This window comes from Ranitomeya imitator, chromosome 7, assembly GCF_032444005.1.
Source record: "Ranitomeya imitator isolate aRanImi1 chromosome 7, aRanImi1.pri, whole genome shotgun sequence".
Lineage (NCBI taxonomy): Eukaryota > Metazoa > Chordata > Amphibia > Anura > Dendrobatidae > Ranitomeya > Ranitomeya imitator.
The window spans coordinates 210,758,068-210,998,434 of record NC_091288.1 but is presented as its reverse complement, the minus strand read 5'-3'; the positions used below and the strand labels follow the sequence as shown (position 1 = coordinate 210,998,434).

General features: G+C 44.5%; 2 protein-coding genes and 1 long non-coding RNA gene across 6 annotated transcripts; 1 reads left to right on the top strand and 2 right to left on the bottom strand.

Annotated features, from left to right (window-relative positions):
- Positions 1-47,405: 47,405 nt before the first annotated feature.
- Positions 47,406-57,145, bottom strand: LOC138646040 (uncharacterized). Its single transcript, XR_011314822.1, has 4 exons — positions 57,087-57,145; positions 56,699-56,844; positions 55,147-55,261; positions 47,406-47,725 (listed from the first exon to the last, which is right to left on the bottom strand). It is a non-coding gene; the product is annotated as an uncharacterized lncRNA (long non-coding RNA).
- Positions 57,146-81,509: 24,364 nt separating this feature from the next.
- Positions 81,510-195,539, top strand: RAI1 (retinoic acid induced 1). 2 transcript variants are annotated; one of them, XM_069734690.1, is made up of 5 exons: positions 81,510-81,667; positions 181,561-186,871; positions 191,314-191,407; positions 193,259-193,308; positions 194,334-195,539. In XM_069734690.1, exons 2-5 carry the CDS (start codon positions 181,577-181,579, stop codon positions 194,346-194,348), a joined length of 5,454 nt encoding a protein of 1,817 aa, XP_069590791.1. In that variant the 5' UTR covers positions 81,510-81,667; positions 181,561-181,576; the 3' UTR covers positions 194,349-195,539. The 2 variants fall into 2 exon arrangements, with proteins under 2 accessions (XP_069590791.1, XP_069590793.1); XM_069734692.1 differs by lacking the exon at positions 81,510-81,667 and adding an exon at positions 132,842-133,381.
- Positions 195,540-197,558: 2,019 nt separating this feature from the next.
- SREBF1 (sterol regulatory element binding transcription factor 1) lies at positions 197,559-227,220 on the bottom strand. 3 transcript variants are annotated; one of them, XM_069734687.1, is made up of 19 exons: positions 226,794-227,106; positions 219,555-219,986; positions 218,999-219,471; positions 218,789-218,914; positions 217,341-217,559; positions 217,134-217,248; positions 216,725-216,903; positions 216,403-216,601; positions 216,132-216,313; positions 215,630-215,891; positions 215,389-215,555; positions 215,130-215,298; positions 214,721-214,829; positions 213,929-214,038; positions 213,389-213,521; positions 213,116-213,278; positions 211,985-212,182; positions 211,793-211,904; positions 197,559-198,691 (listed from the first exon to the last, which is right to left on the bottom strand). In XM_069734687.1, the coding sequence occupies exons 1-19, from the start codon at positions 226,897-226,899 to the stop codon at positions 198,471-198,473; spliced, it is 3,675 nt and encodes a 1,224-aa protein (XP_069590788.1). In that variant the 5' UTR covers positions 226,900-227,106; the 3' UTR covers positions 197,559-198,470. The 3 variants fall into 3 exon arrangements, with proteins under 3 accessions (XP_069590788.1, XP_069590790.1, XP_069590789.1); XM_069734689.1 differs by lacking the exon at positions 226,794-227,106 and adding an exon at positions 223,487-223,634; XM_069734688.1 differs by lacking the exon at positions 197,559-198,691 and adding an exon at positions 205,537-206,204 and having other exon boundaries at positions 226,794-227,220.
- Between the last annotated feature and the right edge of the window lie 13,147 nt (positions 227,221-240,367).

Here is a 240,367-nt window from a genome sequence, read left to right as displayed (position 1 = left end):
AGCGCCATCCTTAGCTATCCCACTTCAGTGCCCCAATAACAGTGCCATCCTTAACTATCACACTACAGTGCCCCAATAACAGTGCCATCTTTAGCTATCACACTTGCAGTGCCCCAGTAACAGCGCCATCAGCAGCGGACAGTGCCCCAGTAATAGTGCCATCCTTAGCTATCGCACTTCCAGTGCCCCAGTAACAGTGCCATCTGAAGCTGCCAGTGCCCTAATGTTACTATTACATAAAGACGGTGAACATATGTTGCGCGTGTCGCCCGGTGCTTCCTTAGGTGTCTCCATCTACATCGTAAATACAGAGACTGTAATATCCAGCGATGAGAGAAGGGCGACTCCGCTCCGCAGAATAATAGGCGTCTTACCAGTGTTGTGTTTGGTTTTTTTTTTCCATTTTAATAGCACTCAGACCACAAATGAACTGGGTGAACTCAGAAACCAGACGCTGTAATGGGGAGAGCATCATCTGCTAAATTAATGTAGAGACAGTGAGGGAAACTTATCATCAGAAGAACGTTTGAAGTCCGTTTTATTGGTGACTTCATTGTCGATATTTGCACCAAATTTCACGAAGAGTTTCATGACGTTGGATGAATATGGCGAATATTTATATATCACACTTTTATCTGGAGTTTTCTCCATTTCTTTTTTATTTCTTATCTACCTCCTACTTTTTTTTATAGAGTAGCAATTCAGAATTCTGGCTTATAACTATTTGCATTGCTAATTGGGTCCACTTTCATACCCAAATATCAAAATTGGCTAGGGAGTCTTAAAATTGTAAGCGACTTCACACAACTTGACAACGCTTCGTTGTGCAAAGTTTTTTTTTAATAAATTTGGATTTATAGTGTTTGTAGGGCGTAGGACCACCAGGACCTCCAATGATCGTGAGAACGGGCCAAAAGTCACACAATTTTCCTTTTCTGGCTGGTGAGAAACGCCGCAGTTGCAGTCGAGACACTTTTGATTGTTGTAGGGAGTTAGCAGATACTGAACAAGCAGGGGCTGCTGAAAGAACGGATGATAGTCGCCGACTTGTAGTCTCGGAGCCGAAGGGGAGTCCTTTTTTTCCAATATAAGAAGACCAATACTTTTGAACATCTATGATAGATGGGGGCCCTGTTGGATCCTATGGTTCCAGGAGAAATGCTATAGGGCACAGAACACTTCCAACAGCTTCCAGCAGCCAATATAGGGGGCGCATCCTGCAAGCATTGACCTACGCCTAATGGAAGCCAGCCTGAAAACAGAAGTGGAGTATGATTCCCTAATCTCCAGTGATGTCACACGCCAAGTGATGATGTCACTCTATATACAAAACAAAAACATATACAGTATGGGAGGAATACGGCTAAGCAACAACACATGTGAAATAGACTTAGGTATACTAATAGATCACAAACTGCACACGAGTCAACAATGTGATGCAGCAGCAAAAAAAAAAGGCAAACAGTTCTAGGATGTACAAGTGCTTCTCACTAAATTAGAATTTCATAAAAAAAGTTCATTTATTTCAGTTCTTCAATACAAAAAGTGAATCTCATATATTCTATAGAGTCATTACACACAGAGTGATCTATTTCACGTGTTTATTTCTGTTAATGTTGATGATTATGGCTTACAGCCAATGAAAACTCAAAAGTCATTATCTCAGTAAATTAGAATAATTAACAAACAAAAAAAAAACTCCTGCAAAGGCTTCCTAAGTGTTTATAAAGGTCCATTAGTCTGTTTCGGTAGCTCCACAATCATGGGGAAGACTGCTGACCTGACAGATGTCCAGAAGGCAGTCACTGACACACTCCACAAGGAAGGGAAGCCACAAAAGGTCATTGCTGTTCACACAGTGCTGTATCCAAGCATATGCTATGGAAGAAGGCTGCATTTACCGGTCCCTTGTGTCTTTTCAGGACGGGGTGAACGATCGGGAGGTATGTGTCTGTAGACATGTGTCCGCGGCCATGCTGCTCATGTTTATGAAAAGCAGTCTGTTTCAGGTGTCCTAATCCTAAGCCCATGTGCAGCTGTCCGGGATCAACTTATAAAACCATAAATTAGCCACAATATGAATAAAGTCATGCATTGTCTATTAATAGTGAGTTACCTGGAACAACCCATAATAAGCAAAGGGAAAAAGTACAGGCTAAGGCTTCCCATTCATTCTAATGCAACACGTACTGGAAAGTGAGAAACCATGATATAGGATTGTTCACTCATTAATGGAAATGATCCTTGTCTGTCGGGACCAGACGGCAGCATCCAGAATGATAATGACCATCAGTTGACCCCACAGACTTCCGGAATACTTTCCAACTTTTTGAAACTTTGCAAACTTTTTTTTTTTGCCTTATCCATGCCCCATTTTGAGGCCGCTCTAGCACTAGTCTACACTAAACAATAAGATCATGGCGCAGGACGTGTCGAATTGCCAGAAAGCACCTTGCTGGAGCAGCAACCTTCCTCCATTATTATAATTTTTTTTTTTGTGCAAAGAAAATTAAGAAGTTTACACTGTGTAGTGGCCGTTTTGGAGTACTGCAGCTCAGTTCCTGTTAAAGTGAATGTCATCTGAGCTGCAGTACAGAGAATGGCCACTAGGCTGTGCTGTTCTTAAGTTATGGACATCCCCTTTAAGTGTTTTTAAGTGTTTACCATTGAGAGCCAGAATTCTTTTTTTCTTTTTCGTTTATTTCCAGATATACTGTGACTTTTTAACTTTCTGATATTGTATTTTATTTCTTAGTGATTGTAATACATTCCATGACCGTATGTAAAGTATTGACGAAGACTTCAATCATCGCCTCTGGCGTGACGCAAGTTGCATTGTTCGCAGGGTAAAACGCTTGTTTCTAACGGTTTACTAGGAGAATTGTTATTGAGCGTATCAGTAAGTGACATCCATCCAAGAGCGCAGCTCCGACTTCTCATCTTTAAGCCATTTCCTGTGTAATTCCAGCTAAAAAAAAAAAGGTGAAAGGGCAATTTCAGACGCAATTGTTATTAACATAGACGGGATTTATTACATTTATCTGTGAATCATCATGCCTTACTATCGAGCACAGATTTAGGGCTGTATCATATTCTGCCCCCTGCTAAGAGAAGCCGAAAAAGAGAAATGACAACTGCTTTCAGAAGCTTTTCAACTCACTATATTGATTGTACCTTTTACAGGTCTACTCAGTCTGTGTACTCACAAAACTAAGTGTATCTCTGCTATAATTAATTACTATTTAATAGTACTGCCCCTATGTACAAGAATATAACTACTATAATACTGCCCCTATGTACAAGGATATAACTACTATAATACTGCTACTGTGTACAAGAATATAACTACTATAATACTGCTCCTGTGTACAAGGATATAACTACTATAATACTGCCCCTATATACAAGAATATAACTACATAATACTGCTCCTATGTACAAGAATATAACTACTATAATACTGCCCCTATGTACAAGGATATAACTACTATAATACTGCTACTGTGTACAAGAATATAACTACTATAATACTGCTCCTGTGTACAAGGATATAACTACTATAATACTGCTCCTATGTACAAGAATATAACTACTATAATACTGCTCTTATGTACAAGAATATAACTACTATAATACTGCCCCCTATGTACAAGGATATTACTACTATAATACTGCCCCCTATGTACAAGAATATAACTACTATAATACTGCCCCTATGTACAAGAATATAACTACTATAATACTGCCCCTATGTACAAGAATATAACTACTATAATACTGCCGCTATGTACAAGAATATAACTACTATAATACTGCTCCTATGTACAAGAATATAACTACTATAATACTGCTCCTATGTACAAGAATATAACTACTATAATACTGCTCCTATGTACAAGAATATAACTACTATAATACTCCTCCTATGTACAAGAATATAACTACTATAATACTGCCCCCTATGTACAAGGATATTACTACTATAATACTGCCCCCTATGTACAAGAATATAACTACTATAATACTGCCCCTATGTACAAGAATATAACTACTATAATACTGCTCCCTATATACAGGAATATAACTACTATAATACTGATCCTATGTACAAGAATATAACTACTATAATACTGCCCCTATGTACAAGAATATAACTACTATAATACTGCCCCTATGTACAAGAATATAACTACTATAATACTGATCCTATGTACAAGAATATAACTACTATAATACTGCTCCCTATGTACAAGAATATAACTACTATAATACTGCCCCTATGTACAAGAATATAACTACCATAATACTGCCCCCCTATGTACAATAATATAACTGCTATAATACTGCCCTCCTATGTACAATAATATAACTACTATAATACTGCCCCCCTATGTACAATAATATAACTGCTATAATACTGCTCCTATGTACAAGAATATAACTACTATAATACTGCTCCTATGTACAAGAATATAACTACCATAATACTGCCCCCCTATGTACAATAATATAACTGCTATAATACTGCCCCCCTATGTACAATAATATAACTACTATAATACTGCCCCCCTATGTACAATAATATAACTGCTATAATACTGCTCCTATGTACAATAATATAACTACTATAATACTGCTCCTATGTACAAGAATATAACTACTATAATACTGCTCCTATGTACAAGAATATAACTACTATAATACTGCTCCTATGTACAATAATATAACTACTATAATACAGCTCCAGCTCATTTAATTGCTGAGAGATGCAAATCCCCATTTAAACTGATGAATGAGTTTTGTATTTCCACTTATAATGGTTTTTATTAAAAGATTATATCAGAATTATATTTACCGTAGTTTCTTTTTACACATAATGCATCTTCGTGTCCTAAGGAAAAGTATCTATTCTGCATTATGAGAGCCAATGGATGCAGATAAAAAGAATCAAGGACAAATCATTACTCTGTCTAGACTTTATATATGTGTCGTGTGCTTTACTGGATCTTGTGATTGTTCTTATGCTTTTTTCTATTTCTGTTTGAAAAACTTAAAGTGGCAGAACTTAAATTACCGTATATAAGTATTGAACCTTTGAAGACTGTTTAACAGTTTATACAAATTTGAGACACTGTGTACATACATTGCATTACTGATCCTGAGTTACATCCTGTATTATACCCCAGAGCTGCACTCACTATTCTGCTGGTGCAGTCACTGTGTACATACATTGCATTACTGATCCTGAGTTACATCCTGTATTATACTCCAGAGCTGCACTCACTATTCTGCTGGTGCAGTCACTGTGTACATACATTGCATTACTGATCCTGAGTTACATCCTGTATTATACCCCAGAGCTGCACTCACTATTCTGCTGGTGCAGTCACTGTGTACATACATTACATTACTGATCCTGAGTTACATCCTGTATTATACCCCAGAGCTGCACTCACTATTCTGCTGATGCAGTCACTGTGTACATACATTACATTACTGATCCTGAGTTACATCCTGTATTATACCCCAGAGCTGCACTCATTATTCTGCTGGTGCAGTCACTGTGTACATACATTACATTACTGATCCCGAGTTACATCCTGTATTATACTCCAGAGCTGCACTCACTAGTCTGCTGGTGGAGTCACTGTGTACATACATTACATTACAGATCCTGAGTTACCTCCTGTATTATTCTCCAGAGCTGCACTCACTATTCTGCTGGTGCAGTCACTGTGTACATACATTACATTACTGATCCCGAGTTACCTCCAGTATTATGCTCCAGAGCTGCACTCACTATTCTGCTGGTGCAGTCACTGTGTACATACATTACATTACTGATCCTGAGTTACCTCCTGTATTATACTCCAGAGCTGCACTCACTATTCTGCTGGTGCAGTCACATACTCTCTTCTCTACATTCACTGCAAAACTCATTTGTTATATTTTATACCGCAAAGCGTAGAACTATCGGAGGTGATTTTTGGTGTAGGCGGCAAGTTGCCGTGGAGTGATGATACAAATACATGGCGAGCGGGGCCATTACCAAGCTCAAGGACAGTAAACTTTTTCTTTTTTGCTAGAGGCGCACTATTCTCTCTGAGAATTATAATTAGTGCGATTGTACTGATGAAACAAATGACTCATGCTGGTTATTATGGTAATACAAAAAAGCCCAAATCGCTCTTTTTAAAAAGAATAATATTTTTCCATGGAAACAACATGTAGACGGTTAGACCCTGGGTATATATTGTTTAGTAATGTTCAGTGGCGTGAAGCATCCATGCAAACACTGGGGTCAGTACTAGCGTAATAGATCTTATTAATAACCCACTGTCTCCAGAGACGTCACTGGACAATCGTTGGTCACTATGGAAAACGATATATAGATGTGTTCGTGTGGGTGGAACACTGGTACTTTTTCCTCCTTGTCAGTGGTTCCAAGTCTAGAACAGGGCACTCCATACATCTTCTCTTTGAACAAGTTTCATTACGAGGGCAGATATAACTCCAAAATAATCGAGCGGCGAGAAGAAAAGAGTTTGTTGATTTGCACTTCCACTCATTCTAGTGTACGGTAGATCATCATTGATAATGTCCCACCATAGAATTATTGAGTCATCGAGGTACTGACACAACCCAACAAGGTCATTGAAGTTGAGGACAGGGCTGTCCACTTTTTGATTACTTATTGGTGTTGATCATTTTTGGAAAGTGTCCATGAAATCCACACGAGGACATCTTTCTAGTGGGTGGTCTGAATTAGAGGATCCATCAGCTACTAGCCCAACCCAGCAAGGTCCATGAGGTTGAGTAGAGGACATTCAATTTGAAGATAACTTACTGGTGTTTATCATTTTTGGAAAGTGTCCATGAAAGCCACATATGGTCATGATTCTAGTAGGTGGGTTGTTTTAGAAGTTACTCCAGATACTGGTCAAATCCAACAAGGTCCATGAGGTTGAGCACAGGACATTCCACTTGCAGAAAATTTACTGGTGAAAATCATTTTTTGAAACCTGTCCATGAAAGCCTCATATGGACATGTTTCTATTGGGTGGGTAATTTTTAGACGTTACTCCAGTTACTGGTCAAATCCAACATGGTCCATGAGGTTGAGCACAGGACATTCCACTCGTAGAAAACTTACTGGTGAAAATCATTTTTGAAACCTGTCCATGAAAGCCTCATATGGACATGCTTCTAGTAGGTGGGTAATTTTTTGACGTTATTCCAGTTACTGGTCAAATCCAACAAGATCCATGATGTTGACCAGAGGAGATTCAACTTGTAGATAACTTACTGGTGAAAATAATTTTTTAAACCTGTCCATGAAAGCCTCATATGGACATGCTTCTAGTGGGTGGGTAATTTTTAGACGTTACTCCAGTTACTGGTCAAATCCAACAAGGTCCATGAGGTTGAGCAGAGGACATTCCACTTGTAGAAAACTTACTGGTGAAAATCATTTTTGAAACCTGTCCATAAAAGCCTCATATGGACATACTTCTAGTGGTGGGTAATTTTTTGATGTTACTCCAGTTACTGGTCAAATCCAACAAGGTCCATTAGGTTGAGCAGAGGACATTCGACTTGTAGAAAACTTACTGGTGAAAATCATTTTTGAAACCTGTCCAAGAAAGCCTCATATGGACATGCTTCTAGTAGGTGGGTAATTTTTGGACGTTACTCCAGCTACTGGTCAAATCCAACAAGATCCATGATGTTGACCAGAGGAGATTCCACTTGTAGAAAACTTACTGGTGAAAATCATTTTTGAAACCTGTCCACGAAAGTCTCATTTGGACATGCTTGTAGCATCCTAGCAAACGTATTTTTTACAACTATGATCTTACCATTACCTGTAGGGCTAGTCTGAATTTACCCAAGTCTTTCATGACCCCTTCATCCATACATCAGGATTATCAACATCTAATCATCTTATGAAGTGGTACAAGGCGCCCTCTAATTGCAAAATTAAAATGGAAACAGTAAAACATTAACTTTTAGGTTTTGCCAAAATGAGAAAAAAAACATGTAACAGCAAATCACAGAGGAAGCTACGGTATTTTCTTTTCCACATGGACGGGGCCTGGCAGCTGCCCAGGCCCGATTATCTGTCTGGTTGGGTCTGCACTAAGTACATCGGATCTGCTACCCTGGGCAGACTTTGTAAATCACGGCTTGGTTTCCTTAGATAAACAACATGATGTAATCATTGTTTTACTTTTCGTGATGCGGCCATGTGACATCGATAAGTGTCCTAGGGTCCACTCTGTCCTGTCCTTTCATTTATGTATTTTGCTATTTCGAGTATCTTGTGATTTAGCATTCCTATTAGCTGCTGATTGTGCTCTTTTTTTTTTAAAGGGCCCCTCCTATATTTTAGTTATCCCAACTAACCCTGTATAGAAGTAGCGGTCAGCTGAGGAGAGACCACTGTAGCACCTCCAATGTCTGTTACAGTTTAGTTTCTACACTGTGGCAGCTAGCAGCCATTCCACCCAAGTAAATGTGTCACACTCAACCCCTTTTTATTTTGCATTCTCTTCACAGAAGGACCACCTAGTTAGTCATGAGAAGGACTAAAAAAAATGATGGCTGGTGGCTCAGAGATGTCTACAGTAAAGACACAAAAGAGAATAGTGAAACCAAAAACACTCAGTTTGAAAAAATGTTGCAGTAATCCGCAAGTGCTAGTAAAAGATGTAAAAAACAGGGTATTTGGTTGATACGTTTTTTGCAAAAAATGTATACTAAGCTGCTCTACCAATCTTCACGGTATACCCTTATCAGAGCAGTCCTAACTAATGTATGCAATCCCTATCTGATGTATTTAAAAACCTGATCATCTGTATATAACCTGTGTGAACAGGGTTCAGAGAGGAAAAATCCATGTGTGCATACAGGGTAGAACAGCTTTTGTGCAGATAGCCCAAGAGGAGTGGTGGAACTCCCCAGTCTTGTAGACACAAGAGAACAATTATGGAAACAGGAACACATGGGCTACTTGCACAGTGAACAAGTCTGTATGATCATGTTCACACACCACCAAGAAACCTGAAGACACAAAAGAGAATAGTGAAACCAAAAACACTCAGTTTGAAAAAATGTTGCAGTAATCCGCAAGTGCTAGTAAAAGATGTAAAAAACAGGGTATTTGGTTGATACGTTTTTTGCAAAAAATGTATACTAAGCTGCTCTACCAATCTTCACGGTATACCCTTATCAGAGCAGTCCTAACTAATGTATGCAATCCCTATCTGATGTATTTAAAAACCTGATCATCTGTATATAACCTGTGTGAACAGGGTTCAGAGAGGAAAAATTCATGTGTGCATACAGGGTAGAACAGCTTTTGTGCAGATAGCCCAAGAGGAGTGGTGGAACTCCCCAGTCTTGTAGACACAAGAGAACAATTATGGAAACAGGAACACATGGGCTACTTGCACAGTGAACAAGTCTGTATGATCATGTTCACACACCACCAAGAAACCTGAAGACACAAAAGAGAATAGTGAAACCAAAAACACTCAGTTTGAAAAAATGTTGCAGTAATCCGCAAGTGCTAGTAAAAGATGTAAAAAACAGGGTATTTGGTTGATACGTTTTTTGCAAAAAATGTATACTAAGCTGCTCTACCAATCTTCACGGTATACCCTTATCAGAGCAGTCCTAACTAATGTATGCAATCCCTATCTGATGTATTTAAAAACCTGATCATCTGTATATAACCTGTGTGAACAGGGTTCAGAGAGGAAAAATCCATGTGTGCATACAGGGTAGAACAGCTTTTGTGCAGATAGCCCAAGAGGAGTGGTGGAACTCCCCAGTCTTGTAGACACAAGAGAACAATTATGGAAACAGGAACACATGGGCTACCTGTTCATGTCTACAGTAAAGCACGGTGGTGGCTGAGTGATGCCTATAGTGCAGCATGGTGGAGGCTAGATGAATTCTAAAGTGGATCATAGAATATTAGGGTTCGAAGGGACCTCCTGGGTGATCTGGCCCAACCCCTTGCTCAATGCAGGATATACTAAACCATCTCCGACAGATGTCTGTCCAGCCTCTGTTTGAAGACTTCCATTGATGGAGAACTCACCACCTCTTGTGGCAGCCTGTTCCACTAATTGATCACCCTCACTGTCAAAAAAGTTTTTTTTCTAATATCCTTTCTGTGTCTCCTCCCATTCAGTTTCATCCCATTGCTTCTAGTCTTTCTTTGCGCAAATGAGAATAAAGATGATCCTTCTGCACTGTGACAGCCCTTCAGATACTTGTAGACCGCTATTAAGTCTCCTCTCAGTCTTCTCTTTTGCAAGTTAAACATTCCCAAATTCTCTAACAGTTCCTCGTAGGACATTGTTTGCAGATCGGTCACCATTCTGGTTGCTTTTCTCTGAACTCTCTCAGTTTATTCATGTCTTTTTTAAAATGTGAGATAAAGCCTGACCAAATCCAAGCTGCTGGAGGTCTAGTGTGAAGTCTCCACAATCAGTGATGGTTTGGGGAGCCATGTCATCTGCTGGTGTAGGTCCACTGTGATTTATCAAAAGCAAAGTCAGCGCAGCCGTCTACCAGGACATTTTAGAGCACTTCATGCTTCCCTCTGCCGACAAGCTTTTTGGTGATGGAAATGTCATTCTTCAGCAGGACTTGGCCCCTGTCCACACTGCCAAAAGTGCCAATACCTGGTGTAAAAACAACAGTATCACTGGGCTTGATTGGCAGCAAACTCGCCAGACCTTAACCCCATAGAGAATCTATGGAGTATTATCAGGAGGAAGATGAGAGACACCAGACCCAACAATGCAGACGAGCTGAAGGCTGCTATCAAAGCAACCTGGGCCAGGGGTGGATTAAGGGTAGCCAGGGCCCCGGGCTGTTCACACACTGTGGGCCCCCCCGGTCATGTGACGGGGGTCATGTGACGGGGGTCATGTGACGGGGGTCATGTGACGGGGGTCACGTGACGGGGGTCATGATATACCCGAACCAGATTATTCCAGAAAAAGGGCCGGGCCCTACTCTACTGTAACCTATTAAATATTTGTTAAAATCTGCAATACAATTTAGGTATATCTTGACCAATAATATCACATACAAGGAACAAATACCACCGTACCATGACCAGACCACAAATTACAACCACAGTGATCGAATAATATCACATACAAGGAACAAATACCACCGTACCATGTCAAGACCACACATTACCACTTGGTGACCAAATAGCACATACAAGGGACAAATACCACAACACCATTTCGAGAACACATATTACCACCATATAGTGACTGAATACTACAATACTGATCAGTAATAAAATAAAAAAACACAATACTATCACCATAAGTGCCAGTATTCACAGGAGATCTGTACTTAGTATGCAGTGTCTGTGTAGAGGTAATACAGAGATCACTGGTGACATTGTACACAGGACCTCTGTATATAGTATACAGTGTATAGTGTCAGTGTATAGGTAACACTGACTCACCAGTGACGTCTCTAGATGAAGTCCTTCATCTTTCATCCAGCACAGACCGCCATCATTTCTTCCAGCCAGGACTCGTTTCTGCAGGAAATAACACAGTTACCTCGAGCTCCGCTTGCAGAACACATTACTTAATTTTTCACAACTTCTAAATTACACCACATGAAGAAAAAAAGACGATAGAGTGTCACTCTGCACAGTAACAGGACCGCCCCCCCCCCCCCATTTAAAACAGTATACTCAAAAAATAAAATAAATACATCACTGCAGTAATAATATCCCTTAATTAGCCCCTATGGTAATAATATTCCCCATCCTGGCCCCGTGTGTCTCATTCCTGGCTCCAGCCATATGTTCTCCCATCCTGCACTCATGAGTATCCATTCTACACCATATGATCTCCCCATCCTGCCCCATCTGTCTCTATCGTATCCATCCTGCCCCATGATCCAATCCTGCCCCATGTCTTTCATTCTACCCTGTGTCTCCATTCTGCCCATGCCTCCAGTCCTGCCCCCAGTGTGTCCAGCATATTACCCCCAGTGTGTCCAGCATATTACCCCCAGTGTGTCCAGCATATTACCCCCAGTGTGTCCAGCATATTACCCCCAGTGTGTCCAGCATATTACCCCCAGTGTGTCCACCATATTACCCCCAGTGAGTCCAGCAATCTGCCCCAGTGTGTCCAGCATATTGCCCCCACACAGTGTGTCCAGCAATCTGCCCCAGTGTGTCCAGCATATTGCCCCCAGTGTGTCCAGCATATTACCCCCAGTGTGTCCAGCATATTAACCCCAGTGTGTCCAGCATATTACCCCCAGTGTGTCCAGCATATTACCCCCAGTGTGTCCAGCATATTACCCCCAGTGAGTCCAGCAATCTGCCCCACTGTCTCCAGCAATCTGCCCCACTGTCTCCAGCAATCTGCCCCACTGTCTCCAGCATTGCCCCACTGTCTCCAGCAATCTGCCCCACTGTCTCCAGCAATCTGCCCCACTGTCTCCAGCAATCTGCCCCACTGTCTCCAGCATTGCCCCCAGTGTGTCCTCCAGCAATCTGCCCCACTGTCTCCAGCATTGCCCCACTGTCTCCAGAACTGCCCCACTGTCTCCAGCAATCTGCCCCACTGTCTCCAGCAATCTGCCCCACTGTCTCCAGCAATCTGCCCCACTGTCTCCAGCAATCTGCCCCAGTGTCTCCAGCATTGCCCCCAGTGTGTCCTCCAGCAATCTGCCCCACTGTCTCCAGCATTGCCCCACTGTCTCCAGCATTGCCCCACTGTCTCCAGCAATCTGCCCCAGTGTCTCCAGCATTGCCCCCAGTGTGTCCTCCAGCAATCTGCCCCACTGTCTCCAGCATTGCCCCACTGTCTCCAGCATTGCCCCACTGTCTCCAACAATCTGCCCCAGTGTCTCCAGCAATCTGCCCCAGTGTCTCCAGCATTGCCCCCAGTGTGTCCTCCAGCAATCTGCCCCACTGTCTCCAGCATTGCCCCACTGTCTTCAGCATTGCCCCACTGTCTCCAACAATCTGCCCCAGTGTCTCCAGCAATCTGCCCCAGTGTCTCCAGCAATCTGCCCCAGTGTCTCCAGCAATCTGCCCTAGTGTCTACAGCATTGCCCCCAGTGTGTCCTCCAGCAATCTGCCCCACTGTCTCCAGCATTGCCCCACTGTCTCCAGCATTGCCCCACTGTCTCCAGCATTGCCCCACTGTCTCCAACAATCTGCCCCACTGTCTCTAGCAATCTGCCCCAGTGTCTCCAGCATTGCCCCCAGACCAGTGTGTCCTCCAGCAATCTGCCCCAGTGTCTCCAGCATTGCCCCAGTGTGTCCTCCAGCATTGCCCCCCAGTGTGTCCACCGTTAACTGATAAAAAAAACAAAAAAAAAAAAACAAATAGTCTCCTCACCTGTCCGCGCTCCAGGCGGTGAGCTCCCTTCAGCAGCGCACACTCGCCGGCGACTGACAATGACGTCAGACGCCGGCGATGTGTGCGCTGCGGCCAACATCAGCTGCCAGCCTCCAATTGGCTGGCGGCTGTTGTTGTTAACTATTGACGTGCGGGCACGCGCCCGCACGTCAATAGAAAACCGCCGCAGCGCCGGAAAGGGCCCGGTGAACAGATGAGAAGGGGCCCAATGCGGGCCCCCTCTCTCTACCCACCGGGTACGGCGGGGGCACATAAATGCCGGCGGGCATTCAGTCGATTAGCGGAGGGTCAATCTGTTCGGTAGCCCAGGGCCCCCCCCAGACCACTGGGCCCTGGGCTACCGCCCATATTGACCCTCTGATAATCCGCCCCTGACCTGGGCTTCCATAACCCCTCAGCAGTGCCACAGGCTGATCACTTCCATGCCATGCCGCATTGATGCAGTAATTGATGCCAAAGGAGCCCGGACCAAGTGTTGAGTGCATTTACTGAACATACATTTCAGTAGGCCAACATTTCGGATTTTAAAATCATTTTTCAAGCTGGTGTTATAAAGTATTCTAATTTACTGAGATAATGACCTTCGGGTTTTCATTGGCTGGAAGCCATAATCATCAACATTAACAGAAATAACCACGTGAAATAGATCACTCTGTGTGTAATGACTCTATATAATATATGAGATTCACTTTTTGTATTGAAGAACTGAAATAAATTAACTTTTTGATGATATTCTAATTTTGTGAGAAGCACCTGTACATCCTAGAACTGTTTGCCTTTTTTTGCTGCTGCATCACATTGTTGACTCGTGTGTAGTTTGTGATCTATTAGTATACCTACGTCTATTTCACATGTGTTGTTGCTTAGCCGTATTCCTCCCGTACTGTATATGTTTTTGTTTTGTTTTTTTATTTTTCTTGCACAGATGTAGGACTTTGTATTTCTCCCTGTTTAAAAAAAAACATTCTATTAGTCGCTACCCACAGTTCCAGTTTGTTCAGATATTTTTGAATCCTCTCTCTTCTCTGGAATTAGCTATCCCTTCTAGCTTTGTGTCATCAGCAAATTAAATCAGTTTACCCTTAATTCCATCATCTAAGTCATTGTTAAAGATGTTGAACAACACAGGGCCCAGGACAGAGCCCTGTGGTACCCCACTTGAGACATTCTTCCAACTGGATGTGCAGCCATTTGTGACCACTCATGGTGGTGGCTTGGTGATGCCTATATTGAGGCATGGCGGTGGCTTGGTGATGTTCACAGTGGAGCATGGTGGTGACTAGATAATGTCCACAGTGGAAAATGGTGGTGGCTTGGTGATGCCTACAGTGGAGCATGGTGGTGTCTAGATGATGTCTAAAGTGGAGCATGGTAGTAGCTTAGTGATGCCTACAATGAAGCATGGTGGTGGCTCTGTTATGTCTACAGTAAAGCATGGTGGTGGCTTGATGATGTCTACAGTGGAGCATGGTGGTGGCTCGATGATGCTTCCTCCTGACACTAAAAATCTGCAGTGTGTAGAGTGCAGAATGGAATCAATCAAGTATTAGGAAATTATAGGAGAATATGTCATGCCTTCTATGCGGAAGCTAAGGCTTGGGCATGATTGGATCTTAGAACAAGACAATGATCCCATGCACACTTCACAGTCCACCAAGGTTTGGTTTCAGAAAAAGTGCTGAATTTAAAATATTTGATAGGATGTGAAGAAGGAGGTTGTAACACACAAACCCAAAAATATTAATGACCTGTAGACCTTTGACCATGAGGAATGAGCTAAAATTACACAGTAGCGCTGCCAGAAGTTGGTGTCTGGCTATGCCTCATTTTAGCAGCAGGTCATAACAGCCAGAGGTGCTCTACGAAGTATTAAAGATTCTAGTCCTGAAGGGGTTTAATAATGACACTGCTTTGTCTCCAGAGGCACTCATGGTGCAAGCGGGGCCGGGAAGGAGTTCAGATCACCAGTACTTGCACTAAAGCAGCCAGCACCCAATGTGATGCATAGGGGTTAATACACATTACAGGTAGTGCATGGATAATGTGGGTCTACCAAAGGATGAGCTGCTTTGTTATTGGCCCTGGCTTATAGAGGAATAACCCCTGTTGCCTCTCTGTTAGTTATTGTGGACCAGTCGTTGCAATATGCCCAATATTAATAATAAATATCGGCAAAACAACCCAAATTGCTAAATATGAGCGGAATCATTGCGTTACCCGATGTTTGTGACATCAGCTCTTCCGCAGGTTTCTTTGTGCAAAACGCTCCTGTGTGCTTTGTATGTGATGTAAAAAGATTGGAGAGCCATTTAGGTGTCAGATGTTCTGTTCTTTCTGCGTGAAGACTTGTAAGCCATATCTGTCTCCTAGATACAAGCCGGTTCTCAGCAACACATACGGGATTATCATCTCGTCGCCTCGATTGCCAGCGTTCAGGATCTGCTGGTGTTATCTGATGTAAAACATCGCTGTATACAAGATTGTCACACAAAGAGAACACTCCTGCGGGAAAACAACGTGCAACGTACACTCACTACGCGGGTCACCAAAACATGGACATAACAAGGAAAAATGTATACTCACGTCGGAATACTGGTGTGCAGGTCATATATGTAAAACGTGCACAGAATTAGTATTGGATAAGTAATGCACTGTACGTACACAGTTACCTCCTGTATTATACCCCAGAGCTGCACTCACTATTCTGCCAGTGCAGTCACTGTGTACATATATTACATTACTGATCCTGAGTTACATCCTGTATTATACTCCAGAGCTGCACTCACTATTCTGCTGGTGCAGTCACTGTATACATACATTACATTACTGATCCTGAGTTGCATCCTGTATTATACCCCAGAGCTGCACTCACTATTCTGCCAGTGCAGTCACTGTGTACATATATTACATTACTGATCCTGAATTACCTCCTGTATTATACCCCAGAGCTGCACTCACTATTCTGCTGGTGCAGTCACTGTGTACATACATTACTGATCCTGAGTTACATCCTGTATTATACCCCAGAGCTGCACTCACTATTCTGCTGGTGCAGTCACTGTGTACATACATTATATTACTGATCCTGAGTTACATCCTGTATTATACCCGAGAGCTGCACTCACTATTCTGCTGGTGCAGTCACTGTGTACATACATTACTGATCCTGAGTTACATCCTGTATTATCCTCCAGAGCTACACTCACTATTCTGCCGATGCAGTCACTGTGTACATACATTACATTACTGATCCTGAGTTATATCCTGTATTATACTCCAGAGCTGCACTCACTATTCTGCTGGTGCAGTCACTGTGTACATACATTACATTACTGATCCTGAGTTACATCCTGTATTATACCCCAGAGCTGCACTCACTATTCTGCCGGTGCAGTCACTGTGTACATACATTACATTACTGATCCTGAGTTACATCCTGTATTATACCCCAGAGCTGCACTCACTATTCTGCTGGTGCAGTCACTGTGTACATACATTACTGATCCTGAGTTACATCCTGTATTATGCTCCAGAGCTGCACTCACTATTCTGCTGGTGCAGTCACTGTGTACATACATTACATTACTGATCTGTATTATACTCCAGAGCTGCACTCACTATTCTGCTGGTGCAGTCACTGTGTACATACATTACATTACTGATCCGGAGTTACCTCCTGTATTATACTCCAGAGCTGCACTCACTATTCTGCTGGTGCAGTCACTGTGTACATACATTACATTACTAATCTGTATTATACTCCAGAGCTGCACTCACTATTCTGCTGGTGCAGTCACTGTTTTCATACATTACATTACTGATCCTGAGTTACATCCTGTATTATACTCCAGAGCTGCACTCACTATTCTGCTGGTGCAGTCACTGTGTACATACATTACTGATCCTGAGTTACATCCTGTATTATGCTCCAGAGCTGCACTCACTATTCTGCTGGTGCAGTCACTGTGTACATACATTACATTACTGATCTGTATTATACTCCAGAGCTGCACTCACTATTCTGCTGGTGCAGTCACTGTGTACATACATTACATTACTGATCCTGAGTTACCTCCTGTATTATACTCCAGAGCTGCACTCACTATTCTGCTGGTGCAGTCACTGTGTACATACATTACATTACTAATCTGTATTATACTCCAGAGCTGCACTCACTATTCTGCTGGTGCAGTCACTGTGTACATACATTACTGATCCTCAGTTACATCCTGTATTATCCTCCAGAGCTGCACTCACTATTCTGCCGATGCAGTCACTGTGTACATACATTACATTACTGATCCTGAGTTATATCCTGTATTATACCCTAGAGCTGCACTCACTATTCCGCTGGTGCAGTCACTGTGTACATACATTACAATACTGATCCTGAGTTACCTCCTGTATTATACTCCAGAGCTGCACTCACTATTCTGCTGGTGCAATCACTGTGTACATACATTACATTACTGATCCTGAGTTACATCCTGTATTATACTCCAGAGCTGCACTCACTATTCTGCTGGTGCAGTCACTGTGTACATACATTACATTACTGATCGTGAGTTACATCCTGTATTATACTCCAGAGCTGCACTCACTATTCTGCTGGTGCTGTCACTGTGTTCTTACATTACATTACTGATCCTGAGTTACATCCTGTATTATACTCCAGAGCTGCACTCACTATTCTGCTGGTGCAGTCACTGTGTACATACATTACATTACTGATCCTGAGTTACATCCTGTATTATACTCCAGAGCTGCACTCACTATTCTGCTGGTGCAGTCACTGTGTACATACATTACTGATCCTGAGTTACATCCTGTATTATACTCCAGAGCTGCACTCACTATTCTGCTGGTGCAGTCACTGTGTACATACATTACATTACTGATCCTGAGTTACATCCTGTATTATACCCCAGAGCTGCACTCACTATTCTGCTGGTGCAGTCACTGTGTACATACATTACATTACTGATCCTGAGTTACATCCTGTATTATACCCCAGAGCTGCAGTCACTATTCTGCTGGTGCAGTCACTGTGTACATACATTACATTACTGATCCTGAGTTACATCCTGTATTATACCCCAGAGCTGCACTCACTATTCTGCCGGTGCAGTCACTGTGTACATACATTACATTACTGATCCTGAGTTACATCCTGTATTATACCCCAGAGCTGCACTCACTATTCTGCTGGTGCAGTCACTGTGTACATACATAACATTACTGATCGTGAGTTACATCCTGTATTATACTCCAGAGCTGCACTCACTATTCTGCTGGTGCTGTCACTGTGTTCTTACATTACATTACTGATCCTGAGTTACATCCTGTATTATACCCCAGAGCTGCACTCACTATTCTGCTGGTGCAGTCACTGTGTACATACATTACATTACTGATCGTGAGTTACATCCTGTATTATACTCCAGAGCTGCACTCACTATTCTGCTGGTGCAGTCACTGTGTACATACATTACATTACTGATCCTGAGTTACATCCTGTATTATACTCCAGAGCTGCACTCACTATTCTGCTGGTGCAGTCACTGTGTACATACATTACATTACTGATCCTGAGTTACATCCTGTATTATACTCCAGAGCTGCACTCACTATTCTGCTGGTGCAGTCACTGTGTACATACATACATTACTGATCCTGAGTTACATCCTGTATTATACCCCAGAGCTGCACTCACTATTCTGCTGGTGCAGTCACTGTGTACATACATTACATTACTGATCCTGAGTTACATCCTGTATTATACTCCAGAGCTGCACTCACTATTCTGCTGGTGCAGTCACTGTGTACATACATTACATTACTGATCCTGAGTTACATCCTGTATTATACTCCAGAGCTGCACTCACTATTCTGCTGGTGCAGTCACTGTGTACATACATTACATTACTGATCCTGAGTTACATCCTGTATTATACTCCAGAGCTGCACTCACTATTCTGCTGGTGCAGTCACTGTGTACATACATTACTGATCCTGAGTTACATCCTGTATTATACTCCAGAGCTGCACTCACTATTCTGCTGGTGCAGTCACTGTGTACATACATTACATTACTGATCCTGAGTTACATCCTGTATTATACCCCAGAGCTGCACTCACTATTCTGCTGAGGCAGTCACTGGGTACATACATTACATTACTGATCCTGAGTTACATCCTGTATTATACTCCAGAGCTGCACTCACTATTCTGCTGGTGCAGTCACTGTGTACATACATTACATTACTGATCCTGAGTTACATCCTGTATTATACCCCAGAGCTGCACTCACTATTCTGCTGGTGCAGTCACTGTGTCCATACATTACTGATCCTGAGTTACATCCTGTATTATACCCCAGAGCTGCACTCACTATTCTGCTGAGGCAGTCACTGGGTACATACATTACATTACTAATTTGTATTATACTCCAGAGCTTCACTCATCTGAAGTTTGGAGAAGTCAGATCCCCAGTGATCAGTTGTTCACCAGGTCAGCGTTACACAGTGGTAGCCTTCAGGGGAGACTCTTTTTGGAATTCATGTGTATTGAGGACTTTAAGTTGCACTTTTATAGTCCTTTATCTTTAGCAGCAACTTCTGGAGTCTGGGGAATTGCTGGTTCAGCCTCCTCTTCATTGTATCACAGGAATACGGCAATTCGGGTAAATGGAGTGAAAAACAGCAATATGCCTCTAATGGGCTTAGATTGCTGCATTAGGCGGATGTTTCTCCAAGGAGCCGACACCTGAGCGCTGAATGCATGTGACAGAAGTATAATGTGACTCCTCGTATAGACGCCATATGTGACAGACACTGATGCAATAGGTTAAATAGATTCCTCAAGTGATCAAAGCGCTCTCTGCAAAATCTGTCTTCTGAAGACAGGGCTTGTAACCACTTCATGCTGTAACACAAAGTACAATAATAATAGTAATGATATAATAGCAGCCTATTTATGATGTATTAATAAATTCTAATGTTAAAGGGCTTGTCCACTACTAGGACAATCCCTTCTTGATCTAAATGTTTTGCCCCAATTAAATAAAAAAGCCCATACTCCCCTCCCATGCCGGCACGATTCCCGCGGTGTTGGCTCTCGCGGTCCCAGGGCTCCCGGGCGGTTGCATGACACGTGGTGCCTGGGACCGCGAGTGCTGACACCGCTGGAGAAGGGGTCATGAAGGGGTTGTCCTAGTAGTGGAAAACCCCTTTAAGGGATTCTGTAATCTGTTGTTCAAGGTGAGCAACGCAGAACAAAGGGGATGGCACAGAGGGGGCCTAAGTTTCCGTACAGCATGTAGATTAGAGAAGACCAAGATACCGGGGTATGCAGGATAAGCAGAGCAAGAAAAATAAAAGAAGATACTGCCACAAGTGTCGACACAGGAACTGTAGATGTACAATTGATCTAGAACTCAGAGAAAACAAATGGTTAATGGCAGGGATATATGCTGTCAGCAGGCAGATGGTCAATGGCAGGGATGATTGCAGTCAGCAAGCAAATGTCTCACTGCAGGCATGAGCAATTTACAGGCAAACTGATTCATTGACTGTAGAGAAGATAACCCAACTTTTACTAGCACTTGCGGATTACTGCAAACATTTTTTCAAACTGAGTGTTTTTGGTTTTACCATTCTCTTTTGTGTCTTCAAGATAACCCAACTGTAGCAGCAGAGCTGTAGTGTGAACAGCACCAGTCTTAGCATAGAAGAGTTCACCATGATTACAACAAACAAATGGTTACAGTAGATGCAGTTCTGAGCTAGGAAGAAAAGTTAGATAATTTATAAACAGACGGGAGTTTGCTGCAGAGGTGATAGAAATGGATGGTGATGGAATTTTTCTGAAGTACACATGACAATTGAACGCAAAGTTTACTGAGTACTCAGGCAGCACATAGCTGTCTGAGTCAGCCTGGGTGATTATATTAAAGGTGGTTGCTGGGTCACAGCAGTAAGCTAGCAGGGACTTGTGCAAAGCTAACCAATCCCAAGGAGAGGAACCAAGGCGAGTAACAGAAAAGACCCACATTTGTCTCAAGAGCAGGGCCCCGTTGCCTGCAGTCCGGAACAGGAAGCGACTGTACATCCATATATCTCTGTATTTAGATTATTAACACATTCGACCATGACTGTATTTTAAATATAAAGTTCTTCTCAATCACTGAATAATGGGGTCCTTACATCAGCGAAAGGCAGTCATGTATATGTAATTCTCTCTGTTCTTTTCCGGAATGGAGAGAGCCGGGCAAGCATTCCTATTTCTCCATATACGGAGGTGCACAACAGGACCCCCTTCTTGAGATATTGGTGGGACGGGCATATATTGGATGCTAATTGTACATTCATGTTAAACATTCATAGCACATCCACACGGGACTCTAAATTATGTAAAAAAAAAAAAATTATCTGAAAAAAAAAAAAAAAAAATAAAATATATATATATATATATATATATATATATATATATAGTGGGGCAAAAAAGTATTTAGTCAGTCAGCAATAGTGCAAGTTCCACCACTTAAAAAGATGAGAGGCGTCTGTAATTTACATCATAGGTAGACCTCAACTATGGGAGACAAACTGAGAAAAAAAAATCCAGAAAATCACATTGTCTGTCTTTTTAGCAATTTATTTGCATATTATGGTGGAAAATAAGTATTTGGTCAGAAAAAAACAATCAAGATCTCTGGCTCTCACAGACCTGTAACTTCTTCTTTAAGAGTCTCATCTTTCCTCCACTCATTACCTGTAGTAATGGCACCTGTTTAAACTTGTTATCAGTATAAAAAGACACCTGTGCACACCCTCAAACAGTCTGACTCCAAACTCCACTATGGTGAAGACCAAAGAGCTGTCAAAGGACACCAGAAAAAAAATTGTAGCCCTGCACCAGGCTGGGAAGACTGAATCTGCAATAGCCAACCAGCTTGGAGTGAAGAAATCAACAGTGGGAGCAATAATTAGAAAATGGAAGACATACAAGACCACTGATAATCTCCCTCGATCTGGGGCTCCACGCAAAATCCCACCCCGTGGGGTCAGAATGATCACAAGAACGGTGAGCAAAAATCCCAGAACCACGCGGGGGGACCTAGTGAATGAACTGCAGAGAGCTGGGACCAATGTAACAAGGCCTACCATAAGTAACACACTATGCCACCATGGACTCAGATCCTGCAGTGCCAGACGTGTCCCACTGCTTAAGCCAGTACATGTCCGGGCCCGTCTGAAGTTTGCTAGAGAGCATTTGGATGATCCAGAGGAGTTTTGGGAGAATGTCCTATGGTCTGATGAAAGCAAACTGGAACTGTTTGGTAGAAACACAACTTGTCGTGTTTGGAGGAAAAAGAATACTGAGTTGCATCCATCAAACACCATACCTACTGTAAAGCATGGTGGTGGAAACATCATGCTTTGGGGCTGTTTCTCTGCAAAGGGGCCAGGACGACTGATCCGGGTACATGAAAGAATGAATGGGGCCATGTATCGTGAGATTTTGAGTGCAAACCTTCTTCCATCAGCAAGGGCATTGAAGATGAAACGTGGCTGGGTCTTTCAACATGACAATGATCCAAAGCACACCGCCAGGGCAACGAAGGAGTGGCTTCGTAAGAAGCATTTCAAGGTCCTGGAGTGGCCTAGCCAGTCTCCAGATCTCAACCCTATAGAAAAGCTTTGGAGGGAGTTGAAAGTCCGTGTTGCCAAGCGAAAAGCCAAAAACATCACTGCTCTAGAGGAGATCTGCATGGAGGAATGGGCCAACATACCAACAACAGTGTGTGGCAACCTTGTGAAGACTTACAGAAAACGTTTGACCTCTGACATTGCCAACAAAGGATATATTACAAAGTATTGAGATGAAATTTTGTTTCTGACCAAATACTTATTTTCCACCATAATATGCAAATAAATTGTTAAAAAAACAGACAATGTGATTTTCTGGATTTTTTTTTCTCAGTTTGTCTCCCATAGTTGAGGTCTACCTATGATGTAAATTACAGACGCCTCTCATCTTTTTAAGTGGTGGAACATGCACTATTGCTGACTGACTAAATACTTTTTTGCCCCACTGTATATATATATATATCCCTACACCCTGTCCGTGGGTTGCACTTAGTATTGCAGCTCCACTCCATGGACAACCCCTTTAAAAGGGAATGTATCAGTTATACTTTTTATACCATTTGAAACCCCCCAAGAAAATATAATTTTTTCGTATACGTATTTTTGATAGATTTTTAAGTAAAAAAAATTAGAAATGAAAAAAAAAAAAAAAAAGTTTCCTAAAAAAAAAATGGATTTGAACATTAGGTCATTTTTTCATGATACACTCTCTTTAAGTTGTAAATTCCCCTCTTCATCTTTTTGTCTAAAATACAACTGTAGTTCCCTGCATAATTATCGCACCCGCACCACTCGTAAAATGAAAATGGTAATAAGCCCTGTATACGTAAACGTTATATTTTTGTACATAGGAGCAGTATTATAGTAGTTATATTCTTGTACATAGGGGCAGTATTATAGTAGTTATACTCTAGCACTTAGGGGCAGTATTATAGTAGTTATATTCTTGTACATAGGAGCAGTATTATAGTAGTTATATTCTTGTACATAGGGGCAGTATTATAGTAGTTATATTCTTGTACATACGGGCAGTATTATAGTAGTTATATTCTTGTACATAGGGGCAGTATTATAGTAGTTATATTCTTGTACATAGGAGCAGTATTATAGTAGTTATATTCTTGTACATAGGGGCAGTATTATAGTAGTTATATTCTTGTACATAGGGGCAGTATTATAGTAGTTATATTCTTGTACATAGGGGCAGTATTATAGTAGTTATATTCTTGTACACAGGAGCAGTATTATAGTAGTTGTATTCTTGTACACAGGAGCAGTATTATAGTAGTTATATTCTTGTACATAGGAGCAGTATTATAGTAGTTATATTCTTGTACATAGGGGCAGTATTATAGTAGTTATATTCTTGTACATATGGGCAGTATTATAGTAGTTATATTCTTGTACATAGGGGCAGTATTATAGTAGTTATATTCTTGTACATAGGGGCAGTATTATAGTAGTTATATTCTTGTACATAGGAGCAGTATTATAGTAGTTATATTCTTGTACATAGGAACAGTATTATAGTAGTTATATTCTTGTACATAGGGAGCAGTATTATAGTAGTTATATTCCTGTACATAGGAGGCAGTATTATAGTAGTTATATTCTTGTACATAGGAGCAGTATTATAGTAGTTATATTCTTGTACATAGGAGCAGTATTATAGTAGTTATATTCTTGTACATAGGGGCAGTATTATAGTAGTTATATTCTTGTACATATGGGCAGTATTATAGTAGTTATATTCTTGTACATAGGGGCAGTATTATAGTAGTTATACTCTTGTACATAGGAGCAGTATTATAGTAGTTATATTCTTGTACATAGGAGCAGTATTATAGTAGTTATATTCTTGTACATAGGAGGCAGTATTATAGTAGTTGTATTCTTGTACATAGGAACAGTATTATAGTAGTTATATTCTTGTACATAGGGGGCAGTATTATAGTAGTTATATTCTTGTACATAGGGGCAGTATTATAGTAGTTATATTCTTGTACATAGAGGCAGTATTATAGTAGTTATATTCTTGTACATAGGAGCAGTATTACAGTAGTTATATTCTTGTACATAGGGGGCGGTATTTTAGTACTTATATAATTGTACATATTATTTTATTTTAACTTTTGAGTGCAGAAGTTCCATCATGGGTAAAACATATATCGCTCTCCAAAATAAGACTTCATGACAGTGACATGAACTGACAAGTGTTGTTTTATGCGTTTTCATGAACTGTTGACACCATGTAACTTTGGTAAATTTACCGCATCATTGATGTTCATGTTGTGGCTGGCGTCGCTCTCTATAGATTACCTTGTTGCCGGTGACTTGGGGAGAACATGTTTATCTGATCTCGGGGCTCAGGTGTCTATAATCTCTATTAATGCCCATTAATGAATTCATGTTGTAGGGGAAGGCGCACGTTGAATCGGAGCAACCTTATAATCCTTTCTGGAGTGATAAGACTATAACTTAAGTGAATGGAAAACATACATTACCCAAGAGCAATAACGATGATGGACAGAAGAGAGTGGATGAGAAGCAGCTGAGGATTATATGGCGGGTCGGCTTCCTGGAACCATAAGAATATTCCCAATGAGATTCATGTGAATTTCAAGATCACCATCACCTGAAATTACACAAACCTCCGCTCTCTGGAGACATCATTAATATACCAGACGCCATTTCATCATATAGATATCCTCCTAAAGGTCATAAGAATTTTAAGGACAATTCCACCAAAATCACTGATGTTCCCCTTACCTTTATTAGTTCATTCTTCTCTTCTCTATGCAGCTATTTTTCATTTCTGATTAAAAGATCCACCATAAACCCCCATTATTATTCAGTTTAATGAATTAGCGGTGACCAGTGACCACCACTGTCCAAGACTCAGAAGTAGTCACAGCTCCGCCCCTTACACCACTGACCAAGACTCAGAAGTAGTCACAGCTCCGCCCCTTACACCACTGACCAAGACTCAGAAGTAGTCACAGATCCGCCCCTTACACCACTGTCCAAGGCTCAGAAGTAGTCACAGCTCTGCCCCTTACACCACTGACCAAGACTCAGAAGTAGTCACAGCTCCGCCCCTTACACCACTGACCAAGACTCAGAAGTAGTCACTGCTCTACCCCTTACACCAGTGACCAAGACTCAGAAGTCGTCACAGCTCTGCCCCTTACACCACTGACCAAGACTCAGAAGTAGTCACAGCTCTACCCCTTACACCAGTGACCAAGACTCAGAAGTCGTCACAGCTCTGCCCCTTACACCACTGACCAAGACTCAGAAGTAGTCACAGCTCTGCCCCTTACACCACTGACCAAGACTCAGAAGTAGTCACAGCTCCGCCCCTTACACCACTGACCAAGACTCAGAAGTAGTCACAGCTCCATCCCTTACACCACTGACCAAGACTCAGAAGTAGTCACAGCTCCACCCCTTACACCACCAACCAAGACTCAGAAAGAGTCACAGCTCTGCCCCTTACACCACCAACCAAGACTCAGAAAGAGTCACAGCTCTGCCCCTTACACCACTGACCAAGACTCAGAAGTAGTCACAGCTCTGCCCCTTACACCACCAACCAAGACTCAGAAAGAGTCACAGCTCTGCCCCTTACACCACCAACCAAGACTCAGAAAGAGTCACAGCTCTGCCCCTTACACCACCAACCAAGACTCAGAAAGAGTCACAGCTCTGCCCCTTACACCACTGACCAAGACTCAGTAGTCACAGCTCCACCCCTTACACCACTGACCAAGACTCAGAAGTAGTCACAGCTCCGCCCCTTACACCACTGACCAAGACTCAGTAGTCACAGCTCCGCCTTTTACACCACTGACCAAGACTCAGAAGGAGTCACAGCTCTGCCCCTTACACCACTGACCAAGACTCAGAAGGAGTCACAGCTCCGTCCCTTACACCACTGACCAAGACTCAGAAGTAGTCACAGCTCCGCCCCTTACACCACTGACCAAGACTCAGTAGTCCCAGCTCCGCCCCTTAAACCACTGACCAAGACTCAGAAGTAGTCACAGCTCCGCCCCTTACACCACTGACCAAGACTCAGAAGGAGTCACAGCTCTGCCCCTTACACCACTGACTAAGACTCAGTAGTCCCAGCTCCGCCCCTTAAACCACTGACCAAGACTCAGAAGTAGTCACAGCTCCGCCCCTTACACCACTGACCAAGACTCAGAAGGAGTCACAGCTCCGCCCCTTACACCACTGACCAAGACTCAGAAGTAGTCACAGCTCCGCCCCTTACACCACTGACCAAGACTCAGAAGTAGTCACAGCTCCGCCCCTTACACCACTGACCAAGACTCAGTAGTCCCAGCTCCGCCCCTTAAACCACTGACCAAGACTCAGAAGGAGTCACAGCTCTGCCCCTTACACCACTGACCAAGACTCAGAAGGAGTCACAGCTCTGCCCCTTACACCACTGACCAAGACTCAGAAGGAGTCACAGCTCCGCCCCTTACACCACTGACCAAGACTCAGAAAGAGTCACAGCTCTGCCCCTTACACCACTGACCAAGACTCAGAAAGAGTCACAGCTCTGCCCCTTATACCACTGACCAAGACTCAGAAGTAGTCACAGCTCCGTCCCTTACACCACTGTCCAAGACTCAGAAGCAGTCACTGCTCCGCCCCTTACACCACTGACCAAGACAGAAGTAGTCACAGCTACGTCTCTTACACCACCGACCAAGGCTCAGAAGTAGTCACAGCTCCGCCCCTTACACCACTGACCAAGACTCAGAAGTAGTCACAGCTCCATCCCTTACACCACTGACCAAGTCTCAGAAGTAGTCACAGCTCCGCCCCTTACACCACTGACTAAGACTCAGAAGTAGTCACAGCTCCGCCCCTTTCACCAGGAACTCAAGGTTAATATATCAAATTCTTATAACTTCTGTCATCCACCAGGTATATGATCCTTGTCCCAGGTGCCAGAAAACAGTAAGAATGAAAACTCATTGTTGTCCTTAAAAGGGGCTGTTTCTTTTACTTTTGACTTAAAGGGATTGTTCACTTTTCCAAGTTCTATTTGTAACAGGACAATTTAGATGGGACAATGGAACCTTCATTTTAGAATCGGTGAGGGTCTCCCAAGCATTATAAAATGACGAGGTATCCGACTTGAAAGCATTGGAAAGACCCTTTAAATATGTAAAGGAGCCAAAAAAAATTTAAACTTCATGTGACTTCCCCAAAATTGATCAGGCCACGGTTATCCAGTAAAACATATCCATTTGGAAGATGAAGATTTTGAATTACTTGCACTTTGCCACCTTCCAGCACGTGAGGGTTCGATCTTCTCACCATGGTCACGTGGTCATCTTAAAAAAATAGTTACGGGAACCAAAAATAACAAATGAAACTTGTCTCATTCTTTCCTCATTGTTGGTGGATGATACACCGCGGATTGATGGAGATTTATGACCCAACCTCTCAAGTATCAATAAAATCTTTTGTTTTCTCAAATTTAAAGTTGACTTTCAAATATTTTCACTTGGCAGCGATAAGAAATTGTGTAATGTCACCTGCGGAGGAGAAACGTCCCAGCCGTGATGCCGCTTCCTGTAACTAATCTCAGTATTTACTGTATATCTGCAATATTTAGGGGAGTATAATAATGATTTCACAGCAGAAGAAAAGAGATGATTGTTACATCTATACAAATCATGTACAAGATACCCGTGAGAAAAGAATAGTAGAAAAGGTGTTACTGTAGAGGGGCATAAATCACCAGAGCCAAATCATCAGAGGCCGTGGACTCTACACAAAAATCTGGCTTGTGAGGTGTGAACCATTCCTGGTTTCTGTAGGTCTCTGCCAGGGGCCCCATCCTCCCCAGGATACGGTCTATGTCCCTGTAGGTCTCTGCCAGGGGCCCCATCCTCCCCAGGATACAGTCTATGTCCCTGTAGGTCTCTACCAGGGGCCCCATCCTCCCCAGGATACAGTCTATGTCCCTGTAGGTCTCTGCCAGGGGCCCCATCCTCCTCAGGATACAGTCTATGTCCCTGTAGGTCTCTACCAGGGGCCTCATCCTCCCCAGGATACAGTCTATGTCCCTGTAGGTCTCTACCAGGGGCCTCATCCTCCCCAGGATACAGTCTATGTCCCTGTAGGTCTCTGCCAGGGGCCCCATCCTCTCCAGGATACAGTCTATGTCCCTGTAGGTCTCTGCCAGGGGCCCCATCCTCCCCAGGATACAGTCTATGTCCCTGTAGGTCTCTGCCCGGGGCCCCATCCTCCTCAGGATACAGTCTCTGTCCCTGTAGGTCTCTGTCAGGGGCCCCATCCTCCCCAGGATACAGTCTATGTCCCTGTAGGTCTCTGCCAGGGGCCCCATCCTCCCCAGGATACAGTCTATGTCCCTGTAGGTCTCTGCCAGGGGCCCCATCCTCCCCAGGATACAGTCTATGTCTCTGTAGGTCCCTGCCAGGGGCCCCATCCTCCTCAGGATACAGTCTATGTCCCTGTAGGTCTCTGCCAGGGGCCCCATCCTCCTCAGGATACAGTCTATGTCCCTGTAGTTCTCTCCCAGGGGCCCCATCCTCCCCAGGATACAGTCTATGTCCCTGTAGGTCTCTGCCAGGGGCCCCATCCTCTCCAGGATACAGTCTATGTCCCTGTAGGTCTCTGCCAGGGGACCCATCCTCCCCAGGATACAGTCTATGTCCCTGTAGGTCTCTGCCAGGGGCCCCATCCTCCCCAGGATACAGTCTATGTCCCTGTAGGTCTCTGCCAGGGGCCGCATCCTCCCCAGGATACAGTCTATGTCCCTGTAGGTCTCTCCCAGGGGCCCCATCCTCCCCAGGATACAGTCTATGTCCCTGTCGGTCTCTGTCAGGGGCCCCATCCTCCCCAGGATACAGTCTATGTCCCTGTAGGTCTCTCCCAGGGGCCCCATCCTCCCCAGGATACAGTCTATGTCCCTGTAGGTCTCTGCCAGGGGCCCCATCCTCTCCAGGATACAGTCTATGTCCCTGTAGGTCTCTCCCAGGGGCCCCATCCTCCCCAGGATACAGTCTATGTCCCTGTAGGTCTCTACCAGGGGCCTCATCCTCCCCAGGATACAGTCTATGTCCCTGTAGGTCTCTGCCAGGGGCCTCATCCTCCCCAGGATACAGTCTATGTCCCTGTAGGTCTCTGCCAGGGGCCCCATCCTCCCCAGGATACAGTCTATGTCCCTGTAGGTCTCTGCCAGGGGCCCCATCCTCCCCAGGATACAGTCTATGTCCCTGTAGGTCTCTGCCAGGGGCCTCATCCTCTCCAGGATACAGTCTATGTCCCTGTAGGTCTCTGCCAGGGGCCCCATCCTCCCCATGATACAGTCTATGTCCCTGTAGGTCTCTGCCAGGGGTCCCATCCTCCCCAGGATACAGTCTATGTCCCTGTAGGTCTCCGCCAGGGGCCCCATCCTCCTCAGGATACTGTCTATGTCCCTGTAGGTCTCTACCAGGGGCCCCGTCCTCCCCAGGATAGAGTCTATGTCCCTGTAGGTCTCTGCCAGGGGCCCCATCCTCCCCATGATACAGTCTATGTCCCTGTAGGTCTCTGCCAGTGGCCCCATCCTCCCCAGGATACAGTCTATGTCCCTGTAGGTCTCTACCAGGGGCCTCATCCTCCCCAGGATACAGTCTATGTCCCTGTAGGTCTCTACCAGGGGCCTCATCCTCCCCAGGATACAGTCTATGTCCCTGTAGGTCTCTGCCAGGGGCCCCATCCTCCCCAGGTTACAGTCTATGTCCCTGTAGGTCTCTGCCAGGGGCCTCATCCTCCCCAGGATACAGTCTATGTCCCTGTAGGTCTCTGCCAGGGGCCCCATCCTCCCCAGGATACAGTCTATGTCCCTGTAGGTCTCTACCAGGGGCCCCATCCTCCCCAGGATAGAGTCTATGTCCCTGTAGGTCTCTGCCAGGGGCCCCATCCTCCTCAGGATACAGTCTATGTCCCTGTAGATATCTGTCAGGGGCTCCATCCTCCCCGGGATACAGTCTATGTCCCTGTAGGTCTCTGCCAGGGGCCCCATCCTCTCCAGGATACAGTCTATGTCCCTGTAGATATCTGTCAGGGGCTCCATCCTCCCCGGGATACAGTCTATGTCCCTGTAGGTCTCTGCCAGGGGCCCCATCCTCCCCAGGATACAGTCTATGTCCCTGTAGGTCTCTGCCAGGGGCCCCATCCTCTCCAGGATACAGTCTATGTCCCTGTAGGTCTCTGCCAGGGGCCCCATCCTCTCCAGGATACAGTCTATGTCCCTGTAGGTCTCTGCCAGGGGCCCCATCCTCCCCAGGATACAGTCTATGTCCCTGTAGGTCTCTGCCAGGGGCCCCATCCTCCCCAGGATACAGTCTATGTCCCTGTAGGTCTCTGCCAGGGGACCCATCCTCCCCAGGATACAGTCTATGTCCCTGTAGATATCTGTCAGGGGCCCCATCCTCCCCAGGATACAGTCTATGTCCCTGTAGGTCTCTGCCAGGGGCCCCATCCTCCCCAGGATACAGTCTATGTCCCTGTAGTTCTCTGCCAGGGGCCCCATCTGCAGCGCCCCAGAGACCTGGTCGTTGCAGTATGGCACTCTGCCGCTAAGGAGAGTGGCGGTACGTCCGATGGCACTAAGGAGATCTCCTGACCAGGTATCACCAGAACACATTACACTTCACACTCCGGCCACTAGGGGGAGAAAAAGGCTTTATTTATTGGGCCACTCCTCACATTAGTAAAACTAGGGGCTGGGGAGAAAGTTAGTCAGAAGCTGACTGGGTTGGAACCAGGCAACATCCCGTGGCAGGGGGTGTTGCAGGGAGAAGACACAGGGGGGTCCCTGTCAGGCGTGGGAACCTGGCAGGTGCCTAGCGAACAGAACAGAACGTAACGGAACCGCGCCTGCACACCCTGCGGCGGTATCCAGGAGAGAGACACGAAGGGAAGGATATTGTGGAACAGTGTAAACGAGATCAAGCACAAAGGAGAGCCAGTAAGAGTCGTGCCGATAGAGGGAGGCAACATCTTACTGAGGCACGTAGTCGGTGGCCGGAACACCGCAGGAGTAACTGACTTCAAGCCTTACTTCAAACTCCGCCAGACAGTCAATTATAGGTTGGCTGTCTACCTTAGATTTCCTAAGAAGACATAGGGGGCAACATTGGGAGAGGGGCGTCTCTAGGGTCCCAGAAGACCTCCAAGCCTTCCCGTCATACGGGTGTGTCCTAGCCAAAACATACTGGGGGACGAGAAACTAGTAACATCTGGAACTGAAGAGAGAGAGAGCTGTAGAGAACGAACGAACGAGAACAGCAGTTGTGAGGATTATTTCGAATGCACAGCAGGGTAGGACTACAACACACAGGTGCTAGTGGTAGGCAACGATTTCCATCTGCGAAGGAAACTCTGGATGTGCCCATCGGACCGGCCGGTCTCTGATAGCCCTGTTAAACGTGCTCTGGATTGAGGATCCTGAAGTCTTCAGTAAAGAGACTGCAACCTTGTGTCCTCGTTATTGTCTGCACCTCACACCATCACCATCCACCTTACTGGGAAGCCCTGGGGACACACTTCACCTGTGGGAAGGTATACCATCTAGCTGCAATTCCATCACTCCAGTGGACCCCACAGCATCGTCGGTCACCCTGACCGAACACCACAGGTGGCGTCACGAACCCCTGACAGACTGTATCACCACCTCCATTGGACGCCCCTTAGCAGGGTCGCGGACCGGGTCTAGCCACCGTGACAGCCTCAGAACCGAACCAGAGAGGCCCGGTACCGAAACGCGTGGCCCTGTGTCTGGGGGCGATCCACATCCTCCCCAGGATACAGTCTATCTCCCTGTAGGCCTCTGCTAGGGGCCCCATCCTCTCCAGGATACAGTCTATGTCCCTGTAGGTCCCTGCCAGGGGCCCCATCCTCCCCAGGATACAGTCTATGTCCCTGTAGATCTCTACCAGGGGTCACATCCTCCCCAGGATACAGTCTATATCCCTGTAGGTCTCTCCCAGGGGCCCCATCCTCCCCAGGATACAGTCTATGTCCCTGTAGATCTCTACCAGGGGTCACATCCTCCCCAGGATACAGTCTGTGTCCCTGTAGTTCTCTGCCAGGGGCCCCATCCTCCCCAGGGTAAAGTCTATGTCCCTGTAGGTCTCTGCCAGGGGTCCCGTCCTCCCCAGGATACAGTCTATGTCCCTGTAGGTCTCTCCCAGGGGCCCCATCCTCCCCAGGGTAAAGTCTATGTCCCTGTAGGTCTCTGCCAGTGGCCCCATCCTCCCCAGGATACAGTCTATGTCCCTGTAGGTCTCTGCCAGGGGCCCCATCCTCCCCAGGATACAGTCTATGTCCCTGTAGGTCTCTGCCAGGGACCCCATCCTCCCCAGGATACAGTCTATGTCCCTGTAGGTCTCTGCCAGGGGCCCCATCCTCCCCAGGATACAGTCTATGTCCCTGTAGGTCTCTACCAGGGGCCCCATCCTCTCCAGGATACAGTCTATGTCCCTGTAGGTCTCTGCCAGGGGCCCCATCCTCCCCAGGATACAGTCTATGTCCCTGTAGGTCTCTGCCAGGGGCCCCATTCTCTCCAGGATACAGTCTGTGTCCCTGTAGGTCTCTGCCAGGGGCCCCATCCTCCCCAGGATACAGTTTATGTCCCTGTAGTTCTCTCCCAGGGGCCCCATCCTCCCCAGGATACAGTCTGTGTCCCTGTAGGTCTCTGCCAGGGGCCCCATCCTCCCCAGGATACAGTCTCTGTTCCTGAAGGTCTCTGCCAGGGGCCTCATCCTCCCCAGGATACAGTCTATGTCCCTGTAGGTCTCTGCCAGGGGCCCCATCCTCCCCAGGATACAGTCTATGTCCCTGTAGGTCTCTGCCCGGGGCCCCATCCTCCCCAGGATACAGTCTATGTCCCTGTAGGTCTCTGCCAGGGGCCCCATCCTCCCCAGGATACAGTCTATGTCCCTGTAGGTCTCTGCCAGGGGCCCCATCCTCCCCAAGATACAGTCTATGTCCCTGTAGGTCTCTGTCAGGGGCCCCATCCTCCCCAGGATACAGTCTATGTCCCTGTAGGTCTCTGCCAGGGGCCCCATCCTCTCCAGGATACAGTCTATGTCCCTGTAGGTCTCTGTCAGGGGCCCCATCCTCCCCAGGATACAGTCTATGTCCCTGTAGGTCTCTGCCAGGGGCCCCATCCTCCCCAGGATACAGTCTATGTCCCTGTAGGTCTCTGCCAGGGGCCCCATCCTCCCCAAGATACAGTCTCTGTTCCTGTAGGTCTCTGCCAGGGGCCCCATCCTCCCCAGGATACAGTCTATGTCCCTGTAGGTCTCTGCCAGGGGCCCCATCCTCCTCAGGATACAGTCTATGTCCCTGTAGGTGTCTGCCAGGGGCCCCATCCTCCCCAGGATACAGTCTATGTCCCTGTAGGTCTCTGCCAGGGGCCCCATCCTCCCCAGGATACAGTCTATGTCCCTGTAGTTCTCTGCCAGGGGCCCCATCCTCCCCAGGGTAAAGTCTATGTCCCTGTAGGTCTCTGCCAGGGGACCCATCCTCCCCAGGATACAGTCTATGTCCCTGTAGTTCTCTGCCAGGGGCCCCATCCTCCCCAGGGTAAAGTCTATGTCCCTGTAGGTCTCTGCCAGGGGCCCCATCCTCCCCAGGATACAGTCTATGTCCCTGTAGGTCTCTGCCAGGGGCCCCATCCTCCCCAAGATACAGTCTCTGTTCCTGTAGGTCTCTGCCAGGGGCCCCATCCTCCCCAGGATACAGTCTATGTCCCTGTAGGTCTCTGCCAGGGGCCCCATCCTCCTCAGGATACAGTCTATGTCCCTGTAGGTGTCTGCCAGGGGCCCCATCCTCCCCAGGATACAGTCTATGTCCCTGTAGGTCTCTGCCAGGGGCCCCATCCTCCCCAGGATACAGTCTATGTCCCTGTAGTTCTCTGCCAGGGGCCCCATCCTCCCCAGGGTAAAGTCTATGTCCCTGTAGGTCTCTGCCAGGGGACCCATCCTCCCCAGGATACAGTCTATGTCCCTGTAGTTCTCTGCCAGGGGCCCCATCCTCCCCAGGGTAAAGTCTATGTCCCTGTAGGTCTCTGCCAGTGGCCCCATCCTCCCCAGGATACAGTCTATGTCCCTGTAGGTCTCTGCCAGGGGCCCCATCCTCTCCAGGATACAGTCTATGTCCCTGTAGGTCTCTGCCAGGGGCCCCGTCCTCCCCAGTATACAGTCTATGTCCCTGTAGGTCTCTGCCAGGGGCCCCATCCTCCCCAGGATACAGTCTATGTCCCTGTAGGTCTCCGCCAGGGGCCCCATCCTCTCCAGGATACAGTCTATGTCCCTGTAGGTCTCCGCCAGGGGCCCCATCCTCCCCAGGATACAGTCTATGTCCCTGTAGGTCTCTGCCAGGGGCCCCATCCTCCCCAGGATACAGTCTATGTCCCTGTAGGTCTCTGCCAGTGGCCCCATCCTCCCCAGGATACAGTCTATGTCCCTGTAGGTCTCTGCCAGGGGCCCCATCCTCCCCAGGATACAGTCTATGTCCCTGTAGGTCTCCGCCAGGGGCCCCATCCTCTCCAGGATACAGTCTATCTCCCTGTAGGTCTCTGCCAGGGGCCCCATCCTCCCCAGGATACAGTCTATGTCCCTGTAGGTCTCTGCCAGGGGCCCCATCCTCCCCAGGATACAGTCTATGTCCCTGTAGGTCTCCGCCAGGGGCCCCATCCTCCCCAGGATACAGTCTATGTCCCTGTAGGTCTCCGCCAGGGGCCCCATCCTCCCCAGGATACAGTCTATGTCCCTGTAGGTCTCTGTCAGGGGCCCCATCCTCCCCAGGATACAGTCTATGTCCCTGTAGGTCCCTGCCAGGGGCCCCATCCTCCTCAGGATACAGTCTATGTCCCTGTAGGTCTCTGCCAGGGGCCCCATCCTCCCCAGGATACAGTCTATGTCCCTGTAGGTCTCTGCCAGGGGCCCCATCCTCTCCAGGATACAGTCTATGTCCCTGTAGGTCTCTGTCAGGGGCCCCATCCTCCTCAGTATACAGTCTATGTCTCTGTAGGTCTCTGCCAGGGGCCCCATCCTCCCCAGGATACAGTCTATGTCCCTGTAGGTCCCTGCCAGGGGCCCCATCCTCCCCAGGATACAGTCTATGTCCCTGTAGGTCTCTACCAGGGGCCCCATCCTCTCCAGGATACAGTCTATGTCCCTGTAGGTCTCTGCCAGGGGCCCCATCCTCCCCAGGATACAGTCTATGTCCCTGTAGGTCTCTGCCAGGGGCCCCATCCTCCTCAGGATACAGTCTATGTCCCTGTAGGTGTCTGCCAGGGGCTGCATCCTCCCCAGTCTATGTCCCTGTAGGTCTCTGCCAGGGGCCCCATCCTCCCCAGGATACAGTCTATGTCCCTGTAGGTCTCTGCCAGGGGCCCCATCCTCCTCAGGATACAGTCTATGTCCCTGTAGGTCTCTGCCAGGGGCCCCATCCTCCCCAGTCTATGTCCCTGTAGGTCCCTGCCAGGGGCCCCATCCTCCCCAGTCAATGTCCCTGACCACATTGGCCTGCTCCACACCCAGTGAGTAAAGTCTCTGGTCACACACGGCTTTCCCGTCAGGATGAGCGGCCTTTAGTTTATAGATCACCTCAGTCTCCATTTGCAGCATCTGTTTTGCTGCTGTTAGGCTACGTTCACATTTGCGTTCTGCCGGGCTGCGTCGGGCGCAGCCGCGGCGACGCATTTAACATGGGGGCGCATGGACATGCGTTCCATTGCGTTTTGTGACTCATGCGTCTTTTTTGGCGCACGCGTCAGAGCGCAGAGGACGCAGCAAGTTGCATTTTTTTGCGTCCAAAATCATGCCAAAAAAGGACGCATGCGTGTTGGTTTGCGTTGTGCGTTGCGTCGCCGACGCAGCACCGCACAACGCAAATGTGAACGTAGCGCAATTCCCCCATCTTGTTCACCAGGGCCGGTATCTCCTCCGCCGGCTGCAGCTCTGGTGCACGCACCTTCTCCTCTCAGGTTGTGGCTTGGACAATGGCTCTGGGTGTTTGAATGCAGAAGTCTTCTTTGGTTTTACCTCAGATGACTTTATGGTGTCACCGCTGGCTCCGGGCTCCACAGCACTTTTACTGCTGACACCCACCTGCGACCTGTGTCCTGAGCGCGCCATGATACCAGTGTCACCATGTCTCGCTGCTGCAGGTTTTCCTGCCATGTCTGCCTCTCCAGAGATGTCCGGCTCTGCCTGTGTGGAGGAGTGAGCTGCACACCTGAGGTCAGTAATGGCGTCTGCTTCACCTTCTGTGCACCAGGCTCGGGCTGTTCACTGACAGAAAAGTCCATTGGGGAATTACTGGACCTTGGGCTTTGCTGCATTTATTTATTTACTGACACTTTTACCTCAGGTTTCCTTGTTGTCATTGATGTTGGTGAATCTTCCATAACTTTACTCACATTCACTCTGCTTTCTTCCTTCATGGCAACAGTGGAGATTTGGCTTGTTGGTTTACATTGCTTAATGGTGGCTCTGGGATGTGTATTCCCATTAGAAGCCTGTGAGCTTTCTCCCAGTGTAGGCCGAGAAGCCTGGGCCTTGCTTAAGGAGCTTCCCCTCCCAGAGTGGCCCCTCCCTAGGCTTGCTCCAGACATGAGGAGAATTGCTGAGACACGTCCTCACAGCTAGAAGGCAGTATTATAGTAGTTATATTCATGTACATAGGGGCAGTATTATAGTAGTTATATTCTTGTACATAGGAGCAGTATTATAGTAGTTATATTCTTGTACATAGGGGCAGTATTATAGTAGTTATATTCTTGTACATAGGAGCAGTATTATAGTAGTTATATTCTTGTACATAGGAGCAGTATTATAGTAGTTATATTCTTGTACATAGGGGCAGCATTATAGTAGTTATATTCTTGTACATAGGAGCAGTATTATAGTAGTTATATTCTTGTACATAGGAGCAGTATTATAGTAGTTATATTCTTCTACATAGGGGCAGTATTATAGTAGTTATATTCTTGTACATAGGAGCAGTATTATAGTAGTTATATTCTTGTACATAGGGGCAGTATTATAGTAGTTATATTCTTGTACATAGGAGCAGTATTATAGTAGTTATATTCTTGTACATAGGAGCAGTATTATAGTAGTTATATTCTTGTACATAGGAGCAGTATTATAGTAGTTATATTCTTGTACATGGGGCAGTATTATAGTAGTTATATTCTTGTACATAGGGGCAGTATTATAGTAGTTATATTCTTGTACATAGGGGCAGTATTAAAGCAGAAATGTTGTTTACATATTCCTACTGAGAAGAATATGAATACCAGCCTCTATCTTTGGTTAATAGATGCCTAAAAATTATATTTTCCATGGTATGCAACTGTTAATTTGTGATCATTTTAATTTCTTTCTTTCTTTCTTTCATAATTTTATAACTGTTGCTTTATTTTCATTTACCTAAGGACATATTTAAACCTAAAATTAAAGAAGCTATACCCGTCCCTCCCCATGTCTGAGGCTGCATGTTACACTCTTCTCCACATCTGCACAGTCTGTATAGATGAAATGTTCTGACTTCTTACATTATATCGCATCTACAAATAGACAAATGAGAAGGTAAACTTGGAAAATTTCCTGTTATAGAAAACGATAATTAAATGATTCTTTGTCATTAGTTATAATTAGGAATGACAATCACAGATGGGGTCAATGATAACGGGACTTCTGCCTTCATTTTTTTTAACCAAAGTTTAATTACTGCGGTGCCTAATAACTGGGGCAGGGAGCGGTATAAATCATTATGATGTCCCCTCTGTCTTCTCCGCAGGTCTCAGACTGTTGGTGGGACGGTCGATGAAGGAAGATTCGGGATCAATTATGTACTAAAAATCATATTGATATCTACCATTTAAAAAAAAACCTGACCATTAGTAACGACAGAACAGTCAGTAACAATAAGAATAATATTTATAATATAGCAGAAGATGAAGTTCTGCGAGCCGTGTAAGGAGAGAAGCGTCTCTACTGCCCTCCCTAAACCTTTCACACAGTCGTCCACAGAGAAAGAAAAATAACATAAAAAGTAGCGATGGTGTCGCTAGCTCTGAAGATCTGCCCCAAATGACTTTGCATTGAGGCCAGTAGAGCTGTCTCCTGTGGTAGACACGGGAGTCATCTCCATTCGGTGAGCATGTAATTACTGAGAAGTGGAATAAACCACAGGAACTCAGCCACGAAGTGGAGACCCCATAATGTTACAAAGTGGGGGGCTGTGTGCTAAGGAGCAGAGGGCAGAAAACTCAACAATACTCTGCTGACTCCATAACTGCAGAATCCAGACCTCCTCTGGTATAACATCAGCACAAACACTGCGCCCCGCCGGGAGCTTCATGGCTGAGCAGCTGCATGCAGCCGTACATCACCAAGCGCAATGCTGAGCGTCGGATGGAGTGGTGTAAAGCCGCCATCACTGGACTCTGGAGGAGACGTGTTCTGTGCAGTGACGGATCCCACTTCTGTATCTGGAGTCTGGTTTTGGTGATTCCAGGAGAACGTTACCCCCTAACGGCATTGTGCCCCCTGTACAGATGGTGGAGGAGGATAATACTATGGGCTCTTATCAGGGGGCGGCCTCGGCCTCAGCACAAGACATTGTGGACAACTGTAGCTTTAGCTTTGCGAGAACAATTTGGGGGAAGATCCTTGTCTGTTCCCCATGACGGTGCCCAGTGCACAAGGACCAAAAAGACATGGAGGGAGGTTTGGTGACCGGACTGGGCCTCCCCCAACATCAGTATCCGACCTCACAAATGCTCTTCTGGATAAAGGGGCAAATATCTCCACAGACTCCTCCAAAATCTTGCAGAAATTGAAGAGCGGGAGCCGTTATATCTGCAGAGGGGCGACTCCATATTATTGTCTATGGATGTAGGATGGGAGTCAGGAAAGATCCTGGAGGAGGCACAGATTTCAGTAAATAAAATTCAGGTTTTTGTGACCTAAAAAAAACCCAGACATGAAGAATCGTCTACATTGCGACCTGCAGAGTCTGGAGTGTAACTTTTATTTTGTGTTCTCCATCATTTTCTTATTCTATTGTAGAATGTTTCACGGCACAGTTACCCTGGATCTCTGGCTCCCCCTGTCCTCCACTCTGTGCATTACAAGCTCATCTGTAGATAATTGCAGAATTAATGAGTCGTTAAGAGGAAAAACGTAACCCTAAAAGCTTTTATAATCATTGCAAAAATTAGTGCAGATTTTTGAAGTCTCTACTCTACTTTTTTTTTTTTTTTTTAGCATTTACGGTTACAAAATGATAATTATACCGGATTCAATTGTATCGAACCCTCTGCTGTGAGAAGTTTTTGATTTCTACTCACGAATATCGACAAATCCGGATCTTTAGCTTTGGCACCTGGGAACACGAATGTCCACTTTTAGGAGTTGCATAAGCCCTGTACTTTTTGGGCTTTGGTTCCTGGGACTGTTAGCAGTGATACTGTGTGGATGCAGATGGCATGTGGGTAAAAAAAAGGGCCCAGTTATAGATTTTGTATGGGGTAAGGGGCTTTGAAAATATTCCTTTAGCCTGTAAATAAATAAGAATATTCCCATGACAGCAAGCAGAGGTCTTGAAAATGATGGAAACTTTCCTTGTGCATTCATTTCGGAGGAAGGTGATGTTATATGAACCCTTTCGGTAATCTTTGAGAGTAATCAATGGCCAAAATTACCCCAAATCAACCACGCAGCCTCCGTTTATTATTTGCCCTTAGAACTATGATGCACCCTCCACAATTTATGGGTTCTCATCCTAAGAAAACCATTTATAGCCTGCACCTATATTTTCCTGCATGCACTCATTGCCCCCTACTGGCAGCTTGCAGTACTACACACACTTCTGTAGGAACCCTGCCCAACAGGTAGAGCGCTGGCAGCTGCTCCCCCCATGTTACACTGCTTAGCATTCCTAGAAATCAGGGTTGCCTTATATAAGCAATACTAAGTATTATATACACAAAGCGCTTTTCTACTTTACTCTAGAGATAAACATTGCACTGCAGCAATGGGAGTCCGACCAGTATCCTGCTGGGGTGGAGGGGACTGTAGCGTTTAGGGTTAATGTCATTCCTATATAGTCCACCTGATTTATTAATAATATATAGAGGGTGTCTTTTTTCATCCCATATTGTGCTAACAAATGGCAAAAATTGAGTTTAGTGCCCTAGCCCTGCAAAATTGGAAAGTTCCTTGTTCTTTTACCAGCATTTTGCAATTTTATCCATTGATGATCATTTAATAGGAGGGATTGTGATAGCTCTGATTTAGGGAGGCACATCTATGATACGCTTTATATGGCACGATTATTGAGGGATATATGATGATACTGTTAAGGGGGGTATTCAGATGGCTCTGCTTATGGGGCGCTGTTAAAAGAGGGCAGTCATTTAATGGTCCTGTTATGTGGCTCTTTGCTGGCACTGGTTTTAGGGGCACTCTGCTGGCACTGTTAATGGGGGATATACCATGGTATCATGCTGTGGTTACCAGAGACAGTCTGATGGCAGTCATTTGTCGGTGTTATTATGGGGCACTTAGCTGGTGCTAATAGGGAGCACCCCGGTGTACTGTTAATGGGGGAACTATTCTGATACTGATAATGGGGCATTTGGTCAATCCTGTAAATGGAGAACTGTGATGGCACTCTTACATTAGGGCAGTTATCTGGCGTACCGTTATGGGGCACTCTAATGGCGCGGTAAGTAGCGAGGATTGTGCTGACACTGTTAATGGGGGAACTATAATGTCCCAGTTGATGAGGGGTAGTCTTATGATACTTTTATGAGGGGCACTGGTAGGTTTAGGGTAATAATCTGATGGTCCGACTATGGTGTACTTTGTTGGTACTGTGAAACGAGGACGCTCTAATAAAACTGATGGCATCGATAATGGGGGCAATCTGATGGCACTTTAATGAGATTGTCACTCACTCAGTTTATTGGGCGCTCTGATGGCACCAGTAAGGAAGAAGACCTTAAGGGCACAATTGAAATAACCTTTGACAATGGGGTTGATATAAGCGGTAGGTACTGTGGTGGGTACTTTAGGGGTCTTGGCACCTATGGGGGCACACTTACAAGCAGCGGGTCAGGGCATACAGTAGATGACTTGTGCACCAGAAGACATTGCAGTAAGTGATTCTCTAATGGCTCATCGTCTGGCTGGTGCCCAGGACATTACATGCCCGCCTGTTCTTACAAGGGAAGATCACACGAGTTCACCTTTAGCCTCCATTTCCCGGCACCGAGAGAAACAATAAAGCCGTTGTCCTGCGGCCAATACTTGGAAGATGGTGGCAGAATGTCGTGCTGAACACTATGGTCCTTTTTTCTCGCTGCCCCCTTGCTGGACTGTAGCGCCATCCACACAGAACAGGTACATGAAGAGCGGCCGGGCCCAGGGATTGTGCGCCGTTCTTCCCCGTGGCCTCACTAAACCTGATCTCCCTGTAACCATAAAATCCTGGCAGAGCCTAGAAGGTGCCAGGAGCGTCGTAAAAACAATGACTGGTATAATAGGAAAAGACATTTCAAGAAAACAGTAGAACCTTGTCTGATATCCACAATGAAATGATCTAATATGTGGCGGGCTGTCCCAGGGCTCTTCATCCTCCGAACGTCATTGCTTTTATTGCATTATCTTTGTACCTTTATGAGTACATAAAAAAATATTTTTGAATTCCCCCTTTTCTCTGTGCCTGCTTAGTGAGTGTTGCACTGTTTTTGTAATTTATGTGATATATTTATTTGATTAATAACGTGACCCCGACTTGCCTCGTCGGGTATCACCCAAGTATCACCAAACCACCAACAAAGTAACTATCCACTGTAGGGGGGTCCCACAATGCAAGAATCCCCCTTTTACCGAACTTTTTTGCCAGCTTCGAGGACCCACCAACGCTCAAATCATCATAACAATTATATAACAGAACCTCGGGCTCACGAAGAGCTATCCACCACCAGTCAGGAGAGGAAAAAACCCCTGTGGGGGAAACCTCCAAGGAACCATGGCGATGGACTGCCCTTCCCCTGGGCTTAAAGGTAACTGTCAAATAAATAATTTTGTATAAGTATCATTCATGTCCTCATTCGAATGGTTCATCTGGCTTCTGCAACCCGGTCGTCCTTCTTTTCCTCTGGGATGGGTGGGTGGGGCTTGATGTCCGGCCGTCTTGGGAGCGAAAGAGGATCACGGCTCCTCCCTGCTTCCTTTTTATCCCCCTTCGGCCCCCCTCCTTCCCCTCATCCTAGGTCACTTCCCCTACATCACTTCCCCTTTAATCAATTCCTTACTTCCTCTACCCCCCTTCCCCTGTCATCTCCCTGCCTTTTCCCAAATCCCCAAACAAAACTGTCACTCGCTACCTGCCCAGGTCATGCCCCCCTCCTTCGGTCCCTTCGTGCCTTATCCGGGGGTTACTTGACCTTGGCAAGGTTGACTCCCCGTGACTTCCCCCGCCTTTCTTGAATAACCACACCACACTAGTACTTTTGGATAATAATGGCCACAGCAGCCAATTTATTATTAATAATAATAAAAGACCCTTGGTGAGGTCCTCGAAGCTAACCTGATCCTGGTCTGGTGATTATCCCGTCGGCACTGCCTCTTCCCTCTCAGCCTTACTTCCAGCCGCGTTTTCCTCCAAGCTCGGAAGCACCATGAATTGAGGGAAGAGGTTGCCTCCACACCGATAACCTGTACCCGACTTCCATCGTCGGATACCCACCCATCGGTACCGCGCACCCAACCTCCAACATCAGGTGGCCTTCCGGGTCCCACGATAACGTGCCCCCGACTTGCCTCGTCGGGTATCACCCAAGTATCACCAGACCACCATCAAAGTAACTATCCACTGCAGGGGGGTCTCGCAATGCAAGAATCCCCCCTTTACCGAACTTTTTTGCCAACTTCGCCACACCGAGAGCACTTGACCCCCCCTTCAAGTGCTCGAGACCCCACCAACCAGCCCTGCTGCAAGCCTACAACCTGCAGTAACCACCGATCGACCAAACCACTGCACGACCAGCTCTACCCTCACCTACTGTATCCTCAGCCATCCCTTGTAGATTGTGAGCCCTCGCGGGCAGGGTCCTCTCTCCTCCTGTACCAGTTGTGATTTATATTGTTTAAGATTATTGTACTTGTTTTATTATGTATACCCCTCCTCACATGTAAAGCGCCATGGAATAAATGGCGCTATAACAATAAATAATAGTAATAATTATTATTCTCCCTGGTTTACTAAGAATAGTAGTCTGTTTAATTAAGATACAATGCTGTGTTTCCACACCTGGTATATAGATAATCAGGATAAAGGGGAGGCAGTACAAATCTTGAACATGGGTTCATTCTAATCTAGATACACCACTGTGAGCCAGATTCCAGTAATTTGTCACTTATTAGGCTGTGTGCTGTGGTATCCATACAATCAGTGTTTTACCAGCAAGGGATTAGCACTGCTGGACTAGGTGTCACGTGCTAGGCAGTCCAGCTAATCTGTGCAACCACACCCCCACTGCTGATTGGCAGCTAACTGCAGTGCACATAGGAAGCTGCCAATCAGTGGTGTGGACTGGGTTACACACAGCTCAGAATTTTGACCACTAGTACATCTACAGCAGAGAAAACAGGGATTCTATCAAAACTCCACCAAGCCCTCCAGTAAGTGATACATCACTGGAATCGGCTTGTCTGTCCCTACATCAGATTATATAACAAAAATCCTGCTGACAGTTTCCCTTTAACAGCCACCCTCCCATGGTATGATAGTAGGCTATTAGGTGGAAGTAGGTAGGCTAGGATATGCCTTCACTTTTGAATTTGACCTTCTGACCATTGCTTGGTCTTGACTGCACTTGGATTTTCTGAGCTCCTTTTAACTGTATTTTATTTATACAAATCAAAGAACAGTTGCAGTGTAAAGCATGGGGGAAGAGACCGAGCAGCAGGAGGTGGGTTTAGGAATATTCTAAACTCCAATAATGAATGCAGCAACTGTGTTCTGATTATTCTTATAAGCTGAGGAAAGCAGAATGGCAGTGTAAAGCATAGAATGTGCATTTAAGAATACCCTACACTCCAATAAATAATGCGCCTAAATTGAAGTCACTCATCATAGCCATGGCCTAAGTAGGGAATGAATAGAAAAGTGGAAAATCTTTTTTTTAGTTAGAATGGTTGCCCAAAAATAGGTAAATCCCTATCAATCAGCTGGAATCTGCAAGAAAACCTGGCAGAAAGTGTTTGATTCCACTGCAGCGCCACCACAGGAGAAATTAGGCATTGCACTCATTAAAATCAATTGGTTGATTGCTAGGACCTCCAGTAAGAGAGCTTCTTTCTGTAGCCATTCTTCATTCTGGCTAATTCTACTTTTTAATTATTTTTATTATTATTATTTTATTATTTTCTATTTATTTTTTTTATTACAGCCCGATGTAACCTTTGCATCCCATGCAGACGAGTTATATCATGTAATGTCATCTAGGGCTCAGGTAGCTACATACAACAGATGACTTGTTGTGTAAACAAGACGAGTCCCAAGAATGGGGTCACTACTGTGACCTAAACCAAAAACAAGGCTCCAGCAGAAGGAGCAAAAATAAACTGGCCTGAAATGTGGCAGCTCTGTAAAACACGCACTTCTCGGAACTGGTATCACCTGTCCTTATCGGATAAATGGACAGTAAACACTCAGCTGACAAGGCCTGATCCACATGAAAACAAAAGAGGCGCAGGAAACTCCCTCTAATGACCCAAAATTTCCCAACAGAGTATGTGAAAATGAGGTTTCTAAATTGTAGAATCCCTTAAAGGGGGATTTTCATCAGCTCAAAAGTGGCTAGATCTTGTTCTTATTTTATTCCCACTGTTCCGAGTAAGCAGTCTTTTCTTTTTTTTCTTATATCCGCCGTAGGGTTCCATAGATATGATCCTTTTTATTCAGTGCTACTTTTTATGGGCGTGGCTCAAATAATTATATGTGGGTGTGTCCTCAGGCCACACCTCCTTAGTAAGGACAATAAAACGTGGTGCTAAATATAAACGCTCATATCTCTGGATCCATATGGCGGATTTTAAAAGCACAAAAAACTGAATACTCAGGGGAACAGCGTAAATAAAATAAGAGCAAAAACTGGACAATTTTGTCTTGATGAAATTTTCAGACCCTCACTAGTCTGATATTAATGACCTTTTTCATGAAATTGTTATGTTGGCAATATATAGATTTATGTAACCTACTGTATATATAACTGAATAAATAAGGCAGCACACTGCAGCGCTAGAACATACAAACTTCTGATCGTGCACTCCACCTTCTAGCCACAGGTGTTTTAATTACAGCAGGTCCAATACCCCTCCATAGAGAGAGAGAATTTTAGTCTAGGAAGAGGTTTTCACATGCACCCATTCAGATGGAGACGTTTATTCTCAGCGAGGTAAGGCAAGCGTAGGACCTGGTATAAGAGAGATGCCATAAAGTGGCTACCAGGTACACATAAAATTGGCCATTTTTATGCGCTAAACGCTCTCATTTTTCATATTTCTAGTGCAGTAATGCAGTTCAAATTTCGTATTTCAAGTTTGTATGTTCTAGCGCTGCAGCGTGCTGCCTTATTTATTTAGCTATATACGAGTTGGCGACTCTAGGTTCAGCACCTGTTCACACTTAGTCTATGTTTGGATGTGCAGGTCAGGTTTTTGAAATGTCTACTGTATATATAACACCATGAAATATTGTGATTTTTGTCAGGAGGACACATAAGAAGCCCCTTTATAATTTCTACATTTAGAAACTAATTTTTTTTTCCACGGGGGTGGGGGGGGGGGATTACAATAAAATTTCCCAGTGTTGCCTAAAAATACAACAATCCTATATTAATATAATAATTCATATATGGCTCATTTCCTAAGATCTTCAACCCCATGTGTAGCCGTTTTCCCCAAATTCCAAAATCTCTGCTTGTTGTCAGTGAATGGAAACCTTCTTGCTGCAGATTCAAAGTTTGACCTGTCTCGATAAAAGACAAAAACTGCGACCATGCGAGCAAGATGGTAGATTTCCCGTTGAACGCAACGAGACAGTTCTTGTGTTTAAAGTTCAAGTATCAATTAGTCGATGTGATTATTACAAATCAGTCGCTCGTACTCGTCACAGATGGAAAATTTCCTGCTGAAGTTTATTTTTACACGCTCATTACAATTATGAGAATTTAACATTAATGATTGTTGGAGGCCCCCCTGAGATTTTACATAAATGACTCCCCATAACACGTCGTGACAGTCGTGTCCCAGGAAGGCATTCGCATCCATCCTTCTGCGTCTCCGTGTAAGATCTGTCACATGTGTCTGATCATCTCGCTAAATGTCTGGCGGCTGGGGAATCCTGATTTGATTTCCCTCCTTGTAATGTTCTTTTAATAGATGATTTGTGTTCATTCATATTTGGAGGGAAAAAGAAATAAAAAAGATGAATCACGACTGAAAGTCAGAACGTTCTTGACGTCAATCGGGTCCCATCTGTAAAGTTACTTCATGGTGTCGCTCTCTGTGGAATCTGGAGAAAGTTTTACAGGACATGAAATGAGTTGAAGTCGGGGTTTAGACTCTGTAAAATTAAACTTTACTTGTGATTGTGGATTGCAGATCGAGGTCTTGAAGTTTTTCTTCAAGAAAACAAGGTAAAAGAAACGTACAAAAACTTGCCCTACAGTGCACAAATTGCCATATCATACAATACCCATAACTAAGGTGCCAAAATACTGCTGATATATAGATACCACCATATAGTGCACAAGCAACAGTGCTACACAGTGCACATATAATACCTCCTATAATGTGCACAAGTAACAGTCCCCACATTCTACCGGCCTATAGTACACAAACAACACTACACAGTGCGCATATAATACCTCCTCTACTGTGCTCAAGTAGCAGTGGCCATATAGCACCACCATATAGTATAAAAGCAACATCACTATACAGTACACATATAATACCTCCTCTACTGTGCATAAGTAACAGTGGCTATACAGCATCATCATTTAGTATAAAAGCAACATCACTATACAGTATACAAATAATACCTCCTATACTGTGCACAAGTACAGTGGGGAAAATAAGTATTTGATAATCTGCCGATTTTGCACGTTTTCCCACCTACAAAGAATGGAGAGGTCTGTAATGTTTATTGTAGGTACACTTCACCTGTTAGAGACAGAATCTAAAAATAAAATCCATAAAATCACATTGTATGATTTGTACATAATTAATTTGCATTTTATTGCATGAAATAAGTATTTGATCACTGACCAACCTGCAAGAATTCTGGCTCTCACAGACCTGTTAGTTTTTCTGTAAGAAGCCCTCTTACTCTGCATTCATTACCTGTATTAATTGCACCTATTTGACCTCGTTACCTGTATAAAAGACAACTGTCCACACATTCAATCACACTCCAACCCCTCCACCATGGCCAAGACCAAAGAGGTGTCTAAGGACACAAGGGACAAAATTGTAGACCTGCACAAGGCTGGGATGGGCTACAGGACAATAGGCAAGCAGCTTGGTGAGAAGGCAACGAGTGTTGGCACAATTAATAGAAAATGGAAGAAACAAGATGACTGTCAATCTTCCTCGGTCTGGGGTTCCATGCAAGATCTCGCCTCGTGGGGTAAGGATGATTCTGAGAAAAGTCAGGAATCAACCCAGAACTACATGGGAGGACCTGGTCAAAGACCTGAAGAGAGATGGGACCACAGTCTCAAGTATTAACGTTAGTAACACACTGCGTAATCATGAATTAAAATCTAGCAGGGCACGTAAGGTCTCCCTGTTCATACCAGCACATGTCCAGGCCCATGTGAAGGTCACCAATGACCATCTGGATGATCCAGAGGAGGCATGGGAGAAGGTCTTGTGCTCAGATGAGAACAAAATAGAACTTTTTGGTATCAACTGCACTCACCGTTTTGGAGGAAGAAGAATGAGTACAACCCCAAGAACACCATCCCCACCATGAAGCATGGTGGCGGAAACATCATACTTTGGGGGTGCTACTCTGCAAAGGGGAAAGAACAACTGCACTGTAATGAAGGGAAGATGGATGGGTCATGTATCGCAAGATTTTGACCTCCCTCAGTAAGAGTATTGAAGATGAGTCGTGGCTGGGTCTTCCAGCATGACAATGACCCGAAAAACACAGCCAGGGGCAACTAAGGAGTGGCTCCGTAAGAAGCATTTCACTCTCCTGGAGTGGCCTAGCCAGTCTCCAGAGCTGAAACCAATGGAAAATCTTTGGAAGGAGTTGAAACTCAATGTTGCCCAGCGACAGCCCCGAAACCTAAAAGACTTGGAAAATATCTGTATGGAGGAGGGGGCCAAAATCCCTGCTGCAGTGTGTGAACCTGGTCAAGAACTACAGGAAACGTCTGACCTCTGTAATTGCAAACAAAGGTTTCTGTATCAAATATTAAGTTCAGTTTTTCTATTGTATCAAATACTTATTTCATGCAATAAAATGCAAATTAATGATGTAACAATCATACAATGCGATTTTCTGGATTTTACTTTTAGATTCGGTCTCTCACAGTTGAAGTGTATCTACAATAAAAATTACAGACCTCTCCATTCTTTGTAGGTAGGACAACTTGCAAAATTGTCAGTGTATCAAATACGTATTTTCTCCACTGTAACAGTCCCCATATGCTTGCACTTTTATCTGATGGGAAGTCTCTAACTCTTTTATCTGTCTTCTTCTGAGCTCCCCTCAGCTGATTTATGACCACAGACCACATCCCAGCTGAATGTTGCAGGGAAACAAAGATTTTGTAAGAGCCAAACGGAGGAAAATTTTTAATAAAACCAATTATAAAAATTATTTTTAGCACCAAATGTGGACAAACCCATTAAATTCTATAACTTGTGGTCCTCAAACACTTCTCGGTTACAATCACTACTGATCATTACTCCATGAATAGACTGAAAAGTGAATTCAGATGTGAAACATATTGATATGGATCTGTGCACATCTGTACAAAATTATACATATTTTTGTCACCTTTTTTATTAAGCCTTGTTTAATACAAATCTGCCATCCAACCTATACCAACAGTGGTCAATGGACATCATCCAGCTGTGCTCAGCACCATGTGGCGGAAATATCGTAGCTTCTTTATTGTGAAGAATGAATGTAAGATTCAATGGTGGTTTTGACAGAGCAGTTCTAGACCACGGTAGATGCTTCTCAGGTCCGACCAATAAAATGAACCTGCTGATGTAACCTGCGTCAGTAGGATCCTGCCCTGAGCATGGACCAGAAGTAGTACTTGGTTGACAACCTAGACTAAGAAAAGGTCCTGCCAGAAATGGAACCATGTGAGTTTAGGGTCAAGGCTTAGTGAGACCCAGGTTGTGAAAGATAGCCACAAGTTTGGGAGAGTCCACAGTGTGCCATCCAAAAGCTAGGAGGTGCTGGAGAAGAAGCAAGCTCCTAGAGGATGCTGGTCGACATTCACTAATCCAGAGGAAGTACTGAAACGCGTGAACTGGAACCATAGTTGGGTTCCATAGAACTCAAGGATATGGATTCATACAAATAGATGCCATATTTAAGGAGATACCGTTCTCCTAAAGTTTCTGTGACTGTTCCATCCTCATGGAGGTTTAGGGTCAGGACAAGCTGTACCCAGATTTAGGTATCAGGATGATACTGAACCGGAAGGTCCAACTCCACCCAATAAAAAACCCAATGAAAAGGAGATAAAAACTAACTTGTAATAAAAAAGTGACCCTTAATGCCATATGTACGGTCTCAAATTTCCAAATTCTTTTTGAAGGACACCTTGGTCAAGAAGTCCTTCATGAAACTCTTCAAAGGGACGTCTACTTGACTATCACGTTTTTCACGACGAGAGGACGCAGACGTGACCCTGTTAGATCGTCACTTTTCAGGATTTGGTTTCTCTTAATCTATAGTGCGGCTTTTAGCCGTTGGACTTCGTCCAAAGTTTAGCACTTTCGTTGGTTGGCAACCGATGAGCAAGAGCCGGCATTAATTTCACGAGGGCAGTAATGACCGTGATGTAGATGTTCCAAACGGTCCGACAATTCCAAGAATTTTTTTTATGAATGTTTGATGTTCATGGATCCTGGAATAAGCCCAGATTTTCTTGAGCTTCGATGGGGCAGTGATAAGAGGAGGAGAGTGTGGAGGATGGTAAGCATATGGTGATGATGCTACGATTTAGGCATAGAGCACTCAAGAAATAGATATTACAGTATTTTTTTATTATTTTGCTATACTTGAGTCCTATGGCATCTATCGATACTGGAAAATTAAGTACTCCGTTAGGGAAAGCCAGCCTTACATTGGATAGTGCCCTGTAAGGGTCTGTTGATGTCTTCTTTCCCATATGATGTACGGTGTACATAGCTCAAATATCACCATACAGTCCATAATAGCATCATACATACATGCAATACTACCATGCATTCTTCAAATGCACCAAATTCACCACCATAATTCTACCTGATACAGTGACAGAGCAGCAAACTGAAGCTCTGTCCCAAGTGAAGCAATCCAAGGTTGGTGGGAATATAATGAGATAGTAGCTAAACAGCACAGAGCAGAACAGGAGTGGAGAAAACAACAGAACCGAACTGATAGATATGGATGATGGATTGAGAAGAACCAAGTAGAAGGACATGGATTATGGGTAGGGAATGACGAATAGTGAAGAACATGGGTGGTGGAAAGAACAGAACCATTGAAGAGGACATGGATGGTGGAAAGAACACAACTATGAAGAATGGCATGGGTGGCGGAAGAGTAAGAACCAAGAACATGAGAAATTTTTAAAGCAAGGGCAAGTAAAGGAGAATAAGTGGTGGATATAGCAGAAGTGAGTAGAAGGATATGGGTGATCGATAGGGCTAAACCAAGTAAAAGGTCATTGGTGGTGGATAGGGCAGAACCGATAAGAAGAGGATTGGTTGAAGATGGGGCAGAACCAAGGAGAAGGACATGGGTGGTGGAAAGAGCAGGGCCAAGGAGAAGGATATGGGTGATGTGTAGGGCCAAACCAAGGATAAAATAATTGGTGGTGGATAGGGCAGAACCAAGGAGAAGGACATTGGTAGTAGATAGGGCAGAACAAAGGAGAAGGGTGTTTGTGGTGGATATGGCAGAAGGACATGGGTAGTGGATAGAGCAGATCCAAGTGGAAATGTATTGGTGGTGAATAGAGCAAAACTATGAAAAAGGACATGGGTGGGGGAAGAGAACAGAACCAAGAAGAAGGCTAAAGGTGGTATATGAGGCAGAACCAAGGGGAAGGACATTGGTGATGGATAGAGTAGAATCAAAGAGAAGGATACGGGTGGTGGATAGGGTCGAACCAAAGAGAAGGACATGGGTGGTGGATAGGGCTGAACCAAGGAGAAGGACACAGGTGGAGGATAGGGCAGAACCAAGGAGAAGGATAAGGGTGGTGGATAGGGCAGAAGCAAAGAGAAGGACAACAGGTAGCGGACACATCAGAACCAAGTGGAAGGGCATGAGTTGTAGATAAATCAAAACCAAGGAGTGGTGGATAAAAAAAGAACCAAATGGTGGTGGATAAAGCAAATAAAGAAATAGGGCATGAGTGGTCAATAGAGCTTAATTAACCAGTGGAAGGGCAAGAATGGTGGTTGGAACTAATCCAAGTGGAAGGGTTCGGAGAGTTGAGTAGAGCAGAATTATATATAATGGCATGTGTGATGGATAGAACAGTACAAAGCAGAAGTGGGTGGTGGATATACGAGAACTGAGTAGAAGATCATGGGTGATATACAAGGGCATGGGTGTGGCCATATTTAGTAACGCCCCTGCTTAAAATCTACTTCAATATAGGTAAAAAAAAAATGAAACTCAATGCTGGGATAATTAGTAAAACTTTTTATAAAAGAAGATATTATTACCAATAATGCCATGAAATATCCATGGGCGCATGGTGACAACGTCTTAGGGTAATTACCGTTTATCACCCCAAGTGGCATTCCTGTTATACAACGTCTGTTTTGCCCTCATGTTTTATAATCTTTTGTAAGAGTAATACATAACCCATTCTGCCATTGATGTAGCAGAGACACAAATAGGATCACGGCCAGAGGGTTTTATATTACACGAGTTGTCTTTGTAACTATCAGGAGACAATAGTCGAACAATGGCCAAATTCGTTTCTTCAGAGCGAGTGTCATCCATTGGATGGAGTCGTTATCTCGACGCTCGCTGACTCACCGTTGCTTTATATAATGATGGCTTCATTTGCAATTTGCAGAGGCCACAGGTTTCTAGAATGGGATTAATCCGAGAGGCGGCGGGATGTGACATGGAAACAGTAAGCCGATCGCTGTTTCTGTTTACTCTCTCTGGATTTTTCTTCTAAATCTGTATCGGAAAAAACTCTCTGTCTAAGGCTAATTAGCACTTAATTAAACTTAGAGGTTTTCTGGCTGCTTTATTAGAACAATTGATCAGGGAAATAGTTAAATTATCATTATTTTCTTCTAAAACGGAAAATAACAACATAATATAGGGAGGGGAGAAACCTAAAAAGTGTGAATTTTATTATTATCCTAAAACTAAATGTGGAAATATGGACTTTCTTGTCAAATCCCTATTCACGAGAAGTCAGATAGATAAGAGCTATGATCAGAACCTTTTGGTTCCATGTTAAAACTCATTGCAGGACCTTCTTGGTGTCAGCTTAGGACCAGTTGCAGAAACTTTTAGTTCCAGGTTAAGTAATATTTTTGCTTTAAGGTGAGGACCCATTGTAGGACCTTTCATGGTTCCAGGTTACGACCCATTGTAGGACTTTCTTAGTTCTAGGTTTGGATTCTTTTCGGGACCATTGAAGTCTTGGCATATGAAATATTACAAATTTTTTTTTAGTTCCAGAGTAGGATCCCATTTTGTTACTAGATGAAGACTCATAATAGGACTTTATGACCCCAGGTATGACCCTTTGTAGGGGGTTATGTTGGTCTGGAACATTGTTAGTCCTCAGGATCACCTTTTAGTTCCAAGTTAGGACCCATTGAAGGACTTTTGGTCGTAGGACCTGTAGGACCCATTGCAGGACTTTTTCGCTTCAGGTCATGACTTACTGTAAACATTTTTTTGCCCCAGGTTCAAGCCCATTTTTCTTCCTATATAAGGGTCCATAGCAGGAATGCTTAGTTCCAGGTCGTGACTGATTATTGATCTTTTTTTATCACAAGTTATGGCCCATTTCAGACATTTTTTGTCCTTAGTTAGGACACATTTTTAGTCTTTCATAAAGGCCCATTTCATTTTTTTTCTCCTCACAATTAGGACCCTTTTGAAGGACCGTTTCAATCCCAGATTACGATCCACTGCTGACATTTTTAATCCCAGATTAGGCAATACTCTTGACTCATTCATGAGTTGAGACCGTGGTATACATTTCTGGTCCCGCAATGGGTGCTAACTCAAGGCCCTGAATTCTTATAATTAAGATTAATAATTAGGTTACATAATACATAGTTATTTGCCCTAGTATAAATATTCCTCATACTCGGAAAGTCTCTGACTAACGTACCAAGTCACTCGACCCAGTCTCATCCAGAATCTTCCTGCCAGACTTTATGTTGACATTTGCCTCATAACGATGGATATGCTGCCAGAAAACATAAACAGATGATAGTACTCGTACTCTATTGTGAGGTTTTCTTACCGTTTTCCCTCCCTAGTACTGAAAGTTTTATGTCTTTTAAGTGAATGTTCCAATTCATTTAATCCAGATCCCCAGGTTAATATGGCAAGTAAACAATACGGCTCTTTGATATGAGCGCACAGTGGGCCCCTGTCACCTGCCCATGTCTATTAATTGACTTCAATCCAACATGCCGGGCACATTAGGATTGCAACACGACAGTCACGGCAGCTTTGTTATTGTTAATGGAACGTACCAATATTGTTATGGAAACGGCAGACCAGGGAACATCGCCTCGAGTGAAAATTTAGGCAAACGGAGACATCTGTCAAGTGCAATGGAGCGAATGATTGAGAAGCGATTCCCATGTTCTGTAATAAATAAAGGACATGTTTTTGAATGAGCGCAGGTGATTGTGGGTGAAGGCATTGTTATAACAAAACAACACATACTAAAGTTCTGTTAGCAAGACAAAATAACTCCTGCCAGCTAGACCTATGCCCACTTCACAGCCTCCGGTGCATGCCTGACTTCAATGCCAGGTACCAGCAGCATAGTTGCCTATTGTCCCAGATTTTCCGGAACGTCATGGCCAGAAAGTTGCATAATGTATGTAAAAACTACTAAATAATTGGCATTCTAGGGCAGACTGTGAAGTTACCAGAAGGGGTGATGGTATTTCCGGAAAGGCAGGTTGTGAACAAAGCTTAAAGAAGACCTGTCATCGGATCAAAAGTAGCCAAGTTTTACTCTTATTTTATTCTAGCTGTTCCCCTGAGTATTCCATTTGTTGTTTTTTTTTAAATCCGCCATACAGTTCTAGAGATGTGGGTCATTATATTTGGCCTTAACTAAGGGAGAGTGATTCACAGGATCCTCGGGGGCGTGTCTTTCGGTCTCTCTGCATAATTACCTTTTGAGCCACACCCACTTGATATAGACCGCTACAAAATTAGTACTAAATAAAAAGGCCCATATCTCTGGAACCGTATGGCGGATTTAAGAAAAACAAAAAACAACTGAATACTAAAGGGAGCAGCGGGAATAAAATAAGTTAATAAACTGGCCATTTTTTAAAAGTCTCTAAAAATCTGGGGAACTACAAACAGCCAAAATTCCTAAGAAATCCTAGGCCTAGCAGTAGGACAATATTTAGTGGTTTCGATCACTCAGTTGGATTGTGCACCATGTAGTGCCCCGTACAAGTACCAACTACCCCGTATAATTTATAAACCGTGCCTAATTATAAGCGACATACAGTGTGGTGCCGATATAACAGTGCCGTACAGTGGCCAAATAATATTTCCATACAGTAACTACCACCATATAGAGGGGAAGTAATATACTCCAAAGTGCCATTCAATGCTTGATGCTTCCTATGTGATCACGAAGATTGTACACCCCTTACATCATTTTTATCAACTTACCTTATGTTAACTTATGTTAATAATAGGGGTGGACTATGGAGTCTAATCATTTTCCAAAAAATATCTGGCATCGACTCACATACAAAGTTCCAAGCTCCCTATATAGAATTAGAGACACGTAAGAAAATCCTATTTAACTGTAGCCACCACTAGAGGGAGCTCAGGAGATTACTGCATACAGCTCTGCTATTGAATTCAATGTATAGTCTGTATGCAGTGAGTTCTTCAGCTCCCTCTAGTGGTGACTGAAGGGAACCTTATATCAGATATATAGGGAATCAGAGCTGGGTGAATATTGGAGCTATAATAGTCTATTAATAAATTAATCAGCATATATTTTGAACAATTACTTTACGTCACCGCTTCATGTATGTTACTAACCTGCTATTTTTTTTCTTTCCAGTGTCCAAATGGGCCCAGTCTATGTATGATCAGTGGTTGCAGCTTAAAAGGGGATTTTTTTTTTCTTAAATATATATATTTGGGGCTCTTTCTTTTGCTGCACATTCAACTTTTGATGTGAGGAGCTGAGAAAAAAATGATAAAGCAGTTACAAACGCTCTCGTCAGGCTGTCAGAATAAGCTCACTGATGGATTCTCAGTTAACTCATTCTACGGCCAGCAACACTGAGGCTATAGGAGGCAAATGGTGCAATTTTCTTTAATGAAACCCAATGGCAAAAATATTTTTTTAGCACCAAATGCATACATTTCAGTAAAAAAAAAAAAAAAATGTCCACAATGCTGCAAACATTATCTGAATACTCACTATCATGAATGGAATAGGTTGGTGATCCCTCATGCTTTACACTGCAGCACTGGTTCTTAAAAAAAAAAAAAGAAAACAAAGATCAAAAAAGAAAAGTGGGGCAAGTACACAGTGCAAGAACGTGTTTTCCTCTAATGTAGTCTCTACTACAGCTTGTATAATTAACGAGAGGGGAAACATATAATTATAAGGAATCTTTAACTCTCGTCTTGTGTGACTTAATTTGAGATTATAGTCAACACTTGTATCACATTCTGCATCACTAATAACATTATACCCGAACTCTAATCATCTCCCCCTACATTATTTCATAGAGATAGGCCGGATCACAAGGTGCAATGCGACTGCAGAGATTTTCTGTTGTGTAATACAGCATAATGATGGCGATTAATCACGCTGCTGACACACCGAGCTGCCTGCTGATTTGTGACTGCCGGAGCTGGTGCAAACAACAGGGATTATATCACAGAGTTTATAATTCTTCTCCTTTGTTAAGTAAAGAGAAAGTATTGGAAACTTCTGCCATTGTTCTCCACGATTCTCAAAAATATACCCAGTATTCCAATGATAAGTTCTCTGAGCATCTCTCACACTTACTGTAACAAGTCTCCAATATAAAGAGCAGATCTTCTGGACCTATATATACAGTAAGTACTATAATACTGCCCCCTAAATACAAGAATATAACTACTATAATATTGCTTTTATGTACAAGAATATAACTACTATAATACTGCCCCCTATGTACAAGAATATAACTGCTATAATACTGCCCCTATATACAAGAATATAACTACTATAATACTGCCCCTATGTACAAGAATATAACTACTGTAATACTGCTCCTATGTACAAGAATATAACTACTATAATATTGCTTTTATGTACAAGAATATAACTACTATAATACTGTCCCCTAAATACAAGAATATAACTACTATAATATTGCTTTTATGTACAAGAATATAACTACTATAATACTGCCCCTATGTACAAGAATATAACTACTGTAATACTGCCCCTATGTACAAGAATATAACTACTGTAATACTGCCCCTATGTACAAGAATATAACTACTGTAATACTGCCCCTATGTACAAGAATATAACTACTATAATACTGCCCCTATGTACAAGAATATAACTACTATAATACTGCTCCTATGTACAAGAATATAACTACTATAATACTGCTCCTATGTACAAGAATATACCTACTATAATACTGCCCCCTATGTACAAGAATATAACTACTATAATACTGCCCCTATGTAAAAGAATATAACTACTATAATACTGCTCCCTATGTACAAGAATATAACTACTATAATACTGCTTCTACATACAAGAATATAACTACTATAATACTGCTCCTATGTACAAGAATATAACTACTATAATCCGCAGTTTTTGAGGCTGATTTTGGACAGTTTCCGCTGGAAAAAAAAAATATTCTAATATTCTGAAATGACTGATTGAACTTTTTTCCCATAGAAACCAGGGCAGCTGTAGAAACTGTTTTTCTTGGGGTCCGACCCCTGATCATGGGACGATCAGCAGAATGAATCAACCCTTTGACTCTTTACACAGCGCCATTCATCCAAGTGTGGCTGTTCCTGGTACTGCAGCTAATTCAATTAACTTGGGCCCAGCAAGATTTTATCTGTATGTGGAGGATGGAAAAAAAAAAAACGGGGGCAAATTTTTTTAAAATCAGAGACTGAACAAAAATGTAACTTATTTTCAGCATCACATAGTAAAGGCAAAAGACCCCACAATCCAAACCCTATGTATCCAGTGTAAGTGGCAAAACAGCCTCATGGGCCAAGACAATATTCTGATGTATAAACCCCCCGGCCAGAAAAAAATGTTCATTAAAAATCCTTAAGTAACATTTGATCATTAAAATTCATCTTAAAAAGTAGAGAGAAAAAAAAAATCCCCCAAAGAATGAAGGAATGTGGAGCTGGAACGGGAGCAGCCACACCGTGTACTCTGTAAACAAAACAAACCACGGGTTCACTTAATTAAGTCCTCTGCTGCCAACCTGCCCGGTCGTGCCGTAACCTGCACAGTGCCTGACCTCATGGTATGAGAAGAAGTGTCAAGAGATGCACGAGCAATGCTGAAGATGGCGCCACAGCTGAACTGGCACTTAAAGGGTTATTCACCATTTTCACAAATGGGTATTTTCAGATAGAGCTTGTGAATGCAAACATTTTTGCAATTTACACCCCGTTAAAATTTTCAGCCGTTCTTAAGATATTAACACTTTTCTTCTGTTTCCATCTCGTTGCCTTGGAGACCGACCACCGCTGCTAGACAGCAGAACCTGCGCAATGCATACAAGTTCTTTTATATTGAGTTCACATGCACCGTATTTAAGCAGGCGCGTGCTGTTACCTCCTAATCCTGGCCAGCTTCAATGCAGTGCTTACAAGCAAGACAACAGCGGTGGTCGGTCTCCTAGGCAACGAGCTGAATACAAAAGAAAAGCGTTAATATCTCTGGAACGGATGCAAATTTTAAAAAGCAGTAAATTGCAAAAGTGCTTGTATTTACAATCTCTATCCGACAATATCCCTTAGGGAATATAGGATAATCCCTTTAAGGGATGCAAACACAATTAATTTTACTATTTATTGTAGAATAGTATCAATAATGCATTGTACAGCAGTGCTATCATGACTATAGTGTCATTACCTGAGCGCTATATATATGGTGGTATTATTTCAGCAATGTATGCTGGTATTATTTGAGCACTGTTTGGCGGCATTAATTGCAGAGGATCTACACGAATTTGATATTATTGACCTGTCCTTTGGGTAGATCATCAATATCAGATCTGCTGTGGTCTGGCAACCGGATCCTTCACCAATCAGCCGTTATTAGCAGCACTGTTTGCGATGGAGTCGGTATTTAGGCCACTGATTTTTGGACTGTGTTTCATCCTATGCACCATAATTTACACTGCAGCTCTGCTTCTTCAAATATAACCAAAAGGTGGTAATTTGGGGAGTTTTACAGGGATTCCTGGATCAATACTTAATAATACAAGAGGGCACTGATATTTTACATTTTCTGGTGGAGATAATGTTTGGAATTATCCTTCCTTCATCTCACCAAAATCATCTGAGTCCTCACAAGCGTGACACATGGCAGCGCCCGTCATAATCCGAGCAATTCGGAAAGTGAAGAAACTTTGCTTTTTTCCTTCCTAATTTGTTTTATCTCACTGAATCTGGAAGATTGAGTCAGAAAAACCAGCTGAGATATTGATGAATGCGCCGTATTGTGACCCGTCCTGAACAGCGCGCAGGTTCTTCTAGATGTCACTGGAGGAATAGACGTCACCTCGCACCGCGCCGCTTACACTGATTAGATCAGCGCTGAGGAGCCGGAGAGAAAGAAAGACGAGGAGCAACAATCACTTCAATCCCCATAGAAAGTGACATTATCCCTAACAACAAGCCTGACACGGCTCCTGAGCACCCATGCCGACTCTGGGCAGGATACCGTATCTGAGCACCCATGCCGAGTCTGGACAGGATACCGCATCTGATCACCCATGCCGACTCTGGGCAGGATACCGTATCTGATCACCCATGTCGACAACACCGTCCCTGGTATCGCACCTGTGCACCCATGTCGACAACACCGGCCCTTGTACCACACCTGTGAACCCATGTCGACAACATCGGCCCTGGTACCGCACCTGTGAACCCATATCGACAACATCGGCCCTGGTACCGCACCTGTGCACCCATGTCGACAACATCGGCCCTGGTACCGCACCTGTGAACCCATGTCAACAACATCGGCCCTGGTACCGCACCTGTGCACCCATGTCGACAACATCGGCCCTGGTACCGCACCTGTGCACCCATGTCGACAACACCGGCCCTGGTATCGCACCTGTGCACCCATGTCGACAACACCGGCCCTTGTACCACACCTGTGAACCCATGTCGACAACATCGGCCCTGGTACCGCACCTGTGAACCCATATCGACAACATCGGCCCTGGTACCGCACCTGTGCACCCATGTCGACAACATCGGCCCTGGTACCGCACCTGTGAACCCATGTCGACAACATCGGCCCTGGTACCGCACCTGTGCACCCATGTCGACAACATCGGCCCTGGTACCGCACCTGTGCACCCATGTCGACAACACCGGCCCTGGTATCGCACCTGTGCACCCATGTCGACAACACTGGCCCTTGTACCACACCTGTGCACCCATGTCGACAACACCGTCCCTGGTATCGCACCTGTGCACCCATGTCGACAACACCGGCCCTTGTACCACACCTGTGCACCCATGTCGAGAACACCGGCCCTGGTATCGCACCTGTGGACCCATGTCGACAACACCGGCTCTTGTACCACACCTGTGCACCCATGTCAACAACACTGGCCCTGGTATCGCACCTGTAAACCCATGTCGACAACACCGGCCCTGGTACCGCACCTGTGTGCCCATGTCGACAACACCGGCCCTGGTACCGCACCTGTGCACCCATGTCGACAACATCGGCCCTGGTACCGCACCTGTGCACCCATGTTGACAACATCGGCCCTGGTACTGCACCTGTGCACCCATGTTGACAACATCGGCCCTGGTACCGCACCTGTGCACCCATGTCAACAACACCGGCCCTGGTACTGCACCTGTGCACCCATGTCGACAATACCGGTTCTGGTATCGCACCTGTGCACCCATGTCGACAACATCGGCCCTGGTACCGCACCTGTGCACCCATGTCGAGAACACCGGCCCTGGTAACGCACCTGTGAACCCATGTCGACAACATCGGCCCTGGTACCGCACCTGTGCACCCATGTCGACAATATCGGCCCTGGTACCGCACCTGTGAACCCATGTCGAGAACACCGGCCCTGGTACCGCACCTGTGCACCCATGTCGAGAACACCGGCCCTGGTACCGCACCTGTGAACCCATGTCGACAACATCGGCCCTGGTACCGCACCTGTGCACCCATGTCGACAACATCGGCCCTGGTACCGCACCTGTGAACCCATGTCGACAACATCGGCCCTGGTACCGCACCTGTGCACCCATGTCGACAACATCGGCCCTGGTACCGCACCTGTTCACCCATGTCGAGAACACCGGCCCTGGTACCGCACCTGTGCACCCATGTCGAGAACACCGGCCCTGGTACCGCACCTGTGAACCCATGTCGACAACATCGGCCCTGGTACCGCACCTGTGCACCCATGTCGACAACATCGGCCCTGGTACCGCACCTGTGAACCCATGTCGACAACATCGGCCCTGGTACCGCACCTGTGAACCCATGTTGACAACACCGGCCCTTGTACCGCACCTGTGAACCCATGTCGACAACATCGGCCCTGGTACCGCACCTGTGCACCCATGTCGACAACATCGGCCCTGGTACCGCACCTGTGCACCCATGTTGACAACATCGGCCCTGGTACCGCACCTGTGCACCCATCTCAACAACACCGGCCCTGGTACTGCACCTGTGCACGCATGTCGACAACACCGGCCCTGGTACCACACCTGTGCACCCATGTCGACAACACCGGCCCTGGTACCGCACCTGTGCACCCATGTCAACAACACCGGCCCTGGTACCGCACCTGTGCACCCATGTCAACAACACCGGCCCTGGTATCGCACCTGTGAACCCATGTCGAGAACACCGGCCCTGGTACTGCACCTGTGCACCCATGTTGACAACACCGGCCCTGGTACCGCACCTGTGCACCCATGTTGACAACACCGACCCTGGTACCGCACCTGTGAACCCATGTCGACAACATCGGCCCTGGTACCGCACCTGTGCACCCATGTCGACAATACCGGTTCTGGTACCGCACCTGTGCACCCATGTCGACAACATCGGCCCTGGTACCGCACCTGTGAACCCTTGTCGACAACATCGGCCCTGGTACCACACCTGTGCACCCATGTCGACAATACCGATTTTGGTACCGCACCTGTGCACCCATGTCGACAACATCGGCCCTGGTACCGCACCTGTGCACCCATGTTGACAACACCGGCCCTGGTACCGCACCTGTGCACCCATGTCAACAACACCGGCCCTGGTACCGCACCTGTGCACCCATGTCAACAACACCGGCCCTGGTATCGCACCTGTGAACCCATGTCGAGAACACCGGCCCTGGTACTGCACCTGTGCACCCATGTTGACAACACCGGCCCTTGTACCGCACCTGTGAACCCATGTTGACAACACCGGCCCTGGTACCACACCTTTGCACCCATGTCAACAACACCGGTCCTGGTACCGCTCCTATGAACCCATGTCGACAACACCGGCCCTGGTACCGCACCTGTGAACCCATGTCGACAACACCGGCCCTGGTACCGCACCTGTGAACCCATGTCGACAACACCGGCCCTGGTACCGCACCTGTGAACCCATGTCGACAACATCGGCCCTGGTACCGCACCTGTGCACCCATGTCGACAATACCGGTTCTGGTACCGCACCTGTGAACCCATGTCGACAACACCAGCCCTGGTACCGCACCTGTGAACCCATGTCGACAACACCAGCCCTGGTACCACACCTGTGCACCCATGTCAACAATACCGGTTCTGGTACCACACCTGTGCACCCATGTCAACAACATCGGCCCTGGTACCGCACCTGTGCACCCATGTCGACAACACCGGCCCTGGTACCGCACCTGTAAACCCATGTCGACAACACCGGCCCTGGTACCGCACCTGTGAACCCATGTCGACAACATCGGCCCTGGTACCGCACCTGTGCACCCATGTCGACAACATCGGCCCTGGTACCGCACCTGTGCACCCATGTCGACAACACCGGCCCTGGTACCGCACCTGTGCACCCATGTCAACAACACCGGCCCTGGTACTGCACCTGTGAACCCATGTCGACAACATCGGCCCTGGTACCGCACCTGTGCACCCATGTCGACAACACCGGCCCTGGTACCGCACCTGTGAACCCATGTTGACAACACCGGCCATGGTACCGCACCTGTGCACGCATGTTGACAACACCGGCCCTGGTACCGCACCTGTGAACCCATGTCGACAACACCGCCCTGGTACCGCACCTGTGAACCCATGTCGACAACACCGGCACTGGTACCGCACCTGTGAACCCATGTCGACAATACCGGTTCTGGTACCGCACCTGTGGGCCTAGAAATGCTCAGGAAGGAAAGATATACATTTATATTTAGTGACGTTATAATATTCCCTCAACGTCTTGACAATAATAATCCTCAGCATCGTGTGACCGGCGGCCGCGTCACCACCATGATTACCAGGAGAGGTGCGACATTTCCCGACAGATCAGGACCAGGTGGGAGCTGTGACGCTCCATGTGTCATTTAGGCACAAAAACAGAGTCTTGATTTTCCCTTAAATTGGCAATTACAGACGTAACATGTCTAGATAAAATATTGCAGAACTCTCTGCCGGGAGCCGAGACTGCGGGACTCGTGGAGGAACAGACGTCAGCCTGACCCAAGGACACCGACTCTGGACTGACTGCAGCCGGTGACATCAGCGACAGTGAGGACTGGGACGTCCAGAACACCGGCGGTGTCACAAGGCTGCGCGCCGCTGAACCCCCCGCATTATGTGTCCCCCTGCTCCTTTCTCACATTCTAATATTTCATAAAAAAACATTTCATATATTTTTTATCAAACTTTATTTTTTTTCGCCTTTATTATAATTTTTGCACCGAGATTGTTTTTTATTTTACGGTTTATTTTCTTACATTTTTTACATTTTTTTTATTTTACGTACACAACATATAAGTGTATTAATAAATAAACACAAACAGGAGGGCGGAAATTCATCTCGGCTTTGACGACAGCTTTTGGAGTGATTGGGATATATATTTGCTATTCTACATTTTTCCTTTTCTTTTCCAGTTTTTCTCCGTCGGAGAAAGGGTTACATCAAGTAGAATTAATTTTAGACTTTCAATTTTACATTTTTGAGGAAGACGAATTAAGAAATAATTGGATCTTACTCATGGACTTGTACACAAAAATAACAAAAAAAAAATAAAATAAATAATGATAAAAAAAAAATTCCAGACTTATTAGGATGAGATTTTTCTGAGGTTTCTTTGATCCTCCTGGTCGGGGTCAGGCTGCAGGTCGCTCTGCCCTGTCCGCCACGTCCTGACCGAGCACATACATATCTAGGAGATGGAATTTGATGGTTATACCGCTCTGCGGGGCGAGCTGCCCTACTGACATCCCCCGTAACCGGCCGCATAGCCTCCGGGAGCAGCTGGTGAATTGGACCGGGATTCTGAGAATTTGTGCACAGGAGGGGTCGGACTCCACCCGAATAGTATCCTGACATTTCTACATCAATGTCATTCATCTAAACATAATGGGGGGACATTTATTAAAAATAGGTCTGGAAAAATTTTTTGTTGGTACCAGAAAATGGTCAGATTTTAATATTTAATCGCCTTACTAAGCAGATGTAGATCATAGACGATGGGGGGCTGGAGCCAGAGGGGCTTGTATCAAAGTGATTGTCCCCAAAATTCAGCTCAGGAAGAAAGAAATACACTAAGTATAGAGCGCCATCTAGTGGTGAATGTGCAATGTACAGGAAAATATTTAGAATTGAGAGTCCTCAGTGGTTGATACATTTTAATGGCTAACTGAAAAGATGGTAACACATTGCAGCTTTACAGACAACTCAGGTCTCTTCATCAGGGAAAGACTAGAATTACATATTTATGCACAACATAACATAGAAAAACAAAAAACAAAACATGGATGACAGGTGACATGAAGCAGGATTACCATGAGTGATAAACAGTTATGTCCATAAATATTGGGCCAGTTCTTAGATAAGGAATGTTTTATTGTCCTCTGATTGGGGTCTGATTCTGTTGTGATGACCCCACATGGTCTGAGGGGCAAGTTCCTTAGTTCCATAGTTGATGTATAAAGACATAAATTGTATACCACAATGTACAGGAGGCAGTCAGAAAAAAAACTATTATATTACATAATGTCATCTATGGACAAAGGACATATCCAAAATATAGATTGTTTCTACAGAAGTACAGCTCTGGAGTATAATACAGGATGTAACTCAGGATCAGTAATGTATGTGCACAGTGACTGCACCAGCAGAATAGTGAGTGTAGCTCTGGAGTATAATACAGGAGGTAACTCAGGATCAGTAATGTAATGTATGTACACAGTGACTGCACCAGCAGAATAGTGAGTGCAGCTCTGGAGTATAATACAGGATGTAACTCAGGATCAGTAATGTAATGTATGCACACAGTGACTGCACCAGCAGAATAGTGAGTGCAGCTCTGGAGTATAATACAGGATGTAACTCAGGATCAGTAATGTAATGTATGTACACAGTGACTGCACCAGCAGAATAGTGAGTGCAGCTCTGGAGTATAATACAGGATGTAACTCAGGATCAGTAATGTATGTGCACAGTGACTGCACCAGCAGAATAGTGAGTGCAGCTCTGGAGTATAATACAGGAGGTAACTCAGGATCAGTAATGTAATGTATGTACACAGTGACTGCACCAGCAGAATAGTGAGTGCAGCTCTGGAGTATAATACAGGATGTAACTCAGGATCAGTAATGTAATGTATGTACATAGTGACTGCACCAGCAGAATAGTGAGTGCAGCTCTGGAGTATAATACAGGAGATAACTCAGGATCAGTAATGTAATGTATGTACACAGTGACTGCACCAGCAGAATAGTGAGTGCAGCTCTGGAGTATAATACAGGATGTAACTCAGGATCAGTAATGTAATGTATGTACACAGTGACTGCACCAACAGAATAGTGAGTGCAGCTCTGGAGTATAATACAGGAGGTAACTCAGGATCAGTAATGTAATGTATGTACACAGTGACTGCACCAGCAGAATAGTGAGTGCAGCTCTGGAGTATAATACAGGATGTAACTCAGGATCAGTAATGTAATGTATGTACACAGTGACTGCACCAGCAGAATAGTGAGTGCAGCTCTGGGGTATAATACTGGATGTAACTCAGGATCAGTAATGTAATGGATGTACACAGTGACTGCACCAGCAGAATAGCGAGTGCAACTCTAGAGGATAATACAGGATGTAACTCAGGATCAGTAATGTAATGTATGTACACCGTGACTGCACCAGCAGAATAGTGAGTGCAGCTCTGGGGTATAATACTGGATGTAACTCTGGATCAGTAATGTAATGTATGTACACAGTGACTGCACCAGCAGAATAGCGAGTGCAACTCTAGAGGATAATACAGGATGTAACTCAGGATCAGTAATGTAATGTATGTACACAGTGACTGCACCAGCAGAATAGTGAGTGCAGCTCTGGAGTATAATACAGGATGTAACTCAGGATCAGTAATGTAATGTATGTACACAGTGACTGCACCAGCAGAATAGTGAGTGCAGCTCTGGGGTATAATACTGGATGTAACTCAGGATCAGTAATGTAATGTATGTACACAGTGACTGCACCAGCAGAATAGCGAGTGCAACTCTAGAGGATAATACAGGATGTAACTCAGGATCAGTAATGTAATGTATGTACACAGTGACTGCACCAGCAGAATAGTGAGTGCAGCTCTGGGGTATAATACAGGATGTAACTCAGGATCAGTAATGTAATGTATGTACACAGTGACTGCACCAGCAGAATTGTGAGTGCAGCTCTGGGGTATAATACAGGATGTAACTCAGGATCAGTTATGTAATGTATGTACACAGTGACTGCACCAGCAGAATAGTGAGTGCAGCTCTGGGGTATAATACAGGATATAACTCAGGATCAGTTATGTAATGTATGTACACAGTGACTGCACCAGCAGAATAGTGAGTGCAGCCCTGGGGTATAATACAGGATGTAACTCAGGATCAGTAATGTATGTACACAGTGACTGCACCAGCAGAATAGTTAGTGCCGCTCTGGGGTATAATACAGGATGTAGCTCAGGATCAGTAATGTAATGTACACAGTGACTGCACCAGCAGAATAGTGAGTGCAGCTCTGGAGTATAATACAGGGTGTAACTCAGGATCAGTTATGTAATGTATGTACACAGTGACTGCACCAGCAGAATAGTGAGTGCAGCTCTGGAGTATAATACAGGGTGTAACTCAGGATCAGTTATGTAATGTATGTACACAGTGACTGCACCAGCAGAATTGTGAGTGCAGCTCTGGGGTATAATACAGGATGTAACTCAGGATCAGTTATGTAATGTATGTACACAGTGACTGCACCAGCAGAATTGTGAGTGCAGCTCTGGGGTATAATACAGGATGTAACTCAGGATCAGTTATGTAATGTATGTACACAGTGACTGCACCAGCAGAATTGTGAGTGCAGCTCTGGGGTATAATACAGGATGTAACTCAGGATCAGTTATGTAATGTATGTACACAGTGACTGCACCAGCAGAATAGTGAGTGCAGCCCTGGGGTATAATTCAGGATGTAACTCAGGATCAGTACAGGACCAGCAATGTACTACTGAGCTACTTAGAAACTCGCCCCCCCCGCGATTCCTTAAAGGGGTTGTCCCAAGTTTTAATGAAAATCTGCAGTCACGCTATGCGGATCCTCCGGTGTCGGCGGCAAGACCAATCATGTGGCTGCAAATATGATATATATATATATATATATATATATTCCTAGCCACATTCCCACTAGATGTGACATTCACTTGTATTGAGTAACGTCTGACACGTCTAGTTGGAACGTTGCACAGAGTACGTACATCACATACTTGCAGTCACATGACTGCTCAGTCTCATCACAGGCACTGGGGAATCCTCACAACTGCCTATATCCTTCTAGCTCAGGACAAGTCCAAATGCCAGCTCACTGAGAGATCAGATTACAGCTGCCTATTGAAGTCTATAGGGAGAAAGGGAAGTAGGAGGGAGGAGCAGAGAGAGAAAGAGGGACATGCAGATGGTGCTGCTGCCTTTTAGTGTTTTATTACACCCCCAATGCTGGATTCATAGCTACCCTGCTCAGTACTAGTTTATAATGTCCTCTATGCTGTTGCTCTTCTGTACATGTGTTACATAGATACAGGAGAGGTAGATGATACACGGTCAAACACAGTATCATATAAAAATACAAACTTTATTAATATATATTAAAAACAAGTGCATGAAGGTGATACAAAAATTACGCCACAGCGAAAAATGTAATGTAATGTATGGCATTTTCACTATAAAGTGGGGAACCGAACTGATGGCAGAAATGCACTAAGAGTTCTCAAAGACTAGACGCAGAGGCACACCTGTATTAACAGTGTACCATATTAACCTCCATATTAAGTATAGAACCACTATCACACAGAGTCTCAGTGAAATACGCCGCCATCGATCTCTAGTATACAAACATAAATGCACTGCCACAGAAAAGTACCCACCGCAAGAGGACTGGAACCCTAGGGGCGGAGGCGCGTCCACAGGAGTTCGGTTCCCCACTTTATAGTGAAAATGCCATACATTGTCATATTTAGTTTGCTTTGTTTATTTTCTTAGGTTTTTTTGTATATTCTATTCTGTTTTTTGGATTATACCTCTGAATATTATCTATATTATGTATTGAGGACTGGCATTCCTGTGCACGCGCCTCTGGTGTTTTGTTGCGGCTTTTTCGCTGTGGCGTAATTTTTGTATCACCTTCATGCACTTGTTTTTAATATATATTAATAAAGTTTGTATTTTTATATGATACTGTGTTTGACCGTGTATCATCTATTTCTTCGTTGCCAATATGTATTTTGATGATAGGTCTTTAGGTCCTTTTCTGAGTAATGGTACAGATTTCTGAGATTATTATTGTTACCATGTCAGTTGGCTATATTTGTTGTTATAGATACAGGAGAGCAGGAATCCCTCGTATCTATGTGTGCTGTGTTTGGTGCTCATCATTGCTTCCAGTCTCCCCCCACCAGCTCAGAGACAAGTGAAAATGAGCACAAAGGGGAAAACTGTTGAAAATGCAGAATGCAAGTTATATAATGACCAGAAATAGTGTTTTTCCTCTATGTACCCACATGGCGGCCTATAAAATGACAGGTACGTTATAATATCTAGCAGGCGGGGATGTTTTGTTTCTAACCAAATTGTGTTACTTCCCCTTTAACTCGTTAGGATAATTGCGTCTCCTCATTTTCCTTTTTTGTCACAGATCTTCTTAAATCTATTGATCTGCGGAGATAAGAAAATGAGATAATGCTTTTTCCGTGCTTCAAAGATTCATTTTTATTAACGTGATGTAACAGAATTATAATCAGCTCATCTGTCAGCGCTCCGAGCGCTCGGCTATTACCGCTAATGAGAACTAATACCGTTAATTGGCCTCCTCTCTAGACCGGCTCCTGCATGGAGACCAGGGGGCAAAAACTCAACAAAGGTTATAGGATGACATGTCCTGTATCCGGCGTTTCATCTCTCCGTGGCTGCGGTGCCAGGAAAAATCTATTATCCTGTGACACTAGCCCTATCCTTTGTGTCTGCCACGGACGCAGCAAAGCGGCACCATTGATTACTAATGTCACGGCAAGGTTAGCTAGTCTCCGGAAGAAGCTCCTGTTAACCTATGGCTCCAAATATCTGGCTCCTCAGTGCTAATCAAAGCAATCCCCGCCCCCCTGACTCTTTATAAATATGACTCCTCCCACTTCCAAAGAGTCCAAGGTCCAGAGAAGAAAACACACTATAGAATCCCTTTCTAGACTTTTGGGGAACTCACAGAGAAGTGAGAGTACGTGATATTGAAAGAGCCATTAGAAGTAAACACCGCCCCCCTGACTCTTTAGAAATGGGTGGAGTCATATTTATAAAGAGGCCAAGGTCCGGAGAAGGAAGCACATTAAAGTATCTTTTTCTGGACTTTTAAGGAAGTCATAGAGCGGTGAGAGTAAGTGATAAGTAAGAGCAAAAAGAAGTAAGCACCGCCCCCCTGACTCCTCAGAAATGGGTGGAGTCATATTTATAAAGAGTCCAAGGTCCGGAGAAGGAAGCACATTAAAGAATCTTTTTTCTGGACTTTTAGGGAAGTCATAGAGCGGTGAGAGTAAGTGATAAGTAAAAGCCAAAAGAAGTAAGCACCGCCCCCCTGACTCTTTATAAATATGGCTCCACCCATTTCTAAAGAATCAAAATGGCAGAGAAGGAAGTACATTACAGGATCCCTTTTTGCACTTTTGAAGGGATCGCAGAGTGGTGAGAGTAAGTGCTAATCAAGGAGCCAGAAGAAGTAAGCACCACCCCTGTTACATGTTACGGAACCACTCAGCACCCAGAATATGTTGTGCAGTTATATGTATGTATAATAGGTTCCATGTGAGATGCATGTCCCTAATGCATCAGCCCACAGGCTGCACCCCTGGGCAGAGGGGACACACGAAATTCCCCTTTTGTCCTCCCCCCCCACCTTTGTAATTCCCACATTAAATTTCAGCAGGCTTCGGCCCCCCTGCGGCTATTGTAATGTATGTCTGGCCTGCCGCTTTTCTATTGGCCTGCCCTCTGTATCTGTGTGATATATTCTGTGTCCTGTGAGTAAAGTTTTGTCAGACTGGAAATACGTGGAGAAGCAGTGATCTTTTATATGCGCCCATGTAACCAAGCAATTCCAGCCAGCGTCCTTCATTCAGACTCCAAAAAAAGCAGCGTGGACCTCCTGAAACGCGGGGTGGTACTGAAAGAGGTACCCCAGCTTGGTAGACCCCGTTACACTGGTGGCAGACAGCGGGATATGATACCTCTTCTACAGGAGGAAAGGAATGAATGGAAGACAACTACCAGAAGTTAAAGAGGACTACATTAAAAGATCTGGTGGAAGCCCGAGGGTTAATCGCCAGCAACAAAACAAAAGCGGATTTGATAGCAGCCATCATGGAACATGACAGTGCAGCGCCCCCCAATGTGAACGTGGAGGACACTGAATTCCAGAGGGAGGTAAAGAACAGACTGGCGTTCTATGGCCCAAACCCTGCAGTAGAGATCATACGAGAGGTGATGGCTGATGTGCGTACTGATCTGAAGGAAGAGATGGCCGAGCGGACCAGGATAGAGCTAACCAAGATGGAGATGGCAGAGCAGACCAAAGTGGAGCTGGCCAAGATGGAGATGGCAGAGCGGAGAGAGGAGAGACAGCAGGCGGAGGAGTTGTTGAAACAGCGACCAGAACCAGCCAAGATTGAGGCCATAGCCAAATGGCCCACCCCACGCACTATAACCCAGGTCATGGCGTTTCTAGGGACAGCGGGGTATTACAGGAAATTCGTTCCCAATTACAGCAGGGTAGCCAAGCCCCTCACTGATCTGACCCGTAAGAACCAACCCCGCCAGGTAACCTGGACCCCAGAGTGTGAGGAAGCCTTCCGCCAACTAAAGGACGCCCTCACCAATACCCCTGTATTGGCCGCACCCGATCCAACTAAACGTTTCCTTGTTCACACAGACGCTTCTATGTTTGGATTGAGGGCAGTACTGAGCCAAGTCGGGACAGATGGCCAAGAACACCCGGTGCAGCGCCCCAGAGTCCTGGTCGTTGCAGTAATGTCGCTCTGCCAGTAAGGGGAGTGAGGTTATGTCTGATTGCACTAAAGCAGTTCATCTGACCAGGTATCACAGTCAAACATTACACTTCATACTCCGGCAACCAGGGGGAGCAAAAGGCACTATGTATTAGGCCACTCCTCACACTTTGGTAAAACTGGGGGTTGGATAGGAAGTTAGGAGAGAACGCAGCCTGGGAGAGTTCCAGGGAGGACCTGTCAGGGGTGGGAACCTGGCAGGTACCTAGCAGAAAGGACAGAACGTTACGGAGCCGCGCCTGCACTACCTTGCGGCAGCATCCTAAGGAAGGACACAAAGCGAAGGATATTGTGGAGAAGTGAGAAACGAAATCGCAGCACAAGGAGATATCCAGTAGGAGTCGTGCCCCGAGATCGGCAACATCCTACTGAGGCGCGTAGCCGGTGGCCGGAACGCCGAGGAAGTAACAGACTTCAAGCATTACTTCAAACAGCGGCAGGACAGTTGATTTAAGGTTGGCTGTCTACCTTACATCACCTAAGCAGACATAGGGGACAAAGTTGGAGAGGGGCGTCTCTAGGGTCCCAGAATAGCTCCGAGCCTTCCCGTCAAACGGGTGCGTCCTATCCAGATATAAACTTGGGGGACGGAGAGAAAGAGAAAGAACAGATACAAAAGTTGTGAGGACTATCCCGAATGCTCAGCAGGGAAGGACTACAACACACAGGCGCTAGTGGTAGGCACTGATTTCCACCTGCAAAGGGAACTCGGACCGGCCGGTCTCTGATAGCCCTGTTAGCAGTGCTCTGGATTGCGGATCCCGAAGTCTTCAGTAAAAAGGTAAAGAGACTGCAACCCTGTGTCCTCGTTATTAACTGCACCTCACATCATCACCACCTACATTACTGGGAAGCCCTGGGGATATACTTCACCTGTGGGAAGGTATACCTGCCATTCCATCACCCCAGCGGACCCCTAAGCAGCGTCGGTCACCCTGACCGAATACCACAGGTGGCGTCACGAACCCTTAACAAAATCATCACCCTTTTATTGGACGCCCCTTGGCAGGGTCACGGACCGGGTCCAGCCACCGTGACGACCCCAGCACCGAGACAGAGAGGACCGGTACCGAGTAACCCGCGGCCCTGCGTCTGGGGGTGCTCCACCGGTAGCTTACCTGAGTCGGAAACTACTGCCCCGTGAAGTGAGCTATGCGGCCATCGAGAAGGAGTGCCTGGCGGTAGTATGGGCACTCAAAAAGTTGCAACCATATTTATATGGACGACAGTTTTCCCTCCTAACGGACCATAATCCCCTAGTCTGGCTTAATCGGGTGTCCGGAGACAACGCCAGATTACTGCGGTGGAGTTTAGCCCTACAACCTCTGGTCTTCACCATCCACTAGAGACCCGGCAAACAAAACAGTAACGCCGATGGGCTAAGTCGACAAACGGAACTTGTACCAACCCCATAAACTTCGGACATCCCCAAACTGATCCGTTAAGGCTCAGACTGTGTATGTTGATCGCGTCGCTGAAAAGGGGAGCCGTGTTACGTGTTACGGAACCACTCAGCACTCAGAATATGTTGTGCAGTTATATGTATGAATAATAGGTTCCGTGTGAGATGCATCAGCCCACAGGCTGTGCCCCTGGGCAGAGGGGACACGATATTCCCCTTTTGTCCTCCCCCCACCTTTGTAATTCCCACAGTAAATATCGGCATGCTCCGGCCACCTGCGGCTATTGTAATGTATGTCTGGCCTGCCGCTTTTCTATTGGCCTGCCCCCTGTATCTGTGTGATACATTCTGTGTCCTGTGAGTAAAGTTTTGTCAGACTGGAAATACGTGGAGAAGCAGTGATCTTTTATATGTGCCCATGTAACCAAGGAATTCAAGCCAGCGTCCTTCATTCAGACTCCAACCAAAGCAGAGTGGACCTCCTGAAACGCGGGGTGGTACTGAAAGAGGTACCCCAGCTTGGTAGACCCCGTTACAACCCCCTTGACTGTTTAGAAATGCAGGAAGTCAAATTTATAAAATAAAAAAAAAAGTCCAATTGGCAGAGAAGAACGAATTATATGGACTCCCTTTCTGCACTTTGGAAGGGCTGACGGAAGGGTGAGTATAAGTGTCAATCAATGAATTAAGATAAATAAGCCACGCCCCCTTGACTTATATATACATAAGTCTACTCATTCTCAGGCTGCCGTCACACTAGCAGTATTTGGTCAGTATTTTACGTCAGTATTTCTCAGCCAAAACCAGGAGTGGGTGATAAATACAGAAGTGGGGCATATGTTTCTATTATACTTTTCCTCTGATTGTTCCACTCTTGGTTTTGGCTACAAATACTGATGTAAAATACTGACCAAATACTGCCAGTGTGACGGCAGCCTTAAAGAAAGAGTCCAAGCGGCAGAGAAGGAAGTACGTTGTAGGACCTCTTTAGGTGTATTTGGAGGTAAGTGTCAAGAGGTAGTGTTTTTTTTTTTAATACTAAAGACCCTTTTAAAACTCTTTAAAGGGGTACTCATGTCTTTAAAGGAGTGGTCTATTTTGGGTAGTTTAAGCCATTCATTTGTTTTCTGGGGGGCGCGATCTGCTGGGAAATGGCATGTGGTCAGCGGTGTGACATCACGCCCTGGCAAATGGCCGCATTAGTCACACCCAGCTAGGTTCAATACTTCACGGCCCGGTCTGCTGGGAACCAATTCCTTCCCATTTCCATCCTGTAATGTTCCTTCCCAGCCGAGATCGTGACCGCGGCCCCCGCCCGGCGGCTCCTGTGAGGCCATTAAGCGCTGTGTGGTACCGGCTATATATAGGCCGATGACATCATGGCCGCGCCGGCTGCGGCTCCTTCTCCCGCACCTGCTCTTATCAAAGGTCATAAAACAAAACACTTGCTAAATACGGACGAATCTCGTCGCTGATCTGCGTGCTGTTGACGTAAATGGAAAAAATGGCCTAATTTGTGCTTTTTGTAGCCCTAAAATGTAAAGGGTCAATCTCCAGATGAAGCATTAATACATTTCCCAATAAATCGGGATCACTAATGGGGTCCGCAGGTCCCTTCCTTTGCTCATCGGTTCTCCCCCAACTCCAATGGCGAAGCAACTGCCATGTTTGATCATCTTACAATGCATTGCAATATTACCGTATATGTGATCGCAGATTTAGGTCCCCTAAGGGGACTATAAAAAAAAGGAAAAAATATATATATATATTTTAATAATAAAAAAATAATAAATGTTCAGATTAATCCTCTTTTCCTAAAATAGAAATAATAAAAAAAAACATATATTGGGTATCACCATGTCTGAACTAAATTTATCCCATAACAAAATAAATAAAAATGCATCCAATACAATAAATACAATAAAAAAGACTAAAAAAAATAAAATAAATAAAAATACATACAATACAATAAATGCAATAAAAAACTAAAATAAATACAAATACATAAAATGCAATAAATACAATAAAAAACTAAAATAAATAAAAATATATACAATACAATAAATACAATAAAAAACTAAAATAAATAAAAATACATACAATAAATACAAAAAACCTAAAAAACTAACATAAATAAAAATACATACAATGCAATAAAAAAACTAAAAAACTAAAATAAATAAAAATACATACAATACAATAAATACAATAAAAAACTAAAATAAATACAAATACATACAATACAATAAATACAATAAAAACTAAAATAAATAAAAATACATACAATAAATACAAAAAAACCTAAAAAACTAAAATAAATAAAAACACATACAATGCAATAAAAAACTAAAAAACTAAAATAAATAAAAATACATACAATGCAATAAAAAATAAAATAAATAATAATATATACAATACAATAAATACAAGAAAAAATAAAATAATTAAAAATACATACAATACAATAAATACAAAAAACCTAAAAAACTAAAATAAATAAAAATACATAAAATACAATAAACAAAAAACTAAAATAAATAAAAATACATACAATACAATAAATACAATAAAAACTAAAATAAATAAAAATACATACAATAAATACAAAAAACCTAAAAAACTAAAATAAATAAAAACACATACAATGCAATAAAAAACTAAAAAACTAAAATAAATAAAAATACATACAATGCAATAAAAAATAAAATAAATAATAATATATACAATACAATAAATACAATAAAAAATAAAATAATTAAAAATACATACAATACAATAAATACAAAAAACCTAAAAAACTAAAATAAATAAAAATACATAAAATACAATAAACAAAAAACTAAAATAAATAAAAATACATACAATACAATAAATACAATTAAAAAAACAACAACCCTAAAATAAATAAAAATACATGAATTTGATATCACCATAACCATTGTGACCAGTAGCACAAAGTCAGCAATTCATTTTTACTTTGAAGTGAATTTTTGTGAAAATAAAAATCGAATTAAAATCCAATCCAAATAAAATAAAATAATACAGTATAAATAAAATAAATAATACAATTATAAATAATTAAAATAAGTTATAAAGCTAAATTAAATTAAAATCCGATCCAATTAAAATAATAAGAATAAAATAAATAATGATAAAAATAAATAATACAATCAAATTAAAATCCATTACAATTAAAACAATGTTGGAAATTCATTATTTAATTAATATTTCACTTAATTTTGAACGTTATTCCACGTTTTTCAGTTCATTATGTGGTGAAATGAATAGTTTCCTTGTCCCATAAAATAAAAACAGAAAAATAATTATTAAAAAAGTTATGGTTCTTGGAAGAAGTCGAATTGGACCAATTAAAAGCAAAAGGGGCCCACTGGGACTTCGTCACTCAAGGGCCCAAATAAACCTGGGTCCGAGCAATCCTTTGTGGCTATGGTTTGCTTTCTTGTTTAGAAATAAACTCTTATCTATGAGCCTCCTAAACTTATGTATGGACCTCCTATGTTCATGAAGGGTATAAATATACGAACACTCCGGGAAACCCCTGGAGATTGTTGGAAATCGCTTGTCTACTTGTTCTATTCTCACCGGCCATAAACCGAATCCCAGAAACTTCCAGAGCCTCACTGAGGGCCATGCAGACAACACCAGGGGCTTACACATTTGACTTATTTCTTAGGTTTCCAGATGGCGCTTACAATTAAAATGTGTATGTAATTTAGACATTTTTTGCCCATTGAAACAACAAAAGGGGTCAGCCGATCCAAAGAATGTCCATAATGTACAACCCCTTTAACAATGTCGTACCATACAAAGCAACTAAATAGCTGAGCATGGAGGCATGAATGTGACCACTGGGACGTCCACCAGATTATAGAAATTTTCCATCAATATTTCGTGCTTCTGGTGGTAACAGCGGCCTTGCCTCACTCAGGTAGGATTATGCTACAGGAATCAGCAGATTCAGCATATCTAGCTGTTGTAAAACTACAACTCCTGGAGTTCCCCGACAGCCTATGTTTGTCAGGGAATGCTGGTAGTTGTTGTCCCACAACACCCGGAGAGTCTGATGGTGCTGCTTTCCCCTGGTCTAGAAAAAACACAACTGTGTAACTCTACATGTGACCATTAGATGGCAGCAGATAACAACTAAGATGAGCCTTCTTCAGTCACAGAGCCTAAAAAAAGTGTCAACCATGGCACCCTGAGAATCGATGGCCTCAACACCCTAAAAAGTGGTGGCCTCAACACCCTGAAAAGTGATGGCCTCAACACCCTGAAAAGTGATGGCCACAACACCCTGAAAAGTGATGGCCTCAGCACCCTGAAAAGTGATGGCCTCAGCACCCTGAAAAGTGATGGCCACAACACCCTGAAAAGTGATGGCCTCAGCACCCTGAAAAGTGATGGCCACAACACCCTGAAAAGTGATGGCCACAACACCCTGAAAAGGGATGGCCTCAGCACCCTGAAAAGTGATGGCCTCAGCACCCTGAAAAGTGATGTCCTCAACACCCTGAAAAGTGATGGCCTCAGCACCCTGAAAAGTGATGGCCACAGCACCCTAAAACATGATGGCCTCAATACCCTGAAAAGTGATGGCCACAGCACCATGAAAAATGATGGCTACGACACCCTGAGAAGTGATGGCCTCAGCACCCTGAGAAGTGATGACCACAGCACCCTAAAACATGATGGCCACAACACCCTGAGAAGTGATGGCCACAACACCCTGAAAAGTGATGGCCACAACACCCTGAAAAGTGATGGCCTCAACACCCTGAAAAGTGATGGCCTCAGCACCCTGAGAAGTGATGGCCTCAACACCCTAAAAAGTGGTGGTCTCAACACCCTGAAAAGTGATGTCCTCAAAACCCTGAAAAGTGATAGCCTCAGCACCCTGAAAAGTGATGGCCTCAACACCCTGAAAAGTGATGGCTACGACACCCTGAAAAGTGATGGCCTCAGCACCCTGAAAAGTGATGGCCTCAACACCCTGAAAAGTGATGTCCTCAACACCCTGAGAAGTGATGGCCTCAGCACCCTGAAAAGTGATGGCCTCAGCACCCTGAAAAGTGATGGCCTCAGCACCCTGAAAAGTGATGGCCTCAGCACCCTGAAAAGTGATGGCCTCAACACCCTGAAAAGTGATGGCTAGGACACCCTGAAAAGTGATGAGCACAGCACCCTGAGAAGTGATGGCCTCAACACCCTAAAAAGTGGTGTCCTCAACACCCTGAGAAGTGATGGCCTCAACACCCTGAAAAGTGATGTCCTCAACACCCTGAGAAGTGATGGCCTCAGCACCCTGAAAAGTGATGGCCTCAGCACCCTGAAAAGTGATGGCCTCAGCACCCTGAAAAGTGATGGCCTCAGCACCCTGAGAAGTGATGGCCTCAGCACCCTGAAAAGTGATGGCCTCAACACCCTGAAAAGTGATGGCCTCAACACCCTGAAAAGTGATGTCCTCAACACCCTGAGAAGTGATGGCCTCAACACCCTGAGAAGTGATGGCCTCAGCACCCTGAAAAAGTGATGGCCTCAGCACCCTGAAAAGTGATGGCCTCAGCACCCTGAAAAGTGATGGCCATAACACCCTGAGAACTGATCGCCTCAACACCCTGAAAAGTGATGTCCTCAGCACCCTGAAATGTGATGGCCACAACACCCTGAGAACTGATCGCCTCAACACCCTGAAAAGTGATGGCCTCAGCACCCTGAGAAGTGATGTCCTCAGCACCCTGAAAAGTGATGGCCTCAACACCCTGAAAAGTGATGTCCTCAACACCCTGAAAAGTGATGGCCTCAGCACCCTGAGAAGTGATGGCCTCAACACCCCGAAAAGTGATGGCCTCAGCACCATAAAAAAAATGTGATAACCACAGCACCCTAAAGAGTGTTGGACGCATCTCCTGTATCTAACTCTTATTTTATTTAAGCCTATTATTATTACTAGATGGTGGCCCGATTCTAACGCATCGGGTATTCTAGAATATGCATGTCCACGTAGTATATTACCCAGCCACGTAGTATATTGCCAAGTCACGTAGTATAGTGCCCAGCGACGTAGTATATTGCCAAGCGACGTAGTATATTGCCCAACGACGTAGTATATTGCCCAGTCACGTAGTATATTGCCCAGTCACATAGTATATTGCCCAGTGACGTAGTATATTGCCCAGCCACGTAGTATATTGCCCAGCCACGTAGTATATTGCCCAGTCCGGTCCCAGGGCTGGTATGAGCAGGACGTGTGATGACGTCGCGGTCACATGACCGTGACGTCACGGCAGGTCCTCGCCGCACACCAGCCCTGGGACCGGAAGCTGCCGCTTGCAATGGAGCGGTCACCGGAGCGTCGCGAGGAGCAGGAAAGGCGGCGGATGGTGAGTATAGCAGGTTTTTTTAAAAAATTATTTTGAACATGACCTATTTTTACTATTGATGCTGCATAGGCAGCATCAATAGTAAATAGTTGGGGACACACAGGGTTAATAGCAGCGGTAACCATTACCGCTGCCATTAACCCTGTGTGAGCGGTGAGTGGAGGGATTGCTCCGGGCAGTGAGTGCAGGGGAGCAGGGGAGGGACTAATCGGACTGTGCCCGTCGCTGATTGGTCGCGGCAGCCATGACAGGCAGCTGCCGAGACCAATCAGCGAAGGAATAACTGTGACAGAAGGACAGACAGACGGACGGAAGTGACCCTTAGACAATTATATAGTAGATTCTTGGTTCTGTCCTGTGTGATTCCGCGGTTGTGAATCAAAGTTGATATCTTCCTTATTAGGCTATGTGCACACGCCAGGATTTCTTGCAGAAATTTTCCTGACAAAAAAACGTAAATTTTCCGCGTTTTTCACACGTTTTTGACGCGTTTTTCCCCCCAAAATGCATAGAATAGCGGGAAAAACGCAGAAAATCCGCAAAATGAATGAACATGCTGCTGTTTTTTTACCGCGAAAAAAAACGCATCATGTGCACAAAACATGCAGAATGCATTCTAAATAATAGGATGCATAATGTATGCGTTTATAATGAGCTTTTATAGTATTTTTACCGCGAAAAAAAAAAACGCGAAAAAACCTGAACGTGTGCACATAGCCTTATATCTAATCCCAAATGTGTGATACTTTCTCAGTGTACCTAAGCCAATCATGCTCTACTGTCTTGTGTATCTAAGCCCATCGTGTGTGATACACTCTCCCACAGCATGCTGAGTGTGTCCTTCTGTGAGGCTGCAGGGGGTTAATGGGAGGTGGTGGAGCCTGGTGACAGTCCGCCAGCAGGGGGCGCGCTGGCCATGGACAGGACACCTGGCTCCCCCTTCTGTTCCTTGCAGCCTCCTCCGGAAGGAGCCTTTGTACTGGAGCCTGGAGCAGGGATCTGCAGACTGCAGCCTGGCACTGCCCCTCACCTGTGAGCCTGGCGCTGCCAGCTGCCTCCACTGCTCTGCAGCCAGTGCCTGGTGGACCATACATGGCCTGGGGGTGCCAGCAGACAGGATCTGAGAGGTGAGTGCTGCTGTGGGGGCAGGGTGGAGGACTGTGCTGTGTGGGGAGAGCCCAGTGCCCAGGGTCAGTGCCTGCTTCTTCTGCACTCAGATGGCCCTGTCTGAGGATGATGGGCGCTGTAGTCCTATAAAACCCATAAATCTCCAGGATTGGGTCACGTCCCCCTCCGCCTGGCGTTGGCGATCAGCCCAGTTGCCCCCCAGGCGTCACAGGACGATGACATATTGATATTCCAATATCAGGAAGCTGAGATATTTGATGCTGTTTGTCAGGGTCATACCATTGGGCGGGGGGAGGATGACCGTCAAAGTTATTTCCTATTTATTCTTTGGGGGTCTCTGATCCCCCAAATCTCCAGTGTGAGGACCCTCCAAAGAGCCCCCCCCCCCCCCCCCATGTCTCAGCTCTTTGTGATATTTGGGTTCACCCGCCGTTTAGCCTGATTTTTATTTTTAGGGTGAGGCGACTGCACCCCGCTTAACTCAAAACCTACTGACAGAAACTTATAATATTTAAAGGGCCAGAGCCCCTCGTTTTGTTCTGGCTGTTTTGTGTTGTTATAATGAATTTTTTCAGATTCTTGGATGTAAATTTGCTCACGGTAACAGATTTGTGACCTGAATATGGGGTGACCCCCGAGGGAACAAGGCGGCAGGTGTGACTGGAGCAGGTGGGTGTCTGTACCTTGGCGTATGGCTATATATATACAGATATATATGTTACAGAGATGCCTGGGGAGCTCGGCTAATGACCTAATTTGCTGTGCCCTTCAGAGGCGGCGTTACCCACGGGACTGATGCCTGCGTGTGTGTATTTTTGGCTGAATATGGATTTACATGAAAATGCAAGAGATGGAAGTTTTCACAGCCAGTGAAAATCACAATTACTGACTTCCTTCCAAAGCACGCAATCCTGTGAGGACTTAGTTGTAGAGCTGCAGTGTAAAGCACGGTGGAGTGGAGGAGTAGCCGTCTGATCCACGCTGAAGTCACTCAGCGTAATTGTGTCCTATTGGAGAAAAACTAAAACGCAGAGACGCTGGAAGCAATCCAGACATGGGATCATGACTTCAAACTCTAAAGGCATTGTCCAGGAAGAGAAAAAATAATATATTTTCCTAAAAACAGCCATGTCCACCCAAGAATATAACTACTATAATACTGCTCCCCATGTACAAGAATATAACTACTATAATACTGCCACTATATACAAGAATATAACTACTATAATGCTGCCCCTATGTACAAGAATATAACTACTATGATACTGCCCCTATGTACAAGAATATAACTACTATAATACTGTCCCTATGTACAAGAATATAACTACTATAATACTGCCCCTATGTACAAGAATATAATTACTATAATACTTCTCCTATGTACAAGAATATAACTACTATAATACTGCCTCTATGTACAAGAATATAACTACTATAATACTGCCCTTATGTACAGGAATATAACTACTATAATACTGCTCATATGTACAAGAATATAACTACTATAATACTGTCCCTATGTACAAGAATATAACTACTATAATACTGCCTCCTATGTACAAGAATATAACTACTATAATACTGCCCCTATGTACAAGAATATAGCTATTTATAATACTGCCCCTATGTACAAGAATATAACTACTATAATACTGCCCCTATGTACAAGAATATAACTACTATAATACTGCCCCTATGTACAAGAATATAACTACTATAATACTGCTCCGATGTACAAGAATATAACTATTATAATACTGCTCCTATGTACAAGAATATAACTACTATAATACTGCTCCTATGTACAAGAATATAACTACTATAATACTGCTCCTATGTACAAGAATATAACTACTATAATACTGCCACTATGTACAAGAATATAACTACTATAATACTGCTCCTATGTACAAGAATATAACTACTATAATACTGCCACTATATACAAGAATATAACTACTATAATGCTGCCCCTATGTACAAGAATATAACTACTATGATACTGCCCCTATGTACAAGAATATAACTACTATGATACTGTCCCTATGTACAAGAATATAACTACTATAATACTGCCCCTATGTACAAGAATATAATTACTATAATACTTCTCCTATGTACAAGAATATAACTACTATAATACTGCCTCTATGTACAAGAATATAACTACTATAATACTGCCCCTATGTACAAGAATATAACTACTATAATACTGCCCCTATGTACAGGAATATAACTACTATAATACTGCTCATATGTACAAGAATATAACTACTATAATACTGTCCCTATGTACAAGAATATAACTACTATAATACTGCCCCTATGTACAAGAATATAACTACTATAATACTGCCCCTATGTACAAGAATATAACTACTATAATACTGCTCCTATGTACAAGAATATAACTACTATAATACTGCTCCTATGTACAAGAATATAACTACTATAATACTGCCCCCTATGTACAAGAATATAACTACTATAATACTGCCCCTATGTACAAGAATATAACTACTATAATACTGCCCCCTATGTACAAGAATATAACTACTATAATACTGCCCCTATGTACAAGAATATAACTACTATAATACTGCTCCTATGTACAAGAATATAACTACTATAATACTGCCCCCTATGTACAAGAATATAACTACTATAATACTGCCCCTATGTACAAGAATATAACTACTATAATACTGCCCCCTATGTACAAGAATATAACTACTATAATACTGCCCCTATGTACAAGAATATAACTACTATAATACTGCTCCTATGTACAAGAATATAACTACTATAATACTGCCCCTATGTACAAGAATATAACTACTATAATACTGCCCCTATGTACAAGAATATAACTACTATAATACTGCCCCTATGTACAAGAATATAACTACTATAATACTGGTCCTATGTACAAGAATATAACTACTATAATACTGCCCCTATGTACAAGAATATAACTACTATAATACTGCCCCTATGTACAAGAATATAACTACTATAATACTGCCCCTTGTGCACAAGGACATCTCTAGCGCTGTCACTCAAAGCTGCAGTAGAAATCAGACATGTTAGTTCAATCCCTGAAACACTGTACAGTTAAATACAAGATGGAGCCCATGTTTAGGTCTCACCGATATAGCTCCCCCTGAGGAAGTGGCACTGGTGGCCACGAAACGTGCGTTGGGGACCATCGCCTGACCGCCCCCCCCTACCTCTGTGTAGTGGTAAGTGCTAGCACCCTTTTTCCACCACCATACTTAATGGCATTACTATAGAGTCCCACTGCTTTGGGGTGACTTTGGTTGGATAGTGTAGGTGCCTTTTTTTTATGCATACCATTACAAGGGTATTTACATCTGGGGGAGCGGGGGGATGGGCGCTTTTCCAGCATTCCTGGGACATTCATCCTGTGCTCTAGTCATTAGATAGTGTAATATTTTGATATATGTTTTTGTATTATTTATGACAATTAAAGTTTGTTTTATAAATCATTGCTCTGAATTGCTCTCCTTTTGGCATGGTTTGTTTTGAGCTGATTTGGTGAGGTCGGGGTCTTTTGGCGTATTTACTGCCAGACCCCGTGCGCTCACAATATGTATTTGGGAGTTTTGTATTCGATATAGCTCCACCTGACAACGAATCAGATGTCTCCTTTTATGTTCTACGATGATGAGTGTGATCTGGTGTGATCGATTGCCTAGAAGACCGTTTTCCTTTAGTTACCTATTAGATCACTTATCCCACTTTTCTGGCAAGAAAAATGAAATCTAGACTGTTTGTTGCTATGGACAATAATCTCCAGTCTGTGTCAGGGTGGGGGGTTTTATTGATGTCCTCCTCTTCCTCCTCTTCCTCACATCTGATATGATGCATGGACTGTCCACGGATCCGTGTTCGGACCGTGACACGCCGATGTTTGCATACTGCGCTACTCTCAGACGTGGGTCCCACGACCCTTGTTTACGAATTCAAAATGGCCGTCCACAGCCACAACTCATTGAATTGAGTAGGGATAGGTGGCTCTTGGCAGCCATTTCAGTTTAGGGGGGGTTATGGGACCCCCTTTCTTCGCATAGGGTGAGGTTTCCAGAGTTGGGATCTGCACTTATGGCCTAGTAGGCCGCAATATAAAATCTGTGAAAGGGCCCTCACCATGTGCCGCCATTTGTGCCCCTGGGGCCTACATACAACCGCTCCCCTGAGGTAAGGCTGGTGTCCGGCAGCTGCTTATCTCCCTCACAACCGAAAACCGGCATCAATGGTAGATTCGGTTACTATGAACCATCGATTTATTATTTAACCCGTTACTCCCCGGGACAGATTGTGGTGCGGTCAGCGGGTTAAGGTCTCATCTTTCTCCTTTTTCCTCGGTCCCGATGGCCGCTCTCCCTGCTGTTTTATGTGAGCAGCTGTCGGTTGTACGATCCACTCTCAGCCAGTCTTCTCCCCCCAGAGAGAGAGGAGCGAGGAGGCTTTGATAAAAGAACTAGACGGCTTTTATTATTCCCTTGAGGCGAGCAAAGGAAATCTATACTGGAATCTCTCAGTAACACTAAGCGGGCTTTTTTTTTTTTTTTTTATCCTTTACGGTTTTAATTGAGAGGGCCGAGTGCCTTAACGCAGATGGAAATATCTGGAAGGAGCAAAAAAAAATAAAATATATATATACAGTTATATGAAAAAGTTTGGGCACCCCTATTAATCTTAAGCTTAATGTTTTATAAAAATTGTTTTTTTTTTTGCAACAGCTATTTCAGTTTCATATATCTAATAACTGTTGGACACAGTAATGTTTCTGCCTTGAAATGAGGTTTATTCTACTAACAGAAAATGTGCAATCTGCATTCAAACAAAATTTGACAGGTGCATAAGTATGGGCACCCCACCAGAAAAGCGACGTTAATATTTAGTAGATCCTCCTTTTGCAAAAATAACAGCCTCTAGTCGCTTCCTGTAGCTTTTAATGAGTTCCTGGATTTTGGATGAAGGTATTTTTGACCATTCCTCTTTACAAAACAATTCCAGTTCAGTTAAGTTTGATGGTCGCCGAGCATGGACAGCCCTCTTCAAATGATCCCACAGATGTTCAATGATATTCAGGTCTGGGGACTGGGATGGCCATTCCAGAACAGTGTAATTGTTCCTCTGCATGAATGCCTGAGTAGATTTGGAGCGGTGTTTTGGATCATTGTCTTGCTAAAAGATCCATCCCCTGCGTAACTTCAACTTTGTCACTGATTCATGAACATTATTGTCAAGAATCTGCTGATACTGAGAGGAATCCATGCGTCCCTCAACTTTAATAAGATTCCCGGTGCCGGCATTGGCCACACAGCCCCAAAGCATGATGGAACCTCCACCAAATTTTACTGTGGGTAGCAAGCGTTTTTCTTGGAATGCTGTGTTTTTTGGCCGCCATGCATAACGCCTTTTTGTATGACAAAACAACTCAATCTTGATTTCATCAGTCCACAGGACCTTCTTCCAAAAAGAAATTGGCTTCTCCAAATGTGCTTTTGCATACCTCAGCCGACTCTGTGTGTGGCGTGCTTGCAGGAACGGCTTCTTTCGCATCACTCTCCCATACAGCTTCTCCTTGTGCAAAGTGCGTTGTATAGTTGACCGATGCACAGTGACACCATCTGCAGCAAGTTGATGCTGCCGCTCTCTGGAGGTGGTCTGAGGATTGGCCTTGACTGATCTCACCATTCTTATTCTCTGCCTTTCTGATGTTTTTCTTGGCCTGCCACTTCTGGCCTTAACAAGAACTGTACCTGTGTTCTTCTATTGCCTTACTATGTTCCTCACAGTGGAAATTGACAGGTTAAATCTCTGAGACAGCTTTTTGTATCCTTCCCCTGAACAACTATGTTGAATAATCTTTGTTTTCAGATCATTAGACAGTTGTTTTGAGGAACCCATGATGCCACTCTTCAGAGGAGATTCAAACAGGAGAACAACTTGCAAGTGGCCACTTTAAGTAGCTTTTCTCATGATTGCATACACCTGGCTATGAAGTTCAAAGCTCAATGAGGTTAAAAAACAAAAAAAAGTGCTTTAGTAAGTCAGTAAAAAGTAGGTAGGAGTATTTAACCCCTTAGTGACAGAGCCAATTTGGTACTTAATGACCAGGCCAATTTTTGCAATTCTGACCACTGTCACTTTATGAGGTTATAACTCTGGAACGCTTCAACGGATCCCGCTGATTCTGAGATTGTTTTTTCGTGACATATTGTACTTCATGTTAGTGGTAACATTTCTTCGATATTACTTGCGATTATTTATGAAAAAAACGGAAATATGGCGAAAATTTTTAAAATTTTGCAATTTTCAAACTTTGTATTTTTATGCCCTTAAATCAGAGAGATATGTCATAAAAAATAGTTAATAAATAACATTTCCCACATGTCTACTTTACATCAGCACAATTTTGGAAACAAAATTTTTTTTTGTTAGGGAGTTATAAGGGTTAAAAGTTGACCAGCAATTTCTCATTTTTACAACACCATTTTTTTTTAGGGACCACATCACATTTGAAGTCATTTTGAGGGGTCTATATGATAGAAAATAATGAAGTGTGACACCATTCTAAAAACTACACCCCTCAAGGTTCTCAAAACCACATTCAAGAAGTTTATTAACCCTTTACGTGCTTCACAGGAACTGAAACAATGTGGAAGGAAAAAATGAACATTTAACTTTTTTTTGCAAACATCTTAATTCAGAACCATTTTTTTTATTTTCACAAGTGTAAAAACAGAAATGTAACCATAAATTTTGTTATGCAATTTCTCCTGAATACGCCAATACCCCATATGTGGGGGTAAACCACTGTTTGGGCGCACCGCAGAACTTAGAAGTGAAGGAGCGCCGTTTGACTTTTTCAATGCAGAATTGGCTGGAATTGAGATCGGACACCATGTCACATTTAGAGAGCCCCTGATGTACCTAAACAGTGGAAACTCCCCACAAGTGACACCATTTTGGAAACTAGACCCCTTAAGGAACTTATCTAGATGTGTGGTGAGCACTTTGAACCCCCAAGTGCTTCACAGAAGTTTATAACGTAGAGCCGTGAAAATAAAAAATTGCTTTTGTTTACACAAAAATGATCTTTTTGCCCATAAATTCTTATTTTCACAAGGGTAACAGGAGAAATTAGACCACAAAAGTTGTTGTGCAATTTCTCCTGAGTACGCTGATACCCAATATGTGGGGGTAAACAACTGTTAGGGCGCACCGCAGAGCTTGGAAGAGAAGGAGTGCCGTTTTACTTTTTCAATGTAGAATTGGCTGGAATTGAGATTGGACGCCATGTCGCGTTTGGAGAGCCCCTGATGTGCCTAAACAGTGGAAACCCCCCACAAGTGACCCCATTTTGGAAACTAGACCCCCCATGGAACTTATCTAGATGTGTGGTGAGAACCTTGAATGCCCAAGTGCTTCACAGAAGTTTATAATGCAGAGCCGTGAAAATAAAAAATATTTTTTTTTTCACAAAAAAGATTTTGTAGCCCCCAAGTTTTTATTTTCACAAGGGTAACAAGAGAAATTGGACCCCAGAAGTTGTTGTCCAATTTATCCCGAGTACGCTGATGCCCCATATGTGGGGGTAACCCACTGTTTGGGCGCACGGCAGAGCTCAGAAGGGAGGGAGCACCATTTGACTTTTTGAGCGCAAAATTGGCTGTCGTGTTTGGAGACCCCCTGATGTACCTAAACAGTGGAAACCCCCCAATTCTAGCTCCAACCCTAACCCCAACACACCCCTAACCCTAATACCAACCTCATCCATAATCCTTATCACTAACCCTAACCATAATCACAACCCTTACCCCAAAACAACCCTAATGTCAACCCTAACCATAACCCTAATCAAAACCCTAAATCCAACACACCCCTAATCCTAATCTCAACCCTAACCTCAAACCTAACCCTAATCCCAATACACCCCTAATCACAACCCTAACCTTAACCCTAATCCCAAACCTAACCCTAATCCCAAGCGTAACCCTAATGCCAACCCTAACCCTAATACGAACCCTAATCCAAACCCTAACCCTAATCCCAGCTCTAACCCTAACTTTAGCCCCAACCCTAGCCCTAACTTTAGCCCCAACCCTAACCCTAGCCCTAAGGCTACTTTCACACTTGCGTCGTTTGGCATTCCGTCGCAATCCGTCGTTTTGGACAAGAAACGGATCCTGCAAATGTGCCCGCAGGATGCGTTTTTTGCCCATAGACTTGTATTGCCGACGGATCGTGACGGATGGCCGCACGTCGCGTCCGTCGTGCACTGGATCAGTTGTGTTTTGGCGGAGCGTCGGCACAAAAAAACGTTCAATGAAACGTTTTTTTGTACGTCGCATCCGCCATTTCTGACCGCGCATGTGTGGCCGTAACTCCGCCCCCTCCTCCCCAGGACATAGATTGGGCAGCGGATGTGTTGAAAAACTACAGCTGCTGCCCACGTTGTGCACAATTTTCACAACGTGCGTCGGTATGTCGGGCCGACGCATTGCGACGGCCCCGTTCCGACGTAAGTGTGAAAGAAGCCTAACCCTAAGTTTAGCCCCAACCCTAACCCTAAATTTAGCCCCAACCCTAACCCTAAATTTAGCCCCAACCCTAGCCCTACCCCTAACCTAACCCTACCCCTAACCTAACCCTACCCCTACCCCTAACCCTACCCCTAACCTAACCCTAAGCTAACCCTACCCCTAACCCTAACCTAACCCTACCCCTAACCTAACCCTAACCTAACCCTAACCCTACCCCTAACCATAACCTAACCCTACCCCTAACCCTACCCCTAACCTAACCCTAACCTAACCCTACCCCTAACCCTACCCCTAACCTAACCCTAACCTAACCCTACCCCTAACCCTACCCCTAACCCTAACCCTACCCCTAATTTTAGCCCCAACTGCTGTTCTCCTGCTGGCCGGCAGATGGAGACAGATGGCGGGCGCACTGGGCATGCGTCCGCCATGTTCTGCAGCCGGCGGCCAGGAGGAGCAGCAAGAGGATCCAGGGACCTAGGTGAGTATGCTAGGGTCCCCGAATCCCCCTATTTCTCTGTCCTCTGATGTGCGATCACATCAGAGGACAGAGAATTACACTTTACTTTTTTTTTTTTTTTTTTTTGCGGTCGCCGGTAAACAGTTAATTACCGGCGATCGCAAAACAGGGGTCGGTAATACCGACCCCGATCGTGCTCTTTGGGGTCTCGGCTACCCCCGGCAGCCGAGACCCCAAAGATTCTCCCGGTGCCGGCCGGCGGGCGCACTGCGCATGCGCCCGCCATTTTGAAGATGGCGGCGCCCACCGGGAGACACGAGGAGCATCGGGGGAGCTAGGTGAGTATTGGGGGGCCACCTGGGACCCCTTTTCTCTGTCCTCCGATGTGCGATCACATCGGAGGACAGAGAAATTAAAAAGAGATCGCTTTTTTTTTTTTTTTGCGATCGCCGGTAAACGGTTAATTACCGGCGATCGCAAATGCGGGGTGGGTTAAAAACCCCCCGAATCATGTTCTCTGGGGTCTCGGCTACCCTCGGCAGCCGAGACCCCGGAGAAAATCGGTCTCTGGGGGGCGCTATGGACTTTTTCCACAGCGCCGTTAATTAACGGCGCTGTGGTTTAAGTACCCTTAGCGGCCGCCGTTAAAAGGCGTATCGGCGGTCGCTAAGGGGTTAAAACAAGAAAATGATAAGGGTGCCCATACTTATGCACCTGTCAAATTTTGTTTGAATGCAGATTGCACATTTTCTGTTAGTACAATAAATCTCATTTCAAGGCAGAAACATTACTGTGTCCAACAGTTATTAGATATATGAAACTGAAATAGCTGTTGCAAAAAAAACAATTTTTATAAAACATTAAGCTTAAGGCTATGTGCACACGATGCGGATCTAGCTACAGTTCAATGTAAACGTATGGGAAAAAAAAAACGCAGTGCACATGCTGCAGAAAAAAATGTGCGTAAACGCAGCGGTTTACATTCCGCAGCATGTCACTTCTTTTGTGCGTTTTCCGCAGCGGATTTACAACTGCCCTTATGGAAAACCGCAGTTGTAAATCCACAGTGGAAACCGCAGGAAAACCGCGGTAAATCCGCAGCTCTGCTATATACTATGTGGCTGGGCAATATACTATGTGGCTGGGCAATATACTACGTGGCTGGGCAATATACTACGTGACTGGGCAATATACTACGTGACTGGGCAATATACTACGTGGACATGCATATTCTAGAATACCCGATGCGTTAGAATCGGGCCACCATCTAGCCTATATACATAATTGTCTAAGGGTCACTTCCGTCTGTCTGTCCGTCCTTCTGACACGGATATTCATTGGTCGTGGGCTCTGTCTATCATGGAAATCCAAGTCGCTGATTGGTCGTGGCTGTTTTGTGGCGACCAATCAGCGACGGGCACAGTCCGGAAAAAAATGGCCGCTCCTTCCTCCCCGCAGTCAGTGGCCGGCGCCCGCTCCATACTCCCCGCAGTCAGTGTCCCCGGCGCTCCGCTCCCCGCAGTCAGTGTCCCCGGCGCTCCGCTCCCCGCTGTCAGTGTCCCCGGCGCTCCGCTCCCCGCTGTCAGTGTCCCCGGCGCTCCGCTCCCCGCTGTCAGTGTCCCCGGCGCTCCGCTCCCCGCTGTCAGTGTCCCCGGCGCTCCGCTCCCCGCTGTCAGTGTCCCCGGCGCTCCGCTCCCCGCTGTCAGTGTCCCCGGCGCTCCGCTCCCCGCAGTCAGTGTCCCCGGCGCTCCGCTCCCCGCTGTCAGTGTCCCCGGCGCTCCGCTCCCCGCTGTCAGTGTCCCCGGCGCTCCGCTCACCGCTGTCAGTGTCCCCGGCGCTCCGCTCCCCGCAGTCAGTGTCCCCAGCGCTCCGCTCCCCGCTGTCAGTGTCCCCGGCTCTCCGCTCCCCGCAGTCAGTGTCCCCGGTGCCCGCTCCATACTCCCCTCCGGTCATCGCTAACACAGGGTTAATGCTGCGGTAACGGACCACGGCATGGGTAACGCACTCCGTTACCGCCACTATTAACCCTCTGTGTCCCCAACCTTTTACTATTGATGCTGCCTATGCGGCATCAATAGTAAAAGAAAGTAATGTTAAAAATAGTAAAAAAAAACAAAAAACCTGCTATACTGACCCTCCGTTGTCCGCTCAGCCGCTTGCGCCTGCCGCCATCTTTCCCAGCGATGCTTTGTGAAATTACCCACAGGACCTAGCGGTCTCGCGAGACCGCTAAGTCATATGGGTAATTTCGCAAAGCATCCGGGGAACGCAAGATGGCGGCAGCCGCGCGCCCATCTGCACAGCGCCGTTGGATCCCAGGAAGCGGAGAGACGGGACGCTGAGGAGCAGCGACCAGAATGGTGAGTATGTTCAAGTACAAGGGGCCCTCGGATCGTTAGGGGAGTATGTTTATTTTTTATTTTTTTAACCTGTGACATACGTGGCTCGGTAATATACTACGTCACTGGGCAATATCCTACGTGGCTCTGTGCTGTATACTACGTGGCTGGGCAATATACTAGGTGGCTGGGCAGTATACTAGGTGGCTGGGCAATATACTGCGTGGTTCTGTGCTGTATACTACGTGGTTGGGCAATATACTACGTGGCTGGGCAATATACTACGTGGCTCTGTGCTGTATACTACGTGGTTGGGCAATATACTACGTGGCTGGGCAATATACTACGTGGCTGGGCAATATACTACGTGGCTGGGCAATATACTACGTGGCTGGGCAATATACTACGTGGCTGGCAATATACTACGTGGCTGGCAATATACTACGTGGCTGGGCAATATACTACGTGGCTGGGCAATATACTAGGTGGCTGGGCAATATACTGCGTGGCTCTGTGCTGTATACTACGTGGTTGGGCAATATACTACGTGGCTGGGCAATATACTACGTGGCTCTGTGCTGTATACTACGTGGTTGGGCAATATACTACGTGGCTGGGCAACATACTACGTGGCTGGGCAATATACTACGTGGCTGGGCAATATACTACGTGGCTGGGCAAGATACTACGTGGCTGGCAATATACTACGTGGTGGGCAATATACTACGTGGCTGGGCAATATACTACGTCACTGGGCAATATACTACGTGACTGGGCAATATACTACGTGGATGGCAATATACTACGTGGCTGGCCAATATACTACGTGGACATACATATTATAGAATACCCGATGCGTTAGAATCGGGCCACCATCTAGTGTGTATGTGTGTATGTATGTATGTATGTATGTATGTATGTATGTATATATATATATATATATATATATATATATAATATTTTTTTTTTTTTTTTTGCAAAGCCGTTAACCCCTGCGCGGCTGGCACCCTACAATTTGCGCTCGCTCTGGAGGCTTTCACATTCTCAGACAGGGTAGTTGTTTTGGGGATTAGATCAGTGGAACACGAGGCATTAGCATGAAACAGTCTGGGGAGGCCAAGTGGCCCCGGTCTGTAACCTCCTGAGAGGGTACAGCAGGGTCAGCAGCACAGTTGTTTTGCGGTTTTGCAGTCTGAAGCTTTGCACATGGCAGAAATGAATGACATAAGTCTGTACAGAGGAAACTGGAAGGGGAGGTGTAATATTAGAAACGGCTTCGGGTAGCGGCTAAAAACATATTTTGTAGATTGCATGATCTTCTGCTGAGGGAGTGGACAATGACTTCCAGTTTCCTTTTAAAGAGCGAAAACAGTTGTTATTCCTTAGATACATGGTAGAGACATTATTAAAACTGTTATAACATTGCCTCTACTATAATACTGCCCCTATGTACAAGAATATAACTACTATAATACTGCCCCAATGTACAAGAATATAACTACTATAATACTGCTCCTATGTACAAGAATATAACTACTATAATACTGCTCCCTATGTACAAGAATATAACTACTATAATACTGCTCCTATGTACAAGAATATAACTACTATAATACTGCCCCAATGTACAAGAATATAACTACTATAATACTGCTCCTATGTACAAGAATATAACTACTATAATACTGCTCCTATGTACAAGAATATAACTACTATAATACTGCCTCCTATGTACAAGAATATAACTACTATAATACTGCCCCTATGTACAAGAATATAACTACTATAATACTGCCCCTATGTACAAGAATATAACTACTATAATACTGCCCCAATGTACAAGAATATAACTACAATAATACTGCTCCTATGTACAAGAATATAACTACTATAATACTGCTCCTATGTTCAAGAATATAACTACTATAATACTGCTCCTATGTACAAGAATACAACTACTATAATACTGTCCCCTATGTACAAGAATATAACTACTATAATACTGCCTCTATGTACAAGAATATAACTACTATAATGCTGCCCCTATGTACATGAATATAACTACTATAATACTGCCCCTATGTACAAGAATATAACTACTATAATACTTCTATGTACAAGAATATAACTACTATAATACTGGTCCTATGTGCAAGAATATAACTACTATAATACTGTCCCCTATGTACAAGAATATAACTACTATAATACTGCCCCTATGTACATGAATATAACTACTATAATACTGCTCCTATGTACAAGAATATAACCACTATAATACTGCCCTTGTGTACAAGAATATAACTACTATAATACTGCTCTTATGTACAAGAATATAACTACTATAATACTGCCCCTATGTACAAGAATATAACTACTATAATACTGCTCCTATGTACAAAAATATAACTACTATAATACTGCTCCTATGTACAAGAATATAACTACTATAATACTGCTCCCTATGTACAAGAATATAACTACTATAATACTGCCCCCTATGTACAAGAATATAACTACTATAATACTGCCCCTATGTACAAGAATATAACTACTATAATACTGCCCCTATGTACAAGAATATAACTACTATAATACTGCTCCTATGTACAAGAATATAACTACTATAATACTGCCCCTATGTAGAAGAATATAACTACTATAATACTGCCCCTATGTACAAGAATATAACTACTATAATACTGCTCCTATGTACAAGAATATAACTACTATAATACTGCCCCTATGTACAAGAATATAACTACTATAATACTGCCCCTATGTGCATGAATATAACTACTATAATACTTCTATGTACAAGAATATAACTACTATAATACTGGTCCTATGTGCAAGAATATAACTACTATAATACTGTCCCCTATGTACAAGAATATAACTACTATAATACTGCCCCTATGTGCATGAATATAACTACTATAATACTGCTCCTATGTACAAGAATATAACTACTATAATACTGCCCTTGTGTACAAGAATATAACTACTATAATACTGCTCTTATGTACAAGAATATAACTACTATAATACTTCCCCTATGTACAAGAATATAACTACTATAATACTGCCTCTATGTACAAGAATGTAACTACTATAATACTGCCCCTATGTACAAGAATATAACTACTATAATACTGCCCCTATGTACAAGAATATAACTACTATAATACTGCCCCTGTGTACAAGAATATAACTACTATAATACTGCCCCTATGTACAAGAATATAACTACTATAATACTGCTCCTATGTACAAGAATATAACTACTATAATACTGCCCCTATGTACAAGAATATAACTACTATAATACTGCCCCTATGTACAAGAATATAACTACTATAATACTGCCCCTATGTACAAGAATATAACTACTATAATACTGCCCCTATGTACAAGAATAATACTACTATAATACTGCCGCTATGTACAAGAATATAACTAAGATATAATAGTATAATAAGTGCCATCTGTTTTTTGCACTTCCTGAGCTTTCTGCAGTACAGTGGTAGATTTTGAGGGGTTAAATAGTTTGCGTGTTCGTGGTAATCAGAGGCAGGCACACTAGGGCTGTGGCTCGTGTCCTCGGGAGATCCAGGGCAGTGAAATCCATGATTCTCACCACAAAACCCAGTGGATGTAACCTCACACTGAGAGATTCACCTGGATTAACCCCTGTGTGATTTGGGGGGTGTTCGCTGCCCCAGGACATCTTATGATACAGCGCTGCAGACTTGTTATTGCAGCAGTGGGGTATGTGGAGCAGAGGGATCCTCAGTGAGTGGCGCCCCCTGCTGGCTTTCTTCCTGCTATTGTATTGGTGTTGCCCCCCATCCTGTTCTCTCCTCACACTATAGGGATGTCATTGCTCTCTCGTTGCCGTCCCCCCTATCTGTAGTGTCCGTGTGGAGGGGGGACATCTCGGGTGGGCCCACACGCCTCATGGGCGCCATCTGCTTGAGGGGCCGCTATGTGGAAGTGATGGGCCCCAGTAAAATACCCCACAGGGCAAACATTAGGTGTAAACATAGGCTGACATGCCAGAGACAAATCTACCAAGTGGGGTCTTTGTTCCCCCCCACACTCGCATACTGTAGGACCGCTGGAGCGCGCTGCCGTCAGTCACTTTTAGATGACATTTGCAGAAGTGATTGATAACAGAAAGCAACAGTTCACCCTCCGCTGCACAAGAACAGGACACATTATATACCGGAGAGGCCGACGGGCCGGGTCATGTTGTTCTGGACCAATGGATCCTGTGTTATCTACTGTACATAGAGGTGTTATCAGTCATTGTACAGGAGGAGGAGGTGAGCTGTGACACATCACCTATTGTGAATGGTGGATCCTGTGCTATCTACTGTATATAGAGGTGTTATCAGTAATTGTACAGGAGGAGGAGGTGAGCTGTGACACATCACCTATTGTGAATGGTGGATCCTGTGTTATCTACTGTATATAGAGGTGTTATCAGTCATTGTACAGGAGAAGGAGGTGAGCTGTGACATCATCTATTGTGATTGGTGGATCCTGTGTTATCTACTGTATATAGAGGTGTTATTAGTCATTGTACAGGAGAAGGAGGTGAGCTGTGACATCACCTATTGTGAATGGTGGATCCTGTGTTATCTACTGAACAGCCGTACAGCCAACTCTTCCCTCTCCTAGTGTATCCTCACCCACCCCCTGCAGACTCTGAGCCCTCGCGGGCAGGGTCCTCCCTCCTTATGTACTCGTGTGCCTTGTTATCTGCTCATGTTTAATGTATTTGTCTATATTTGCCCCGTATTCACATGTAAAGCGCCATGGAATAAATGGCGCTATAAAAATGTATAATAATAATAATAATAATAATAATAATAATAATAATAATAATATAGAGGTGTTATCAGACATCACCTATTGTGAATGGTGGATCCTGTGTTATCTACTGTATATAGAGGTTTTATCAGTCATTGTACAGGAGGAGGAGGTGAGCTGTGACATCACCTATTGTGAATGGTGGATCCTGTGTTATCTACTGTATATAGAGGTGTTATCAGTCAGTGTACAGGAGGAGGAGGTGAGCTGTGACATCACCTATTGTGAATGGTGGATCCTGTGTTATCTACTGTATATAGAGGTTTTATCAGTCATTGTACAGGAGGAGGAGGTGAGCTGTGACATCACCTATTGTGAATGGTGGATCTTGTGTTATCTACTGTATATAGAGGTGTTATCAGTCAGTGTACAGGAGGAGGAGGTGAGCTGTGACATCATCTATTGTGAATGGTGGATCCTGTGTTATCTACTGTATATAGAGGTGTTATCAGACATTGTACAGGAGGAGGAGGTGAGCTGTGACATCATCTATTGTGAATGGTGGATCCTGTGTTATCTACTGTATATAGAGGTGTTATCAGACATTGTACAGGAGGAGGAGGTGAGCTGTTACATCATCTATTGTGATTGGTTAATACTATATTATCAGCTATATTTACAGACCAGTGTACAGGAGACTGCTGAGCATTCTTCTATACAGAACAGGAAGCGTGGGTCTAGTATAAGGCCTAGTGGTCAGTGTGAACATTGCAATATTTTTAAAGAAGCACTCCTCCTTCTCCAATCACATTTTTTATCTTGCAGGCATCATATTATATAGCACTGTGTTCTTACAATTGCTCCTTTTTTCTTTTCTACCCAGATAATTCTTCTTTTTTCCATTAAGTCTATGAAATCACTTGGTTAACAGCTGAATCCTTCTAAGCTCTAAGTATAAATTGGAGGTCAATTTTCCCCTGCATGACTCATGAGTCATCACTGCAAAAGTCCCTGGCAGGGGGAAGGAGCAGATTAGATAAAGAGGGGGAATGATAAAAGCAGGAACAAGAGACTTCCTGTTTCTACATAGAGCAGAGAAAAGAGAATAATCTGGGTAGAAAGGGAAAATGAGCAATTGTAAGTACACAGTGCTGTATAATATGATGAATGTGCTATATTAAGAGGAGAAATACTTTGATGTGAGGAGGAGGAGGGCTTCTTTAATATAGTTATACAGAAATTTTAAAAGAAAAAAAAAATGTTATTTTAATTCATGTCACAAAAAAAAAAAAAAATTCTGATTTAAACAATAGGTCGTTATATCTGGCAACTTTAAAAGGAACCTTTTAGGTCATTGAGTGACAATCAATATGGCCGCCATTACAGATCTGGCAGCGTTCCCAAAATTCTCAAGGCGAATGAATCTATGTATTATAAATGAGTACACCCCCTGCTCCTGTATAACTGCATAGAGAAGGGTGATGACCCCTAGTGGCGGCCATGTTGTTTGTCAACAGATATTATATGAATACGATTATTAGTGCTACGATGGAGGGATTTGATAACAGCAGATTTTTTGGGGGGGAAAATGCCCTTCAGTGCCATGATGGTGACGGGCGTCGGGCTGCGTTCCACTACGTCGCCATTCTGCGGCGCGTTAGGAGGGGATGGCGAGGGGCTTCGGAATCATTGGATAGAGTTCAGCGCTCCTCAGCGGGGAGTAGATGGTATGTGCAGAGCAGGGCTCTGCTGCAGAGCCGAGCGCTCGCCTCGTACAAAGCCGCTTTGTCTCGCTGGCCGCCTTCTCATCAGATAGCACCATGCCGGCGACAGATTTTTTTCATTTTTTGGGGGGTCGTGTCCGTTGCCAGGCAGATGTGCTGTTACCGTCCTTTACCCGGTGTCCGAGCGGTGGTCTCAGAACGGCGTCTGCAGCTGGTGCTTTTTTTTTCCCTTTTGTGGAGGGTAGGATGCAGGCGCGGCATTGTCACAGCTCTGCCAGCTAATAGACTACGCCAGTGCCTGCCAACTCTATCACTACATGGTGTCACCCGTCATCTCCAGCTGCCTGTAAAAAAATATATATACACATTAGTTTCTTAAAGGGGTAAATTTCTAATGAGATAACAAATCACCCCTACAATCACTAAAACAGTGGTTCTTAAAGGGGATCTTTCCTTTGATTTTTACTATTTAAACTGAGTGCCCTCTCTAATTGGCGCTACACCGCTGATTCTGGAACAATTTTCCTTTTCCTTCTCAGCCCCTCCGTTCCAAAGTTATGCCCCCTGGTAATGGTGCAAATTTTCCCAGTGTATGCTCTCAAACTTGTCTGTGGGCGTTTTCTTTTTTTCTCCTCCAGTGGCCAATCAAAACATGGCCACACCCACAAATAAGTTAATTGATCTTTGAACTTGCCCACAGACAAGCTCGAGAGCATACGCTCAGGTGGATGAATGGAAAATTTGCACCATTATTAAAAGGGGGCATAACTTTGGAATGGAGGGGCACAGAAAAAAAGGTAAACCGATCCAGAATTGGTTAAAAAGCATTAATTGGAAAAGGTACTCAGTTTTAAATAAAAATATAAAAATTAGTGAAAATTCCACTTTAAGACTCAAGGTTCTCCTCAATGCATGACCACCACATGAGGAAAACTATCAATGGAGTTGTGGATGAGCATGCACAGTCCCTTTGGCTGTATATGGAGCAGCACTGCGTATGCTCAACCACGCATGCGCAATACTCTACGTTGTGAGTGCTAAGGCTAGGTTTTCATTTATACAGTTGTTTGGACTCCATTTGCCATTATTTTTGGCAGTGTCCATCTTTTTATATGGACCCATTAGTCTGCTACACGGTTGTGTCCTGCGAAAAATCAGATGGACCCTGCAGGAAGGAGCTAAACAGTCAGTTTTTTGGGGACTTAGAGGAAAAGCCTGATGTAAGTGCTCAGTGTAGAGCATTGTGCAAATGTGAACTGCGCCTAACATAAGGCTCAGGACTTTTTTACAGTCGAAACTCCATTTTTGTGATGCAGAGCTCCAAATACCCTGCATAGAAAAATATTAGGATTCTCATTGCCTGCTGCCACCACTAGAGGGAGCTCACTGCGTACTGTGTTGTTTCTCAGTTCAATCTGTATGCAGCAAGCTCATGAGCTCCCCCTAGTGGCGACTGCAGGAACTCAGAATTTCTTTTTTTGGTTTTCTATATTAGACTGAACACCAAATATGTTCTAAAATAAATTGTACAAAATTGTGAGCATTAAGGTAAAAAGTGGAGCTTCACTTTACTAATTTCTTTCTTCTTGGTTATCGTGCCTGTCACATGTCAAATATTTTGTACACCCGGCAGGTATCGTGCACGCACCGTGTCATAATTAATGGTACAGATGCAAGGTACCTGCAAGCCATGCACACGAATTAGCAAGCCCAGACGTCAGACATTAGCTCAGCAGCGCCTCTCGCATTCAGAGGCGGACGCGGGAGGCGCTGGATATCGCCTTTCTGCATCCACTATTTTTCTTTTTACCATCTATGCCTGCACTTGAAGGGTTAATATCGATGTACGTAAAAACGTAGATGGAAAAAAAAAAAATAGCATCCCGCGAGGTCAGAAAATGTTTGAAATTGCAGCATTGCCGACCGCCTCAACAAAAGTAGTCGTTTAGTTGCTATGGGCGACAGCTCAATTTTTTTATTTTTTTTCACCTGCTTTTTCTTCTCCCTTTTTATTCCAAACATGGAATCACTTAAGTCTCCATTATATAAAGCCGGAGATTTATTAGACGTGGAGGAGCCTGAAATAAATGGCGCTTATAGATTGCGGGGAAAATAAAACGTGAGGTGAAGTGAAATAGCGAGATCAAAGCCAGCCCCGACGGCCAGACATCTGGATTCATTTTTCCCTCTTTTCTGCACGTTATGGGCTTCATTTTGTCGCTGACTTTTAGTCTACGGAAAGTCTTTCACCGCAATACCCCTTCTCCTCTGGAAGCTGAGATATGAGGGGCTGTTTGTTGAAGGGCCCTGTTTCCCATTCGGTAAAATCCAATGTATTTATATGGACCCTTCATTGCCAGACGTCATACCCCCGTAAAAAGGAGAAAGCTGACAACAGTAACAATAGGTCATCAATGTTAAAGTCTTTAAGGGGTTCTATTACAAAATCAAAAGTGCCCAGTTTTTGCACTTATTTTATTGCCGCTGTTCTCCTGAGTATTCCGTTTTTCTTTTTTTGTAAATCCGTCATACGGTTCCAGAGATATGAGCCTTTTTGTTTGGTATTTTTTTATATACCGCCTTTACTCAGGGGCGTGGCTCACATGATTCTCAGGGGCGTGTCTTTAGGCTGCTGTGCATAATTACCCAGTGAGCCACGCCCCTTTAGTAGAGACCATTAAAAATTAGCACTAAATAAAAAGTCCCATATCTCTGGGACCGTATGGCGGATTTAAAAAAAGGAAAAACCAGAATACTCAGAGAAGCAGCAGGAAAAACCGAAGAGCGAAAAATGTCTATAGTGACAGGACCCCAAAAATAAGCTGTCCCACAAGTAAAATGTATCACCTATGTACAGAATAATGTAAAACTGGTCGGGGACCCCCTTTATTCCTGAGAATAGAGGTCAGTGGGTCTAAATAGGGGCAATGCGCAACATTCATCGATGGTGGCCATGTGTGACAGTGAGTGGAGCAGTAGTCACTCATGCACCACCTCTACATTCATACATTTTCTCGATAATGGTGGCCGTCCCAGAGGTCTTCCCTCCAGGGGCGTAATTATCACGGTCGCAGCGGTCGCCGCTACGACCGGGCCCGGCGGGTCAGGGGCCCGGAATGTCCCTCCACCAGTCATGCTAAATGGTGATACTAGGACAACCCCTCTAAGGTCCCCACATACATTACCTAAACGATCCCTGAAACCCTTTGGTTTGGGTTGAACCTTCATGACCATCTAATGTGTCTGAACTTGTCCCAACTATCCGAGGAAAGAAATTTTATTTCGACATGCCCAGTCCTTTTGTTCTTAGGTGAGATAAGCCGACCCCTGAGATATCTGCCAGGGCTTTATTCACCCTTACCATCCAGAAGAGTTTTGGTAAAAGAACTGAGGGTAGAATTTAGTGTACCCCTTTAGACAGATTTTGCATTGGAACCCTGAAACAAGAAGTTATACCCCTGTTTTAAAGGGACCCAACACCCTGGCACTAAAAAGTGACCCTACTTGGTGCCCTCAGTTTGCCTCCCACTGTCTTCATTGCTTAGATTAGGGTTCTGTTCTTCCCTTTTCCAAGATGGCTGCCGCAGTGGCATCGGGTGCACAATGGTAAGTCTAATCCACTCCTCCCCTGGCTCTCCTCCCCTTCCCTGTGCTGTAGGATAGAAATGGTCGGGGAGGCGTGGCTTAGACTGACTACTATGCCCCTTGTGCCATGGCGGCAGCCATCTTGGAAGAGGGAGGAACGAAAGATCAAACTGAGCTGAGGAGCCAACGGAAGTACACAATTTACCCAAAAATGGCCATTTTAATAATATGCATTGTATAAAATATATTGTAAGACCTGGTGCTCTTGTAGGTGATTGCCCCCTTTAAATTTATGGAGAATGCTTCGAAAAATAGCGAATTCTGCATCTGTCCTTCCCGACGCGTTTCGCGGCTCATAGTGTTAATGCAGCCCCGATATGTGCCCACTTGGTCCTTCCCTGCGGCAGCTATGCTGCGCGCTCAGTGTAGGATGTGTGCGGGGCACGGAGCCCGCTAATCTCTTTTTAATTGGTGTGTTCGGAACGGCTGGGTAGAGAAATGACAAAACCCTTCGACAAGGAGGCTCATGCCTCTGCAGCACATTCATCTTCTGTTCCGTGGCGCACGGGGAGCAGGCACCTTCTGCAAAGGAACAGCTAATCCCCAGCTCAGCGCTGGCGGGGCGCGCGGTGTGTGCGAGGTGGAATCTGGGGGAACTTCTGATATTTAGTCTCACGTCCTTAGAGAAACGCGTTGCTGCATTGATTCTGGTCTACAGACCCTGCACACATCATTTTTGCCTTTTTTGTTGTTGTTTTTTTTTGTGGATCACAAATGGAGAAATGATAGTTATTATTCAGAGGGGTGGTCTGCATTTTGAGACACATCTGCGGAGGTCAATGAGCTGGTCCTCCTCGCCTTAAAGGGGCTCGCTAATGGCCAGGCGCTCCTGTCATTGACTTCAGTGGAAACATAAGTGTAAGTCCGCAAGGAACGGGGTGACGATGCCTAACATTTTACTGCGCGTTGCGACCCCATTGTGCCTGAAAGAAAAGTGGGCTCAACCCCGGGTCCTCCGCTATCGTATCTTTCCATCTATCTATTCTTCTATCTATATATTCTATCTAATATTTTCATATTTTAAAATTTACAAAAAGGATAATAGGCCGATGCAAAAGTTTGGGCACCCTGCATGGTTAGTACCTAGTAGCTCCCCCTTTTGCAAGTATCACAGCTTGTAATCACTTTTTGTAGCCTGACCAGTCTTTCAGTTGCTGTTTGAGGGATTTTCATCCATTCTTCCTTGGAGAATTCGTCCCGTTCTGTTCCATCCTCTGCTATTTTGATGTCTCGCCACAGATTTTCAATGATGCTCAGATCAGGGGACTGTGAGGGCCATTGTAAAACCTTCATCTTGCACCCTTTGAGGTCCTCTATTGTGGATTGTGATGTGTGTTTAGGATAATTAATTATCCATTTGTAGAAGCCATCCTCTTCCTCTTTTCACCGTCAGCTTTTTTTGCAGATGGTGTTATGTTTGCTTCAAGAATTTGTTGAAATTGCTTTGAATTCATTCTTCCCTCTACCCATAAAATGTTTGTCGTGTAATTGGCTGAAACACAACACCAAAACATGATTGATCCACCCCCATGCTTAATGGTTGCCAAGATGTTCTTTTCCTGAAATTCTGGGCCCTTTTTTCCCTCACTTGCCTTTGATCATTGTGGCCAAAGAGTTCTATTTTACCCTCATTGTTCCACAGGAATCGTTTCTAAATTGCATCAGGCTTGCTTAGATGTTCTTCTGCATACTTCTGATGCTGAATTTTATGGTGAGGACGCAGGAGAGGTTTTCTTCTGATGACTCTTCCATGAAGGCCATATTTGTGCAGGTGTCTCTGAACAGTAGAACAATGTATCACGACTCCAGAGTCTGCTAAATCTTTCTGAAAGGTCTTTTGCAGTCAAGCAGTGGTTCTGATTTGCCTCTCTAGCAATCCTACAACCATCTCTCACTGAGATTTTGCTTGGTCTTCCAGACCTTATCTTGACCTCCACTGTTCCTAGTAATTGCCATTTCTTAATTCCATTTCGAACTGAGGGAAGGGAAACCTGAAAACGCTTTGCTATCTTATAGTCTTCTGCTTTGTGGGTCTCCATCATTTTCATTTTCAGAGCGCTAGGCAGCTGCTTAGGAGAACTCAAAGCTGCCGTTTTTTTGGCACAAAGTTAGGAGGCTGTTTTTTTGTTTTTTTAATAAAGCTGGGTTATTTGTATCATCTTTCCTTTCCTAATGATGATAGTGAACAAGCCATAACCCTAACAGGCTAATTAAGGTCTGAAACCTTGGTCAACGTTATCTGAGCACACAAATCTCCAAGGGTGCCTGAACTTTTGCATCGGCCCGTTTTCCTTTTTTGTAATTTTTAAAATGTAAAAAATGGATATATAAAATACATTGGTGAGCCTATCTGCATAATCCGACGTAGATAGATTTTAGAAAGATAAATAAATAGATAAATCGTTCTGTGATAGTTTTTCTGCATAGGAGAGCAACGCTGTATGGATGTGCTGGATTTCTGGATATAGCTCCATGTAAAATAATGCGTGTTTTATATTTAGCACGCATGCTCATTTTCCTCCTTCCCCCGTTTCTGACATATTCCCGCTGGGACAGAAAGCGTATACAGCAAACTGCAGCAGACACTGAACCGCTGCCACTCGCCAGATCTTCTCCCAGATACCGCTGGGGAGCTGCGCCTGCGTCATCTGTCAGTAAATCCCAAAAATATACCGCTAATACATCACATTAATTGAGCCTTCTCCAGCGCTTGTGTTTGTCAGAGCAGAAATGGAGAGCAAAAATGCCCTAAATATTTGATAAGGGAGTAACACGTCTTATTTACAGGCCCTTTCATACGTCCCTGCGGCCCTTTAGGGGACAGAGGGTTTTATTAACCCCTTGAGGGTATTGACTTTTTTTTTTTGCAGACACTCTTGAGCTCGAGTTGACCGTTTTGCTGGAGCTGGTGGGTGTCAAGGGCTAAAGGCACATGTCAGGAAGGAGCCAACGCAGCCATGTAGTTGTTATGGGGTCTGTTCTTGCCCCCTTGTTTGTGTTGGGTGTTATATTCATAAATCGGATAGTTAAGGTTGAACAAAGCTGTAGGCCACGAGCCTGAAATGTTGGCCTACTGAAATGTATGTTCAGTAAATGCACTCGATACTTGGTCCAGGCTCCTTTTGCATCAATTATTGCATCAGTGTGGCGTGGCATGGAGGCGATCAGCCTGTGGTGCTGCTGAGGGGTTATGGAAGCCCAGGTTGCTTTGATAGCAGCCTTCAGCTCGTCTGCATTGTTGGGTCTGGTGTCTCTCATCTTCCTCTTGACAATACTCCATAGATTCTCTATGGGGTTAAGGTCAGGCGAGTTTTGTGGCCAATAAAGCCCAGTGATACTGTTGTTTTTACACCAGGTATTGGTACTTTTGGCAGTGTGGACAGGTGCGAAGTCCCGCTGGAGAATGACATTTCCATCTCCAAAAAGCTATAGGCTGGGAACCATCTTGCAGGTGCACTAAATTATACTAAATGACTCTCAGCAACAAACCAAGGGCATTTAGTATATGCGCGCTGGCCCATTAAGAACGGGGGAGCACGCGCGTACACTAAGCTCTCTGCCGGAAACTGTGGCTCGCACACCAGGAAGCAGGAGGGACACTTTGGGAGAACCAAGGCGGCATCCCTGCATTGGGTGAGAAGGGGACACCACACAGGGGTGCTGGCAGAAATGATACAACCACCTATACCTAATCCCTATCTTTAAATGAATACAGCCTATACTTAAAAACTGTCTATAAGTAAATACAGCCTAAACACTTTCTACAAATTAATACAGGCTAAACACTGTAAATGAATGCAGCCTAAACACTGTCTATAAATAAATATAACATAAATAATGTTTATAATTAAATACAGCCTATACCTAATCATAATTTTTAAATGAGTACTGCTTTGACCTAAACACTGGCAATAAATGAATTCAGCCTAGACCTAAACACTGTCTATAAATGAATACAGCCTAAACACTGTCTATAAATGAATACAGCCTAAACACTGTCTATAAATGAATACAGCCTAAACACTGTCTATAAATGAATACAGCCTAAACACTGTCTATAAATGAATACAGCCTAAACACTGTCTATAAATGAATATAGCATAAATAATGTTTATAATTAAATACAGCCTATACCTAATCATAATTTTTAAATGAGTACTGCTTTGACCTAAACACTGTCTATAGAAGAATACAACCTAAGCACTGTCTATAATTAAATACAGCCTAAACACTGTCTATAAATGAATACAGCCTATACCTAAGCACTGTCTATAAATGAATACAGCCTAAACACTGTCTATAAATGAATTACAGCCTACACACTATATAAATGAATACAGCCTATACCTAAATAGTGTATAAATGAATACAACCTCTGCCTACACTGTCTATAAACGAATACAGTTTACACTTAAATACAGTGTATAAATGAATACAGCCTTGACCTAAATGATGTCTATAAATGACAGCTGCATATTAACATAAACAGCCTATAACTAAACACGGTCTATAAATGAATACAGCCTAGACCTAACCACTGTCTATAAGTGAATTCGGCCTATACCTAAACATTGTCAATAAATACAACCGAAACACAGTATGTAAATGAATACATCCTATACCTAAACACTTTATAAATGACTACTGCACGCAAATGTACACCGCCTATAACTAAACTGTGAATAAATTAATATAGCCTAAACAGTCTATAAATGAATACAGCCTGGACCTAAACACTGTTAGTACCGTAAATACATACAGCCCATACCTAACACTGTAAATGAATACAGCCTAGACCTAAACACTGTCTATAAATAAATACTGCATACAAATGAATACAGCCTATAACTAAACACAGATTTATTATAATAACGCAATGGCCCAGTCCATTAAGTGACGTGTATTTTTTTTTGTTGTTTTTTTTTTAGCCTTTGTAGAGAATAATTCTGGCATGGGTGTCTTTGTGTGTGTCTGTTTTTTTAGTGGTGCTCACTTTCTTTTTTTTTTGTAGAATTCTTCTTTAATAAAGCTTTGGAAAAAAAAGATAAAAAATAGGGAATAATTGACGAGGTGTCGGAGGCCGAGCGCTGTCTCTATCTTTCTTCTCATCCATTCACCGGTCTGATTTTTTTTTTTTCCTCTCTCAGTAGCAAATGCATCAGCCTCACTTCCTTCCTAATGAGCTTGCAAGTGGCCCTATGGGAAATGTACCTTTCTGTAGACTGGGATCCCCCCTCCTCTCGCTTTCTCCAGTTAAGGACGTCTCATAGCTCGGTGCAGCCGGGGATGTGTGGTTTACATGGACTGCGCAATGCTTCCCGGCATAGAGGAATCGGCCAGGTTTATATTCAGGATTCATGGAGGACTTAAAAAGAAAGAGAGAGCTAGACAGCTCGAAATGGTCCTTTGTTGGAAAGTCCAGAGACACGGATGTCCTAAGTGAGACGCGCACGCACCTGTTTCCATCCACTGTACTGATATAGTATACATAGCTTTTCTTACATATGTATTTTTTCGGGGGTAGGCTAAAAAAAAAAAAAAAAACACATCAAAGGGGTAACCTATAATAAATTGGTCAGGGACACATTAATGATAAACTGTCTGTCTTCTGTCACCACTAGAGGGAGCTAACATGATAAACTCTGTCTGTCTCCAGCCGCCACTAGAGGGAGCTAACATGATAAACTTGTCTAAAAATGAACCATACGGCGCTGCTTAGTTGCTCCAGGTGAATAAGCAGCAAATATATGGACGAAATCACTCCGAATCGTCCCAGAAGTGGTTAATTAAAGAAAACTATATGTGATATTTGCGCTAAGTTCACCTATATGAAGCCATAAATAGTTAAAATACTAAGAAATGTCATAAACAAAGTTCCCCATACAGGACTTTGATTAACAAAATGTGTTTACCTTAATATCAAAGAAAAGGAAATCTGTGTCCATTGCTGACATGCGGGAAGGTCCTTCACTCATGTGCTGAAAGGTTGGTATCTGAAGCCTTCTCTGAATCTCTGTTCCAAAAATATCCAATATGTTGCAGAGCAAAAAGTAGTATAGGAGGCGCTGTCCCGGCCGGTGACTAGCGTACTCCCCCAGAGCTTGGTAACTGCCGTGCACAGGCAGTGGAGGCCGCGTGTATAGAGCTGAAGCCGACAAGGTGCAGGACCTTGTGTGACGTCACACAAGGTCCTGCACCTTGTCAGCTTCAGCTCTATACACGCGGCCGCCACTGCCTGTGCACGGCAGTTACCAAGCTCTGGGGGAGTACGCTAGTCACCGGCCGGGACAGCGCCTCCTATACTACTTTTTGCTCTGCAACATATTGGATATTTTTGGAACAGAGATTCAGAGAAGGCTTCAGATACCAACCTTTCAGCACATGAGTGAAGGACCTTCCCGCATGTCAGCACTGGACACAGATTTCCTTTTCTTTGATATTAAGGTAAACACATTTTGTTAATCAAAGTCCTGTATGGGGAACCTTGTTTATGACATTTCTTAGTATTTTAACTAACATGATAAACTGTCTGTCTCCTGCCGCCACTAGAGGGAGCTAACATGATAAACTGTCTGCCTCCAGCCACCACTAGAGGGAGCTAACATGATAAACTCTGTCTCCTGCCGCCACTAGAGGGAGCTAACTGATACTTTTTAAGTCACTTTGGAGACTAGTAAGACCCCTAGTCCAGCGCTCATGTCTGGAGTTTATATTGGACCAGTCTGGTGTCTGGTTAGTTTATAGTCATAGCCGAAAGTGTTGGCACCCTTGAAATTGTTGAACTATTTCTCCCACAAAATTATTACAATTACACATGTTTTGTTATACACGTGTTTATTTCCTTTGTGTGTATGGGAACAACACAAAAAAACAGGAAAAAAAAAGTCAAATTGGACATAATTTGACACAAAACCCCCAAAATGGGCCGGACAAAATTATTGGCATCTTTCCAAAATTGTAGGTAAAAAACGTTGCTTCAAGCATGTGATGCTCGTTCAAACTCATCTGTGGCAAGTAACAGGTGTGGGCAATGTAAAAATCACACCTGAAACCAGATAAAAAGGGAAGAAGTTGACACAAAGTTTTCATTGTGTGTCACACTAAGCATGGAGAACAGGAAGAGGAGAACTGTCTGAGGACTTGAGAACCACAATTGTTGAGCAATATTATCAATCTCAAGGTTACAAGTCCATCTCCAGGGATCTTGATGTTTCTGTGTCCACGGTGCGCAACATAATCAAGAAGTTTACAGCCCATGGCACTGTAGCTAATCTCCCTGGACATGGACAGCAGAGAAAAATTGATAAAAGGTTGCAATGCAACGCAGGATCCAATCAATTTCCAAAGAAATTCAAGCTGGCTGCAGACTCAGGGCGCATTAGTTTCAGTGCGAACTATCCATCAACATTTGAATGAAATGAAACGCTATGGTTGGAGATCCAAGAGGACCCCACTGCTGATACAGAGACATAAAAAAAGCTAGGCTGCAGTTTGCCAAAATGTACGTGAGTAAACCAAAGTCCTTCTGGGAAAGCGTCTTGTGGAAAAATGAGACTAAGATAGAGCTTTTTGGTAAAGCACATCATTCCACTGTTTACTGAAAGCGGAATGAGGCATACAAAGAAAAAAACACAGTACCTACAGTCAAATATGTTGGAGTCTCAAATATGTTTTGGGTTGTTTTGCTGCCTCTGGGTGCCCTGACTGTATGCAAGGCATCATGAAATCTGAAGATTACCAAAAGATTTTGGGTGACAATGTAGTACCCACTGTCAGAAAGCTGGATTTGAATCCTAGATCATGGGTCTTCCAGCAGGACAGATACCTCAAACATACTGCAAAAAACACCCAGGAATGGATGGAAACAAAGCGTTGGAGAGTTCTGAAGTGGCAGTGAGGAGTCCGGATGTAAATCCAATTGATCACCTGTGGAGAGATCATAAAATTGCTGTTGGAGAAGACACCTTCATATATGAGAGACCTGGAGGAGTTTGCAAAAGAAGAGAGATCCAAAATTCCAGGTGAGAGGTGTAAGAAGCTTGTTGATGGTTATAGGAAGTGACTGATTGCAGTTATTTATTCCAAAGGGCGTGCAACAAAATATTAAGTTGAGGGTGACAACAATTTTGTCCGGCACTCTTTTCTTTTTTGTGTTGTTCCAAAACACACAGGAAGGAAATAAACGTGTAACTGCAATAATTTTATGGGAGAAATACTTCATTTTCTGGAACAAGTGCAAGGGTGCAGACACTTTCGGCCATGATTGTATATTAAACCTATCTGGTATCTTGTTGGTTTATATTGGACCGGTCTGGACCGGTCTGGTTCCTTTATATTATACCGGTCTGGTGTCTCGTTCCTTTATATTGGGCCAGTCTGGTGTCTGTTTTTTCTTATATTGGACCGGTCAGGTGTCTCGTTCTTTTATATTGGACCGGTCTGGTGTCTCGTTCCTTTATATTGGACCGGTCTGATGTCTCATTGGTTTATATTGGACCGGTCTGATGTCTCATTGGTTTATATTGGACCGGTCTGGTGTCTCGTTCCTTTATATTGGACCGGTCTGGTGTCTCGTTCCTTAATATTGGACCGGTCTGGTGTCTCGTTCCTTTATATTGGACCGGTCTGATGTCTCATTGGTTTATATTGGACCGGTCTGGTGTCTCGTTCCTTTATATTGGACCAGTCTGGTGTCTCGTTCCTTTCTATTGGACTGGTCTGGTGTCTCATTCCTTTCTATTGGACCAGTCTGGTGTCTCGTTCCTTTTATTGGACCGGTCTGGTGTCTTGTTCCTTTATATTGGACTGGTCTGGTGTCCTGTTCCTTTATATTGGACCGGTCTGGTGTCTCATTCCTTTATATTGGACCGATCTGATGTCTCGTTGGTTTATATTGGACAGGTCTGGTGTCTTTTTCCTTTATATTGGACCGGTCTGGTGTCTCGTTGGTTTATATTGGACCAGTCTGGTGTCTCGTTCCTTTCTATTTGACCGGTCTGGTGTCTCGTTCCATTATATTGGACCGGTCTGGTGTCTCGTTGGTTTTATATTGGACCATTCTGGTGTCTTGTTCCTTTATATTGGACCGGTCTGGTGTCTCGTTCCTTTATATTGGACTGGTCTGGTGCCTTGTTCCATTATATTGGACTGGTCTGGTGTCTCGTTGGTTTATATTGGACCGGTCTGGTGTCTCGTTCCTTTCTATTTGACCGGTCTGGTGTCTCGTTGGTTTATATTGGACCATTCTGGTGTCTTGTTCCATTATATTGGACTGGTCTGGTGTCTCGTTGGTTTATATTGGACCGGTCTGGTGCCTTGTTCCTTTCTATTTCACCGGTCTGGTGTCTCGTTGGCTTATATTGGACCGGTCTGGTGTCTCGTTCCATTATATTGGACCGGTCTGGTGTCTCGTTGGTTTATATTGGACCGGTCTGGTGTCTCGTTCCTTTCTATTTGACCGGTCTGGTGTCTCGTTGGTTTATATTGGACCATTCTGGTGTCTCGTTCCTTTATATTGGACCGGTCTGGTGTCTCGTTCCTTTATATTGGACCGGTCTGGTGTCTCGTTCCTTTATATTGGACCGGTCTGGTGTCTCGTTCCATTATATTGGACTGGTCTGGTGCCTTCTTCCTTTATGTTGGACCGGTCTGGTGTCTCGTTGGTTTATATTGGACCATTCTGGTGTCTCGTTCCTTTATATTGGACCGGTCTGACTACTATATTCACCCGAGGTCGGTCCAGTCGTAAGTGACTCCTATTTGTCTTGTGGATTATAAGTTTGCAGGACGGCTTCACGCTGCTGTATTTGTGCGCAGAGCTGCTTATACAGAGGCCATTACCGGCTGCCCGTCTCTCCGCCATTACGTCTTCCTCATCTAATGAGGTACATCAGCGCTTAATGAGTGTGATCGGGTGGCGTTAATTGCACCTGTGTGGGTTGTGGGGGCAGGGCTGTGTGCGCCGCTATCATTACCAGAGATCCTCGTGATTGCAGGGCCCAGATTAGGGCTCGCCAGGTGCGATGGTGGCACAACCTTGTTTTTAGAAGCAAATTGATATGGAATGCGCTGAATCTTCACATTTCGCAGCAGCGCAGTAAAGCATTATCTCATGATGGGCTCACCTCACGCCCTCTGACCTCATATGGTGACCACTGATCCTGCCATGCTGATTGTTTCCATCTATCCCTGCTTCCACTTGCATGAGGCTTATATTTTCAGATCATTTAACCCTAACTAGTACCTAAATGGAACTCATCATTTTGCCGCTGCGGTTTACAGCACCAGCAAAGGGGATGGGTTAATTTAATCTCATCCACATGCTGCTTTTTGAAAGTGGAATCTGCATAAAAATTGGCTTTTTTTTGCATTTTTAAAATCCGCAGCATGTCCATTTCTGTTGCATGGGGGCTAGGTATTAGTCGGATCGTCTGTTCTAGTGCATTTCAGAAAACAGGCGCAGCACGAGAAAAGTCTTGGAGACGGAGGTTCAGATTACGGAGGAGTTTAGTCTTGGATCAGTTGCGGAGCTGAGGGCACGGTAGGGTGGTTACATTGATGAGGGAGGAGATATAAGGTGGTGCAGAAGTGTGGAGGACCTTGTGGGTGTGAGAGATAAGTTTGTATTGTATTCTGTAAAGAATGGGTAACCAGTGTAATGACTGGCACAAGGTGGAGGCATCGGTGTATCGGCTGGACAGAAATACCACCCTAGCTGCCTCATGCAGGATGGATTGGAAGGAAGAAAGTTTGGTTAGAGGGAAACTGATCAGTAGAGGGTTGCAGTAGTCCAGACGAGAATGAATAAGAGAGGATAAAATATGCTTGGATTATATGTAAAATTTGTGCAGATTTAGAAATCCGTGAGTGCAACCCTCACCAAATTTAAGAGGAGCTGTCACAAAGTCCAGTGTCCAGTTTTTTTGCTCTTATATATTCCCACTGAGTATTATATATATATATATATTTTTTTCTTTTTTATCTGCCATACAGTTCCAGAGAGGTATGGCATTTTTGGGGGCCTTTACAAGGGGGTGTAGCTTAAGATAATTATGCAGAGCAGCCTAAAGTCACACCCCCAAAGAGTCCTGTGATAAAGCCCATAAAAACATCAGTAAATAATAAGGCCCATATCTCAGAAACCGTATGGAGCATTTTAAGAAGGGAAAAAAGCAGATTACTCGAGGAAGGAGCGGGAATAAAATAAGAGCAAAAACTGGATCCTTTTGGCCTAGTGACAGGTCCCCTTTAACCCCTTACCGGCATCGGACGTACTATACCGTCCGATGCCGGCTCCCCTGCTTTGATGCAGGGCTCCGCGGTGAGCCCGCACCAAAGCCGGGACATGTCAGCTGTTTTGAACAGCTGACATGTGCCCGTAATAGGTGCGGGCAGAATCGCGATCTGCCCGCACCTATTAACTAGTTAAATGCCGCTGTCAAACGCAGACAGCGGCATTTAACTACCGCTTCCGGCCGGGCGGCCGGAAATGACGTCATCGCCGACCCCCGTCACATGATTGGGGGTCGGCGATGCGTCTGGATGGTAACCATAGGATGGTAACTCTATGGTTACTGATCGCCCGTCGCTGTGAGCGCCACCCTGTGGCTATGTAGCAGAGGCGATCGTGCTGTGCCTGCTTCTAGCCTCCCATGGAGGCTATTGAAGCATGGCAAAAGTTAAAAAAAAAAGTTTAAAAAAATGTGAAAAAAATAAAAACGTAAAAGTTTAAATCACCCCCCTTTCGCCCCAATCAAAATAAATCAATAAAAAAAATATCAAATCTACGCATATTTGGTATCGCCGCGCTCAGAATCGCCCGATCTATCAATTAAAAAAAAGTATTAACCTGATCGCTAAACAGCGTAGCGGGAAAAAAATTCGAAACGCCAGAATTACGTTTTTTTGGTCGCCGCGACATTGCATTAAAATGCAATAACGGGCGATCAAAAGAACGTATCTGCACCGAAATGCTATCATTAAAAACGTCATCTCGGCACGCAAAAAATAAGCCCTCAACCGACCCCAGATCATGAAAAATGGAGACGCTACGAGTATCGGAAAATGGCGCAATTTTTTTTTTTTTTTAGCAAAGTTTGGAATTTTTTTTCACCACTTAGATAAAAAATAACCTAGTCATGTTTGGTGTCTATGAACTCGTACTGACCTGGAGAATCATAATGGCAGGTCATTTTTAGCATTTAGTGAACCTAGCAAAAAAGCCAAACAAAAAACAAGTGTGTTGATTGCACTTTTTTTGCAATTTCACCGCACTTGGAATTTTTTTCCCGTTTTCTAGTACACGACATGCTAAAACCAATGATGTCGTTCAAAAGTACAACTCGTCCCGCAAAAAATAAGCCCTCACATGGCCAAATTGACAGAAAAATAAAAAAGTTATGGCTCTGGGAAGGAGGGGAGCGAAAAATGAACACGGAAAAACGAAAAATCCCCCGGTCATGGAGGGGTTAATGCCCCCACACACATTAGATTAAGTGCGATAACACAGTCTGATGTGTTTGTGGCCCCTGACTGGCTCCGGACAGATAATGTCAGGGGGGGATAAGGATGCGATTTCAGACTGCCAGTTCTGAGAGACAACCACCGCTAGATATATTGAGCATTGTTTATGTGAGATGACCATCTTTCGGCCGGCAGCTATCAAACGTGTAATGGGGTCTCCAGAAGCCCTTGTAGGGTGAATGTTGCATGACGTGTAGATTTTATTTAATACCATTTTAATTTAATATCTGAAGAAATTTTCCGATTCATGAACGGATATTAATATGATCACGCGTGAGCTGTGAAGTCAAAGTTCCTGTGCGTAGAGCCCATGTCGTCCATCACCGAGCATCTGTTACCCATCGAAAAGATGACTGAAACCTAAAATGGAAGACTGGGGATATTTTATAAGGTGGAAATGCTCTTTAGTATGAGAACTCCTTGGGGGGGGCATCTTGTGCAGTATGAGCGTGACCTCTCCTGGTAGATGACAGTCCACCGGTGTGTGAAATGCGTGGTGAGGAGCAGGTTCGCTCGCCCTCCCTCCATTGCTCTCCTGTCACTCACGGCCAAGGATGTCGTCTACGGGGAAGACCGCCCCGCCGCTCAGTCCACGGCTCGTAGGGTCTGCTCTGCAGGTAGTTGAGCTTGTCATCAGCTGGCTGCTGGTAATTAGCCGGAGAACATGAGTAGGCGCTCGTTAGGGGCTCCTTTTAAGCGCCGCTTGAAGGGAACGACAATGGGAATAAAGATGGGGTTGTCAAGCCAACTCCACCGCTAGATGAGGTGGGCTATTTCTGCTCTCGTCCGGGGTCCCAGTCTTGGTGGAGGAAGGGGGGTAGATGTTGGATTTTCGAGGCTGGGCAGGGTCTTCAGTGAACCATAGGCAGTAATGATGATGATAGAACGTGCGCCGACAGTGTCGGTCTCTGCAAGGCTTTATGTTTGGTCGCTCGCCTCCATCGCGTTTTCAGCTCCTATTGATTAGACTGAAATCATTTCCCAGGAGACGATGAGGAGATGATTTTTTTTTTTCCCCTCGTACAATGAGATCTTAAACCTGCGCTCGTTCTCATCACACATCCCATAAATGTCCTCCGTCCTGGGCCAATAATTCATCCGACATGACTGTCCATATCAATCGTCTTCTGCGGTGACAATATGACCACATAGAACTTAGGTGTAAAAAAAAAAAAATGTTGACGCTTTTTAAAAAAAAAACAGTTTAGCAAAGTGGGATGAGTATAAAAGTGGGAATCTTGGGGTTTAAAAGTAAAAAATCTGATACTGGATACCGCTGACATCTTGGTGAATTTAGGATTCGGCCTGCAGGTTGACATTATCAGTCGGCGCCGTTCGCAATGCTCTGCGGCCGCGCTCTGTAGCTCTGAGCCTGCAGAACATCACCGCGGTCAATTACCGCTTAGGGTTTTGAAGCTGAACACAACGATGATTGACAGGTGCGTTTTGCCGAAGATTGTTGCGCTGACGCCGACGTCTTAGAGAGGAGTAATACATGCGGCACTGTGGCGGACTGGGCCAACCCAACCTCCTCTGCGGGAATATCTGCTTGGGGCTGTACAAGAGGATTTCAAATCCTTAAAAAAAAAACAAAAAAAAACTTAGTTGTCTTGCTGAAAGTTGTAGTCCCACAGCTCTTTTGCGAAATCTAATATAAAAAAATCACATAAACACCAATAATGTTGCTGCAGATGGTTCCAAACTTGCTGTGGAAAAAGAAAAAGTACATCCTGATTGGTTGCTATGAGTAACAAAGAAAGCTGAAACCTGGTTGCTATGTGCTACATCCGGAATTTGGTTGCTAGGAGCTACACTGACGGCAAAAATCTCGTTGCTATGGGAAACAGTAACAGCTAGCTTTTAGGTTGCTATAAGCAACACCAAGAATCTGGTTACCACTAGCAACACTGACAGTTGTTCAAGCAACTTTGACAGCTGGCATCTGGTGGCTACAAGCAATTGTGACAGCTGGCACCTAATTGGTTACCGTAGGCAACACTGACAGAATCTGGTTGCTATGAGCATCTGTGAAATCTGCTTTAATCGGTTGCTATGATCAGTTGGAATTTGAGTAGTTGCTATGACACTTGTATTCTGATTGCCATAAGCAACAGTGACAGCTGGAATCTAAATTGTTGCTATGAGCAACACTGACAGCTGGAATCTGACTTGTTGCTATGAGCAACACTGACAGCTGGAATCTGACTTGTTGCTATGAGCAACACTGACAGCTGGAATCTGACTTGTTGCTATGAGCAACACTGACAGCTGGAATCTGACTTGTTGCTATGAGCAACACTGACATTTGAAATTTAATTGGTTACTACGAGCAACACGGTACTTCAGAATTTGATCAGTTGCTATGAACAATGTGGACACCTATGTTCCGGTTGTTATGAGCAACACTGACTTCTGGAATCTAATCGGTTGCTATGCGTTGTCACCTAGACTTTGGTTTCTATAAGCAACACGAAGGGCTGGAATCTGGTTGCTATGCGCAACATTGACGTATTTGGTTGCTATGAGCAACACTGGATTACAAGGGTTGTATTAATGCATACGACTTGTCTCATTAACCCTTTTTTTCCTGGCTGTACTCACCACTGCAAAGAATTTTCAGGGAGGCATCTTCTATGGTAAAAGAAAATGGCGGTCGTACAAGAAAGCCGTAAAGCAGCACATTGATTTCATTAATTTTTCGGAAGGAAAAGTGGCAGAAAAAGTGTTTTTTTTTTCCTATGGATCCAATTTATCGCTAACTATAGGAACTCAAAAATGGCGCAAGAAAAAAACACCAAAAACGTCACAAAAGCGATTTAACGACGTGTTTTACGACATGGCGACTAAGAGTGGTTTCCGTGTGTCAGAAAATACGGCGCGGTGTTTCTAAACGTATGGCGCCATTTTCTTCCACTTGGCATCTGCCGTAAACAACCGCGGTCTCGGCCTCCATTTTCTACGCCACAAATGTATTAGCGCCCAAGAATTTAGCGCCTTATTCAGAATAATAAAATTAACCCATTCGTTGCCGCCCCAGGAAAAATGGCCTGTGCTTGTTATGGTGGGGGAGGGGTAATTGCGGTGAATTGCGAGAGGGGGCTGGTCAGCGGCGAAGGGTTTAGTCGGGGATTGGAATCGGCAGATATCGTGTGCGAGAAAACAGCTTAAGCCCTTTGATTTCATAGCAAAACTATGAGTAAATAACTGGATTATGTTCAGACGTCGAAAATGGGGGATTTATCTTCCTGCACATGAAAAAAAAAAAGATTATAAAAAAGCCTGTAGCAGCCGCTGTTCCCTGCGCGGCGAATTACCTCTGATTTATCCACGCACAGCCTGTCAGGCGGAAAGACCGATCCTTTTTTTTTTTTTTTTTAACTTAGAAATTTGGATAAATTAATTACAGATAGTTAAAAAAAAAGGATCTTATATGGTTTTACGTGTCGGCGGGTGACGTTTATCGAAAAAATGGGCGACTGGTGAAGTCGTGGATGTACCTGTCACAGGCGGGGTGATAGCGGGCGTATCGGCCGTGATTCTGATTTTGGGAAGAGTTTACAATCTGACAGCGAGGTAGAAACAGAGAGAGGAGCGTGCGCAGTGACAGCGAAGAGCAGAGGGGTCAGGAATCAGGAGAAGAACTAGGAAAAAATATGTGCAGCGAATCCTGTAATCTGGTAGTTTGAAAATTCCAATAGTTCGGCAGTTAATTATTTAATTCCTTGCCTTATTTTTTATTCTTTGTTGCCCATAGCAACCACTGAGCGACCACATTCCGTTCCGTCTCCACTGCTGTTTTGAGAATGAAAGCTGAACTGTGATTGGTGCATTCTATGACAGAAATTCTGAAAATCGTGACCAAGTGTCAGCAGGGTTAAAATATCCAGGTAGCACTTATCTGTTATAAGTACATGGGGCTGCAACATCATCCTCCCATCATTCCAGCTCTCAGTGAGAGTGATATGTCTCCAGGGGTTTCCTAATGCCTTGTCTAATCCTCGAGGTGTGAAACAGGAAGTCGCCTCCTCTGCCAGGGAAACTGGCGTCATAAAGACCAAAATTAGAAAGAATGACCCTTCAGCGGCAAATCTGAGGTGTCAGGCTGCTTACATGGGAGCAGGAAGGGTGTATGTGAGACCAATGAGGAGAGCAAGGTGATTTATACATGTAAGAGTATTACTGTCTACAAGAATAAAACTACTATAATACTGCCCCTATGTACAAGAATATAACTACTATAATACTGCCCCTATGTACAAGAATATAACTACTATAATACTGCCCCTATGTACAAGAATATAACTACTATAATACTAATCCTATGTACAAGAATATAACTACTATAATACTGCCCCTATGTACAAGAATATAACTACTATAATATTGCTCCTATGTACAAGAATATAACTACTATAATACTGCCCCTATGTGCAATAATATAACTACTATAATACATCCCCTATGTACAAGAATAAAACTACTATAATACTGCCCCCTATGTGCAAGAATATAACTACTATAATACTGCTCCTATGTACAAGAATATAACTACTATAATACTGCCCCCTATGTGCAAGAATATAACTACTATAATACTGCTCCCTATGTACAAGACTATAACTACTATAATACTGCCCCTATGTACAAGAATATAACTACTATAATACTGCCCCTATGTACAAGAATATAACTACTATAATACTGCCCCTATGTACAAGAATATAACTACTATAATACTGCTCCTATGTACAAGAATATAACTACTATAATACTGCTCCTATGTACAAGAATATAACTACTATAATACTGCTCCTATGTACAATAATATAACTACTGTAATACTGCCCCCTATGTACAAGAATATAACTACTATAATACTGCCCCTATGTACAAGAATATAACTACTATAATACTGCCCCCTATGTACAAGGATATAACTACTATAATATTGCTCCTATGTGCAAGAATATAACTACTATAATACTGCTCCTATGTACAAGAATATAACTACTATAATACTGCTCCTATGTACAACAATATAACTACTATAATACTGCCCCCTATGTACAAGAATATACCTACTATAATACTGTTCCTATGTACAAGAATATAACTACTATAATACTGCTCCTATGTACAAGAATATAACTACTATAATACTGCCCCTTATGTACAAGAATATAACTACTACTAGATTGTGGCCCGATTCTAACGCATCGGGTATTCTAGAATATGCATGTCCCTGTAATATATGGACAATGATGATTCCAGAATTCGCGGCAGACTGTGCCCGTTGCTGATTGGTCGAGGCAACCTTTATGACATCATCGTCGCCATGGCAACCATTATGACATCATCGTCGTAGACATCCCGCGTCTCTGATTGGTCGAGGCCGCCAGGCCTCGACCAATCAGCATCGGGCACAGCGACGATGATGTCATAATGGTTGCCATGGCGACGAAGATGTCATAAAGGTTTCCTTGACCAATCAGCGACGGGCACAGTCTGCCGCAAATTCTGGAATCATCATTGTCCATATACTACGGGGACATGCATATTCTAGAATTCCCGATGCGTTAGAATCGGGCCACAATCTAGTATATATATAATTGTCTAAGGGTTTTTCTGTCTGTCTGTCTGTCTGTCTGTCTGTCTGTCTGTCCTGGAAATCCGGGCTCTCTGATTGGTCGAGGCCGCCTCGACCAATCAGAGACCGGCACAGCATCGACGTAGAAATCCTGCGTCTCTGATTGGTCGAGGCCGCCAGGCCTCGACCAATCAGCAACGGGCACAGCGACGATGATGTCATAATGGTTGCCATGGCGACGATGATGTCATAAAGGTTGCCTCGACCAATCAGCGACGGGCACAGTCTGCCGCGAATTCTGGAATCATCATTGTCCATATACTACGGGGACATGCATATTCTAGAATACCCGATGCGTTAGAATCGGGCCACGCATCGGGTATTCTAGAATATGCATGTCCCTGTAATATATGGACAATGATGATTCCAGAATTCGCGGCAGACTGTGTCCGTCGCTGATTGGTCGAGGCAACCTTTATGACATCATCGTCGCCATGGCAACCATTATGACATCATCGTCGCTGTGCCCGTTGCTGATTGGTCGAGGCCTGGCGGCCTCGACCAATCAGAGACGCGGGATGTCTACGTCCTTTATGACATCATCGTCGCTGTGCCCGTTGCTGATTGGTCGAGGCCTGGCGGCCTCGACCAATCAGAGACGCGGGATGTCTACGTCCTTTATGACATCATCGTCGCTGTGCCCGTTGCTGATTGGTCGAGGCCTGGCGGCCTCGACCAATCAGAGACGCGGGATTTCTACGTCGATGCTGTGCCGGTCTCTGATTGGTCGAGGCGGCCTCGACCAATCAGAGAGCCCGGATTTCCAGGACAGACAGACAGACAGACAGACAGACAGACAGAAAAACCCTTAGACAATTATATATATAGATAATACTGCCCCTATGTACAAGAATAAAACTACTATAATACTGCCCCTTATGTACAAGAATATAACTACTATAATACTGCCCCCTATGTACAAGAATATAACTACTATAATACTGCTCCTATGTACAAGAATATAACTACTATAATACTGCCCCCTATGTACAAGAATATAACTACTATAATACCACTCCTATGTACAAGAATATAACTACTATAATACTGCCGCTATGTACAAGAATATAACTACTATAATACTGCCCCTATGTACAAGAATATAATTACTATAATACTACCCCTATGTACAAGAATATAACTACTATAATACTGCTCCTATGTACAAGAATATAACTACTATAATACTGCTCCTATGTACAAGAATATAACTACTATAATACTGCTCCTATGTACAAGAATATAACTACTGTAATACTGCCCCCTATGTACAAGAATATAACTACTATAATACTGCCCCTATGTACAAGAATATAACTACTATAATACTGCCCCCTATGTACAAGGATATAACTACTATAATATTGCTCCTATGTGCAAGAATATAACTACTATAATACTGCTCCTATGTACAAGAATATAACTACTATAATACTGCTCCTATGTACAAGAATATAACTACTATAATACTGCCCCCTATGTACAAGAATATAACTACTATAATACTGCCCCTATGTACAAGAATATAACTACTATAATACTGCCCCTATGTACAAGAATATAACTACTATAATACTGCTCCTATGTACAAGAATATAACTACTATAATACTGCCCCCTATGTACAAGAATATAACTACTATAATACTGCCCCTATGTACAAGAATATAACTACTATAATACTGCTCCTATATACAAGAATATAACTACTATAATACTGCCCCTATGTACAAGAATAAAACTACTATAATACTGCTCCTATGTACAAGAATATAACTACTATAATACTGCCCCTATGTACAAGAATATAACTACTATAATACTGCCCCTTATGTACAAGAATATAACTACTATAATACTGCCCCCTATGTACAAGAATATAACTACTATAATACTGCTCCTATGTACAAGAATATAACTACTATAATACTGCCCCCTATGTACAAGAATATAACTACTATAATACCGCTCCTATGTACAAGAATATAACTACTATAATACTGCCGCTATGTACAAGAATATAACTACTATAATACTGCCCCTATGTACAAGAATATAACTACTATAATACTGCTCCCTATATACAAGAATATAACTACTATAATACTGCCTCTATGTACAAGAATATACCTACTATAATACTGTTCCTATGTACAAGAATATAACTACTATAATACTGCTCCTATGTACAAGAATATACCTACTATAATACTGTTCCTATGTACAAGAATATAACTACTATAATACTGCTCCTATATACAAGAATATAACTACTATAATACTGCCCCTATGTACAAGAATATAACTACTATAATACTGCCTCTATGTACAAGAATATACCTACTATAATACTGTTCCTATGTACAAGAATATAACTACTATAATACTGCTCCTATGTACAAGAATATAACTACTATAATACTGCCACTATATACAAGAATATAACTGCTATAATACTGCCCATATGGACAAGAATATAACTACTATAATACTGCTCCTATGTACAAGAATATAACTACTATAATACTGCTCCTATATACAAGAATATAACTACTATAATACTGCCCATATGGACAAGAATATAACTACTATAATACTGCTCCTATGTACAAGAATATAACTACTATAATACTGCTCCTATGTACAAGAATATAACTACTATAATACTGCTCCTATATACAAGAATATAACTACTATAATACTGCTCCTATATACAAGAATATAACTACTATAATACTGCCCCTATGGACAAGAATATAACTACTATAATACTGCTCCTATGTACAAGAATATACCTACTATAATACTGTTCCTATGTACAAGAATATAACTACTATAATACTGCTCCTATATACAAGAATATAACTACTATAATACTGCCCCTATGGACAAGAATATAACTACTATAATACTGCTCCTATGTACAAGAATATACCTACTATAATACTGTTCCTATGTACAAGAATATACCTACTATAATACTGCTCCTATATACAAGAATATAACTACTATAATACTGCCCCCTATGTACAAGAATATAACTACTATAATACTGCTCCTATGTACAAGAATATAACTACTATAATACTGCCCCTATGGACAAGAATATAACTACTATAATACTGCCCCCTATGTACAAGAATATAACTACTATAATACCGCCCCTATGGACAAGAATATAACTACTATAATACTGCACCTATGTACAAGAATATAACTACTATAATACTGCACCTATGTACAAGAATATAACTACTATAATACCGCCCCTATGGACAAGAATATAACTACTATAATACTGCCCCTATGTACAAGAATATAACTACTATAATACCGCCCCTATGTACAAGAATATAACTACTATAATACCGCCCCTATGGACAAGAATATAACTACTATAATACTGCCCCTATGTACAGGAATATAACTAGTATAATACTGCTCCTTTGTGCTTCATTTCTCATGCAGGCCAGTAAGGATTGTATCCCCGTGGTGTTAGACTCGGTGACACGGTTGCGGTTCCTGTACTGTGGCAGGTTGTTTCTTGAGTCTGTGGCAGATGATACAGGGCAGACATGGCTTCCTCTGTTGCTCGCTGGCTGCACTGATGTTCTCTGACTCCGTCTCTGCCTCTCTTGGGCTAATGACTTATAAGCTGTGTGACATTTTTGCAGTCAGGATCCCGTCACAGATGCAGATTCTCCAGGAATATGGTTGGTCACGATGAGCAGTGGATGTTGTTGGCCGCTGGGGAAGACGCGTTCCCTTCCCTTTATCATTTATGACCATCCCAGGTGGATTGATGCTCCATTATCATCTCTGCCACATCACCATGCTTCCATCTCTTCGCAGATGTAGCAGAGCTGAGTCTTTCTTTTGAGTCTTGTTACATTGTAGATTAAATGATGCATTGAGCTAACCTGCAGTCCTATGCAAACCACACTCTTCATGAAAAAATACACTCTGATGGTTTCCTAACCTTAGGGGGGGGGGGGGGCACTCAGTATATCGCTAACAGAAACTACAGGGATGCACTGGGACATAATTTCAACATTAGGTTTATCTGCAGTCCCATGTAAAACCAGTTTGTTTATCTATACTAAAAAAGGTAGCAAGTTTACCTTGCAGTCCTATGTAAAACAGAAAACATGTTGACACTGAATTAAGATACCTTTTAGGTTTACCTGCAGTCCTATGTAAAATCCATAACAATTACAGTATGGTTATCAGTGGTAAAATTACAGAGGGCAACACATCTTCATGGTACAAGAATGTGCTAAGGTGATGTAGTAGGTTTATGTGCAGTCCTATGCAAAAAAAATCCATTATTTACAATTATTTAGCTATTCCTAATCTTAAATTGCAGTCCCATGTAAACGCGACAAATTATCTGTTAGGAGAAAATTAGTATGTGGATAGTCAATTTGGAGTCCTGTGTAAGAAAAAACCCACACACGGCATAAACATTTAGCCGCAGTCCTATGTAAACCATAACATACAGCATCATCATTTACCTGCAGTCCTATATAAAACTGCATGTCTATTATGCTATCATAATTCGCAAATGTACCTGCAGTCCTATGTAAAATAATGCAATACATAAGTAATGATACTGCCCACAGTCCTAGGTAAAAAAATAAATAAATTGCAAATTGACATATTTAGCTGCAGTCCTATGTACAAGCATGAATAACACCTAAGAATATCACAGTGGTAGACTTACCCGAAGTCCTATGTAAGATAGATAACATATTATGATTTTCATATGAATCATAAATTTTCCTTCAGTCCTATGTAGACTTAGAAATAGCATAATAGTTTAACTAGATCACATGCAGTCCTATGAAAAATACATAAAACAATAACAAAGACAGCTCTGGTTATGTAAAACCTTTACGTGCAGTCCTATGTAAAATAAATGGCTCTTTATGCTCTATCAGTAAATTATGATAATACGCTTGCCTGCAGTCCTATGTAAGTGGACAAATAACACTTTACAATATCTCCATTAGAAGTGGTATGTTTTCTAGCAGTCCTATGTAAGAAAGATAACGCATTGTGCCATCATGAGAAATAACAATTCTACCTGCAGTAGAATGTAAAGCAACAGCCTAACTATATAACCAGTTCCCATGCATTCAACATAATTTAACACATTTTTTGTGCAGTCCTGTGTAAATTAAATATATTCTTATGCTTTTTTCCAGTTAATGGTAAGTAACACGTCTGTCTGCAGTCCTGTGTAAAACCGTACTGGCGAGATAGTAAGCGCAGTTTGAAAGAAAAACGACCCGCAGGTCCTATGTAAAATAATGGCGCAGTTTGGTCACGTGATGGTGTAATCACGTCGCTGGAATAATGACTTCTTCTACCAATATGGCACAGCCCTTTAATGGAGCCATTCTCGTATATCCCTTTAAAGGAGTTGTCCAATCTTTATTCTACCATATGGGTCATCTGCAGATCACTGGGACCAGCAACAGTCAGCTGTAAACTTTTCTGGCAATCTAGAAGTAAGTGTTAAATTATTCCACAGCTCCTCCGCAGGGCAAATGAGGTATTACACAATTCTCAGTGAGATCGCTGGATACTTAGGGTCATCGGGTCCTCCAGAAGAAGAAAGTTGTTCTCTACTATTAGCTGGGAGTAGGTGTTCTGTTTCGTCACAGCTCCCCCAGAGGGGAAATGAGGTATTACACCTGAAATTACTGGGCTCTTCATAAAATGAGAACAGACTGGGATACATTGTAGCAAACCCTCAGCTGCTGGGTGTGCCGAGAGTGACCGCTCCGGAGTATCTGTGTAATAACCTTGAGTTTTAATTGCATCGCCCCCCAATTACAGCCGCGCTGCCTGCTCCCCGCATGTTATAGATGTCGTGCAGGGGCCACGCGGCCCCCTCAGCCGTGTCTCTGGTGGCCTTCTGCAGAAGGCCGGCTCTGTCATCGAGAGTCATGTGCGGGAAGGGACAAGGCTACATCTGTTGTGCAGACAGATCTGGCACACGGCGCTTTCCTCCACCACCCAGAGAATGGAAATCAATTGTGCGGCCTGAGGCGGCGCTGAAAGCATCGTGGGGGGCACCGAACCGAAATATTCACCCCCCACCCGCTATTATTCACCATCAGTCGCCTGGCATTGGATGCACTTATATTGTACATCACTCTGCAGTCTTCCTGCTCAGTAAGTGAGATCCTCCGAGAATTTCCCCAGAGGGTCATGAAGCTGGAGCGTAATAGGGACAGCAGACAGAGCGGTACCGCGGTGTAAGGAGGCGCTTACCGGAGGCACTTACCGGGCGCACGTCGTGTCGCATCAAGAGGCTCATCATCAGACCCTTCTTCATGATGCCCGAAACATATCCAGGTTTTACTACTAAGTAACTTACCACTTCAACTGAATTTCCCCTTTAAAACCACATTAAAGGGGGTGTCCATGTATGAATGCAGTTTTGACCCCGAGGTACATCCTTATACTCCAGAGCTGCGCTCACTATTCTGCTGGTGCAGTCACTGGCTACATACATTACATTACTGATCCTGAGTTACATCCTGTATTAAACTCCAGAGCTGCACTCCCTATTCTGCTGGTGCAGTCACTGTGTACATATATTACTGATCCTGAGTTACCTCCTGTGTTATACTCCAGAGCTGCACTCGCTATTCTGCTGGTGCAGTCACTGTGTACATACATTACATTACTGATCCTGAGTTACATCCTGTATTATACTCCAGAGCTGCACTCCTTATTCTGCTGGTGCAGTCACTGTGTACATACATTACATTACTGATCCTGAGTTACCTTCTGTATTATACCCCAGAGCTGCACTCACTATTCTGCTGGTGCAGTCACTGTGTACATTCATTACATTACATCCTGTATTATACCCCAGAGCTGCACTCACTATTCTGCTGGTGCAGTCACTGTGTACATACATTACATCCTGTATTATACCCCAGAGCTGCACTCACTATTCTGCTGGTGCAGTCACTGTGTACATACATTACATTACATCCTGTATTATACCCCCGAGCTGCACTCACTATTCTGCTGGTGCAGTCACTGTGTACATACATTACATTACATCCTGTATTATACCCCCGAGCTGCACTCACTATTCTGCTGGTGCAGTCACTGTGTACATACATTACATTACTGATCCTGAGTTACATCCTGTATTATACCCCAGAGCTGCACTCACTATTCTGCTGGTGCAGTCACTGTGAACATACATTACATTACTGATCCTGAGTTACATCCTGCATTATACTCCATAGCTGCACTCACTATTCTGCTGGTGCAGTCACTGTGTACATACATTACATTACCGATCCTGAGTTACATCCTGTATTATACCCCAGAGCTGCACTCACTATTCTGCTGGTGCAGTCACTGTGAACATACATTACATTACTGATCCTGAGTTACATCCTGCATTATACTCCATAGCTGCACTCACTATTCTGCTGGTGCAGTCACTGTGTACATACATTATATTACTGATCCTGAGTTACATCCTGTATTATACTCCAGAGCTGCACTCACTATTCTGCTGGTGCAGTCACTGTGTACATACATTACTGATCCTGAGTTACATCCTGTATTATACTCCAGAGCTGCACTCACTATTCTGCTGGTGCAGTCACTGTGTACATACATTACTGATCATGAGTTACATCCTGTATTATACCCCAGAGCTGCACTCACTATTCTGCTGGTGCAGTCACTGTGTACATACATTACATTACTGATCCTGAGTTACATCCTGTATTATACTCCAGAGCTGCACTCACTATTCTGCTGGTGCAGTCACTGTGTACATACATTACATTACATCCTGTATTATACCCCAGAGCTGCACTCACTATTCTGCTGGTGCAGTCACTGTGTACATACATTACATTACATCCTGTATTATACCCCAGAGCTGCACTCACTATTCTGCTGGTGCAGTCACTGTGTACATACATTACATTACATCCTGTATTATACCCCAGAGCTGCACTCACTATTCTGCTGGTGCAGTCACTGTGTACATACATTACATTACATCCTGTATTATACCCCAGAGCTGCACTCACTATTCTGCTGGTGCAGTCACTGTATACATACATTACATTACATCCCGTATTATACCCCAGAGCTGCACTCACTATTCTGCTGGTGCAGACACTGAGCAGATTCACTATAAACTGTTGACTGTTTCCCGCATATATCCCTTATTTAGTTGGCATTGATATTTATTCATGTTCCTTTTTCATGGTGGCCACTATCGGTGTCGGGGAGGTTGTCGGCTCCGCCCCTTTGATGACCTTATAGATTTATCTCCTATATAGTATTCCATTTTCAATTTTTCTATATAAAAACATCTTTAACCCCTCAATTACCAGTTACGGAATACTGTGTCCTTTATGATGAATTGTGTGATTTCAGGTGCTCCTGCCTCCGTAATTTTCCTGATATTGCCGTATATTTCCGCCATACTGCTCCTGTCGGCGGCGTCCCTTTAATTTGCTGCCTAGAATAGCGGTTACATTTGGGTCCATCATCTCGGCTGCTCGTCTAATGATGTGTAGTTTCTAACTGTCCTTGAATCCGCAGCCGCACACTGAGCCATTGAAGTAAAGCAGCCGGCTATAGAACGCGCTGATAAAAAGCGGTGTCATTAAAGCCGAATATATGTACGAGGCGGGAGGGAGAGGGGACAGCCGTATTCTTCGAAGACAATGCTATATACTGCTTCTTGTATACCGAAAACTCCCCAAATATTACATAATCCTCATAAGTGACCGTTGATCCCAATCCTCCTGTTTCATGAACAAAATGCAAGCTCTGCATTGAAGACCTACACATTGCACAATGGAGTAATTACTGATAAATAGCAGAAGGCTTGGATACCGCTACATAATCGTGCAGATATGGGTGCCCTTCAGGATCTGAGGAAAGAGTGGTGACCTAAAAAATCTACTCACCACTGTTAAAATGGCAAATTTTTGTCATGTAAAAAAAAATCCAAGAAGAATAAATTTAGAACTTTTTCCACCTTTAATTTACCGATAATCTGTTGCATTTCACAGTAAAATCCTTGGTCCGTAAACAGCTGACAACACAGCAAAGGGATCTCATTGGTGAAAGTGATCAGTCAGGTAAAAAATTATTCTAAGGCATTAGATCTACAATGGGGCATTGTGAAGACATCTAAAAGTGGACGTCCCTCAAAAATTAATGAAAAGACAAGACGAAAATTGGTCTGGGAGGCTTCCGAGATCGGCAGCAACATTAAAGGAGCTGCAGGATTTTCTGATTTTGCACTAGATGTGACAATAATCTCTTTTATTCTTCACATGTCCAGCTTGTGGGACAAACTGAAAAATATCCAAGAACTTTTTTGTTTTGCTAAAACCTCCATCGAGTCTTCCAAAAGCATGAGGGGAATGTGTTCTGTCTGATGACACAAAGGTGGAACTTTTTGACCAAAATTCCCAAAGATGGAAAGCCAATCACCAGAAGATCACCATCCCCACAGTGAGGCATGGTGGAGGCAGCACTGTGCTTTGGAGATGTGTTTTTTTTTTTTCAGATAGATTTGGGGCTTTAGTCAAGGAGAAGGGAATTATGAGCATTTACAAATATCAGTCAATTATGTAACATTATCTTCGGGCCTCTGCTAAGAATCTGAAGATGAATAAATGTCCTATTTCCGAACAACGACGACCCCCAAATCAACAAAAGAATGGCTTCTTCACAAGAAGTTAGTTTTCGAAAGGCCCTGACCTGGATCCAAGTGACAATCTATGGGTGACCTGAAGAGGGCGCTGTATTAGTTTAAGGGTGTGCAGATTTATGCAACCACATTATTTAACTTCTTTATTTTTATTTTTTCCATTGGAAAAGATGAATGTGCCCAGATTATGGGCTACATTAAAATTAGAAAAAGTTCTGAAATTCTTCTTCTTAGGATTTTTTTTTATAAGACAAAAACCTGGCATTTTATCAGGGGTGTGTAGACTTTTTAAATCCACTGTATACCCGGCATTTAATGACGGGAGGGTTAGGAGGGGGGCTTGAAGCTGCACTAATTCTCAGATTGGATTGAATTTATTTTTAATCACAGCGTTCAGTGTATATCTGTAATAGGAAAGTGCTCGGGGCGTTCACAAAGGATCCTCTGATCTGGAGTCTCTTTGGTGTCTCCTCTAATCACAGAGAGTCGCACCTGGTGACAGAGCCGAGGACTTGTACTTGGCTCTGCTGTCATTTTAATGAGTGGCTGCATTTGGGAATTCTCCCTCCCCACCCCTCCCTGCGGAGTCGACCCCCTTTGACGTGGATCTCCGACATTTCTTAAAGGGACCTCACTCTTGAGTTCACAATTCTTACTGAAATTTTTTTTCCCCCTTAAAAAGAAAGTCCTGTGGATTTCTCCCATTCACCGAATTTGGGAGCGGACCCAGTGGTCACCCCAACAAACTTATATGGGCCCAGAAGAACTAGGTGACAACCTTGTGGGGAGTCTATATAGAAGCCATGAAGGATGCAATTACGTTTTTGGAAAAGCAACCCAAAAATTTGATCAAGGGGCAAATACGCTGATCTGTGGCTCATGTTCTTGCCCTCACCCCGCTAGTCACAGTGCCCCTTGGATATTTCCTAACCTGGCTGCTCTCCTCATGGTCAACCCAAACCTTCCCGTAGGTCATCTTGGAATTTCGCTGCTTCCTTTAATGTAGTCTTTATAAAAAAAAAGGGGTAAAATCACGCTGACCCCCAATCCACAAAATCTGAGAAGTGGTCAAACCAACAGTCATAGAAGGGTAGAGTTGGAAGGGACCTCTTGGGTCATCTGGTCCAAGAGTTGGAAGGGACCTCCTGGGTCATCTGGTCCACAAGTTGGAAGGGACCTCCTGGGTCATCTGGTCCAAGAGTTGGAAGGGACCTCCTGGGTCATCTGGTTCACAAGTTGGAAGGGACCTCCTGGGTCATCTGGTCCAAGAGTTGGAAGGGACCTCCTGGGTCATCTGGTCCAAGAGTTGGAAGGGACCTCCTGGGTCATCTGGTCCAAGAGTTGGAAGGGACCTCCTGGGTCATCTGGTCCAGTCCATGACCAATAATACGACTAACACCTGAATTTTTTTATTTACCAATTTTTGGGGAAAAATTTTAGTTTTTTCTTGGCCATGGGTAAATTGTTGGGTTTGTGGCTAATTTTCTTGGCTTGATCCCACCGGCTCCTTGGATGTTGTCTACCTTGGGTGGTCACCCCCCCGCACCTTCCTATAGGTGACCTTGGAAGAGTTAATGACTGATAGAATTTCGGATGTTTTATTGATGGAGCCGGGGAATAGAATCTGGATGAGAGCACTAGAAGTCGAGCTGGTTCGCCCCCCGCTCGCCCGCCCGCCCGTCCGTCCGCCCGCCGCCCTCTCCTCACTCTTCTTCTGCCTCCTGAGGATAGCTAGCAAAGAGCAGAGCTCTCAGTCTCTCCCTGACCCTTCTGGTTGGCATTTCGGGTTCCTTTGCTTTCTATTCCTGGCACAAGCAGGCGAGCCACACGCTCATCCGCACAAACGCATCACACGAAAGGCGAAGAGGGAGGGGGTACGCCACCTACTCCCCAAACAAAGGCTGCCGTGCCAGCAGCATCTCGGCACATCCAAAGCCCCCCGACCTGATGTCTCAATAGACACTGTCAATGACCCCCTCCTCTCGCCCGAACCTTGCGCTCTCCTCCCCACTATGCCGTCTACTCTCGCACCCCTCCTACTTCTGCCTCTACATTTTCAGGCTGGATGCTACAGCGGCCGTTCCTAATTACCTCTTATCCCCAGTGGTTTGTGAATAATCACCGCTGAGAAGCATTGAAGGATTGCTGCTGAGGAGGATGAAAAATATGAATCGTGCCATTTTTCACATCTAAGGGACATAACCTGGTCACCGCGCTGGAGCGGAGGAGAGAGTAGAAGCTGAGGAGACATCTCAGGTACCTTTTCTGCATTTTGGGGAGGTGGGGGGCTATTTTAGCACTAGGGGAGGTGTGGAAAGGGGGTCGGCTTTCTTCGGAGTTGACTTTGTCAACAATGCGGAGGTTGGCTCGGTGGTCAATGGTTGGGAGAGTAGACCTCATGACTTGGAGGATGACCATGGGCATGACTGTTCTTCTCTTCTTTCTTCTCCTCTTGTGGTTGTGGACCGGTCCTGGAGGTGACACCTGGAACTTCCCGCGTGTCCTTGTTTGTAGACCGTGGGCACTCAATGGTGGCACCACGCACCTACTTCATCCTACGTGATATAGATATATGGGGCTTTCATGTAATTCTGGCAATGACGGATTGACTCGTTATAGTTCAGGGTTTTGATAGTGATTTTTGGTTGTGATTGCCTGGAGTAATTATCCTGAATGCAAGGGCATTAACCCCTTCTGTGATGAGGGTCAATGGAAGCGATTTGATGCCAGCGCTGAACTGGTCTCCATTTATATGGTGGTGGAGGGGCTTGGACAAAAAGGAACCCGATAACGACGTGTCGGATTCACTGCAGTGGTCCCCGACATGGGAGAAAATACCTTATCTACCGTGCCCCTGGCATGTCAGGAGTTACATCTTGCAAACCATTAGGATGGCATCCGTCATGGGGACTTCTCCTGTTAACTCTTACATGGCCAGCGTTGGGGGTGGGGGGATGCTGTCGCTTTTTTATATGCTGTGGTTTTTTTTTATATGCTGTCGCTTTTTTATATGCTGTCGCTTTTTTATGACCTTAGTGATACCATTAAAATAAATTGCACCTGCCCAAATCCCTCATGTCCCTGGATGATATAGGAGCCACTTAACGTGTCATCGGGACATGACATCACTCTCCGTGGTGCGGTCACATAACCTTTTTATTTTTCGGATATAGAACTCATTTTTTTGTACCCTTTTAACCCATTCCCTCCCATCATCAATCTTAGATTTTTAGTTCTTTCTAACTCATTTGTGCGTCGTGTAGTGTAGCTGGCCAGAAATGCGTCTGATTTTGGATCTTGTATTCCACTTTCGCTGTCAGACATCCCAACATCAAATTGACTTGAAGCTTCATACCCCTCCTCCCCCTCTGCAATATAAATATATATTTTGCTCTGATTCCCTCCCCCCCCCCCCCCCCCCAAAAAAAAATGGCTTGTTTATGCTGCAGTGGTGGGGAGTCCTTTACATAGAAGGGGTTAAGTCCCCGTTCGTTCTATTGCATTTATAGGATGGACGTCCATAGCTGTTCACAACCCTTGATCCCGGGGAGATTAGTGTCTCATCTTCCCATTGCTGACACATGAAGGACTAAAGTTTCTATAGATTGTCCATTATCAGCATTCCTCCTGTATCCAACAAGCGATCATGGTGCCAACTATCTGTCCAGATGATGACACATGGGCCATATGCGAGTGCCCCGGGCAGTTTTATGGCAGCTTTAATATTGCATGCACCCTCTCATCCTTGGCACCAAGCTAGACACTGGCATTCAGTGTGCACCTGCTAATTGCACCTTTCCTTGTTTTTCTCTAGCTTTTTTGCCCACGACAGGTAACCTACTGGGATCTCGTGCCTGCCCTAAGCCTATAAAAACATATTATAGAATCGCTTAAATAGCAACTTCCTAAAATAACTTTGCATTTGCTGCTAACAAAAAACAATAGCACAGATGGCTTCAGGGAAAATAATATTCCCAGTTGGTTAGAAAACTGCAAACTGGAAATTGTTCACAGGTTAGAAAATATGAATACCTTTCCAATCTTTTATAGGTTCAACGTTAGGCACTGATTAAAAATATAATATATATGCATAGTGGCCGAAGCTCCGCTATACCTTATTCTGCGATGCATATCCCCTGTATAGAATGTTATGATAACATTCTGTCTGTAGCCACCACTAGGGGGAGCTCCCTGTATACAGAGATACATGATAAGATCCTGTCTGCAGCCACCACTAGGGGGAGCTCCCTGTATACAGAGATACATGATAAGATCCTGTCTGCAGTCACCACTAGGGGGAGCTCCCTGTATACAGAGATACATGATAAGATCCTGTCTGCAGCCACCACTAGGGGGAGCTCCCTGTATACAGAGATACATGATAAGATCCTGTCTGCAGCCACCACTAGGGGGAGCTCCCTGTATACAGAGATACATGATAAGATCCTGTCTGCAGTCACCACTAGGGGGAGCTCCCTGTATACAGAGATACATGATAAGATACTGTCTGCAGCCACCACTAGGGGGAGCTCCCTGTATACAGAGATACATGATAAGAACCTGTCTGCAGCCACCACTAGGGGGAGCTCCCTGTATACAGAGATATATGATAAGATCCTGTCTGCAGCCACCACTAGGGGGTGCTCCCTGTATACAGAGATACATGATAAGATCCTGTCTGCAGCCACCACTAGGGGGAGCTCCCTGTATACAGAGATACATGATAAGATCCTGTCTGCAGCCACCACTAGGGGGAGCTCCCTGTATACAGAGATACATGATAAGATCCTGTCTGCAGCCACCACTAGGGGGAGCTCCCTGTATACAGAGATACATGATAAGATCCTGTCTGCAGCCACCACTAGGGGGAGCTCCCTGTATACAGAGATACATGATAAGAACCTGTCTGCAGCCACCACTAGGGGGAGCTCCCTGTATACAGAGATACATGATAAGATCCTGTCTGCAGTCACCACTAGGGGGAGCTCCCTGTATACAGAGATACACAAGATCCTGTCTGCAGCCACCACTAGAGGGAGCTCCCTGTATATAGAGATACATGATAAGATCCTGTCTGCAGTCACCACTAGGGGGAGCTCCCTGTATACAGAGATACACAAGATCCTGTCTGCAGTCACCACTAGGGGGAGCTCCCTGTATACAGAGATACATGATAAGATCTTGTCTGCAGTCACCACTAGGGGGAGCTCCCTGTATACAGAGATACATGATAAGATCCTGTCTGCAGCCACCACTAGGGGGAGCTCCCTGTATACAGAGATACACAAGATCCTGTCTGCAGCCACCACTAGGGGGAGCTCCCTGTATACAGAGATACATAATAAGATCCTGTCTGCATTCACCACTAGGGGGAGCTCCCTGTATACAGAGATACACAAGATCCTGTCTGCAGTCACCACTAGGGGGAGCTCCCTGTATACAGAGATACATGAGATCCTGTCTGTAGCCACCATTAGGGGAAACTCCTTGCATGCAGAAATGCATAAGATTCTGTCTGTCTTAAGCCTCCACTAGGGGGAGCTCAGAGTATACAGAGATACATAAGATTCTGTCTGCAGCCTCCACTAGGGGGAGCGCTATGTATACAGATTTATTATTGTGTTCTATGCACAAACTGTCTGCATTAAGCTCCCTCTAGTGGTGGCTGCAGATATAGAAAATGGTATCATGTTGACATATCTATGCACAGGATGGAATTATCATTTCAGCATTCCCTTTAGTCAACTGACAAGTATTACAGATTACTACTTCTCATATCACATTTATATAAAGATTTATACAGTCTTAAAGGGGGACTCCAGCTTGGTCTGAAAGCAGATTTGGGTACAGTTACTAGAGTTATTCTGTCTTTGGTTTTTGGCTATTAATAGGAAGCTTCTATTTTTGATGAAACTCTATGGTAACCCATAGTTGACAATTTTAGACAATTGGGGTCGTCTTTTTAAAGCATGACCACGCCCCCTTTTTGCAGGCCACACCCCTATAAATGTGCGTCTGGATAGAAGGGCTGAATCTGATGATGAAAACATTCTGTGCAAGCTCCTGGCCGGGAGGTTTCAGGAGACTTCTATGGTGCCCGGGAGGTTTCTGGAGACTTCTATGGTACCCGGGAGGTTTCGGGAGACTTCTATGGTGCCCGGGAGGTTTCTGGAGACTTCTATGGTGCCCGGGAGGTTTCGGGAGACTTCTATGGTGCCCGGGAGGTTTCGGGAGACTTCTATGGTACCCGGGAAGTTTCGGGAGACTTCTGTGGTGCCCGGGAGGTTTCGGGAGACTTCTATGGTGCCCGGGAGGTTTCGGGAGACTTCTATGGTGCCCGGGAGGTTTCTGGAGACTTCTATGGTCCCTGGGAGGTTTTGAGAGACTTCTATGGTGCCCGGGAGGTTTCGGGAGACTTCTATGGTGCCCGGGAGGTTTTGGGAGACTTCTATGGTGCCCGGGAGGTTTCGGGAGACTTCTATGGTGCCCGGGAGGTTTCTGGAGACTTCTATGGTCCCTGGGAGGTTTTGAGAGACTTCTATGGTGCCCGGGAGGTTTCGGGAGACTTCTATGGTGCCCGGGAGGTTTCTGGAGACTTCTATGGTGCCCGGGAGGTTTCGAGAGACTTCTATGGTGCCCGGGAGGTTTCGGGAGACTTCTATGGTGCCCGGGAGGTTTCGGGAGACTTCTATGGTGCCCGGGAGGTTTCGAGAGACTTCTATGGTGCCCGGGAGGTTTCGGGAGACTTTTATGGTGCTCGGGAGGTTTCGGGAGACTTCTGTGGTGCCCGGGAGGTTTGCCAACTCATCCGGGAGGTCTCCCCTTTTCCTGGGAGCTTCCTGGATGCAAAAAATAAGTGTTAGCCAGGAATAGCTGGGCAGAGGGTTTGATGGGAGAGGACGACTCAAGGTCTTTAGTTTAATGGTAATTTAAAAAATCATTTTTTGGGGGAGGGAAAATCTCTTTAAGAGCAAAACCTAAATGGTGCGTCATGCCAGGCGGATGGAAGACGCTCCGTAGAGCGCTGCCAGCAGCACGTCGGTGTTCAGAAGAGCAGAATCCTTTTTCCTGGCTGCGACTACCTCTGGTGGCGAAGGACATCATCAAAATGATCCACACATTAATTAAAAATTATTAGATCTTGATTGAGCAGCTCATGCATTACCTCCGCACAGAAGAAGATGGCGAGATGGAAAGCTAAAGCCCCCCCCCAAAAAAAAATCTGGAAAAATGTTAAAATAAAGATATAGGGCAAAATTGTGCAAAGATTTCCAAAAATTCAAAATTTAATTTTCAATTTATGTTCCTCTTTTTTTTCTGATTTGACTGCTCTCGGACTATAACTCCTACGAGGACACATTACGAGGCGTCTGGTGGCTCCTCCAGTCCTCCTGGCGGCTTTCCCTGACATTATAACACCGGCGGATGCTTCTTACTGCTGTTCCGGTCATAAAGGCAGAATACTCAGCTCTGCAGAACGTGGCTCCATTAATCCCCAGCCCCTGCACAGAGCCGCAGATCTGCAGCAGAAAAAAAAGCCTTGTTGTCTCGAGAAGGTCAATCCTGCGAGTTTAGAGGGGGCTGGCCGGTGGAGCGGGCAGAGGGGGCCATCAGCTTTTTGTTTTTGCTTTGGATAAATCTGCCCATCTGTGGCATTGACATTTCACACAAGGGGTGCAGATTGGCATCCGATTAATAGTGCTATTATCAGGTCAGGTTTCTCTTACCTCTGGAGCCCAAGCTTAGAGGGGGGCTGGCCAGTGGAGTAGGCAGTAGGGGTCTTCAGTTTTTACTTTGGATAAAAGCTGAGAGACAGTAGCACTGCCCATGTTACCATCAATAGTCTGCCCATCTTACATCTTAGAGGGGTGCGGACTAACACCCGATTGGTAGCACAAGGTATCAGGTCAGGTTTTTCCAACCTCTGGTGCCTGAGCTTAGAGGGGGCTGGCCGGTGGAGCAGGCAGTAGGGGGTCTTCAGCTTTTTGTTTTTGATAGATCTGCCCATTAGTAGTATTGACATTTCACACAAAGGGTGCGGATTGGCATCCGATTAGTAGTGCCAGGTATCAGGTCGGGTTTCTCCAACCTCTGGTGCCCAAATTTAGAGGGGGCTGGCCGGTGGAGCAGGCAGTAGAGGTCTTCAGTTTCTTTTTGCATGGGAGAAAAGCTGAGAGATAGTAGCACTGCCCATGTTACCATCAATAGTATGCCCATCTTACACAAGGGGTGCGGATTGACACCCGATTGGTAGCACAAAGTATCAGGTCAGGTTTTTCCAACCTCTGGTGCCTGAGCTTAGAGAGGGCTGGCCGGTGGAGCAGGCAGTAGGGGGTCTTCAGCTTTTTGTTTTTGCTTTGGATAAATCTGCCCATTAGTAGTATTGACATTTCACACAAGGGGTGCGGATTGGCATCCGATTAGTAGTGCCAGGTATCGGGTCGGGTTTCTCCAACCTCTGGTGCCCAAGTTTAGAGGGGGCTGGCCGGTGGAGCAGGCAGTAGGGGTCTTCAGTTGTTTCCTTTTGCATGGGAGAAAAGCTGAGAGACGGTGGCACTGACCGTGCTACCATCAATAGTCTGCCCATCTGGGGTACTGACGTTTCACACAAGGGGTGTGGATTGACACCCGATTGGTAGCACAAGGTATCGGGTTGGGTTTCTCCAACCTCTCGTGCCCATTTCTACCCCCTGACATCGGCGAGAACTTATAGACTAGTCATGTGCTATCAGTAGTGGACCCATTAGTACTAAAGGCCGTGCCAGGTACCGGACAGGTGGCATCGATGGGCACCAAATTCCACAAGTGTGATTCTACCTGAGGTTTTGGGGTACAAAGAGAATCTGATATCATTACAAAGCCTGTAGGTTGGTGAATCAGGCTGCCCAGGATGAACAGAGCTAATGATCTATGATTCTTAGGAAATACTGGCACAAACAGAAGAGTAGAAAGAAAGTGGGCGCCGTAATGGCTGCCATTAGCGGCGGTCGCCCAGCGTCTGTTACCCATGTAGCAGATCTACATAACTCAGGGGCTGATATTTCCAGGTCATTAATTTGATTTCCAGATCACATCAATAATGGATCGTGCGGCAATAAATCACACAATTATACAATCGTGACCTTTATTTTCTGACATTTATATAATGGCGCTGCCCATGCCATCATCATATTTTATCTGCACCCACACCTAATGCGTAACCTGTCAGGACTGCGCTCTTGGCAAAACATGGGACTGGCTTTATAACAGGGGTGCCGATACACCCGCTCTATGGGGGGCAGCTACTGACCCCTGTCTGGGGGTCCCATGGTGCGCAGACTCCTCACAGAACATAAGTCTATGCCCCCCTTCTATATCATCCCAAAGCCTAGTTATCGGGTCACAATCAGATATGCCATTCAGACTCCCGGGAAAGCGCAGTGACTTCTGATGTGCAAGCTAAGATGGTCGCCACGTTGATTATCACCCAGCTTTTCCAAGAAAAGATACAACTCATCGGCATCAAATCTGCCTAGAATGGTAGCAATATATCTCCTGCTGTTATATCATCGCATAACAAGACAGATTTACCACTCAGGGCTCATGGATAGCTGGGTGATATCCAAAGTGGAAACTGAAATTCTGCCACCCAGCTTTTCTAGGAAAAGATGGAACTTATAGACATCAAAGGAGTCCATATTAGAGACTATAATAGCGACTGTATTGCTTACTATTCAGGACCCAAGGAAAGTTTGGTAGGTTCTAGAAAAGCAGCAGTGATGTCCATGTTGGTTGTCACACAGAATTCTAAGAAAGCTGAGTGAACCCTAGGGAAGCTGCAATGGTTGCCATATATGTTGTCAGGACTCTCCGAAAGCTTTAATGGTGGCTCTTAATTGCCAATCAGGACTCTCGAAAAGCTTTGATGGCTATATCGATCGCCATTCAGGATTCTCAAAAAGCCTTAATGGTGCCTTTATTAATTGCCATTCAGGGCTGTTGGAAAGCTTTAATGGTGGCTTTATTAATTGCCTTTCAGGTCTCTCAAAAAGCTTTGGTGGCTGTGTTGATTGTCATTCAGGACTCTCGAAAAGCTTTGGTGGCTGTGTTGATTGTCATTCAGGACTCTCGAAAAGCTTTGGTGGCTTTATCGATTGCCATTCAGGAAGCTCAAAAAGCTTTGGTGGCTTTATTAATTGCCATTCAGGGCTGTCTGAAAGCTTTAATGGTGGCTCTATTGATTGCCATTCAGGACTCTCAGAAAGCTTTGATGATGCCTATGTTGATTGCCAGTCTGGACTCTCGGAAAGCTTTGGTGGCTCGAATGATTGCCACTCAGAACCCAAGAAATGTTGGGTTACAAGACTATAGATAAGCCCTAATGACGGCCATACTGATGGCCACTCAGGACAATATAAGAGCTGGGTAGATTCTAGAAAAGCTGCAATGGTCGTCACTCAGAACACTTGGAAAGTTTGGTGAAATCTTTACTGGTGGCCAAATTGGTTGTCACTTCAGACTCTAGAAAAGCTGGGTAGACTATAGGAAATGTGCATGGAGGTCCTATTGGTTGTCACTCAGGACTTTAGAAGAGCTGGGTAAATTCCAGGAATGCTGTGACCATCATCGCTCAGGACTTTTGGAAAGTTTGGTGAACTTGCAGAAAGCTTGAATTAATTGAAATAATGGTTGTCAGAATTCTAAGAAAGCTGGGTAGACTGTAGAAAGACTGCAATGGAGGTCATATTGGTTGTCACTCAGGACTCTAGAAAGCTGGATTATCTCTGGGAAAGCTGCTTTGGCGGCCATATTGGTTGTCACCCAGCTTTCCCAGTATAACATATGAACCATGTACACTTTTTTTTACGCTTTCGCAGTGCAGAATGGTTCTTTGACTCCTATTTCCTGGGAATTTTCAGTAAGAGTGGTCCCCAGCATGTTTCACCGCACCACCGGGCCTCTTTTTTTTGGGTGGATTTATAGTTCTGCAGTGCTGGGATTTGTAGTTCCACTGGAAGCCATAGACATCACCTCCATCTTTCCGTTTCTGCATTGTGATGACTGGATAATTGGCAACCAGCGGGGAGAGAGAGAATCTAGAAATCATTAGATGACGGATTAGGTGGGTACCAGGTTCTTAAAAGGATTGTGTCTGAATCCTCTATTGATCAGGCTGATGAGGGCAGGTGGACGGGGGGCGATCCAGAGGACGCCGGGGTCAGGACTCATTATTCCACCCAGAGGAAGGAGAGACAAGTTCAAAGCATCGCCTTGCTTAGCTGCACTGTCACGTCGCTGACGAATATCTCGCCGGGAAGGTGCTCCAGCAAACTTCGCACGTTCATTGCCATGGCGCTCTGTCATTAGAACGCAGAAATACAGCAATCCTTTAAGAAGACATTCACACACGGATGATTTGTTGCAGAAATTTCTTCAGATGGGCCCTTACCAGTAATAATGCCCAACATCGTGGCCCCTATCAGTAATAATGCCCCCATCCTGGCCCTTTCCAGTAATAATGCCCCCATCCTGGCCCCTACCAGTAATACTGCTCTCCATCCTGGTCCCTTCCAGTGATAATGTTCCCCATCCAGGCCCTATCCAGTAATAATGTCCCCATCCAGGCCCTATCCAGTAATAATGTCCCCATCCAGGCCCTATCCAGTAATAATGTCCCCATCCAGGCCCTATCCAGTAATAATGCCCCCATCCTGGCCCCTACCAGTAATAATGCCCTCCATCCTGGTCCCTCCCAGTGATAATGTTCCCCATCCAGGCCCTATCCAGTAATAATGCCCCCATCCTGGCCCCTACCAGTAATAATGCCCTCCATCCTGGTCCCTTCCAGTGATAATGTCCCCATCCAGGCCCTATCCAGTAATAATGTTCCCCATCCGAGCCCTATCCAGTAATAATGCCCCCATCATGGCCCCTACCAGTAATAATGCCCTCCATCCTGGTCCCTCCCAGTGATAATGTTCCCCATCCAGGCCCTATCCAGTAATAATGTCCACATCCAGGCCCTATCCAGTAATAATGTTCCCCATCCAGGCCCTATCCAGTAATAATGTCCCCCATCCTGGGCCCTTCCAGTAATAATGTTCCCATCCAGGCCCTATCCAGTAATAATGTCCCCCATCCTGACCCTTTCCAGTAATAATGCCCCCCATCCTGGTCCCTTCCAGTAATAATGTCCCCCATCCAGGCCCTATCCAGTAATAATTTTCCCCATCCTGGCCCCTTCCAGTAATAATGTCCCCCATCCTGACCCTTTCAAGTAATAATGCCCCCCATCCTGGTCCCTTCCAGTAATAATGTCCCCCATCCAGGCCCTATCCAGTAATAACGCCCCCCATCCAGGCCTCTTCCAGTAAGACTGTCCCTCATCCTGGTCCCTTCCAGTAATAATGTCCCCCATCCAGACCCTTTCCAGTAATAACGCCCCCCATCCAGGCCCCTTCCAGTAAGAATGTCCCTCATCCTGACCCTTTCCAGTAATAATGCCCCTCATCCTGGTCCCTTCCAGTCATAATGTCCCCCATCCTGGCCCTTTCCAGTAATAATGTCTCACATCCTGGCCCTTTCCAGTAATAATTTTCCCCATCCTGACCCCTTCCAGTAATAATGTCCCCGTCCTGTCCCTTTTCAGTAATAATGTTCCCCATCCTGGGCCTCTACTAGCAATAATGTCCCCTGTGCTGGACTCCATGCTATAACAATGCCCCCCATCCTGGGCCTCTTCCAGGTATAATGTTGCCCATCATGTATTAATGTCCCCCATATTGGGCCTTTTATTTAATAATGTCCCCTTTCTTGGGCCCCTTCCTATAATGTTCTTCATCCTGTCGCCTTCCAGTAATAATATCCCCCATCCTGGTCTTTTCCAGTAATAATGTCCCCCATCCTGGCCCTTTCCAGTAATAATGCCCCTCTTCCTGGGCCCCATGCTATAACAATGCCCCTCTTCCTGTTCCCCTTCTTGGTATAATGTTATCAATTAGCATTTTATTTCATAATGTCCCCTATCTTGGGGCCCTTCCTATAGTAATGTCCTTCATCAGTACATGATGGTGTAGAAGACAATACAGCTATATCAGATGATAAGAGATTGCAGTATACCGTGTAATTTAGAAATAGAGGTTGGTTGTACTGTTTGGAAGCAGAGTTGGTTACAGAAGACGATTGTACTGTGAGAAAACATCAGACAATGTAACTGCTATGGAGGTTGAACATGTATTGTGTTCTAGGGCTGCATTCATGTACTGATGGTGGGTCTGGTGCTGCATTTATGTACTGACGGGGATTCTGTTGCTGCATTTATGTACTGACTGGTTGTTTTGGCGCTGCATTCATGTACTAATGGTGGTTCTGGAGCTGCATTCATGTACTGACAGTGGTTCTGACTCTGCTTTCATTCTGATGGTGATTCTGATGCTGCATTCATGCATCGACGATGGTTCTAGCACTGCATTCATGATGGTGGTTCTAGCGCTACATTCATGTATTGATGGTGGTTCTGGTGTTGCATTTATGTACTGACAGTGATTTTGATGCTGCATTCATGTACTGACAGTTCTGGAGCTGCATTCATGTACTAACGGTGGTTCTAGCACTGCATTCATGTACTGACAGTGGTTCTGGCGCTGCATTCATGAATTGACGGTGGTTCTGGTGCTGCATTCATGTACTGATAGTGGTTCTGGCGCTACATTCATGTATTGATGGTGGTTCTGGTGCTGCATTTATGGACTAAGGCTAGGGTCACATTGCGTTAGCAGCAGCCCGTTCAGCACCTACGCTAACGGGCTGCTGCTAGCGCAAGTGCCTGCGCTACATCACGCTAGCGCAGATGGAGCTTCTGCTAGCTCCATCTGCGCTAGCAGTGACGGACCCGGAAACGCTGCAGCCAGCGTCTCGGGTCCGTCACTCAATGACGGCGCATCACTAGCGTACGCCCATTCTGGGCGTGCGCTAGGCGATGCGTTCGACATTGCATTCAATGGCGGCGTTAACGGAGTACGTTACACTGCGTTATGCCGCGGTGTAACGTACTCAGTTTAACGTTGCCCCTGAACGCAATGTGAACCTAGCCTTACAGTGATTTTGATGCTGCATTCATGTACTGACAGTGGTTCTGGAGCTGTATTCATGTACTGATGGTGGTTTTAGCGCTGCATTCATGTACTGGCACTACATTCATGATTGATAGTGGTTCTGGGGCTTCATTTATGTGCTGATGGTGATTCTGATGCTGCATTCATGTATGTACTAACAGTGGTTCTGACTCTGCTTTAATTCTGATGGTGATTCTGATGCTGCATTCATGCACCGACGGTGGTTCTGGCTCTGCATTCATGTACTGACGGTGGTTCTGGCACTGCATTCATGTACTGACGGTGGTTCTGGAGCTGTATTCATGTACTACCGGTGGTTCTAGCACTGCATTCATATACTGACAGTGGTTCTGGTGCGGCATTCATGTAGTAATGGTGGTTCTGGCACTGCATTCATGTACTGACAGTGATTCTGGCACTGCATTCATGTACTGATTGTGGTTCTGACTCTTCATTCATGTATTGACTTTGGTTTTGGCTCTGCATTCATGTGTTGATGGTGGCTCTAATCTGGTACACATGTAGCAATCCAAAACATGTTTCAGGTCTATGTAAAAACATAAAAACCCTCAAAGTAAAGCGTTTTGAGATTCTGAGGAGGATTTGGCAAGTTTCTGCACCAAAAACGCAGTGTAAATTAGGTTATGTTCACACTTTTTTGAAGCAGAAACTGAAGAGAATCTCTCCAAATCCTTCTCAAATACTCAAGACTTGTTTGTGGTGACGTAGTAATGTACTGATGGTAGTTCTGGTGATGTATTCATGTAATTACCCCTTTTTTAAAGAATTGTGGCCATTGGGATTGGTTGGTTCAGTATAGTAATGCAGCCCTAGGACCAAAAAAATGTTATGCAACCCTGTCATATCTTCTTATTCTTTTGGAAGTTACAGAATATGTTGGTGCTATATAAATAAAATTATTATTATTATTTATTATAGTTGTACAATTCGGGAGCAGTAGACAATCTGATAATGTCACTGTTGGTCCTGTCAACATATGAACTACTGATTATGTAAATATTGGTCGTGGAGGTTGGTTGTAAACTTTTGAAGCTGTAGATAGTCTTCACTATTGGTTATAAGAAACATGTCCCTTAATCCGGCCATAAACATTTAGATGGTTGTCAGTCGAACACTGCTTTGGCTGATTGTTTGGCTGGCTCTCCCATAGTCCGAAGCGCTCTTTAGGCTGAGTGCTCCTGTGGTTTTTTTTTATGAGAAAGTCACCGCCAGACATGTCTGGTAAGGATTATTTCCGGTAGAACATCGATCGTCAGTCCGAAATTTGGACATGCCCTATTGACATCTCTCCCAAAGGTCAGTTGTCCGAGGCCCCCGTAGACTGCGATGGCCGTAAACCGATCGATCTTTCTGCCAACTGTCATCTGTGTATGGCCGGCCTTAGTGTGTGAGGCTGGTTGTACAATGTGTATATAATGCTGATTGGGTATGGTTGTACAATGAGAGATCATGGATGGGGACCACACAATCAGGTTGTAGGAGTAGTCAGTGTAACCATCACTTTATGGAGCATTTTAGAATTTGTTGGTTACGGATAGCCGGTTGTAGAATTTGAGATCGATAGACAACGTACTTGATAATTGTACAATGAGAGAACATCTGACTGTAGGCTGTAGCTGAATATTAAGGGTGATCATACAGTTAGGTTGTAGGATGAGTAGTCAGTGTAACTTTTAGTTAATCAGCATCTTACAATAGAACTGTTAGTTACAGATGGTCGGTTGTACGTTGTATAATTTGGCAGGCGAAGTCAATGTAACTTGATTATGGAAGACGATTGTACGTTGAAAGAACATCTGACAATGTTATTGTTTGTCCTCTCAGATTACATTGTAGATTACTGTGTAACAGTTGGTTATGGAGGAGGATTGTACAGCAAGACAACATTTGACAATGCGACTGCTGACTGTGAATGGTGACTTTTCAATTACGGTGTACTAGGAGTAGTCAGTGTAACTTTTAGTTAAGCGGTATGATGGCTGGTTGTACAATGGAGCAGCAAACAATGCATTGATAATTGAACAATGAGAGAACCTTGTAAAGTAACTGTTGACTTTGGAAGGCGACTGTACAATTAGGTTTTAGCAGTCGTCCATATATCTTTCAGTTATGGAGCATTAGATAATTTACTGATTGTACAGTGAGCGAACATCTGAAAATATTCCTGTCGGATGATAGGGTGGTTATGGAGGAGGCTAGTACAACGAGAGAATACATGACAATGTACGGTAACTACAGACTGTGGAGGGTGATCATACAATTAGGTTCTAGTAGGAGTAGACAGTGTAACTTAGTTCTGGAGCAAGTTGCAAATGGTCGCTTGTACAATTTGTGAGATTATTATTATGGAGGACAATTGTACAATGAGAAAACATCTAACAATGTTTTTATTGGTTCTGTCGGATGAGGTTGTAGTTTAAGGTGTAACTTTCGGTTATGAACGAGGATTGTACAATGACAGAACATTTGACGATGCAACTTTTGACTATTAAGTGTGATCATACAATTAGGTTGTAGTAAGTGTAGTGTAATTCTCAGCTAGTGGGACTGTGTCAGCACACAATGGCTGTTAAAACCAAGTACAGCATGGTGTGGCCAAACATTTAAGTGCTCATTCCCACCTGCTTTTTTCTCTCAATCTCCACCCAAACTTCTTTGATTGACAGCTGTGAATTCATAGAGTCAGAGAAGGGTGGAGATGGGAAGGTGCACTTAACTTTGGGCCATGCCATGGTGCACTGAGCGCCTGTACTTGGTTTCAACAGTCCTTTTGTGCTGACACAATCCCTTTAAAGACCATTTTACAATAGAACTGTAGAACTGTTGATTGCGAATGATTGGTTGTACAATTTTGGAGCAGTATACAATGTAAATGCCTTCATAAACCATCTGACTATATTAGCGGGCTTAGCTGACTGTCTAATGTGTATGGGGTCCTTCTGTATGGAGGAGTCAGGAGAGATAGCTGTCAAAGAAACAATCTATCGTTCATCTGATGGTTATCTATTTTGTCTAGGGTCCCTAACTGTTGGTTAAAAAGTATGTACAATGAGAGAACATCTGACAATGTCACCATTTGTCCTCTCGAATAAGATTGTTGCTGCCACTGTAACTATTGGTTATGGAGTACGATTGTACAGTGAGAACATCAGACAATGTCACCGTTGGTCCTGTTGGATACGATTGTTGCTGCCTGCATTGCTGTTGGCTATGAAGGATTATTGTACAATAAGAGAACATCTGACACTATTACCCTAGGTCTTGTCGGATAAGATTATTGCTGCCAGTGTAACTATTGGTTATGGAGGACGATTGTACAATGAGAGAACATCTGACAATGTCACCGATGATCCTGTCGGATAAGATTGTTGTTGCCAGTGTAACTATTGGTTATGGAGGACGATTGTACAAGGAGAGAACATCTGACAATGTCACCGATGGTCCTGTCGGGTAAGATTGTTATTGCCAGTGTAACTATTGGTTATGGAGGATGATTGTACAAGGAGAGAACATCTGACAATGTCACCGTTGGTCCTGTCAGATAAGATTGTTGCTGCCAGTGTAATTATTGGTTATAAAAGGACGATTGTGCAATGAGAGAACATCTGACAATGTCACTGTTGGTCCTGTCGGATAAGATTATTGCTGCCAGTGTAACTATTGGTTATGGAGGACGATTGTACAGTGAGAGAACATCTGACAATGTCACCGATGATCCTGTCGGATAAGATTGTTGCTGCCAGTGTAACTATTGGTTATGGAGGACGATTGTGCAATGAGAGAACATCTGACAATGTCACCGTTGGTTCTGCCGGATAAGATTGTTGCTGCCAGTGTAACTTTTGGTTATGGAGGACGATTGTACAAGGAGAGAACATCTGACAATGTCACCGTTGGTCCTGTCGGATAAGATTGTTGCTGCCAGTGTAATTGTTGTCTATGGAGGACGATTGTGCAATGAGAGAACATCTGACAATGTCACCGTTGGTCCTGTCAGATAAGATTGTTGCTGCCAGTGTAACTATTTGTTATGGAGGACGATTGTGCAATGAGAGAACATCTGACAATGTCACCGATGATCCTGTCGGGTAAGATTGTTGTTGCCAGTGTAACTATTGGTTATGGAGGACGGTTGTACAAGGAGAGAACATCTGACAATCTCACCGTTGGTCCTGTCAGATAAGATTGTTGCTGCCAGTGTAACTATTGGTTATAAAAGGACGATTGTGCAATGAGAGAACATCTGACAATGTCACCGTTGGTCCTGTTGGATAAGATTATTGTTGCCAGTGTAACTATTGGTTATAAAAGGAAAATTTGTGCAATGAGAGAACATCTGACAATGTCACTGTTGGTCCTGTCGGATAAGATTATTGTTGCCAGTGTAACAATTGGTTATAAAAGGACGACTGTGCAATGAGAGAACATCTGACAATGTCACCATTGGTCCTGCCGGATAAGATTGTTGCTGCCAGTGTAACTATTGGTTATGGAGGACGATTATACAAGGAGAGAACATCTGACAATGTCACCGTTGGTCCTGTCGGATAAGATTGTTGCTGCCAGTGTAATTGTTGTCTATGGAGGACGATTGTGAAATGAGAGAACATCTGACAATGTCACCGTTGGTCCTGTCGGGTAAGATTGTTGCTGCCAGTGTAATTGTTGTCTATGGAGGACGATTGTGAAATGAGAGAACATCTGACAATGTCACCGTTGGTCCTGTCGGATAAGATTGTTGCTGCCAGTGTAATTGTTGTCTATGGAGGACGATTGTGAAATGAGAGAACATCTGACAATGTCACCGTTGGTCCTGTCGGATAAGATTGTTGTTGCCAGTGTAGCTGTTGGTTATGGACGACGATGGTACAACCAGAGAACCTTTGATAATTTAATTTACCTTTCGGTTACTCAGGTTTTCATGCTACAGGCTGAGGAACAAACAACATAAAAATATTGTGTGTGTAGAAAATGTAAGGCCTGCTCTTAGTAGCTGGCTGCACAACGAGGGACTGAGGTGGCCCACTCGTTAATGAGGTGTCTGCATAATGAGGGAGACAATGTCACTGCTGATTAAGAGGGCACTCGTAGAATGGGGAATAGTAAGTCAGGCTGTGGGTCCAAAATATGATAGAGCTGCAATTCTTTTTATTATACCTATTATTACAGGTTTTGGCTTTGCAAATACTGATGCAAAGTGTTGGAGAGTGGCCATATTGTGCATGAACGGTGTACGATGCAGCTACTGTACAGTCACTTAGCTACGTGAGAGCGACTAGAAGGAGCAGCATAACAATGAAGATGAGGGTCTTTACTACGAGCAGGCAACATTTTATGTCTCATCTTTGTCTATGTGCTGAATAGACCTACGGTGCCTTTGTGTGTGGTGGTGCCGCTGCAGTAGGAGAGGTATACAGTATAATTCCGTTTGTATTATTGTACTCCGCAACCGCCGTCATTGGCTGGCAGCGGCATAGGAAGGCTCTGAATGGGTTAAGCCGTGTAATGCTGTAAAATATTCCAGTTTACAGCCCTTAATTAGCTAACATCACCTCTGGCACTGGGATAAGATGAATTAGGAGATTGTGAGCGATGGTGGTGGTGGTGGCTGAGTGCATCTCGCCTTGCCTAGCACCTGAACGAGGAGCAGCGGCATTGGAGGTGTGGGGCTGGGGAATATTAGCACGCCGCATGTTGGATGAAATATATCAAGGCCTTGACAGCGGCGCAGCTGAGACGGGAGCGAGCTGTGATTGACACCTGGGGCACAAAGAGAACAATGATTCCGAGGGTTTTTATTTTTTTCTGAGGCGTAGAGGTGATGTTAGGAGTGTTGGTACCACGCCAGAGGAACAGCCTTCAGATCTCAGAGGTGTACCAGAAGAACGATGAGGGTCACCACCAGGGGAAGGTCAGGAGTCAGGACGAACGATGGCGGAAAGGAAGCAGAAGCTCGGTGATTATTAAGAGAGGAGAACTTCCAGAAGAATGGGGCAACTCTTGGGAGAGACTCTGATCTTCTACCAGGGTAGTAGTGTCGTGTAGGCATGTTACGGGCAACACGAACGTCCCAGATTGGGCACCAAACCTACGAGTATCATATCATCAGGTGAATCCTTTGGAGGTTTTATGGACACAAAAGGGACAGATTAACTAACTACCTTCTTTGGAACTCATTTTTGGGGACTTAGTTATATGGTGCAAATTTGCTGCTGTAACCTTAGATTACGAAGCCAATAATGTAAAGCACATTTTAGGGGTCTTGTAGTGGTCAATTTACCGGGTAGGGGGAACTGCACCTCTATTTCTTGTTTTTGAGGTTCAACAATTTAGACATGGACGCGTTGGACGTGGCATAACTAAAGTTGGGGTAGGGATTGCTGTCATACTTGGGTCCGGGAGCTGAGGAGTAGACCCAAAAGGTCCATTTGGCCCATAAAAGGAAACCAAAGCCCTCCGATATCTAAGGACTTTCCACAGACTTGTCGAGCCATATAACAGAACTATTGTCCACAATACATAACGTTTTCGGTATATTGTGCATACAGATGTAGCAGTCCTATGCTAACCCAGATATAATTCACACTAAGTGATCCCATGTAACTAACATCAATAGGTAAATGCAAAATCATCGACCCTTAGGGCCTCAGGTATTCATTTTGCATAGGGTCCAATAAATGCCTGTATGGAGAAAAAAAAATGACCGAACACACAAATGAAAGGTCTTATCTGCTGGTTTCTATGGTGAGGAAGGGTGAAGGAGATGAGGTTTTTGTGTACAAGGTCATTACAGAAATGAATGGGGGGGGAAGGAGCCATCATACGCCTTTGTGTTCGCCGTCTGGGACCCATGCAGCCCTGAAGGTTACAAGGTGATGAGCAAAAAAAAAATGCAGAGGCACCCATGAGCTGCCAAGCCGGTTCCATCCCCATCCATCCTCATCAAAAATGGATCTGCATCCTGTCACCATATGTCTCTGGATGTGCATCAGGGAAACCGAAGCCAGCGAGCCGGTGGGGGGGGAAGGAATTCATATGAGCGACAGGGGGTGGGTGAAGAGGAATGGCACGGCAGAGACAGGGGACGTGGATGGCGGAGCGGAGAACCACGGGCACAGGGACGTGCAACGACATAAAAAGGGTTAAGGATTGTTGTATTGTGTGGCCTCGAAAAACAATGGCATGGATTATATTTTAAAAAAAATACAATAAAAAAACTTTTATTTACATTAATTTTTTTATTAATTTTTTTTAAAATTTTTTTAATGCAAACTGCAATATGCAACATTAACTTTCTTATTATGTTTTTTTCATAAATTTACTTTGAAAAACACATTTTTGATCAGCAAAATCAAAATGGACTCTTGCATCGTTACATACTACAACACGTGACATTAGCGACTTTGGTAACCGCCGCCCCCCCCCAAAAAATAAACTAAAATTGTGGTGTTGTATTGTATGTGTCATTCAGCAGGTATTTGTGGTGATGTAAAGGCCTTAATTGTGACCCCTATTTACGGTAATTTTAAAATGGTGTTTTCAGGGTGACTTATGTAAATTGTTGATAAAAGGGGTGATGAATATGGAAATACTGATCTTTAGGATTCTCATGATGGCATTAGCTCCATATTTTCACTATGTACTGCGATCTGCGAACCAAGCAATATCCATGTATTTACATTTGTCACCAAATTGGACTGTGGTCCGATAGTCTCCTTTACCATTCAGGTGAGTCGGAAAGCCGGGTGACCACCCTTAAGGGAGCTATAATGCTAAAAGGTCTGTCATGGGCGCCATATTTGTTGTCACCCAGCCATTCTCCTTTTCTACACAGTTTTGGGCCTCACTTAGTGTCCATCTTAGTAGGAACAACCAATCAGTTTGGAGCTTTCATCTTTCCACTGCGTGTGGCAACCTTGAAAGCCGGAATCTGATTGGTTGCTATGGACTACCGTGTGTGTTTCATCACACCGTTTCACTACACAAAATGGCTGCTTCCTAGAGGGGCAGCTGGTGCTCCGTTTTAGGGCTTCAGAATAAGAACCGTCAACATTTTTAGCTTTAAGAGCGAGATAATTTCACATGTGGGGATATCTGCTGAGCTACAGTCTCTCGTTATGTCGAGGTAAAATGTCACCTCTAAATCGTCCCGGGGATAAGACCACTGAAGCAGGGTCTAGGATGAATAGGTGTATGCAAATTGCCCCTATTATTATGCAAATTAGCCTCTCTGTCTGGAAATGGCACATTACCCTACTCACAGGCAGCTAGCTTTCCACCGGTGCGAACAGCTGGGCAGCCATGCCGCGCCGGGTCCTCCAGTCATAATTCACTGTGCCGGATTCCCTATCTAAAAGTACTAAAAAAAAAAATTGTTAAATTAAAAAATTCGTAGCCACAAAACAAAGGTAACTTGTCATTTTATACAGTAAAGATATAACCCAAAACAACCAGCGAAATCCATGGCTTTAAGGGTATGTGCACACGTCAGGATTTTTAGCGTTTTTTTTTTTGCGGAATTTAGCCATAAAAACGCTATGAATCCGCTAAAAAAACGCAAAAAATCAGCGCAAAAAACGCGCAAATTCCGCGAGAAATCCGCGTGAAAAAAGCATGCAGATTTCTGGCAGAATTCTCCGGATTTTGTCAGGAAAAAATCCTGACGTGTGCACATACCCTTAGAAGACCAAAATAGGCCTTGCATTGCGACATCGGAACTAAAAAAAAAAAAAAGGCCTCGTTCTAATTGACAACCGATCAGATTTCAGTCTTTATTTCCCAAACTGTCCTGGAAACATGGACTTTGGTGGATTTGGGCATCAAGGTCAATTTTTGACATTCCTAACTAATCAGGGTGAGGTGAGATTCACGCAAAGCTTTTTTTTTTTACAAGGATTTTGAAGCTGTTCTGCACCAAATTCTTCCTAAAAAAAAAAGTAAAAAAAAGTTTGAAAAATAATTGAAATTTCCTATTAATTTCAATAGATATCCACTTTATTGTTCATCTGTTTTTTAGCGTTTTTTTTTTTTGTTTCCCAAAAAAATAGCACTCTTTTGAGGATACTTCTTGAAATCCGCTCCAAAAATTGCTTAAAAAAATCTCAGCAGTGAGAAAAAAAAAGAAAGAAGTTTTCCAAAGTAGATTCCACTTGAAAAACCCATCAGAATTTTCCTCTCCAAAAGCTCAGTGTGAACCTAGCCGAGCTGTGAATGGACCGCGTTGAAGGCCTGTCTGAGGCCGCATCTTTTCGCCATGGCTGACATTAGTCTGTGACTAATTTTGCGTTCTCTGTTTTCAGTTTGAAAAAAAAAAAGAGGCAAAGTCAATTTTTTTTTTCAAATGGCGGCGGTATTTAGAATTTAAAAAAATATATTCTCACTTTTTGGCGCGACGCTCCCTTACAAGAGCAAAATGGTGACTGATGTGACACTGCAGCGTGTGACCGGGATGAGGGATTGGGAAGTGATAAATAAATAAATCACGCGGCAGCGTTCTGGGGAGCTGGGATCTAATTGCTTCTCTGTTTGGACGCGGCAGCTCCTGACATCTCATCTGCCGATGTCTTCAATGAGGTAATCACCACCTGTCAATCTCAGGCTGCTGCCGCCGCCGCCACCGCCGCTGCCCCCACTGACAAAAGCGTGTCCCACCCTCCCCGCAGTGCTCGCTCCCTCTCTCCAGATGTTCCCCTATGTCACTATGGCGGGGGTGGAGTAAATATGCAAATCAGGTGCCACATGGGTCTGCATAATTAGAGACATTACGCTTTGTTCTATTAACTTCATTTTGTTTATATAATTTAATTTTTTGGCATAATTTTGTATTTTTTTCCCCCTAAAATATAATATAATACAAATATACATAAAGCTACCGGTTATCATGTTAGGCTGTATACACCAAGCACTACCTGGTCGCCATCGTGAAAACTATCAAAATGATGGGAAAAGTTTCTGTCTTTTTACTCTTCTTTTATAGTGTTCCTTTTCATTTCATACACTAATAATTGGCAAAGATAACCCCCTTACAAGGTTGTTGAAATCTCAGGATATTACAGAACGTTTCTTATTTTTTAGTTTTTTTTTTTTTAAAGTCCTCTGTTTTCTCATTTTATACTAAAGGCCCATCAGCTAGAATTGGCAGATAACAGAAAAAAAAATAAGACTTTACATGTAGTGTCCCTTTAAAGTGAATCGGTCACTATGTCAAAAGTTGGCAGATTTTGTTATTTTCTAATTCCTGCTGCTCCACTGATCATTCCGTTTTTTGTTTTTTTAAAATCCGCTCTATGGTTCCAGAGATATTGGCCTTTTTTGATTAGTGTTATGTTTTGTGGTCTTTTCTAAGGGGGCGTGGCTCACAGGGTAATAATGCAGAGCAGTGTGAAGACACGCCCCCAGAGAATCCTGTGCGCCACGCCCCCTTAGTAAAGATCTTTTTTTTAAAAAGAGTGCTAAATAAAAAGGCCAATATCTCTGGAACCGTATGGAAGATTTAAAAAAAACAAACAACGAGATAATCAGAAAATAAAATAGGAGCAAAAACTGTCCACTTTTGACTGGGTGACAGGTCTCCTTTAAGTAGCATTGTAACTCTCAGGCTATTGATGGGGATATATTTCTCCTTCTCTTCCCACCTGTCATGAGATGAGGACTCTGGCTAGCCTAATATGCTGGGAGATGTAGTTCTCCAGATACTAATGTAGTGCATAATCCCATCTCGGGCCCTGGTGTACACCATCAGATGAGACGGCACGCTTCAAAGTCTGCTAGAAGAAACGGCGGCGCCTCTTGGGTCGTACTGATTCCTCTCAATAACTCTCCATTAGACAGGACGCCTCAGAAGAAGAGGTCCTGAAGAGGCTGCAGGCTTTACTGAGCAACGAGCCTCCCATGGCGTTCACTAGTCATTAAAAATGAAGCCAGCCGGAGACACATAACGCTCGCTCTCGTTAGCCGCCATTTTCACATAATACAAGGGCTTTTTTTTCTATATATTTTTCCTTTTTTTGTCTCATTTTTCAGAGCACACATTATTTCTAATGCCGTAATTTACTTTAATTTTTCAGGAGACGCGACAGACGACAACAATACAGCGAGCTAAATCTCGAAATGGCCTAATGAATGTGGCAGCATCCACGTAATTACGTCTTCTAACGCGCAGGCCGCCGGTCATTAGCTGGAAACTATTAGCACCTCCGAATTCGCAGACAGCTCCGTGCCTCGTATGTCACACGTTTCCTGTGAATTCGTAGCCTGTAATAATAATAATACGTAATGGGAAGACATGTATAAAACTGCTGCTAAGGAAAACTGCAGCAGGTGCCCACAGCAACCAATCAGATTCCGCCTTTCATTTTTCAGAGGACCTTTGAAAAATGAAAGCTTCATTCTGATTGGTTGCAACTGTTCCTCTTCTTATTTTGCACCAGTTTTTGTGTGTTTTTTTTTTTTTTAGATCTCCTCCATTCTTCCAGTGTCCCATGACAATAAAGGCGATCGGTGATGACATATCCGGCTCTTTTGAAGGGCAGTAGGTGCAGTTTTTGTTTGGTCATATCCCCGTTGCTATTCAGTAGCACAAACGGCGAAAGACTTCCATTACCAAAGGAGTTGTATCTGATGACCATAGAAAATGACTGGGGGGTCACAAAAGGGTCCTGCGGGGGCAAAAACGTACACCTTAAAGGGATCCACTTGCTATGAGATCCCTGACACTAGGATTAAAGCACGTTAGTAGGGAGGATGGCAATTGGACCCATCACCATAGAGGACATTGGTGCCCGCCATGTGTTAACTTTCCTCCCCCAACCCATAAAAAGTGTTCACCCCTAATTTTCTTTAAAAAAAATAAAATAATAATAATAATTTAAAAAAGAACAAAAAAAGTATATCTATAGATCCCTGCCATTGTTTTATAGGGCTGGGTCTCATTACTTACAAAAGGGGAGCGCAAAAAGACTGTCAGGGGGGACCCAGTTAGCGCTATGAAGGAGTAGGGATAGATTGGGGAATATATAGTTTTTAGTTTATTTTTTTTTTATTTAATTTTTATTCCTTACTGAAAAGAAAAGGATAGAATATTCATTTTAATAAAAAAAATGATTAAAAATAATTAAAATCAAAATTCCATTGGGGGAAAAAATACTTGAAAACCTTGAAAAAAAAATCTTTGATTTTATGGTGTGACAAAATACTTTATATAAAATTAAATTAAAATGCTTTATTTAATTTTTTTTTTGTAATAATTAATATTTTTTAATTATGCAGTAAATGATTTAAAAAAAAAAAAAAAAAAGCAAAAGTCAATGTCTAAATGCGCCATGACCGTAAATTATAGTGTGAGCGGAGTCAAAGGTTAAATTGTCCCGAAAGCGAACTCCAGTTCTTATTCTGGTCACGACGTGGGTCAGTCACCTATTCGTTGTGTGGGTTGTTACTTGATCCGGCAGGGGAGGGGTCCCCAGCTGTCCCTTTCTTTAGAGGTGACAGGGTCTGTTACTTTTTGGCAGGCGGCCAGTGCGTCCCCCCCACCTCTTAAAGTCATTAGCTGGTGTGACATGGATTTTCAAAATCTGTCTGGAGGTCAGAAGAAAGAAAATCAATGGGAAGGTCAGCAAAGTGTACACTTAAAGGGACAGTCCAGCATATTTGATGGCTCGGGTTCACTTTAGCGGGGCCTGAGCATTTGACGCCACTAATGTCATTTCAGATGGTGAAAAAAAAGTTCATAAAAAAGACTTCTAAAACTTTTTCTGATGGACACATGTCCTTGAGGGTGAGCCATAAATTTTTAAAATAGATTCGTAAGACTCGATAGAAACAATTTTTGGATATTTTTTTTTTAAGGGAAAAAATTAAAAATTTTAAGGACAACAAAAAAAAAGTCACACAACCCACCCCCTCAGTGCTATATACAGTATATATGTGACTGCATGTAAATAGATTGATATTTTTAGCCTGTCCCCAGTCGGCTGACAACACGTGTGGCGGCCACGATTTTGCAGAGGTGACGTTGCCGTGGTAACTTCATGTCCTTAACACATAGTGATCTTTTACTTCCTGACTGGTGTTTGCACACCTCCCCGTAAGACGGATTAGAGAGCGCTTTTGCTGGAAGAGAACAAGAGCGCGCCGATTCGCTGCACAGATGTGAACCGATAAAGTTACAGGGGCGACGCTCTGCGCGGCGCCTGATAGGAAACGCTCTGCAGAGATCCATGTTCTCCTCTCACCGGACAACATATTTACAGCTCCGGCTGCCCTGAGCCTTCCAGGTAAAACGCAACCGACATTAATCAGTTAGGAAGAAAGACGTAACGGCGAGTCTCTCCGCCAACCAGAAAACTGGATTTTTCTTTTTGTCCTTCAGGGGCCTAGAATGATAGACTGGACATTTGGGATGAACAACACCATTTTGGACAGCTGTTTCTGTTACCAGGAGACTAACATTCATTTATAAACCTTAAAAGGGGTCTTTTCACTGGATTTCTTAATTTAAACTGAGTACCTCCTGCAATTGCCGACGCTCCACTGTTTCCGAAACAGTTTTTCTTTTTCTTCTGTGCTCCTCCGTTCCAAAGTTATGGCCTTTGGTAAATAATGGTGTAAATTTTCCCGTCGACTAAAGGGGCGTGTACAACAGAACTCCTCTGTAGGTGTTTGCTTTTTCTCCTGTGAATGCTGGCCAATCAAAAGATGGCCCCACCCACAAAGATGTTCTGTTGTACATGCCCCTTTAGTTGACGGGAACATTTTCAACATTATTATCGGGGACATAACTTTGGAACGGAAGGACACAGAAGAAAAAGAAAAACTGTTCCAGAATCAGAATGGAGCCGACTTTGAGCGAATGGTGAGGGAACTCCTCCACAAACATTTTTCTTATACTCTTGCCCCATTTTATCTAGCCGCACACTTTTTACACCATTTGAATGGGCTGTTTTCCGGGAAGTTTTAGGAGTCTTTTCTGGTTCCTACGAAGCTTGCTATCAACTCTAGGAGTTCAGGAGACTTAACGTTTTCTGGAAATTTGGCAGTCATGGTCTATCGAATACACCCACCCCTGCGAACTATTGGGGTCCTGACCATGTCAGGGAATAGAGAGACTATCCTTGGCTGATCGTTTACCTCTTTCAGTATTTCCACTTTTTGGAAACTTCCCATGCTAAATTGTAGTCTTGTATATCATACTTCCAATATGGCCGCCATTACGCGTCCATCAAGGATGGCGACCCAGTTGTCCATGAATCTTGTTCAATATTTTTTACATAGTTAAACAGCAATACAAAAGAGAAGACTATATGGTTAAAGAGGACCTTAAGTCTTCAGATTGTACTCTTATTTTATTCCTTGATTATTCCGCTCTTTAAAAAAAAAAAGCCATACGGTTCCTGAGATATGGACTTCTTTAGTTAGCGATGGTCTTCACTGAGGGGTGTGGCTTACAGGATAATTACGCAAAGCTGCCTAAAGACACGCCCCCTTAGTAATAACCGTAAAAATTTGCACTAAATAAAAAGCCCTGTATTTCTGGAACCGTGTGGACGATTTAAACAAATCAAAATGTGGCATGGTAAAGGGAACAGTGGGAACAAAATAAGAGGAAAAATTGGACTCTTTTGACCGGGTGACCAGTCCCCTTTAAGTTGGAATCTAATGGAGTAGGGTGACAGCTCAGTGTGTCAGCCATATTGGTTCTTACCCAATTTATCGAGTAAAGTACGGTCTGAAATTTTATGATCGTTACAGTACATTTACTGTGTGAAATTTAGTAAAATAAAAGAAATGCATGCAATGTTTTGATGACCCTGAAAGGAACTTTTGGAGCGAGCGCTGTTCATGGTGGCCTCCGCCCAAACACAGCTGCTGGCGTGTACAGTGTCCTTGGAGTTTCGGGTAATATACTCCTGTAGAAGATCATGGTGGTTTTTTTTTTTGCTTTTTTATGACTTTTTGTCTTTTTATATATTACTATATTTTCCTTCTGTTTTGTATCTGTTTGCACCCAGTTGTTTCTCTCGTGTTCTTGGCATGCGCCCTTCTAAAAAAAAAACCGTATCCGTTAAACTGAAATTCTAGCCGGTGACCTCCATCCTGATCCGTTTTCTTTAGACTTTATTGTTAAAACTCCTTACGTGTCTATGGGCCTGAGTCATCATTTGTGCTGTGTTTTATTATCTACCCTTTTGTGGTACTTGTTAATGTTTTTGCGCCAAATTCTTGAAAATGGAGCGCCCAGTTTACACAAAATCATGAATGTTCTTCAGCCCTTTTTTTAGTGCAGAATGTCTCCTGTTCGGCGAAATTATTGCAAAAATTTTAGCAAAACGTACAAAAATAAAACCACTTCAGGGAGAGGAGTACATTTGCGTACAAATTTGAGCATTTTTTAAAAATAAAAAGTTGCAATTCATGAATCGAACCGAAAACCGCAAACTCAAAATAGTGAACATATAAAAAAAACCTAACGGGGAAAAACATATAAAAGACTTATTAAAAAAAGGTGTAAATTAATAAGAAAATAAGAAGAAACGAAAAATAGGTGAAAAGCACCGAAAAGTAGACAAAAACTACGGCACAAATGCAATAATGATTAGAGACTTTAGGTTTTTACCAAAAAAGTTCTGCAGACGACCTATTCTTGGTTCATCCAGTGACTGACTTTTTCTGAGCTCCTCACAGCTGATTGATGGCCGCAGACCACATCAAAGTTGAATGTGCAGGAAACAAAGAGCCTGTAAAAAGCGAAACGGCGCAAAAATTCTAATACAACCCAATTGCAAAAATGATTTTTAAGTTCAGATATATGCATTTAAGTTAGCAAAAAAAAATTGTCCTCAGAGGTGGACAACCCCTTTAAGGACCGTGTATCTAGCAACAGGAGAAGAGGCACAACATTGTCAGGCTTAAAGGCATAGTAAAACGTCATCAAGTCTTGTGCAAATGCAGAATTTGGAGATGGCGGCGAAATTTGGATCCAAAAGTAGGGATTGTGTTTGGAAAACAGAGTAGTTATGCAACAGTGCCATGTAATAGGTGTGGGCTGGTATGTGTGGCAAGCTGTTCTGCGTGTCCCACACATTAACCCATGCCCTGTCCGTATTCCTCTCTGTGCAGAACCCTCCTTGCGCCATTATTGCTGCCCGCCACCCCCTCTTCGTTCCCAGGTGCCCGTCTCTTCGTATCGTTCCCTGATTGTGTGGCTCGGGATGAGCATGGATCCTCCCCTGTAATACAATCAGCAGCTGCGGCGGAAACGCTATGATGTGTCTTCATCCTTTTATGATGGATTCTAATCTAATTCCATAGCAACAACACCGATCCTGCCTGCCTGTCCTTCCGTCATAACAGAACCGCTGGTGCCAAACCCATTCCCATGCTGCCACGTCGTGACTTTCGATATTTCATAGAACACATTTGGAAGGAAGCGGGTGTATCTGGAAACATACATAAGGAAAAAATTATATATATATATATGTATCAATAATCAAAACGGCATCAGAATCCTTTAGCTGGTTGATCAATAAATGTTGTTTTTTTTTAATTTACTCAGTGTAAATGCCGCTGTACTCCTGAATCTGGCGTTGTTTTCCTCTTGTTTTTGCGCCTCTCCGTTCCTGAGATACGGACCTCTCTTCCATGTGTATGAATCTGGTTTATTTAACCAAGTGGGTGTGGCTCCCTGTGGGCGTGTTTTTGAGCAGAACACCCACTTGTAAAACACAAAATGAATAATACCTGACAACATTTTTGGACTGGTGTAATATAATGTATATACACAAATTACCCCGCCAGCAGAATAGCGAGTGCAGCTCTGGGGTATAATACAGGATGTAACTCAGGATCAGTAATGTAATGTATGTACACAGTGACTGCACCAGCAGAATAGTGAGTGCAGCTCTGGAGTATAATACAGGATGTAACTCAGGATCAGTAATGTAATGTATGTACACAGTGACTGCACCAGCAGAATAGTGAGTGCAGCTCTGGAGTATAATACAGGATGTAACTCAGGATCAGTAATGTAATGTATGTACACAGTGACTGCACCAGCAGAATAGTAAGTGCAGCTCTGGGGTATAATACAGGATGTAACTCAGGATCAGTAATGTAATGTATGCACACAGTGACTGCACCAGCAGAATAGTGAGTGCAGCTCTGGAGTATAATACAGGATGTAACTCAGGATCAGTAATGTATGTACACCTTGACTGCACCAGCAGAATAGTGAGTGCAGCTCTGGGGTATAATACAGGATGTAACTCAGGATCAGTAATTTATGTACACAATGACTGCACCAGCAGAATAGTGAGTGCAGCTCTGGAGTATAATACAGGATGTAACTCAGGATCAGTAATGTATGTACACAGTGACTGCACCAGCAGAATAGTGAGTGCAGCTCTGGGGTATAATACAGGATGTAACTCAGGATCAGTAATGTAATGTATGTACACAGTGACTGCACCAGCAGAATAGTGAGTGCAGCTCTGTAGTATAATACAGGAGGTAACTCAGGATCAGTAATGTATGTACACAGTGACTGCACCAGCAGAATAGTGAGTGCAGCGCTTGGGTATAATACAGGATGTCACTCAGGATCAGTAATGTAATGTATGTACATAGTGACTGCACCAGCAGAATAGTGAGTGCAGCTCGGGAGTATAATACAGGATGTAACTCAGGATCAGTAATGTATGTACATAGTGACTGCACCAGCAGAATAGTGAGAGCAGCTCTGGGGTATAATACAGGATGTAACTCAGGATCAGTAATGTAATGTATGTACACAGTGACTCCACCAGCAGAATAGTGACTGCACCAGCAGAATAGTGAGTTCAGCTCTGGGGTATAATACAGGATGTAACTCAGGATCAGTAATGTATGTACATAGTGACTGCACCAGCAGAATAGTGAGTGCAGCTCTGGCGTTTAATACAGGATGTAACTCAGGATCAGTAATGTAATGTATGTGCACAGTGACTGCACCAGCAGAATAGTGAGTTCAGCTCTGGAGTATAATACAGGATGTAACTCAGGATCAGTAATGTAATGTATGTACACAGTGACTGCACCAGCAGAATAGTGAGTGCAGCTCTGTAGTATAATACAGGAGGTAACTCAGGATCAGTAATGTATGTACACAGTGACTGCACCAGCAGAATAGTGAGTGCAGCTCTTGGGTATAATACAGGATGTCACTCAGGATCAGTAATGTAATGTATGTACATAGTGACTGCACCAGCAGAATAGTGAGTGCAGCTCGGGAGTATAATACAGGATGTAACTCAGGATCAGTAATGTATGTACATAGTGACTGCACCAGCAGAATAGTGAGAGCAGCTCTGGGGTATAATACAGGATGTAACTCAGGATCAGTAATGTAATGTATGTACACAGTGACTCCACCAGCAGAATAGTGACTGCACCAGCAGAATAGTGAGTTCAGCTCTGGGGTATAATACAGGATGTAACTCAGGATCAGTAATGTATGTACATAGTGACTGCACCAGCAGAATAGTGAGTGCAGCTCTGGCGTTTAATACAGGATGTAACTCAGGATCAGTAATGTAATGTATGTGCACAGTGACTGCACCAGCAGAATAGTGAGTTCAGCTCTGGAGTATAATACAGGATGTAACTCAGGATCAGTAATGTATGTACACAGTGACTGCACCAGCAGAATAGTGAGTGCTGCTCTGGGGTATAATGCAGGTTTAGTGTAACATGAGTAATGTATGTGCACAGTGACTGAACTTTATATGTAGATACATTCTATGTTTGCCTAATCCTGCCCCTTAAAGGGGTTGTCCTGTTTTCTTCTAAAAGTTTGTAGTCACTCTCTATGACTGCAGACTTTTGAATCCTTGCAGCGCCTGCTCCGCTTGCTCTGCCGGTTTTGCTGCTGAAACCAGGCAGTCACATGACCTCTAGTATGCAATTTACATGCTACCTGCCACATCCCGACTAGACGTGCTCAGCCTCGCTCAATTGATTTGACCGGACAACCCCTTTTAAATACAGCAATATTCATTTTTATAGGCAGAATTCCAGAATCCAAGCTTCTAAATGTCTTATTTCTCGGCTAGGAACACCCAGTCCAACCTCACAGTTGTGTGGGCGATGGGATTTGATAAGGACTCTCAATCACTGTAAAATGTCCACCTTCTCAGGCATTTTTCTTATTTTCCAATGAATCTGGAATAAAGCGTGAGAGAACGTTGCAAAGGGATTTTTCTACAAATGTCTCACCGTTTTGATTTCAGCTCATATGCATTCCAGTGTGTCTCCATGGCAACAGACAACAAACAACTACATGTGTAGTCTGATCTTGTGGTCACTTTCTTTTTTGTCTATCCCCTGCTGCTTTGTAGCCTACCAATATATACTAGTCAGGGGTAAAGGGAGTAACTCTGGAGTGTTTTACATCAGGGTTGGATGTTGTAGATCTGCATTGGAGCTGTAGACACAAAACGGAGATTTTTAAGGGTTAGTTTTTACAACGTCGCTTCATTTTTGAATCCTTAAATGGGTTGGCCCTTAAACCATATACGGTATATCACCTATGGTGTTGGGACTCTTGCAAATTACAGTAAAGGGACGGTGATTGGTGGGCGTAGTGAGCATGTGCGACCATCTAGAACAGTGATCGTTGCACATGCTCCCTTCACACAGTAGACTTCAGGGGTGGTCACAAAAAACGAATCCCAACGATAATATATGATGCTTATCTTCTAGGTTATTTAATATATTTTATTTACCCCCCCTTTAAAGGGAACCTGTCACCAGATTGAAAATTGCCAGTTTATGGTTTTATTGTATTCTCGCTGTTCCCTTGATTATCCCATTTTTTATTTTTTTTAAATCTGCCATACGGTTCCAGAGATCTGGGCCTTTTCATGTAGTGCTTCATTATGTCTTTTCTGAGGGGGCGTGGCTCACAGGATTCCCTGGAGGGCGTGTCTTTAGGCTGCTTTACTCTGTTAGCCACGCCCCATGGTAAAGACTATAAAAATTTGCCACTAAATTAAAAGGCTCATATCTCTGGAACCGTTTGTCGGATTTGTGAAAAACAAAAAAATTGATCATTCAGGGGAGCAGAAGAAATAAAATGAGAGCACAAACTGGACATTTATGACCTGATGAAAAGTCCCCTTTAAGAACTGTTTAATGACCGACATCAAGAGGATCGCACTATGCGAATTTTGATATTTCAGGTGGCCTGTATCTTTAAATATAACGAGCCGATAAATCTGCCCTCCGGCTTAATATAATTTACTGAATCTGTAAAATCAGATATAATCTGACCGTCCCGCTCTCTGCTCCCAGTCCTGCGTCTGCATAAGGGAGGGAGGTTTAGGGGGCTGCTGTCTCCTTCCTACATATTTCTGGCGCTGCGCGATGGTTGCAAAACATATTTTAGCTGTTGCAGTAAAACTGTGAATTGCGTATTCCTGGCACGGGGGGCTTTATAGGTGGTGGTGGGGGGGATTTCTGCTCAGATTTATTTTTAATGCTTGGCTGGGGTAAAAAAAATATCTCTTAATTCTCAGTTTCATTGGCTGCAACGATCAGTGGCAAAATTACTCAGTCATGCGGTGGGAATGAACATCCAGACGGGGAAGGAGGAGGATGGGGCTGTATTCAGATAATGGAAATCTGGCCAGGGAATTTGTACAATACCATGTCTGTGGATTAGGCTGAAGAATACAGAGGAACCAGCATGCAGGCAGTAAAGCCCGTCGCCTCTGCGGGAACTCTTGAGGGGGCACAGATCCCTCCTTTATCGCTGAGATATTCATCTGCGTGCCGCTGTGTGGTGGGATCAAAATGGAGGTCGCGTTTCTTCAGGCTGTGTCACTATGTCCCCTTCTCCGGGAAACAGTCGAATGATTTAAAGGGAAAAAGGAGGGTGTTCTTTTGTGTTTCGCCTCTGCCTCCTCTTGTCACAAAAAGAGAACGTTTCGCACAAGGGCAAAATCGTTTTCCGGGGGTCCGTCGTTTCGCCCCCGGGAGGTGAATGAGATAGGCGTCACTTTCCTATCAGCCATACACAAAAAAAAACATATTAATACTCACAGAACTTGGGTTATATTCGTAGCGATCACGTTTTAACCCGGAGAAGCCAAAAAGAGAAGCCTCCATGGAAATGAGGTGATGATTCCTGTCAGTCACTTCCTGGAATGGCTGATAACCGAGAATAACACGGTACCATATTCCAAAAAAAAACATATTAATACTCTCAGAACTCGGGTTATATTAGTAGCGATCACGTTTTAACTCGGAAAAGCCAAAAAGAGAAGCCTCCATGGGAATGAGGTGATGATTCCTGTCAGTCACTTCCTGGAATGGCTGATAACCGAGAATAGCACGGTACCATATTCCAAAAAAAAAAAACATATTAATACGCACAGAACTTGTGGTATATTAGTAGCGATCACGTTTTAACCCGGAAAAGCCGAAAAGAGAAGCCTCCATGGAAATGAGGTGATGATTCCTGTCAGTCACTTCCTGGAATGGCTGATAACCGAGAATAGCACGGTACCATATTCGGTTTTCACCCTCAAAAACTGCGATATGTGAATGGAAATTTTCAGCATTTCAAGGGGCTCCATTAACCCTCAATTTTCATTTTTTTCCGCCCATTTACGTTTTTTCCTCCCCTTCTTCCAAGACCTATAACATTATTTTTTTTTATTTTTCCATCTCCATATGAGGGGTTGGGATGCGTTCACACGGGGAGGAGGAGGTTGTGGATTTTTCAAGCCGATTATTCCACTTTAAAAACACATAAAAACAGGGCAAAAAAAATGTTTTTACAAAAATCCGCTCAAAAGAAAATAAAAATGGGAATGCAGAAACTTACGCCCCATTGGCACATTTTTCCATTCACAAGCATTGGTTAATGTGGACTTTTTTTGACAAAAAACCCCCGCTTCGCAAAAATGCAAACCCAAATGCATTAAGAATTGACTTTTTGCTGATTTTTTTTACACAGGGAGAAAAACAAGTGGAAACACAAAACAGCCCCATGCACATGATCAGCGCGTTTTCCTCTTCAAAATCCACATGGAAAAACAGCGTCAGATTCTCTGATTCGGATTTTGGAGCAGATTTGCTTCTAAATCCACATAATAAAATGTGTCATTTTGGATGTTGGGGGTGTAGAAGTGGGTGACATAATTATGGTGGTGGCTGGTGAGGTGCCAAAGTTCAGAATATGGCGCGGTCACATGACGAGGTCGCCGTCTCACGTGGCTTGGTGTGAAATCGTGACTGGCTCCCTTTCTACTCAGAATCTCACAGGAACCTGATACAAATAGTGAGGCATGAGCCGGGAGGCAGCGGATGAATGATTTATTTTGTGTGGGCTCTACTCTCGCCGGGCAACCAGGGCTATTAATAACCCATTTTGTGACCTGGAACACGGAAGAAGCGAATTTGGATCTTTTACAGATCCCCATAGGGTTGGGTCCCCTTCCTGGTCGCCATGGTAACATCATATGCAGACCTGTAATCTGTCATGGCGGCCATTCTTAGGCCGCATTTCCAAGACCTGCCTTTGTTGCCTGTAGCGACCAATCAGAGCTCAGATCTCCATTTTGTAAACTGCTCTGGTAAAATGAAAGCCATGGGCAGCAAAAGCAGCATACAACATTGTTGATGGATCTGGAGCCGTCTGATACTTTGTCATTCTGGATATTACTCGAATCCCACATATAATGGCCTAGAGACAAATGCCCATCTGTCCCCGAACCTGAGCTTCAGTCCTGTGCTTCCTCACCTTATCTGCCAATTAAACCTCACCATGAATACACTCATTCTCTAAATAGAAGGCCCTAACAGAGACAAATGCCCACCAGTCCCAGAATCTGAACTTGGGCGCCCTCTTCAGAGACCCCATATCAGCCTTCAATGCTCCCTTCATGGCACATACGCCCAATATGCAAGTAAAACCTTACAGTGAGTTTTCTAGTCCCCTAAAGAACGGCCTAAAGGAGACAATTACCCGTGAGTCCAAGGACCCGTGCTTGTTCCTCAAAGACTCTTATCTATGGCACATACACCCTATTTGCAGATAAAATCTCACAATCTTTCTAAATTATTTGGGAGACAAATGCCCAACAGTCCCAGGGCCTGAGTTTTGGCCCTATATCAGCCACAAAGTCTCCTTCCATCAGTCCCAGTACCTGAGTTTTAGCCCTATATCAGCCACAAAGTCGCCTTCCATCTGTCCTATGACATGAGTTTTGGCCATATATCAGCCACAAAGTCTCCTTCCATCAGTCCTAGAACCTGCATTTAGGCACTGTATCAGCCACAAAGTCTCCTTCCATCAGTCCCAGAACCTGAGTTTGGGCCATATATCAGCCACAAAGTCTCCTTCCATCAGTCCCAGAACCTGAGTTTGGGCACTAGATCAGCCACAAAGTCTCCTTCTATCAGTCCAAGAACTTGAGTTTGGACACAATGTCAGCCACAAAGTCTCCTTCCATCAGTCCCAGAACCTGAGTTTGGGCCATATATCAGCCACAATGTCTCCTTCCATCAGTCCCAGAACCTGAGTTTGGGCACTAGATCAGCCACAAAGTCTCCTTCTATCAGTCCAAGAACTTGAGTTTGGACACAATGTCAGCCACAAAGTCTCCTTCCATCAGTCCCAGAACCTGAGTTTGGGCACTAGATCAGCCACAAAGTCTCCTTCTATCAGTCCAAGAACTTGAGTTTGGACACAATGTCAGCAACAAAGACTCCTTCCATCAGTCCCAGAACCTGAGTTTGGGCACTATATCAGCCACAAAGTCTCCTTCCATCAGTCCCAGAACCTGAGTTTGGGCACTATATCAGCCACAAAGTCTCCTTCCATCAGTCCCAGAACCTGAGTTTGGGCCCTATATCAGCCACAAAGTCTCCTTCCATCAGTCCCAGAACCTGAGTTTGGGCCATATATCAGCCACAAAGTCTCCTTCCATCAGTCCCAGAACCTGAGTTTGGGCACTAGATCAGCCACAAAGTCTCCTTCTATCAGTCCAAGAACTTGAGTTTGGACACAATGTCAGCAACAAAGACTCCTTCCATCAGTCCCAGAACCTGAGTTTGGGCACTATATCAGCCACAAAGTCTCCTTCCATCAGTCCCAGAACCTGAGTTTGGGCACTATATCAGCCACAAAGTCTCCTTCCATCAGTCCCAGAACCTGAGTTTGGGCCCTATATCAGCCACAAAGTCTCCTTCCATCAGTCCCAGAACCTGAGTTTGGGCCATATATCAGCCACAAAGTCTCCTTCCATCAGTCCCAGAACCTGAGTTTGGGCACTAGATCAGCCACAAAGTCTCCTTCTATCAGTCCAAGAACTTGAGTTTGGACACAATGTCAGCCACAAAGTCTCCTTCCATCAGTCCCAGAACCTGAGTTTGGGCCATATATCAGCCACAATGTCTCCTTCCATCAGTCCCAGAACCTGAGTTTGGGCACTAGATCAGCCACAAAGTCTCCTTCTATCAGTCCAAGAACTTGAGTTTGGACACAATGTCAGCCACAAAGTCTCCTTCCATCAGTCCCAGAACCTGAGTTTGGGCACTAGATCAGCCACAAAGTCTCCTTCTATCAGTCCAAGAACTTGAGTTTGGACACAATGTCAGCAACAAAGACTCCTTCCATCAGTCCCAGAACCTGAGTTTGGGCACTATATCAGCCACAAAGTCTCCTTCCATCAGTCCCAGAACCTGAGTTTGGGCACTATATCAGCCACAAAGTCTCCTTCCATCAGTCCCAGAACCTGAGTTTGGGCCCTATATCAGCCACAAAGTCTCCTTGCACATAGTACATGGCCCATGTACTTTAACCTGGAGGAGACAAATGCCCCTCAGTTCCTGTACATAAACCCTTCCACCAAAATCTCGTATATAGTTATGTGATATCGAATGTTAGTGCCAATATTCATGGTGTAGCTATGTACCAAGGGATGAGGGCATTTTAGATATTGGTCTACCCGTGCCAGAGCGGGTTCTGCACGCCACGTCTTTCAATCTTCTACGTCTTCCGATACGCCATTATGTTACAGATAATTACAGCAATTCATTTTTCATCAGTAAGTAGCTCCTAAGTGCCCTGCGCAATCTCACGGGGTGGATCCTGACCATAAAATCTCCACACCACAAAGCATTTCCACATCCTCACTGCCAAGGCTGCTTCTCGCTCTGATCTCCTGGTGCCCCCCGTGATGCCAGCTCCATGCTAAGTATATAAAGCGTGCAGCAAGCTGTGAGGAATATGCCCTCATAATGGAATTATTAATAAAACGCTGTAAGGAGACTGGATGGCCCCTCGTGGAAAGTCTGCGGCAAAGGACAGGGTATCTTTACACTCTAATTTTCACTCTCTTTGCAGTTCTCATAGGGCGTCGAAAAGCGTGGCACACCATGAGCAACCTGGAAATCAATATTGTTTTTGGCACCACCCTACAAGAGGCAAACGGTGTCGCCAGATAATTAAGGCCGTGTTGTTTGGCCTAAAAGGTTGCGTCATCAACTAAGACAGACATCGTTTTGCCCTACTTATGGGTGTTGGGTAGTGTTTAGGTGTAATTGTTCTCCAACAAATGTAATTTTCAAGAGTGGATGTTAAAGGGGAGATGTCACCAGGTCAGAAGTGGCCAGTTTTTGCTCTTACTTTATTCCCGCTGTTTCCCTGAGTACTCCCACTTTGTCCTTTTTTAATCCACCATAAAGTTCTGCAGATATGGGCTTTATTTTATTTAGTACCAATTTTTATGATCTTTTCCGAGGGGCGTGGCTAGCAGGATATTAAGACACACCCCAAGGGTAAAGACCATAAAAATAGCACTAAATAAAAGCCCATAGCTCTGGAACCATATGGCGGATTTAAAAAAAAAAAAAAATGGAAAAAAAATGAAATACTCAGAGAAGCAGCATGAATGAAATAAGAGAGAAAAATGCTCACTTTTACCTAGTAATACAGGTCCCCTTTAAAAATACCCCCAAAATGTATTTTGGAGCAGCTACAATGGGATCTAAACTGCTTATATCTTGTGGGCAGGTCTAAAAGCTCTGCAGCTTCAACCAATGGTATAATAGAAAGGAGTTGTGAAGTTGGTGGGGATAAAGCATGCTGTGACCAATCAGATCATTGGGGAGGGCTTGTAACAGCAGGAGGAGATGAGTGTTATGATCTTGTAGGAGAAAGTGACCATCCATGTGATGATGGTGGCTGCCTGTAACTTAGGAAATGTCATCATTAACTAACTAATGAGAGGCTGAGAAAAAAGGGAAGAGACAGGAAACAATGCAGCAAAGAGTGTTTTTGGAGAGCTGGGTATGGGAGACAGGGACATAGACAAAGATTTAGAAAGTGGGAGCATAAGGTACCCCAGCAGCACAGAGTATTTCAGAAGAGGATTGCACTGATATATTGGGAGACCATAGAGTATTTCTGGAGAGGATGGTGCTAAGTTCATAGAGAGGGAGTTACCTAGAGGATTGGAAGGGGCGAGAAAGACAGTAGCCCTAGGTATTTCAGGAGAGGAGTGTGCTGATATTTTAAGAGACCGTAGATTGAGAGGTACATAGTTGAGATGGTGTAAGGTAACCCAGCAGCGCAGAGTATTTCTGGAGAGGATTGTGCTAAGCTTATAGAGAGAGAGTTACCTAGAGGACTGGAAGGTGCGAGAAAGACAGCAGCACTAAGTATTTCAGGAGAGGAGTGTGCTGATCTTGTGACCATAAACACAGCGAAGGCGCTGGATACTGCAGCAGCACTAAGTATTTCAGGAGAGGAGTGTGCTGATCTAGTGACCATAAACACAGCGAAGGCGCTGGATACTGCAGCAGAACTAAGTATTTCAGGAGAGGAGTGTGCTGATCTTGTGACCATAAACATAGCGAAGTAGCTGGATACTGCAGCAGCACTAAGTATTTCAGGAGAGGAGTGTGCTGATCTTGTGACCATAAACGTAGCGAAGGAGCTGGATACTGCAGCAGCACTAAGTATTTCAGGAGAGGAGTGTGCTGATCTTGTGACCATAAACGTAGCGAAGGAGCTGGATACTGCAGCAGCACTAAGTATTTCAGGAGAGGAGTGTGCTGATCTTGTGACCATAAACATAGCGAAGGAGCTGGATACTGCAGCAGCACTAAGTATTTCAGGAGAGGAGTGTGCTGATCTTGTGACCATAAACATAGCGAAGGAGGTGGATACTGCAGCAGCACTAAGTATTTCAGGAGAGGAGTGTGCTGATCTTGTGACCATAAACATAGCGAAGGAGGTGGATACTGCAGCAGCACTAAGTATTTCAGGAGAGGAGTGTGCTGATCTTGTGACCATAAACATAGCGAAGGCGCTGGACCCTGCAGAGCACAGAGTGTTTCAGGAGAGGGCTGTGCAGTGAGCTGTCCTCTGGTGCAGTGTCAGGATGGTTGAAAGTTACCAGTACAGGGGAAGTCTGCAATAGCGGAAGAGTGAGAGACTTGGCAGATGTACAGCAAAAGGATGGAAAACACAAACAGGAGTCGGCCCGCATAGGCCGAGGGGGAGCGTCTGAATGGGGGAACACAAGGCTGCCTGATTAAAGGAAGGTTATTCTGCACATTTCAGTCTGTCCTGCAGTCCATACAGAGATGAATGCAAGACGGAACCATTGTACGAGTGCGATCTACACGGATGAGACATGACAATGGACGGTGTCCACTCTGCATCCTGCACATGAATTCCCCCTCTCTTGGACTGTGGCCATCCATATTCCCAGCGTTCCCACTGACTGGAATTGAGCTTCCGGATTTTTGGAGACATATATGGGATCTTCTGTGTCCTGGCGGCCTTCCCCAATCTCCTCTGCCGTTTAAGATTACGTTCCTTTTATCTGAATCTTAAAGGGACCATCTGTTTCCAAAGGATGTTAGAAAAAAAGACCCCGGGGAAAGGCACTTGTGAGACAGACTGGGGCTGAAAACCTCCTGACAAGAGACTGGTAACGGCTGGGGCCAGCAGACATAAGAAATAAGCATGGCCAGGAGCCCAAACATGTGACGCCTCGTGTCTGGTGTCCTCGAAACCTTTAATGGAAAACCGCACTGACAGGCGCAGATTGCGGAGCTGTACTGACGATCTGCTGTTCCACTACACCCCGCCATATGCATCTGTACCAAGAAACAATAGACCTACTGTACTGTACTGTGCAAAAGTTTAAGGCAGGTGTGAAAAAAACACTGCAGAAATAGAAGTGGTAATAGTTTATTTGTATCAATTAATAAAATACAAAGTGAAAGGAGAAAAGAGAAATGTAATCCCATCAGTATCTGATGACTGCCCTTCACCTTCATCATCAGTATCTAGTGACTGCCCGTCGCCTCCATCATCAGTATCTGGTGACTGCCCGTCACCTCCATCATCACTATCCAGTGACTGCCCGTCGCCTCCATCATCAGTTTTCGGTGACCACCCGTCACCTCCATCACTCCTCGGTCACTGGTACACAGGTTGTTCCAAACATTTTGTAGAACTGACCCCAGATCTTGTATGTATGAGGCTTGTGCGAATCCTTCTGTCTCTCCATGTGACCCCAGACACTGGATGATGAGAGCATGTGCTGCCATTGTTCTGCACCCTAGTTCCTGTATTTTTATGTATAGTTGAGTCTCGTTGCCTTGTTTCCAAGTTGAATATATGGGATTTTTTTGGCCACAATCTTTCCATGAAGACTTCTGGCCAGGCTTCTCCGAACAATAGGCGTAGATGGTCCCACTTGTTGCTATCAGTTCTGAGCTGATGGCACAGCTGGACATCTACCAATTTCGAAGGGAATTGGCATGATGTCTCTTTTAAAGTTTCCTTGTCCAACCATGTCTTTATCGTTGCCCATTGCTTGGTAGTTATCCAAAAAAGCATGAACAGCACATTTTATAACTCCTATCGTCTGTGAAATCTTTGGCTGGAAGATACCTTGCTGATGCAGTATAACTACCTTGTGTATGACCTCAATAATGAAACTTTCTTCCACAACCACACCATTTTAGCAGTGTTTATCTGTTCCTCACCCAGTTTTCAGCCTCCTACACAGCTGTTTTTGTTTCAGTTACTGACTGTGTTTCAACCTATATATGAAAATGATCGTCATTATTGCCTGTTTGGTAGAATTGTTTTTTTCATACACCAGACTATAATCCTACAAAATCCATGACTGTGTCCAGGTGACCCAAGATGAATCGGACCATCAAAGGCCTTTCTGCAAAAAAAAAAATAAAAATCTCCCTTGTGTGAATCTTCTACAAGGCTAGGTTCAGGCGGCACTGTTGTAAATTGGGCACATGACTGTCTCCAGGTGCCTGTCCGCATAGCGAATGGGCGCAGGAGCTGATTGCTATTGACATACACTAGTCTAGTCCATAAACTGGACCATTCTAGCCCATGTTGCCGGTATTTTTTTTTCATAGGGACCTGAGGTATGTCTGTAAAATTGCCCACAGGCCATTGGTCGTAGACTAGTATGGGCCCGTATTTCACATGGATAGAACACAGAATATTTCTTCCTGAGTTATTTGACAAATCTAGCTCTGTTACATCCATATAGAAAGGATATTGCTATACGTGGTGTTTTGAAGTTCACCTTTGGTCAGTTTTCCTCCACAGACTATTTTTCCTTTTACTCCTGGAGGTCAGCAGGAAGCACTGAGCGCTAACTCTCTGGTCATCTTTCCTCCGCAGACTATTTTTCCTTTTACTCCTGGAGGTCAGCAGGAAGCACTGAGCGCTAACTCTCTGGTCATCTTTCCTCCATAGACTATTTTTCCTTTTACTCCTGGAGGTCAGCAGGCAGCACTGAGCGCTAACTCTCTGGTCATCTTTCCTCCGCAGACCATTTTTCTTTTACTCCTGGAGGTCAGCAGGTAGCACAGAGCGCTAACTCTCTGGTCATCTTTCCTCCGCAGACTATTTTTCCTTTTACTCCTGGAGGTCAGCAGGTAGCACAGAGCGCTAACTCTCTGGTTATCTTTCCACCGCTGACTCTTTTTCCTTTTACTCCTGGAGGTCAGCAGGTAGCACTGAGCGCTAACTCTCTGGTCATCTTTCCTCCGCAGACTCTTTTTCCTTTTTCTCCTGGAGGTCAGCAGGTAGCACTGAGCGCTAACTCTCTGGTCATCTTTCCTCCGCAGACTCTTTTTCCTTTTACTCCTGGAGGTCAGCAGGTAGCACTGAGCGCTAACTCTCTGGTCATCTTTCCTCCGCAGACCATTTTTCCTTTTGCTCCTGGAGGTCAGCAGGTAGCACTGAGCGCTAACTCTCTGGTCATCTTTCCTCCACAGACTCTTTTTCTTTTTACTCCTGGAGGTCAGCAGGTAGCACTGAGCGCTAACTCTCTGGTCATCTTTCCTCCGCAGACTCTTTTTCCTTTTACTCCTGGAGGTCAGCAGGAAGCACAGAGCGCTAACTCTCTGGTCATCTTTCCTCTGCAGACTCTTTTTCCTTTTACTCCTGGAGATCAGCAGGTAGCACTGAGCGCTAACTCTCTGGTCATCTTTCCTCTGCAGACTCTTTTTCCTTTCACTCCTGGAGGTCAGCAGGTAGCACAGAGCGCTAACTCTCTGGTCATCTTTCCTCCGCAGACTATTTTTCCTTTTACTCCTGGAGGTCAGCAGGTAGCACTGAGCGCTAACTCTCTGGTCATCTTTCCTCCGCAGACTCTTTTTCCTTTTACCCCTGGAGGTCAGCAGGTAGCACAGAGCGCTAACTCTCTGGTCATCTTTCCTCCGCAGACTCTTTTTCCTTTTACTCCTGGAGGTCAGCAGGTAGCACTGAGCGCTAACTCTCTGGTCATCTTTCCTCCGCAGACTATTTTTCCTTTTACTCCTGGAGGTCAGCAGGTAGCACGGGTCATCTTTCCTCCGCAGACTATTTTTCCTTTTACCCCTGGAGGTCAGCAGGTAGCACAGAGCGCTAACTCTCTGGTCATCTTTCCTCCGCAGACTATTTTTCCTTTTACTCCTGGAGGTCAGCAGGAAGCACTGAGTGCTAACTCTCTGGTCATCTTTCCTCCGCAGACTATTTTTCCTTTTACCCCTGGAGGTCAGCAGGTAGCACAGAGCGCTAACTCTCTGGTCATCTTTCCTCCGCAGACTATTTTTCCTTTTACTCCTGGAGGTCAGCAGGTAGCACTGAGCGCTAACTCTCTGGTCATCTTTCCTCCGCAGACTATTTTTCCTTTTACTCCTGGAGGTCAGCAGGAAGCACAGAGCGCTAACTCTCTGGTCATCTTTCCTCCATAGACTATTTTTCCTTTTACTCCTGGAGGTCAGCAGGAAGCACAGAGCGCTAACTCTCTGGTCATCTTTCCTCCGTAGACTATTTTTCCTTTTACCCCTGGAGGTCAGCAGGTAGTACTGAGCGCTAACTCTCTGGTCATCTTTTCTCCGCAGACTATTTTTCCTTTTGCTCCTGGAGGTCAGCAGGAAGCACTGAGCGCTAACTCTCTGGTCATCTTTCCTCCGCAGACTCTTTTTCCTTTTACCCCTGGAGGTCAGCAGGTAGCACAGAGCGCTAACTCTCTGGTCATCTTTCCTCCGCAGACTCTTTTTCCTTTTACTCCTGGAGGTCAGCAGGTAGCACTGAGCGCTAACTCTCTGGTCATCTTTCCTCCGCAGACTCTTTTTCTTTTTACCCCTGGAGGTCAGCAGGTAGCACTGAGCGCTAACTCTCTGGTCATCTTTCCTCCGCAGACTCTTTTTCTTTTTACCCCTGGAGGTCAGCAGGTAGCACTGAGCGCTAACTCTCTGGTCATCTTTCCTCCGCAGACTCTTTTTCCTTTTACCCCTGGAGGTCAGCAGGTAGCACAGAGCGCTAACTCTCTGGTCATCTTTCCTCCGCAGACCATTTTTCCTCTTACTCCTGGAGGTCAGCAGGTAGCACAGAGCGCTAACTCTCTGGTCATCTTTCCTCCGCAGACTCTTTTTCCTTTTACTCCTGGAGGTCAGCAGGAAGCACAGAGCGCTAACTCTCTGGTCATCTTTCCTCCGCAGACTCTTTTTCTTTTTACCCCTGGAGGTCAGCAGGAAGCACTGAGCGCTAACTCTCTGGTCATCTTTCCTCCGCAGACTCTTTTTCCTTTTACCCCTGGAGGTCAGCAGGTAGCACAGAGCGCTAACTCTCTGGTCATCTTTCCTCCGCAGACCATTTTTCCTCTTACTCCTGGAGGTCAGCAGGTAGCACAGAGCGCTAACTCTCTGGTCATCTTTCCTCCGCAGACTCTTTTTCCTTTTACCCCTGGAGGTCAGCAGGTAGCACAGAGCGCTAACTCTCTGGTCATCTTTCCTCCGCAGACCATTTTTCCTCTTACTCCTGGAGGTCAGCAGGTAGCACAGAGCGCTAACTCTCTGGTCATCTTTCCTCCGCAGACTCTTTTTCTTTTTACTCCTGGAGGTCAGCAGGTAGCACAGAGCGCTAACTCTCTGGTCATCTTTCCTCCGCAGACCATTTTTCCTTTTACTCCTGGAGGTCAGCAGGTAGCACAGAGCGCTAACTCTCTGGTCATCTTTCCTCCGCAGACTCTTTTTCCTTTTACCCCTGGAGGTCAGCAGGAAGCACAGAGCGCTAACTCTCTGGTCATCTTTCCTCCGCAGACCATTTTTCCTTTTACCCCTCGAGGTCAGCAGGTAGCACAGAGCGCTAACTCTCTGGTCATCTTTCCTCCGCAGACCATTTTTCCTCTTACTCCTGGAGGTCAGCAGGTAGCACAGAGCGCTAACTCTCTGGTCATCTTTCCTCCGCAGACTATTTTTCCTTTTGCTCCTGGAGGTCAGCAGGTAGCACAGAGCGCTAACTCTCTGGTCATCTTTCCTCCGCAGACTCTTTTTCCTTTTACTCCTGGAGGTCAGCAGGTAGCACTGAGCGCTAACTCTCTGGTCATCTTTCCTCCGCAGACTCTTTTTCTTTTTACCCCTGGAGGTCAGCAGGTAGCACTGAGCGCTAACTCTCTGGTCATCTTTCCTCCGCAGACTCTTTTTCCTTTTACTCCTGGAGGTCAGCAGGTAGCACTGAGCGCTAACTCTCTGGTCATCTTTCCTCCGCAGACCATTTTTCCTCTTACTCCTGGAGGTCAGCAGGTAGCACAGAGCGCTAACTCTCTGGTCATCTTTCCTCCGCAGACTATTTTTCCTTTTGCTCCTGGAGGTTAGCAGGTAGCACAGAGCGCTAACTCTCTGGTCATCTTTCCTCCGCAGACTCTTTTTCCTTTTACTCCTGGAGGTCAGCAGGTAGCACTGAGCGCTAACTCTCTGGTCATCTTTCCTCCGCAGACTCTTTTTCTTTTTACCCCTGGAGGTCAGCAGGTAGCACTGAGCGCTAACTCTCTGGTCATCTTTCCTCCGCAGACTCTTTTTCCTTTTACTCCTGGAGGTCAGCAGGAAGCACTGAGCGCTAACTCTCTGGTCATCTTTTCTCCGCAGACTATTTTTCCTTTTGCTCCTGGAGGTCAGCAGGTAGCACTGAGCGCTAAGTCTCTGGTCATCTTTTCTCCGCAGACTATTTTTCCTTTTGCTCCTGGAGGTCAGCAAGGTAGCACAGAGCGCTAACTCTCTGGTCATCTTTCCTCCTCAGACTCTTTTTCCTTTTACTCCTGGAGGTCAGCAGGTAGCACTGAGCGCTAACTCTCTGGTCATCTTTCCTCCGCAGACTCTTTTTCTTTTTACCCCTGGAGGTCAGCAGGTAGCACTGAGCGCTAACTCTCTGGTCATCTTTCCTCCGCAGACTCTTTTTCCTTTTACTCCTGGAGGTCAGCAGGTAGCACAGAGCGCTAACTCTCTGGTCATCTTTCCTCCGCAGACCATTTTTCCTTTTACCCCTGGAGGTCAGCAGGTAGCACAGAGCGCTAACTCTCTGGTCATCTTTCCTCCGCAGACCATTTTTCCTCTTACTCCTGGAGGTCAGCAGGTAGCACTGAGCGCTAACTCTCTGGTCATCTTTCCTCCGCAGACCATTTTTCCTTTTACCCCTGGAGGTCAGCAGGTAGCACAGAGCGCTAACTCTCTGGTCATCTTTCCTCCGCAGACCATTTTTCCTTTTTACCCCTGGAGGTCAGCAGGTAGCACAGAGCGCTAACTCTCTGGTCATCTTTCCTCCGCAGACCATTTTTCCTCTTACTCCTGGAGGTCAGCAGGTAGCACAGAGCGCTAACTCTCTACGTCTCATCTCCTTTCCCTGTATCAGCAGGTAACCTCAGGCGGAGTTGCTCGTCTGTGCTGCCTCTCACTCTCCGCTCTGATTGTTCTGCCACAAGCAGGTGTGGGAGTTACAGACCCCAGGGCAGAGGATGCTACATGGGTAAAAGTGTGTCAGCTCCGCTCAGCCAGAGCTCCTCTGCTCAGACGTTCACCGTTTCAGCACCAGATCAGCCTGCAGCAGAAGGCAATTACTGGGGACTCAGACTGCGCTCCCTCCGTCCCCCTCCTCCATCCAAAATGCACAGATGTTTACTCGCACACAATGCCTACAACAGAGAGACTCTCTCATCAGGACCCATTGATTGCATGGAACCTTCTATCCTGTAGCCCGGGGCTTAGCCATAATCTGGTCAGTATTTGGAAGCCAGGAGCCGGTGCAAAAAGAAAAAGGTTTCATTCCTAATTTTGGCTACATTGAAAAATTTGTACGATTATGGTCCCCGATGTCTGTGCCAGATTTTCCGCTCTCTGCTCACAATTCTGACATTTCTTAAAGGGACAGGCACAATGTCTGACATTTTTTTTAATATGCGATTTCCCTCCTGAGCGGTTAAATTTCCAGCAGCGCGACTGATCAGGAGGCTTTGTTTGTTTACACGCGTTCCCTGTACGTATCTCATCTATATAGAGCAGATGTGACCAATCAATCCTGCAGGGAGCGCATGTAAACAACGACGACCTTCCACCGGGCGCGTTTTAACACCGTGTGCACATTAGACTTGCAGAAGTCCAGGCAGTAACAGGTTAATCAACGAAACTCCTAGGCCTTTTGCCATTTTCTTCTAGAATATAATGCGTGTAACCGGCACGTTGCAAAGTATTAACCCTTACCCTGTGCCGCCTTGCAATATCCCCTCCACCAATCCCCCGTAGCATCGCACAATAGCTAATTTTCAGTTCCATTCCGCCGCAGAAATCTCACACAGCGACTGTGAAAGGATTGCCGCTGGATCCTGACTGTGAGTGCTTTTTTTTTTTTTTTTTTTTTTGTAGCGTAGATAGATTTTTATAGAGCCTGGATATTAATTGATCGCGTCTCCTCCTCCCCTCTCACATTTAAAAAGAAAAATGGGGGGGAAAAATAAAAGCGCCCTGTTGAGTAGAGTTGATTTTTATTTATTTTTTTTTCTTTTAAGGCTGTCGAGGATTTTTTTTTTTTTTAAATTTATTTTCTACCGTGCAAGTTTCCACAAGGGGTTAAGCACTAATAAGCTGCTGCCTGGAATTCATCCTGCAGCTTGTGATATTGGCAGCGTTGCAGCGGCACGAACGAATGAACGGCTTGCGCTCCTCTACATTTCATTTGTATGCAGAGTCTGGCTCCGCCAAAGCACCTTCTGTGCAGCTTCAAACATAGATCATGTAAAATGTTGCTGATCTTCCCCCTGCACAAATCACTGGGAGGGAACCAGCTGACTGCAATGGGGGAAGTGGGGGGTGGATGGAGGGAGGACAGTCATGTCCTGCTGGTGCAGAAGAAAAGTACTAGGTGACCTTAGCTAATGAGGGGCACAGGTGCTGGCGTGGTGGGCACGTTCGCAGACACGCTGGGGAATGTGTGATCTTGTTTGGTTTATTTTCCCATCTCCCATCTGTCAGGATGCGCTGTGACTTGTAGTTGAAGAACTTGAGATTGCAACTGATTTGATGCTGACTGATTACAGTATGACTTTACCTTTTGGAGATGTAATCAAACGTGTAGCCAAATATATAGGCTGTATTCAGACGTCTGTGAAGCACAGCCCAAGTAGGGTCCAGATTGTTCTGGCTGGGTGTCTTCTGAGCCAAATAAGCATATATGAGATGTTTGGGGTTGCGTCAAACCCCTTGGCGGGACCATTTAAATTCTGCCATACAAGTGCAAGTTGGTATCAATCGTAAGACTCGTTTATTTGGAACCAGCTGAGACGTGAGGTCTCTGGATGGATGCGCCTCAGGGTCTCGTAGAAATTGCAGTTTTGGGTTAAATTTGCTAAATTCGAAGAATAGTTGACTGTAAGCTGGCAGAGACAGGTTAGCGGGATTAGCGTGGTAGCAGGTAAAAAAAAAATCTCGTATCTAAATCTCTCCCGTTCTGTCTTTTTTTTTTCTCTACAGATAACAAGAGCGAGTCATGCAGTCTTTTCGGGAAAGGTGTGGTTTCCACGGCAACCAACAGAACTACCAACCATCTTCACAGGATTCCTCACGCCTGGAGAATTACAGGCATCAAAGTCACCCGGGGCTCAACTGTGTGCGTCAGAGACAGATGACCAAAGGGTATTATGCCCAGACGTCCTATGAAGGTTACGAGAGCAATACCGGAGAGAAGTACCCCCGCGGTGACAAGCACATGAATGTCCAACAGCTTCAAGGAAGGGTCTCTTTTGCTAGCTTCCCTGAGGGCAGTGTCTACCCTGGACAGTATACTGGAGAAGATGGGATGCAAAACTGGGGGCAATCTCAAGCTTTGGCTGGGGCAAAATATGAGGAAAACGTAATAAAGAAGACTCCTGAAGAAAGCAGGGGGTATCAAGATCCCACTGGACAGATGCCCTTTCGTTCCCACTCTCTACACCACCCACAGCAACCAAATCTTCCTTACACTAAGCTTCCACAGCAAAAGGTCCAGAACGACGTCCCATCTTCTCCCCTGCCCTTTTCCCAGTCGTCCCACTTCAACCAGAATTTCCCCACTTCCACCTTCTCTTCCGTGCCAGGAAGCAGCCCCGTATCCCATTCCTTCAAAAGTTGCACAGCACCTTCTAACCCTCCGCATGACCGTGCTATGGCTACTGCCGGACAAAGGGTGCAATCCATGCATGGTTACCAGTCATCTCGAATGGCTTCCTTTGAGCAAACGCAACACCACCATACGCAGGAAACTTTGCACTACCAAAACATGGCTAAGTACCATGGACAACATTACAGCCAGCAAGGCCAAACGTATTGTCAACCTGAGACTCCCAGCAGAACTTCAGAACAGTATTATCAAGCATTCAGTCCAAGTGCCAGCCATTCTCCAGCCCGGTCAGTGGGCAGATCCCCTTCTTATAGTTCTACCCCTTCTCCATTAATGCCAAACATTGAGAACTTTCAGTACAACCAGCAACAGCATAACACTAATACATTCCCTATGGGTATTTCTGATCACAGCCACTACATGCCTCTCCTAAATCCTTCGCCTACAGGCACCTCCAGTCCAGAATCCCAAACGAAAAATTTGCAGAATGACAAAATCCCAGAAACTTTGCTGTCCGACCTAAGTTTGCAAAGCCTTACTGCTCTCACTTCACAGGTGGAGAACATCTCAACAACCGTTCAGCAACTTCTTATGACCAAGTCTGGAATTCCACAGAAGAAGACAATTAAGACTTCGCCTAGGACCCCCGAGCAAATGAAAGGACAGCATTGTAGTTCAGAGAGCAGTGCTTATTCATCTGAACCAATGGGGACACCTCTTTCAGAAACTCTTGGTACTCCACAGTCTGTCCATGCCGAGGTTCAAGACACAGACTACCTTAGCGGTTCTGATGACCAGCTAGAGAGGAATTACCTGTATTGTGGTCCGGGACGGAGCCCGGCGAGAGCCAACAGTACCAAAATGAAGCCAGAATCCATTTCCACATGTTCTGTCACGTCACCTGACAACATGTCAACAAAGTCTGACGATTCATTTCAGAGCATACATGCTAACCTTCCCTTGGAGACTTTTGCAAAACTGGTGAGCAGTGAGCGAGAATGCCCACACTTACTGGTAAATGCTCTATCCCAAGAGGAACTGTCTACAGAAATCATTGCTCTGCAGGACGCTATTGATAATGAGAAAGCAGAAAAGGCTTGGGTCGATTCTCCAGAATTAGATAATAATTCACCCAAATCCCCATTCAACTTAGAAAACCACACCTGCGTTGAATCAGTGGTCAAAAACACCTGGTCAGATGAGGAGAACATACAGTTATTTTCAGAAGCTTTGAAGAAAGGTGCACCAGACAAATCTCTGAGGAACCAAGATGACTTCAACAAAGATTATTACGAAAAGAAGGAAAAAGTTGCCGAGGAAAACACAGAAAATTCTGTTGTTTTGGACACAGAGAAGAATGGGGATCCTGTGCGATCTAGCGCCAGCTTTACTAGTTTTTCAACTACGTTGGCAAGCACAAATTGTGTGAAAAATTCTGACCCGTTTGACTGGCCAGATAAAAACATGACTGAGTCTTGCCTTCGGTGGAAAGAGATTGAGCTAAGTCTTCATTCTGCCGATCTTCAAAAAGGCCTTTTTCAAAGCAAGGAAAGTAAGGTTGATAGTCAACTTGATGTTCCTGACATGGAGACACCCCTGGAAAATGACTCTGGGGAAGAGTTTAACAAAGAAGGGACAGAAGAAATCGCTTACCCAGATGACAGCAAAGTAGACAATGAAAAGTGGTTAGAAGATACCAGAGACTGTTACACCGAAGAGGATTTCCAAGACATTCCAGATCTGCCATCCCAGAAAGAATCAAATCTGGAACCAGAAGACTATTCCTCATTGTGTGACTTCTCGGAAAGAAAATCTTTCATTTATGATGAATCTCTTACAAAGCCAACCAGGGATTCCGAAGCATTATCTTCAGTTAACACGCCGGAGTCCATTGAAAATCCAGGCACCGAAGAGAAGGAGAATTTAGGGGCAGCTTCACATTTGTCTTGCAATTCTATCATGTTGCTCGGTCCCGCTGTCGAAACGGAATCGAAAGTGAAAAGCTGGTTTGAATCCACAATACCGCACATTGATGACACGAAAGAAAAGATTGAAGAAGTCGTCGAAGACAGCGTGCTAGAACCAGAACTCCTTCAAGAACCAGAAGAAAAACCCCCTGAAATAATGAATATTCCGCCAACTCCTAAAACTGAAGCAGTCGTTGAAAAGAAATCTCTACGTGGACGAAGGAGTCAGTGCAGGACATCCGAAACTTCTGAGCCTAATGCTCCTATCCAGACTCTGAAAGAACCAAATAGTAAACCTGAGACCGAAGACGGTAAAGGCAAGGCGGGAAGTGTCATCGAAATAGCAGCAGTCGCTAAGACTCCTGTGATTGGGGTGACACCAGCACGGATGTGTACTCGTTCCTCTACTGCCAAGGTAGAACCTCAGGGATGTGGAACAGGAACAGATATAAAGGCACCTTCTCAAGAAAAGATGGCGAAGAAAGGAGCATTTGGAGAGAAGGAGAGGGCCCCATATAAAACAGGAAGGAGAGGTGGGAAGAATGCCTTGAAAATATTACCAGCATCTAATGACGAAAATGTATTCCTTCCTCAAAATAACTTGTCTACAATCCTCGGCGGCACTCAGAAATCAAAAGAAAATGGCTTCAGTATTCTGAAGGACGAGCGATCCATGATTCTAAGGTCACGAAGCAAAAAACAGGAGCATTTCCCAGCAAAGAAAAGAAGAGGCAAAAAGGGAATGAACTTTGTCCTTAAGAAACGTTCGTACCTAAAGAAAATACTCGCCAATAATTGCTCCGCTGCTGATACATTTCAGATGGTGCCGAAAGTCAAGAAAAGGATGAAGCTCTCAAATGCAGCAGTGGGGATAAATATCAAAAATTCAGAGCGGCCTTTGCATTCTCTGAAGAGGAAGTCAAATTTAGTTTCTCCAGTTCCGGCCAAAAAACGAAACTTGATCATATGTAGTAAAAAAACTAAGGAGCAGAAATCGGAGACCCCATCAAATTTGTTTAAAAAAATTAAGCGAGTCAAAAAAGAGAAGGTCAAAATAGCAATAGCATCAAAAAAGAATTGTAAAGTCATCCTAAGTGCTGCTTCTGTGCGAATGACCCAAGATGTTTGCCTAAAGATGACCTCACGTGCGTCATACATTGGGCCAATGAAGACAAAGGTCTTGCCACCAAGAAAAGGCAGAGGTTTGAAAATGGAAGCCATTGTTCAAAAAATTACATCACCAAATCAAAAGAAGCATGGTACCGGAGCAATGAACGCTCTCGCTTCTAGCTGCAGTAGTTTGAGTAGCATTGCCCAAAGAAAGGAAATAAAAGATGGCACCTTACTAACGGCAGATGCCAACACCAAGACAATGGCTCAGGATTTGACCCGTATTGAATCTTCGAAGCCAGAGCATAAAGGGAGCTGTCAAGGGTCAAACCACAAGTCCCTCAAAGGAAAACCCTTACAGAAGAAGAAGGGGCCTCTAAATTCATTACATGGAGAGGCTGTCTCACAAAATGCAGCCAAAAGAGGGGGCAACTTTGCAAGTTCGAAAAAACCTAATTCTCTACCTAAAACGATGATCAGAAGAGGGAGGTCCAAAAGTTCCTCCACCACTTCTAAAGCAACAGCGAAGAAGCCCCTTGGTTCCTCTCCATCTGTTCTTAAACCTAAAGATAAAGCTTTATCGAACAATGTTCTCTTGGCCAAGAAATTACGCTCGAGTGAATGCAAAAAGCAAGGGCCAAAAGATATCTCCAGCCTTCCTGACCCATCTGCGGAGGCCTTGTCCCAAACTAGAGCTAGGAAAAAACCCAAGTATCCAAAGTTTAATGGTTACACCAAGAGGCAACGCAAGTGTACTCCTCGAAGCAGGTCCACAAGTCAAGAACTTGGAACCAAACGAAGGTCGAAGAGGCAACTTGTTCCTCTTGTTACACCCAAAGAGCCAGTAATTAAATTGAAATATGTTTCCTCTAAACCGGCCCGAGCTGATAGTAGAGTCCGTCTCTTCTCCCCATATATTCAGGTGGAGAAAAGAAATGCCTTCACTACTACCTGCACCATCGTGAATTCTGCTGGCGAAGAGATGAGATTATTCAAGGAGAGAAGTGCAGTCCACTCTTCGTCTCCCTCTGTCACATTTTCCAATCAAGGTTCTTTACCGTTATCCTCTAGGATGCAGTTGGGACCTCTCGTGTGCAAGTCGGTGAGCTCCGGTTGTCTTCTTTGCTGCTTGTGTTGTTGTCCTGCCAACTATAAAGACTTGGGTGATCTTTGTGGCCCGTATTACCCCATGGAATGTTTGCCCACTAAGAAAACCAGGCCGAAAGAGAAACTGAAAGTGGAGGACACCTCACCGGAGAAGTCCTCCAAGACTGTAGATTTTCGGGGCACAGCGGGGAGTGGGAGGACATCTTGCGTGGAAAGCGGAACCACCGACATAGTCAAACACAACAATCTCCGATCTAGTGTCCGTGCCATGCTCAGGAAGCTGCCCAACTGTTTCTGCTGTAATAAAAAGGGGACAGAGGGGACAGATACTGAGAAGCCCAGGAAGCACCATTGCAGCAAAAGCTCTGAGCTTCATTCACCCGAGGCCGACACACAAGAGCACTGGGTCCATGAAGCTTGTGCCGTCTGGACCAGCGGAGTTTACCTAGTGGCTGGAAAACTTTACGGTGTCCACGAAGCTATACAAATGGCAGCTTCAGCAGTGAGTAAAATGGTAGCATGCAATACACGGTCACACTTGCAAAAACAAATATAAAAGTTGTAAAAAAAAAGTTTGGGGAAACTTTTGAAACTTAATCTTTACGAGCATTGCGGATGAGTTGTGTACCCTGTACTTTTAGATTTCCCTCAAACAAGAATGTTACTGTTCAATTGCAAAGAGCAGAGATCTTGATTTTGGTGAGGAATTGACTCACAAAGTATATCGGAAAGTTTCAGAACTTTTCATTAAAGGGGTCCTAAGTGAGCAAGTGCACAAGATAGGTGGTAACTTGGTGATCACTGGGGCCAATCTTTGGGGCAGGTACCGATCCTGAAAATTGGGCACAGTCTCAATCTCGGCAAATGATTACCTATCCAACCTGCCAGATCCTTCTTGTTGTTGAGCAGTAACCCTATAAATTGACCGTTCCCCTTTAATTTTGTAGCAAAGCAAGACAACCTCACCACCAAGTGGCTAAGAGCGGTTACTGCATCATCCGGGGAGTCTCGATTATTGGCTACAATAGCAGATTCTTATATAATGATTGCATAAAAGGGTTTTATATAAGGTCTTGTATAAGCGCTAAACCGTCTTAGCAATTTTAACCAGAAATTTAAAGGGGAAGCACGTTCTGTGATAAATGCAAGCTAATGGCTACATTAGGCAGGCGAGTGTGCAGGGGCAGCATGGAGGTCCCATTTAGCATTTACTGACAGCGATAGTCAGTGAGGCATAGAGTGACCCCCGAGCATTGCAGACCCCCAAAACCAGGACTTTAATAAGGATGTGATTTCCCCTTTAAATGTTATAATCTGATTCATTTCAATCCAATGTTACAATTCTGAGCAGTTCTGGCAGGAGACCATCACTTCTTCCTCCGGAAATATTAGGCTCTGCCCCTGTACCTCCGCCTGTATTCCGTGCCCCAGATTTTCCCATCTGCATCAAAGCTCAGATCCGCAGCGTTAGGACGCCCACGCAGGGAGCTTTGTTTTTATTATTTTTGCTGCGCTGTGATCATACTTGATGAGGGTGTCAGGCTCTGCTACATCTGTGCTGCGGAGAAAGCGCGGACGTCCTACAGGACAGAGAAGGGGGAGATTATTAATTTATAAAGGCTGCACTGCCTAATACCACCGCTCCCTCCAGGTCCAACACATCCGCTTTATCATCTAATCCAATGACCTCCAACCTGCTGGGAAAAGAGTGAGTGCAGCTCTGGAGTATAATACAGGAGGTAACTCAGGATCAGTAATGTATGTACACAGTGACTGCACCAGCAGAATAGTGAGTGCAGCTCTGGAGTATAATACAGGAGGTAACTCAGGATCAGTAATGTAATGTATGTACACAGTGACTGCACCAGCAGAATAGTGAGTGCAGCTCTGGGGTATAATACAGGAGGTAACTCAGGATCAGTAATGTAATGTATGTACACAGTGACTGCACCAGCAGAATAGTGAGTGCAGCTCTGGGGTATAATACAGGATGTATCTCAGGATCAGTAATGTAATGTATGTACACAGTGACTGCACCAGCAGAATAGTGAGTGCAGCTCTGGGGTATAATACAGGAGGTAACTCAGGATCAGTAATGTAATGTATGTACACAGTGACTGCACCAGCAGAATAGTGAGCGCAGCTCTGGAGTATAATACCGGATGTATCTCAGGATCAGTAATGTAATGTATGTTCAAGGTGACTGCACCAGCAGAATAGTGAGTGCAGCTCTGGGGTATAATGCAAGATGTAACTCAGGATCAGTAATGTATGTACACAGTGACTGCACCAGCAGAATAGTGAGTGCAGCTCTGGAGTATAATACAGGATATAACTCAGGATCAGTAATGTAATGTATGTACACAGTGATTGCACCAGGAGAATAGTGAGTGCAGCTCTGGAGTATAATACAGGATATATCTCAGGATCAGTAATGTATGTACACAGTGACTGCACCAGCAGAATAGTGAGTGCAGCTCTGGGGTATACTACAGGATGTAACTCAGGATCAGTAATGTAATGTATGTACACAGTGATTGCACCAGGAGAATAGTGAGTGCAGCTCTGGAGTATAATACAGGATATATCTCAGGATCAGTAATGTATGTACACAGTGACTGCACCAGCAGAATAGTGAGTGCAGCTCTGGGGTATAATACAGGAGGTAACTCAGGATCAGTAATGTATGTACACAGTGACTGCACCAGCAGAATAGTGAGTGTAGCTCTAGAGTATAATACAGGATGTAACTGAGGATCAGTAATGTAATGTATGTACACAGTGACTGCACCAGCAGAATAGTGAGTGCAGCTCTGGAGTATAATACAGGAGGTAACTCAGGATCAGTAATGTAATGTATGTACACAGTGACTGCACCAACTGAATAGTGAGTGCAGCTCTGGGGTATAATACAGGATGTAACTCAGGATCAGTAATGTAATGTATGTACACAGAAACTGCACCAGCAGAATAGTGAGTGTAGCTCTGGAGTATAATACAGGATGTAACTGAGGATCAGTAATGTAATGTATGTACACTGTAACTGCACCAGCAGAATAGTGAGTGCAGCTCTGCAGTATAATACAGGATGTAACTGAGGATCAGTAATGTAATGTATGTACACAGTGACTGCACCAACTGAATAGTGAGTGCAGCTCTGGAGTATAATACAGGAGGTAACTCAGGATCATCAGTAAAGTAATGTATGTGCACAGTGACTGCACCAGCAGAATAGTGAGTGCAGCTCTGGAGAATAATACAGAATGTAACTCAGGATCAGTAATGTACTGTATGTACACAGTGACTGCACCAGCAGAATAGTGAGTGCAGCTCTGGGGTATAATGCAAGATGTAACTCAGGATCAGTAATGTATGTACACAGTGACTGCACCAGCAGAATAGTGAGTGCAGCTCTGGGGTATAATACAGGATGTAACTCAGGATCAGTAATGTAATGTATGTACACAGTGACTGCACCAGCAGAATAGTGAGTGCAGCTCTGGGGTATAATACAGGATGTAACTCAGGATCAGTAATGTAATGTATGTACACAGTGACTGCACCAGCAGAATAGTGAGTGCAGCTCTGGGGTATAATACAGGATGTAGCTCAGGATCAGTAATGTAATGTATGTACACAGTGACTGCACCAGCAGAATAGTGAGTGCACCTCTGGACTATAATACAGGAGGTAACTCAGGATCAGTAATGTAATGTATGTACACAGTGACTGCACCAGCAGAATAGTGAGTGCAGCTCTGGGGTATAATACAGGATGTAACTCAGGATCAGTAATGTAATGTATGTACATAGTGACTGCACCAGCAAAATAGTGAGTGCAGCTCTGGGGTATAATACAGGATGTAACTCAGGATCAGTAATGTAATGTATGTACATAGTGACTGTACCAGCAGAATAGTGAGTGCAGCTCTGGGGTATAATACAGGATGTAACTCAGGATCAGTAATGTAATGTATGTACACAGTGACTGCACCAGCAGAATAGTGAGTGCAGCTCTGGAGTATAATACAGGATGTAACTCAGGATCAGTAATGTAATGTATGTACACAGTGACTGCACCAGCAGAATAGTGAGTGCAGCTCTGGGGTATAATTTAGGAGGTAACTCAGGATCAGTAATGTAATGTATGTACACAGTGACTGCACCAGCAGAATAGTGAGTGCAGCTCTGGAGTATAATACAGGATATATCTCAGGATCAGTAATGTAATGTATGTACACAGTGACTGCACCAGCAGAATAGTGAGTGCAGCTCTGGGGTATAATACAGGATGTAACTCAGGATCAGTAATGTAATGTATGTACACAGTGACTACACCAGCAGAATAGTGAGTGCAGCTCTGAGTGCAGCTATGGAGTATAATACAGGAGGTAACTCAGGATCATCAGTAAAGTAATGTATGTACACAGTGACTGCACCAGCAGAATAGTGAGTGCAGCTCTGGGGTATAATACAGGATGTAACTCAGGATCAGTAATGTAATGTATGTACACAGTGACTGCACCAGCAGAATAGTGAGTGCAGCTCTGGAGTATAATACAGGATGTAGCTCAGGATCAGTAATGTAATGTATGTACACAGTGACTGCACCAGCAGAATAATGAGTGCAGCTCTGGGGTATAATACAGGAGGTAACTCAGGATCAGTACTGGATACGTAATGTATGTACAGAGTTACATTTTGTAGGTTTTTCGGACAGATCACGCATCATATTTCCTGTGTAATTTTGGTTTTTCGGCACGTTGACATTCTCAGACAAGTCCACACAGAATATAACAACATTTGGTGTGCAGTTGAGGCTTCTGGGTAGTGACATAGAATCGCGGTGAATCATTTTCTTCTTATTTTATTTTTGCGCTGACCCAGTATAAACTTGTCCTAGGACGACCTTGTCTGATAAATGACTTTCCTCCTCGCCTTACAGCTCTGTCCCAGGTGTCAGAAGCCGGGAGCGACGGTGGGTTGTAGCCACAAGGGATGCTCGCAGACCTACCACTACACGTGTGCAGCGGAGGCAGGTGAGTCAGGCTAACGCACTGCATGCTGGGTAGCCTGTATTCATTGTAAAGCTGTGCATTATGGTCTGTACCTGTAGATAGATACAGTGGCATGTAAAAGTCTGGGCACCCCTGGTCAAAATTTCTTATTGTGAACAATTAAACACTTTAAAGGTGAAATGACCTCTAAAAGGCCTAAAGTTCAAGATGACGTTTCCTTTGTATTTTAGGAAATATATATATATTTTATTTAAAAAACTGGAAAAAGGAAAATGGGCCAATGTAAAAGTTTGGGCGCCCTTGGAGATTTGTGTGCTCATGTTACTTTGACCTCAGATTCAGACCTTAATTCTCCTGTTAGGGTTATGGCTTGTTCACGATCATCATTAGGAAAGGCCAGGTGATGCAAATTTCCCAGCTTTATAAAAACCTAGCCCCCTCTAACCTTGTGCCAAAAAACAGCAGCCATGGGTTCTTCTAAGCAGCTGCCTAGCCCTCTGAAAATGAAAATGGTGGAGGCCCACAAAGCAGGAGAAGGCTTTAAGAAGATAATAAAGTGTTTTCAAGTTGCCCTTTCCTCAGTTTGAAATATAATTAAGAAATGTCCATTATCAGGAACAGTGGAGGTCAAGATAAGTTCTGGAAGACCAAGCAAAATTTCAGTGAGAGCTGCTCATAAGATTGCTAGAGAGGCAAATCAGAACCCCCGCTTGACTGCAATAGACCTTCAGAAATATGTAGAAGATTCTGGATTTTGGGTGCATTGTTCTACTGTTCAGAGACACCTGCACAAATATGGCTTCATGGAGGAGTCATTGGAAGAAAACGTCTCCTGCATCCCCACCATAAGATTCAGTATCAGAAATATGCAAAAAAACAAGTCCTGTGGACCGATGAAGTTAAAATAGAACTCTTTAGTCACAATGATCAAAGTTATGTGTGGAAAAAAAACAACCCTCACAGTCCCTTGATCTGCACGTCATTGAAAATCTGTGGCTAGACCTCAAAATAGCAGAGGATGCAAGGCAACCCAGGAATCTTACAGATATGGAAGAATTTTCCATGAAAGAATGGATGAAAATCTCTTAGACATGAATTGAAAGACTCCTGTCTGGCTACAAAAGGCTTTAACAAGCTATGGTACTTTCAAAAGGGGGCGTTACAAGGTACTAACCATGCAGGGTGCCCAAAATTCAAGCCTTTTAGAAATAATTTCATCTTCAACTGGCTTAACTGTTCACAATAACAGTAATTTTGACCAGGGGTGCCCAAACTTTTAGATAGACAGATTGTGGCAACTGTTTGCAGTCACCACAAGGGGGAGCTCAGGAGCTAAGTACTGCAATTTCATTAAGTTTAATGTACGCTCTGTATGCAGTCATCTCTTGAGCTCCCTCTGCTGGTGGCTGAGGACGGCTACAATTTTTACCATGTAACCATATGTCTGTGCAGAGGATTTGGAGCTCTGTATCAGAAAACCGAGTCTATTTTGCAGTCGTACTTCCCATGTCTTACAGCCCTCCCCCGTCCCAGGGTTTACGTTGACATTTCTCCAAGTCCAGAAACAACAGGAGAGTTTCCTAGAGAAGGAAATCAATGACATGAGCGGCGTACGGCTTATATACTCTGCAGCTGAACTTCCCCCGGGCTGTACCCAGCTCCACTTCTGCAAAAGTCAGATTTCAGTTTTGGCTAATACAAGCTAAGGAAAATACAGAATGTTATAGACGACTTTACCTGCGGGAGGAATAAGGAAATGCAGAGGAAAAAAAAAAAAACACTAAAATCTATAATGAATTTTAAGTGAACACAATCCACTAAATTCTTTATTTATTTATTTATTTTTTCTATTTTCTGCCTTTTTTCATATAGGTTGCTTGTTAAATGAAGAAAACTTCTCCTTAAGATGTCCTAAACATAAGGTATTGCACAGTCTATATTGTTATTAGGTGTTTTGGCACTTAAAGAGATATCCTAATCTCAGGAAATAATGATTATTTTATTGTATAATTTGTGATTTTAGGCACATTTCCAATATACTTTCTGTATCAATTCCTTACGGTTTTCAAGATCCATGCTTGCTGTCAGTCTATACACGCCTATCACATGACCAAAAAAATGGCTCCTATTGAATGATAACAAGCCGAGATCTTGAAAGCTGTAAAGAATTGATATAGAAAGTATATTGGAAAATTGTATAACTTTTTATAACACAATGAATAAGCTTAATTTTCTGAAATTTGGGATACCCCTTTAAATTAGCATGAAGTTTGTTCAGGATCGTGTGTAATTGGAGACACTGACTCCATTGTGGTCATCAAAAAAATGTTAGTCCAGGGCTATTTTAGAATCTCTAGCAGATAACATTAAAGGAGTAGGCCCATCATCTAACCTGCTGTTCGGTGGGTACGTGTGCGTTTCAGAGCCCCTGTTTTGGGGATTGGTGCGAGTCCTAGCGGTTGGGCGACCCCTATTCTTTTGCTAGGTGATAACTATAAATGTTAAGAATTACTCTTTTATCCCTTAACGACCCATGTTGGAAATGTACGCCGTGGTCAGGTGCCAGTGTCCGGACCCTGATATATCTTTTTGTTACTGATTATCTCGTGAGCACTGCCAGTTCCCCCGAGATTGAACTTGGCAGTTTAACCCCTAAAATTCTGCAATAAATAGCGACAATCACATTTAAAGGGGACCTGTCACCAGATTAAAAATGGCCAAAATTGTTTTGTTATACAAATAAATGCTGTAACCGTCTCGTGGGATTAAAAATCAGAATTAATGACTGGTCAAAGGCATCAGAAGGTGTCGGGAGTTGTTGGGGAGAGGTGTTGAGGGTGTTGGCCCGATTCAGTGCTCGAAAGGCATGGAAATCTAGAATAGTCAGACATCTGCGGGTTTTTCGACGATGTTTGTCTCTCTCTAATTTCCCTTCTTCATCTTTTAGAGGCACCTGGTGTAACCGTCTAGGAGATGCACATCACCGCCATCACACCCAGGATCTTTCATTCACTCCTCAGCACCGTCACGGCACCAGGCCGGGGAGTATAAGTCGCCAGCCTCCATCGTAACTCCAGTGGGTCCAGACCCTTCCATGTCCAAGTGTTGACAGTGCAGGAATAAGTGATTCAGGGTCGTCTCATCACACAGATGCCGACGTAAGAGAGGAGGAAAAAAAGCGCGGTGCCGACCCCAAGATATGGAGCCCAGCACAGAATTTGCCCTACACCGGTCTCCCGGGTTTCGGCACCAAAAAATTGTTTAGACCTTTGCTCCTAACACATATCGAAGCAAGAGGGCGGACATTGTAGTGTTCCAATTCTCGGCTCAGACATTGGACTCGCGTCACATGGAAACCTAGTCAAGATGGCCGCCAGTTGGATACTCTGCTTCTTGGTGCATTTTCTATAGAGGTTCCCGCTAGAAAAAGACAGACCAACCAAAATGGGATTGTTACTGAATGTTCGTTATGTTCCGTGTATAAATACTACATCACCCATCTGATCTGACAACCCCCACCGTGGTCCTTTTTTTGTCCTCGTTGTCTTATTTCGTGCCATTTTTTTTTTTTTTTTGACTGCCGCCGCTCCCCCTTTTTTTCCTGTCACCCGCTTCTCGTCTTCACACTTCTCGCGGTGTTTTTTTTTTTTTATCAAAGTCACAGATTCCGGAGCGGAGCACACTATCAGCAACACAGCGTGGGTCGCTGGGGGGGGGGCCGCATTCTAAGAAATCATCCTGAGAGCGCTAATCCGCCACATTTCGCCCCCCCTGGTGGCTCCACGTGAACACGATTCCTGCTGTAAATACAAGAAGAAAAAAAAAAAAAGTGTTTGACAGTCAAAAAAAAAAAAAAAAAAGTCCTGACAATGCCTCATTTTATGGTGTGTGTATATATATATGTGTATACATATGCATATATATGAAGACTGTAAATGTTTAACCCCGTAGCTGCCGGAAAGGCCTGCAAAATCGTCGCTTTTTTTTTTTTTTCCAGGCTCCGCCGGCAGCTTGAGAGTTAAAGCTAAGTGTTCTTTTTAGTAAATTTGCTTCACACTGAAGACTGTGTGTACCGAGCTTTCTAAAAGATGTTTATTTTCTTTAAAAGTAAAAAAAGAGGCTATTGGGAATGTCAATAAAAATCTACAATCAACCAGTTGGCAGTACGTCTCTGTGTCAGCCATGTTTTACCTTCAGAGGCTCGGAAATGCCGTCGCCTTGATTGACAGTGGTGACCGTTCAGGTGCAATTCCATGTGGAAGCAGCAGAGGGCAGTGTACAATAGGCATTCGAGTTGACTATGGCCTAAAGGCTGATAACAGAGAACATCACCCCCCCAATACATATATCGCATTTGTACCTTTTTTGGGGGGTTCCAGGTTTTTGTGTTTTTCGCCTGTTTTTCATTGGTTGTGCCTTTTTTTTTTTTTAAAGTATGTTTTAGTTTTATGTTATTAGCTGTGGAACTAATTTTTAGTATTCCTGATGTTTGCGACCTTTTTTTTTGCACATATGTAATCCAGTCCATCATCTACAGATGCTTCTCACAAAATTAGAATATCATCAAAAAGTTAATTTATTTCAGTTCTTCAATACAAAGTGAAACTCATATATTCTATAGAGTCATTACACACAGAGTGATCGATTTCACGTGTTTCTTTCTGTTAATGTTGATGATTATGGCTTACAGCCAATGAAAACCCAAAAGTCATTATCTCAGTAAATTAGAATAATTAACAAAAAAACATCTGCAAAGGCTTCCTAAGAGTGTAAAAAGGTCCCTTAGTCTGTTTCAGTAGCTCCACAATCATGGGGAAGACTGCTGACTTTACACATGTCCAGAAGGCGTCACTGACACACTCCACAAGGAGGGTAAGAAAAAGGTCATTGCTAAAGGAGCCGGCTGTTCACAGAGTGCTGTATCCAAGCATAATGGAAAGTTGAGTGGAAGGAAAAAGTGTGGTAGAAAAAGGTGCACAAGCAACCGGGATAACCGCAGCCTGGAAAGGATTGTTAAGAAAAGGCCATTCAATAATATGGGGGAGATTCACAAGGAGAGGACTGCTGCTGGAGTCATTGCTTCACCACACACAGACGTGTCCAGGACATGGGCTACAAGTGTCACATTCCTTGTGTCCGGCCACTCATGACCAATAGACAACGCCAGAAGCATCTGACCCGGGCCAAGGAGGAAAAGAACCGGACTGTTGTCAGTGGTCCAAGGTGTGGTTTTCAGATGAAAGTAAATTTTGCATTTCATTTGGAAATCAAGGTCCCGGAGTCTGGAGGAAGAGTGGAGGCCACAATCCAAGCTGCTGGAGGTCTGGTGTGAAGTCTCCAGAATCAGTGATGGTTTGGGGAGCCATGTCATCTGCTGGTGTAGGTCCACTGTGTTTTATCAACACCAGAGTCAGCGCAGCCGTCTACCAGGACATGTTAGAGCACTTCATGCTTCCCTCTGCCGACAAGCTTTTAGGAGATGGAAATGTCATTCTCCAGCAGGACGTGGCCCCTGTACACACGGCCAAAAGTACCAATACCGGGTGTAAAAACAACAGTATCACTGTGCTTGATTGGCAGCAAACTCGCCTGACCTTAACCCCATAGAGAATCTATGGAGTATTGTCAAGAGGAAAATGAGACACCAGACCCAACAATGCAGAGGAGCTGAAGGCTGCTATCAAAGCCACCTGGGCTTCCATAGCCCCTCAGCAGCGCCACAGGCTGATCCCCTCCATGCCACGCCGCATTGATGCCTAAGGAGCCCTGACCAAGTGTTGAGTGCATTTACTGAACATACATTTCAGTTGGCCAATATTTTGGATTTTAAAATCATTTTTCAAGCTGGTGTCATATACTGAGATAATGACTCTTGGGTTTTCATTGGCTGTAAGCCATAATCGTCAACATTAACAGAAATAAACACTTAAAATGGATCATTGTTTGTTTACTCTTTTTTTTTTTTAAACTCTTGAACCTTCCCATCCAAGGTCTTAGTCATTGATGTAGATAATGAATGGCAGGGTAGAGCGTATGTGCGACCATCGCTCCGCAGGATGTCCATCTTCTTGATCTATAGGTGTCTCATCAATCAGTGCCAAATTAATACGCCAGCCAGCGCCATACTATTTTTCTCTAATATCCGGAATGAATGAAGAGTCGGGAGTCAATGTGCAAAGCAAAAAAAAAAAAACAGTTTTATTATATTTTTTTCCTTATAAAATATTATAAATATTTCTGAAAAAACTTGAATGTACAAAAAAAAAATCACTAAGAAAATAAGATCTGAGAAGAAGTTGTAGATTTGGGAGATTTCCCCAGTAGTCAGTGTGGATCCTGTGTGTTATGTACAGACATCAAGTTGACTTACACCTGGACCTAATGGAGGTCATTGTAAAAGTCATGGAGGCGGGGCTAAAATATAACTCCCTGATGCAAAGCATCATGGTCACAAAAAAGGACCATAATCAGTGATATCTCTTGATTGATAAAAATGACCAAGTAGAATAGGGTCTGAAGTATTAAGGGGGGGGTCATTTCTGATGCTCCGACTATATAGTGCAATTATTTGATATGTATGGAGCACAATATGCGGTCTCTGTGCTAAAGGAGAACTAGCATACATTGAAAGTAATGGACGCCCAGCAGGAGAACTGCCTGAAATCAAATTGCCACAAGAGGGCCTGCAGGAAAGAAGATATAGAGGACCCCTTTAAATTGTGCATTAGGGCCCTTTAATACTCATGAATAGGTTGAAGCTTCTCTAGTGCTATATGATTATGTTTGTGGGGTTCCTGCATCTACATGTTGTAAAAGCGGCCATTTTGTTTGCTCATTATAAGACAGACACCCGTGAGAACAGTCTCTATGCTGCCCACAAAATGGCCGCCCCAAAACATGTACACCAAAAGTCACACATTAATGGAACCAACTGGACCTATATAAATATCTGACAGCCATTTAAACATGGCCCATTATTAAATCTTAGTGAATGCTTAACGAGCAAATACTGAAGGGTTCAGTGACCGTCAGTCAGCAGCCATATCTCCACACAGCAGCAGTAGGGCAATGGCTGGAGGAACTCCTAACTGGATGTCACAGCCGTCCCGCTGCCCAGACTCAGGATAAATTGCTGACAGTCCGGAAGAGTACGTTTGTCCCCGAGCTTCTCCAGGGTCCGGGCAGCTTCAGCCAACATGCCCACCCTCTGCCCAGGGGCAGATAAGAACGATGGTGGTAGGTAGCGGCACGCTAAGAGGAGAGCTTCAGCGTGTTCCCGGGAGGGCAGACTCGTCTCACAGGTCCCTGGAGGAAAGAGATCCAGAATAGTCACATAAGATGCACCCCGAGTGTCATTATCCTGTACCCCGAGTGTCAGCGTCATTATCCTGTACCCCGAGTGTCAGTGTCATTATCCTGTACCCCGAGTGTCATTATCCTGTACCACGAGTGTCATTATTCTGTACCCCGAGTGTCATTATCCTGCACCCCGAGTGTCAGTGTCATTATCCTGCACCCCGAGTGTCAGCGTCATTATCCTGTACCCCGAGTGTCATTATCCTGTACCACGAGTGTCATTATTCTGTACCCCGAGTGTCATTATCCTGCACCCCGAGTGTCAGCGTCAGTATCCTGTACCCCGAGTGTCAGTGTCATTATCCTGTACCCCGAGTGTCATTATCCTGTACCACGAGTGTCATTATTCTGTACCCCGAGTGTCATTATCCTGCACCCCGAGTGTCAGTGTCATTATCCTGCACCCCGAGTGTCAGCGTCATTATCCTGCACCCCGAGTGTCAGCGTCATTATCCTGTACCCCGAGTGTCAGTGTCATTATCCTGTACCCCGAGTGTCATTATCCTGTACCACGAGTGTCATTATTCTGTACCCCGAGTGTCATTATCCTGCACCCCGAGTGTCAGCGTCATTATCCTGTACCCCGAGTGTCAGTGTCATTATCCTGTACCCCGAGTGTCATTATCCTGTACCACGAGTGTCATTATTCTGTACCCCGAGTGTCATTATCCTGCACCCCGAGTGTCAGCGTCATTATCCTGCACCCCGAGTGTCATTATTCTGTACCCCGAGTGTCATTATTCTGTACCCCGAGTGTCATTATTCTGTACCCCGAGTGTCATTATTCTGTACCCCGAGTGTCAGCGTCATTATCCTGTACCCCGAGTGTCAGCGTCATTATCCTGTACCCCGAGCGTCATTATCCTGTACCCCGAGTGTCATTATCCTGCACCCCGAGTGTCAGCGTCAGTATCCTGTATCCCGAGTGTCATTATCCTGTACCACGAGTGTCATTATCCTGCACCCCGAGTGTCAGCGTCATTATCCTGCACCCCGAGTGTCATTATTCTGTACCCCGAGTGTCATTATTCTGTACCCCGAGTGTCATTATTCTGTACCCCGAGTGTCATTATTCTGTACCCCGAGTGTCATTATTCTGTACCCCGAGTGTCATTATTCTGTACCCCGAGTGTCATTATTCTGTACCCCGAGTGTCAGCGTCATTATCCTGTACCCCGAGTGTCAGTGTCATTATCCTGTACCCCGAGTGTCAGCGTCATTATCCTGTACCCCGAGTGTCAGCGTCATTATCCTGCACCCCGAGTGTCAGCGTCATTATCCTGCACCCCGAGTGTCAGCGTCATTATCCTGCACCCCGAGTGTCAGCGTCATTATCCTGCACCCCGAGTGTCATTATTCTGTACCCCGAGTGTCAGCGTCATTATCCTGTACCCCGAGTGTCAGCGTCATTATCCTGCACCCCGAGTGTCAGCGTCATTATCCTGCACCCCGAGTGTCATTATTCTGTACCCCGAGTGTCAGCGTCATTATCCTGCACCCCGAGTGTCAGCGTCATTATCCTGCACCCCGAGTGTCATTATTCTGTACCCCGAGTGTCAGCGTCATTATCCTGTACCCCGAGTGTCATTATCCTGTACCCCGAGTGTCAGCGTCAGTATCCTGTACCCCGAGTGTCATTATCCTGTACCCCGAGTGTCAGTGTCATTATCCTGTACCCCGAGTGTCATTATCCTGTACCCCGAGTGTCAGTGTCATTATCCTGTACCCCGAGTGTCAGTGTCATTATCCTGTACCCCGAGTGTCATTATCCTGTGCCCCGAGTGTCATTATCCTGTACCACGAGTGTCATTATTCTGTACCCCGAGTGTCAGCGTCATTATCCTGTACCCCGAGTGTCATTATCCTGTACCACGAGTGTCAGTGTCATTATCCTGTACCCCGAGTGTCAGCGTCATTATCCTGCACCCCGAGTGTCAGCGTCATTATCCTGCACCCCGAGTGTCATTATTCTGTACCCCGAGTGTCAGTGTCATTATCCTGTACCCCGAGTGTCAGCGTCATTATCCTGTACCCCGAGTGTCATTATTCTGTACCCCGAGTGTCAGCGTCATTATCCTGCACCCCGAGTGTCAGCGTCATTATCCTGCACCCCGAGTGTCATTATTCTGTACCCCGAGTGTCAGCGTCATTATCCTGTACCCCGAGTGTCATTATTCTGTACCCCGAGTGTCAGCGTCATTATCCTGTACCCCGAGTGTCATTATTCTGTACCCCGAGTGTCAGCGTCATTATCCTGCACCCCTAGTGTCAGCGTCATTATCCTGCACCCCGAGTGTCAGCGTCATTATCCTGTACCCCGAGTGTCAGCGTCATTATCCTGCACCCCGAGTGTCATTATCCTGTACCCCGAGTGTCAGTGTCATTATCCTGTACCCCGAGTGTCAGCGTCATTATCCTGTACCCCGAGTGTCATTATTCTGTACCCCGAGTGTCAGCGTCATTATCCTGCACCCCGAGTGTCAGCGTCATTATCCTGCACCCCGAGTGTCATTATTCTGTACCCCGAGTGTCAGCGTCATTATCCTGTACCCCGAGTGTCATTATCCTGTACCACGAGTGTCATTATTCTGTACCCCGAGTGTCAGCGTCATTATCCTGTACCACGAGTGTCATTATTCTGTACCCCGAGTGTCAGCGTCAGTATCCTGTATCCCGAGTGTCATTATTCTGTACCCCGAGTGTCAGCGTCATTATCCTGTACCACGAGTGTCATTATTCTGTACCCCGAGTGTCAGCGTCATCCTGCACCCCGAGTGTCAGCGTCATTATCCTGCACCCCGAGTGTCAGCGTCATTATCCTGTACCCCGAGTGTCAGCGTCATTATCCTGCACCCCGAGTGTCAGCGTCATTATCCTGCACCCCGAGTGTCAGCGTCATTATCCTGTACCCCGAGTGTCATTATCCTGTACCCCGAGTGTCAGCGTCATTATCCTGTACCCCGAGTGTCAGCGTCATTATCCTGTACCCCGAGTGTCAGCGTCATTATCCTGTACCCCGAGTGTCAGTGTCATTATCCTGTACCCCGAGTGTCAGTGTCATTATCCTGTACCCCAAATGTCATCGTCATTATCCTGTACCCCGAGTGTGTGTCATTATCCTGTACCCCGAGTGTCATTATCCTGTACCCCGAGTCATTATTCTGTACCCCGAGTGTCAGTGTCATTATCCTGTACCCCGAGTGTCATTATCCTGCACCCCGAGTGTCATTATTCTGTACCCCGAGTGTCAGCGTCATCATCCTGTACCCCGAGTGTCAGTGTCATTATCCTGTACCCCGAGTGTCTGTCATTATCCTGTACCCCAAGTCTCACCGTCATCCTGTACCCCGAGTGTCAGTGTCATTATCCTGTACCCCAAATGTCATCGTCATTATCCTGTACCCCGAGTGTGTGTCATTATCCTGTACCCCGAGTGTCATTATCCTGTACCCCGAGTCATTATTCTGTACCCCGAGTGTTAGTGTCATTATCCTGTACCCCGAGTGTCATTATCCTGCACCCCGAGTGTCATTATTCTGTACCCCGAGTGTCAGCGTCATCATCCTGTACCCCGAGTGTCAGTGTCATTATCCTGTACCCCGAGTGTCAGTGTCATTATCCTGTACCCCAAATATCAGTACCCCATTGTCATTATCCTGTACCCGAGTGTCATTATCCTGTACCCCGAGTGTCAGTGTCATTATCCTGCACCCCGAGTGTCAGTGTCATTATCCTGCACCCCGAGTGTCAGTGACATTATCCTGCACCCCGAGTGTCAGCGTCATTATCCTGTACCCCGAGTGTCAGCGTCATTATCCTGCACCCCGAGTGTCAGCGTCATTATCCTGTACCCCGAGTGTCATTATCCTGTACCCCGAGTGTCAGCGTCATTATCCTGTACCCCGAGTGTCAGTGACATTATCCTGTACCCCGAGTGTCTGTCATTATCCTGTACCCCAAGTCTCACCGTCATCCTGTACCCCGAGTGTCAGTGACATTATCCTGTACCCCGAGTGTCTGTCATTATCCTGTACCCCAAGTCTCACCGTCATCCTGTACCCCAAGTGCCACCATCATTATCCTGTACCCCAAGTCTCACCGTCATCCTGTACCCCGAGTGTCAGTGTCATTATCCTGCACCCCGAGTGTCAGTGTCATTATCCTGCACCCCGAGTGTCAGTGACATTATCCTGTACCCCGAGTGTCTGTCATTATCCTGTACCCCAAGTCTCACCGTCATCCTGTACCCCGAGTGTCAGTGTCATTATCCTGTACCCCGAGTGTCATCGTCATTATCCTGTACCCCAAATGTCATCGTCATTATCCTGTACCCCGAGTGTCAGTGTCATTATCCTGTACCCCGAATGTCAGTGTCATTATCCTGTACCCCGAGTGTCAGTGTCATTATCCTGTACCCCAAGTGTGTGTCATTATCCTGTACCCCGAGTGTCATTATCCTGTACCCCGAGTGTCATTATCCTGTACCCCGAGTGTCATTATCCTGTACCCCGAGTGTCAGTGTCATTATCCTGTACCCAGAGTGTCAGTGTCATTATCCTGTACCCCAAGTCTCACCGTCATCCTGTACCCCGAGTGTCAGTGTCATTATCCTGTACCCCGAGTGTCAGTGTCATTATCCTGTACCCCGAGTGTCAGTGTCATTATCCTGTACCCCAAGTCTCACCGTCATCCTGTACCCCGAGTGTCAGTGTCATTATCCTGTACCCCGAGTGTCAGTGTCATTATCCTGCACCCCGAGTGTCAGCGTCATTATCCTGTACCCAGAGTGTCTGTCATTATCCTGTACCCCCAGTGTCAGTGTCATTATCCTGTACCCCGAGTGTCAGTGACATTATCCTGTACCCCGAGTGTCTGTCATTATCCTGTACCCCCAGTGTCAGTGTCATTATCCTGTACCCCGAGTGTCAGTGTCATTATCCTGTACCCCGAGTGTCAGTGTCATTATCCTGTACACCGAGTGTCAGTGTCATTATCCTGTACCCCGAGTGTCACCGTCATTATCCTGTACCCCGAGTGTCAGTGTCATTATCCTGTACCCCAAGTGTCATCGTCATTATCCTGTACCCCTAGTATCAGTGTCATTATCCTGTACCCCGAGTGTCAGTGTCATTATCCTGTACCCCGAGTGTCACCGTCATTATCCTGTACCCCGAGTGTCACCGTCATTATCCTGTACCCCGAGTGTCAGTGTCATTATTCTGTACCCCAAGTGTCAGTGTCATTATTCTGTACCCCGAGTGTCACCGTCATTATCCTGTACCCCGAGTGTCACCGTCATTATCCTGTACCCCGAGTGTCAGTGTCATTATCATGTACCCCAAGTGTCAGTGTCATTATTCTGTACCCCAAGTGTCACCGCCATTATCCTGTACCCCAAATATCAGTACCCCCATTGTCATCCTGTACCCCGAGTGTCAGCGTCATTATCCTGTACTCCTAGTATCAGTGTCATTATCCTGTACCCCGAGTGTCATCGTCATTATCATGTACCCCAATTTTCAGTGTCATTATCCTGTACCCCAAGTGTCACCGCCATTATCCTGTACCCCAAATATCAGTACCCCCATTGTCATTATCCTGTACCCCGAGTGTCAGCGTCATTATCCTGTACCCCGAGTGTCAGTGTCATTATCCTGTACCCCGAGTGTCAGTGTCATTATCCTGTACCCCGAGTGTCAGCGTCATTATCCTGTACCCCCAGTGTCAGTGTCATTATCCTGTACCCCGAGTGTCAGTGTCATTATCCTGTACTCCGAGTGTCAGTGTCATTATCATGTACCCCAATTTTCAGTGTCATTATCCTGTACCCTGAGTGTCAGTGTCATTATCCTGTACCCCGAGTCAGTGTCATTATCCTGTACCCCAAGTGTCCGTATTATCCTGTACCCCGAGTGTCAGTGTCATTATCCTGTACCCCGAGTGTCCGTATTATCCTGTACCCCGAGTCAGTGTCATTATCCTGTACCCCGAGTGTCCGTATTATCCTGTACCCCGAGTCAGTGTCATTATCCTGTACCCCCAGTGTCAGTGCCATAATTTTACTACATGTTAGCGCCTTACAAGACAGGTGTTATTCAGTGTAACAGACAATTATGATTTCCCTGGAAGTAAATAGCACGGTTGGGCTTTTACACTGCGGGAACCACATGCGTCCGTGGTTCCCGCCACATAATTCCGTGGCTTAAAGTGAGTAATAACTTTCAAATTTATGCGGCTAAATATTTCCATCAATAAGGGATCTTGATAAAAACTGTATTTTGGAAAATGAGTGTGAATTCCCCCAGGAGGCAATCACTTCACACTTCTGACAGACTCGGGCGCAAAATCCAGATGTCTTAGATGTGGATATTATTAGAGAATTATGAATGGTAAAAATCTGCATCAAAATACACTTGTAAGACACGCGGATTTCGTGGTGGTGGGCTCGTCAGGGGCGTAAGGGTACAGCCCACGTCAATCCACACTTTATTATAGAATAACTAGTGTTTATTTGCTTTTTCTGTCACACGATAGGCCTCGTTGTCCATGGCAACCAGAGTTCAACTTTCATTTTCTATTCTGTGCTAAAAAAATCGTTGCTGATTGATAACTATGGACCAATCAGCTATCAGCTGTTATTTCATTGGTACAGACTGGAAAATGAAAGCAGTGATGTGATTGGTTGCTATGGGCAACACCTAAACCCTCACCGGAAATTATGTATACATACAGTATACATATATATTAGAATATTTCTTTCAGAGTCATAATCACAGAGAGGCAGCTGCAGTCAATTCTTCATTTGAAAATTATTTAATAAAAAGGTCAAACTCCAGATATATAATATATATTTACACGCACTCTAACATGGCGTCTGCCTCCATTAAACACAAAGTAAGAATGTGAAAAAACTTCTGAGCTTGGACGATCGCCTCTTCTTCAGGTCCAAATGACAACATTAAATAGCCAGGGAGAAAAACAAACAAAAAAAAAACTTAAAGGGACGCTTCGGGCTAAACTGATCCACAGCGTAGGACCTGGAGGGGGCGGAGCCTGACCCTGATTATCAGTTTAATCTTTGTCATGCTCCGCCCACTCCGGTTTTGTGACGGGAAAATGGCCGCTCAGCGAGTCGGTTCAATCTCTCCCGTTATTTTCTGGGGTTTGCTTTTTTTTCTTGGGGGGGGGGAGGGGTTTGCATTGCAGCCCAACATATTAAAAATAAAAAAAGAAAAACCATAAAAACTGAAGATTTTGCATTAAGTGTTTCTCTTCTAAAAAAAAAAAAAAAAAAAAAAAGTCCCTTCCGTGTCGACTTCCTGCACGGACGCCTCTCTCTGTGCACCCACATGTTCGCCACACCACAAAGGGCAGAATTGTAGGACCCCCGCCACGTGCGCGGACATTTACTGACAGGGCAGGGTCGGGAGGGTCACGCTGCAGGTGACAAGCCGCGCTAAATCTGTAAATGAAAGAGAAGTAGCTTCAGTATTAACTGCACCGCATACATCTGCCCCATCACCAGTACCGCGCACATGCACTGCCCACCATACACATGGGGAAAGCCCACCCAATAATGGATCCAATCAGTATCCATGGAGAAATGGAGCAGTCATTCACTTTCTCATGAGGCCGAAATGCAAAACCCATGATGTGGCTTCAAGTTTCCTACTATGGACCCCCGTGTGTGCGCTTGTAATCGAGAGGGGACCCCTTACACACTATTCCATATGTTCGTCATGTTAAATTACCTTGAAAGTCGGAAAATGGCTGCTCAATGGTATACCAATGGGATATGCCATCAATGATCCCCCCACTGAAGAGGTGGTCTCCTCATCTCAACATTGCCAGAATCTTTAGCTACTCTACATTTGTGGCATGTGTGGGGGTTTGGTTTTTTTTTGCGTGGCGAAATGACGCATTTATTTATTTTACTATGTTAAGGCACTCCAGATGTTTTGATTAATTTTTATTGCATATTTTGCGAGAAAACGGAAAATCGGAAACTCTGGAGTTTTGATGTCTTTACGTTGTTTACTGTATGGGTTAATTCATTTTATATTTTGATAGATCAGACTTTTACAGATGTGGCGATACCAAATATGATTTTTTTTTTTTTTTAGTTGTTATTAAAGATGGAAGAGAGTTTGAATTATTTCTCAAAAAAATATACAGCTCTGGCAAAAATTAAGAGACCACTGCGAAATGTTCAGTTTGTCTGATTCTTCTCTTTATAGGTATATTTTTGAGTAAAATGTAAATTGTTCTTTTATTCTTATAAACTGCTGACAACATGTCTCCGAAGTTCCGAGCAATACATTTTGTATTTATTTTCTGAAAATGAGAAACGGTCAAAATAGCAAAAAAAATCCATTGCTTGCAGACCTCGAATATAGCAAAAAAAAAAGTTCATAATCATTTAGAAACAACAATAATAATGTTTTTAACTCAAGAAGAGTTTAGAAATCAATATTTTGTGGAATAACCATGATTTTTATTCATGCATTTTTTTGTTATTTTGACCATTTCTTATTTTCAGAAAATAAACACAAAATGTAACATAGTAACATAGTTAGTAAGGCCGAAAAAAGACATTTGTCCATCCAGTTCAGCCTATATTCCATCATAATAAATCCCCAGATCTACGTCCTTCTACAGAACCTAATAATTGTATGATACAATATTGTTCTGCTCCAGGAAGACATCCAGGCCTCTCTTGAACCCCTCGACTGAGTTCGCCATCACCACCTCCTCAGGCAAGCAATTCCAGATTCTCACTGCCCTAACAGTAAAGAATCCTCTTCTATGTTGGTGGAAAAACCTTCTCTCCTCCAGACGCAAAGAATGCCCCCTTGTGCCCGTCACCTTCCTTGGTATAAACAGATCCTCAGCGAGATATTTGTATTGTCCCCTTATATACTTATACATGGTTATTAGATCGCCCCTCAGTCGTCTTTTTTCTAGACTAAATAATCCTAATTTCGCTAATCTATCTGGGTATTGTAGTTCTCCCATCCCCTTTATTAATTTTGTTGCCCTCCTTTGTACTCTCTCTAGTTCCATTATATCCTTCCTGAGCACCGGTGCCCAAAACTGGACACAGTACTCCATGTGCGGTCTAACTAGGGATTTGTACAGAGGCAGTATAATGCTCTCATCATGTGTATCCAGACCTCTTTTAATGCACCCCATGATCCTGTTTGCCTTGGCAGCTGCTGCCTGGCACTGGCTGCTCCAGGTAAGTTTATCATTAACTAGGATCCCCAAGTCCTTCTCCCTGTCAGATTTACCCAGTGGTTTCCCGTTCAGTGTGTAATGGTGATATTGATTCCCTCTTCCCATGTGTATAACCTTACATTTATCATTGTTAAACCTCATCTGCCACCTTTCAGCCCAAGTTTCCAACTTATCCAGATCCATCTGTAGCAGAATACTATCTTCTCTTGTATTAACTGCTTTACATAGTTTTGTATCATCTGCAAATATCGATATTTTACTGTGTAAACCTTCTACCAGATCATTAATGAATATGTTGAAGAGAACAGGTCCCAATACTGACCCCTGCGGTACCCCACTGGTCACAGCGACCCAGTTAGAGACTATACCATTTATAACCACCCTCTGCTTTCTATCACTAAGCCAGTTACTAACCCATTTACACACATTTTCCCCCAGACCAAGCATTCTCATTTTGTGTACCAACCTCTTGTGCGGCACGGTATCAAACGCTTTGGAAAAATCGAGATATACCACGTCCAATGACTCACCGTGGTCCAGTCTATAGCTTACCTCTTCATAAAAACTGATTAGATTGGTTTGACAGGAGCGATTTCTCATAAACCCATGCTGATATGGAGTTAAACAGTTATTCTCATTGAGATAATCCAGAATAACATCCCTCAGAAACCCTTCAAATATTTTACCAACAATAGAGGTTAGACTTACTGGCCTATAATTTCCAGGTTCACTTTTAGAGCCCTTTTTGAATATTGGCACCACATTTGCTATGCGCCAATCCTGCGGAACAGACCCTGTCGCTATAGAGTCCCTAAAAATAAGAAATAATGGTTTATCTATTACATTACTTAGTTCTCTTAGTACTCGTGGGTGTATGCCATCCGGACCCGGAGATTTATCTATTTTAATCTTATTTAGCCGGTTTCGCACCTCTTCTTGGGTTAGATTGGTGACCCTTAATATAGGGTTTTCATTGTTTCTTGGGATTTCACCTAGCATTTCATTTTCCTAGCATTTCATGTATTGCTCGGAACTTCGGAGACATGTTGTCAGTAGCTTATTGAATAAAAGAACAATTTACATTTTACTCAAAAATATACCTATAAAGAGAAAAATCAGACAAACTGAACATTTTGCAGTGGTCTCTTAATTTTTTGCTAGAGCTGTATATTTTTATTTTTTTTTAAATATTTTTTTTTTCACTTTATATTTTAGACGTATTTTATACACTTGAAGTAGTGATGAGCGAACGTGCTCGGATAAGGTGTTATCTCAGCATGCTCGGTTGCTAATCGAGTGACTTTGGTGTACTTGAGAAATATTTTCGAGTCACCAGCGCCTGCCTGTCTCGCATCTGTTCGACGGCTGCAACACATGCGGGGATTGTCTGTTAGGCAACCTGTGTTTGATCGCTTGTGCAATATACCACCATGATCTGCTATGAAGCCAGGCCTGTAGCTGAATTTCACAGATGATGGCAGTGACGGGAACCCTTCAGCAGGGATTGCCTCAGAGAGGGGTGACGATGGCACGACTTGAGCTTGAGATTGACAGCAGCATTTAGTGGGTTCGCAGCACTGATCGGAGCCAGCTCCTTACACCGATCAGTACGTCCTTTTTCAGGAGAATGTTTTCCTGTCTCGTGACTCTAGGTTGATAGGGAGAGATGCCACAGTCTGGGGTAGCGAAGCAGGGAAAAGCCGATGGGGACCTGCCATAGATTAGTCACCTGAGACACAAGATGGTCCTCACCCATTTTTTCAAAGGATGTTTCCTCTGAGCACTGGGAGTGAAAGCAATAACGGAGCCTGTAATTTAGGCAGCATGAATCTCCCTTCGATCAATAAATAAATCAATAAATTAATTTACGAGATGGAAATACCCCTTTTAATGTCAGCCAGACCCAGCTATTTCAGAGAGGGACAGAGAAGGATCAGGCAGCTTTGCTTTCAGCATGTCCGATTCTTTTGTTCTCCTTGGAGATAAGCTGAGGAGTCTGGCAGCTGCTTTCTCTCCTCTATGCACGCTCGGCCGAGGTGAGTGCGCATGTCTGATGGGAGGTGGTTCATGAGTGTGCATGTCTGATGGGAGGTGGTTCATGAGTGTGCATGTCTGATGGGAGGTGGTTCATGAGTGCAGGTCTGATGGGAGGTGGTTCATGAGTGTGCATGTCTGATGGGAGGTGGTTCATGAGTGTGCATGTCTGATGGGAGGTGGTTCATTAGTGTGCAGGTCTGATGGGAGGTGGTTCATGAGTGTGCATGTCTGATGGGAGGTGGTTCATGAGTGCAGGTCTGATGGGAGGTGGTTCATGAGTGCAGGTCTGATGGGAGGTGGTTCATGAGTGTGCATGTCTGATGGGAGGTGGTTCATGAGTGTGCATGTCTGATGGGAGGTGGTTCATGAGTGTGCATGTCTGATGGGAGGTGGTTCATGAGTGTGCATGTCTGATGGGAGGTGGTTCATGAGTGTGCATGTCTGATGGGAGGTGGTTCATGAGTGTGCATGTCTGATGGGAGGTGGTTCATGAGTGTGCAGGTCTGATGGGAGGTGGTTCATGAGTGTGCGGGTCTGATGGGAGGTGGTTCATGAGTGTGCGGGTCTGATGGGAGGTGGTTCATGAGTGTGCATGTCTGATGGGAGGTGGTTCATGAGTGTGCATGTCTGATGGGAGGTGGTTCATGAGTGTGCAGGTCTGATGGGAGGTGGTTCATGAGTGTGCAGGTCTGATGGGAGGTGGTTCATGAGTGTGCAGGTCTGATGGGAGGTGGTTCATGAGTGTGCATGTCTGATGGGAGGTGGTTCATGAGTGTGCAGGTCTGATGGGAGGTGGTTCATGAGTGTGCAGGTCTGATGGGAGGTGGTTCATGAGTGTGCATGTCTGATGGGAGGTGGTTCATGAGTGTGCAGGTCTGATGGGAGGTGGTTCATGAGTGTGCATGTCTGATGGGACGTGGTTCATGAGTGTGCAGGTCTGATGGGAGGTGGTTCATGAGTGTGCAGGTCTGATGGGAGGTGGTTCACAACCTTTCAATTTCCCCAGTGAAATCCCTTTCAGTTTACATTTCGGTCAAACTGCTGACATCAATTCTACAGGCTAATGGCGGGTGGAGCGGAAGTGTCCGAGTTCAGAGATGTAGAGACGTTCCAGTACCGAGTCTTGCTACAAAGCATCACGGTTCAATGAAATAGTTCCACAGTACTGATTGCATTCATGCTTTAATTATAGATTAATTTACTGGCATAATAATGGGTTCAGCGCTCTTTAAAAACATGGCTGCCACCATATCCACAACGAGCAGCAGCCCACCACCATTAGTTTTTCGGGTTAATGCCCATGCACTACAAGTCATCAAGCTGGGTTACTGCACAGATTATCCTCCGCTAGGAAACATTTAAGACCCCCTACTCCCTCCAAAAAAAAAAAACCTTCCCCTTTAAATGTTTCAATTTCCAAAGAGATAATTGATCTGCATTGCCTCTCTGTTATCATGCATCTTTATGGTCTTGCTCATTAACCCTTTCAGTACATGGGTCCGTGGCACAGCTACTCATTGGTCAAGTCAGGAAGGGTTAATCAGGAGGAAGTATAAAAAATAATGGCGCAACTGAAACATAAAGGGGCTGACGTCAACCAATCAGGCATCAATAGGCAATCAAATATCTGATTGGTTGTCATAGATTGCACCACTTTTTTTTATACAGTAGCGCTCCGGTGGCGTCAGCGTGACATGGCTCTCAACCAATGGACACCAATGCCACTGCTGCCCCCGATGCCACAAGCTTAGGGTCCACATAAAGAGGATGACCTACCTTCTTTACTGGATGGAGCTACCCTCCTACGAAGGCTCCGGTCCAGCAGCTGATGCGTCCTGGTTGGACTGGCGCCAGCCATGAGCCGAGCTGTGGCTTCATGAAGAAAGACCTAAGGAGAGCTAAGATTTAAAAGACGTCTCCCAGGACAGTGAACGGGACCAATGATGGCGCTGATCACGGGGCACTCACCCTGCGCATGGCGGGCCGGAAGGATTGTGCTAATCTCCGTAAACTGCTCAGATCCAGCTGGAACCCCCGGAGCTCCTGGGGGGACGCGGGGTGTGTGTGACCCGGCTGCTGCCCCGTAGAGGTCTGTAGCTGTTGCTGCTGCTGCCAGATATTGGTCCTGGTCACCAGGAGAAGGTCGCACATGAGGAACTGCACCGCCTGCGGCGAGAAAGAGGGAAACCAGGTCTGTAAGAAAAAAACCACAAGACAGCGACCCAGCAATCACCCGTCTGCCAAGGAGGACTGGGGTCCAGAGAGGCGACATCAGAGAGTAGGTGGATAGCGGCACACAGTATAGAAGTATAATCTATATGGCGGTAATGCGGTATATACAGTAAGTATAGTCTATAATGCGGTATATGAGTACAGTCTATATGGCGGTAATGCGGTATATAAGTACAGTCTATATGGCGATAATGCGGTATATAAGTACAGTCTATATGGCGGTAATGCGGTATATAAGTACAGTCTATATGGCGGTAATGCGGTATATAAGTACAGTCTATATGGCGATAATGCGGTATATAAGTACAGTCTATATGGCGGTATATAAGTACAGTCTATATGGCGGTATATAATAATACAAGGAGGACAAAATAGAGCATTGATGAACATTTTCAATAAACTTTATTCCATGACCAATACAATAACATCTAATCTCATATCAAATATCATAAAGTAATACGAACAAAGATGAATGCTTGAAATGTGCTGAAAAGAGCCCCCATACCCATACTCCCCCCTGGTGTGGCTACCATAAACGGAAGCACACAGCGGACCCCTGCCCAACCCCCCAGAAAAAGGGAGGGAAAGATCGTAACAAACCGGACATTGATAGTAAGTAAACTAAGGCACAAGTGTGTCTTTATCCCAGGCTCGGTAGTGACCATTTACATCACCGGCGCGGTCAGTCACAGTCAGGGTTGAGGGTTCAGGGGTCGGAGGTCAGGCGCTGCCTCTGTATTGCACTGCAGATACATTGCACATAGAGCATAGAAAATGCAATGCAACTACAATGCACCACAGCCGCAGCGATGGGCGGCCCCTGCACCCGCTCGGAGTCGTGCATCTGTGAAGGTTTCGCCCGCTCACCTTATCCACATTGGCGTTGCTGGAAGGACTGGCGTTCAGACTGTCTCTGAGGTAGCTGCTGGCCTTCTCACACTGGCCCAGGCTGACCTGCGTGCTGTCCTGCTTCCCAAACAGCGTCCGAACCGCTCTGAACGTGTACAGCGCAGCTCTGGGCAACATGTTCCTATAGAGGAAAGCAGACATATGTGTGATGGAGAGCAAGACCCCGACGCGCGTCATTGTGGACAACACAAATCTATAGGGAATATTTTGGTTTTAACCTCTAACACTCACTCTGAGCTATGAAGTGGTTTCGGGATGTACTCCACCACCGGGTACAACCTCTGCGCTGCCTCATCATCTCCTTGCAGCCAGTTAATAGCCACGATAATTATGGAAGCCCACCACTTAGCCACTGGATCTGTCCCTGTGCCGGAAAATAATGAATTCATTAAAAAAAAATATTAAATTCTATGCGACAATTTAAGCGACAAATTGGAAAGTAGGGTAATATCAAACTTATGTTTTGTGTTATTTTTTTTAAATATTTTTGCCATTTTTTTCTAGTCACATAAGGGGACTTGAATTTGTAACTTGACGATTCCTGGTACAATACACTGAAACACATAAGTATGGCGGCACACGATTCTGTCAGCTTCTCTTATTAAGCAATTTGAAAGCATAGTTTGACCTCCTCTTTAGGCTGTGTTCACACGTTGCATCCGTAGTGCAGTTTTTTTTGCCACAATTGCAGTAAAACGAGTGTTTTTTTTTTTTGCTGCAACGTGTGAATGCAGCCTTACCGAACCGTTATTTTATATGCCCTGAGCTCACCTGTGACAGCCGCCATACTGGAACTGATGGAGAAGGTGTGATTGGTGACGGCCGCGGCATCTGAGCAACCATTCAGAAGCTGTAGATATTCCAGCGCATCTGAGAACTCGCTGCAAAGACGGGAAGTAAAATCAATGCAAGTGGCTATGTGTAAGAAATATGACAATGGAGGATATATACACTGCAGGGAATAAAAATAAAAAAATGTATATACCGTATATCAAATTAATTTTTCTAGTATACCTCATTATCTTATTTTGCTTCATTTTCTCCCAAAAACCAAATTGCAGTGTTGTATCAATAACCAGTTAATGCTCCTTTAGAAGCTGCTTTTAGCTGCTCTGCTGCTCAGCAAGATCTGACCACTCAGTACAAACAGTTGTGGTATAAGACTTTTCCTCTCTGAAATTCCCTTCGACCCAATCCCTGTACTGAGAGAAGGAAAGTACCCTACAGCGACTGTGTAAATGAAGTGTATGTATCTTGCTGAGCAGCAGTTAGAGGCAGCTTCTAAAGGAGAATGAAAAGCACTGCAGCATGGTATTTGGGGAAGAGGAAGCAAAATAAGGTAAAAGTCATAACTTTGTAAAGGATATATTTATAGAGGTACAGCCCAAGCGATTATTAATCGATTTTACCTGCTTTGGTGCAAATAAAAGTAAGAACATGAGAGGAACAACAAGATAACCACCCAAAAAGAGAACGGTGGTCACAGACAATTCCTCTCTCCTTATCCTTCCGGACTGATTCATCTTTAGTTTTGCACTTTTTGGAGCAGTTCAATGGACTCACCCCTCGCCTTCCGTCAGCGGTTTGCTTTGTTCCGGCTGGGCTACACAATACAGCGCTTTCTCCAGGAGATGTTCACGGAAAGCCTGAGTCACCTGAGCGAGAGGGTCCACTGCCAGCACCAATAAAAAAAAAAAAACACAAATTAGAGCAAATCCTCCCCAAAAACAAGGCTAAAAGTATCCCGCTGCTTCAGTAAAAGCATCAGCTAGCATGCACGCCTCGCTTCTGAACCAGGGGTCTTTCTAGTACTGCATAGCCTATCAATCCCTCACCAGATCTCTGCTTGCAGGCAGTGAATAAAACTCACTGCATAGTCCTACTAAGATGTGCGCAGACTTGTTATCTCTGATCTTAAAAATGGGGTTGCAGTCATCGATTTATAGCTAAAGAGAAATGTAAATGTGCGCACCGGCACTGCCCGCTGTGCTGTACGTCGTGTCCCGCGGGGAGCTCCTGACACTCCAGTCTCCATCTACAAAAAAGCGATGTCCTAGAGGATGGCACAGCCACTGCATGGCGGGTGGGATGGTCACGCTCTGCGCCAAGCACACCTGGCGGGCACTGCAGAGGAAGAAGCGCTGGGAAGAGACGGGGAGACGTGATTAGACCCCAGTGGACAGCAATGCACCCGACAAGTATGTACCCCTATATGATTTTGGCCTCCTTACCGCTAAGAAATGGAAACGCCGGTGCACACTTGCTTTAACTCTCAATGCGGCGCCCACGTAGATCTCTGCCAGCGTCGCCACCGAGAGGGTGTTCCCCGCACAGTCCGCTAGATTGACAGCGCTGAGGGCCATATTGATCGCCGAGAGGTGACCACCCGCATGCTTCCCTTTTAGAGAACACAGGATGATTCAACATGACCCCCATTAATAGCCGTGCACCCATGTAGACCACCCCATATACCTGTCATGTGCAGCTGGTGCAAGCGATGGTACACAAGGGCGGCCTCCCTGCAGCTTTTACGTACGTCATCTTTTAACTGATGGTCTCTGCGGAAGCCCCCAGCCCGTCCTGCCAGCCAGCGGCCCACCCAAAGTCGCTGCAATACGTAGCGGATGATGCTCCATGTGAGGCTGCAGACAAGATCGAAGTTGGAGGTGGGGAGGGGTCTCCCTAGAGCTTTTAGGGCTTTCCACAGATGGAGCGAGGCCTGAGCAAAGTCACCCTGGAAGAAGGAGAAACCAAAATATGTTTTTTCTTTTCAGCATGGAAATTCCTGTTTATTTTTGTAACATTTCTGCTTGCTGTCAATGAATACAAGCCTCCTCCAGTAATGAGTCAGACATGACATGATCTGCTAAGGCTTTTCCATTCACTAACAGAAAGCAGAGATCTGGAAAATGATAATGGTTGGAAACGGATTCGATAAGAAAACCTGCAGATTTTTACGCCAGGTTCATCGTACCCGAGACAGATCGACGTCAGCTTGTTTCCGATGACACCAGAACATGACCGAAGAGTCGGAGTGCAGACGGGTGACGGGCTCGCCGTAGATGAAAAGTCGGATGAACACGGCCAGGACAATGATGAGGTTTATGGGCCAGAGGAGAGCAGAAGGGTTAAACCAGCTCAACCATGAGGACGTCTCTGCGAGCAGAGCAAATAAATCACATACAGAGTAATCGACCATCCCGCGGCGGTAATCGAGGCCAAGCGCCAAACTCTTCAGAACTTACCTGCGCTTACTCCCAACATACTTCTTCCACCACCATGATAAGTGGGACTTCCAGAGGCCTCCGAATTGCTGGATCCTCCCATCAGGAAGGACAAGGGATTGAAGGAGAGGCAGAGGAAGACGAAAACGCAGAGAGCCATACGGGAGCGATCCAGCATGCCGGTACCGGGAGGAGAGGGCGTCTCTTCCTTGACTTGTACCTGAAGAATGAAATGTATAATGAACCGATGAGATGATGTCAGGTGCACCCCATACAGTTACACCCCAAACATCAGATCTACCCTTCCACCCCTATTATTATTTTGGGGAACTCGGGCGATCACCTTGGCTTCATCGCAGAAGGGACTGTCTGGCTCCGAGTCACTGTTACACTGAGACAGGGGGCTGCCGGTGTGCGATGGGGACCCTACGTCTGACGGAGGTGGTGTTAGGACGTCCATCATTTCCGCTTTCATTCCACCAATATTAACCCCAGTGCCGGCAACAAGATCTTTTAAAGTATCTGCAATGGAGCAAGAAAGGTTTTACCGCAACGGCAATTACCTATGAAACCAATGAAGAGCCTCCCTTCCTCCCCTCTCATAGCACGCTGTGCCACAAAGGATCTGCAGCTGCATCCCCCTCCTCAGATTTGTGAACACACCCATTAAAAAAATAAATAAATGGCTGACCGTACGTACGAACGAACCATCCATAATAACGGACTGTCATATAAAATGAAGTCTTCCTTACTGTTTTTCTGTGCGGCCATTTTCAGCATCATGTTCTCCTGTTTCAGCTTTACGTTGCTTTGCTGCAAATAACGAATGTAGTCGATGGCCTTCTTCAAAATGGCCGACTTATTCAGCTGTAACATGAAAAGGCAAAAAAGTGAAAAACTCCAAAATTTAAAGTCCAGAACAACCAAACTGAATTTTTTTGGGGGGGGTTGTCATGTACCTTCGCCTCTGTTCCTGACACAAGATCTTTGAGTTCGATGATTTTGTCATTGATTGAAGACCTGTAGCGCTTTTCAATGGCATTGTGCGCGGTACGTTTCTCCCCCTTGCCGTTCAGCATGGCCATCCTGCCGTTGGCATTTAAACGGTTGATCGGCAGCTTGTCGGTGTCCATCATCACCGGCACGGTGGCTAGAATGGTCCCACCGCTCACCAGAGCCTAAAGTAAGGAAAGCATCAATAAATAAATGAGGGTCTTGCGTACCCCAGTCCCATCTACTAATTTATTGATACAATTTATTTAATTTATACCCCTACCTCCTCTCCCACCCAGTGTAATATGGAGCAGAGACATAGGCTGCTGTATGTGGGTCCGTGCACTGCAAACGGATGACACGGAGGGATCAGCAGCAATGGCTTGTTCACACATAACATTTTTTATGCATTTTCCGTGCCCATTATTAGTTGAAAGACGCCACAGAATTGTGCATTTTTTTTTGTGTTTTTCCTTATAGGCTTCTATGAGGAGCCTGAAAAAAATGCATGTAAAAAACTCAGCTGTGTTTTTAAGTGCAAAATCCCATTGTCTCCACATTAAAAAAAAAACAACAACAAAAAACACGGTGTCAAATTTGCATCACTAGCACACACATAAAAAAGCAAAGCAAATAGGCAATAATCAGAGCAGATTGTTATTGCGGATTTTGGTGAGAACACTTGCAGAAAAACGCAGTGGGGAAAAAAGCAGCACATAGGAACATGACCGAAAATATGCATAAAAAAGAACAAATATGTGTACAAAAAAAAAAAAAGGGGGGGGGGGGAATTTCTTCTGCGTTTTTCATGCAGTCAAAAAAAAAAACCCGCATAAAAAGAGCTAAGTGTGAACATACCCTAGAGTTGGTGTGACCTGCAGAACATGTGATATGCCGTGACAGGTATGGGTCACAGCAGCAGTGCTCACAGGATCCGGTCCTAACAATCTAGGGCCACGGTCACACATTCAGTATTTGGTCAGTATTTTACATCAGTATTTGTAATCCAAACCCAAGAGTGGGTGATAAATGCAGAGGTGGTGACGGGTTTCTATTATCGGTGTCCTCTGAATGTTCCACTCCTGGTTTTGGTTTGCAAATACTAATGTAAAATACTGACCAAATACTGAACATGTAACTTGGCCTTTGCCTGGTTTTGATCTGCTAATTATATGGTATTTAGGAATATATTTATAATTACGGTATGTATTTTTTCTTTATTTCCAGAGTACACATTTAAAGAAGCGGTAAAAAAAAAAAAAAAAAGTGGAGTTTTCCTCCATCTTTACAGCTGTACCTGCAGCTGCATCCCCCTCCTCCCAGTCTAATTCTTATTGTGTTAATCTACATGAATTTTGTTTGAGTGGATGTTTTTACATGCAGACAGGGACTCTGGGGGGACTGCGCCACGCACCGGCATTTGCAGTGGGGTGGTCTGTATGGTGGTGGTGGTCGGTGTGGATTTCAACCCCGTTGTGTCCGTCTTCACAGCAGTAAGCAGCAGAGACTCGGCTTTGATAAAATGAGGCTGAAGGAGAACCTGTCAAAAGAAGTCATATTAGTAATAATATGCACTGTCGGACCACCGTGAATGGGAGAATGGGGGATGAGAAGACTCACTTACTGGAACCTGCTGGATTTGTGAGGTTATGGAAGCCGTACTGGCGGTGGTGGTCAGGAATTGGGGAGATAGACTCTGGGTGTGGATGGTGAGGGGCTGCGTGATATGGGGCGTACAGTGCGTCTGCAGTGGTTGGGCTGCCACAGTCTGCAGGACCGGAGCCTGGGTCACCACAGTCTGAAGAGGCTGGCTTACAACACTTTGCAAGGATTGACTGGCAACAGTCTGCAGCGGCTGGCCCGAGGTGTTCTGCAGCGGCAGGCCAGAGGTGTTCTGCAGTGGCTGACCCGAGGTGTTCTGTAGCAGCTGGCCCAAGGTGTTCTGCAGGGGCTGGCCCGAGTTGTTCTGGAGCGGCTGGCCAGAGGTGTTCTGTAGCAGCTGGCCCAAGGTGTTCTGCAGCGGCTGGCCCAAGCTGTTCTGGAGTGACTGGCCTGGGGTGTTCTGCAGCGGCGGCTGAGACGGAGCACTTTGCGCTGCTGCAAAATTAAACGCTTTATCAATTATGGAGAAAGCCTCATTGATCTCATTTTTTCCTGCAGCGGGCTATAGCCATGATTACCTGCGTATCCAGTCACCGGCTGAGTGTTATACTGAGGCTGCACCAAGTTCTTCCCGAATGTCATACCCTGCATTGGCTGTGGCACCGCTGCCGCTTGCACTTTGCTCTGAGAGTGAGGTGTAGAGGGGCAGGTCTGCATGGGCTCATCCTTCGCCAAACTCTGTACCCCAAGATTCAGCTGCTGTGCGAGATTGTCCTGCGGTTGGGGCGCACTACACGGACTTTGGAAACTGGGTACTGAATGAGGGAACAATTTCATGGGGGTTGAGGTTGTGGGCGCCGCCAGTAATCCCTCCAGGGAGCTGAGTGCTGCGCCGCCAGCAAGGTCCACATTAGGGGCACTGGCCTGGCTAGGAGTACTGGCCGGCCCAAAGGGACTATCAAAAAATCCGGAGAAGTCATTGTCTTGATTGTGGATGAGCTGTAGCATATCTAGAGAGAAAAATAGACATGCATGAATTGACGGCAGATTCCATATAGTAGGATAGGAAAAGCACTGGCCATGTGGCCTTATCCTGGTCACGGACATGACCATGTGACCTATGTTACCATAAAGATGGAGGTTTGCATGCCTTGCAATCATGTTATATTAATAAATGGAAGATAAACAAGTCACAAACATCTCTGGAACAGCTTATCATAAAAATATATGACCTCCCACCCAAAAACAACAAGGATCCTACAACAACTGTCGGACCCTTGTTTCGCCTGATGAGAAACATCAGGGGTATTGGACCCTATTGGTTTAGACAGGATCCACTGATATCTACTGTCTATGTCATTCCCTATCCTGAAATAATTCAGTAATTCTGGACAACCGGATGCCAAATTAAAAGACGTTACACCCATAATATCACTATAATAAAACATTGCGGCCTTGTGTCAAAACCCAAACCAGACTACTAGAGTAGCTACCCATAGCAACCAATCAGATCACAGCTTTCATTTCCAAACAAGCAATTTGAAAATGAGAACTGGAATCTGATTGGTTGCTATGAAAACAAACTAACCTGTCTGTTTGTGGTGTTATTGTCAGGAGAGGGACTGCGTTTCTCCAGAGAGGAAGAGGGGATTATAAAATGTGTATAGATTACGTATCATATGTGGAGGCCAAATATCTTTTACGATAGGATCAAGTCAATAAAATCTCTTATATCCAGGAAGAGCTTCAAGGTAAAGGGATAGCGCTCCAGTCGGGTGTTTAAGGTCCAAAAATCTTTATTCCAGCCATGATAAAAAGGAAAACAGCAACGTTTCGACCGTACAATTGGTCTTTTTCAAGCGCTTGAAAAAGACCGATTGTACGGTCGAAACGTTGCTGTTTTCCTTTTTATCATGGCTGGAATAAAGATTTTTGGACCTTAAACACCCGACTGGAGCACTGTCCCTTTACCTTGAAGCTGTTACAATATCCGGGAAGGGTTCCCTGGACGTGGAACGTGCGCCCTATGTGAGTGAGTGCTGTCAGCCTTCTTTTACTTTATATCCAGGAAGAGGCAGAACCCTGAAGTTCTGGGGCTCTATAGAAAAATCTGTAGGAGGAACCCCAACTACCATGAGGCAATATTGGGTACAAGTACTCTGCACCCACTGAAGCCGGGGTTTGGGTGCGACTACTACCTCTGCACCCACTGAAACTGGTGATCATGTGTGACTACTATCTCTGCACCCACTGTAGCCGGTGACCATGTGTGACTACTACCTCTGCACCCACTGACCATGTGTGACTACTACCTCTGCACCCACTGTAGCCGGTGATCATGTGTGACTACTATCTCTGCACCCACTGTAGCCGGTGATCATGTGTGACTACTATCTCTGCACCCACTGTAGCCAGTGACCATGTGTGACTACTACCTCTGCACCCACTGTAGCAGGTGACCATGTGTGACTACTACCTCTGCACCCACTGTAGCAGGTGACCATGTGTGACTACTACCTCTGCACCCACTGTAGCAGGTGACCATGTGTGACTACTACCTCTGCACCCACTGTAGCCGGTGACCATGTGTGACTACTACCTCTGCACCCACTGTAGCCAGTGATCATGTGTGACTACTATCTCTGCACCCAATGTGGCCGGTGATCATGTGTGACTACTATCTCTGCACCCACTGTAGCCGGTGACCATGTGTGACTACTACCTCTGCACCCACTGACCATGTGTGACTACTACCTCTGCACCCACTGTAGCAGGTGACCATGTGCGACTACTACCTCTGCACCCACTGTAGCCAGTGACCATGTGTGACTACTATCTCTGCACCCACTGTAGCCAGTGACCATGTGTGACTACTATCTCTGCACCCACTGTAGCCGGTGACCATGTGTGACTACTACCTCTGCACCCACTGACCATGTGTGACTACTACCTCTGCACCCACTGTAGCAGGTGACCATGTGCGACTACTACCTCTGCACCCACTGTAGCCGGTGATCATGTGTGACTACTACCTCTGCACCCACTGTAGCAGGTGACCATGTGCGACTACTACCTCTGCACCCACTGTAGCCGGTGATCATGTGTGACTACTACCTCTGCACCCACTGTAGCCGGTGATCATGTGTGACTACTACCTCTGCACCCACTGTAGCAGGTGACCATGTGCGACTACTACCTCTGCACCCACTGTAGCCAGTGATCATGTGTGACTACTATCTCTGCACCCAATGTGGCCGGTGATCATGTGTGACTACTATCTCTGCACCCACTGTAGCCGGTGACCATGTGTGACTACTACCTCTGCACCCACTGTAGCCAGTGATCATGTGTGACTACTATCTCTGCACCCAATGTGGCCGGTGATCATGTGTGACTACTATCTCTGCACCCACTGTAGCCGGTGACCATGTGTGACTACTACCTCTGCACCCACTGACCATGTGTGACTACTACCTCTGCACCCACTGTAGCAGGTGACCATGTGCGACTACTACCTCTGCACCCACTGTAGCCAGTGACCATGTGTGACTACTATCTCTGCACCCACTGTAGCCAGTGACCATGTGTGACTACTATCTCTGCACCCACTGTAGCCGGTGACCATGTGTGACTACTACCTCTGCACCCACTGACCATGTGTGACTACTACCTCTGCACCCACTGTAGCAGGTGACCATGTGCGACTACTACCTCTGCACCCACTGTAGCCGGTGATCATGTGTGACTACTACCTCTGCACCCACTGTAGCAGGTGACCATGTGCGACTACTACCTCTGCACCCACTGTAGCCGGTGATCATGTGTGACTACTACCTCTGCACCCACTGTAGCCGGTGATCATGTGTGACTACTACCTCTGCACCCACTGTAGCAGGTGACCATGTGCGACTACTACCTCTGCACCCACTGTAGCAGGTGACCATGTGCGACTACTACCTCTGCACCCACTGTAGCCGGTGATCATGTGTGACTACTACCTCTGCACCCACTGTAGCAGGTGACCATGTGTGACTACTACCTCTGCACCCACTGTAGCAGGTGACCATGTGCGACTACTACCTCTGCACCCACTGTAGCCGGTGATCATGTGTGACTACTACCTCTGCACCCACTGTAGCAGGTGACCATGTGCGACTACTACCTCTCCAAGTCCTTGTATCCAGGTCAGAACTATGTACGTTGATGACACATATAATATTTCCATCCATGTATATGTTATATAAAGTAGCCTTGGAATAAAATGGAGTATAAATGACTCTATAATAAGCATAAAGCACATCCTAAACTGTAAAGCGCTGCGGAATATGTTGACGCTATATAAATATTATTTATTATTATTGTTATCCTAAGATAAAGTATAATAATAAATCTTTACCTCATTGACATGTTTGTATAAGCAAAATGATATATATTTTTACATATTATGGTAGGTCTAGTTTTTTTTCTTAAATGTAAAACTTCCAAAAAGACTTTCTAGACTATTTTGTACCTTCAAAAGTGCACTCCATGGGCACACGCTGGAGAAGCGGGAAGAGCCGGGCTCCCCAAGTTTGCCCTTTGCAGACCCCTAAGAGATGCTTCACTAAATGCTGCTCCACCTGTAGTAAGTGCAGGTCTGTGTGGAGGAGTCCTGAGCATTTGACTATTGCTTTTTTTTTAATTTTCCCACACCCTCCTCTTCATGAAGCGGCTCCACCTCTTGTGGATGGAGTTGATGGGGAAAGGAGACTGAATCAGAGCTGTGAGATGAGGTGACTGTGGAGGGCCAATCAGCGAAAGATGGAAGCAGCAGCTCAGGCTGGCCACTGCCTGAGGAGGAACCAGCCTAGTCTCTCAAGGTTACTAGCGTTCAGCGGAGTGCAGGGTTACTATAGGACATTCACAGGCGGCCGCGTTGTACACATCCCTACAAGTCACCTACATACAAGAATTGCGCAAGAAAAGGCCACGCGGTTGCGCGGTGTCACCGACATTACGAGATTGGCTTACAACGCCAAATTCCTGAGTGCTATAGCGTACAAAACGGATCTGTCACCAGAAGCGGTATTAGACCAATCTCTGAAAACCGGATGAGACAGGTGTACTTACTATTATAGTCTTATAATATATAGTGTAGGCCTAGTTCACACAACGTGGAATCTTCATCCATTTCCAGTACAATACAAACAATTGTTTGTTTTTTTTTCAAAATCAATTTTAACCTTTCCATTAAAATGAAAGCACGAAGTGTTTTTTTTATTTCGGGTTTCAACCCGACTCAACGCTTAGAAATGGAGAAGGGTGAAATCCGCAATGAAATCCACAACAGCCATTCTAATATGGATTGTTTTTTTTCATTGTAAGTATACCGGCTTCATCAGATCTAAGAGATCTGCTTAACAATATATGCAAGTTTATATATTCGCCTAGAACATTCCCTACCTTCCAACTATACTTTCCTACGTTGCAATACTTGCCACTGGCTGTATCCGACGGCGCGGCACAAGAATTTAATACCGCAGAGTCTAATATTTGGTTGCGGTGGACTCTCTACCAAATGGGAAGTATCCCTTTAAATGACAAAATCCAGCTCTCCACCATAGGTATATAGCGCAATATTTAGAGAAGCGGAGGTCAGCGCCCACTCACTCTACTAGTCTGACCCCGCTGTGGTCGACGGGGCCCTGATATTTGCTTTCCACCTTTTGAGCTGCAAAATATTTATTTTGACTATATGGGACAGAGATTGTACAGGGTGAACCGACTAGGAAGTTATGAAATTGGGGCAGGAGGCAAAATCGGGGGTAACAACAGGGGCCGCCATATTAGTCATGACCCAATTTTCACAGAAAGTGATACAGAACGCTATCAACCGAAAAGACATTTTTAAAAAAAGTTAATGGAACCAAACCGTTCATTCTCAGCCAGTTTGAATTTTTTTTTTCTACTCACCCCCTTTTGTCCTTTCTGGGGACCCCCTAGTCCAATGATCGAGGGCTTCTCCTTCACATATAAGGACCAAAGTCACTTGACAGTTGGGGGTCCATGATTCCGATTTTTCACCGAGACCCAAAGGGGCGATAATCGTACCGCCATACCTTGGCACTTTTGCTTCTCTGGACTTTCCACATAAGCCATGTTTACAATCCCACAGCCAGATAAAGCCCCTCTGGAAGGTTCTGGTTTGGGGGGCGTGCTGGGCACAGCCTTTGTGGTGTGTACCTGAGATAAACATGGGGGCTTTGTGTGGCCAAAACCTCCCGAATCAGCACAAACCAGCTATAAACGACCCGTATTAGGCTGAGAATATAAAAAAAAAAGCATTGATCGCGGATCCATGAACATGGTTCTCACATGCGCCGTCACTCAAGCTTTCCTAAAGGTGACTTGGCGGCCATATTGACTGTCACCCAGCTTTCCTCAAAAAAATGCAAATAACAAACAAAAATCATTCAAAAGTATGTGCTGAACGGGCTGCTGCTAACGCAATGTGAACCTAGATAACATTTTACCACAGAATTGTTTGAAAAAAAACACAATTTTCTTAGTATATCTCTTTCAAATTAGCCCCCAAAATATGTTCCCACCCCCTCTAAATACTATGTGTGACATCTATAGGGCTCCATTTAGCTCCCTCGTGCCGAGTCTGTCAGATCTATATAGATATAGCGGATATATTTCCAAAAATCTCTAATAATTCACCAGATCGCTATTTACGCTAATTAATGGAGCCACCATACGACTGGCGACGTCCGATCAAATTTGGTTATATTGGAACCGGGCCACGTGAATTCGGTGAAGAGCGAAACGGGGTGTGTCACGGAGGGTACATGTACAGGGAACACAGGTGAATGAGGGCGGACAGCCTTCCGCCATGACAGCCCCCATTTTGCTTATTTCTTTTTTCCAGGCATTTGCCTTGATAGAGAGCCTTCTATCGGTGTATTAGACCTGAGGAATTATAGCTACGCCAATTGTTTCCCCCGTGGGCAGGAAATATGTGATTTAATGGGAAATGACCCCAAAATGTAAGGTGTCTTAATATTCAATTTATATCAAAATGAGATTATTCCGACGCTACAGTATAGGGAAGGGGGGGGGGGGGGGGCACAGAAATTAACATTTCCCTTGACTGTTCTCCGTGGAAGATTAAATAAAAATATGAATAATTGATCATTATAGGGGAATCACTAAGACCCCCACTGTTTCGTGGCCCCCCAGCGGCTGCGCACACAGCGCTGCTGACAAACAGCTCAGCACTAGAACAGTGACCGACAGTAACCCTACGTGACGTAATGAAAAGGGTGGAAGCGCAGCCAGCAACCCTAGGAAGCTATCAGGAATCCACATAGACAAGACGCACATGGAGAACCTATGAAACAACCAGAAATACACCCTTTGCCCCAGAAACCTCTGACCCTCCATTTTTCCATGGACGTAAAAGTCCCAGAAATGCCCGCGCAGCGAACTACAAGTGAATGAATGTACAATTAGTTTTTCCCTCTGTGGTCGTCGTGATGAGCCCAGGTAGCAACACTTTTGTCGTGCCCTGAAACGCGTTAGCGCTACAATGCGTGGCGAAACGTGCAAATTTACCGTTAACCAATCCACGGTTGCCCTCCATAGAAGTCGATAGAAATTAAGGCGATATTTGGGATAGGAAGAGAAGGTTGTGCGGCTAAAATAGCAAATGGCCAAAACGCGTCGGTCAACCTGGTAAAGAATACAACAAGAGACCAGACGATGCCACCGCACTCCGCTCTCTCGGTTGCCACCTGTCAATGACGCTTGCCCCCGGCACCCCGCAGGTCACCTACCATCTATGTCGCTCAGCAAGGCGGTGTCAATCTCACTGCTCTCATGTAGGGACAGAGAGGGGTCCAGGTGGTCCAAGGAGCTCTCGTCAAACACAATGCTGTCCATCTCCAGACTTTGTGTTCTGATTCTTCTTCTAGGAAAGGTCCTTAGGATTTTTCTCCGCTACCAGGCACGGGCATTATTCCCATAGAAGTCTTTGCAATTGACAAGTCACAGGTAAATGTGGGGGGTCTAATATAAAAGCCCCCCCATATTGCCTACAAGCACCAAGGAAGTTCAGGCAAACTGTAGCTGCTTGAAGCTAACAGAAGCAAGTAGGAGGCGCCTGAAATGTGCAGGCTCTGCCCAGTACACCCCTGCACCCAGCCACCTCCCCCCATATTCAGGGCCAGCCTCCTTCCTCCCATAATATCCTGGACTGCCCCCACCACCCTGCACTGAAAGCTGAGGCTTTATACAGCAGGTTCAGGCAGCTGGTTAACCCTCACATTGCAAGAGGCCAATAGAAACATATTATATACATATATACATACATACATATATATGTTCCTTTTTTATTTCACCATCAATACGAGTCTCGAAATGTGGGCAAAAATCGAAGCCCTATAAGCAGTGACGCACGTTGAAGATCATTGGTCCAATGCAAAATCTCAGCAGGGCCTCCAATTATTGCCCAGGGCCAAAAAAGGGACATTTTGGAGCCCCCTAAACTCGCACTGTAATTCACTATATGGCTATTTTTGGCACACACCAGATTATTAGACTTTCTGGACCATCAGATGCCAGACTTTACTGCCTGTAGCTATGATGATGCTACAAAGAATGGCACTTGACCCGGAAAAAAAAAAAAAAACACAGCTTTGCCCACTGATTTAATTCAATGATGTGAAATTGGGCAATCAAAGACATTTTTCTTATTTCACATAGTTGATGTGAAATGCCAGATAAACAGATCATGAGTCCATAAAACGGAGTAATAATATGTTGCGTTCATCACTAAATTAAAAAAAACCCCAATATCATCTGTACCTGGAAAATGTGAATGTTAGAAGCAAGTCTGATGGTCCAGGGCAAAGAGTGCCACAGAATGGGTGAAGCGCAAGAGAAGTCCTAAGGAAAGAATCTACCAGTCTATAAAATTGGTGCAGCACAGGAGAAGTCCTAAGGAAATAAGTTAATCTACTGGTCTATAAAATTGGTGCAGCACAGGAGAAGTCCTAAGGAAATAAGTTAATCTACCGGTCTATAAAATTGGTGCAGCACAGGAGAAGTCCTAAGGAAATAAGTTAATCTACCGGTCTATAAAATTGGTGCAGCACAGGAGAAGTCCTAAGGAAATAAGTTAATCTACCGGTCTATAAAATTGGTGCAGCACAGGAGAAGTCCTAAGGAAATAAGTTAATCTACCGGTCTATAAAATTGGTGCAGCACAGGAGAAGTCCTAAGGAAATAAGTTAATCTACCGGTCTATAAAATTGGTGCAGCACAGGAGAAGTCCTAGAGATGCGAGTGTGTCTAGGTTCCTGGAGGGAGTAACACAGAACGAGTGCAGCAAAGGATAAGGTCTAATTATGAAGTTAGTTTAGTAGTCCAAATAATTGGTGCAGCACAGAAGTTAATTGGAGTGAGTCTAAAACTGAAGAAGTCCTGAAAATGGCAATTAATGTCTAATGGTCCAGGACATGCTGTCTTGAACAGCGATACATAGTAACATAGTTAGTAAGGCCGAAAAAAGACATTTGTCCATCCAGTTCAGCCTATATTCCATCATAATAAATACCCAGATCCGCGTAGGGCTCTCCCTCCGTTGCCCTTCACTTGCTGGCTGCCCAGTTCTTGCTATACTGTCTCTATATTTTGTGAGCCTTCTGTCTGGATCACCTTCTAGCTGCCGCAGCATGTTCCCCTCTTATGCTCAGGACGGGTGACAGCCGTTCCTTTTTCCTATTTGGGGTAATTATTTGGCCGTATTTGCATGTGCCCTACTCATTATATACCAGGAGGACTATTTTCTGTGGGTAAGCTGCAGCCTGACAGGGTTTTGCTATTGACAGATATATCTTTTGCTGATCAGGAAAGGGCGGCTTTGCCAGTAATTACTTGTGTGTATACTATTTGATTATCTGCCATATTTGATGTTTTCCACTACTATATGGAAGTATTGTGTATTGGGCAGTGTTGGGCACACGTATATGGAGGGAGTTTTGTGTGTATGGTTTTAATTGTTTGTATATGTTACCAATAAAGCTTGTGTGACTTATTATAACTTTTGGTGGTGTGCATACATTATAGTGGCTTTTCTTTTCTTGTTTATTATCTAATGGTCCAGGACAGACTCGATCCAGCACAAGTGAAGTCCTGAAAATTTGCATAAGTGTAGAACAGGTACACAACAGGTGCAGCACAAGAGAAGCCCTGAATATAAGAGTAAGTCTAATAGTCCAGGGCAGTGAATTCCACTGAGTGGGTGCAGCATGAGAGAAATCTATGGTCAAGAGTAGGTCTAATGGTCCAGAGCAGTGAGTTTCTCAGAAACGGGACAGCACAGGAGAAGTTCTGAAGATGGAAGTGAGCCTAGTAATGGTACGGGTCAATGAGTGTGGAACAATGGATCCTGAGCAGGAAGAAGTGCCCTTAAAGCTTCTGGGGCAGGGTGTTCCACAGAGTGGGTGCAGCACAGGATAAATCCAATGTCAAGGGTAGGTCTTATGGTACAGGGCAGTGAGATTCCTAGAACAAAACAGAAAAAAAAGATGAAAGTGAGAATAATGGCTAACGGCAGTAAGTTCCAGAGACTCGTTGCAGCACAAGAGAAGTCCTGAAGATTGGATTAAGTCCAATGGTTCATGATAGGGCGTTCCAGAGACTCGCTGCAGCACAAGAGAAGTCCTGAAGATCAGAGAAAGTTCAATGGTTCATGGTAGGGAGTTCCACAGAACTAATGCAGCACAAGAGAAGTCCTGAAGATTGGAGTAAGTCCAATGGTTCATGGCAGGGCGTTCCAGAAACTCGTTGCAGCACAAGAGAAGATCTGAAGATTGGAGTAAGTTCAATGGTTCATGGTAGGGAATTCCACACAACTAGTGCAGCACAAGAGAAGTCCTGAAGATTGGAGTAAGTCCAATGGTTCATGGTAGGGAGTTCAATAGACTTGTTGCAGCACAAGAGAAGATCTGAAGATTGGAGTAAGTCCAATGGTTCATAGTAGGGCATTCCAGAGACTCGTTGCAGCACAAGAGAAGTCCTGAAGATTGGAGTAAGTCCAATGGTTCATGACAGGGCGTTCCAGAGACTCGTTGCAGCACAAGAGAAGATCTGAAGATTGGAGTAAGTCCAATGGTTCATGACAGGGCGTTCCAGAGACTCGTTGCAGCACAAGAGAAGATCTGAAGATTGGAGTAAGTTCAATGGTTCATGACAGGGAGTTCCATAGACTCGTTGCAGCACAAGAGAAGTCCTGAAGATTGGAGTAAGTCCAATGGTTCATAGTAGGGCGTTACAGAGACTCGCTGCAGCACAAGAGAAGATCTGAAGATTGGAGTAAGTCCAATGGTTCTTAGTAGGGCGTTCCAGAGACTCGTTGCAGCACAAGAAAAGTTCTGAAGATTGGAGTACGTCCAATGGTTCATGGTAGGGAGTTCCACAGAACTAGTACAGCAAAGTAGATGTTTAAATGATGGAAGTTAGTCTAGAAGTCCAAGTAATTTGTGCAACACAAGAGAAGTTATAAAGATCCGATTGAGTTTCAAACTGATGAAGTTTCAAAGAAGTCCTGAAAATGGGAAAGAGTCAAATGGTCCAGGACAGACTTGGCGCAGCACAAGAGAAGTCCTGAATATTGTAATAAAGACACAACAGGTGCAGCACAAGAGAGGTCCTGAAGATGGAAGTGTGTCTAATGGTTTGGAGCAATGAGTCATACACAGTCATATACAGGGAGAAGTTATCTGAAATGGTCTGGGGCAGTGAGTTCCACAGAATGGGTGCAGCATGGGAGAAGTACAAGGTCAATACTGGGTCTTATGGTGCACGGCAGTGAGTTTCCTAGAACTGATACAGCACAGGAAAAAAAATGGAAGTGGGGAAAATGGCCGAGAGCATTGAGTTTCACAGAATGGGTATAGAAAAAGAAGTCCTACACATTGAAGTGAGCCTGATGGTCTCTGGCAGTGAGCTGCTGAGAATAATTGCAACATGGGTGAGCTCCTGAGATCAAGAGTGAGTCTAACAGTTTAGGGCAGTGAGTTCTGAAAAATTGGTGCAGCACAGGAGAAGTTCTGAGGTTAGCAGTGAATCTAATGTTCTGGGGCAGAGAATTCCACAGCCATGGTGCAGCACGGGAGAAGTCCTCAGGTCAGGAGCGAGTCTAATGTTCTGGGGCAGAGAATTCCACAGCTATGGTGCAGCACAGGAGAAGTTCTGAGGTCAGCGAGTCTAATGTTCTGGGGCAGAGAATTCCACAGCCATGGTGCAGCACAGGAGAAGGTCTGAGGTCAGCAGCGAGTCTAATGTTCTGGGGCAGAGAATTCCACAGCCATGGTGCAGCACGGGAGAAGTCCTCAGGTCAGGAGCGAGTAATGTTCTGGGGAAGAGAATTCCACAGCCATGGTGCAGCACGGGAGAAGTCCTGAGGTCAGGAGCGAGTCTAATGTTCTGGGGAAGAGAATTCCACAGCCATGGTGCAGCACAGGAGAAGTCCTGAGGTCAGCAGCGAGTCTAATGTTCTGGGGAAGAGAATTCCACAGCCATGGTGCAGCACGGGAGAAGTCCTGAGAATGGGAGTGAGATGCTTAAAAAAGGATAAAAGTAGTAGGACACTGACTTAGCGAAGAACATGTGACTTCGGATCCACAACTTTATTCTGGCGTCTCGTACTCTGGCGCAGCAGACAGTAGACAAATCCTTGTGTCCACAGTATCGGCTAATGGTTAACAATACATTCTTTACATAACCGCAATAATCAGATAATGACCTGGAAGCAAAACATCTGCCATGTGCAATGATTCCACATATATCCACTTCTTATCAGCGAGCATCTGTGGTCAGTGCTCTGCGGAATGCCAGGCATTTAACGCCGCAAACTATCTCCCTTAAAGGGACCCTGCTGCCAAGACTGGACCCCGCTTAACCAATTGGCATTGTGCCCAATAAACAGCTCCTTGAAGTGTCAGTGATGAAGCGAGCTCCGCCCCTGTGACAGTTTGAAAAATGAGAAGTCTTTTCAGAAGAGTCCTAGAGGCGGAGCCTTGAAATCATATTACTGCATGATCATACACTTCACATAGGACTATTTTAGCTTCTTATCTGCACTTATTTATAGGGTTACACCAGGGGCAAAATGCGGGTCGCCAGCGCCTGGGGCAAGACAAGTGTTTTGCACCCCCTTAATCTGTGAATTGCTAGACCTCCTGGGGGCCTTCCACCAGTCCAGTATTGAACCCTTTATGCCCCAAGCAAAGGGGTTTAATTAGAGGAAAATGCTGATGTAATTGTAGTTTGTGCTTTAATCTTTTTTTTCTAAAATTTTAAAAAATATGTTACTTTTTTTTATTTTTATTGAAACAATTGTGTTACCATTGCTCTCTCTAACGCCAAGTCTAACCTAATCGCAATCTCTAGCTCTATGCTTAATCCTAGCCCTAAACCTAGTCCCTAGACCTAAGACTAGCCCTATCCTTAACCCTAGCCCTAAGACTAGTCTTATCCCAGACCCCAATCCTAAGACTAACCCTATCCCAGTCCCCAAGACTAACCCTTTCCCAATTCTTAATACTATACCAGTCCATAAAACTATCCCAGTGTCTAGCCCTAAGACTAGCCCTGTCCAAGTTCTTAGCTTAAAGACTAGCCCTGTCCAAGTTCTTAGCTTAAAGACTAGCCCTGTCCAAGTTCTTAGCTTAAAGACTAGCCCTGTCCAAGTTCTTAGCTTAAAGACTAGCCCTGTCCAAGTTCTTAGCTTAAAGACTAGCCCTGTCCAAGTTCTTAGCTTAAAGACTAGCCCTGTCCAAGTTCTTAGCTTAAAGACTAGCCCTGTCCAAGTTCTTAGCTTAAAGACTAGCCCTGTCCAAGTTCTTAGCTTAAAGACTAGCCCTGTCCAAGTTCTTAGCTTAAAGACTAGCCCTGTCCAAGTTCTTAGCTTAAAGACTAGCCCTGTCCAAGTTCTTAGCTTAAAGACTAGCCCTGTCCAAGTTCTTAGCTTAAAGACTAGCCCTGTCCACGTCCCTAACCCTAAGACTATATAAAATAACCCGGCACTCAACTTATGGTGAATCTCTTGGGATTTATTAGCAAGAGAGAGGATAAACGTTTCGGCCTAGGTTGGCCTTCTTCAGTAACGTGCTGCCTACTGGAGCGGTGGATGGTGAGGCAGTGAAAATCTGCCAGTGCTGTTAATTCAGGAAGTAAATGAATGCAGGCTCACAGGATCCGGCTGAGACAGGGTCTGGAATAACGTGGGTGGCCTGAGAGGAGCTGTGATTCAAGTGTGTCCTGGCACGTTACTGAAGAAGGCCAACATAGGCCGAAATGTTTATCTTCTCTCTTGCTAATAAATCCCAAGAGATTCACCATAAGTTGAGTGCCGGGTGATTTTATATTGTTATATGGTGTGGGATCCTACCCGGGCACCCTCACAGGGTAGTGCATACGGCTCTTTTTCTAACCCTAAAAGTACCTTCACACTCAGCGACGCTGCAGCGATACCGACAACGATGTCGATCGCTGCAGCGTCGCTGTTTGGTCGCTGGAGAGCTGTCACACAGACAGCTCTCCAGCGACCCCCGGGTAACCAGGGTAAACATCGGGTTACTAAGCGCAGGGCCACACTTAGTAACCCGATGTTTACCCTGGTTACCAGCGTAAAAGTAAAAAAAAAAACACTACATACTTACCTACCGCTGTCTGTCCCCGGCGCTCTGCTTCTCTGCACTCCTCCTGTACTGGCTGTGAGCACAGCGGCCGGAAAGCAGAGCGGTGACGTCACCGCTCTGCTTTCCGGCTGACCGACGCTCACACAGACAGTACAGGAGGACTTTTACGCTGGTAACCAGGGTAAACATCGGGTTACTAAGCGCGGCCCTGCGCTTAGTAACCCGATGTTTACCCTGGTTACCAGTGAAGACATCGCTGGATCGGTGTCACACACGCCGATCCAGCGATGTCTGCAGGGAGTCCAGCGACGAAATTAAGTTCTGGACTTTCCTCAGCGACCAACGATCTCCCAGCAGGGGCCTGATCGTTGGTCGCTGTCACACAGAAAGATTTCCTTAACGATATCGTTGCTACGTCACAAAAAGCAACGATATCGTTAACGATATCGTTATGTGTGAAGGTACCTTTAGACTAGACCTATCCAACTTCCTAGCCCTAATACTGATCCTATCAATAATTCAGGCTCTAGCTCTAGAACTCACACAAGCTCTAAACCAGTCCATAGCCCTAACCCTATCACGGTCCATAGCCCTATCCCAGTCCCTTGACCTAAGACTAGCCCTATCCCAGACCCTAGCCCTAAGACTATCCATGTCCCAATCCTTAGCCATAAGACTTGCTGTCCCAGTTCCTAACCCCAAGTCTAGCCCTGTCCCAGCCCCTAGCCCTAACATAGGTATAATCCCAATTCCTACCCCTAAGACTAGCCAAGTCCCAGGCCCTAGCCCTAAGATTAGACCTATCACAGTTCCTAGCCCTAAAACTGACCATAGCCATAATTAAAGCCATATCCCTAAGCTAGTCAATAGCCTTAAACCTAACTCTATCCCAGTCCCTAAGACTGACCTTAGCCCTAAACCAGTCCATTGCCCTAACCCTATCCCAGTCCCTAAGACTGACCTTAGCCCTAAAACAGTCCATTGCCCTAACCCTATCCCAGTCCCTAAGACTGACCTTAGCCCTAAGCCAGTCCATTGCCCTAACCCTATCCCAGTCCCTAAGACTGACCTTAGCCCTAAAACAGTCCATTGCCCTAACCCTATCCCAGTCCCTAAGACTGATCTTAGCCCTAAAACAGTCCATTGCCCTAACCCTATCCCAGTCCCTAAGACTGATCTTAGCCCTAAAACAGTCCATTGCCCTAACCCTATCCCAGTCCCTAAGACTGACCTTAGCCCTAAAACAGTCCATTGCCCTAACCCTATCCCAGTCCCTAAGACTGATCTTAGCCCTAAAACAGTCCATTGCCCTAACCCTAGCCCAGTCCCTAAGACTGATCTTAGCCCTAAAACAGTCCATTGCCCTAACCCTATCCCAGTCCCTAAGACTGACATTAGCCCTAAACTAGTCCATTGCCCTAACCCTATCCCAGTCCCTAAGACTGACCTTAGCCCTAAACCAGTCCATTGCCCTAACCCTATCCCAGTCCCTAAGACTGATCTTAGCCCTAAACCAGTCCATTGCCTTAACCCAGTCCCTAAGACTGACCTTAGCCCTAAACCAGTCCATTGCCCTAATCCTATCCCAGTCCCTAAGACTGATCTTAGCCCTAAACCAGTCCATTGCCTTAACCCAGTCCCTAAGACTGACATTAGCCCTAAACCAGTCCATTGACCTAACCCTATCCCAGTCCCTAAGACTGACATTAGCCCTAAACTAGTCCATTGCCCTAACCCTATCCCAGTCCCTAAGACTAACCTTAGGCCCTAAACCAGTCCATTGCCCTAACCCTATCCCAGTCCCTAAGACTGACCTTAGCCCTAAACCAGTCCATTGCCCTAACCCTATCCCAGTCCCTAAGACTAACCTTAGGCCCTAAACCAGTCCATTGCCTTAACCCAGTCCCTAAGACTGACCTTCGCCCTAAACCAGTCCATTGACCTAACCCAGGCCCTGTCCCTAAGACTAACCCTAGCCATAACCCTAGATTATGTGCTGTGCCCCTACACATTGTGTGCCATTCTGTGATTTGAGATCTGCCTGTGATCACACCCCTCAGGCTTTGGGTCACATGTGGTTTTTACCAGTGTCCTCCATGACCTGAGCCCTGCCCTGAGACACACAAATGTTTTCTTCAAGGGGTTTTCCACCTAGTTACACAGATGGCACATACATCGGACAAATCAGCCTATACATTCACTAGGGATCCGGGACCCCCAAACAAAATACTGAGCACTATTTTTTTTTTTTTATAAGAAATCTGTGACAATGTTTTCCCTTGAAATATGAATGTGAACGAAGTGATAGAGGGTAGTCATAAAAAATGGATTATTTCCTTTAAAGGGAACCAGACACTAATAAAAAAACACTTAAGCATGTTACATAGTAAGAAGAACTCTCCAGATCTGTGGGGTCCAATTTTCGGCAATTAAGTAAAAAAAAAAAAAACTATTGGGAAAAAAAAATCAATCTCAATGCACTTTGCCTGTGAGAACTGAGAGCACAATTCATCTCAGCAACGTGAGGGTTAATCCTCAGCCTGGCTCCTTTCTTAGCTCCGCCCCTCGTCACCTTATAAGGCGCTCCATGCAGCCCAGCGCACGACTCGTACAAGCACAACAGACTCTTGGACTGACACTGACTCCTGAATATTCATCGGGGCTAATTTTGCATAAAGGCAATTTATAGACCAATCGTGAGCACAGGGCGGGGTTTGCAATTCTGCAAGCTTGGTTGACCTAGCAAGGGAAAACCCCGCCTGTAGAACGAGAAGATTCGTCCAATGAGAGGGCGAGAAGCCAGTGGGGTGAGGCTGCGTCATCCGCCGAGCTCTGATTACATCATGTGGTCCTCTGAGGAAAATACACTGCTTGGTTGGTCACATGGTTCTCCTGCTTAGGATTCAACCGCCGACGCTCGGGCGGGCGGAATTTATATTCATGTCCCGCAGTGACGGCAAGGCAAAGTTCAGAATAAAGAGAAATATTATCATTTTATAGCTCTGAGACCTAATAAGCGATATATATCGGTAATATACAGGTCTGTGACTGATAATGAGCGATAGATCAGTAATATACGAGTCTCTGACTGTTAATGAGCGACGTATCGGTAATATACGCGTCTGTGACCGATAATGAGCGACGTATCGGTAATATACGCGTCTGTGACCGATAATGAGCGACGTATCGGTAATATACGCGTCTGTGACCGATAATGAGCGACGTATCGGTAATATACGCGTCTGTGACTGATGAGCGACGTATCGGTAATATACGCGTCTGTGACAGATAATGAGCGACGTATCGGTAATATACACGTCTGTGACCGATAATGAGCGACGTATCGGTAATATACGCGTCTGAGACCGATAATGAGCGACGTATCGGTAATATACGCGTCTGTGACTGATGAGCGACGTATCGGTAATATACACGTCTGTGACCGATAATGAGCGACGTATCGGTAATATACGCGTCTGTGACCGATAATGAGCGACGTATCGGTAATATACGCGTCTGACCGATAATGAGCGACGTTTCGGTAATATACACGTCTGTGACCGATAATGAGCGACGTATCGGTAATATACACGTCTGTGACCGATAATGAGCGACGTATCGGTAATATACACGTCTGTGACCGATAATGAGCGACGTATCGGTAATATATGCGTCTGTGACAGATAATGAGCGACGTATCGGTAATATACACGTCTGTGACTGATGAGCGACGTATCGGTAATATACGCGTCTGTGACTGATGAGCGACGTATCGGTAATATACGCGTCTGTGACAGATAATGAGCGACGTATCGGTAATATACACGTCTGTGACCGATAATGAGCGACGTATCGGTAATATACGCGTCTGAGACCGATAATGAGCGACGTATCGGTAATATACGCGTCTGTGACTGATGAGCGACGTATCGGTAATATACACGTCTGTGACCGATAATGAGCGACGTATCGGTAATATACGCGTCTGTGACCGATAATGAGCGACGTATCGGTAATATACGCGTCTGACCGATAATGAGCGACGTATCGGTAATATACACGTCTGTGAAGGATAATGAGCGACGTATCGGTAATATACACGTCTGTGACCGATAATGAGCGACGTATCGGTAATATACACGTCTGTGACCGATAATGAGCGACGTATCGGTAATATACACGTCTGTGACCGATAATGAACGACGTATCGGTAATATACACGTCTGTGAAGGATAATGAGCGACGTATCGGTAATATACACGTCTGTGACCGATAATGAGCGACGTATCGGTAATATACACGTCTGTGACCGATAATGAGGGACGTATCGGTAATATACACGTCTGTGACCGATAATGAGCGACGTATCGGTAATATACACGTCTGTGACCGATAATGAGCGACGTATCGGTAATATACACGTCTGTGACCGATAATGAACGACGTATCGGTAATATACACGTCTGTGACCGATAATGAGCGACGTATCGGTAATATACGCGTCTGTGACCGATAATGAGCGACGTATCGGTAATATACGCGTCTGTGACCGATAATGAGCGACGTATCGGTAATATACGCGTCTGTGACCGATAATGAGCGACGTATCGGTAATATACGCGTCTGTGACCGATAATGAGCGACGTATCGGTAATATACGCGTCTGTGACCGATAATGAGCGACGTATCGGTAATATACGCGTCTGTGACTGATGAGCGACGTATCGGTAATATACACGTCTGTGACCGATAATGAGCGACGTATCGGTAATATACGCGTCTGTGACCGATAATGAGCGACGTATCGGTAATATACGCGTCTGTGACCGATAATGAGCGACGTATCGGTAATATACGCGTCTGTGACAGATAATGAGCGACGTATCGGTAATATACGCGTCTGTGACCGATAATGAGCGACGTATCGGTAATATACGCGTCTGTGACCGATAATGAGCGACGTATCGGTAATATACGCGTCTGTGACCGATAATGAGGGACGTATCGGTAATATACGCGTCTGTGACCGATAATGAGCGACGTATCGGTAATATACGCGTCTGTGACCGATAATGAGGGACGTATCGGTAATATACGCGTCTGTGAAGGATAATGAGCGACATATCGGTAATATACGCGTCTGTGACCGATAATGAGCGACGTATCGGTAATATACGCGTCTGTGACTGATGAGCGACGTATCGGTAATATACGCGTCTGTGACAGATAATGAGCGACGTATCGGTAATATACACGTCTGTGACCGATAATGAGCGACGTATCGGTAATATACGCGTCTGTGACCGATAATGAGGGACGTATCGGAAATATACACGTCTGTGACCGATAATGAGCGACGTATCGGTAATATACGCGTCTGTGACCGATAGTGAGCGACGTATCGGTAATATACGCGTCTGTGACCGATAATGAGCGATGTATCGGTAATATACACGTCTGTGACCGATAATGAGGGACGTATCGGTAATATACACGTCTGTGAAGGATAATGAGCGACGTATCGGTAATATACACGTCTGTGACCGATAATGAGGGACGTATCGGTAATATACACGTCTGTGACCGATAATGAGCGACGTATCGGTAATATACGCGTCTGTGACCGATAATGAGCGACGTATCGGTAATATACGCGTCTGTGACCGATAATGAACGACGTATCGGTAATATACGCGTCTGTGACCGATAATGAGCAACGTATCGGTAATATACGCGTCTGTGACCGATAATGAGGGACGTATCGGTAATATACACGTCTGTGACCGATAATGAGCGACGTATCGGTAATATACACGTCTGTGACCGATAATGAGCGACGTATCGGTAATATACACGTCTGTGACCGATAATGAGCGACGTATCGGTAATATACACGTCTGTGACCGATAATGAGCGACGTATCGGTAATATACACGTCTGTGACCGATAATGAGCAACGTATCGGTAATATACACGTCTGTGACCGATAATGAGCGACGTATCGGTAATATACGCGTCTGTGACCGATAATGAGCGATGTATCGGTAATATACACGTCTGTGACCGATAATGAGGGACGTATCGGTAATATACACGTCTGTGAAGGATAATGAGCGACGTATCGGTAATATACACGTCTGTGACCGATAATGAGGGACGTATCGGTAATATACACGTCTGTGACCAATAATGAGCGACGTATCGGTAATATACGCGTCTGTGACCGATAATGAGCGACGTATCGGTAATATACGCGTCTGTGACCGATAATGAACGACGTATCGGTAATATACGCGTCTGTGACCGATAATGAGCAACGTATCGGTAATATACGCGTCTGTGACCGATAATGAGGGACGTATCGGTAATATACACGTCTGTGACCGATAATGAGCAACGTATCGGTAATATACGCGTCTGTGACCGATAATGAGGGACGTATCGGTAATATACACGTCTGTGACCGATAATGAGCGACGTATCGGTAATATACACGTCTGTGACCGATAATGAGCAACGTATCGGTAATATACGCGTCTGTGACCGATAATGAGGGACGTATCGGTAATATACACGTCTGTGACCGATAATGAGCGACGTATCGGTAATATACACGTCTGTGACCGATAATGAGCGACGTATCGGTAATATACACGTCTGTGACCGATAATGAGCGACGTATCGGTAATATACGCGTCTGTGAC

Excerpts from the sequence above, each read along its gene's own strand:
- RAI1 (XM_069734690.1), top strand. The coding sequence starts at position 181,577 with ATGCAGTCTTTTCGGGAAAGGTGTGGTTTCCACGGCAACCAACAGAAC. Across the intron at positions 186,872-191,313 it reads TACAAATGGCAGCTTCAGCA|CTCTGTCCCAGGTGTCAGAA; the intron begins GTGAGTAAAATG and ends CTCGCCTTACAG. Across the intron at positions 191,408-193,258 it reads CACGTGTGCAGCGGAGGCAG|GTTGCTTGTTAAATGAAGAA; the intron begins GTGAGTCAGGCT and ends TTTTTCATATAG.
- SREBF1 (XM_069734687.1), bottom strand. The coding sequence starts at position 226,899 with ATGGACAGCATTGTGTTTGACGAGAGCTCCTTGGACCACCTGGACCCC. Across the intron at positions 216,314-216,402 it reads TATGTTGGGAGTAAGCGCAG|AGACGTCCTCATGGTTGAGC; the intron begins GTAAGTTCTGAA and ends CTCTGCTCGCAG. Across the intron at positions 211,905-211,984 it reads TCCGGCCCGCCATGCGCAGG|GTCTTTCTTCATGAAGCCAC; the intron begins GTGAGTGCCCCG and ends AGCTCTCCTTAG.